At 40.0% G+C, this 288,358-nt stretch overlaps 7 protein-coding genes across 12 annotated transcripts; 3 read left to right on the forward strand and 4 right to left on the reverse strand.

Moving 5' to 3' along the window:
- Positions 1-9,678: 9,678 nt before the first annotated feature.
- On the reverse strand, positions 9,679-154,915 carry LOC139479864 (nuclear receptor coactivator 2-like). 4 transcript variants are annotated; one of them, XM_071262776.1, is made up of 26 exons: positions 154,869-154,915; positions 131,446-131,490; positions 114,929-115,034; positions 49,704-49,876; positions 49,141-49,238; positions 44,417-44,506; positions 40,443-40,530; positions 38,381-38,461; positions 38,130-38,255; positions 36,809-36,938; positions 35,651-35,754; positions 34,574-34,721; positions 33,159-33,868; positions 31,912-32,558; positions 28,928-29,113; positions 25,135-26,710; positions 23,832-24,073; positions 23,138-23,227; positions 22,643-22,834; positions 21,088-21,331; positions 16,598-16,713; positions 15,562-15,776; positions 14,119-14,354; positions 13,646-13,795; positions 12,243-12,388; positions 9,679-11,093 (listed from the first exon to the last, which is right to left on the reverse strand). In XM_071262776.1, the coding sequence occupies exons 3-26, from the start codon at positions 114,988-114,990 to the stop codon at positions 11,025-11,027; spliced, it is 5,919 nt and encodes a 1,972-aa protein (XP_071118877.1). In that variant the 5' UTR covers positions 114,991-115,034; positions 131,446-131,490; positions 154,869-154,915; the 3' UTR covers positions 9,679-11,024. The 4 variants fall into 4 exon arrangements, with proteins under 4 accessions (XP_071118877.1, XP_071118868.1, XP_071118886.1 ...); XM_071262767.1 differs by having other exon boundaries at positions 31,900-32,558; XM_071262785.1 differs by lacking the exon at positions 23,138-23,227 and having other exon boundaries at positions 31,900-32,558.
- On the forward strand, positions 142,197-152,436 carry LOC139456412 (uncharacterized 29.1 kDa protein in cryB1 5'region-like). Its single transcript, XM_071238116.1, has 2 exons — positions 142,197-142,262; positions 151,627-152,436. Exons 1-2 carry the CDS (start codon positions 142,197-142,199, stop codon positions 152,434-152,436), a joined length of 876 nt encoding a protein of 291 aa, XP_071094217.1.
- Positions 154,916-165,696: 10,781 nt separating the features above from the next.
- On the forward strand, positions 165,697-192,434 carry LOC139466047 (F-box only protein 10-like). Of its 2 annotated transcripts, none has more exons than XM_071248066.1 (16): positions 165,697-165,782; positions 168,162-169,005; positions 170,730-171,621; positions 173,690-173,959; positions 174,880-175,013; positions 175,774-175,855; positions 176,544-176,611; positions 178,732-178,868; positions 180,126-180,196; positions 180,332-180,484; positions 181,891-181,997; positions 183,336-183,480; positions 184,662-184,843; positions 185,154-185,291; positions 188,555-188,733; positions 191,919-192,434. In XM_071248066.1, exons 2-16 carry the CDS (start codon positions 168,373-168,375, stop codon positions 192,118-192,120), a joined length of 3,393 nt encoding a protein of 1,130 aa, XP_071104167.1. In that variant the 5' UTR covers positions 165,697-165,782; positions 168,162-168,372; the 3' UTR covers positions 192,121-192,434. The 2 variants fall into 2 exon arrangements, with proteins under 2 accessions (XP_071104167.1, XP_071104172.1); XM_071248071.1 differs by having other exon boundaries at positions 165,697-165,777.
- A 20,255-nt stretch (positions 192,435-212,689) lies between these two features.
- Positions 212,690-233,733, reverse strand: LOC139479895 (gamma-1-syntrophin-like). 2 transcript variants are annotated; one of them, XM_071262823.1, is made up of 13 exons: positions 233,632-233,733; positions 229,305-229,451; positions 228,573-228,731; positions 227,166-227,292; positions 222,595-222,629; positions 221,837-221,955; positions 220,964-221,093; positions 220,204-220,242; positions 219,171-219,287; positions 218,321-218,392; positions 216,621-216,773; positions 215,028-215,231; positions 212,690-213,261 (listed from the first exon to the last, which is right to left on the reverse strand). In XM_071262823.1, exons 1-13 carry the CDS (start codon positions 233,638-233,640, stop codon positions 213,160-213,162), a joined length of 1,413 nt encoding a protein of 470 aa, XP_071118924.1. In that variant the 5' UTR covers positions 233,641-233,733; the 3' UTR covers positions 212,690-213,159. The 2 variants fall into 2 exon arrangements, with proteins under 2 accessions (XP_071118924.1, XP_071118916.1); XM_071262815.1 differs by having other exon boundaries at positions 227,157-227,292.
- Positions 233,734-236,365: 2,632 nt separating this feature from the next.
- On the forward strand, positions 236,366-246,640 carry LOC139479884 (EF-hand domain-containing protein 1-like). Its single transcript, XM_071262807.1, has 11 exons — positions 236,366-236,532; positions 238,204-238,425; positions 238,935-239,085; positions 239,634-239,770; positions 240,612-240,839; positions 241,714-242,055; positions 242,788-242,928; positions 243,227-243,521; positions 244,488-244,578; positions 244,810-245,002; positions 245,804-246,640. Exons 1-11 carry the CDS (start codon positions 236,485-236,487, stop codon positions 245,879-245,881), a joined length of 1,926 nt encoding a protein of 641 aa, XP_071118908.1. The 5' UTR covers positions 236,366-236,484; the 3' UTR covers positions 245,882-246,640.
- Positions 246,641-249,227: 2,587 nt separating this feature from the next.
- On the reverse strand, positions 249,228-255,500 carry LOC139466062 (monocarboxylate transporter 6-like). The gene is made up of 5 exons (XM_071248078.1): positions 255,352-255,500; positions 254,355-254,548; positions 253,074-253,217; positions 251,277-252,041; positions 249,228-249,382 (listed from the first exon to the last, which is right to left on the reverse strand). The coding sequence occupies exons 1-5, from the start codon at positions 255,498-255,500 to the stop codon at positions 249,228-249,230; spliced, it is 1,407 nt and encodes a 468-aa protein (XP_071104179.1).
- Positions 255,501-269,790: 14,290 nt separating this feature from the next.
- Positions 269,791-277,574, reverse strand: LOC139466073 (monocarboxylate transporter 6-like). Its single transcript, XM_071248088.1, has 6 exons — positions 277,550-277,574; positions 273,959-274,070; positions 273,556-273,749; positions 272,888-273,031; positions 270,896-271,657; positions 269,791-269,948 (listed from the first exon to the last, which is right to left on the reverse strand). Exons 1-6 carry the CDS (start codon positions 277,572-277,574, stop codon positions 269,791-269,793), a joined length of 1,395 nt encoding a protein of 464 aa, XP_071104189.1.
- Between the last annotated feature and the right edge of the window lie 10,784 nt (positions 277,575-288,358).

Here is a 288,358-nt window from a genome sequence, read left to right on the forward strand (position 1 = left end):
ATGTGGGCATGGGTGGCTCCCATCTGTATCATACCCAGGGCCCGCTCGCGTTGTTCAAGTCTCAGTCGTGGCATTTCTGTGGTGTTTTTTTTATCAGTGTGAGTTTCTGACATGCCGTATCATTTACATACTCTTATTGCACGTATGGTTTCGGCTGCCCAAGCGTCACGTATTTTTCACATTTTGTACCAAAACACGTTCCGTTGACGAGTATTGCTTTCTACATGGTGCAATGTTCTGTTTGGACGATGTGTTTTGCATTGATTTAGTTAAATTTTGAACTTGTTATACCAGTAAAATGTTTAAAAGATTATAGAAAAATGCTTCAGAAACCTATTGTGAGTATTTTTTCATTGAAGTTTGTCAAGTTCTTTCAAAGTGTAATACTTAATGGTATTGTGGAAAGTTCACACAAGTAAGTTATTTTCTCTCCAATATTGGAGGAGTGTGCTTAGTCATTGTCTACTTGTTATAGGTCGGCGGAGTTCAGCGGTTCGACTGAACAGTGTTGAAAGCGATTTCTATATGGAAAGGTCAACTCCATCGTCCACTGACTCGACACAGACGTATATCACTGACCAGACTGAGGTCAAACAAGTCAGGACAAGTGCCGTAACTGGTACAAAAAAACAATTCACAATTGGAATCTGGATGCAGAAATACGCGTCACATCATGTTTGTATGTGTCAGGTGTTTATATCCTGTTAGGTGTATAGCCCATCTCCGACAGTCGATGCATCATGCGTTGGGAATGTTAGATACTATTTTACGTCATACGTTCTCCTTGGTTGGGATTGGACGTTTTCTGTCCATTAAAGAGTTCAATACCGGCTCTTTGTCGATTCTGCACCCAATTTATCATTAATATATAAATACCAGACATATATTTATGTATTTATTTAGTATTCCACCTTAAGTCATTTCTTTTCATTTTTTGGTCTACGGATTTTTTACCACAAAATTCAAGTCGTTTCGAGGAAATATTTCATTATAATTATCATATTTCCTCAAAATGTTCAGTGGGTATGCGTGTTTTTAAGAGAACTTCTTCAGTTGGTTTTTGATTGAGGTATTTTCAGTAGTATATTTATACTGATAGTGTAAACACAAATAACACAGACAAAAAATGAAGTTTGGCAGTCAATGTTTGTAATAATGTATGCAAAGTTTATGTTTAATTTTGGTTTAATGTCAATAATGTAGATATTACTTATTAACAATGGGATGAATAACTGATGCCAATACATACCACCAGTTTTTATTAAATTTAGGGCTCAGTCTCAAAAGAAGTAATTCAATTAATATTATTTCAGTTATTTGAGTTTTGAGAAAATGTTATTATGTGTCATAAAATGTCAAGATAATGTTTATAAATTTGGATTAAAAAGTAGAAAATATATAACTAGAGGTAGTGAATGATATGCAGAAGTTTCAAATACCTTGACCCGTGGTCGTATTTATAAGCAATTAGGCATCATTAACAGGTCACGTGACCTTTCCCAGCCAATCAGAACACAGGCTGGATGGCTTTCATATCATGACATATGTAGTGTCATATGTAACACAAAGTAAGTGGTTACCTTGTATTGTCCTGTTTGTCCGAATACAATTAGGACATGGTAGAAATAGTTAGGAAATCGAGACAGTTTGTTTTTATTAAGTGGACAATATATTTATGCTAACATGGTGTCAGCGGCCGCCATCTTGGTAATTACAAGTCAGTTTCTCTTATCAGTTGGTATTGTCCTCGTCCTGTACAAAGTGTCCGAATAGATCGAACGTGATAAATAAAATAAAGGACAAGCATAAGTTCAGAGCAAGCGACTGGGAGGGCAGTTTGAGAGACGTCAAAAGTACGCTAAGACAATATTGACAATTATAAAAATGCCCTCATTCCAGGTATTGATGTTGTCCTTCACGGCTTTTTTTAATTCGGACAGTAACAAGATTCACTGAAATACTTGGCAAATGCTAACAGATTGTAATATTACCCTGAATTGTCGGCAATATAGGTACAGGTACAAATACAGGAAATACAGGAACGTATATGTTGTCCTCTATTTGTCTGAATAATACATTTCCAGTTCAGACTGCAGGGATGCACTTTATCATGAATCTATGACCTTGATGTGAAGACGGACAGCCAAGTTATAAATAGTAACTATGCCAAACGTAAACATAATTGACAGGTCACCGTAACCTTGGAGACGTCAAACAGATCAAATTGGTTATTCAGTTATCAAGTGTAATTATTATCAATGTCCAAAGTGAAATATACTATAAAACACCTGAGAGCAAGAAAGATATCAGAAAATCCTCAATTACTAGTGTATTAGGTCATTGTTTATCTGTATCATATGTCAACTTTCTAAAATAGTCACCATGCCAAAGTGTACACAAGAAATAGTCCCTAACAAACAATGCTGTTATCACTAAAGAATCATCATGAATCCAAACAGTGAACAAATATAATTACATGATAACATGGGATACATCAACCAATACAATAATAGAGCATAGTGACAACAGTGTTTAGATTATTCATGGATGTAAATAGCGTAGTGACACACAGTGGTAATTCGGTCATGTCTGACAAGTGCTGCTAGCGCGAACATTCATTGATGGATAAACGTATCGATAAACAGTGAACATGCACCATAAGGGTTACTCACATATAGTCTGGAAGTTAATTCAAGGTACCGACGTTTACTACAATATCTGAAAAACTATTGGACCTACTCCAGTCAAAGTTGGTATGAGATTATTAAACAGTAATGCATAACTGGATATTACATTTAAAGACAATCGGTGCATGAATAAAAAATCTGTCTATTTAGCTATCACTATATTTCATCAACAACCAGACCTGTTCGTCACGGGTGGAACGAGCATTCATCGTAACAGCCATCTGCATAATGCTACCCCTGCGTCACAGGGCCATATGAGTTGAACAGTTGAACTCAACTCGAAAGGTTCCACGGGAATCACGCACGCACGAATACGTTGTTAGCGTTGGGCGTCTCAAGCGATTGCGGCGCTTTTGTCCGTTTGTTTGTTGTTAAACGCCGCACTCAGCAATATTCCAGCTACATGACGGCGGTCTGTAGATAATCAAGTCTGGACCAGACAATCCAGTGATTAACATCATGAGCATCGATCCACGCAATTGGGTTACGATGACATGCATCAACCAAGTCAGCGAGCCTGGCCACTCGATCGCGTTAGTCGCCTGTTAATTACGACAAGCATAGTCGCCTCTTGCGGCAAGAATGGGTTGCTGAAGATCTATTCTTACCCGGATCTTCACGGGTCTCGCTGCTAACGACTGGGCCATCCGTGACACCGAGTCACCGACCCCAATCCTCGTAGCAGCAGCCGTATTTTTGTGAGAAGTCAACAACACAACTGATTAATGAAAAAAGAGTAATTATAATTCTGTATGAAATCTCAATATGGAGGGGGATATAAGGGAAGACACACCCATGGTCATGGAAATGATCCCGCGGGGAAACACACGACTTCATAAATGTCAGACAAAAAAGTGCAGATGGGGAGGAAATGACACGAGGGAGAATCTGCCCTTTTCAGCCATAAGTTTACTTTTTTAGAAACCAATTTCTTGTGGCGGGTGTTGACCGCTGTCTGCGATGACGGCGAGGACAAGAAGCCACAGCGAGAGCGCGTTGTGTTGGCTGATTTTACGACGCTTGTATTGTTCGCTGGCACAGCCACATCTCATGTGCTGGACTATTGTTAACTTTTGTCCCTGTTTTGGTCGTTCATTCAAACACACTACACGGGGAGCCCCGGATACATGTCCCTTATAGTCCCTTGGCTAAGTTAAACTCACGAAATATATGTTGACGTTTCTCCTATACAGTACAAGAGGGGGTGCTACAAAAGCTTGTCGTAAGAGGCGACTAACGGGATCGGGTGGTCAGGCTCGCTGACTTGGTTGATGCATCCCATTGTGTCCCATTTGCGAGGATCGATGTTCATGATGTCAATCACTGGCTTGTCTGGTCCTGATTCGATTATTTACAGACCGTCATTTAGCTGGAATATTCCTGAGTGCGGCGTTAAACAACCAACAAACAAAGACAACCTAAATATTTTATAGTCACAAATATTGACAAATATCCCGTTATCTACTTGAGACGCGTTTGGCTTTTGAAAAGATGCTTGAACCTCTTAATTCACTCTTTATCTACTTTTATTCTGGTATCATTTTCGCTTGGTTAGATGTGATCTTATGTCTAATACAGTCAGACCCCGTTATCTTGAATATACAGATATCTCGAACCTATTTTCCGGTCCCGACCGCCTCAAGATTTAAAAACGTGCATATAAATGTGACCACTTATCCCGAATTCGAGATATGTGAGTGAGTGAGTGAGTTAGTTGGGTTTAACGCCGCTTTTAACAGTATTCCAGTCACATCACGGCGTGTCAGCTTAATGTGGGAGGAAAGCCCAAAGTGATGCAGGTCTCATGTATACGTTTACCACTTCGGTGAAACCCACGAGCACGGGTATGGTGCTGACAAACCTAGAAACATAATCGGGGCGAACCGGGATTCGAACCCACAATCATAGGTTTCTGGCGTGCCCAAGGGACGCAACTCTGCACATCGAATCGTGGCCCCACCCGTTCCCCCCAATTCGAGATAAAAATACATAGCACTATGTTGTCTTTACTTTTGAAACTTTGACTTTACTACGGATTTGTGTCCCTTTAACCCCCAAGCTGGCATTTGTCAGGTATCGTGAAAATAGAATGAACGTCAAATTGTGTAATTCATACATGACTTATGAACGTCAATTTCGCCCTCATATGACAGACATCTCGTCCAATGGAAAAGCCATATATCGTGTAAACCTTACATTAAAAAATTATATATAGATCTACAGATTGACAGATGGATAATTCAGGCTAAAGAAAATTCTTTCGGCGGGACGTAAATTTTATAAATTTGATGGTATTTGGGTCATTCACAAAACGCACAACAGAATATATCATAAGTGTAAATCAGTGTCTATATCACTTGCACCATACAAGAGTGTCAAATGTCAACTTCTAATTAACAAACTACCCATTGCAGTGGCGTTGTATTATGTATAAATCGTAAATATTTCTCTTAACGTCAGGATGTAAGCAATCAGGTGGATGAGACCGTCAGTAAGCCCTGTTCGAGGATTTTCAATTTACGTCATTACGTAACCCAAATTTTACGAAAATTGAACCCAGCTCTAATAAAACACAAGGTTAGTTTTAAATTCGGGATCTTAGAAAAGTAATAAAGTATACTCTACACCCATGTATAGTGTAAAGTATAGGTTTGTTCTGAACTATTATAACGCCATTGTCACCAATGTAACCGGCATGGTTTACTGAGTGTATCACACAGGTTCAGATGTCTCTTAACCCTCAACATGCTATGTCTTGCAACCTTGAAGGTCAGTTCAGTCGGTCAGTAGTTTAATCATGTATGTCACTACCTACAGGTTTGATGAAAGAAAGGAAGGCCCGTGTGTATGGCACTATGGCGTCGCACATATTTCATGTTGTTTTGGTTGTTTAACGCCGCACTCAGCAATATTCCAGCTATATGACGGCGGTCTGTAAATAATCGAGTCTGGACCAGACAATACAGTGATTGACAACATGAGCATCGATCCACGCAATTGGGATCGATGACATGCATCAACGAAGTCAGCGAGCCTGACCACCCGATCACATTATAGTTGCCTCTTACGACAAGCAAAGTCGCCCTTTACGGCAAGCATAGGTTGCTGAAGAGCTATATACTTAATGTACTAGAATCTGATGGTGACAGGCCTCTGATAAATGACAATTTTGTGCAGCGGTGAAAAGTCAACTTGTATATCAAGAGAGACGCAAACGCAAGTGTATATTTCGGCTGAAGGGTCCCACGAGGCATCATTTCACTGAATGCACATCGGTAATTAAACGGTAGTCAATTTGATGTATTCCAGAGTTCATTATTAGTTTTGGTATTTTAAATCTGTTTGATCTGCAATATAACATGTATTTTGTGACCTCATTTAATCCTTCCATGTTTGTAAACCCAGTTAATTGATCACTTTGCCAAAATAGTTTACTTAATTTGTGGCCAAATGTATCAAAGAACATATTTATATATAGGCCTACTTCAACCATATTACACGTTACAAAATTTATTCCAAACTCGAGAGTAAACATAGTTGCATCCCTTTGATAGACAACCTGCGCAGTTAAAAAACAGCAGGGTTTATCCAGACCAGTGCTTAAAGTGCTGATGGCTCTTTTAACCTTGACAAGCCGAAACACCTGTAGGTCTGCTGTTATACAAGTTCCCCAGTAGGACAGTCAGAAGTAAGTTAGTTTGGTTAAAGGCTGTTTTGATCACTAATTTATATCACTGGAGGTCAGGTTGATGTGGTATGAACACCCGAAGTTTGTTTGTTTTTTAACCCCGCACTCAGCAATACTCCGGCGGGTAGTGGTCTGTAAATAATCAAGTCTGGTCCAGACATTGATTGACATCATGAGCCATGATTCACACAACTGAGAACAGAGTCACCGAAACTGACCACATGATCCATTTTGACATCACATACGACCATTTTCCCCCCGAGGCAAGGGAGTTTATACAAGTCCAGTTTCCACCCTTGCCGAATTAGGCTCGAATTATGGAGTAATATTTTGGCTGGACTAACGAGTCTATGCATAGTCCAGTCAAAATTGACACCCTGTTCGTAAACTGCCGTGCAGATTTCGGTCGATTGCAGGTTTTGCAAAGCATGTGTACCGACAACTTAGCGTTAACAGATATATTCCAAATCTTTTTTGTTTGTGATTTGCTGCACTTCGGGAAGCAAGATCCCTTTTATTACAATATAGTCTTAGATCTTGATTATCGACCGTCTTCACTGGGCGACGCCATTTTATTTTAAGTAATTGCAAGTGACATGAGAGATGTGATCTGATTGATCAATAGGTGGGACATAGAAGGTACATAACACGTAATAGCCACTGGTGGCGCTGCGATCGAGCCTGGAATTTTCAGCCTAGTTCGGCAAGGGTGGGAACTTGACTCTTACAGTCAGTTAACTCACTTGCCTTGGGAAGACGCTTATGACAAACATAGGTAGCTGGGGGCCTATATGCTTACCCGAATCAACAAGGGTGCAAAGTGCAAAGCCTGATGTGATGCAGATTGGTGAAACCAACAGCACAGTTTAGTGCTGACAAACCCACAATCATAGGGTCCTGGAGCATGCTACTATGCAAAGCAAATTCTCCTTACTGCTCCATCCCAGTCTACACACTCGTGTCTGCTCCACCCCATAGTCTACACACTCTGGACATTTATATAGTATTTGTGTGGGAGTTGAGTTTTTGGTCCAATATTTTCTGACCCCGACAGTGGTTTTCTATGTATCAACTCCTGTAAGAAGACACAAGTAACAGATACACAGAATACCAGGGGACCTATTTTGCCAAGGGCTATGGTCACAAAAGACACAATTTGACCCTTGAAGAATGTGGTATGGGGTACAATTTGTATATGTGCTAAGGGACAGGAAGTGACTTGTATGATGGGAGAAGTAAACAGTATGGCTGCCACTGACCAAGTGTTCTGTTCTGGAGCTATGTTCCAAGGTACATAGGTTAACAAAACAACAGACAAATATTTGTATAATCATACATGTATTTTATTGCCTTCTTACCAGTCTCCGAGTTCTAACTGCCATCCAAGTCACAATATGCACTTTAACCAGCCTTCCTCCCTGCAAGAATACGCCATCAGAGGAGGACGTCACGCGTCACACATACGCCATCCAAGTAGGACGTCACGCGTCACACATACGTCAAAGTGCTGCCGAACGATCCCGCAACTAATAGAAGAAGTCAACAGAACAATAGGGGACTGGTTGTGGCAGCGTTAGCAACTGTAACGACGGTGGCCGTAACCATGGTAACGAAAACAAGACATGACATCTAGTACAGAATAGATACAGGAAACAAATTTTCACTGGGGAAAACAGAAGTTATATAGCACTTTTTTAAACTAACAAAATCGATCTACTTTTAGTAGTGGTCATGGGAACGCGCTTTGACATTTCCATGGCAACCATAAGAGAGTTGGCAATTTCCTCATGAGGTTGAACCTCTAAGAAATAAAACACTATAACTGTACAAATCGAACAACTACGTTTCTTGTGACCAGTGTGACAATCCAAAATGAGGAATGACCGCTTGATCATCTATAAAAGAAATTTGATACAATTAATCAACAGATATGTTTAACAAATCTACAACAAATAATTTCTCTACATTTGATGAAATGTTGTTTCTAATATTCTTGATGCCTCAGGTGACGACACTAAGTTTTGGTGTATTTCATTATTCAATCCATCTTCTTCAGGTTGTCTGCATCAGCAATGTGTTTAAGTCTTTAGAAACATGAACTCCACCAGTCCAGAGGGAAATAATTACTCTCGTTTCAATTATAAATCTTTCCAAACTCAACTTGATTAATTTCATTTATAATATTTTATCCATTAAATAAAGATCTCAGTGATACAATGTAAAATTTAAATCACAGGGATATTTTCCCATGAATGTCAAAAGGTTTCTTTTGAATGTAAATTGAAGTACAGTTTTTTAAAACAATTTTCAAAATACGTGAGACGATTTGTATCAAATTGTATCAGTTATCATATAATGAAATCCATTAAGTTAATTGTTTAATACTGACAATAAATATACTGAAAGTTCATTTTTTAAAGAAAATATAACAAATATCATTTGTCACAATATCTTGATATAAAACCTTGAATATTGAATCTATAATATTCTGAGAAAATCTAAAACTGTAAATCCTGAAAACACAGAACATACCCCCATATCAATCTCCAATTTATGTAAATGTATCAATTCTCTCAAAATATGGATATTTACTTGAATCAGTCTGAGAAACTGGAATTTGCTTATAGACCTACTGCAAAAACTCCATCGTGATCCGATGAGGAAATGACTTCTTGGGGTAGAAAAGCAAGTTTCAACTCTGACATTCTTGTTTCAGGGTAATAAATATCAGATCTAACAAGTTCTTTATTAAAATGCCATTTCTGTAACACACACGCAGTGTTGCAATCTGAGGCACCTACAAGAAACTATCAACAGAAATATACATTCACATCCAGTAAAGGAGTTTCTGTACGTACGAAAACAATGTTCACTTAACACGGAACTCAAGGCAAAACCACTGAATAAGGTTGCACCAAGCCTTGACTTTTACCATCAATACAACGCCTCACTTCTACCCAAACATGCTGACATCAAATCACTCAATACCATTGCCATGGATAGTGTTACTCTATGTTGAAAAGTAACATCAATATAAGAGAAGCCTGTCAATCCGAGCATCAACCAATTTAGGGACTCCGATAGTTTTTTTTTAAATATCTGTCCATTTTTGTGTCCTTTTCATAAAATAAAATAAATTCTGAAAATAGAACATAAATTAAAACATCTCTGTCTTGGAGCGTTGATGACATTTCTTATGTATCAATACCTTGAGAAACTAATCATTCTGAAACTAAAACGTTCTTCCTTTCGGCCCTCTGTATCAGATCTGCTGTTTAGAGAGGAGGAAGTGGATGTGAGGCGTTATACTGAGGATGTAGGTGGAGCTCGATGGCCTGGTTTAACATAGGAGAAGGCTTATTCTGCGAGTGGGCAGTCAACATGTTTAATCTGTATAATCATACAATACATTACTGTGCAAATGTCTTGTTTATCACTCTCCCACCCTACAAACAAAATGTAATAGTCCTCCACCCCTATCATCAACATAGTCCACATTATAAGGCAGTTGATACCATTTCGGTAACTTGGGGGTGGAAGGCATACCCTAAAATCTAAGGTCGAGTGATGGGTTGAGATGCAGAGAGTCATATTTCGTGACACAACTGACGAATGACGTTTCACGGTGTCAAGAATCTGTGATATGCACTGTCAATATCAGTTAACCGCCTGGCATGGGCGATGCACACTGCCACTAGACCTCAACACCGCGTCAATGTTGTGAACAGCACAACACATTTGGTGTGCTAGGTGCTGTACACAATGATGAACTCACATGATGATGATCATAGGGATATGGGAATCGTGAAGATACACTTGTGAGTACACGGTGAGTCTGATGAAGCTCAACAAGCAACAACTAAATACTTGACTGTCTGTTGCTACGCACTCTGCAGTCTTGTAGATTTGTGCACTGAATAAACATAAACAAGCTCCAAGTCTGCTAGTGGGGAAATCTGTAAGCATTGTTTATCACACGGCCTCCTGTAGAATCACAACAACGCCGCCAAAATCGGCTGCCCATAAAGTTGCACTATCTCACAATGCTGCGCTGTGTCATACTTGCAAAACATACATGCAAAGAATATGTGTATCATGAGCTTTCTTCTGGCTCATAGCCCTCATCTGTTAGTCTCTCCAGAGCAGTTTCAATAAATCTTGCCTCTGTAGTATAGAGGAGCTTCAATAGGTCTTGCCCTCCGTAGTCAGGAGCTTCGATAAATTCTGCCCTCCGAATTCCAGAGGAGCTTCAATATATCTTGCCCTCTGTAGTCCTTGTAAGAACATGATATACATGATGTCATGTAATCTTCAACCACCTGAGTTTCCATGGTAATGCACAATACTGCCATCTGTCTATGTGTCCGCTCGTCTGTCCGTCTGGATGGCAGAGGCGGCCGTGAGATCATGATGTCTGCTTCCCGACAATACTATGTGGAACTATGTACAAATGGCCGGCTGCTGACACTACTGAGCAATGGTTCCTTGCCTCTCCACAACACAACAGAACACGTATCTCACATACAAAAATAATATCATCTTCTTGCCCTCTTCCGTATGCTGTGGCATCTCTGGGTTGACAGTAAAGAGTGAAAGCCCTGTGTCCCCTCCAGTGTAGTCCAACATCTCCCTGCTAGCCTCTCACTTCATCATTCAGACAGCAGCTGCTGTAATAAACTATTCTTCTGGTCCGCCGGACGTATATCATCAATAGGGGTCTGCAAAACAACCACAAAACATTAGTGGAAACGTCAATGATGGGTATCAGTATGTAAGGCTAACCAGCTTCTTGACTTACAGTGAAGTGAAATAGGTTCAACGTCACATTCAGAAAGTGCAGAAAGTAAAACTGTACATGTTTGACAAAGAGTACTTATATAAAGCATAAAACTCCAAACCACAGAAGGGCCTGCTCACAACTTTATTCCTACAGTCAACAGATCAGATTCAAATTGCATTCACAGCTCCCTGGGTAGTGTACAACCAAATAAGGAGCCAGAAAATTGTGCATTCACACTATCATCTCATGATACAAGCTAGTTTTAGCCTTGCCTTGGGCAGCGTTAAAAAATTGGCACTAGTCCTGTTGTCCTTACCAAACTGCTCAATAGTAAAGGTATTCTAAGGACTAGTAGAAATTGGCCTATTTCAAGGGTTTTGCTATATGTTATCATTATAAGGACTAGTGGACAAAAGCTGTTAGTTTCTAACCCTTTCATGTACAAATGTGTCTCCTACATGCTCTGACAGGCAAGCAGCATCTGGTGACCAGCATGAGAAGTATGGCTGAATAACGCTTATCCCTATCACACTGACCAAATGACCTTTTAAAAGGTGAGGTGAAATTGGGTTTAACATCACGTCTAAGACTCTGTGTGTGTGTGTGTGTGTGTGTGTGTGTGTGTGTGTGTGTGTGTGCGTGTGCGTGTGCGCTAGTTTATAATGCTAGCTCATTGAGATTAACATGAATATCCCAGAATGTCTCAGACACAGTATACCGACTCCGAGACGATCAGTCCTTGTTTCAGCCCCTTAATGCCGAGCGCCAGACAGGTTAACAACAAGTACCATCTTTTAACGTCTTTTGGTATGACACGGCCGGACCTTCCGCTCTCCGGGCAGACACTCTACCACTAGACCACGGAGGCGGTCCCTTTTTAAAGGACATCACAGGGCAAACTGTGTGAGCAATTCCAGGCACTGGCAGACCCAGAGGCAGAACATGTGCCAGTCCCTCTGTCAGTTTTTATTCCCTTCCATTCTAGAGTCAAGTGCACTCCCTTTTTCAAAACCCTGGATCTGCCAGGGCGCATCTGTTTGTGGAGATGTCTATATAGACACTTGCATGAATAATACAAGGAGCGTACCCGTGGCTCTCTCTGTACAATGTTGACCTGTGTCACAAGCTCGTTCTTCTGGCCGCCCTGTTTCTGTGACTGATCTCCTGACTGGGGTGCACTCAACAACTGATTGCGGAACAAGCTGGTAGCCTTGCCCTCCGGATCATCTGGGACTGCAATACAAATACCACGTTACTAACATACTTAGGAATCTGAAGGAGCTGTTCAAATACAGAATGCTGAATTGAGATTGATCAGGGCCCTGTTCCACAAAGCAATCGTAACTCTAAGGTGATCGTAACTCCCATACTTTAACATGGGCTTACAATAGTTGTTGCGCTACGATCCTTTTGTGGAACAGGGACCAGGAACCAATTATAATCCCCATAATAGCATATGTCAGTGATATAACCCCTTTGACAGTGATTACTAGTGTCTTACAATGTCTGAAATAACTGCCTGCCTGTGGCTGGCAACTTTTCTGTAGGGCTGCATGAAATTTTCCTCCACCTGCAGAACTGTCTTGCAGAAAATTTTAAGACTTCTTACATATTCAGTTTTGTTACAATTCTTTGTGGATAATTGTTTGTATTATTTCAAATGAATCAAGATGTGATTTGCCTCTTATTTTTCTTTAGGATTTTGTATATTGGTTATGTCTCAAAGATAACTTTGCAGATGGGCAGGCAACACTTGTGGATCACCTGCCCAACTTGTTGGGTTTTAAAATTATTTAAATCACTGGTATCATAACCACTTGGACAGCAAATGTAAATGTCATAACTCCTTCCACAGCACATATTAGTTTCTTAAACCTCTTGAGTATCACATACCAGTGATATAACTTCTGTGCAGCCCATACCAATGTTATAACCCCTGTGCAGCACATACCAGTGATATAACCTCTGTGCAGCCCATACCAGTGTTATAACCTCTGTGCAGCACATACCAGTGTTATAACCTCTGTGCAGCCCATACCAGTGTTATAACCGGTGCAGCACATACCAGTGTTATAACCTCTGTGCAGCACATACCAGTGTTATAACCCCTGTGCAGTACATACCAGTGTTATAACCTCTTTGCAGCACATACCAGTGTTATAACCTCTGTATCAGTGACATAACCATCAAGAAGTTTGAACACTTCACAATACATAAAAACAAATAAATAGATGACATATACCAGTAACTGATTCACACACTCGAAGAAAGGCCTACTGTTTGTTGTTTAACGCCGCACTCAGCTATATTCCAGCTATAAGATGACGGTCTGTAAATATACAAGTCTGGACTTGACAATCCAGTGATTGACTTCATGAGCTTCGATTTATGAAACTGGTGTGCAGTGGCATGCCATTAGTTGCCTCTAATGACAAGCATGGGTTGCTGAAGACCAATTCTAACCCGGATCTTAGATATCTATCTACTTACTATACTGAGTCTGTCCTGTAGACAAGGCACGGAACTGCTCGTATCTCTTCTTGGCCTCTTGTCTGGAAGAGCTGAGGATGTCTTCATTCTCCGCCAAGTCGTCGAGAGGACCCAGGCCAACTGCAGCATGCTCCTTCGTCATGTCGTTAACTGTAACAACAAAGTGAGTGAGTGAATTTGGATTAACACCCAGGTTCATTCATATCACTGCCTGTCAGCTTAATGTGGGAGGAAACCCAGAATTGATACAGGTCTTACACGTTTACAATATTAAACATGCACGGACTGACAGAATAAACAAAACATGGCATTGGTCACGTTAAGGAGTCTCATACTTAAAGGGAATACTAACCAATATTTGTACAGTATTTTTGAGATAATTCAAACGATAATGAAAAGAACATGAAATAGAATGAAAATAGAACAGAGAGTTGATGCATCAAAACTTGGCTGAAATGTCATGCCCTTCTTACTTGTCTCTAAAATTTCTAAAGGGAGTTCTCCTCCAGTGTCAAATGACATCGGCTCGTGCTGCTGCTGTTGCTGCTGAAGTTGCTGCTGCTGTTGTTGTTGTTGCTGCTGCTGCTGTTGTGACTGAAGCTGTTTCTCTGAGCGTGCACTACAGATGATGCGAAGCTCCTGTTTGACATACTGTGACGTTGAGTTGGACACTGCTTGGTTTAGGTCCCCTGACATGACAGGCTTTTTTCTGGAAGTAACCAACCTACATCAACACCTTTGATGGGCTTATACACTTTGCAGCAATATAGTATAAAGATCAACAGCAAGGTCATAAGAGCATCCATGGAACAAACAGTAGGCTTTTGGTTGGTTGGTTTGTTGTTTAACGCCGCACTCAGCAATATTCCAGCTATATGACGGCAGTCTGCAAATAATCGAGTCTGGACCAGACAATCCAGTGATTAATGTCATAAGCATCGATCCACGCAATAGGGTTCGATGACATGCATCAACCAAGTCAGCGTGCCTGACCACCCGATCCCGTTAGTCGCCTTTTACGACCAGCATAGTCGCCTTTTACGGCAAGCATGGGTTGCCGAAGATCTATTCTACCCCGGGTCTTCACAGGTACAGTAGGTTTTTGAGAGAGTGAGTATGGTTTTACGCCACTTTCAGCAATATTCCTGCAATATCACATTAGGAGACACCAGAAAATGGGCTTCACACACTGTAACCATGTGGGGAATCGAACCTGGGTCTTTATCATGACGAGCCAATGCCTTAACCAAAAGGGTACCCCACTGCCCTGTAGTTTTTTTGAGGGAATGACAATTGTTTTCAGGGCAACAAAAACGGGTATCTTTGTTCAGAAGGGTTGGCATTTAGATGGCTGCAAAACTGAAACACTCAAGACTGTTCTGATCTGTCAGGAAAATATGTGGGCACTTCAAGTGTCCACAAACGACACATATAATCCCGGAAATCCATGAAAATGTCAAGTTAAGGATTCAAAGGATATGTGCCTTGGTTCATTGATGCCACATAAAAACAGTATTTCTGTTTCAGCATGGTGTTTCAGCATGGTGTTTCAGCATGGTGTTTCAGCATCACCTTTCCAAATCAACAAATAAACTTTCTGTTTGGGACAATCATATCTTAATTTTTTAGTTGCAAATTCGTAACAAATTCCGAAACATTCAGGACGGTTGGCAGCTATGTTATTGTATCAGGAAAACCTAGAGTGATGCAGGTAATCGATGCTTACCACTTTGGAAATAGTCAGAAGCACTGGTATGGTGCTGACTGGGTAAACACAGTATAATCGTTTCTGGCATGACTGAGGGATACAACTGCACAGCAAATTTAAATAATCGCAGTTTTTAGTTTTTCGGGCTTCCAATCCCATTTAACTCTATTTTTCACACACATATTCTGATGGTCTGCAGTGATCTTACCCGTCTGGCCCTGTTTCCAGGAACTGCATGTCAAAAGGCTGTTGAAAAGACTGCTGGGAAGGAATGCCCTGAGAAGAAGAAGGCAGCGATTGGTTGAAACTGGATGTGGCAGTGGACATAGGCGACGGGCCTGAAAAACTGGGCGGGGCGGACAGAGGCTGGGACGCAAAAGCAGCCGACAGCTGGGACTGGTTGAAGCCAGTTCCTGGGCTCACCTGCAGAGAGAAGTAGCAGCTTGTTGTAACAGAAGGTAAATAGAAAATTATAACATTCTTAAAATAACCAAAGTCTTCAACATATCCAAGTTTTCATTCATAAAATTTAGGAACCAAGTCTTAATACAGGACAAAAGTGTAGTTTCCCACCTTGCACATGCACAAGAGCATTGGGCAGCAGGACACTATTGTCTGCACAACTGATTATGGATAGTTGACAGTGAAGAAGACTTCCGTTGCAAATTTGCATATTTATCAGATCGTAATACCCAGTTCATTGGATGGTTTATGAATTTGATTAAGCTATGCATTATATGATAAAACATATTAAACCTAGTGTCCATTAATAGTTGATGAGGAACCATTTACTATAAATCCTGATATTAGTTATTTCTACAAAGCCGCATTCAACAATATTCCCCCATATTCAACAATATGACGACGGTCTGTAAATAATCATGTATGGGATCTGGAATAGAGAGATAATAAGCATCCATCTATGCAAATGAGATAGGATATAGGATGCGAGTCTGACCACCCAATCCCGCTTGTTGGTTCTTACTGAATTTAGTCGGGTTGCTGAATTTTAACCAATTCTAAACATAAGGAAGAGAATATATGGATGTCAACTTCTTTTTATGACGAACACAATGTTTCGGAGTATATACTCCTTCATCAGGAACTCCGAAACGTTGTGTTCCTCATAAAAAGAAGTTGACATCCATATATTCTCTTCCTTATGTGTATCACTTCTAAATAAATGCCTTTCAAAGACCCAATTCTAACGAGATCTCCACAGAGGAGTGAGGGATACAACGTACCTGTGTTCCCGGCTGCTGAGACTGGCGAGAGTTGGGGGAGATGGAGTGGGGGGACATCAACATGGGGTCAGGGCTGCTGCCATACGGGCTGTGAGGTGTGCGGGGAGATCCACGCCCTGCAACGAAGACGCCTCATGTAGCTTATATCATCAAACTACACATGAACAATTCAATGGAACACAACATAATGCTGCAATAACACATATTTTAATGATTATTCTGTGCACAAGGTTAGAGGGACAAAGCAACTAGGGGTGAATATTTCACACATATTTTACACTGGAGTGTGAATGTTGCCTGGCAGAATCTTTGGAACTATGTATGCAAGCTGGAACAAGCAGATCAATAAGTGTGAGACCTAATAGGTGTTACCAGTGTCTAACTGTTGTCATGGAAACAGACTTGCTAAATGTTCACACTTATGCTTGGTGAAATCTACTGAGTACGACTGGTATCTACTGGCTTATTTGATGCAATATGAAACAGGGAACAATCACAAAGTAACCACAAAAAAAAATGTTACAAATGTCTCAAATGTAAATAAGTCTGTTAGTCACCAAGGAAAAGGTTGAACGTATAGTTTATAGTTTATAGTTTATAAATATTGTAAGAAATTTGATTACAAGGGTAGACATGGTAAAATGTCATGAATTACAGGGGTTCTAAAAAAATGGAAAACACACCAGCTGTTCACTTGTCTGGGCCCAAATACACAAGCCGTCCTGGTATTACGACTACCTAAGTCTATGCTAATGTATGGGAGTTATGACCATCTTAGCACTGCAGCTATTAAAAGTCTATGTTAAAGTATGGAAGCAAAGACCATCTTTAGCTTTAAGTCTATGTTGAAGTATGGAAGGTAAGACCATCTTTAGCTCTAAGTCTATGTTAAAGTATGGAAGGTAAGACCATCTTTAGCTCTAAGTCTATGTTAAAGTATGGAAGGTAAGACCATCTTTAGCTCTAAGTCTATGTTAAAGTATGGAAGGTAAGACCATCTTTAGCTCTAAGTCTATGTTAAAGTATGGAAGGTAAGACCATCTTTAGCTCTAAGTCTATGTTAAAGTATGGAAGGTAAGACCATCTTTAGCTCTAAGTCTATGTTAAAGTATGGAAGGTAAGACCATCTTTAGCTCTAAGTCTATGTTGAAGTATGGTAATGACACTATTTCACAGGAAAGATGCACTATACCCAAACCATGGAATGTGTCAGTATCTATCAAGATTCCTCAAAACAACAACAAAAACACATTAAACTATTTGAAAACTATACAAATACAAAGGGATGATTTGAAAAAGAACAGTTATAATAAATATATAATATCATGTTGATATTCAAATTAAGATAGTCAAACAATTTCAAATCTTTGACAACTGTCACTAACAGAAAAGAGAAGGGTAAATTCAACATCCGCCAAAATAAACATGAAATTGTTAACATATTTACCATAATGTCCAATACCAATGTAACGATACCAAACTGAAAACAAGTTTCACCAGACAATCAGGGGAGGAATGAAACTACATTCAGATTTTGAATAGGTCGTGGGAATCTGCAAAGTAGTCAGCAATAACTCATCTATGCAACCTGTCATGTGTGGACATGACGTACCAGTAGTTGGAGCAAAGGGTGCTGTCACAGATCAGTCTACATGATCTAGCTATATAACAGTGGCCAGACAAGCCAGTGGTTCTAGAAGAGGGTGCTGTCACACATCGGTCTACAAAATCTAGCTACATAACAGTGGCCAGACAAGCCAGTGGTTCTAGCAGAGGGTGCTGTCACACATCGGTCTACAAGATCTAGCTATATAAGAGTGCCAGTGGTTCTAGCAGAGGGTGCTGTCACACATCGGTCTACAAGATCTAGCTATATAAGAGTGGCCAGACAAGCCAGTGGTTCTAGCAGAGGGTGCTGTCACACATCGGTCTACATGATCTAGCTATATAAGAGTGGCCATACAAGCAAGTAGTTCTAGCAAAGGATGCTGTCACACATCGGTCTACATGATCTAGCTATAAGACAGTGGCCAGACAAGCCAGTAGTTCTAGCAAAGGGTGCTGTCACACATCGGTCTACATGATCTAGCTATATAACAGTGGCCAGACAAGCCAGTGGTTCTAGCAAAGGGTGCAGTCACACATCGGTCTACATGATCTAGCTATATAACAGTGGCCAGACAAGCCAGTGGTTCTAGCAAAGGGTGCTGTCACACATCGGTCTACATGATCTAGCTATATAACAGTGGCCAGACAAGCCAGTGGTTCTAGCAAAGGGTGCTGTGAAACATTGGTCTACATGATCTAGCTATATAACAGTGGTCAGACAAGCCAGTGGTTGGAGAAAAGGGTGCTGTAACACATCGGTCTACATGATCTAGCTGTATAACAGTGGCCAAAAAAGGCAGTGGTTGGAGAAAAGGGTGCTGTAACACATCAATCTATCTATATTGCAGTGGCCTGTACATAACTGAGTCTTGGCCAGAAGTGGTTGGAACAATGGGTGGTGTGACACATCACCGCTGGCTTTTGAAACTGCCAGTCCCAGTAAACTGGCAACTCGGAAAATTACCAGTGCCCTCCATATTTTTGTCAGTCCCAACTTCGAAGAAATATAAACATTTGTGAAAATGACCTGCTTGTACTTTTCTCAACATCATGTTCAACATTTCACTTTGATTCAACAGTAAGTTTCTAAATACATTTCCTTGCACAAAAACAGACAACAGGAAACTCTGATGATAACAGACAAGCTGACTTCATTCCAACAATATTATTTATTGATTATTGCCGACCTTTTGTTCAAGAAAACAAAGATTGGCAGTCACATGAAGCACCGGACCAAGCCTAATTTTACCTGTAAAACGCTGGTTATTACCGATAAACGGGTACACTGCACTGCTGAGTGTGGGCCAGACAAACCAGTGTTGAGCAACATCCGAAGCCGGGGAATATTGACACACTCATCAGAGCATGACCCAATCAAACTTTGTCGACTCTTAAGATGAGTGAGTGAGTGAGTGAGTATGGTTTTACGCCGCTTTTAGCAATTTTCCAGCAATATCACGGCGGGGGACACCAAAAATGGGCTTCACACATTGTACCCATGACGGGAATCGAACCCGGGTCTTCGGCGTGACGAGCAAACGCTTTAACCACTAGGCTACCTGACCGCCCCTCTTAAGATGAGGAACAGAGTGCAGAGGACCTTTCATAATTCAGCTCCACAAACCACCAGGCATTACATTCTAAATGACATCCTCCACAGTTTAACATGGACTACTTACTATCTAATATAACAAAATTGATGGCTATCAGTTTCTTTCAAGACATATCATATCAGACAACCATGAGCTCAGATACCTAGATGGAATGAACACACTGATGTCACACTAAATATTAATCATCTTTCAATTGAGAAACAAAGATGACATTTGTGTTGATCTTGAATTGTTACAGATTACATTACATCACTTTGGGAACTGGAATTAAAATCAAACATCTTTCAAAATTATGAAATGACATTACCTCGGACACAAGGCATTGTGAAGCATGTATCTACAATGTTGCAGCACCCAGCTCCAGGGAGAGTGTCGAACAACAGCAAGTTATGTTATGGTGACGACCGGGAATGAGGTTAAAAGTTCAGCCATGACCTGATGAGGCAGGGCCATAGTGTTACCTAACAAGCTGAGATAATATCCCCCACAATATCCACCAGCTGATCAATAACAGCACATGCAGGCTCACTGCAACCAGTGGCTGGTCTGTTTGTGGAGGGAAGGGGAGAAATCATCAATGCATGAACATTGTCTAATGACACTTCAGTGATGCTGTAACCAGTTTTCAGCTGTTAAAATGAGTCAAACAAGTGACAGTCAGCTTCAAAGTTCCCCCAGTCCTTGTCTTTACAGCAGGTTTTCAGGACTAACAGGATCTCACTGTCCAAAAGTCTTTGTGGATGAAATAAATGACACGTCTTAAACACCTTGCATAAGCATGTTGGGTCTTATCCTCCCCAACAGTTTGCCTGCCATTTCACAGCAGAGGACTTCAACTTACAACTATTCACCATGCTGGGAACTGAACCTGGGCCTCACGTTAAGCAAGTGAACACCAGAACCACAAGACCACCAAACTTTCTTATTGCCTGCACAGTGGCAATAATTTGCTTCACAATATTGTCAACATCAGTATGGATAAAGTCAAGCCAATGACCTTGAGGCTCAAGTTAGATTAACACTTGATAACGTGCAGCACAATTGTACACTGAGGTGAACAATGCACATACTGGAGTGTTCATCTAACTGGAAGCTCAAGGTCAAGAGAAGCAACTTCTAACCCTAACCCTTCATCTGTTGGAATATCTATGCATGTGCACACCTGGTGATTCAGATACAAACACCTGTGACCAACAATACTGACCAACAATAGACTGAGTGTGTAGAGTTGTTATTTACAGCAGCCTGATGAACTAAACAATATCTCACCTGGTGGCAAACTCATCTGTCTCTGCATGAGTCTATTCTGAGCAAACATTTGTTGAGGTCCTCCCTGCTGCTGTTGTGCTGCCCCCTGCTGGCCACCTCCTGGGAACATACCGAGTTGTCCCCCCTGCTGGCCAGCTGGGAATTGATTCTCCGGGAACTGGAACCGAGGTGAACTCTGACCTCCTGGACTCGGCATGTTTCCAGAGAGAGATCTGTGACGTTGGAGGGCTGGGAACTGGGATCCCTGGCATCAACAAACACATGGTTAGTTCACTGTTCCCCATATGTATGTTTGGTGTTTAACTAACACCGCTGTCAGCAATATCCCAGCTACATGACGGCGATCTGTACATAATCCAAGTCTGGACCAGACAATCCAGTGAATGACATCATGAGCATTGATCCACGCAATCTGGATACGATGACATTTATCAACCATGTCACCGGGTCTGACCACCCAATCCCATTTGTCGCCTCTTAAGACAAGTATGGGTTGCTGAAGATCAATTCTAACCTGGATCTTCAAGGGGATTTTCCAATGAATGATATTGTAAGAATTTGAACAGAGATCTATGGCCATGCAGGGTTTCCCATTTGTCCTTGGTTTAGATTAATATTAGGTAAACACTAACTCAACCCTTAAATGATTATCATCGGCTAGGGCATCTGATCAAGTGGACACTGAACTTTGACAAATTGTCGTAGTCTGGGGCATGTTTTCCTGATTGAAAAGTGGGTGACCGTGGATGAAATATTTCAATGTTTTTGTTGTCTTAGAGCAGTCATGAAATGCAACATAGTGGAAGTATTACTCATGCAGGCTGTGTGTGAGCATCTATTCATCCTATAAGTCATTGTTCTCGCAATAATTCTATAGCTCAGACAGATATTTAAATGTTTTGGTTTGGGTACACAGAAAAGATAGACTTGCATGAGTTCAATACCTGTTTTCATGGATCCCCCTAAAAGCGACATCGACCTCGGACAGTCGACATTGCTAAAGTCTATACTTATTTATTATACAAGGAGAACCATGCATATTCAAAATATCAAACTATGTTAGCTACAATAATGTTAGGAGGTTCCAACAAACGGAGACATCTGATTGGCTCAGATATGGGGAATACAACAAGTTAATACTGCAAATAAACAGACCTGACTTGGAGACAATATGTGTTTCTGTCAAATGACATGCGAGGCGACACTTTTTTATACTTGTGTTAGGGATTTGCTGACTATAAATTTAGTTGAAAAGGGAAAAACCTGATAGCCAATAACCTGATAGCATATTGCACAAAAATAAATCCTAAACAAGGACCCACTATTAATGATTTTGTATCAATGTGTGATAAAGAAACGAACAAGATTTTCGTGTAGAAATGTAAAGAAAATAATTGTGGTGGGTAAAACTAAAAACAATATCTGAATTACATTTTGTTTCTTTCTTTTCTTTTCATCTAGCAAAAGGTAATTTCCAGTAAATATGTCCAAAAGGCAAGCATGGCATGACTGCTTATATACACTGACTATCAACTAGACCATAAGGAAAGCCAACCTGTCCCAGTCCTCCCTGCAATGCACTGGACTGCTGTGGGTGAAGGCTCCACTGCTGCTGTTGTCCGAAGTGGGGGGACAGTTGGGAGGGTGGCGTTGAAGGAGGCATCATGGGACTTACTGGTTGGTTCCCCGCCGGCATGCTGCCAGGGTTGTACCGGGGTGACATGGGTCCTGGCATGGCCTGGCCCCGCTGCAAGACAATAACCCATGCATGAATACTCCACACCAGCTAGACACAACACATCTTCCGGAACTTCATCACAAGTTTCAACACAAACTTAAAATAAACACCAACTTGAAAGAAAACATTAACAACAACCTGAATAGTGACAGATCTTCGATGTTCAAGTCGTAGTCATTTTTGGTTCACAATATATATGAATATGTACAGATATTTCAAGTTCACCTGGGCTGGCAATACTGCACATGTTAACTGACGTGACTGGACTAACCGTAGCTGACCTACTAAAGGCGAGCGTCTAGGATCACATACCTGCACAGGTAAGGTAACATTTGGGGCGTGGCCTGAGTTCATTAGCTCACCAAGGTTTTCAGGGAAGTGGCCATCTACTCCCATATTTCCCTACGGAAACAAAACGGTCGGAGAGTCACATAGTGTTTGAGAATTACAAATGTCTGTGGAGTAACAGTCGGAAGAACTACCCCATGCAAAGCTCACACAAAGTGAAACTGTCAGAAATCAAAGCCTACTTGGTTTGAACATAAAGCATGATTTTGTTTCATTTTGAACGAAATGAATTCCAGAGTATCTACAAAGCTTGAGGTGGCCGGGCTTGTCATATGTTCCTTCAGATCATGATGTACACTACACCAGGTGAATTTGAAACTAAAGGTAAACATACACATCCACAAACTATCACCAACACCACAAACAAAGCCATTCCTGGGCCACATATGAGGAAAACGGGCAAGCACACAATAAAAGATGGGCAGCATACAATAGCCATGAAGTCAAGGACAAAATGGTTTACATGTCTACATTTTCTTTAATACTACTTTGGAAATTAATAACTGAAACTGAATATAAAAACACATCTATGTTCAACTTTACGCTGTGATCTTACAAAACATCAATGGGACAGGATCTATTTTTAATGAGAGTTTTTAGAATCTTCAGATTACAAGATTAGACTCTGTCTGAGCAGTCGCACCATAGCTGAACCTACCTGCGGGAACTGCCCAAACTTCTGCTGCTGCTGATGTTGCAACGCGATTAGTCGCTGTTGCTGTAACAGCCGCTGTCGTTCCTGTGCCTGCCGAAGTCGCTGTTTCTCCATCTGCTTCAGCTTCTGCTGTTGCAACAGCGTTTGGCGGACCTGTATGGCTGTTGACGTCTGGTTTATGCCCCGGAACATAGGGCGCTGTGGGGACTGGCCTTGCAAGGCACTGGCAAGTGGACTTATTGGAGCTGCACAGCGGAGAATGGTGTCAGTGAAATATTCTACAATCTGATTAGATCTCCTACAAATATTACAACATACTGCTTAAATGCTGCAATTATTTCTAAAACACCTTTGTTTTATGAACTCATGCATTAGTTGTTTTTTTATTTCTATTTTGTAAATGTCAAGTAAAATAATGCAATGTTTATTTGTAGATTTTCTTGAAATTCAAGCCCATTTGATATGCATAAACTGTCTGATTCAGGGACTGTGAAGGCCTTGGTGAAAATATTATTATTTCAAAGCTAAGAATAACAGTGTCCCCAAAACACACGTTTGTATTTTTATAATGAGTGCAACCCCCAGCCTACTCATCTGAACATAAGATCATGTATTATTCATAATAATGTCCAGGTAGTAGTTCCTATAAGTCAAACACTTCACAGGGGTTTGATATCTGAGTTTATCAGCCTTCGAAATTCATGCTAGTCCACGACTACTAAATTGTGCTGAGGACACGCAAAAATCCAATGATGGTAGTCCTCATTGACTAGTAGCATTTGAGGGGTATAATTCTGAACCAGTTCTCAATGCTTCAATTTTTCTTCAAATTGGAACTGATTAAAACTGAAAAATGTAAACATAGTGAACATTTTTTCTCTCATTCAAGCAGGACTAGCTACAAACTCTGAGGACTAGTGCACTAAGGTTTACACTAGTCCTATGGGCTCATCTGGTGTAATACTGGTGTAATATTTCAGTCATAGCAAATGAGAGGACAGTTGCTAAGATGACTGTAATTCCCATACTTTAATATAGGCTTAAGATGGTCGTAGCACTATGGTCCCTTCGTGGAACAGGGCCTTGATCAGGAAAATCCTGCTTTGAAGCCACAACTCAAAGATCCTAGCACTAAGGGACATAACCATGCACAGCTTAACAGCTACATCATCACTGAACATGGATGTTAAGGTGTCTGACTTTTGCCATGAGGAGCAAATACACTTTCCTATGTTATCTCAATTTGACATGCTAAGAAGTGACTTCAAGGACGTACGAAGGGAGGAAGAAGAGAGAGAGCTCTCACCTTGCGGCTGAGGGAAACGTGGCCCCATCTGCCCTGACATGGATTGGGCCATTGCTCCTTGAGGCTGAAGTGGCTGCATTTGCTGTTGTTGTTGCTGTTGTTGTTGTTGTTGTTGTTGTTGTTGTTGTTGTTGAAGTAGTTGCTGTGTGAATGCTGCATCCAACCCTGTGACCTGACCCAGTCCCCCAGCCTGCTGTTGTTGTAGGCTGCGAGCCATTTGTAACTGGGCGAGAGTTGGGCGAGAGGGCACCTGTCCTGCTTTAGTGCTTGAAGCTTGGCTAGCGGCCCCGAGAAATATACTGGGGTTGGCGTTACGTATATGATTGCCAGTAGAAACAGAATTGGGAGTCTGCACTGGTTCCTCACTCATGAGTTGTCGCTGAATGGCATCAATTGCCATTTGCTCAGTGACCGATGTTGGACCAATCTGCTGGTTGTTGGACTGCGAGTTAATACCTAGAATGTTATCTATTTCTTCCCAGGGATCCATCAGTTGTTCCACTTCCGGCATCATATTCACTTCCTCTGCATTAGACGTTGATTGTTGCTGATGAGTAATTGATGCAGTTACCTGGGTAGATGTTGATAGTGTTGACATGTGGACAACAGCATTGGAGGATACAGGTGTTTGGGTCTGGGAGAGGGATGCTGCTGTCGTCACAGCCTGGTTCAGGTTGCCGGAGGTCAGTTCGTGCTGAAGATCTGCTGCTTGCTGGAGTATCTGCTGAAGCAGTGGATCAGAACTATCCCCACCGTTGGCTTCAATCTCCATACTCACAGACTCGTTGGCCTGGGATAAGGCCCACAGATGCTGGAAATTGTCAAAGCTGTTGGCACTGTCAGAATCCATGTTGTGAGGAGGTGGGACGCCGGGGTTCATTTGTCCCGAGTTTTCAACCCCTCCAATGGCACCATCAGGCTTTGTGTTGCCTGGGAAGGGTGCATTTGGGTTTGTGCGAGGATTGTCCCGTGGATTGGGAGTCAGACTGCTCTCTTTGTCCACTCCTGTGTCGGTTGGATGTTGACGCAGCTCCTGGCTGTTGGAGCGGATTTGGATGAATTTGTCTGTGATGTTTTTGGGGATTCTCTGCTGAGGCAGTGCTGTGGGGTTCACAGTTAGCTGGGTGTTCACGACAGTCTCTTTGGCTGCCTTCTTTGACAACAGCTGGGCCAACAGGGCATTCCTCTGTGAGAGGCGGCTCTGGTGCCCAGGCGACACACTAGAATCACTTTCTAACACTTCCGTACTGTCCACATCAGAACTAGAGGATTTACGTTTCTTTTGTCGTATCCTCACATCACCAGCCTTCTCAGAACTTTTGTCACCTTTCTCCCACAACTTTGTTAGAAAATTATCCAGATTCTTGTTCTGCATGAGACCACTCTGTTCAACATTCTTCTTTGCAGGTTCAGAAAATACATCTTTGAGCATGTCAAACTGTGAGGCATCAGAGAAGCTGGCAGCACTCTGTGGTGTGACTGGCTGACTAAAGCCTGATGACTGCGGCTCCTGTTGACCTGACTGATGCCGCGACCTTGACCCACTTCCTACCTCCTGGTCCTGTATAGTACTTTCCTAAGAACACAAAAAACAGGTATAGATGCTCATGTTATAGTGGTACTTAGAGCAAAGGATAATGTTAACAATGTTTAAAAGTGTTTAGAGAGTTAACAACTTCAACAGACATCTATTTATGGTACTAACAGGTGAGGTGGCGAGGTGAAATTGGGTTTAACGTCTGGTTCAAGATTATTGCACTAACATAGCAACGTGCATGCAAGCTTGTGCGTGTGTGTGCTACTGTGCTTGTAATAGTCCGGACTAATGCCGATTTAAAAGTGCTAGCCCACTGAGATAGCATGCTGCAGTTTTAACATGGATAACCCACTCAGACACAGTATACTGACTCCGAGCCAACAAGAGTCCTTGTTTTCGGCCCTTAATGCTGAGCACCAGGCAAGGCAGCAACAAGTACCATCTTTTAACGTCTTTTGGTATGACAAGGCCGGGGATCCAACCCCAGACCTTCCGCTCTCCGGGCAGACGCTCTACCACTAGACCACAGAGGCAGTCAGGTATTAACCATGTTAACAGAGATACCAACCCTAACTGAAGCTTTGCAGTAAACAGTGAGGCAAAATACAACTTCATGTGAAAAAGAGTAACGTTAACAGTACAATGTTGCAAGTTTTAGCTTCCACATTTTCTATAGCCCTAGACAATGTGAAATGTAATTAACTGTTTTTCAGACAGACAATGTGGTGTTTCACGTTCTGAAGTAATTCTGAAGTAATTCTGAAGAGTACATGAAGTGTACATGCTCATTGGTGAGCAGTTTCACTGTAGAACACATCATGTCACAGGTGCATTGGTTATATTTTTTAATAATTCATAAAAAATAACCCCCCTAATATAATTTTTTGGAGGAGAAGAATAATAAAGTAATTTTAGGCTAAATATTCTAACTATTATGCCAAAATCTTTATGGATGGCATCTTTGTATAAACACAAAATCACTTTTCTTTTAAGTCGCATCATGTGACCATTCACAGAACTCGGGCCTGAAATCAGCTATATCTCAATTGAAACTTTACATGGCAAATGATAGAAGAAAAATCATAAATTTATTGTACAAAATCCTTTGTTTTCAGTCAAGGTGTTTACTTTGTGCTTCCGTACAGGACACTGATACGCCTAGCCGTTTCTCTCTACATCACACATGACCTGTAATAATCCTGTCAAGATCCTCATCCCCGGAGTATGATGACACCAAATTACCGAGTGTCATCATTTCAGCGACACTCAGTAATGGGAACCACTCTCCAACTAGATTACAGCTATGAGAGCTGATTTTGCCATAACAATCTCCAAGTTAATAGGGCCCATGAAGATTCCGGGATAGAATAGGTCTTCAGCAACCCATACTTGCCGTAAAAGGCGACTATGCTTGTCGTAAAAGGCGACTATGCTTGTCGTAAAAGGCGACTAACGGGATCGGGTGGTAAGGCTCCCTGACTTGGTTGATGCATGTCATCGATCCAAATTGCGTGGATCAATGCTCATCATATTAATCACTGGATTGTCTGGTCCAGACTCGATTATTTACTGACCGCCGTCATATAGCTGGAATATTGCTGAGTGCGGCATTAAACAACAAACAAACAACCAGGTTACTAGCAAGACAAGGCAAGTACAAACAAGAAAACAGCATTATCACTATCACATTAGAAATGAGTTTGTTCATATAGTGGTGAATAAAAACTATAAAAAAGAGTCCTATAAAGTCCTTTGAGAGATAGGCACTTGGGCCGGTTTATGTTGTCAGAAAAAATGAATAAAAGTGAAATTAAAATACACAAAAGCCACCTTATCTGGAAAAAATAACTCTTCATAAGTATCTCCTAGATAAGCTAACTTCAGTAGTTTCTGAGATAATCTGTCCTAATGCAGACACTTTGCACCAAGTTAAAATAACATGGATCAAGGGCCATAACTCTGTAAAGAATAATTGACAGGGACCAGTTTTTGAACTCAGTCTTGACAAATATCTCTCCGATAAGCATGCAAACTTTCATTCATATAACTTCAGCAGTTTCTGAAAAAACCCGTCCCCATTTCACACAGAATGAGATCGTGATCATTAACATCAGTGTACAAAATTTCAGTTCTGTAACATGAATAGTTTTTGAGAAAATTTGTCTACATTGAGAAGCAAACGGACGGACAAACTTTTCTCTAAAACACCCTGTATGTCTAAAGGCCATGTCAAAACTTTCCCTTGAGAACACTCACAGCTGGAGCAGATGTGCAACTCTCATCTTCATCCTCCTGGAGCAGCTTCTGCAGCAGCTCCGAGGTCGGCCGCTTACCGTCCCCATCAAGCCCAACTTCATCCACTGGGGAGTTCAGCTCGCGCTGTAACACCGATTGGAGGCTCTTGTTGGATGAATCACTGTTCTTGTCATCACTCAATAGTTGCTGTCAACACAGATTAGTTAAAAGTTTAGGAGGTGTTAAGATGGAGACAGAACCCACAAGGCAAGCCCAAGAGGTCCAGGTTCCAAATGATAGTGAGGCTATGACTGGCGCAGCTCAGTCAGTGAATGTTGTTTACTGCCACAGCCAGGAAGATTCCAGCTACCGCACCGCAGCCTGTGAATATTCGAGTCTGGACGATGCAAACCAGTGACTGAAAGTATGAAGCATCGATCCACGCTTTTGGGGTGCGATGATACACATTCAAGCAGGAGAGCTTGACTAGTCAATCCACATATCAGTTGGATCCTTTGACAAGCATCACATACTGGTCCAGAATCAATGAGAGCCTGCCATGACTCTTATGTGTAGGTTTACAGTGACTGTAGGCCTTAGAATGGTCAGTGGCAGCAGAGCACCAGATCATCACAGAGTTTAGCAAATCAGGAAACAGGGACACAAATCTATCATCTTTTCCCATGTATGGCAAAGAGGTTAAAGTGTCCATTGGAATTTAATTGTGCCAAGAGGGAAACACTTAATTACTCTTCACACTCAGTGGCTGACATTTCACTATGAGTAGTTTTAATTTTGAAAGTTTACCTGCATTCCTTGTCAATGAGACTGAAAACAACCTAGTCAATAAAAAATACCTAGGTTTACTCCAGGACCCATATTGAGAATTGAGTGTGTTCACATGTTCACTGTACATTTTGTCCGAATATTTTGGCAAAAGACAATTCAACATTGGTTTTGTGCATAATATACACCACATCAAAATGTATTTTTCTCAGAAAGTATTATTTCTAAGTATGCATGTCCATCGGGCTACATTAACTGATCTTAACTGTGCTTCAACAATCTTCAATACGCCACTGGCAGCCTACTTTAGTACTTAATACAAGGACCTTCCAACCCTGTACTATATCCTGGGCCACATGGAACCGAGTGATTTCCAATATGTCACTTAGCACCATCATGAAAAAACAACACTGTCCGTCCATAGCTGCCAACCTGGACAAATTAAAATTAGTATTTTGTTAAGATTTTCTGATCCGGACACCAAAACCTGTCAGTAGGAATTGTCTTCAGTACATAACAGTCATGTGACTCCAAAATTCAGTTTGATAATTTATTGCTTAGTTTCTATTTCCACTACAGCAGAAAATATGAATGTAGTGTTTTGAATGGACAGATGCAACAATATAAATAGACTTCATTCCAGTCAATAAACATAGCAGATGGTGTAAAGCAGGGTTTTACCTTGACCTACAAAACTAGGGGTCCCCTGGACCCCCAATTACTAATTTCAAGAGTCAAGCGCCAGGCAAGGCAGCAACAAGTACCATATTTTAATGTCTTTTGGTATGATACGGCCGGGGATCGAACCCCAGACCTTCCGCTCTCCGGGCAAAATACAATTTCATGTGAAAAAAGAGTAACAAAACAATGTTGCAAAACTAGGGGTCCCCTGAACACCCAATTACTAATTTCAAGGGTCCTTGCAGAAAATATGAGGGTCCTGTAAAGTAATAAAATGGTGTGGGGTACCGTATTGTAAGATTTGATAATTACCCTAATTAAAGGATCTTTATATTTCTTGTCCAGAATAATTAATAAATATTATTGTGCGTCCCTCAGGACACAAAATATATTATTTTCTGCGTCAATTTTATATACATATGTGAGTTCTGGGCACGCATTCTGCGTCCCGTAAAACCCTAGTGTCAGTCTAAACAATGACCCTGTTCACTGGTGTCATGCATAGCTTTCTCATATTCAGCTGAATTTGTTTTCTCTCTGTGATGAGAAAGCAGTAACGACTAGAAGCAGATACAACAGTACAATTCTGGCTGAAAATATTAACTCCTGGTTCTTGGGCATTGGCTCGAAAACATTGCTGTAGACGGCATCAAGAAGTATTCTTTGCTGGTATTGTGTTTCTGTGTTGTTTAACACCGCACACAGCAGTTTTCCAGCCATGTGACAGCAGCCTGTATACAACCATGTTTGGACCAGACAATCGATATTGTGACAAAGTCAACCCTTAGGACAAGCATTGGTTGGTGGGGAGCAATTATAACCAGGAATTTTGATGGTATTGTGAAAAAGCTAGCTTTCCCGAACAAGGCCGAAGAACCAGGACACATTTAGGGAGCAAGTCAAAAATCTTAATTCCTTAAGTTTGTGGATGGGGTTAAAAGGTCTGCAAATTTTACATCCGACAAAATGAACTGCATAACATGAATGATTATGCCAGTTTAAGAATCTTCTCTTGAGTGTTTGCATTGCCTCACAAATTAGGTTATGATATGTTCTCATCAAATGAATACAGAGGTAGTATGATTTTTTAATAAGTAAGGGAGGATAGGGGGTGGGGGTGTGAAAGGATTTAACTTTTCAACTGCTCCCTTTATTAAGGTCACCATGTACCAACACATGCGTCATCAAATCATAAGCAAGGCTTCAAAATTCAAAAGTAAGGTTCATCTCAACTAATCTGCCATAGGATAGCATTTGTTTGTGACAAATGCTCTCATGGTGTTGATAAACAGCAGCAGAAACTAACCCATTTTGATCAATTAGATATATTTTAAAACATTCCAAATCCTGTCTGTGGTTATGTTAACCATTATGAATTTGGATTGGGATGACAGGACTAGTTCTGGATTCTAAATATAGAATAAAAACCTGAATGGTCCTAGAACTAGGAGATCTGCCTTACTTTTGAAACCCTGATAGCATTCTAATAAAAAAGCAAAGAAAGAGATAGTGAATAGTTTGTTTACCCTGAGTCCTACCTTGAGTAGAATATTGGATGGTTTCTTCGCTTCCGCCTCATTCTTGTCCATTTCAATGCCGAACTTGTCCCCCTGGGCCCCCCCTGTGTGTGGGGAGCTGCTGATCTCTGTATCCATGGTAGGGAGGTCTTCCTCCTGGCTCAGGAGCTTCTTGAGTATTGCGTTATCCTTCTTCTCGATGCCGTCTGCCCTATGTGAACCAGACGGCTCCACATCATCATTCGACGTACTCTGAGGCTTCTCCGGCGGACTCTGTCCTGGCCCAGGCTGAGGAGACTGTCTGGTTATATCCATAGATGACTTAGATTTCATTAAAGACCGCTCATGGAAAGTTCGGCCAGAAGATTCATTTGTCAGGGATGTCAACTGATCAAACGATGCTTTACTGGTTAACAAACGACACAGTTTTCCTCCCCGTGCGTTCCCCCTGGAATCATTGTTCATATCACCTCCGCTGAATATATGCTCGGATGAGCCGAGTCTGAGGGCTGGGTCTGGAAGGTCTGACACAGAGGATTGGGAGTCCATAGACTGGAGTGCCTGTAGAGGGCTCTGCTGGTTGGCTACTGAGCTGGACACTGGCTGGAGCTCTCCACTGATGGAGGGGGAGGAGAACCGGGACCATAATGTCTGGTTGGAAGGGACACCTGCATAAAAAGACACTGTCAGCCAGGGCATGTAGGTTTGGTTTTCATTCATTTAAACTACTCAACAGAAGTTAAAGTGAGGGAATATGGTTTTACGCCGCTTTTAGCAATATTCCAGCAATATCACGGCGGGAGACACCAGAAATGGGCTTCACACATTGTACCCATGTCGGGAATCGAACAGAAGTTAAAGAACATCTGATGCCATTACAGATTAACTTTAGTGAAATAAAGAATCAGGTATTTTCTAACTTCTTTCGAGTGGTATACTTCATATATCCAAATATCATACTGAATGGTTGAGTGTTTGCTCCACTTTGATGTTTAACGCCGCACTCAATATTCCAGCTGCATGAAAGCAGCCTGTAAATAATCAAGTGAATGATATTATGTGCAAGGTGCAAGGTGCAAGGTACAAGACATCCTTTGGCAATGTTCCAGTAAAGTGCATGCTAGTGTTGATCAAACCCACTGATATTAAAGCTTCTGTTTGTCATAAAGACAAATTTCAATATACAATACCAAAAGACTTAAAGTGAATAAAATTGTGCAAAATGATTCATTGACACCCAAGAAGCCTGCCGATCTGCTAATTCTCACCTGGCTGGGGGGACATCATTGGGGAAACAGTCTTTCGCTGCTGGGGGTAGGGTGCCGTGAACTGTCCCCCGGGGGACCTACTAGGTGGCACGGCAGCTCCAACACTCGCTGCTACAGGGCTCCTCTGGTTCACATACCCCATCATGCTGGGCACACTTCTTTGAGACTGTAGCGGGTAGGGAGTTCCCCTACTTCCAGGGCTTGGCGAGAAGCGAGGATTCTTGCGCTCATCGAAGGACACAGACTGACTTCGCTGCTGCTGAAAAGTTGCTTGTCGCTTTGCCATAGCACTCAGTCCTTGTACCTGGGGTATCCCAGCAGCTTGAGACTGGTGAGGCAGGGTTGGCTGCCCCACTTTCAGCTGGGTCATATTGTCCCATGACGAGTCCCCCGAGTTCATGTTTGCACTGCCACTAAGAGCAGCATTAATGTTAAATTCACCTTGGATGGGGTTATCTGTCCCCAGCAGGTCCCAGTTGGTGTTGGAGTTGAGCAGGTCCAGCCCCTCCAAGCTTAACTGTGGGGAGTTCATAATTGAGTTCATGTCTCCCAACATGTTCATGCCAATTGTGGCAGTGATGTTGGCAAGGTTTTTAGTGCCACTCCCAGTTCCACCGACCCCGCGGTTGTTGATGTTGGACTGACCGATGATGGACTTCATCAGACTGGTGGAAGCTGATCCTTTCAGCTCAACCTCCGAATCACACTCTCTGGAAATAAAGAAACGCCTTGAAAAACACAATATTCCATACAGCTATCAGAAACTACTGATGTGTTTGTCAATCAAAGTGTGACATTTTTCACAATTAATCCATCATATCCACTGTTCCAGGACCTAAGTGTGAGTGAGTGAGTTTGATTTTATGCGGCTTTTAGCAATATTCCAGCAATATCACGGCGGGGGACACCAGAAATGGGCTTCACACATTGTACCCATGTACCCCAACCACCCCCACACCCCAGGACCTTAGGCCTGACAATGGCGGTGTACACTGACTGTTAAGAAGGAATCTAAAGTGAATTGCTTCAAATTAATGAAATGAACACATAAAAAAAACATAATTTTTATATCAGAAAGCATTTTCTCAAATATTTCATTTAAACAGTGAGAAAGCTGGAAATAACGATTTCAATCAGAATTCTAAAGCAGTGAATTAAAATGGCATCCAGATAACCCATCAATGAAGACATGACATATGCTGAGTGACAAGTGACCTGCCATCAGTATATCATCTCATAAACCTTGCAACATTGCAACATTGTACATTTTGATAAACGACACAAGTCGTAACACCCTGTTTCCATGAAGCTTTTATGAAGCTAGTGAAGAGGGTATAAGTTTGGTGTACCACTGCTTTGGCCAGTATTCCAGTTATACCCATGCCCCTGGCTGGCAAAGAAATCTGACTGATCACCTTATGATGGAGTGAGTAGACATGACAAAGTCGGGTTCATTGGTGACTGGCATGACGAACAGCTTGCTCTTGGTCTGCACAAACACGTAGCGATTCTCCTGCAGCTTGAAGCGGTACACTCCACTGGTGTGGTTCCGCAGCTTCTTCACTGTAACACAACATCTTGGGTATAAGTAGCCAATCTAAGACAATGAAAACATGAAGTAATACCTCACTATGACACAGTATACGGACAGTACATGGACTCATTGCCAACCCTAAAGCAGATCAACAGATATTGCAACAACAAGTACCATCTTTTAAGGCTATTTTGTATGATTCGGCTGGGATCGAACCACCTTCCTTCTACTATCCAGGCAGACACTTAATACCCTCAATATCAGTAAAATTAGGTCTTGGTGCCCGCTACTGCAACACAAAGATCTGAGGACATCCCATTACAGGTCATGTCAGAGTCACCTTTCAAATCTTTGACCAACCAATGAAATGAATAATGATGTCAACAAAAGCGAATCAGAAAGCAGCTTTCTCGAGCTTTACGACACTAATTTCAAACTGACGACTTCCATTCCAGACTGAAAAAAATGAAAATTCTTGAATGTCCAATAGATGGCAGAAATTTTATGGCAGTACTTCCCACAGGTTACGGAAAGTCAAATGTTTATCCTATTGAAGCGAGATATTGACAGTGATTTTGACAGAATCAGTCGTAGAGCCAGTAACTAGAGTTCAGAATGCCTTGTGTTAACCTTTTGGAGGTTGCTTGATTAGAAAACACCCTATGACTTTCACTTTCGCAATCTGGTAAGCAATGCTCTGATTGGTCGGTTAAAAAGTCGTCCTGATGGGAGTTGTAATGGGATGTCCTCAGATCTTTGTGTAGTGATAGCGAATACAAAGATCTGATTTTAATGAGATTGTCTATCCACCAGACCACAGACACAGCCCCATGGAAATAGTGACTGAGTTGGGATTAACACTGCTTTGAACAGTATACAATGTGTGAATGACAACACAACAAGGATCATGCAAGAAAAGGGTATGTACAGGTAGGTACTATTACTTTCATTTACTCACCTTCTTGTAAATGGCGGCGTAGTTGACTAACATCATTGGCATGACAGTATTCCAGAATACTTTGTCCCTTGAAATCAATAGGTCCGTAGTTGGCTACTAATCCTCTGGAAAACACGAAGACATCGTCATTGTTCCGGCCATAGACTGCCATGGCAAGATGGCACACACTGAACAGTTATGAAAAAAGATGAATACAATATTTTCAACTGAACTGTTTGTGTAGTTTCAGAGCTCCAGATAAGCTGCATATCTGTGTAAAATATGCATCACAAATGCAGAAATACGCAGTAAAATAAAATCCAAGCGTATCAAATACCCAACGAACATTACAGATACACTACAAAAATAAATATGCCTTATCATAAATATCATGCCTTAAGTTATATAATTTAACAATCACTATGTACAATAAAAATAAAATCATATATGCTGAAAGTTGAAGATATTTTATTGATTATTTAAAAGACAAATGTCTGAGTACTCCCTTTCCACTTTCTTCCATCAAGGTAGTATTCGGCCATTTGTTATTTTGTATATTTATTGAATTTTCGAGTCATCGTCTTTCATGGAATGCCATTACATTTACTTAAAGTCTTACGATACACATAAGTTCATTTAAAATGAGTCGTTTGGAATGCACTAATCAAAAACCCTGAAACAACGTTGCTTAGCGATAATATAAGACAACGTAGGGGCGTGGAAAGGTGGTCCTGGACGGTTTGTTTAGAGAGTTGTCCCCAGCAGACAGTTTTTCAAATTGCCCTTGAGGAAAAAGGTTTATGCTTGCCTGTTAATTTGGGTATTAGCAGTTTACCTAATTAACCATAAATAAATGTTTGCAAGAGTGTCCGGCTACTACCGCTGTCTGGGTATTGATGCCACCGCCTTGTGCCTCAGACTGCTGAAAGCAATTGAGACCAGGCGGTCCAGTGACCTTTTTTCACTACAAAATATACAATAATGAAATCTTCAGATTCAGTTTACAACTTGTGCACATAGCTCAATCTGATAGTTGGGAATTACTTAGGAGTGACAAACGGTAAGGCACCAGTAATTGTCCCAATCGAACCTAAATCAAAGCAATTTCTGCAATCTGGATTTCAAATCAAAACAAATTCCATAACATAAATTGCACAGTGCCCCTTCATTGGTTCTTACCTTGTATCATTATCTATGATTTTGTCATTCAGATCTTGTCGTGTTGTAAACTGCTCAATACCAATCATCATATTGGCTTTCTCTGTTAGAGGAAGACGGCGAGCAATGCACACTAAACACGTTTGATTTTCTGAAAAATAATACATATGACATTGAAAGATTAAAATATTCAACTCCTTACTCATCTATGAAAAGTTTTTGGAGACAACAAATGTATGATGTTAAAACTAAACATCTCTTGTTCCATACTGCATTCATAAACCCTCAGTTTCACAGCTCAGAGAATGTTTCATAAATATTTTTCAAATTGGAATCTTTGAGGAATTTTTGTTTTGTTTCTTTCTCAAATTGTGTCATGTTGGTGCAGTCCATGAACAGAAGCATGACATGAATGTGTCATGTTGGTGCAGTCCATGAACAGAAGCATGACATGAATGTGTCATGTTGGTCCAGTCCATGAACAGAAGCATGTCATGAATGTGTCATGTTGGTGCAGTCCATGAACAGAAGCATGACATGAATGTGTCATGTTGGTGCAGTCCATGAACAGAAGCATGACATGAATGTGTCATGTTGGTCCAGTCCATGAACAGAAGCATGTCATGAATGTGTCATGTTGGTGCAGTCCATGAACAGAAGCATGACATGAATGTGTCATGTTGGTGCAGTCCATGGACAGAAGCATGACATGAATGTGTCATGTTGGTGCAGTCCATGAACAGAAGCATGACATGAATGTGTCATGTTGGTGCAGTCCATGAACAGAAGCATGACATCAATGTGTCATGTTGGTGCAGTCCATGGACAGAAGCATGACATGAATGTGTCATGTTGGTGCAGTCCATGGACAGAAGCATGACATGAATGTGTCATGTTGGTGCAGTCCATGAACAGAAGCATGACATGAATGTGTCATGTTGGTGCAGTCCATGAACAGAAGCATGACATGAATGCGTCATGTTGGTCCAGTCCATGAACAGAAGCATGACATGAATGTGTCATGTTGGTGCAGTCCATGAACAGAAGCATGACATGAATGTGTCATGTTGGTGCAGTCCATGAACAGAAGCATGACATGAATGTGTCATGTTGGTCCAGTCCATGAACAGAAGCATGACATGAATGTGTCATGTCCATGAACAGAAGCATGACATGAATGTGTCACATTGGTACACTCTTCCAAATTTTGTTGTATTTGGGTCATGAAATCATACAATTATAACTTTCACTGTCAAACTTCAATAAAATAACATGCACTAAAGTGCTGAAAGAAATCCTAAGAGTTTGTGAATCAATGTAAACCAGAGTTATGTCCCTTTACCTGATTCTCCGCGTGATTCTGAGAACTTTTCCCCCAGATATGGTTGTAATATGGCTGTAATCTGCATACTTTCATACTGCGACACATAGGTTTGCAACACTTCTACATCATCTTCTTCTTCTTCACCTGCAACGAAAGTGTTGTTTCACAGATTACAATGACTAAAGACAAACTGTCATCTTTTGGTTAATTATACGAACACTTCATGACTCATAGTCAAGTACAATCCCAGTCTTCATGGCAGTACTCACTTGGAGGCTTTATCAGCATCCTACAGTTGAAATTCCGTCCTTTGCTGGTTGGGGACTCTCCAGGCCACACTATGCCATTTCCTGTTGACACAAACACAGCACTTTTACACATGTTTCTTCCAACTTACACCTAAATATTAGTGTTCTAATGACATCTCAGGGGTACAATGACGCCCTGGACATTTTGGTGGTATCGGTAGGTCATGAATGCAGTTTGATGCATCGCAATAACCTGTGCCATGATACAAGTATCGTAGACTCTTAGTCTCCTAGAATACTGTAAAATGTGAAATTAATGCGTCTCCAAAACACACCGCGACCGCTGGCCCCTAGCCAAAAATGCGACTCAATATGAATGCGACACCCCCTCCACTCAAGCATCAGTGGATTTATATCTAAACAAAATGTCCTCTGTCAGGTTTACAGGAGAATCCTCACCTTAATCCAACCTTACATTAATCCAATCACACACCAAATATCACCGCTTATTAGCTCTGAGTAGAGTACTTCAGCTAAAACAATACATGCTCGTGTCGGCCTTTGATGCAGTAGCAAAGAGCAAAGACACCGTGTTGAGTGGGTGGCGTCTGTCTGGACTTGCAGGTGTGATCAGTGATGACATGAGTGAGTAGAACGCTTGCCTTGACCCCGGCAGAGACAATTCACAGGATGTAATTAGTAGTTTCTTTTCAGCGTATGTCTAAGTTGGTATTTCTGCTATCCAAAATGTGTTATTGTTGATATAAATGCGATGTTTAATAATGCGAGCAAAGACCAATCGCATTTTCCGCATTTAATTCACGCAGGCTATAATTTCACGTTTTACAGTATATCGTTTTAATAGAAACAAGCAACTACATTTAAATAGAAAAAGAGTCCCAGTAAGATGCGAACACATTACCGTAAGGGCTGGGTGGAAGGTAAAATATCATGGAACACTGACAGACCACAAGTATCATATCAGTAGTCATATATCGATACCAGGGATGCAACTTGCTAAGATGTTTCACTTCATCCCACGAATGTTTGAAGGGCGACAGATCTGTTGCCAGTCACTTGGTGCTGACCCCAGAGGGACTGTATGGAGTTCCGATAACACCAAAACCCCTAGCAACAACTTTTTGTGCAATTCAGTTTCAAGCATTCCAATTGCACGCAATGCTCATTTTCAGTTAAGTGTGATGTTGCTTTTCACAGTTCTACTGTGAATGTGTGATACACATTACTTACTCATGGGATTTTATGCATGCAATTACAGGGATGCAAGTGCAATAAAAGGGTCACCATGGGCAATCATAAAAATCCATGGCAATTTAACTGTGTGTAGTGGCTGTATGGTATGTGTGAGTGTGGCATGTATGGTGTGTGTGGTATGTGTGGTGTGTGTGGATTGTGAGTGGTGTCTGTGTGGTATGTGTGGTGTGTGTGGATTGTGAGTGGTGTCTGTGTGGTATGTGTGGTGTGTGTGGATTGTGAGTGGTGTCTGTGTGGTATGTGTGGTGTGTGGATTGTGAGTGGTGTCTGTGTGGTATGTGTGGTGTGTGGTGTATGTGTGGATTGTGAGTGGTGTCTGCGTGGTATGTGTGGTGTGTGTGTGGATTGTGAGTGGTGTCTGTGTGGTATGTGTGGTGTGTGTGGATTGTGAGTGGTGTGTGTGGATTGTGAGTGGTGTCTGCGTGGTGTGAGTGGTGTGTGTGTCGTGCGGGTAGATTGTGAGTGGTGTCTGCGTGGTGTGTGTGGTGTGTGTGGTACGTGTGGATTGTGAGTGGTGTCTGTGTGTTGACTATGTGGATTGTGAGTGGTGTCTGTGTGGTGTGTGTGGTATGTGTGGATTGTGAGTGGTGTGTGTGTCGTGCGGGTAGATTGTGAGTGGTGTCTGCGTGGTGTGTGTGGTGTGTGTGGTACATGTGGATTGTGAGTGGTGTGTGTGTTGACTATGTGGATTGTGAGTGGTGTCTGTGTGGTATGTGTGGATTGTGAGTGGTGTGTGTGTGGTGTGTGTGGATTGTGAGTGGTGTGTGTGTGGTATGTGTGCGAGGGTGTTGCTCCTCCAAGTACTCACCCAGTGACATGGGCAGGAGACTGCTGCTGAACTGGGCATGGTCCCCAACATGGATGATGTTGTACACACTCTTTCCCACCAGATCATCCTGAAACCAAACCGCCATGCTGTTATCTCACAAATCAAGCCTAAGTATGTTTCATCACTGCATACTGGGGTGTCTAAGGAAGGAGTCTAATCAGGCCATACACAACATACAGGAACAGACTCTTCCAAAACATGCTAATCACAAAACACTTGTCTTAAACAAGCTGTTGACCATTTGGACTCATGGTTTCTTCCTCTAATTTTAATGGAAATGACTTCAATATGTTAATGCGTTTCTGCAGGTATAAAAGTAAAAAACAGTGCCTGCACTTTGCATAAATCAGCAATGCCACATGGATTTACAGTGTGCACCCCTTCTTTGAAAAATAAAGGTTAACACATATTGAAGTCAATTCTGAGAATTAAGTCAACCACAGTAACATTAGAGTCTGCTCATGTACACATTAACAAAAAATACTGTAGATAACTATATACGAAAACAGTGACAACCCAAGCTCCGCCCACCCAATTATCAGCCAATTGGGAAACAGTTGGCCGCCAATGGGCATGGCTGTTTATAAATAGGAACATCAAGTGCAATGGAATCACTTGAAATCTATTTATTTTTGTATGTTAGATTAATCAGGGATGAGAGTCAGCCGGGGGTTTGATTTATGCATATATTGTAATGGCATGAAAGTGACCCTTTACATAATGAATTCTGCAGAATTCTGCAGTTCCGTGGAAAATTCTTTCCCCTGCTTAATGTTGAAACCAAAGTGATGCTGCTTATAAATACTTGTGGCATGGTTACTGTGCTGACCAACCAACTAATGAACAGCAGACTCATCATTGTGGACAAACTCTGCAAGCAATATCTAGTACCCTGGAATGAATCTGGCTTAAAGCCACTTCAAACATTTCACCATATTGCAACTAGATGTTGAAGAAAGTGAAGCAGGCATTAGATATTTACAACTTAGGTGAAACCAATAATTTCAGATATGGTGCAGACAAACCAAGAATCATAAGATAGGCAAAACTCATGATTATCGAATTCAGCATCCTACGGGACATAACTCTTGACAATTAACTTGTGGTGACAAAGGTGAGTGAGTGAGTTGGGTTTAACGCCGCTTTTAACATTATTCCAGTTATATCACGGCGTGTCAGCTTAATGTGGGAGGAAAGCCCAAAGTTATGCAGGTCTCAGACGTTTACCACTTCGGTGAAACCCACGAGCACGGTTGTGGTGCTGACAAACCTGAAACATAATCGGGGCAAACCGGGATTTGAACCCACAATCATAGATTTCTGGCGTGCCCAAGGGACGCAACTCTGCACAGAGAATCGCAGCATCTTAGACGACTGGGCCACCCGTGCCCCCGGTGACAAAGGTGACTGGGCTACCCATGCCATGTCAATGAAACACCATGCATGTATTGCACAGGCACATTGTATTGTATTATTTATGTTGTAGCCAAACAATGCTCTAGAACTGCTGTATAATGAACAGGAGGTCACCTCTGAGATTAGCAGCAACAACTGCATATTTTTGAAACTGCAACAGTTTAACATTCTTTGAATTTGTTAGTTTCTTAAAATGAAATACCGTTTAAAAAAACACAAGCAGAAGAATATATGAGAGGTGGAATATAGTACTGTGACATTTGAAATGTATTTCTTATTTCCCTGATTGGATGTATTGTTTGAAATATTAAATATTGTCACCATTTAATATATTCTAAATTCTTTCAACATCATATAATAATAGTCTTCAGTATGCATTTATCTGTAAAAGAAAATCATATTTTATAATCGTATAAACTATCAATATAATGGTGCAGAACTTTATTTGGTTTAAAAAAAAGGTTTTAAATGGGAGTCAATCCATTGAAATATTTATTAAACATTACCTCAATAAAAACAAAAAAAACACATATATTTTAATTTAATGTCCATCTTTTTTTTTATCTACTCCTTTAGCTGACTCTCCCAACATAGTGATCCCATTGCCCCACAAGCCCAGTGATACAAAGCATCTTCTACAGGAAGTGAGGAAATACTATCCCTGCACAGCCCTCCTTCCCAAGCCAAAGAATTCTGCACTAATTTGAATCTTGACAATCGGACAGCCTACCAGCTAAGCCTATTGTTTACATTTGACAACAAATCCACCATCACACAGGTGATCCAGAGCTGAACACCGAAAATGAGATCGTGTCACGCCTGAGCGAACTTGAAAAAAGAATAGCGCATCTGTCGATGTGAGAGCGTTTTGTTATTGAAGACTTACACCAGTAGAGAATAAGGATATTCAATACACTGCTCGAACTGGGACCAATCAATTTTTCTCCGTGTTAACAGAATTTTCTTGAATTGTAATCTTGTTGAGCAAATACGCCAATAGAAATGTCTTTGTATGGATATATAGAGTGTGAATGGTTTTTGTTACAAGGATTTAGAGTGAAATAAAGAAAACTGTTCACCGCCTACAACAGTGAAACTCACAACCATTATTCTTAAACTGAAAAACATTCTAGCTTTGCAACAGCAATTTATGCTCTCCTTAGAATTCAATTCAATTCAACGAAAAAGCGCCATATATGTAACAGAACAGCTATACAAAAGCTCCCTGAACTAAGCAAGCAACATAGTAGAGATCAGTGCTTGAAGGGACCCATGGTCTCGCTGTTTTCTCCCTCCCTCCAGCAGGGAGATGTTCAAGGGCTTGCTGTCTCAGCATTCTGTGTACATACATTCACAAGCAGTCTGACTCATGAACGCTTCTTGGATGGAGGACAATCAACAGCCATGTCTCAATATTTACTGTACAACTTTTGACAGGGGTATTTCTGTCTCTCAAGAAAGAACAGGAAAGTCCCAATCAGCAGTTGAATAGATTATAAAGAACTGGTTGTTCTAACTTTTAAAAAATCAAGCTGTCTGATACAACTCGTATAAGTCGGATGGCCGGCCTGCATGGGTTTCATGACATGGGGTTTGATGTGACGTCATTTGCATGTCACGTCATAATGGATCCTGTTCATATTTTCATTGTTCAAAGTTTGATGGCGGTCAGATAAAGACGTAATTGTCACATTGAAAATAAATCTTGTAAACTCATTGTGACAAATTTTGTTACAGGTGACCCTTGAGGGCTGGACGGGATTTTACTTCGTGTCTACCCATTAACCTTCAGTCCTGCCTCGTGATGTACGAGCCCATTCAGATCGTAATATCCCACGTATCCTGCTTGTGACACATGCAACTCACAATACAACCCACAGGGGTAGACACTGTGTGCTAACTTTAACAAGCCACAGATAATGTAAGACTAGTGGTTTGTGTAACAACTAAACTTGGAGACAAAACAAGTGTCCGAACAATCACAAGTCTCAAGGCTAACAGACTTTACAAAAACTCCAGTCATTAAACCCCAGTCCTCATACTGGAGTTCTTGACATGAAAGGCACAAGGTGGAACCTGATCGTGTAAAGATCAATAGTTATATTTTCCTATTAGCTAAAGCAGGACATGGTTGGTGAAACATGCTCCTCTTCCCCAGATGTTGGAAGCATAAAACTCATCTTAGGAACTTACAAATGTCTTATTCAGTGCAGATATATACCACTTTGTCATTAACTAGCACATACAGGCACTGTTACAGTTGTACTAGCATATGTACACTGTTATACTTCACAGAGGAGTGTCTTAACACATACTCCGTGATGTCAGAGTGGAATATACTAGAATATGTACACTGTTGTACTTCACAGAGGTGTCTTAACATATACTCCATGATGTCAGAGTGATATATACTATAGCATATGTACACTGTTATACTTCACAGAGGAGTGTCTTAACACATACTCCATGCTGTATGCAAGATACAACTTCCACTAGCACATAGACACAGTTAAACTTCACAGGGGAATGTATCTTACCTGGTTGTACTTCAAATACTGTGTGATGTTCTCAGACACAAATTCTACTTTGCCTTGACTGTTCACCACAAATAAGAATCCATCAAGAGCCTGAAATGAAAAGGACAATAAGTTTCAGACAATAAGCATAATCACATATATCCTTAGAGTAACCAAAATGGGTTTTTTAGGGAAAGACAACTTGAAAATATAAACCTTTCACATTTGTACTGTTTGAGTTGGAGATAAAAAATGTTTATTTAATATGTTGAAGGATTGTGCCACTAACATGTTTCATCAAAATTGGATATCTACTACAAATAACAGTTAGCTCGAAACAGAAAAGTATCTTTCTGCAATGAGAGAATTAAAGCTTCGAAAAATATTAGGAAAGTTAGACATGGTAGAGGGGGATTATTACGGTTGAGAAATATTGAAGTAGGTGGCAAAAGAAAACCTATATATGCATGAAAAAGTTTCCATTATCAGCAAGGTAGAGAAGATGAATATCATTTTTTACATGTATGTGCTACTTTTAAGCTATTGGAAGAAAATATCCATCAAAGACATATATAACCTTATGTAAATCTGCACACATTTAAAAAGATATTTGCCACAAATGATACAAAACAAATAAAGTCACTATGGCTGTTTTTATATCATGGGTATGAAAGAAGAAAGTATGTGTTGAATAATGCTTAAAATCAAGTACACTGAACTACTTTTAAATTGTTATTTGTATATGGGCCTATATATATCCTTAGAGCACCAACATGTTTTTTCAACAGTCCAATTAAAAAAATATATACATTTCACATTTGTCGGTTTCATAACGACCTCATAATTTTCCAGGAAGTCAGCCATACAAGGATTAAACAGACCCTATTTGTACCTATCATATTGTATTATCATATGGAGACAATACACTAAGAAGTCTAATATTTCTTTTAAAAATAATTTTGAATATGATAGTATTGATATTAACTGGCAATATACGATAGCTACGATATAAAAGAACCAAAAAACCACAAAGCGTTGTTTATTTCGCGCGAAAACATTGTTCTATCATGACGTCATTTCTTGAGATTCGAACATGCACTTGCAACTTGATGACCTCGAAAATTGGACAAAGTTACTTTTGAGTGTCTAGTGAGTTGTTCCCCATATATGTAGCTGAGCTGGGAGAGATATGACAATTGGTATTGGGAGAAAACGTACAGCTAATCGACATGAGAACTGTGAGAATATGCGGGAAATACCCACCTGTGCAAAAAATAGACTTTTCCAACATTGCCGATGTCAGATTCAATTGAGGGAGTCATCATTATTTAAAAACAGGTCAATATTTTTGAAGCTTGTACATTTTTATCATCATTCTTAAAGAGGCTGTACATAATTTTGGTTTCTTAAATAAGAAATAAACACTGAGTGGGAGTTGTATATCATATCGTTTTATTTACAATAAACAACTTCCACTTCCTTCAATATAGTTTAGTTTGGAAGGCTGACAAAATGATATGCTGAAAACCCATACAGGGGTTCAAGGGCTGCAAATACTACATATCATCTCTGTTTGGCATTGCAAAGGATATATGAAGTCAAATATATCATGAGTATTGAAAGTATTGCTATGTAGGATTAAACACCTTCCCAAAAGGACGTTTGTGAAGATAAGTACAGACTGTTTTGCTTAGTAATTTCCAATAACCTGAAAATTGTTGCTAAAATAAACTGCTGTGTTGAACAGGCAAGTCTCTGCTGTTAAGTTCATCATATGAACATCAGATCAACATCATGTTTAGCTTAATTAGTAAGTAAATTAAGTGCCAGCCAGGGACAGTCCCATTGGGAAACAATATTGTAAAATTATTTCCACAAATAGTGATTTAATGCAATCATGCAAAGTATTTTTCTTGTAACAATTTATTCTTTTTATCAGTGAAATATACATCACATCTGCAAAATTTAATATCATAGCAGTTTTTAATTTAAATTTGATTGTTTTTATAAATTGGTGATATATTTCACACATCTGATGCAAGATTGGGAATAATGTCTAGTATATGAGCCAATGCTCCTCCAGCCACGACAGGTACACCACAATGTGAAGGAGTAAGGACACCATCTTGCAGTAAGTCACACCTCAGCCTCATGCTCATCTCAGTCTCATCAACATTAACCTTATAAAAATGTTAAACTTTCTTTAACAAAAAGATGGAACTTTGATAAGGTTTTGCATAACTCCTTTTCAGATGTCAAAAATAGATCAGTTGTTATTAACACACTGTAAACAATCAGTAAAATTACCGTATTCGACGTAAATTCAAAATTAGAAATAGGGGCCCTTATTAGAATATAATTTTCATGAGAAAAAAAACAGAGTTGAAAGATCGTAAATTTCGTGCTTTATGCTAATAGCCTGAAATGAAAAAAAAGAAAAGTCTGTGCGTATTATACACGACAGATATTTTTTCCAGAAATTAACTGCCCATAATTAAGTGTGCATATAACACACGAGTGCGTATTATACACGAATAAATAAGTCTTGTGTACATTGATCAATCAGAAGGGGTGCTAATTGGGATTGTTCACTAGCTATTCAATATATTCGCAAATATGGGTGCTTATTAGAGCGGGCCGCTTATTACGTCGAATACGGTACATCATTATCATAAACACTGATTCTTTTCTGGTTAAGAATAAGGAGCTGGTAGAAATATTAATTATTTAGTTTTGAATAATACAAAAATCTTTATAAAAAAGGGAGTGCCTCTTTGTTGATGTATGCACCTAATACAGATGATCCAAGGCTCCAAGTAACAAGGCACTGCCCCTGAACAGACATGCAGGATTCACAGAGTTTTTTGTAGAAGCTCTGGTGGATAGGCCTGATCATAATTACCCGGCATGTTTCAAAAGAAAGTACATGGGGATGCCTTTCAGTTTGTTATAGATTTTCTTCTAGCAACACCAAAACTGCAAGTGGTATCACTTGCATGCATTAATGATGATGATGATGGGGCATCATCAATGATAATTATCATGATGAATGAGAGAGTAATGCAGGGTTTCACAACATATCAATGTTTCAGATATGTCATGGCAGCCTGCAAAGTGTCAATGAACCCAGCAGGCAAATCAATGGCTGATTGTGTGAGCCGTGATTTAGTCTGCTGGTGTACAATAAGCCTAAGAAACTTGCACGAGTCGAATCGCAAAAAACAGATTGCTCAACTCGCAAAAACCACATTGCTCAAAGGTTAACGTATCCATAGCAGTGTTTAAAATTCAGCATAGACGTCAAGGGGTCCTTCACATAACCCCTACGTTAAACTTTGAAAGGGTCGCGAGATTGATGAAAAGTGCTGTAATAAAGTAAGTGAGGGCGAGTCCTTATGGGAGAAACTTGTGTGGTCTCATAGTGTGGGGCCCTAGTGTTGTCCCCTTCTGTGGTCCCCTTCTGTGGTCCCCTGGTGTGGAACCCTAGTGTGGAGGCCTAATGATGTCCCCTAGTGTTGTCCCAGTGAGGTACCCTAGTGTAGAGCACTAATGCTGTCCCCTGGTGCGGTACCCTGGTGTGGTAGCCTAGAGTGGTTCCCTAGTGTTGTCCCCTGGTGTTGTCCCCTAGAGTGGTACCCTGGTGTTGTCCCTTAGTGTGGTACCCTGGTGTTGTCCCCTAGTGTGGTACCCTAGAGTTGTCCCCTGGTGTTGTCCCCTAGTGCGGTACCCTGGTGTGGTAGCCTAGAGTGGTTCCCTAGTGTTGTCCCCTAGTGTTGTCCCTTGGTGTGGTACCCTAGTGTGGTAGCCTAGAGTGGTTCCCTAGTGTTGTCCCCTGGTGTTGTCCCCTAGTGCGGTACCCTGGTGTTGTCCCCTAGTGCGGTACCCTGGTGTGGTAGCCTAGTGTTGTCCCCTAGTGTGGTACCCTAGTGTTGTCCCCTAGTGTTGTCCCTTGGTGTGGTAGCCTAGAGTGGTTCCCTAGTGTTGTCCCCTGGTGTTGTCCCCTAGTGCGGTACCCTAGTGTTGTCCCTTGGTGTGGTACCCTAGTGTGGTAGCCTAGAGTGGTTCCCTAGTGTTGTCCCCTGGTGTTGTCCCCTAGTGCGGTACCCTAGTGTTGTCCCCTAGTGTTGTCCCCTGGTGTTGTACCCTAGTGTTGTACCCTAGTGTTGTACCCTAGTGTTGTCCCTTAGTGTTGTCCCCTAGTGTGGTACCCTAGTGTGGTACCCTAGTGTTGTCCCTTAGTGTGGTACCCTAGTGTTGGCCCCTAGTGTGGTACCCTAGTGTTGTCCCTTGGTGTGGTACCCTAGTGTTGTCCCCTAGTGTGGTACCCTAGTGTTGTCCCTTAGTGTTGTCCCCTAGAGTGGTACCCTAGTGTTGTCCCTTAGTGTGGTACCCTAGTGTTGTCCCCTAGTGTGGTACCCTAATGTTGTCCCCTAGTGTGGTAACCTAGTGTTGGCCCCTAGTGTGGTACCCTAGTGTTGTCCCCTAGTGTGGTACCCTAGTGTTGTCCCTTAGTGTGGTACCCTAGTGTTGTCCCTTAGTGTGGTACCCTAGTGTTGGCCCCTAGTGTGGTACCCTAGTGTTGTCCCCTAGTGTGGTACCCTAGTGTTGTCCCTTAGTGTGGTACCCTAGTGTTGTCCCTTAGTGTGGTACCCTAGTGTTGGCCCCTAGTGTGGTACCCTAGTGTTGGCCCCTAGTGTTGTACCCTGGTGTGGTAGCCTAGTGTTGTACCCTGGTGTGGTGCCTACCTCGAGCAGCAGCGGTCCTAGCAGGTCATTGGCGAGGATGGAAGGCTTGCTGGACGACACCTGACTTTGTTGAACTGCGTCTCCCGACCCACTCTCAGCTGAAACAAAACTATCATTTATTTCTGTATCCCAAAGGGATGGTACTGATTGCAAGAACACCGTCTTTTAATAATTATCTCCTGAAATGAGCTGTAAGAATACAGATGACACTTCCTCTGATGCGGAGAAATGCTGCGTGCACAGAATTGGAGGCAAACATTATCAACAGTTAACTTGTCCACTATATGGCAACTTGGAGTAGGTTCTTATGCCATAACAAGCACTTTTGCCAATGCACGACAACCAAGGAACTGGGTTTCATGACATTTTAGGCTACATAGTGAAGACACTGGTTGCATTTTTGCAGCAAGCCGACCACTGTTGAAAAAGAAGAATGTACCAATCAGTGCTATGAGGTACATAAAAAGGGAGCATTTCTAGTTGCTCCAGGGACTATTGAGTGTACAGTTGGGTGGCCTCCTGGTTTCTGATCGTCAGCCAGTGAGTACTGAACTATGGTTTACCTTGCTTGTTAATTTGCTGGATTTGGTTGACGGTCTCCTGCAGTATTGCACACTTGTCGGGCTTGACGGAGAATACACTCATGTCCGTGAAACTTTCCGAGATCAGCTCCGCAAGCTCCTCAATGTAGATGTTCTCCTGCTCCCGCCGTTGCTGCTCATTAAGCTGTTTGATCCTGAAACAACAGTGTCAGTTAGTCAGTCAGTCCATGTTTGTTTGCAGTATGATCCTGAAATGGTAGGGCTCAACAGTCATCTCTAGTAACACAAAACAATGTCTGTTGTAACAATGGTGGACCATACCTTGTAATAATCTGTGCCGCAACCTATGAGTCTACAAACCCAAAATTGGATATCCACATCATTTTCTGTAGATTTTGATATTAGTAGCCTATCACTAGCAGAGTTTACTGGACCGAACATAATTTTGCTGGATTGGTTGGTTGGTTGGTTTGATGTTTAACGCCGCACTCAGCAACATTCCAGCTATATGATGGCGGTCTGTAAATAATCGAGTCTGGACCAGACAATCCAGTGATTGATATCATGAGCCTGACCACCCTATCCCGTTAGTCGTCTTTTACGCCAAGCACAGTCACCATTTACGGCAAGCATGGTAATTTTGTTGGACTCTGACTTGTGGTTGAAGATGCAGACTGCAACAATGTAAACAGTTGTGTCACAAGTATTGTAACAAACACCTTGAAAAATAGTGTTGAAGATGTGTAGCCTTGTTTAACAAGAGTCATCAGTGGTCAGATGCATCTTGGAAATGGAGTTTGGCTCCTTAGTTATAGCACACGTTTGGTTCATTGCCATTTGATAGCATCAGTTCAGTGAAGAAAAGAAATCCCAAATCATCAGTCCACCACTAGACTGATCTATATAGCAAGTTTAAACAAGAAATATTTCACGGAAAACAACTTGTTTTCATCATGAAAAAACAAACACATTTAAAGAAAAACAATCCCAAAACATCAAAAGGTACCAGTTCACCACCAGATGAAAGTTTTAACAAGAAGTATTAACTGTTTGGTAGATCTGCTCCTGCTCCGGAAACAGAAAACGGACGGCTGACCATGCTGACGGACAGACGACAGGCATCGCTATATCGCTATATACACCCTGTTTTTTAACCAGGGGGCAACATAATGTAATAATGACTTCCCTACATACATCAAACAGCTACTCATTTAAAATATTATGATATCTGGTGACATTATGTTATAAATTAAAAATTGTCACCAGGTGGGAGTTGTGCTTGTTTTAAAGGCTGCAATCACAATAAGTGCAACAATGTCAACTCGGCCAGTAACAGGTGTTGACACATATTTGACACTGCAGTAGGATGACAAAGCCTTTCCAATTACCAACAGTTGGAGATCTATAGGATCTCAAAACAATGATGCTATAGTACTGTAGTTTCTATACTAAGCACACCCTGACAAACTTTACCGAATTATAAAAAAAATTATATGCGCTCCCTACTATGAAGAATATTTACACAGCAGTCTGTATTTGCTAGAGATTTGTTAGATGTTTTTAAAAGCAGCTGCGTGGAAAGGGCATATAAATGCCTAATAACTATCATCGAAGAAATGTTAGCTTCACCGACATTCGGACTAACTTTGTTTACTGTTACTCGATCACTGACAACAAATTTAACTTGTGTATCATTTTAATAAGCGCCCTCTTTGTCAATTTTTGTATGCACGTATGATTTAGTCATACTTGTTTTGTTACTCCGCCTTCATGTTGAAAATGAATACAGAACAAGCACTGAAGCAGCTGCTAAATAATTCAATTGTATATCATGTGCATGCCATGTATTAAGTTCAGAAGATGATTCTCAATTGGAAAGTCTCAAAATTCAATTGTCAGCTAACTTGAACCTCCTGCAGATCTTGCATACCATATTTCAGTTGAAGCTAGCTATCAGGGGAGATAATGCAGGAGAGATAATCTAATGTTCAAACACAGCAAGGGTATGGAAGCAGCTGGTGCGTACAAGCCGATTGTAAAACCAGTATCCATTATTACACATGTGGATGAGAATGAAGTGGCCCTTATTACACACCATGTCATCAGGAGAGATCTGATTCGTTCTGCAATCAGCCAATAGATGGCTGTTATCTGATTGGTTAGGTCATGTTATATGGAGTTGATACCTGTCTCCAAACAAGTTGTTACCTAGGGGCTGGAAGTTGAAAATAGAGGCACAGCAACAGGTCGGCTTGTGTCTGAGACAATAAAGTATGGAATGACACCTGTTTCCTCCCAAATCCAAATTATGCAACACACAGCACTATTCCAAAATGAGCTGTTGGCTAGTTGGATCAAACTCCTGGCAACATCTACCCCAAACTGCATAGGCCAAAGTTTGAAAAAAAAGTTTTTTTCAGTCTTAACACCAGGGTGATGATAGACACCCTGACCTGTTCTAACATTAAGGTTATGACACACACCTGGACTTTTTCAGACACTCTGGGGTGTTTGTCTTAACACAGACATCTGACCTCAGGCAATAGAATATTTCCTCTTCTCTGACACAGCTACCTCTCTATATAACCTGGCTGGTGCACATTGCTTCTCCAGCGTTAGAAACTTATAGTTTTAGTCCAATAGTCCTTATAATGATAACATATAGCAAAACACATAAAAATGGCAAATTTTTACTAGTCCTCATGATACCTTAACTATTGGGCAGTTTGGCAAGAACTACAGGAATAGAGCCAATTTCTAACGCTGTTCTCTATACATGTGAGCCATTTTACAGCTAACAATGTACTCTCCAATGAGTAGATCAACTTGATTATTTGTATCAAATGACAGGACAGGGATTTGAAAAGTAAAAATTGTTGTGCCTTTTTATCAAGTTGATTTCATACACCAGCCATAACTTACCACTGATGCTTTCATATAGTCCTCTCTAAATCTGAAGTCATATCAAAATATTTCCAATTATTTAATCAACATTTTTCTGAACTTATCAGAAAGAGACTAGCAAACAATCTACCACTGCTACCCAAATATTACAGACATATTTGTAAATAGCACATACCATTATACTCAGAAATCCATCAACGCCACCAAGAAAGTCGATTCATCCCATGAGCTACAGAGTCCAGGTATACGAAGGTTATATTGTTCAATTTGAAGTGTCTTAGAAATGAGGGAACATATGACTGGTGCATGTCGGCTCGGGGCATGTCAGAGGTGATCTTCTCAGTCCTCCGCACAACAAGCCCTTTCATCTTATTTACACGTTGGCTCAAAACTACAGCCATCTTCAGTGTGTCTCAGATAGAGACTAACAAACAATCTACCACCGCTACCCACATATTACAGACATATTTGTAAATAGCACATACCATAACACTCAGAAATCAATCATCTGCCAAAAAAGATTACAGTGGGACAATGGGTGGTGGGGGCGAGTGTGCGTGTGCATGTGTGTGTGCATGTGCATGTGTGAATGTGCGTGCATGTGTGAATGTGCGTGCATGTGTGAATGTGCGTGCATGTGTGAATGTGCGTGCGCGTTTGTATGTTCAACTTACTAATGGGCTTACAAATTGTGTGGTCAAGTAAGAATATACTTTCATTAGCATAAAAACTCCTGCACATAGCTGTACTGTTAGTTTGTTCTATCTTTATAACAGTGTATATCCTTGTCATTACCCTAATGTTAACAAAACATTTTGACTCCTAGTAGAATGCTCCATCAGCAAATTTACAGGACTCAGGATCCCTTTTGTTTCTCACACCCTTTCTGTTTTCGAGTTCACGCCTTTACTGTTATGTTCACCCTTTCTGCTATCGAGTTCACCCTTTTACTGTTATCACGTTCCCACTTTTACTGTCATCGTGTTCACCCTTATACTGTTATCGTGTTCACCCTTATACTGTTATCGTGTTCACTCTTATACTGTTATCGTGTTCACCCTTTGGCAAGGACTATAGGACTAGTGCCAATTTCTATCACTGCTTTTACTGTTAATATAGTCACCTTTTACTGTCATTGTGTTCATTCTTTTACTGTTACCATGTTAACCATTTTACTGTAAACATGTTCAACCCATATACTGTTACTGTGTTAACCCTTTTACTGTTACTGTGTTAACCCTTTTACTGTTACTGTGTTAACCCTTTCACTGTTATTGTGTTATTTTCAGACAAACGTTATATACCTGTAATATTGCTGAGCATGGCATTAATTAAAAAAAAACAGACAACAAACAGACTCTTATGGCTAGCACAATATTATGCTTAAATTAATATTAAATAGTAAAAAAAATGCATACTGTGTCACAAGAAATGTTGAAAAAAAAACGAACTGAAAAGCAAGGTTGAAAAACATTATAGTGTTTTACAGTAATTTCATTACTTCTGAGTTCTATCAAGTCTAATCCAAAAATTCCATTTTCTATATAACCAAAAGTTAAAGTAAAAATATTTTATTTGGACCACAATATTGCAATCCTGAAGTGAACCATTTGAGCTACTGTTTCTCGTGTCCTAAGAACGATAACACAGGAAAAGACGATTGAAGCTTGTGCTGAAATGATTTGAATCAACAAGGCCCAACTTGTATTTAAGTATTATATACAAGATAGTGTTAACATATGGGTTATTAGCAGAGCTTACCAGACATAAAAAACTTAACGAGACTTTTAGGACCAGACACAGATTGTCATGGTAATGAAAACAATGTTATTTCTTTATAGACCTTATTATTATCAACCCCGCAAAAATTTTATGTTTTCTCATCAATTATTTCCTTAATTAGTTTTATATCCCCTCATATACCTGTGGCTCCCGGTTCAAGACATGAGGACTCGTGAATACATACATCTACTTCCTAGGCATACAAATATGATTGTAAGATATAAGTGTCTATGAAGGGGAAATATTACTTGTATTTAGAATGACAACAGATAATCCATTTCATTATCACACCAAACGAACCACTCACGTTCATGTGACACAGGGGAAAATTGTAAAGATTCATTGCAATGATAATGAAACCTGATCTGCCACATGACCATGATGACATTACAACCATGCAAACGAAACAAAGCTGCCAATAACAGTTTCAGAAATGTGACATCTTAAAATAGCAGTAGCCCACATCACTATCTGAACTAAAATACCACTGACACCTGCTTAAAGACCTGCTTCAAGTCCAGTCCATGCCAGCAATGGGGGTGTCTACCTACATGACCTGCCTGTCTGTGAATGTCAGCTAGACTGCAGCACACAGTGTTAGCTCCCTGCAGACTCCCTCACACTGCTCAGTCTAGTCACAAAGAAAAAACGCCGCACTCGAAACATTAATTTGTCTAATTCCTCTACAAACCAACTCACAAGAATTCCTCTGTCACATCCTACTGTGTCACAGACTTGGTGACCGAGGCTTAAAAGCTCATTTCCAGCTCGCTGAATTAGAAGGTGTGAGAGCATGGCCACACACGACACTCTGTCTACTAAGACAGGCTGCTTCAACTGCCGAGAGCTGTGACCAGAGAAAGGCACACCATACAAGTCGCTCTGTTAAGCACCTCACCTGGCCACCAAGTACATCACTGGGGGTGACAGTCCAGATACTTCATTTCAATTCAGTTAACATGCAAAGTATCATTTCTTTCAAATGTCAATTTTTTGTGATCGAAAGCCTGCTTGAAAAACATCAACAGTCCAAGCAGGGTGGCACAAAACATGATGGAAAAGAAACGTCAGTTTCCAGACAGCGATTCATCCATCCTGAGCTGACATACACCTAATGTCATAAACATGAAAGAAACAATTCTTCGGAGGCTACCAATGAAAGGGAATTCTGATAATCACAAGAATAAAACAGCAATCAAGCAAGACATAACATATGCATTAAGCAGTGGTTTAGCAGGGTCCTCCATTCTTGTCATCTATGTGTATAGATAAACAAACCTCACCCCCTTGGGGGGAATATCTTTCAAACCTACACATCATGTAACTCACACAGCATTTCAGACCAATAAAACATAAAAATGCCACCACTGTTCAAAACCAGTTTTGAAACATCCAAATCTGAAACTTGATAGTCATGTCATCCTTGAGAGGATGTCATAGAGTATATGATTTACCGGTACTGACCAGCTCCTCAATCAGGTACTGCACCTATTTGTAACAATCCATATCTTCCTCCACACCACCCACAAATCTCCACCAATGTAAATCCAAAGAAGGTCCATATAGGAAGTACACATATACCTCAATGCATGTTCAACAGGTTCCATGTCCATCAACATCATCAACAGGTGGGGCAGATAGCTGATGAGACATGGGAGGTCACGGGTTATCTTGCCCTGTGACAACTCCCGGTAGCAACCCAGATGAACAGAACTCCATCTTCCCTGTGCCTCCTACATAGTCTGTTGGTCGTGTGAGCGCAAGTCACATGTGCTGATGACGAGAGGCTGATCAACCAGCCTCAAAAACTGACACAAGAGCAAAGCTACAGTAGCACTAGCAGAGAAATAATCGCCTTGCTAATGTTGCCATGGCTACCAAGAGAAATGTAAAAGGCAGTCTCAGTTGTTTTGCTGCCGAGTATGGACAATAACAGAGCTCAGGTAGACAGTGGGTCTGCATTGCCTCCTCCCTCCCTCCTCTTCCTCCTGCCCTAGGCTAGCCACTAACTCCCTGCCCACACAACCAGAAACACGAGCTCTCTCCCAATGCAGTCTCGCCTGGTCCGTGGTGTTGTGTTCACTGACAGTCATCTTACATGTCCACCCCCTTTTTCCCCCCAGCTGCTGTGGACATTGTTCCCTGCAAGTCTCCCCTACACCAGGTGTTGTGCCCAGCAAGGTCAGTAAAGCTGAGAAACCTACACAGTTGGTGGCATGTTGCAAAATAAACCCAGACATAACCAACAGCAATGGCTGCAACAATATTCCAATTAATCACTACTCATGAATATATGCCACATGGAAATCAAAAGATATTAAAGGTATCAATCCCCTGCATGAGTGTTCTAATCCAGATACATCTGGCATCAGAAATGGCTCTTGTCACCTACACAAAGAATGGTGATATTATGAAGATATCAGTGTACAGTCTTGCTGTCAATACAGTTAATCATATTGGTGGTAATATCCTTCTCAAGTATATCTCAAATGGTTAAACACATCACCTTTTCATGACATTCAATCTATGACCATATAGATAAAATGCTGTTGTGGCATAACGTGTGAAAATGTCAGACGAAATACTCACACTAAGCAATATATTTGAAACATTTTCAGTAGCTCTTTAACCTCATCCAACTTTCCCATATACAAGTAAAGATAACTCAAACACCAAACTATAGATTCTGAAGCAAACAAGACATTACCTCTGCCATTTCTAGCTCCTAATTTAATGTGTGACAGCATAACTGTATCATATGGAACCCCAGCAGCAGCAGCCAGACAAGGAGCCTACTGCACTCTGATTCCACCTCAGACTGGCTCCTGCTAGTGATTCAACAGGTGTCTACTCTACCCACAGATGGAAGTCCTACAATGGATGCGTACATCAGACTGCAACTGTCATTGCAATGCATCTACTATAGCTTCCCCATCTCTCAACAGTGTAAGACGGAGCCGAAGGTCACTGCTGGAGCTCTGCAGTTGAGCTGTGTAGGAGACAGCCGGGTTGAGTGAGTGCGTGAGTGAAGAGAGTCATACTACCGCAAAATGAGTGAGTGAGTGAGTTGAGCCGAAGCTCAGCAGTAGTGGTTTGTGTAGGACAGCCGGGTTGAGTGAGTGCGTGAGTGAAGAGAGTCATACTACCGCAAAATGAGTGAGTGAGTGAGTTGAGCCGAAGCTCAGCAGTAGTGGTTTGTGTAGGAGACAGCCAGGGTAAGTGAGTGAAGAGAGTCACGCTACCGCCAAATGAGTGAGTGAGTGAGTTGAGCCGAAGCTCACTTCTGGAACTCAGCAGTTGAGGTGTGTGTAGGAGACAGCCAGGGTGAGTGAGTGAGTCTCACTACCACCAACAAATGTATTAATGTGTGGGTGAGTGAAGAGAACACCAATGTCTAGCGGAGTCTCCAGTCTACATGTGTGGCATTACAATGGATGCTCTGGCAACACAGTGGAGAAACTTGATCACAACAGACACCCAATGTCTAGTGGTGTCTCCAGTCTACATGTGTGGCATTACAATGGATGCTCTGGCAACACAGTGGAGAAACTTGATCACAACAGACAACAATGTCTAGCGGTGTCTCCAGTCTACATGTGTGGCATTACAATGGATGCTCTGGCAACACAGTGAAGAAACTTGATCACAACAGACACCAATGTCTAGCAGTGTCTCCAGTCTACATGTGTGGCATTACAATGGATGCTCAAGCAACACAGTGGAGACACCAATATCTAGCAGTGTCCCCAGTCCACTCCCAAGTCCAGTACACCCTGGGAAATAAACATCTTGGTTTACAGATCCACTGAAACTGGAAACTATCTTTGCCTAAATGCATATTACCATGTTTAACCCAAAAGAATGCATGTACACAGTTCAACTGCAAGAAAAGCTTGATAAACAGCACACATGGTAACATATTCAGATACATTTTTTAACTCATTTTCCCCCACCAACTACCAACCAGAAAGCCAGGAAACAAAAGAATCTAGCCCTATGTGGTGCAGCTGAACAACAGTTGTGGAGGGATTTGGATACCACATACCAGATGAAAAATGGAACAAAACATTTTTAAACAACATAAACATCACACTTGAGTTACATGATTCTACAGCTTACATATTTGACCATGGAATTCAAAAGTCAAATACGGAAATGCTATTTTCACAATTTCAGGTTACCATAATTTATCGAATTTTCAACCATGGATATAAAAGTAAACTGATCTATAATATTTTGCTGTACTTGCTTAAGGGGCACATCTGTACAGAAGTCTCAAGGTCAATCAATGGTCCTTTGTCCCTAAAAGTAAATCAGAAAAAAGTCTTATTGTCTGGTTAAAACTTCGTGAGAACATTGTGGGGAGGTTGCAAGACCAACCAAGGCCACAGTGTGAGGACAGGGCTGAACACCACCCTACTAAGTCCTCCTCTAGCCCTCCTGGCTGTGTCTTGGACAATATAGCACACACAATGCAGGGGGCTAACCAGCTGGGCCTACAGCCTTCAGCCATACATCACACAGACTTTCAGCACCTCTACTAACGAGCAGAATCAATGATCCATGAAAACAGCTTTGGAGTCGCTTGACTGGTGTTCCTGGCTGTCACAATGTAGGGCAGGAGTGCTGCTTGCAGTTCTAATAGCCTTCCTTCTGGTCACTTGGTCAGGTGTGCCAAACATTGCACATTTGCAATAGGAATATGGTTTAACGGGTTAGGCATGCATATTGCTCAGCTGTGAAATGACCAGGCATTTGGTCCGTGTGCATGCATCCTATAGCTAATAGCTACTGCCGTCTTGGAATATGGTTTAATGAGTTAGGTATGAATTCTGTACAGTTGGGACATGACCAGACATTTGGTCTGTGTGTAGCCCATAGCTTCTGGCTCCTGCCATGAAGGAATGGTTCAACGAGTTAGGCATGAATTCTGTACAGTTGGGACATGACCAGACATTTGGTCTGTGTGTAGCCCATAGCTTCTGGCTCCTGCCATGAAGGAATGGTTCAACGAGTTAGGCATGAATTCTGTACAGTTGGTACATGACCAGACATTTGGTCTGTGTGTAGCCCATAGCTTCTGGCTCCTGCCATGAAGGAATGGTTCAACGAGTTAGGCATGAATTCTGTACAGTTGGTACATGACCAGACATTTGGTCTGTGTGTAGCCCATAGCTTCTGGCTCCTGCCATGAAGGAATGGTTCAACGAGTTAGGCATGAATATTGTACAGAGGAACATGACCAGGCATTTGGTTGTGTACAGCCAAAAAGCTATTAGCAACTGCCTTCATTGAATATGGTTCAATGAGTTAGGCACGCATATTGTACAGTTGTGACACAACTGCACAATCAGTCCTGCACTGCCCAAAAGCTGCTTACAACATAGAAAAGCTGCAACAAGGTTTAACAGACAAGGAAGACACATTTACATCTAAGACAAACTTGTGAGGCTTCGAACACCCAGTACTTTCTGACATCAAACATAACTGAGTGAGACTAGAAACCTATTAGTAGCATCCTTGTGGTGTCTCGTGTGTGATTCCTCACAATCAGTAGGGCAACAGCTTCAAATGCAGCTATACAGCTACACTATTTTAGACAAACAAAACCAAGTTCTCATGCAGGCAACATTGTTGCTAGAGTGCTTAAAGCATTAGGCCGTTCAAGTTAATCTAAACCAAAAATACTCTTTATGAGCTGAGACAAAAACATTTTCAAATTTCATCTTTCATTAAAACATTCAACCTGTAAGTACATGTACCTGCAAGTTTTAAAAAGAAGAGTCATGCCACTTTGAAGTGCTCCAGAGGGAGGTATTCATTCAGATGAAGGAGTCACTGTCCTTCCTCTAAAAGTGAGTTGGAAAACTGAATTATTTTCCTTAAACCGTCTTGCTGAAATCAATCCCTCCAACATGTCTAAAGAGTGTGGTAATTACCATGAACAGGCAGCCTGTTCCTTCTTGTCTCTAGAACAATATCACCTAAGTTCAGGAAATCACAAAAGCATGTTATTCTCAGGAACCAATCATGTGAACATGAAGCAACCACTCAGACATTAACCATCAGAACTTCACAAAATAGAACAAGGAAGTGCTCTATTGATAACTAAAATGTGTGAATTTATTAAACAATCGAGCCAAAGGTATTTAATTAATTGTGTACTTTAAATGGAGTGATGATTAATATGTCCCCATGCCTTACAATACATCTGTTTAAATCCCCTGTTCCATAAACATGGCACACAATCAGCTGTATAGAAAGTGTTATCAGTGTGTCAAACATTGCGCAAAGACAGGTGGCAAAACATGCCTTGAGCAGAATCAAAGGAAGCACTTTTGAGAGGTCCTCACCACAAGCCTACTGACATACACATATAGATGTCAGAAATTGAAACAAATATTGTTCTATTTCACAATCAGGGTTTGGAATAAACATGTGTTCACTTGGCCTCATGCATATAAACTGTCTAAATGGACTTTTCCAGAGTCGAAGCATAAAACCTGTGTTCAACATGTCTGCATTTATGGAGTTTTATGTGTAAAAACGATGTGCATACTGTGTAAAACCTACTGGTGCTTAAGTTGTTTGTTGTTTAACACCGCACTCAGCCATATTCCAGCCATATGACGGCAGTCTGTAAATAATGTGAGTCTGGACCAGACAATCCAGTATTTGATAGCATGAGCAACAAGCGTAGTCGCCTTTAACGGCAAACATGGGTTGCTGAAGACCTATTCTACCAAATCCCGTCCATCCTAGTATCAGCCAATCAGGAAACAGTTGTCCACTCATGGGTGTTGCCTATTTATTTTGGGAGGGTCTATCACACTGTTTATGGCGACATTAACATACAAAAAATTACCTTCTTAGCCAATCAAATGCCACAGACTCACTCTCAATTTATTTATAACATATCAGCACAATTTTAATATCTATAGTCATCCCATCCACATGAAAAGCATGTTTTAAAAGTTAAAACTGCACAAAGATGTAGGACTGGATTATCATGTGTTGTGTCTAAATACAAGTGAGTAGATATTTCACAAAAGATTTCCTAGGAATTTCTAACATGTGTCTAACTGGTCTACAAATGCAACTGTTTAGCATTGTGCATGGCACTTCCCCACACCACACCCTTTACTACGTCTCTACCATAGTAATCTGTAATGAATAATGGACAAACTATCTGCATCACTGACAAAAACAACAAGATGACCATGGAAAATTTTTAGTAGGTTGTTTTTCCGTGAAGATGAAACCTGTCTCCATATATACCTTCATGGTGTACATACCTCGCTCAACAAACAAGATTCAAGAGCTGTTCTGTTCAAACAACCTGATTTGTGTGATCATCTGGTGAAAGATTATGTTGATAACATCCCAGTGTATGCTTGTTAGTTGTAATGCACCGTCTACTCAGAACAAAATGACTATAAAAAGCTCAGTTTCACAAAGAATGCAGCAAAATGTGATATGGGTGGTAATAGGACTTGTAGGACACAAGATCAGAACAGACAAGGGAGGCCACTCTTACAACACACCAGGATAATGACTGCAGATAGAAAGGAAGGTCATTGAGTCGAGAGAGGTGAAATAGCCAAACACGGCAGTAGACATTACAGAATTTCACAAATAAATAATAAATGTAACAAATATTACTAAAGTTAAAGGTTAAAATACTCATAGCCTTTACTAGTTCAAAATAATGGTTCAAAACACATAGCTTTTTGTCAGATAACCCTGAAAAATATATGTTTTAATTTCATCGCAACCTGTTAGATATTTGCATTGTTTGGACTCAACCAAGTCATTTCTTGGAAGTCGATTCAACACATGTCATTTCTTTGAAATCAACATCACATCTCCCACTGTAGGGGAGACAGGTTTTTGAAATGGTCCAAAAAAATGCTTAATGAATTTATTTCTCCAACCAACTTTATTAAATGACTGGATTTTAGTTATTTTGAAATTGTACCAAAGTAACAGTTAGTTTGAAATATCTCCCCAACCGTAATACATATCACAAATCTCTCCACCCTGAACTTTGACCAGGCTAAACCTTTAGCTGCAGACGACGACACGAGAGATAGCTCATTGTTGTGAATCTTTAACAGTGGTTCGTATGGTTTGCTTTGTTGTGCATGTTCTGAAAAAGGTATCGTGTATGATCAGCTGTTGTTCTGACATTCAATGTATACAATATTCTAATTGATCAGCAGCAGCAATTGTCCTATGCATCGATGTTTAGGCTGTCGATAGATCAATGTTTTCATAAGCACAGTTTTTGTGTGAAAAGGCGTAATTTTAAAGAGGCATCAGTGGATTTAAAAGGGGTGTCAGTAGAATAAAAGAAACATCTTTTTAACCAATCACTATCCAGCATGCCTCAATGTCATTGTATAATGCAAATTTAAATCTATAATGCTAATTTATAACTAAGACACTGCAGCTGCAGCACATAAAAAAATTAAATGTCACAATAACATCAATAATGTTATTATGCATGTTATTGTGACATCATAAAAATTGTGATTGCATAAATACTTCTGAAACCAATAAATGATGTATGATACTGTTGACCATGTTGACAGGGTTTGTTATCTGCTAATATAAGATAGCTATGCAATAAATCACAAATGACAATGGAGAACGAAGCGTGGTTTATTTCATGATAAAAACATTGTTCTGTCATGACGTAATGTTTGGAGATTCCAACATCGCTTGCAACTTGATGATGTCATAAATTAGACAAAGTTATTTTTGAGAGGGAAGTGTCAAGTGAGTTTTTCTCCATAGATGTAGCTGGTCAATGTAGATAAACGCAATAGCAGAATGATTGCTTCCAAAAATGACAGGGATATGACAATCGGTAGTGGGAGAAAAGGTACAGATAATCGACGTGAAAATGTGAGAATATGCAGGAAAGACCAAACCCTATTCATAAAATGGATTTGTCCAACATTGCCGAGGTTGCATTCTATTCAGGGAGTCATCATTATTAAAATCTGGATAAATATTTTTTAAGCTTGTAAAGCTGCGCCCCTCATGGTTTATTCTTCCTGCAGTGTTTTATTGTACGATAAACAACTCCCACTCACCATTTATTTCTTAACTTAAATGCATTTGATATTCATTTTCCGTCCATCTTGTGCTTACAGAATATTCACAACAACTGTATCTGTCCTGCTGCTGCTGCTGTAGTGAAATCAGAAACTGAGAAACATTAGAAGTTTGATTTCAACAGGCTCAAACAGGATACAGCTATGAAAGGTCCCATCATTGTGTCAACTTGAAGAGGGATTAATTGCAGGACAGACTGCAGGTGATATCCCAGCCAGTCAGGTGGGTTACATTTGGTTGGAGTGGGCTGGGTGCTAAGGCAGGTGGGGGTGCTCAGGGGTGAGTGGGTGGGGGTGCTCAGCTGGGTGTGGGTGTGGGTGTGGGTGTGGGTGTATGACTTGTCTGAGGGAAATAAAAATGATTTTAAGATATAAAGTTCAAATTCAATGGTTTGCTTTTAATTATTATTTTCGTTCTAATTTATCACAGGTATTGGCATCCTGTAAATGTCTAAGGTCACATTTCTGTAAACCTACACTAACTCCTCGATCACTTCCTGTGGTTCTCGAGAACTCAAAGACCTGCCCCTGATATTCCTTAGCCAAATTCGTTTGCTGCGCCACTCAGTCTATTGGACCAATCAGGATGTGAGTTACAAACCAGAGGTTGGCGATAACAACATGGCCCTAGTCCCATTGATTACGTTGATAGTGTGACTCAGAGAGAAATACAACATTGAAAAACCGACAGACACGCAAAACAAAGACCACAAATATCATTTTGATGGAAAGGATGTCTTCCAATCTCATTAAAACCAGATCTTAGTTATCGCTACCGCTAAACAAAGATCTGAGGACATCACTTTAGGGGTCAAGTCAGAACGACCTTTCATCCGACCAATCAGAGCGTCGCCTTTGCACCGGATATTCCGAACAATAGATACAGGTTAAACGACAGAATCCATACAATCAAGACCATATATTTTCCATTCCTGAAAGTTCTTTTCTTCAGGTTTCAAATTTTTGATCGAGAATTTGTTAAAATATGTTTCGAAGCGTAGTTTCCAATTTGAGATTAGAGCCGTAAATCACGAGAAAGCTGCCTTCTGATTGGCTAATGTCGACTTCTTGTCAGTCCTTCCATTGGTCGGTCAAAATTCGTGCAAGGTTGGTCTGACGTGACCCGTAATGGGATGTCCTCAAATCTCTGATTTTAATCAGATTTGGATGTCTTCATGTCCTCCCTTACCCATTTCCTGTTTCCTTGTTGATTGTCAGTAAAATGTTAATGAAAATCAAGGGCGGATAAGTTGAGATCACGAGAACCACGGGAATGGATCCAAGGGTAAGTTTAGGTTTACCAAAATGCCAGACCTCGAGATATAAAGGATGTCATTTAAACCTCTAAATTTCTTGTTCAAAGAATCAAGAATCAAGAATTTTTATTGTACAGAACACCCTCGTAGGGCAGGGTACAAATGTTTGTTTTGTCATAAAACATTTCTTACTTGTTCTAACTGTCATACAATCTGTTCCATTCTTTGGAAATAGCAAGATATGCATCAAGAGACCTGTCAGACAATCTTTACCAATTACAACCTCTGGTAATTCAATCTTCATAGATGTTTGCTGAGGTAGTATCCCATGCAATATTTCCTGATTATCAGTGGTTTATAGAGCGAGACACACATATTGTGTTGCGGTATGCTGAAGAATGTACACTGAGGAGACAGACAGCTGACCACCAGGGACACTATTCTACTTGGTGTCTGTGGTGCTTCTGGTATTTGTCTGTGGTATTCAGAACATGGCTTTTAAACAGTCTTTGGCATTACCTCCATGGAATATTGCCCTAGTTGCTGTATTACACATCTTCCCTTGTGTGTGACACATGTGTAGGCACATGACAATGTTGTACACTGACACATGACAATGTTGTACACTGACACATGGCAATGTTTCAGACAGACACATGGCAATGTTTCAGACAGACACATGACAATGTTGAACACTGACACATGACAATGTTGCACACTGACACATGGCAATGTTTCACACATACACGACAATGTTGTACACTGACACATGACAATGTTGCACACTGACACATGACAATGTTGCACACTGACACATGACAATGTTGCACACTGACACATGACAATGTTGTACACTTTGCAATGGTAACCCTAAAACCCTGCACAGAGTTACCACAATATCAACACATGACCATAGTACAAACCAGATGCTTGGTGTCCAACAAGCTCAAGGTAGAGCCACATGACCATAGTACAAACCAGATACCTGGTGTCCAACAAGCTCAAGGTACAGCCACATGACCATAGTACAAACCAGATACCTGGTGTCCAACAAGCTCAAGGTACAGCCACATGACCATAGTACAAACCAGATACCTGGTGTCCAACAAGCTCAAGGTACAGCCACATGACCATAGTACAAACCAGATACCTGGTGTCCAACATACTCAAGGTAGAGCCACATGACCATACTACAAACCAGACACCTGGTGTCCAACAAGCTCAAGGTAGAGCCACATGACCATACTACAAACCAGACACCTGGTGTCCAACAAGCTCAAGGTAGAGCCACATGACCATACTACAAACCAGATACCTGGTGTCCAACAAGCTCAGGGTAGAGCCACATGATCATACTACAAACCAGATACCTGGTGTCCAACAAGCTCAGGGTAGAGCCACATGACCATAGTACAAACCAGACACCTGGTGTCCAACAAGCTCAGGGTAGAGCCACATGACCATACTACAAACCAGACACCTGGTGTCCAACAAGCTCAAGGTAGAGCCACATGACCATACTACAAACAAGATACCTGTAGAGCCACAAGACCATTTATTTGATCAATATCATTTCTCAGAAGAATGAGTGTGAATATTGAGGCCCACTACAGGAAACTGTTCCATGCAATATGCCCTAGATATTAATCGCAAGCCTTAGCAGAGTCATGACAGGCATATGCACAGTAAATGTCACCAGAGTGTCCCTTGCAAGCCTTAGAGATTCAAGCTTTTATTTAAGATAATATATATTAATAACTGAATTTTTGTTGTGTTCATTGTAATTCCTCAATTCTGATTTTTTCAGTTCATCCAGGTACAAATCGAAAAACCAATGCTCAAACTTTTGTAAGATTCCCTGCACAGATTCATACAGTTTGCATGTCAGATTATGTATTCACACCACAAATAACCAAAAGAATAAAGTTGAACATTAATTAAAATATTTATTGACAATATTTTTAAAAATGAAACTTTATAGATGAGAACTGAAATATTTGATATCAAAGACACAAGCTTAAGATTCAGTTTATCATCCAGAATCACTCTTCCCAACTTTTCTGTTTGTAATCAGTAATAATCAGTATCTTGTGTGCAAAAAGTACCGCTACCTAGCTTCAGTGGAAGAGAGATTAGTGATATCAACTGATTGTGATGGCATGGTAACCAATGACATCACAATTATCTGCAAAGCATTGTGATGCAATTTCAGATCCTGTGGAAGCCAGTTTTTGATGATAAATTAACCACAAGTAACTTTAGTCCCCTTCTACTTCAAGGCATTTTCTCTGAAAGGAGACAAACAAGTCTTTTCTTCTATTCCATAACATACTTGTTTCAGATGTCCAGTCTATCCTATGATAAATGTGGTATTTAGGGATATTTGTTGTTGGTGTTTCTTATGGTTCCCAAAATAGTTTTAACAGCGATATAATAAAATGGCTTCCCTCAGAAGCATTAAATGTTGAGATTGAGATTTTCTACTGCAGTTTATTAAACGAGAGCCCCTAAATCTTTCATTGTTAACATTCGAGTTGTGACTAGGACCACATGACTTTCATCCTTGAATTCCCACACTGCATAAGGATAAAGTTACAGTCAGGTGTTCCAGCTACTTACTATCTTAGACTGCAGCTTGTTCTAAGGTAAGGACAGCAGGTTGGAAACATCAAGACACACACGTCCTTCATAAGGACACAGGTGAGCGACACACACGCATCATCTAGACACAGGTGAGACACACACATCCTTCAGAGACTTGCCATTTGTGTGCTGGAAATGATCACTTTTCCTTAGACCCTTGCTCCAAACAACCCCACAACCCTGAGATTCTAGCTGGCAACACATATTAATCTAAATGGGATATTTGATGAGAAATAGTCTTACAAACATCCTGATTAAACAAATGCTAAAAATAAGTCCTAATCCTCAGCTGACCCTGGTTTGCGGACAACAGTACACATTGACGGTGACAACTCACTGCCACTATCAAGTCCCCATTTCTCTACTTCCTCACTTCCAGCTGCATGTTAATCTGCGGTACTGGTAATCTACAAATCTTGTGGATCCTCCTGCTGCTGCTGCTGCCTGTCCATGCATTCCAGCCATAGTCTCCATCAGGTGGTCAGCATCACTGAGCTTCCTTCCTTATCATCCCTCCTCGACAAGCACATACCTAGCCCCTCAACATCTACCGCTCTTCCTTCAACTGAATCATGAGGATGTATTTCATCTGCTGACCACACATATGGCCATCAGGAACCCCTTATTCTCCCCTCTATAAGCACCTGGATGTGAGTTGCCTCAACACCTCACATGGGAGTTGAGACCACCTCAATATAGTTCTACCCTCCACAGTGGAGCCACAATAATAGGACTCTACCCTCCACAGTGGAGCCACAATAATACGACACTACCCCCCACAGTGGAGCCACAATCATAGGACTCTACCCTCCACAGTGGAGCCACATCAATATATCTCTACCCTCTACAGTGGAGCCACATCAATATATCTCTACCCTCCACAGTGGAGCCACAATAATACGACTCTACCCTCCACAGTGGAGCCACAATAATACGACTCTACCCTCCACAGTGGAGCCACAATAATACGACTCTACCCCCCACAGTGGAGCCACAATAATACGACTCTACCCCCCACAGTGGAGCCACAATAATACGACTCTACCCTCCACAGTGGAGCCACAATAATACGACTCTACCTTCCATAGTGGAGCCACAATAATAGGACTCTACCCTCCACAGTGGAGCCACAATAATACGACTCTACCCCCCACAGTGGAGCCACAATCATAGGACTCTACCCTCCACAGTGGAGCCACATCAATATATCTCTACCCTCTACAGTGTCCCAACAAAAACAAGTCTCCCCTTCATAATCAACATGATTTCCACCCTAGTCAACAACAAAATTGCAAAGACCACTTTTCCATACCTCTAGCAGTGAGTCATTTAGTTCTTTTTCACCAGTCAGCAATTATCCAGCTATTGAGTCTGGACCAGACACACCAGTATTTGATATAATAAGCAACAAACCAAAATATAGGTGTATGCCAAGTCAACCAAGTCACTGAGCATGAACAACTGATGAAGGGGGTCCCCCTCAATCCATCCCAGAATCCCCCTGGGGTCAAAATACTTAAATGTACCTCTACCTCACCAAGTGGTTCCCCCTCAACATACCAATCATATCCCTTCCTCCGCCCCACCCATACTCCCTCAGCTGACACCACCTACCCTTACTCCCTCAGCTTACACCACCTACCCTTACTCCCTCAGCTTACACCACCCACCCATACTCCCTCAGCTGACCCCACCTACCCTTACTCCCTCAGCTGACCCCACCCACCCTTACTCCCTCAGCTTCCACCACCCACCCATACTCCCTCAGCTGACCCCACCTACCCTTACTCCCTCAGCTTACACCACCTACCCTTACTCCCTCAGCTTCCACCACCCACCCATACTCCCTCAGCTTACACCACCTACCCTTACTCCCTCAGCTTACACCACCCACCCATACTCCCTCAGCTTACACCACCCACCCATACTCCCTCAGCTTACACCACCCACCCTTACTCCCTCAGCTTATACCACCCACCCATACTCCCTCAGCTTATACCACCCACCCTTACTCCCTCAGCTTATACCACCCACCCTTACTCCCTCAGCTTACACCACCCACCCATACTCCCTCAGCTTATACCACCCACCCTTACTCCCTCAGCTTACACCACCCACCCATACTCCCTCAGCTTATACCACCCACCCTTACTCCCTCAGCTTACACCACCCACCCTTACTCCCTCAGCTTATACCACCCACCCATACTCCCTCAGCTTACACCACCTACCCTTACTCCCTCAGCTTACACCACCCACCCTTACTCCCTCAGCTTATACCACCACCCATACTCCCTCAGCTTACACCACCTACCCATACTCCCTCAGCTGACCCCACCCACCCTTACTCCCTCAGCTTACACCACCCACCCTTACTCCCTCAGCTTACACCACCCACCCATACTCCTTCAGCTTAAACCACCCAGCCTTGAAACACCACAAACCTCTCCGCCATCTGATTCTCCTACCTGAATGCACTCAACCAGTTCACAAACACAATGTCTCACACAACCCAGTGCTACACTTTTCACCTCACTAGTTATTTCATCATCACTGTAATTTCTACTGAATATTTCATGACAGAACCTGCGATTTTGAGTGTGTTGCTCAGGCTCCTATCGACTAACTGAATGAAAGAAAGAACCGGGAATCTGCCATGTGACTCTACAATGACAAATATGTGATTTAAACCAGCCCCAGTGAACATGCTGGAGCTTCATATACAAATATTTGCTGAGCACAATAAACATGTAGACTTGAGCCATGACTGCATTTGGTATGCTATGAAAATCTCATAATTCAGAACAGCAACATTAAGCGTTCCCATGTATCAAGCATGACAGCTTTATGATGAGCTATGTTTATTTTACAGTTTAATACTGTAGCAGATTTTTATTGCCATGTCAGAAGTAGCCATGTCCATAAGCCACTAAGACCCCTTCTTAGTTTGCCCTGCTGACCTTTTGGCCCAGCAGTCCCATCCCACCTATAGCCTTGAAACTGGTATGCCTACCTGGAGATCAGCTTGCCCACAGCACTGGGAAGGAAGGTAAATAAATATCCAGTCACAACCCTCTTCCACAAGGCTGTCCCACCCCGGGCAGGGTGTGGGGGCAGGGTGCGTCCTGATCTCACTGTGGGTAGACCAGGTCGAAGGTCACTGCTGTCCACCAGATGTCCATCTGCCACCAAATGTGTCAAGCTTTCAGCCCTGCTGACCTGATTGAGTCAAGATGGTAGGACCTGTTGCCAGCAACACGTAACAGTTACACTGTATCCCAAAGTTAGCCTGGTGTGTGCAGGCCAGTTTGGGCCAGATTCCTCTTCCACATCATTACAAAGTACTCCACATCATTACAAAGTACTCCACTGTGTTGGTATTAAAGTCCAGCTTTCAGAAATCCAGATAAATATAGCACTCCCTGTTCACCTCCATTGCTGGTCAGTCCACAGCTAGCTGTGGGATCTCACAGGTCATGTGACCGGTTACATAACGCATGTCCAGTAGTGTGGTCAGTCCAGCAACAATCTTAGGCCAATCAGCTCTCCGCTCCACTGCCCACTGAGCCTGCCTACATTCCTCAACAACTGGACTCTTGAATCAATACAGCCCAACCTCACTATAAGGCGGACTCACCTTCTCAACCTGTTTCATTATAACACACTGGAACAGGGAAGTGGTCAATGAATTACATACATATTTCAAGAAGTCATAATCTGTAAATAGAATCGACTGGAGCAAAGGAGCGACACCTTGAGTGGACCCTCACTACAGCGTGGATACAGGGATAAGATGGGCAGTCTTGGTGAGCCATACCATGTGTGATTACATTACCATGGAAAGGATGTGGTCATCTAGTGGCTAGGCAACACTTTATACTGCCTGGCCACCACAGAATAATTAACTCTCATATGGTAGAAATCAGTCTCTAAGAAAACACATGTTACTCTACCTTCAAATGATTACTTCCAGCCTAAAATCAAAATAACCATGTTTCCTGTTTACACAAAAACTATCATATTGTGACGTCCTGTTCTAATATTTTCATTACACTTTTCAACCTTGCAATGTGCGTGACAAACAAATGAGTAACGTATAGGGGGAGCAGTGACAGTTCACGAAAGGCAGTTTGTTTGTTTGTTGTTTAACGCCGCACTCAGCAATATTCCAGCAATATGACGGTGGTCTGTAAATAATCGAGTCTGGACCAGACAATCCAGTGATTGACATCATGAGCATCGATGCACGCAATTGAAATCGATGACATGCATCAACCAAGTCATCAAGCGTTATCAACAAAGTCAGCGAGTCTGACTACCCGATCCCGTTAGTCGCTCATGGAAGGCAATAGATTATATATATATTGCCTATATCTTATCAGTGTGTAGCAGGGTAGAAGGTCATGGAGTCTGGTCATCCACACAGGTTCTACAACAACAACAATCACCGCACACAATACAAGGATACATCATGGCTATCCAGAAGCTCAATTGATCAATTACACTTCTTAATCCCTTGTACAGTTATGGCATATTATGACAGATTTCACAACCCAGGGTCAGATGGGAAACGAACAGAATAAACAGTTTTCTTCCAAATTACACAAAAATACTAGTCCACAAAACTTGTTACTTAACATAACCTACGAATCCCAAGTGTTACCCTGAATAGCCACTGATAATCATATACAGGTACCTCATCGGGACACACCATATTTCCTAGAGTAAAGGGCACACCAACGCAAAGACATTACCGTGAGCCTATAATACCGGAGTTACCATGTCAACAAATCTGTACTCATGTACACAACAAAATCATGTAGTTACACTGTCGGATTATATAAAGTGTATACTGTATACTGGCCTATTATTTGTAAATGTTTATTCAAAATTCCTTTCAAAATTGTTTATCCTAATTTCAGGGAAATCGTGTGTGAAGTTATCAACAGATTGGATCACTGTCCATTTACCGCTGTTGACATCTTGAAATGAACTTTAGTTGACGGAGAATAGATAAATATTTTATAAATGTCATACTTTGACTAATAAAAAGTCATATTTGTTGAAGTTTGACTATTATATGTCAAAAATTTTTCGCGATTTCGACCATGGGAGCCTTGACAGTGACTTGTCTAATTATTCCACATGTGAAAAATATTTTGCGATTCTCAAGGTAATATTATTGGGTATGTTTTAACCGAATCACTGTTAGGCTGGAAGAAAACATGTGTAAGGCTGAATGCTATTTCCAGCTTCGTTAACAAGATACTCTTAATCTCTGCATATAAATTAATGCATAGCAGAACCGGTAATATAATTTAAATTGTAAATCATAATCTCCAGTGACGTTTTATCTCAAATGTCAAATTTGTATTGACAAGTTTGGTTTCATGTGTTAGTTTACCTGAATTTGCTGGAGGGGATACGATGCACTTTTTTCTGTCCATAAAACTCAAATTCTAAAAATAAAAATACTGAATCCTCTCGAAGGGTGTGTGAACTATACTCCAGAGAAAATATGATAACTTGTTCCCCTTAACCTTGCATACATTTATCCACATGTAAAACATGCCGACATAGTCCTAAATCCTGAAGGTAACCAAGCCCATACCAATTTACTGACTGTCACAATATGTTCAGGAGGGTAACAACAAGTAATGTGTTTGAATGACAACTTCTTTATTTGCACTGTTATGCATGTGTCCATGCTTGATAAAGTGCTTTGACAGTGCACCTATACACACAGCCTGTTATTGGTCATGCATCGTTATTCCATGGCTCAGGGATGCAAATGTGACATCAAAACCTTGGTTCTCAAGACAGTGATAGGGTATAAACCTCGGTCATCCAGCTCAATGTGTACATGTAACATTTATCCTATGTCCATGATGTACAGTTATAGCACATAAACCCTGGTCATCCAGCTCAATGTGTACATGTAACATATATCCTATGTCCAAAATGTACAGTTATACATGTAGCACATAAACCCTGGTCATCCAGCTCAATGTATACATGTAACATTTATCCTATGTCCAAGATGTACAGTTATAGCACATAAACCCTGGTCATCCAGCTCAATGTGTACATGTAACATTTATCCTATGTCCAAGATGTACAGTTATAGCACATAAACCCTGGTCATCCAGCTACATGTATACATGTAACATTTATCCTATGTCCAAGATGTACAGTTATAGCACATAAACCCTGGTCATCCAGCTAAATGTATACATGTAACATATATCCTATGTACAAGATGTACAGTTATAGCACATAAACCCTGGTCATCCAGCTTAATGTATACATGTAACATATATCCTATGTCCATGATGTACAGTTATAGCATGTGTGATGGTAACAGTATAATTACCTAGACCCTGAAGAGTGGCTACCTAACAAGCAATACCCACTGAGTAAACAAGAGCTGTGCTGGCCCAACACGTTATAACGAGGCACAATCTATCCTTATAGTGAAGAGGGTTAGGCAGCTCCTCACTGAACAAGCAAGGCATGAAGACTGCAGTCTTCTCCCTCCAACTGCCACACAATATTCCAAGCAGAATCAATAGGTTCACTGACCAGTGTAATGGCCATTTCTCAAATGCAACTGAATTTGTTTAGTTGTGCCTCTCTGTTAATCGCCTGGTGGTACAATGCCTCATTATAACCGAGTGGACAATGGTAAGGGGAGACTGGTCTTTAGGCCAGTGGTCAGCTTTGACCAGCCTATGATAACTCAGTGCTCAATGTAACCAGTGGGTAACATTGTTGGTGTGGCGTGACAGTGACACAGCATGGGGTGTCACCAGCTGTGGTTTGTTCTGACAACCATCATTTACTTGGTGGGCTCCTAGTATTGATTCATGCATTTTCTAGATGTGATTGGACATAATTTTCAACCTGACGCTTGTCTGATTCACATAAAATCCATATGACTTAAGGTGTATGTTAAGAAAACATGATTTTGATCTTTTATCAACGATTTTTTATTACCGTCATGACCATTGATAACACTGTTAAACCTTTTCAACTGTTTTTTCCAATTGGCAATACAACTTCTAAGAATTGAGTACTTACTGTCTAAAATAAAAACGATAATTCACCTTCACTTCTACAATGATATTAAATATTTCCTTCCTAAGTCAGAGCTCAGTGGATTTCAGAACAGGAACACAATGATGAGTTCACAGACTTTGACGGAAACAGAAAACAATAATGCTCTGGCAGTCAATTGCTTCTAAAAACTTATTCCTTCTTGGATTCATGAAGTATAAACAGGATAATTTAACCCCACTGCATGAAATATCAACCTCAAAGTTCCGCCCAGTATAAAGTAAGTACCCATGTTCTTCCATGCCAAGAAAACACAGCAGAGATACTCCTTCAGCACATCCATACAGCCTAATGCTGGAGTATGATCATTCACTTCAACAACAGCTTTCTTTCATCAACTTTGAGGTGCGTGAAGATCCGGGGTAGATTAGATCTTCAGCAAACCCATGCTTGCCGTCAAAATCAACTATGCTTGTCGTAGGCGACTAGCGGGATCAGGTGGTCAGGCTCGCTGACTTGGTTGATGCATGTCATCGATTACAATTGTGTGGATCGATGCTCGTGTTGTCAATCACTGTATTGTCTGGTCCAGACTCCATTATTTACAGACCGCCGTTATATATCTGGAATATTGCTGAGAGCGGTGTTTAACAACAAACAAACAATCAATCAATCAATCATGAACTTTGTGCTCTGGTTCTTGACATTTTACTGTCTAAGCAATCTTGCTTTTGTCTGTGATCCAATCTGTGACACTTCCTTCTTCATGAAGACACTCTGACCAATAAGGCAGCAAAAGCTCTGATTACTCTCACAGACCAGGATGACAGGTCTGGTGTTGCAAAATGCTATAACTGCTCAAGCTTCATGTAAGAACCATTACTACCCTTACAAGATGTGACACTGAGATTGGGGTTTGTCTCCAAAAGTACTAACGCTAAAACATTCCACAATGATACATTAAGGGTGATATTTTCACAAATCATAATGAAGTGTCATCAAGAAAATCCTTACCAGGGCTGCACTGTTCTCATGTTGGAATCTGTAGTATTTGTGTCTAGAGAACCCTTCTACATGGAACTATTAACATCTGTGTTATGAAAAGAATACCTTTAATTTAATGCTTACTTTTGAACACTGTTTAACACAGCTATGAAATCAAAAGATATGATTACATGATAATATTTACATAAATATAATGATAATAAAACAATGTCATCAATAAATACCCACCCTCACACACACCCAAGACAAAAAGAATTAATTAAAAAAAAAAATATCACATACATAAAATATAATTCAGAATTTTTTTGTCACTACTATTAGCAGAGTATGTGCAAGTAGTATAAGTTGAAAGCATTTTACAATCATGCACATTTTTCTTGCTACAATGAAATAAATAAAAGAAAATTTGGAAGCAATAGGCTGATACTTTTTGCTTGAAACGGACAATTCATTTGATACAAGAGATATATTTTCAATTGTATTTATAAGGGATTTGGTTTATAATTTTTCCCAATATTTGCCAATTATGATTTCAATTTCCAAATCAATTACAATGCTGTCTATAAAAAAATACCAATAGCTTACAGCTAATGAAAACTGTCCCTTTCATAATGCTACTTAGTCATGTGTAAATAACACAACTCCCAATAACGTGTTTATTTTGTACTGACTATTACTGGTCTTAATTCAACATAGAAGATAAACCAAGTGTGAATATACATCAGAGAAAAAGTAACAAAAGAATGTGCATAACAATGGTGTTATAAATAACGACTAACTGCTATTCCTCTGTGAAATGTTAATATCAATCAATATCTTTGTGACGACAGATCACCTGCCTATCATAAATACATGACAATCTCCTTTCAGTATAGGTGGTGTGTATACCCCAGTATCTTACCCTCTGCTGTGCCGGCGATGTGTGAACAGTAGGGGACTTGATAACTAGTCTCAGGGGAGCTATACCCAATGGGGAATAATGCCGCAACGCATAGACAGGATTCAGTGAGTAGCACTGGGGCATAAGTAACCATAACACCCTACCAGTCAACCATCACATCACAAAGCTCTCTCAGCCTTTAGTGTCATCAAGAGATTAGGGCCTTCATTTGTAGGGAAGCATTCTGTGGACAATCACACATGAAGTGGCCATATGGATGAGAACATGCTGTTATGCAAACCTCTTATTTCTATTAATACATAACAACATATTTCTGGAGACACTAAAGGGAGCATTATTCGAACTTAATTTGCAAGCAAACATGTATGTGTTCAATAGTACTTTTAAAGAGATTATACATCAATCAGTTTCCTTATCCACAGGCCTAATCAAGTTAACAGACCCTCACAAACTCCCGCACTACAGGGATTCGTGATCAGTTACTGTGTATCCTTGTTCAAGATTTGAGTGAGTGAGTGAGTGAGTGAGTGAGTGAGTGAATGTTGTTTTACTCCACAGTCAGCAGTATTCCAGCTGTATATGATAGCTGCCAGTATGTAATCAATTCCTGGCCAGGCAAACCAGAGGTTGACAACATGAGCAACGACACATGCTGTCAGGACAAGATAACACTCAATCAGGTCACACATTGAACCACACAATTCACATAAAGCTATTACAAGTAAGGATACTGGGTGTCTATTTAGCCTCAGGAAATCCATGGCCAGAAAAGCATGAGGTTATAGTTTCCTCTTTATGCCAGTGGCCGGAATAGCGTGAGGTACTGAGCCCCACTTTAGTCCAATGACAGGAATGGAATGAGTGAGTGAGTGAGTTGGGTTCAATGCCGCCTTTAACAGTATTCCAGTTATATTACGGCGTGTCAGCTTAATGTGGGAGGAAAGTAATGCAGGTCTCAGACGTTAACTACTTCGATGAAACCCACGAGCACGGGTATGGTGCTGACAAACCTAGAAACATAATCGGGGCGAACCGGGATTCGAACCCACAATCATAGGTTTCTGGCGTGTCCAAGGGACGCAGCTCTGCACAGCGAATCGTGGCGCCTTAGACGGCTGGGCCACCCGTGCCCCCTAAGAATGGTATGGGGGTAAAGGTACCTCTGTAGCCCTCATGGCCAGAAAAGCATGAAGTACGGGTACTTGCATGAAGGCTTGGAACTGAGAAACACTTCTTAATTATGTTGCTCCAAAATGGCATGCCTTCAAGATGGTCTGTTGATGGAGGAAGGAAAGACACCAGTAAAATGTTATTACATATAGATAAACCCAGCTGGTATTGAATAGAGCTAACTGCTTGATAATGAGAACTGCTGGCCCAATTCAAACTGCTTCAACCAACTAAATTTAAAAACCTCTCCAACCTCTTCCTACTGACAAGATTAAAACAGCATCTAAACTGTTCTTCAATATCCTATGTTCTATTTTGTTGATCAGAGAAATATCCAACTTCTAAGTATGCTGAGAGTCTGACTAGTGGTCAGTCATTAGTTAGGTTCAGGTAGAGGTGTTCACTTAGGAAACCGGGCCGTCTGATAACAGCTGGTGAGTGTTTAAAACACAACTGTCAACTTCCCACAACAACAGTCTTGTGAGTAGTAAATGGGATTTCACCGGAGTCAGCAATAACCCCATGACCTAGTACGTGGGATCAGCATTGAGCACACTGATCCTGAGTGAGTGAGTGAGTGAGTGAGTGAGTGAGTGAGTTAACAATATTCCAAGAATATGACAGGGTAGAAGCGGGGGTAGTGGGGTTGGACGTGGATAAGACGCCAGAAATGGACTCCACATAATGTACCAATGTGGGGGAAAAAAAACAGAGCCTCAGCTTGATGCGTAAATGTTTTACCCACTAGACTACCCCTCCATCTGATCCTAAAGGCTGAGCCAGGTTACAGAGAAACTCTGATGGTGACTTAACCATGAGCACTGTCCAAACTTAAACCCATTGTGGCAACAAGTTCTATATGTGGATAGTTTGTTACTAAATCACTTCCAAACATTAAAATGCTGTATTTTTTCATGTTCTTTGACAAAAACAACAACTAAACAAATGCTGACCAAAACTGCAATTTAACCTCAAACTGAATTCTTCAAAACTACCTCAGTGTAATCTATAACTTTTGCACATATCTAAATTCAAACAAACCCAAAACATGAAGCAGAAACCGTCTTTAATCCAAAGGAAATAAACTTTGCTCACATTTCAAGTATCAGCGTTTCCTCGGGCACTTCAAATTATCTTGGAGAAGTCAAGTACCCTTTCTTGACTCATGATTCACAATACACAACGTGATAGTGGACAAACACATTAATCAGCACCCTTTGTTTAAGTGAGTGACTACTATGTTACTATCAAGTCTAGCATAGCAGTGGGTACATCCGTTATCACATAATTACAAGCTTCACAGTGGTCATTGTGAACTTCTTGTTAACACATACATCTAGAAACCTGAACCCTGCCCTCCATGCCATGCGGACCATATCTCACTTATCTGCAGCCACAGTGCACGCTGCATGCTACCTACCATCCAAACACCAGGCTCACATCTCATCAGCCCTTAGGGTTTAGAGTGGCCAGAGCCCTGTTTCACCAGGCCTAATATAAGTCTAAGGGCTCAAAATGTGTGATCAGTTTTCACAATCGTGTCATCCATTTACACATGTATCAGTGTTTGGGATCACAGGGTCCTTGAGGTTTGTCACAAATGTATTTGAACTCAAGGATCCTGAAACTTTAATATTTAACATCAGAGTTATGACAAGAACACACTGACTTTCATGTCTTGATAAAGTATTTGAACAACATCACATATTTTTGGTCAGTATGTTCAATATGAGCAAGTTATAATGACCATGATCTAAAAATTATTCTTATATTTAAACAATATCATAAATGTTAAGTACAGTAACTATTAAGTGCTAGTTTTTTTTGTAAAAAAAATGATTAAGAAATTCTTCCCATATTTGAAGAATATCACATTAATTATAAGTCAATATGTTTAGTAATCATTTAGTGCAAGTTGTTATGATCATCATTTAGAACTTATTCTCATATTTTAACAATATAACAATAGTTTAAAGTAGATATACTTAATATTTATTTACTACACAATTTCCTTGACCAATTAGGACTTTCTTCCAGCATATTTTGCTACTGGTATCCTGTTACATAGGCCACTCCCGTAAGTTGTGACAGTTGTCACATATACCAATGAGAGAAATAACCTGTTCTAAATAATTCATCCAAAGGTGTCCAAAGGCAGCCATGGACAGGTGCACCAGCGCCTTGCTTCAATGAAGCTCGGTCCCCCCCAACAACTGCATGAATTAGGACGGAATACATATTCGATGATACTTCCAGCTCTAGTATAAAGCTGATTACAACCAACTAGAGTACTGCCGACTACTGAGGCGGTGTGGAGACATTGATTTTGTACACCTTCCCCCACTACAGCTGATAATGACACTCAATCTAATCATTGTCTATCAGAAACGGCTCCATCAGCTTCTTCTTACAAAGGTTAAACTTTCTGGATGTAGAATTAGCCATGTATGTAAATTAAACATCTAATTTCAAATATACTATCCAAAAGAAGTTCAGAACTGCCCAATTCTTTCATATTATCACAGCTTCACTATAGTAATATGAAATAATCCGCAGGTTCTTAACTTCTTTTGAGTAGTATATACTTAATGTTGCTATACTTAGCTATCGGTTAAAAACTCTGATTGTTACCTTAGCATAAATGAGACAGAAGCCTATGTACAAAACATGTCTGTTACCTAATGTTAATAATACTTATGCTAATCATGATAATGTAAAAACCTTGATTGTAAACTCCTTTATGTAAGTTCTGTATTGTAATGCTAATGTTAATCATACTATTGTTTATACAGACTCTTTCATCCATATCTTTCTCTTAATGATACCCATGTTTTACAAATTGCATCATCTGAACATCTCGACAAACAATAAATAATCATGTAGCTATTACAAGTCCAAAAGGTCTATTTGACAAAGATATTATCCCTCATTACAATTACTCCCATCGTGGCCTGACACACATGTAATTTTAATTATAAATCCAAATCATTTGACAGGAATGAAGTTGATCTTAGAGCTGAGAGAGGTTTCACGTACAGGGCTTCAGACAGATGCCCATCCAGTGATACAGCAGGGAAGAGAGGAAAAGCTAGGCCTTAACACCTCGTCCTTGATGTATGTATCACTCGTCCCACAAATATCTGCTGTCCGAGCCATACATAGTAAACACAAGAGAAATTCAGCATGTCCAGTGTCTGTGTGGACACAAACTCAACAACCTGCACTCCATCCCCATTCCCAAAACATGGCTGTCTCTTGTCAGAAAACAGGTTGGATGAAGGGCCATGCAGCCTCGGCAAATCTTTGTGTGGAAGACTAGTTCAGAGGACTAGTGTATACCTTATTTCACTAGCCTTCAGAGTTCATAGCTAGTCCTGCTTGAACCCATGTTTACATTTCCATCATTTTTATTCAGTTCCAATTTGTTGAGAACTGGTTACAACAGCCCTCAACTGCTACTACTCAATGTTGACCACTATCAATAGACTTTACTTGGGGGCCATTCAGACTTCGGTTTGCAGAGTTGGGTATTAACATAAACCTGCGTGTCCGAGTGTAGTAAATTTCAAGGACAAGTCAGTTTCTGGTTGACTAATTTTTTTACCATTGTGTGGTAACTTTGCAACAGATATTTTCTGCAGACATGTAAAATATAAATTAATTTATAAAGTTGGTATGAACAATAACCCTCTGCAGAAAACTGCTGCACCAGCTGACCAACTTCTGTAACCCTTTGGAGGAATTATCTTATCAAGTTGATGTTTTTAGATCTAGTGCCCATCCCGTATTTACTTTCATCATCTGTGTAAAAACCATTGTGTATGATGCTTGGATTGTTCAATACACATTTGTGGCAGGCCAGCATGGGAAGAGTTCACATAATCAGCCAGTTATTAGTTCACCAATTGTTTTATTTTTTATGGAAACAAAACACTGGTCCACGGACATAAAAATAGTACTAGAGAGTCGAGTCCAGTTAATTACTTTCAACTGAAACATCCTACATTTAAATCTGGTTGATTTGTGGGGACTAACTCGTGAGCTGATAACAGACATTGTGCCAGACCGACAGTCACTTCGTCTTCAACAATATCATGTCTGTCTGGAGTCAACAAACCTGTACAGGACTTCACATTTAAACGGCTGATGTATCAGATAGTAGGAGGCTTAACTTCGGTTCAATTTCTGACACAGAAAGACCACCTCTGCGGTCTGTGGTCTGTGGTCTGTGGTCTAGTGGAAAGCGCATCTGCATGAAGAGGTGAAGTTTGGTGGTTTGATCCCTGGCTACATTATACTGGAAGACTTCAAATGATGGGGTATCAAGGTTAAATTGCGGCATGGTATCTCCGTGGGCTGGTACTATAAAACAGCATTAGTCCAGACAAGGGTCAATAACAAGACCCACGCGTCCCCACCCCCACCCCCCCATGTTCGTTGTTATGTTTAGTAATAATGTTGAAAATGCCGCTAAACCATATTTTACACCTCACCTCTAACACCCAAAATGTTTGAAATCACTGAAAGAATGAAAACCTGTCTTGGAAGACTTCAGTGAAACAATGCCTCCTCTAAGCTGCCAAGTTATCTTATTGTTAGGCATTTGAAAGTATATATATATATCACTTTCTTGTCAGCATATATAGCTGAAAGAGAGCTAATGCAATGTAAAGTGTCAACTCACTCACTCTAAATGACTGCCTTATCCTAGAAACAAGGTCAAACCTTCTATGTAACCCTTTTCATTATAAACATTCACAACAAAATCTAAAATTTGAAGTTTTTGAAAAACTAACGTTTATTAAATCATCTTTGCTTTCTGAAAATACATATACTCCACCTCTCCCTGTGTGCACTACTCTTTATACTGAGAGACAAGACTTTGACTTCAATTGAAATGAGGGTATTTTTAATCTTCCTGATTGTTGATAAAACCAGATCATTACTTCAAATAAAAATACCTAATGTCTATCTCAGCACCAGTAATGATGCTTCTCTGACCAGTAATAGAAAATTGCTTCCTCACTCTCAAAGATAAAAGCATTTTGAATTTTGAAAACAGCATCCAGCCTCCTTAGTTTTCTCAAAGCTCAGTGAAGACAAATATCTCTGTGAATATGGGTTGGAAAATATCCAGCCGTGTAATCATGTTAATAAGATCTTCGCTCAGTGGCCATTGCTGCCACACCATGTGAAGGACATGTTTCTTCACTTACAGGCAGACAGGCAGAGATGACCTTGGGGGTGGTAGTCAGTGAGGGGTGAAACAGAGTGGGTGAGGGGGTGGAACTGGAAGAGAGAGTGAGGGGGTGAGGTGGTAAAAGGGTGAGGGGTGAAACAGTGGGTGAGGGGTTGAAAGAGGGAGTGAGGGGTGAAAGAGGGAGTGAGGGGGTGAAACAGTGGGTGAGTGGGTAAAAGAAGGAGTGAGGGGGTGAAATAGGGAGTGAGGGGGTGAAATAGGGAGTGAGGGGGTGAAACAGGGGGTGAAACAGTGGGAGAGGGGGTTAAAGAGGGAGTGAGGGGGTGAGGGGGTTAAAGAGGGAGTGAGGGGGTGAAACAGGGAGTGAGGGGGTGAAACAGCGAGTGAGGGGGTGAAACAGTGGGTGAGGGGGTTAAAGAGAGAGTGAGGGGGTTAAAGAGGGAGTGAGGGGGTGAGGGGGTTAAAGAGGGAGTGAGGGGGTGAAACAGTGGGTGAGGGGGTGAAAGAAGGAGTGAAGGGGTGAGGGGGTTAAAGAGGGGTGAAACAGTGGGTGCGGGGGTAAAAGAAGGAGTGAGGGGGTGAAACAGGGAGTGAGGGGGTGAAACAGCGAGTGAGGGGGTGAAACAGTGGGTGAGGGGGTTAAAGAGAGAGTGAGGGGGTTAAAGAGGGAGTGAGGGGGTTAAAGAGGGAGTGAGGGGGTGAAACAGTGGGTGAGGGGGTGAAACAGGGAGTGAGGGGGTTAAAGAGAGAGTGAGGGGGTTAAAGAGGGAGTGAGGGGGTGAAACAGGGAGTGAGGGGGTGAAACAGTGGGTGAGGGGGTTAAAGAGAGAGTGAGGGGGTTAAAGAGGGAGTGAGGGGGTGAAACAGGGAGTGAGGGGGTGAAACAGGGAGTGAGGGGGTGAAACAGTGGGTGAGGGGGTTAAAGAGAGAGTGAGGGGGTTAAAGAGGGAGTGAGGGGGTGAAAGAGGGAGTGAGGGGGTGAAACAGGGAGTGAGGGGGTGAAAGAGAGAGTGAGGGGGTTAAAGAGGGAGTGAGGGGGTGAAAGAGGGAGTGAGGGGGTGAAACAGGGAGTGAGGGGGTGAAACAGTGGGTGAGGGGGTGAAAGAGGGAGTGAGGGGTGAGGGAGTGAGGGGTGAAAGAGGGGGTGAAACAGTGGATGAGGGGGTGAAAGAGAGAGTGAGGGGTGAGGGAGTGAGGGGTGAAAGGGGGTGAAACAGTGGATGAGGGGGTGAAAGAGGGAGTGAGGGGTTAATGAGGGGGTGAAAGAGGGAGTGAGGGGGTTAAAGAGGGAGTGAGGGGTTAATGAGGGGGTGAAAGAGGGAGTGAGGGGTGAGGGAGTGAGGGGTGAAAGAGGGGGTGAAACAGTGGATGAGGGGGTGAAAGAGAGAGTGAGGGGTGAAAGGAGAGGGTTTGAGAGAAGTGTCCAAGTACTTCACCAATATTGCTGGGAACTCACGGGTATCACATTCATCCCTTTCAGAAAATCAAACACATTTGCCATCAATCTACCCTTCCATCCCAAATAAGTCACTGATATCATAAGAATGTCTTTCAAGCAACTGACACGCTGTAGTCCTGACAGTACTGTCACTTCTGCCATCTCAAACTCAGAAAGTCATCTTTATAAACTCCTCATTGACTGCGATTCAATCACAAGGACAAACATATTCTATCCGACTGCACTACGATATTCACAGTATCACGATCAAATGTACATGTACATGCATGGTTTTCAATGCAATGAATAACATATCATAAACTCCAGTCAGCTGTGAATATTTCACACAGCCAAGACTGCTTGTTGACAAAAATAGGAGATGCTCATAACTGTACAGCAGTTATGTTAAAGAGTCCCTGCCACTCAACATTGTGTAGGACAGAAAGGACTCCATGATGCGTGATACCCATCAGTGTCATCAGCAACAACACTTCCTCAGCTATTCAATTAGCAGTGTAATATGCAGGGACGCATATGGCTGGGGCCACCAAGCCTGTCCGAGGTATTGTCACTGCATGCGGAGGTAAGGTTAACATAGTCAGCACCATGTTATTTATATACACACTGTAATACACCACTCACTTGTCACACCCTGGCTTCAGACTACAGCCAGTAAGTTTATGCTGACAAAATGAAGAACGAGCAGTTTCAGAATTGTGATATATGAAGTGCTGATAGATACATAGAGAATTTCATACAAGCGTTTGTGTCATACTGACTTTACAAAATGAGTCTCAGAATTCTTCGAGCGAGAGCGAGGGTAATACCTGAATTATTACACAAGTTTCGTAAACAAATCTGTTTGTGACACATGCGAGTGTTAACATATCTTTACGACCCATTATTTCTTAAGCCTTTTGAGCTTCCCTTTAGAAAAAAATGCACTCAACACGATTGACGTTTAAGAAAAACCACAATTGTCGAATGACATCAACAATCTTCAGCTATGATGTCATTTCTAGTGTGACGTCATTCCAACCTTACGTCATGGTAAGATTCAAATGATGTCAACAAAGCTGTCTGGATGATGTAAACAATACACTGGTGTGTGTGAAGTGAAATTTGCACCAGTGCACAAACGATTTTTACACAGGTGTGTGTGAAGTGAAATTTGCACCAGTGCCCAAACGATTTTTATGAACACAGTTATTTCTAACCCTACGGGTAATAAAAAATGCTAGTTAACAGTAAAATGGGTCAGTAGCATTATTTCTCTTTTTGATATTATGGCTTAACAAAAACAGGGCGCTTAAGACTTAGTCCTTATTTCACTAGGCCTCAGAGTTTGCAGCTAGTCAAGCTTGAACAGGAGAAAACTGTTCACTGTGCTTACATTTTCAGTCCAGTTGTATTCAGTTCCAATTAGTTGTAAACTTGAAACATTGCAAACTGGTTCAGGATTACGGCCCTCAGATGCTAGTACTGGTCAAAGAGGATCACCATCATAGGATTTTTGCTTGATCTCAACCCAATTTAGTTGTTTCAGACTAGTGAATTTTGAAGGCTGTATTGTAATGAATTACCAAAAGCAATACTAAACACAACATTTAAGCTTAGGCTATATCTTGTTTTTGAAGTGCTAAAAATTGTTCAAAATTGAATGGTCTACTGGGGTTATCTGCTTCAGTATTTAATTCAAGAGACTCCGTACAATTTTAACATTAAGATACCTTTATGTTCACGCTAAATTTCAAACAACAGTTCATGTTTCCCCTTATCACAATGAAGTCAGCAGTGCAGATGTGTAAGGCAATACAATACTGTTTTGTGTTATCGTTGGTTCACAACCTTGTTCACACCTATTCTGTATCAAATATAAATTTTGACAATTTCACCCCTAATTCTGACATAGTATCCTCGCAGACCTCACACACAAGTCTGAAAAAACATTACAGTTTCACAAAAACAACTATCACACATAATTCACCTGTAAGAAGACAGCCTCGGTACAAACTCTGCTTCCGAACCATCAAACTCCATCATCACCCGAGAACCCTTCCAGCAGAGACGCTGTCAAGTGCTATTTTGTGCATCAACTAAATTAAAAGATGCACGCAATGATTGAGCTGACACCGACAGTGACAGTCTGCATAAACTGCAAAAGCTTGTGCAATCCTGAAAACAGATCTTCTGCCTGATATGATTCCACCAGAATCCCCACAATTTAGTCTGCTTGCATGCCCTGTGTACTTAATGGCAGTTTCTATCTCTGGTGAGCCTCCATGCATTGACAATGAGCTTTCACACCCATATTCCTCTGCACTGAATAGACTGACGACAATGTGTTGGGAGATACTGCTGCTAGTCATTGGGAGAAGGAGCTTGCTTCGTCTTGTGTCATCCACTTCCTGGAGTTCAGGGTGTTATTACACATGGGTCGCGTGGACAATGTACACTCAGTGGAATACTCACGATCATATTGGGCGGACGAAACAAAAACACATCTGAGGTTCATTTACATTTTGATCGCTATTTTTTTGTTGTGCTGGTTCACATAATCCGACTGAATGCTCAGAGCTGGGAAAGAAGTGTTGGTTTTAAGACTCCCAAATAATGACACTGAATGCAGAAAATACCATTAAAACCAGTAATGACCAATGCAACAATACCGTGATCCTATCTCCACTGAAATCTCCAATATTTCTCTCTCATAATTTCACGCTTTCACTTCACTTGGCGTTTGACTCATCCACTGGTGTTTGGCTAGTCTGCGCAACAACTCACCATCAAAACAAGGAAAGATGGCAATTCAGCGAGCCTTCAGCTGGGAACAACTGGAATCGCTCCACACATTTCACCCATACCACAATCAAATCTAGGTCTGTCATTATGGTTCTGATAAAATACTCCTGAATTCAGATCTCACTGAAAGAGGTATCATATATTTATTGAAAAATATTTCTGTTATAGTGATGATATATTCAGTCATAGTTTTCTAGGAGAGAAGTAGAATGTCCCATCAAAACTCCACATAAATCTTCACATGACATGTCTCTTGTGATAATGTTGACAAAACAATCAATCAAAGTCAGCTGCACATCAATCGAAGCACAGCAGCATTAATCTTGTTAACCTAACTAAAACATTAATTTCACCTTCAACTTAACGCTAAAAAAGCAGTTCATATCATCACCTCAAGCCAAATTATTCTCTGGAGGACAATTAAGTTAGATGATTCAGCTTCGAGTTAAGAAACATATTTTTTTTAACTTCAGGCCTACCTTGAATGAGCAATAGATTTCTTAAACTGTCTGTGACCTCACAATAGCAGGATCCTTCCAATCACAATACCCTAACAGCATCAGCCACAGGAATGAGCTATGCAATGTCTTCGGAAGCAATCGCTTGTCATGTACACACCTCCTGCTAGCGATCGCAAGTCGGGAATCGCTGAGCGCGCTCAACGAGCACAGCATCTAAACCGACTCTGATCACAACAATAAATATTTGCAGAGAAGAGAGGGCCCAACAAAAGTCTTTTCAGTGTAGAGAGAGGTTGAGATTTCCCCCCAGTATTGGTGAAGCAGGGTTTGGCATTCCTGGCTCAGCAGGCTGGACCAAGCTTGGCAACATTTCACGCCAGCTCCTTGGCTGAGTCCAAACCAAATAAAACATTCACTTTCTCAGGCCTCCACAACCCTCCTTACACTAAGACCTCCAACATTTAAATTTAGGTGAAGTCACATTCTCAATGTTTTAAAAACCTAAACTAAGCGAATATTTCCATAATTCTTAATGTCTTTGACCATTTGAACGAACAATGACTTTCAAATCTTAACTGATATTAATATGTACATGTGACTATTTTAATCAAGTATTTTTTTAATGACAGCAACTTATATTTTATTACAATATTTAATCAATGAAACTAGAACATAAATATATGGTTTGATGGTTTCATTTATAAGTTTTCAGAGAAACATTTCCAATAAACCCATATAAGAGTAGAATCCCTGATTTTCTACCTGAAGTCTGAAGTCATGAAACAATCTTTCTACCACACATCATCAGCTGATCATGTACATGGACACATGATACTCTGATGTAGAAGATTATCCAAAACAAAAAGAAGCAGATACTATATCCCTAAAACTAGTGTTGAGAAAACCAATGATGTGGATGTGATAATACTCCGACTGTTTCAGTAATGGGAGATGAGCACATTGCTAAACTCTTGTGACAATCACCAAAAAGCTGTGATAGTTGATACCAGAAAATCTGATGAGTCTGCACTGGCTCATGTTATAGCTTCAACATTTTTAGTATACAATCTGCAATGAGAAGGAAAGCTCTACTCTTAACGTCTTGGTATATAATTACAGTATATCCCTGAAAAACATCCCGGCAAATTTGTCTTTTACATTTATGAAAAACAAAAACAACTGCATTCTTGCACAATTCAACAGATATATTTTATTGGAATGAATCCAAGGTTTTGTCTGTTTGTTTATTGTGGGAGGGGGTACACCAGAAATGGGTTTCACACATTGTACCCATGTTGGGAATCAAACCCTGGTCTTCACGTAACCACTTTGCTTACATCCAACAATATAGGAACACTACGTATTTTGAGACTACAAAAAGTGTCTACGAACAGAAAAAAGCCTTGAATCAACTGATTCCTGAATGAAACACATGTCAATTTTAGAGAGGACAGTGGGTAGTGACAATGGATAGTTACATGTCTTTCGATTTAAAATATTCTAAAACTGTTGAATACATTCATATAAAACAAAATGATATTCAACAGAAACTTCAATGTTGTAAATATAATGACAACTGACTTTCACTTTAATTTCATGAAAATAAACATGAAATCATCGAATATTAATATTTTGTTATCCATATGGTGCCAACTGTCAGAGTACATTTTGATTACGTCAAATTGTGAACAAAAGTGTAAAATATTCACACCATTCCTTTCCATAGAAATGTCACTTTTCACAAATACTCAACTTCAACAACTCAAGCGCCTTCATAAACTATGACACGTTTTGTGTATTTACTTTCAAATCAATCACTCAAACCAAACACATCACATTTACCAATCATGTGTGTAATATCAGTGGAGGCCAACACAATCATAGCTGAAGGGATTTGTATTCCCGGTTTATGGAATACAGTGAGGTCTGCAACCACACTAGGATAAACAGTTGATACTCTATGTTAATTTATGTCACTCATGGGGATTATTATATTTATTGACAACCTCAACAATTGATCTCGAACTAGTCATAAACATATGAAAACATCAAGAACATGTTTTAACTGAATTACACTGATACATTACCTAATGTTGTTTTCTGGTCATCTTGCCTGAAACAACCATGGCGACTTTACCACTGAAACAACCATGGAGACTTTACCACTGAAACAACCATGGAGACTTTACCACTGAAACAATCATGGAGACTTTACCACTGAAACAACCATGGCGACTTTACCACTGAAACAACCATGGCGACTTTACCACTGAAACAATCATGGAGACTTTACCACTGAAACAATCATGGAGACTTTACCACTGAAACAACCATGGCGACTTTACCACTGAAACAACCATGGAGAAGTTACCACTGAAACAATCATGGAGACTTTACCACTGAAACAAGGATGGCGACTTTACCACTGAAACAATCATGGAGAAGTTACCACTGAAACAATCATGGAGACTTTACCACTGAAACAATCATGGAGACTTTACCACTGAAACAATCATGGAGACTTTACCACTGAAACAACCATGGCGACTTTACCACTGAAACAATCATGGAGACTTTACCACTGAAACAACCATGGAGACTTTACCACTGAAACAATCATGGAGACTTTACCACTGAAACAACCATGGCGACTTTACCACTGAAACAATCATGGAGACTTTACCACTGAAACAACCATGGCGACTTTACCACTGAAACAATCATGGAGACTTTACCACTGAAACAAGGATGGCGACTTTACCACTGAAACAATCATGGAGAAGTTACCACTGAAACAATCATGGAGACTTTACCACTGAAACAACCATGGAGACTTTACCACTGAAACAATCATGGAGACTTTACCACTGAAACAACCATGGCGACTTTACCACTGAAACAATCATGGCGACTTTACCACTGAAACAATCATGGAGACTTTACCACTGAAACAACCATGGCGACTTTACCACTGAAACAACCATGGCAACTTTACCTCTGAAACAACCATGGCGACTTTACCACTGAAACAATCATGGGCACTTTACCACTGAAACAATCATGCAGACTTTACCACTGAAACAATCATGGGGAATTTACCACTGAAACAACCATGGGGAATTTACTCCTAAACAATCATGCGGACTTTACCCCTGAAACAATCATGCAGACTTTACGCCTGAAACAATAATGGGGAATCTACCACTGAAACAGTCATGGGGACTTTACTCCTAAACAACCATGGGGACTTTGAGAAGTAAAATAAAGTTTAACAAATAGCTGGGGGAAAAATCAAATACACAGGTAACTGTATATATCCTGTATTTTACAGAAAAGATAACCATCAAATGCACAGAGGTCTATCTGTTTCTACCTAATCTGTCCATCCATCAAAGCGTGTCCAATTTGTCCAGCCATGCTGACGACCAGCCCCTCAGGTGTTGTACCTGTATTTATGACCACCTCGTTATCTCACCTGTGTTACCTAAGGTAGGACATGGGGATAGATACTTTCATCTCCAGGAGCCTATCACTGTTGGTGGTAAGGAGGCTCAGTGATCTACACATACTTTTATTCTATTGGGTAATGATTCACAGGACGGGGAACAGGCCACAGCACATACAAACTAGTCCAACACAACCCACTTGATTATAGGCACAACTTTAACATGTACTTACAGTCCTTTTGCTTTGTTCTTAGAACAGGATCCACATCTGTATAATACTTAATTAGCTTCTGTTCTCATCTGGTGGGTTAAAAACCCAACAATCTATTTATATCAATGGCAATTTGACCATAGTTTGTTGCATCAGCAACTGAAGTGATCCATGACAACATAATAAAGTTTGTAGTGTTTAGAAATTCATGTTTTCTGTTTTGTGACAAACATTGAGTACAAGTGAAAAAGAGTTAATTAAGATGAGCCCCTTAAATCAGGGTCAGCCGGGGTATCGGAACCACACCTGATCATTTTTTAGACCTGAGGAATATTGTCTACACTGATGACCCAAAACGTGACACAGGCAGCTTTGTCAGACACTTGATGCATCGGAGTGCCATGTTAACAAGTGAGGCCTGAGTGCATGCTGGTCAAGCTTGTGACACCTTCATCCAGCTAAGACTGTCTGTCTGTCTGTGAGTGGTTGAGTGAGTGAGTGAGTGAGTGAGTCACAAAAAAACTCATTAATCATAACTCCTTAACTAGATTTTGTTTGACAAGACGAAGTGAACATGTCATGTATTTTTTAACACTGATGAACAAGCATAATCAACAAAAGAGAAATAATTCAAAATGTATGTAGCCATTCAAATGTAAAAACAAAGGGATTCTGGGTAAGATTTGGTCCCCAGCATCTTATGCTGATCGTTAAATGCAACTTAATACAGTGGGTGGTCAGGCTCAATCATCAATGACCTGACTGCATTTCAACGGCATGGATCGCTGTCCATAATTCTTATCACTGGTTTGTCTGGTCCATACTTGATTCCTTACTGGCCGCTATCATACAGTTGGATATACTGAGTGCTGCATCAAACAAGCAATCCAAAAACTGGCACGCAAAATCAAAATGATTGAATGACAGTTTCATATCGTCAGCTGGTAAGTATCTTTTTAAAAATAGACTTTTCTCAATTTTGTGAAGAAAGCTCTCCATTTCCTGTAAGAACACTGCTAGATGCATACATGCACGAACCTCAGGGGCTTCTGGGTAAGAACATAGGTCCCCAGCAACCCATGCTCGTCCCCAGCAGACCATGCTCGTCCCCAGCAACTCATGCTTGTCATAAGAGGCAACCAAATGGATCGGGACGTCAGGGTTGCTGACTTGGTTGATGCATGTCATAGTATCCCAATTGCTTGGATCGATGCTCATGATGTTAATCATTTGATTGTTTGGTCCAGATACAGTTATTTATCGACTGCCGACAGAAAGCAGGAAAGTTGCTGAGTTCAGCATTAAACAACAAACACAAACAGAAGCATACATGTATGATAGCTAAAAGGATGAAAAGGTTCTCCAAACACCAAATCATCCTTCCATAACAGCCACGGGCAATCAACTCAGGACCTTTTCTGATGCTATTCACAAACTGGGAAACAAGACTTTTTTCATGACCTTTCACCACATTTCACACCTGAGCAAGCACTAAAGGCATGATAAACTGCAATACAGCACATGGGTCAAAGAGAGGGAAGCTTCTCCTGGCTTTAACATATTTATGTCCTCTATATCATCTGCCACTGCTCCATGACAGTCAAGATCTGAAGTGAGATGTGGTGATGATCCCAATAACAACCTGGTTGCCAAGGACCTGCCATTTGACAAAGGTCGGTCTTGCCCTGAAAACAATGCCTTAGGCCACTTTTGTTTCCCTATTTATCTAACCAGCTCATTATACCCAGGGTTGTCTGCCCTTACATTTAACTTCTGCTCCAAGGGTAGTGGTTGATGCGGCCCTCCCAGACAATCAGCGCATGGCATAGTAAACTGTATTCATATAATTGACTTCTTCATGTCCAGAGGTTGTTGCCTTGAAACTAATTCTTCACTTCCCCATGGTGATCACATGTTAGATTTTCATGCCAGGTTGATTGAGCTATGTGACGTGTAAGCACTAAATACTGGATTTTCTTATCCAGTTGGTCATCAGGTGACAAAGGGCATTTCAAGAAAATGGCTTGTCAAACTCATCGATGAGTATATCAAGGTGACATCTCAATAAGCATATGACGTTTACATCCACCGATTACCAGCTGGGTACTGACAGAGAATGGGAGTCCAGCAGTGTGCAGACGGCTGTGATGTCTCTAGACAGGTCTTACTGCGTCTGCCCCTGAATGGAAGCCATTTTGTAAGGATAGCATGTCCTGTGTCATGTGATTGTTAGAATCACTGAAGATCTGACGGACCAGCACAAGCACTACTTGGGAGATAATGTCTAATTCAAATGATAACTCTAGAGTTAAGAAACCTATATTTTAGCTGCCATTAGTGTCAATCATTCTTAACACTCTTAATCCACTTGGAAGGGCTGCCGTCATATTGTTAGAATGAGTGAGTATGGTTTTAGGCCGATTTTAGCAATATTCCAGCAATATCACTGCAGGGGACACCAGAAATGGGCTTCACACATTGCACCCATGTCAGTAATCGAACTCAAGTTTTTGGCGTGACAAGCGAATGCTTTAACCACTAGGCTACCCAACCGCTACCCCATCACATAGTTGGAACATTGCAGTGCACTATTAAACATGAGAGAAAACATGAGACACTACAAAACAGCTCCAGAATTTTGATGTGTTTTTAGTATATTTCATAACACTTTTATGGCATCTGAGATACCTTAGGACATGTTACTGTACTAATAATGAGACAAATGCATGTATGCTTACTCCGTCTGTTCTCACAAGCGCCATGCACCTCTTAGTTGTATGCTCTTATTACCTGTGTGTCCATAGGGTCATTGATATGATTTTTTAACTAAATGTACAATGGCATAAATTTCTGACATCCAAAGAGCAAATGAGAGCTAAAGTGTATAGATCCCACAGTCGCAGTCATGTTATGCAGGCTGATCCCAAGAACGGACATTAGGTAAATAGCACCATCATAATTGCATTGACTGCCCAGAACCTTAAAACACTGGTTACGTTGCAACTGTTTTATGAAGGACTTGCTTAATTTCAAACAAAATTCAAGCCATCAAATCTTTTACGAACGCTCTTGTAATGCTGGAAACTCAATTACTTGCTCCCATCTTGTGTTGCAAGCCATGCAAGGAAACTCATTCTAATGTGGAGGTGGTCCCAGGCACACTGGTAGAGTTAGAGGGGGCCTTGTCACAATCAACAGTCCACCATAGCCAACAAAGACCTGAGCAACTGTAAATGATTAATCTGCCAACTGCTATCATATCCATGGCGATGGCCCTGAAGGGAAGTTCTTCCCCTGGGTGCCTTCTCCATTCCGAGTGATCATCACCACTGCACCAGTTACCATGGGAAAATCAATGCAAGTTTGATGAAAAATTGATATCCAATCCATGACCACCTGACAGCAAGCTCTTTCCATGCAGCAGCCGACACCAGCCTCTACCAAGATTGAGTAAAATGTCAAAGATTAACATTAATCCACACTAAATGTTGACTACTTTTGTTAATCACCAATGCTTGAAAGGAAATCTGATCAAACATGAAATGTCATTTTTATCATTCGTGATAGAGGGATGGGCATGTCACATAGTTGGGTGGACATTTAAAAAAAAATCTGGACAACATGGACAAGGCACAAGCAAAAACAACAACTGACTTTGAAGACATGCCGAAGTGTTGAGGTCGCTGAATGACATTTATTTCTGAAAAAAGTTAATGACAAACAAGCTGGTAGAGCTGATTGTGAAATGACATCCCCTAGACATGCTATTCCTGAAACGCCAACGCTGAGCCAATGGCTGTCTATTTGCAGCACCTTCCTGTTATATATTACAAAAAAATGAGCTCTTTCATGACAAATATCTTTGGTGGCATGTTCTATCAATACAAACTTGCTGACAGGGTGGAACAGAAGGCATGGCCGCTGGTCCTAGGTCAGTCTTTATCCAACATACAAGTCAAATGTCCACGACACATGCTATAAGTGGTTCTCAGTATAAGGTTCTTGAAACATTGGTGTAGTTTGGTGATCCATTGAGTGGGTGCATGGGAGATTTAATTACTCATTTAAAAGGCCACATATAAAACAACGCTTTTCTCATCAAAGACCAACCCTAAATTTGCACTCCAGATTTTGTCCTGCATTAATAGAGATCTTTTCAATTCTGATGTAGTACATTTTGATGTAACTAATTCTGATGTCCATATAACTGCATTCATTTATAACAATTTGAACTTACACTGGAATGGGAAAATCTAAATATAAAATACAATGGAAATTTATCCTACCTACTTTATGGGACCAAAAGCAATACAAGTATTTCCAGGGTGGCCTACCTATCCCATGACAAGTGAGGACCTATCTGAAGTGTGAATTCGTGGAATATTCAGCCTTTTTCCAAATACAGACCTCCACCTTTGTTTTGATTGAACAAAAGCTTCTAAAAATAAAGGAATGCATACATCTCAGCTACTGTCATGTTCATATGACTCATTTCTCATCGAACGAAGCAACATCATTGGGAAGACATTTTGAATTCAAATGTATGAATGCTCCAAAACCAATCCACCATGTATAATTAAGCTGTCCTGTCGAGTGAGTAAGTGAGTGAGTGAGTGAGTGAGTGAGTGAGTGAGTGAGTGGGTGTTTTTTTCTTGGTTCGGGTTAAGGCCATGTCAAGTCAATACATCAAAAAAGAAAGAAAGACACTAGACAAAGACGACACTTTTCATTTTTGTCTGTTTACTGAGTCGACCAACCAGGGCCAAAAGTCACCGAAAGTAAAGATTTTTTCCCCCCATTCCATCTGCCTTACAGACAGGGAAAATATAATGATGCAAATATCTAATAAAAAAATGAATATCTTTTAAATGAAATAATGTATCAAATGCAAACCCATTGATAAGATAAATAGTCTCCTCTGATAGAAATCCACACATGAAGGTTACTGCAAACACATTAAACATCCTGTACTGTAACACAAGCATTTATCTTCCCATTAGATCGACCACCCACAACAAATAACATACAAACTATTTACCTACACCAACTTGTTATTCTTTTTCAACCAACCAGGCTAATCAGTTAACAAAGATATACCTTAAACTATACATATGGATGGCCTGAATGACATATTGTTCCTACAATTATTTTTGTGAGTGAGTGAGTGAGTGAGTGAGTGAGTGAGTGAGTGAGTGAGTGAGTGTACACAGCTTTTTGCATAATCCAGTCGTATAACAGCAGGGAGAGGCAACAAATGAACTTCCCATTCTGTATTTGTGGGGAAATCAAACCCAGTCTTTGTCATGATGAGCAAACACTTTAACCACTGGGCTAACCTGTCATTCCACATATTAATATGACTGGGTCTATTCCTTCTACTGACCTATTGAGGTACCAGGTCATAGCTAGTGGCATAAAATACACATTCCCACATCTTCACTAGTGGCATGAAATATTCTTGTTGGTAATTCATTCTAATTGTCACATTATTGACATGAAAAGGTTATAGAGTTATTGTATATTTTTCTAGACATAAAGTAACAGTGCTTAGTGACCAAACATAAAATTGATATTTCCAGGTACAACATTTCACAATTTACAAAGGCTACAAATTTACAAAACATATATAAAATTCTGAAACTTTGCTGAGGTGTCATTAATGTTATGTAAAAGCCAATAGCAACTTTCATTAATCTATCACTCTATAACTTGTATAACGCATCTTTGAAAATAAAAAAACCCCATTAATTTGAAATATCATACCTTCAAAAGCTTCAAGCTATTTATCAACATTAACATATAATTCTCATTAGAGGGCTGTCCAACATTTTCTAAAAAAAAATACTGTGTGAACATTGTGAAAGAAAGCAATTAGGGTTGTGGTGGAGAGGATGTCATGATCCTTGAATTGGGATCATTGTGTTTGGATGACCCCTGCAGCTGTTGGGAAGAGAGCTGGCCTAGTGCTGGTCTAGTGCTGGTCCAAGATGGTGTGCAGTGCTCCTTGAACAGATGGGGTTGCTGCATCCACTGGCCACTACATCCAATTACCTCAGCCACACTGGCCAGTCAGCCAGTCTCACACACACCACTCCAGTTGGCTGCCATTCACTCAGCCAGGGACGAGTCCATGCATTCACAAGCAGCCATTCAAGGGTAACAAGCCATCAGGCTGGCTATTGCTCGTAGGCATGAGAAAATGGCTCATTAAGCAGACATTGGGAAGATATCTTTAAATGTAGACTCAGTGTCATGTAGATGTGATAAATGCATGAGAAACTGAGGGAGAAAAGCAGGGAAGTACATTTCCAGCAATGGCTGGTCCCTAATATGCAATGACACACAGACGTAAGTAGGTCAAGGCTGAGATCCATGTTGATGCCACACCACCTTCAGCTGATCGTAGACAAGCATGGTCAGCATGTCCATACACAAGGAGCTCCCTCTCCCCCTCCCCTCTCCATCCCTATACTCCTTCCTTCCTCCTAGACCAACCCATAGCAAGCATGAGGTGAAAAGCTACCACTCACCAATAAACATGTTATTTAATCAGGTCATTACTCTGACCTGGGTCACACAGGGATCCTGACCAGTCGACTGGTTCCATGCTTAGTTGTACAGCTATTACAAGTGTGCGTGGTCCCTATCGTTTCCCCCCTCCATGCACAAGTCTCTGAGGACACTGGCACCAACTCTAGTGACTCAATATTTTATCAGGCTCCAAGCAAATTACAGTGTTGTTTATCTGAAATGTGCTTACGAGGCAGAGAAGGCAGAAAGGCTTCATGAGTTGGTGTACAGATCCTACTGCAAGCTATGCACAGACGATACAACAACCTCTTGACACTTGTCAGGACCTCCCACAAAGATGAGAAGGGGAAGTTGGAGAAGGGATTACACCTACCTGTACGAATGACAACGGGGACGGAGGGACGACGGCGAGACTGGCGAGAAACTTGGAGACAATCAATATTCCAGCTACAGCTCACTGAGCTGAGGGTGACCAGGGAAAGGGTATCACATCCTGATGGATTGACTCAAAGCCTCTGCTGATCAACTTCACCAAGGATCATCCACGCTACAAAACATGGGCTACATAGTCCTTGCTTCCAAAGCCATAAGCAAAACACCCGTACTCCCTGACAGGAACATACTATACAAACAAACTAGCTCCCTCTGGTGGCCAGCTTGGGCATCCTCACTGCTTGGTCAGCGAGCACAGTAAGGGGACATAACTCTAGTATTCATACAATTTTTCACCATGTGCATTCCATGTGAGTTCTTGTGTTTTCCCTTGTCAACCACCAGGCTATTCAGGAATATTGATTGTCGCAGAAGATCTAAACATTCATAAAACACTACTTTCATGAATGTCCAAATCAGCATGAATATTTCTTGATATTCACAATCACGAGAAAATAATCAATAAATGTATATATATATATATATTAAAAAAATGAAAACAATAGTTACACACAGAAAATGAAAAAAATAATTGTAAACATTTCACAAGAACTTCAAACTTAAAACTCGCCTGCCATCAGCTCGAGAAATTTAATTCCAGTGAGAGAAAATTAACACAGAAGTTGGTTGAGTGTTAGTGTGCTTATAACAAAAAAACAACATTAACATGTATAAAGAGCATATGTTTTTTACCACATTGCTGTTGAAGTAAATTCAATACGTAGTGGAAGGACAAACATTGCAAGTGGGACAAGTTTTCAACTTTGATTCCTAACACATTAAGTAACATAATTCCTTATTCTTGCGTGCAAAACTGCTGTACATAGTTATGTCCCTTTGACCATAAACAGCATGTCTAGACATCCATATTCATACAAATAGATTTATATGGTGATCAAAACGTGATATAGTCAAGCCTCTGAAAACATCCCTTCGCTGTGAACTGTCTAACACATGCATATACCTATATTTACCATACAATGTAAGCAGGTCTACCCTGATTCCCAACATATGCGATATACAATGAAACATGAGAAATTCCTGTTTTTGCAGTGAAGCTAGTTCACAAGCTAAGGGACTGATTCAAAAGTAGAACTGCTGTTTCCCCGGAATGTGTCACTGAACACTCCACTCTAAGCCACCACGGAAACACCTCCAATGATTATTTTAACAGTTGTAATCTGAAGTAGGTCTTAGTTTGGCCACATTACTACCAGATTGTCCAGCGGAATTAGAAATAATTGCTGACAATTTGTCTAACATTGCCTCCTCCTCCTTCTCTTTCTGTGGGCCCTGCTGTCTTGCTGGTGTAATGGAAGGCTTCAAATGTCACTTACAGAATGTACACCCCACACAACCAAGAGTTTCACAATGTCTGTCAAGCCATCGCAGCGTAGTTGTGCCCACAACAGTACTCCCCTTGATCAGCTGCTTTTATCATAATAGCATATTGTCATTACATGCTAGTTAGGAGATATTTTTAGGTCCTCTCTTTAAATCTTATAACCATCTGTCTCCAACATCAGGCAGTTTTCTAAAGATTCTAGAGATTCTTCGTGTTATCCAAAGGTCATATCCGACTTGTTATTTAATTCCCTGCATGCCAGTGCTGCGGTCTGTTACATGGTATCTACTGCACATATATACATTCATTAAAGACAAAAAACTCTGGAAACATTTCATTTTTGGCCTTTTCACTTTATATACCTTTTTGCAATTTTTTCCTTTTTTTCACGTTTTGTCACACTGACATTGAGGACCAACCACCCATTAAAATAACCCGCCGCCCATTACTGGACTCATCACAGTGCCCTTTTTAACGGCCTTTAACGACCTTCCAATAAATTCAATGTTATATCTAAACAAGCATTTTTCAAACATGTTGCCCAGAACGATCTTCACAAATCAATTGCGCCACGGAGGATCAAGCAAATGCAGGAACCTCACCTCCTCCAAAAATACATTAGAAATAACAATTAGATTGAAATAGGGCTAATCTGCAATTATCCTCTGCTATAGAGTTACCATCTATCTGACAGTAAAAGTAACAATCCGTCAGGACATGTTATTACGCTTGAAGTTTACTAGTCTCAGACTCTCAAACATAATCATGATAATGAACCCTGATAATACATATTGGGTAAACATTGGGTGACCCCTAGATCAAAATATTAAAAAATCATAACCCCTGGCTAGAAGTATAAAAAAACACAGTTATGTAGGGTAAGGGTTGCCTTTACCCAGAGGTAAGCAGGGGTTATGGTTGCAAATCTTTCCACATATTGTTCATAAATGTTGGTAAATATTCAGTGACGACAAATCCAAACACCTACGATGAAGGCAACAAGAAGTGTTTACAGTCCATTTCAATCCTTCCTCTCCAATCTTGACATCTCTTTGAACTCACACCAGGAAGGAAGCCGGACTCCTGCCTCACCATGCAATATCAACATGTATTGACCAGCAGGTAGTAACTGGTCAGCGAGGTCAGTGAACTGACCAGTAGCCATATCAGGTGCTTTAGGCCATGACATATCCCACTAATGAAGAATAAACCAGGCTACTTATATAACAGCTTTTGTAGAACACATTGGTTCTGATATAATTATACCTGCTGACGGAACAACTCGTACACACAGTTATATTCCATGATGTCACCACTGACCTTATTCCTACCTTCACATGAACCTATTTCTGTTCATGCCACAAGTAACCACTCTTTAGGTGTACACTGTACAATGTGGGCAGTTTCATACAATCCAAAATTAGATGTAATTTTCACAAGTGCTTGGTTCGGTTGCCATGGCGACTGATTTCAGTTAATTTCCACCTTATTTTCACTTCAGCTGCAACAGTAAAAAGGATGAGACAAGATGGATTCCCACGTCTTGTCAGCCCACTGTATAACTATGCTGTCTATAGCTTTTCACAGCATGCAATCTTTGGTAAAGAAACTGTGCTAATCTGGAGTGACATTAAGACATCACGACATATTTTCATTAAAATGACAAATCTCTCACATTTTCATTACAGAAATAAACCCATCCGCTTGAACTTTGCATGATCAATGCATCCGTTTTTTTTCTGATTTATTACAGCAAAACTTTTACACAATGCATATTTTCAAAACTGTTTGCATTAGTGATTATAAAAAAGTTATAAATACAGATTCAAGTCATCATCAACATGGTAGTTTTTACTGGAGGCAAGACAAAAGCGAAGGTTTAAGGCATTTATCACTTTGGTGAAACCCAAATGGGACTAAATAATGGTTTAGACTGAACCAACATGAATGTGTATGGCACTAAATAATGGTTTAGACGGAATCCACATGCATGTGTATGGGACTAAATAATGGTTAAGACTGAACCAACATGAATGTGTATAGCACTAAATAGTGGTTTAGGCTGAAACCCACCTACATGTGTATGGGACTAAATAATGGTTACGACTGAACCAACCTGAATGTGTATAGCACTTAATAGTGGTTTAGGCTGAAACCCACATGCATGTGTATGGGACTAAATAGTGGTTTAGGTTGAAACCCACATACATGTGTATGGGACTAAATAATGGTGTAGACTATACCAACATGAATGTGTATGGAACTAAACAATGGTTTAGACTGAAACCCACATGCATGTGTATGGCACTAAATAGTGGTTTAGGCTGAAACCCCCATGCATGGGTATGGGACTAAATAGTGGTTTAGACTGAAACCAACATGCATGAGGGTGGGACTAAAATAAGTGAATTAGAGAGAAAAACATAAGCCCTATTATCTTTGAAAACTAAAAACTAATACCGTATTTGAAGTAATAAGCACCCAGGGCGCTCTCAAAATTAGAAATAGAGGGCTCTTATTAGCATATTATTTTGGTGTAAGATAAATACTGAGTTGAAAGATCAATTTTGTGGTTTATGCTGACAGCCTGAAATGGTTATATACAGGAGATACATTTTTCCAGAATTTAATTGCCCATAATTAAGGGTGCATATAACACACGAGTGCGTATTATAGGCGAATAAATAAGGCATGTGTACATTGATCATTGCTAATTGGGATTGTTCACTAGCCAATATATAAGCAAATATCGCCATGGGCGCTTAATAGAGCGGGGTGCTTATTACGTCGAATACGGTAAGTAAACGACAACAAAGACTGTAGGCATGGAATTCCGGGTGACAGCAGATAGAATAGCACCGGTTTCTTTTTTCACAAACTTCTGCTCTCCCCCTTGACATGAGATCCTATAGAAACTTCCAGGAAACCAGGAGCTGAACATTTCCAAATAAGGCATATTATAATGAGACAAGTCGGGTCAATGAAGATTGTACAAGGTTCCAAGTAGGGCTGGGATGAGTCCAAATTTACTACCTGGGTACCCGACCCCCTATTACCCGATAGGTACCCACTGCAAGTCTCAAGAGTAGGGAACAAAATATCTGATTGGTAATTGTTTTACCGCAGCCCTGGCTAAAACTATACTGAACCGCAAAAGAAACATCACCCTAAGTTACATTGCATGAAAAGTTGTCATTTAAATATCTGGGTAATTTTTGTTAAAGTTTCTAAAATTTAACATTACCTTGTCCGGAAAAATGAAATCTGATGATAAAACAAACAAAGCAGATGACAATAAAACCGATCGCCCAAACACATCACGGCAACGGCCATGGTAACCTGATGGCACCTGAGTTCCGTGCAAATTGAAATGCACATGCGTTCCCCCATTTCATGCCCTAGAAAAGTCCAACCAGATCAGATAACATTCATTCGTTATAGAATTGCTACCACATGCCAAGATTGACAAGAAATCAGCGACACCAAGCCCTTGGATGATTGCAAGCTGGACAAACTGTGCGGCAAGTAGCCTATGCATTTCTAGTTAACATACGGACCATATACAGGCTCCAGCAACGGTACCAGACCACCAACACTACAGATGACCGACCACGTAGTGCACACGTAGTGGAAGACCAAGGGTCACCATCCGACGTCAGGATCGTCAGATTGTGAGACAGCACTTACTTACTTACTTACTTACTTATATTGGAGATTTTACGTGCGCTTTCCGACTGCAGCATATTTCGCACACGGGCCCGGCCAAGCCATTTAATGTGTTTCCGAAAAGGGGAAAAAGTTGTTTGGCAATCCAGTAGGGGTGTTTTAGTGGTTGCTTATATAGAATTTTGGAAATTTGGAAATTTGGAAATTTGGAAAAAATGCCAAGAGGGCTTGGGGGACGAACTAAGGGACCAGAGTATGGAAGTTTGTTAGTTTGATTATGTGAGACAGCATCTTCAAGATCGTTTTATTACCGCTGCGGAAACTGCTCGACAGAGCATGGGGACACACTAGCAACATATTTGTGCCGACACTGTGTGTTGACGATTGACGAGCAGACACCCTCCACTGACAGGCCACACCGAGGACCCATCCTGACACCACGTCATCACCGGGACTGCCTTCAGTGGGCAACACAGCACCAGCATTGGCGCCACCAGCAGTGGGGAAGAGTCTTCTTCTCAGACGAGAGCCGTCACTGTATCTCAACAGCAGATGGCAGAGAGAGAGAGAGACTGGCGACGCCGTGGGAAACTTTATTCGGATGCTTGTGTTGTTGAGAGAGACTCGTTGGGTAGCGTTATCTTTACTCAAACATATACAAGTCAAAAGGAATGTGTGTATCGTCAGAAAGAAATGCGAACATTAGCGACTTGTAGTGTAACCACTGAGCTACAGTGAGTTTTTGTCATTAAACAATACATCATGTGACTAACCACGGGTCCGGGTAGTCCTGTGGGTACTACTACTCCTACTCAGGACCCACCCGACCCACCCGAGTTAGATCACTGATCTAGATCAATTCTTTGACCGGAATGAACAGGGGTATGTTTTCACTATGACTGCTTCACCTGGTGGGTGAGCAGTGGCTTGCTTGTAATTATGAGATTATTTCACACATCTACCAGGAAAATAGATGCAGTCTTACACGATTGGTGACTGTTGTAACTGTTGAGGAGCTTGTGGAAACAAACTGACCACATTTGATAAAGAACATGGTGAGAAACACTAAATCTAGCACTCAATTACATTGTCTATTGGGAGTCAGTGCATGTAGTGTCAGGCATGTGAAGTGAAAACGGGTTTAATGTCGCGTTCGAGATTATCACATTTTTATAGCGACGTGCATGCACATGTGTCTGGGTGTGGCTGCTAGTCTGGACTAAAGCTGGATACCCCACTCAGGCACAATATACTGACCCCGAACTGACCAGTCCTGGAGATGAGGTGAAATGGGGTTTTACATCGCGTCTAAGATTATTGCACTTATATTGCGACATGCATGCACTTGTGTGTGTGTGAGTGGCTGCTTGTACTAGTCCGGACTGATGCCAATTTATTGTGCTACCTAGCCCACTGAGATACCATGCCACAGTTTACCATGAGTGAGTGAGTGAGTGAGTATGGTTTTACGCTGCTTTTAGCAATATTCCAGCAATATCACGGCGGGGGACACCAGAAATGAGCTTCACACATTGTACCCATGTCGGGAATCGAACCCGGGTCTTCGGCGTGACGAGCTAATGCTTTAACCACCAGGCTACCCGACCGCCCCTTAACATGAATACCCCACTCAGACACAGTATACTGACTCCGAACTAACCAGTCCTTGTTTTAGCCCCTTAATGCTGTGTGCCAGGCAGCGTAACAAGTTACTAACAACCTATACTAACTTTTAATATCTGTGGTGTGACATGCCCAGAGATCACACCACCAAACTCCTGCTCTCAGAGCTGACGTCCATCCACTGAACCATGGAGGTGGCCATGTTATATGAAGATATGTCTACGCATCACTGAAGATAATGTTAACATTATGCCAGTCACTTTTCTAACAGACACGAATCTCAATCAATTCTTGTAACGGTAAGCATATTAATCGTGGAGGAAGAAAGCGGGTCAGTAAAAAGTAGGTAATACAATTAGACGATTAGACTGCTGCTATGGATGCCCACAAAAGAATATGGCCTCACTGGTTACATTTGGACAAATAATTCTATCACTGTCAGAGGTTCCCTTTGAGAAAAATAGGTTGTGTCACAAGATATGAATTCTTTATTTAGCATGAAAGAAAAGGTGAAGAAAATTGGAACAAGTTAATATCTTGCTAAATATGGTAGAACATTTCGTAAGAAGCCTTATGATATTTTGAACAAGATAGATCTGGTTTGTACTGAACTTGGAACATTGGTAATGTCACATGTTACCCAAGTCAACACAAAGCAGAATAGGAATTGTTGCGTTGCACCATTTACTGAAAAAATATATTGTGATACATACTGTGATATATTGGGAGCTAAAGTGTTTGCTAGCAATTGACACTGATTGTACACAAAGATCCCAGTTTCTACACACTAAGGCCCCCAAAATATATGTTTTGGTTCCAATTACAGCAACTTAAAATTAGGGCAGGCAGGTACGTAGGTGTTCTTTCTTTCTATTTTTTACAATTGATAGTTCCAATAAGCCAACAAAGATAAAAAAAACAACTGGATGTTGTGCTATATTTCACTCTAAAATCATACGATGCATCATATCCTGTATCTTCTGGGAAATTAATATGTATTTTTTAAAAATACTTCTCATTTGAAAAGTGTCAAGTAAACGTCACTTGTATTGTGTCTGTATACCATTTTTTATAATTTTAAATTTTGTTGGCCATTCCTATTTTTATTTTCACAAAGCACCGATTTTGATTTATTTTCGACTTCTGCTGGCGTGGACTGTTTCTCCATGTCTTCATTTGCTTCTTTCGGCTCAGAATCTTGTTCACCATCACTGTTATAAGTTCCAACATTACTGTCATTGTTTTTCACTCAAAACTTCTAATAAGCTTGTTGTTCTTCACTGTGCGAAGATGGAAAAGTACCTCACCATGATGATGTAAAGTAAACCGGAATGGTTTATGCAGGTCAGAAGTTCATAAACTTCAGTGTAATAATTTAACGCAATAGTATCCTCGGTTATACAAGTTTCATTAAAAACGAGAAACAGGCAATCACGAAAACAGCAGAGCAAGTGTCAAGTTAATTAGTAGTAAAAAAACATTAGGGACAGAAGCATTTTATAGGGCAGGTAGGGCATTTTTTCAAAATCAGAGTGAGGGAGTGAGTATGGTTTTACCTGCTTTTAGCAGTATCTCCAGAAATGGGGTTCCCACATTGTACTCATGTGGGGAATTGCACCCGGGTCTTCGGCGTGACGAGCGAACGTTTTAACCACGAGGCTACCCCACCTCCACGTTAAAAAATCAGAACCACAAGAACAAAAGTAAACACATTAAGACGTCAATGTCAGCATAGTCAGTCATTGTGTTGTCATGGATAGGAGAGACAACCTGAGAGAAAAATCACTTCCGCGTTTCCTCCATGTCATGTTATTCTGAAGGGAAACATTATTTGTGAACAAATTTCTGTGTAGATTTTAGGTAAAACGACAGAAATAATAACAGACTTATCCTATATTTGTGAGACACCTTACACATGATTTTGCCAACATTAACTCTTACAACACCGCAGGCTGGTACACCGGCTAGGCTGTAGCCACGTCAAATATGTACTCGGGGTGTACAATTTTATTAACCTACCTGTCATATCACTGATTTATTAAATCTATCACATTTCACAATGTCTAAAATACATATTTCGGTTCAATTTAACATTGATGTTAAGAACTACCTAATTTAGTCAGTGACAGTGACAATGTGTCGAAATACATTTATTTGAAAGTGCAGGGCGTAAAAATGGCCGACAAGATCAATGTGACGGGAGTTTCCGAAATTGTCAATGAACCTGTGGTGATTGAGCTAGTCATCATTGATCAATTGGCCAATCATTCAAAGGTGATAATAAAGAAGTGTGGAATAGATACTGAAGTAAAATAGATTGCTTTAGAATATTGTTGACTGGCACTGACACTCTAAGCAAGAATCGACTGGGTGTGCATTTCTTTGTTTTGTTCTCTAGGATGGGCTGCAGAGAGGACATTCAATCACAGGCAGGCAGTCCAACACGTTGACAATTCTCAATATATGCAAAATCAAATGAGTTCAAGCGTCTATTATTATCAGAAATAATAATCTCTTCTCTCTTGTTCTAGGTAATTCCCAGGGGTTAAAATAATTTCCCCAGGAATTTGGAAGTTGTCAGTGTTTACGCCATTTCAAGAATACAGTCTCATAAAAATATAGGAACGTTAAATGTGTAGTTCACTCATGAACGTAACTTTTACGGTCATGTGACTGGCCTCTCATCCAATGGAAAAGATGTATATCATGCTAAATTCATTATTATAATTTAAGCTACTATGATCTGGAGTGAGTTAGAAAGTTAGGTTCAATGCCGCTATGAACAGTATTCAGTGAAATCACGGTATGTCAGTTTGATGAGGGATGCTTTAGATGATTACTACTTTGATGAAACTCACAAGCACAGGTATGGTGCTGACAAACCTAGAACCATAATCAGAACAAATCAGGGATTTGAACACATGACTGAAGGGTTTGGTACACCTATCAGATGCAACTGGAATTGCAGCACCTTAGACAACTGGGCCAGCCGTGACCCCATGATGTTCTGGATGTATCTGGTTCAGAAGGCCTATAGGAATATTTTTGTTCTTGGGGAAAATTAATCTTCACATTATTCAATCCTGCATGTTCACAGGGAGAGAACAATTTCTGTCGCCATGACAACCCTCTGCGCCGTGTCATTAACATTAATATATTGTCTTGTATACAATGAACTTCAGTTGAACATGATAATATTGTAGAAATAGCATCAGTTTCCCATTCCACACTATTCCTGCAAATGAACAACAATTTGATTCAGTTAATCGGAAAAATGGCCACAACCTGCCACTCAGGATCTGAAAACATAGACTGAGTGGCCATCTCAGACTGTCATTATCAGATGAAGAATACAACATGTCACTCGCAAGCAGAAAAACATACCAGTACTGTCTTTGGTAATTTGCAAAATTCTGTCATCTCACATTTATACATCCTTGTGATACAATACAGCAGTACAGAGTTACTGGCGATATAGACTAAATACATCAAATACATCAGAACTACCAACAGTTGTCATCAGTTAGAATCAGAGTCCACAGGACAAGTGAAATATAATAATAAGGCCATTTATAGTGTGCTATCTTTCAGCCCCACACACTGGCATGTTCAAAGCTACATTATCATTACCCTGATCAATAGATCAGTTTGGAGAATATACAATGTAAATTGTCTGTAAGGTGCTAGAAGGTTAACAGTTACATCCATCTCATACTACTGGGTACCCATTTATTGCTTGGTGAACAGAGGCATATTTTGAATAAAGTCACTTGCCTTAGGAGGACACCTTATGTAACATGTTTCAGTGTGAGGCAGGACCGAAGCCCCAGAAACTCTCTGGAATCAAGCTGCCAAACACAGTCCAAAGGAATTTCCCCTATTATGAAATCACTTCAAGTCTAATGACATCACTTTCAGTTTGGGAAACACATGCTCAATGTAGCATAATTTTAAACCAGAAAGTCTTATTTCTTCAGCTTTAGACATGTTGACTCAATCAATTGAGTGAGTGAGTTGGGTTTAACGCTGCTCTTAACAGTATTCCAGTTATATCGCAGCGTGTCAGCTTAATGTGGGAGGAAAGCCCAAAGTGATGTAGGTCTCAGACATTTACCACTTTGGTGAAACCCACGAGCTCGGGTATGGTGCTGACAAACCTAGAAACATAATCAGGGCGAACTGGGATTCAAACCCACAATCGTAGGTTTCTGGAGTGCCTAAGGGACACAACTCTGCACAGCAAATTGCAACTGCAACTCAATCAAGGAATCGTCCTTCTTCGACATTTACAAAAAAAGTATGAGGTGACCTTGAAAGACAGAAAAACACTTGCCCCCCTTTAGTGTTTTTCCATCTTCTCATATATTTCAAGCTAAATTTCAAGAACATCATGATATGTACAAATTAAGGACTCAACTTCCACAGCAAGTAGAATTTGACAGTCGAACAACCAATTTGTTTGAGTACTTGTCGTTGTTGATTCCGATCTCTTGGTAGCGGCCACTGAGACCTTACGCACAGAAGGAAAACATCTGGAAGTCATCCTTAGGAAATATCAGAAATTATTACTTGAAATATGCAATAAAATATGTTCCTGATATCTTATAGTTGTAAACTGATCATAAACTTAAATGTGCAATCGCATCTGAACAATTTCATAAAAATATTTATTGTCTTTTTAGATGATGAAAGAAGAAGTTGAGCACTCATTACTGTCATGTGAAACACGTGTTGCACATGCGACAACTGACTAGGCGCCAGTTGAGTCCAGGGTCTGTGGAGGGAGACAAATATATTTGACATGTTTCTGAATTTAATCTGACATATTTCATTCTTTTTGCTCCTCGTTATGCTTGTGATTGTAAGACCCAAGGAAAGAAAGCTGATGGAGAGTAAGACCTCAGACTAAAAACTCAGTTGTATTTTATTATACCATAACTTCTCATATCTATGACATGAGAGTTCGTATCATGTTTTCTTGTGCATAAATTGCACTTGACTAGAACAGGCAACCCCATTCTGGGATCCAGACTTTCCAAATCTGCTATCTCAGGTGCAATGTGCAGTCAAATACTGGAAGTCTTGGCTGGACAGAGCAAACTTGGTAAATCATTGTTAGTTGTTGCTCCCTGGTGAAGCTTATGAGTTCCATCCTTGGGTTGAAAGGACTTTGCCTTTATTTTGTTTGTAACAATAGGAATATCTGCCATACAACACTATGATATGCCATCTCCAGGTGGCAATGTTTTTGATATTGTAGAAAGAAACAAAACACATTGTCTGCATGTATAATTCACACAGCCTCTCGCAGCTGTTATTATTGGACAGAGGTGTGCATTATTTACAAGAAAATTTACAAAAAAATATCTTGTGTATGGCTCTTGTTCAACCAAGCACCGACAACACCATCTTCCACTGTGGAACAGGATTCCCACAAAGATCATTATCAACAGTGCTTTCTATGTAAGAAAGGGCCGACACCAAACACCAAATAAGAGACAAAATATTTCTGACGCTAGGACTGGGACGAGACAAAATGTATTACCAGGGTATCCGCTGAAGGTCTACAGTTGGGTATAAAATGTCCTACTGACAATTGTTTAAACGGAGCCCTGGGAAAAACTACTTAGACAGACCCACCCGAGCCGAGTACCTGAGTTACCCGTCCCAGCCCTACCTGACCCACTTGTAATATATGTAATGTACATAACAAAAGTGATGCACTAGGACACAGATTACAAACCGGTCCAGTGAGAGAGTCCAGATCGAATGTCCAGCTAAGACAACCTGATCACTGAGGTGAGGTGTATGAATGTGAAGCTGCTTTTACTACTCCGTACTAATGCCGTTTGGTTTTAGTGCAAGCCCAATAGCTGATCATTCTTTGTTTTATCACCTTATGCTGAGCGCCAGGCAGGGTACCAACAAGGGGAATTCTTTGACGTCGCTGGGTCTCACATGGCTGGACTTTGCGGAGGTGATGTCCCGTTATAAGGTCCTAATTGTTTGTTTGTTTGTTTGGTGTTTAATGCCGCACTCAGCAATATTACAGCTATATGACGGCGGTCTGTAAATAATCAAGTCTGGACCAGACAATCCAGTGATTGACATCATGAGCATCAATCCACGCAATTGGAATACGATGACATCCATCAACCAAGTCAGTGAGCCTAACCACCCAATCCCTTAAGTTGCCTCTTACCACAAGCATAGTAGCCTTTTATGGCTAGCATGGGTTGCTGAAGACCTATTCTACCCCGGAATCTTTACGGAGATTATAGTTTTAGCATATGGGTTTCAATTTGATCATCATCATCCCTCCTTCAAACTGGCTTGGCACACAATACTATGTTCCTCAACCACCCCTGAATACACACGCCTGCCTTGTGGTGTTCTCACTCCTTATAAGGCCAAAAACAAAACAGGAAATGTTTCTTGGGCATGGGCGCTTCACTTCTTATCGTCAATAAAATACACCGACATTGTATTAAAGAGCAAAGTTCGATGCGTGACCAGTTGTGTTTGCTGGTATTCTAGGTGGGTACTGCAATATGCTTTTCAAATGATACATATTGCAACATTTCTTTCTGGAGTACCCAACAATCCATGTGATGAGGTGAGATGAGGTAAAATAGTAAGTACTTTAACGTCACGTCCAAGATTATTGCACTTATATAGCAATGTGCATGCACGTGTGTGTGTGGATGCTTGTACTATTCCGGACTGATGCCGATTTATAGTGCTAGCCCACTGAGATACCATGTCGCAGTTTAACATGAATACCCCACTCAGACACAGTATACTGACTCCAGCCGACCAGTCCTTGTTTTAGGCCCTTAATGCCGAGCGCCAGACAGGGCAACAAGTACCATCTTCTAACATCTTTTGGTATGATACGGCCAGGGATCGAACTCCGGACCTTATGCTCTCTGGGCGGACTCTCTACCACTAGACCATGGAGGTGGTCCCACGTGATTAGGGTACTATGACCCGCAATCAACCAAGGCACTGAGCCCTTTCACCCCATTCTTTAAGTCGCCTGTTATGAACGACCAGCATAGATTGCTGGGACCCGTTCCAACTCATTGATACCATGCCCTGGCAGCGTGGATCATTGCTAATGCTATCAGTCGGGTCTCACACGGTAACCACTCAATGTTCATTACACGATTCATACAACAAGCATACACGCGTACTACTGGGGACCATTACTATCCCCGACCACCCCTGTGGACAAATGGATAAAATGTCTGCCCAGGGAGCTGATGGTTGATGGTTCTATCCTGACAACATCATACCAAAAAAACGTTAAGAGATGAAATGTATTCAAACTCATGATTGACGATCAACAGTGAATGCTGGTTCAATCACTGGACCCCTCATACCAAAAGACGTTAGAATGTGATACTTACTGTTACCCTGCCTGGCACTTGGTATCATCAAAGGATATAATATCTGAGTGGGGCATCAATGTTAAACTGCGACAGGGTTTCTCAGTAGGGCTAGCACTAGACAACTGGCATTAGCACGGGTGGGCCAGTCGTCTAAGGCGCCGCGATTCGCTGTGCAGAGTTGCGTCCCTTGGTCACGCCAGAAACCTATGATTGTGGGTTCGAATCCCGGTTCGCCCTGATTATGTTTCTAGGTTTGTCAGCACCATACCCGTGCTTGTGGGTTTCACCAAAGTGGTAAATGTCTGAGACCTGCATCACATGGGGCTTTCCTCCCACACGCCACGATAATACTGGAATACTGTTAAAAGCGGTGTTAAACCCAACACACTCACTCACTCAAGAATGGCCCAGTCTTCTTGGTTTCTCAGCACCATGGTCATGTGTTTCTCCAATGTGGTAAACATTGGAGACCTGCATCCCTTAAGCTTTCCGACTACATTAAGTGAGACGCTGCAACATAACTTGATTACTGTTCAAAGCAGCGTTAAACCCAACTAACACTCTAATTCACTCACTTCAAGAATTCAGTTTTGGTCATCAGCTGACTGGTCCATCATCACACAAGGTTGAGTTTACCAACCTAACATGTACTACTCACTGTCTGATAAAGATAAATGGTATTATTCCAGGTGCTGCCATGGAACTCATGTATTTTCAGCTTCACTAAAAATTAACATAAAATATTTTTGTAACTCCTCAAATAATCGACGCCAATTTCCCTTGCCATGGCAAAGTTGTAACATCTTGAACACCATTTACTGTATTCGACATAATAAGCACCCAGGGCGCTCTCAAAATTAGAAATAGGGGGCTCTTTTTAGAATATTATTTTGGTGGAAAAAAGAGAGTGCTGACACACTGAAATGTTTATATGCGACAGATACATTTTTCCAGAGTTTAATTGCCCATAATTAAGAATGCATATAACACAAGAGTGCGTATTATACGCGAAAAAATAAGTCTTAGGTACATTGATCAGTCGGAAGGAGTGCTAATTGGGATTGTTCACTAGCCAATATATTAGCAAATATCGCCATGGGCACTTATTAGAGCTTCTAACTGATCAATGTACACAAGACTTATTTATTCGTGTATAATAGACAAACTCGTGTGTAATATGCACCCTTAATTATGGGCAATTCTAAAAAATATATCTATCGTGTATAATACACACAGATTCTTCTTTTATATCATTTCAGGCTGTCAGCATAAACCGCAAAATATCATTTCAGGCTGTCAGCATAAACCATAAAATTTACAATCTTTCAACTCTAATGTTCTAATAATAGCCCCCTATTTCTAATTTTGAGAGCACCCTGGGCGCTTATTACGTCAAATAAGGTAATATTGCAAATAATCATGTCCAGTAATCTTACATTGCAAAATGAGTATTTGCATTGACTGTAAGACAAAGTTTGTAAGCTTCTGTTCACTCCAGCCAAGACTTCACCTGAAGCAGGACGATGTAACTTTCGATAGCACTTTTTAATTTATTTGAAACCAGCAGCCCGGGTTATATACTCAAGTACGTATTGGACACATTAATTATATATTAAATAGACAATCTCACCCGCGTGTCTTTTGATATCAAATATGAAATTTTTTCCACTTTGATGAACATGTGTTGATATATTGAGGGCAAGATTTTATTTTTCATCCAACATCATTCTTCCAACTTTTTCAGTTTGTAGACAGCAATAAGCAGTGTCTTAAGTGTAAAAGTACTGCTAACAGCTTCAGTAGCAGCGCAATTAGTGATGTCATTTGATTGTGACATCATAGTAACCAATGATGTCACAATGGTCTGCAAAACATTGTGATGCAATTTTAATGCAGCAATATCTACAATGTAGATATTGCTTGATCTCACCCAAGCATATCTCCTGTGGGAGCCAGTTTTGGATGATAAATAGAGAATCTCACCTGAGTGTCTTTTGAAATCAAATATATCAACACGAGTTGATAAAAGTGGAAAAATTCTGAGGCTTGCAAAGGATCAATGAGTGTTGATATATTTGATATCAAAAGATGCGAGGGTGAGATTTTATTTATCATCCAACATAATTCTTCCAACTTTTTCAATTTGTAGACAGCAATTAGCAGTGTCTTCAGTGTAAAAAGACAGCTTCAGAAGCAGAGCCATTAGTGATGTCATTTGATTGTGACGTCATGGTAACCAGTGATGTCACAATGTTCTGCAAAGCATTGTGATGTAATTTCATTGCAGCGATATCTACAGTGTAGATATTGCTTGATCTCACCCAAGCATATCTCATGTGGGAGCCAGTTTTGGATGATAAATAACATTAATACATTGGGAGTAAAGAAATTAATAAGAACATGAAGAAAGCGATAAAACACAATAAAAGTGACATGACAAAATGAAAGCAACAACATTTCTTTTCTTACAAAACAATAAATTCGGAGTATGTGCCCTGTCTGTTTCCTGAGTGTTAGATATGAGATATTATTGTCTTCAAAGTAGATTTCTTTAGTGCTGGAATGTCTGAGAGTCCCAAGAGCAAACAATATTCTGAAGCCTAAATCCACATCAGTCAGATTTTTGCACCACTTTTAGGAATATTCCAGCCATATGACGGTGTGGAACAAGAAGAATGGGCTTCACATATTGTACCCATGATGAGAACAGAACTCAGGCCTTGGCAAGTAGAATGGGCTCTAAAACCTTGAGGCCAACCCACTCCTAGACGAAGTGCGAGACAGGTAGTTTAAGACAAGTAGTTTCTCACAAAAACCTTTGAATAAAATTCTAGACTGACAAAAAATGGGTAAACCTACTGTGCCTGTTGCTTTTCATCTTTCCTCTTCACAGAAGATAGATGTTTATTTGGGTCAGTCATCCCTCCACCTTGATGTTGTACTGGCAAACCAAGGGGGTCACACTCTGAAATAGGAATCAGGATACTGACTTACTGCAAGACAAGACATGTACTTACACTGCTCTCGGCAGACATGATATAAAGCCTTATGGACATAGTCTTCTTACATCTGAAAATACAATCAACAATTGTCTAAAGATAATACCCTGGTCTTAATGCTTGCGTCTTGTTCCCAACATTTGTCTTTCAGAGCCTAATTAACAAAGGAAAGAATGAGTGAACATGCTGAGAGCAATATTTTCTTTATTTGGCAAAATGCATATGAAGCAATTTTTTTTTTGGTATTACTTTATTGATATGCAAATAAGCTGTGGCCTCTCAGAGAGAGAGAGAGAGAGACAGACAGACAGACAGACAGACAGACAGACAGACAGGTGGGGGGCACAATCCCATAATTCTGTACAACATATTCATAATAAACACTACACCTGGAACATCATAATAATGGACAATAAAAATTGAAGTACAAAACAGAACACCTGGCAAGAATTAAAAATAAATGGGAGAATCAAAAATAAATGAGAGCTGTCGCCCTACTACAGTGTGTGGCTGAGTATGATGTTAAGCTGGTAAAAGGAATATTCCTGCCATTAATCTGCTTTAGGCTGCTTCATAACAAAACTCCACAAAGCCATCCCAATCAAAGACAGTTGCATGTTGTCATGATCAATGATGACAATCATGTCTAGATGTTGAAGGGTCAAGTTTCTTCGGAACGTGGAGTTCTGGCAAGGTCTAGTTGTCCTACAACGGCAATACGTCTTGAAATAAACAATACACGATCCAGTCAGTCTGGACTTGAAGGTCTTCCTGCTGCTGTAGACTGCAGGAGGACTCACTTCCTGCTACATGCTCAACCATTCTGATATTCTGGACTGTCCTCATCTCAGTTTCAATGCTTTCTATCAGAGCACCTGTGATGAGACACTCTGACTGACTTCAGTCTGACAGCTTAACTGGCTCGGTGATGGAAGATACATACAACTGCTGTGAATGATCTCGACTTGGACTCTTACATGCCATTTTAACACCAACTAAGGTCGTCTCTGTTACACACTTTTTTGTTTGTTCCTCATTTCACAACAGTCCCAATTTACTGCCCACTCAAAAGCTTTAAATCTGTTAAATCCATCAAATCACCCACCGGAATAAATATAATAAAAAATGTCTGGTTTCATGCAAAAATCTTAATGATATATCAGGTTGGCTTGTTTGTTGTTTAACGCCGCACTCAGCAATATTCCAGCTATATGACAGCGGTCTGTAAAATAATCAAGTCTGGACCAGACAATCCAGTGATTTATATCATGAGCATCGATCCACGCAATTGGGATCGATGACCGTGCATCAACCAAGTCAGCGAGCCTGACTACCCGATCCTGTTAGTCGATTTTTACGACAGGCATAGTCGCCTTTTACGGCAAGTATGGGTTGCTGAAGACCTATTCTACCCCCGGAATCTTAACGGGTCTAATATATCAGGGTAAAAAGAGTAGTAACTTTGCCCATAGATACAACTAGTATAATCTTGATATTTTTTATATTTGTATACTTATCCTGCATTACTGTGTGAAGTATTACTAGTATATCAGTAAATTGAGGTTCATTCTTTCCAAAATACGCATCACAACATCACTTTTTCATGTTCGATATATTGGGTTATTTCAAATTGGGATTTTTATCATGTGTTTGATGTTATATACTTGCCTAATGCCTTTGCTGCCCAGGAGAGAGCATCCTGGATTCCTAGGTGGCTGCGCATTTTTTGAATGAGTAAACATTAAGTTGTACCAGCATCTTGTCTAGTTACATTTATGAACTTCAGTTCATACCTTAATATATCAGATAGCTTCTGAATTCAAAATTGAGAATTATACATTATATCGCGATACAAATTGCAATACGTCCTTGTGCATTGCACAATATTGTGATACACTTTAAACCTCCAATACCCATCCCTACTCCTTAAGGCATTCACTGCTTTCCTTTTGACAGAAGTGAAGCTGATTGATCCTGCTGTAGCATTAAAAAGTGCTATTCCATTCAGAAGCAGGACCCCCCTGGAATCACTAGCTGCCATGACATACCGGAAGTGGTAGACGTACGTTGTCTCCATATCACTGTTGGTACTGTCTGAAGATATTGTAGGGACGCAGGTCTGTGACGGATAGGTCCTTAGACATAGTAATGCAGGATGAGTATGCATATATTAAAAATATCTAGATTTTACTCTATCTGTATCCGATCGGTATGGAGGCGGGAATACCTTCACAGCTCAATAAGAACTCTCCCGACTAAAAGTCGTGTCAGCCATACGGCACAATTCTTCTGCGCAGGTCGGGAACTGATCTGCCAATCCTGTCCACAAAAAGGTAACGAGAGTATGTGTTTGTCTGGGTAAACAAACAGTATAAACCAATTCCAATATCACTGCATAGAGTTTTGCATCAGCTGACAATGGCCGAGTGTGCAACAAGTGCTCGTTTTTACAGCATAAACACTGTGGTAGTGCACAATCAAAAAAAAACGACGATCACAAGTAAAGTTTCAAAATGCAGGCAAATTTCGATATTGGAACATCAAAACTAAATCTAACTGGATATACCTACAACTTATTCTTGGTGTCCTCACACTGATGGATTGAACTATTGCTCAATAAAACATGGAAGCATACTGAACTCCATGCCTGGAGACAAGAGTATTGGCAAATAAAACATGGAAGCATACTGAACTCCATGCCTGGAGACAAGAGTATTGGCAAATAAAACATGGAAGCATACTGAACTCCATGCCTGGAGACAAGAGTATTGGCAAATAAAACATGGAAGCATACTGAACTCCATGCCTGGAGACAAGAGTATTGGCAAATAAAACATGGAAGCATACTGAACTCCATGCCTGGAGACAAGAGTATTGGCAAATAAAACAAACCAAAAACAGTAAAAGATCACACACAGAGAACAGTACCACTAACATTTCAATTTGGGGGACACTAACTTTTGTGTGTGGGACACACACAGTCGAACATGTCCACTGGACTCTCAGAGAGGCAGATCCAGGCAAAATTATGCCCGACTTGAATCCAGCAGAGCAAGACTGCTTGAAATTCAAGTTTGAATGTTTATCAAAAGCTGTTACATCATAATTTACTTTAATACAATATATAATTGTTTCTGTTGCCATGACATAATGGCAGTTATCAGATGATGAGGTGAAGACATAATAGCATTAGCTCTTCTGGTTCTAAGTAAAACTGATCTTAGCCTAATCTGTTGCACCGTATCTATAGGTAGATCCTGTTGATAATCTTGTACAGTTTACGATGTATGTGTTGATTCCAGGGTAAGAACTAGTACTTGTCTCAGAAGCCGGGTGGTCAGATTTGCTGACTTGGTTGATTGTGTGGCATCGGACCCTAATGTCATGGGATGTTGTAAAAAATATGAATCACTGGTTCATCTGTTCCAGACTTGATTATTTAAGGGCTGCTAAAATTGAGGGTAATATAGGGTAATAACAAGGGTAATTTTAAGGTCTTATGGTATGACGTTGTCGAACCACCATTCTTCCACTTTCCAGGGAGACACTCTATCCACTAAACCACGGACACGGTCAGATACAGGTCGAACCTTTCCCTCAGCTCACGTAACCATCAGCACTATGAAATTTACACTCCATTTATTATTAACATTCAGTAATGGCTCTCTAGAATGGCTACAAATTATCATAATGTGCTGAGAATAATGCTGCACATGTGTATGGAACTGATTTATCTATTGATCAAAACAGGTTTTGGTGCAACAGAGCCAAAGGGTTAAGTTGGTCATGTCGTACAGGCATTTAATGTTTGGCTAATTGTCACGGGCCATCTTCATTGTTTGTCTGAAACTTGTACCGGGAACAACATGGATTCCCCAATTTTCTAAGAAATTTTTCTATTTGTATTTTTTAAGAAAACCATAAAAAAACAAAAACAGGAAGAGCACTTAGGCAGTTTTAAATTGGAAAGTATACTATACTAGCTCATACTTTAAGTTTAATTCAATTTACTTACATCCTGCTACATTACTCTTCTGCAACCATGGGCCACGTGAAGATCATCCTTTACAAAGTCTTACATTAACAATAACAAGGTTAGCTGTTCATCAAGCACAACTACCAGCGTTTGACATCAAGCCAGGTTGGTTCTAACAGAGTGGTTGAGCACATGCTGCTTGTCTGTACAATCATTTGGTTCGTTTAAGCAATCTTGTCTGTTTCACTCAGAGAGGTTTTGTTGAAACAATTTCAATCACATGTGCCTTGTATCTTAGAGTGAGCTTGTCCTGGACTCATCCCAAAAGCATGATCATTTTCAGATGAAATATCTTTTCAAAAGACAGATCACAATAGGTCAGCTTAATATGGCTCATAAACCAAAAGTGATGGAGGTCATAGGCGCATACCACTTCAGTTATGTCTACAAGCATATCAAAGTTCTAACAGAGTGAGTGAGGGTTTAAAGCCTCTTTGTATTACAGCTACCGTATTCGACGTAATAAGCGCCCCGCTCTAATATGCACCCACGATGATATTAGCTAATATATTGGCTAGTGAACAATCCCAATTAGCCCCCCTTCAGATTGATCAATGTACACAAGACTTATTTATTTGTGTATAATACGCATTTTTGTGTTATATGCACCCTTAATTATGGGCAATTATATTCTGGAAAAATATATCTGTCATTTATAAACATTTCAGGCTGTCAGCATATACCACGAAATTTTCAACTCTTTTTTTTTTCCACCAATATATTATTCTAATAAGAACCCCTATTCTAATTTTGAGAGTGCCTGGACGCTATTATGTCAAATACGGTATATCACAGTGTATCAGGTTGATGTGGAGGAAACCCTCAGTGATGCAAGTGTTAAGTGTTAATAACCTTTGTGAAATCCTTCAGCAAGTGTTGAGTGCAGCAAGCACAGCTTTCTGGCTTCAGTGATGTCATTGGATTGTGACGCCATGGTAACCTGTGATGTCACAATGGTCTGCAAAGTATAGTGATGCAATGGGCGATCTTTGTCAATCTATCTTCCCTTTACTAACCCGCTACTTGCGCTGACTGGCCGGTCCAACCTAAACTACGCACGATACGCGTTACTATCTCACCTACTGAGTGAACTAGTATTGCCTTCACCTCTATCAGCAGCGTTTACGCTGGAGTAGTGACAATATTGTATATCTGTTCACCTAAACAATGTTCTATATGTTGTCAAATCGTGAAATATTTGTTCCGTGATTCAATGATACACCATGGATAACCACGACTGCTTATATTGTAAAAGTAAAGCACTTGACAGCCATTCAAAAAGAGCTGATCGTTCATTCCAGGTGAGATGGTTGACGTTTTGCAATCGGTACATAGTGTTGCCCTTGATATTTGAATATCACACTTTTAAAAATGAAGTATATTTTCATTGTATACATACCCATATCTATGTTGCATTATCGCCAATGAGGCTATATGCATGCATTTCAGTACAGCAGCTAGGCGAAGCAGTACGTAAAGGTCGTCAGTATGTGTTGTGAATTTTGACAGCAACACAAATATTACTATTTATCAGATAAAACTGAGAGAGGTGAACAAAATATTTGAAGAAATTGTAAAAGAAACAGGCACGTGCAAATTACGTCCTCAGCTACATATCATAATACAATGTCGAAAATACAAGAAATGGATTTCATGTCACTGAAATCCATTTTGATATTTGTAAGTGTTAATTAGTGCATGGTGTATATAGACAAATGGTTGTTGTTTGTTGCCAAATACTACTATGATTATATCATTTCAATGATAAATAAACAATAGCTATTATTATGGCATTTTTAAAATTTTAACATTAGAAATTATTTTTCTTTTTTTCCAGACACATAAGAGCCTTATGTATATATTAGTTTAAATACATATTCAAGGGTACATATACCAACTACAATTTTTCTAACAAATGTTATATTTGGGATAACACTTTCTTAGTAAAGTACAGATTCTCGTACGTTTTGGGGGTTGAGTCCCGTCCATTACATTTGACCACTTTTTAAATGGCATTGTGTATTCATACAATTTTTCATGTAATAAAATAAAAATAATATATACATACCAATCTTCAATCTTTGTATGAACATTGCAGTGTCTACATCCAGTTTGCCTTGACAAGGATCAGATGATTGTAATTGATAAAACTGATTCTTAATTTCATTAGACCTTGCTTTGTATGTTTCCTTATTCTAAACTGATGATGCAAACTCCCATACAAACAAATTAAAAATGCTATTCTTTTATCTCTTTACATTAATAGATATCAGCATTGCATAATGTCACGAATTTATTTGATATCTTTGTATACTTGTGCATGTGTATTATTATCAGATTACATGCATGACATTTTAGCAGTCATTATATATAAGTGTAATCTGTTTTATGTAAAAACATAAATAAATGCATTTAGACATGGAATGATTGCACGTTTAAACTTGTGTTTATGACATGATAACATATTTGATTATAAACTTTTTAAATCATATTTGCTATATCATGATAATATCTAATATACAGACTTAATACAACAGGTGTCTTGAAATCAGAAAGTTGAAATCAGATGATATAGCTATAGCAGGATAGCGCATGGGTTGCAAGGGAAATAACTTGTGAACATAATCATGCTTCCAACACAAGAAGATACAACTATCAATTACATCTATTGATGTATCCTAAACATCTTGTTGGGTAATCAGTATGCTATGTTGTTTTGGGGGACAAATCTCTGTAATTTACTACTATTTTAAAAGCACAAGTATCAGAATTTTGTAAGAAATGGATCAATAAATTAACACCTGATGACTCAAAGCACACAACGATGGTACACAGAACAATATGGGTAAATCTCTTTTTATTTCAAAGAATGATGACTGGTATGTATATTTCAACTGAGCAACTGATTGGTTGACAGACGCATGGTAGATTTTCATTTGGTATATTTCTAAAAGATATTGTCAGAATAAAACAAAAAAAAATCAGATGTAAGAGGAAATGTTGATATGAAAGTAAAATTTGAAAATCATTTGTTTTACTCTGAACATTATTTAGTCTTCGATTAGTGGTAAAGGCACGGATGTATAAGAATTATAGATCTGTAGTAAAGGCCTGTCAAACATGTCCATTTGCTGCAAATGGAGGCGTTTCGCCAATTTTATTCCATCCCATGTCCATGGCAGTATGAAAACAAATTGGTAAGATCTGAATGCCACAATAGTTAAGGACTTGTCGTGGGAAATAACAGAACGCTGGAGAAATAAGATGAGTTTGCATTATTTCCTCAATGCGACATGTTACCCAAAGACTGACAGAATGCCTTGCTGTTTTCTGATGCAGAAAGTCATAAATCCTGTGGTAATATACCGTCTTTCCTAGTGTTTTCCACAATATCTTCCATTATGTCAGTTCGTGTTTCTTCCTTGAAGATTGAACAAATCATTACAAAATAAGTGTTAGTTATAAATATTCAGAAGTAAACATGGTAAAAGGACGTTTCTGAATGAAGATGCAACAAGGTGACAGGCTGCACCATCGCTTTTATCATTTCAAAAGGAACACAAAGATTGCCCATTTCACTGCACAGATATCTCCTAGGATATCTCAAATCTCCAGTTTTTGATGACACATAGAGAACACTACATTCATTTTAACAAAACTCTTGGACTTTCTATGCTATCTGACCATAGAAAGTTCATGAATATTGTAAAAATGATATCCAACGAGAATAAGTGTATTATTTTGTATGTAAGATTTAAAAAACCCAAAACATTTGTTTGTTAAACAGACCAAACCAAAACCTATTGTAAATCTGATTGCTCATGAATATTGATATATGCAGAAACATCAAACAATAGTAATCATTCTGTATAACTCTAAGAATACTACCTCTATTACATCGTAGACAATATTCTTGCAATTTGGTTAACATAACACTAAAACATTTCTTACATTTTCAACAGATGTCTTCTTCACTGTCACCCATTCTAATCAGTTGTTAGGAATACCACATATCTTGCCAAATGCCTCAGCGCATGCACAAAACAGAAATCATGTCACTTCTTTCTTGTGTGTGCTTACCTTAATTCTTTTTCAGTTATTTGACCACACATATTTGTGTTAAAGTTCAGTACTTAAGTATCTTAGGACATCAATTAAATACAACTATATACATGTTGTACTGCTCTGCCATAAAAATTTCATATTTTTTAAATATATTTTCAGACCATGGACATGATGGACTCGCCCTCTCCATCCTCCATCTAACTGGGATGTGGCCATGCCATGGTCAACGGAGACCCTCATCTTCAGTGCATCCCCTGTCGAGTAGAGCTCAGCACACTATCATTGAGAGATGCTCAGTTAGCAAAGCTGTCTCCAACTCAAGTTTCAGCATCCTACAGGCAGTCTTGGAGTATGAACAATCAGCTACGTCTTCCTCAAATCTTAGGAAGACGTGGTTGTCGGGGGATGTCATCAACTAAGTCCTCCTCTAAGAAGTGGTCATCTGAGGACTTGGTGATGCACGGTGACAGGGTTCTCAACAACCCACAACTCCCGTCCAGACAATAGGACAGAGGCGATCACTTACGTTTGCCACACAGCTGTGGATGGGTGGCAGACAGTACCTAGGCAACCACTTACGTTTGTCACACAGCTATGGATGGGCTGCAGAGAGTAGCCAAGGCAACCATTTACGTTTGTCACACAGCTGTAGATGGGCTGCAGAGAGTAGCCAAGGCAACCATTTACGTTTGTCACACAACTGTGGATGGGCTGCAGAGAGTAGCCAAGGCAACCATTTACGTTTGTCACACAGCTGTAGATGGGCTGCAGAGAGTACCTAGGCAACCACTTACGTTTGCCACACAACTGTGGATGGGCTGCAGAGAGTAGCCAAGGCAACCACTTACGTTTGCCACACAACTGTGGATAGGCTGCAGAGAGTACCTAGGCAACCCCTTACGTTTGCCACACAACTGTGGATGGGCTGCAGAGAGTAGACAAGGCAACCACTTACGTTTGCCATACAACTGTGGATGGGCTGCAGAGAGTAGCCAAGGCAACCACTTACGTTTGCCACACAGCTGTGGATGGGCTGCAGAGAGTACAGAGGGGACCACATACGTTTGCCACACAACTGTGGATGGGCTGCAGAGAGTAGACAAGGCAACCACTTACGTTTGACACACAACTGTGGATAGGCTGCAGAGAGTACAGAGGCAACCACTTACGTTTGCCACACAACTGTGGATAGGCTGCAGAGAGTACCAAGGCAACCACTTACGTTTGCCACACAGCTGTGGATGGGCCGCAGAGAGTACAGAGGGGACCACATACGTTTGCCACACAACTGTGGATGGTCTGCAGAGAGTACAGAGGGGACCACATACGTTTGCCTCACAGCTGTGGATTGGCTGCAGAGAGTAGCCAAGGCAACCACTTACGTTTGCCACACAACTGTGGATGGTCTGCAGAGAGTACAGAGGGGACCACTTACGTTTGCCACACAACTGTGGATGGTCTGCAGAGAGTACAGAGGGGACCACATACGTTTGCCACACAACTGTGGATGGTCTGCAGAGAGTACAGAGGGGACCACTTACGTTTGCCACACAACTGTGGATGGTCTGCAGAGAGTAGACAAGGCAACCACTTACGTTTGACACACAACTGTGGATAGGCTGCAGAGAGTAGACAAGGCAACCACTTACGTTTGCCACACAGCTGTGGATAGGCTGCAGAGAGTAGACAAGGCAACCACTTACGTTTGCCACACAGCTGTTGATAGGCTGCAGAGAGTAGCCAAGGCAACCACTTACGTTTGCCACACAACTGTGGATAGGCTGCAGAGAGTACCTAGGCAACCCCTTACGTTTGCCACACAACTGTGGATGGGCTGCAGAGAGTAGACAAGGCAACCACTTACGTTTGCCATACAACTGTGGATGGGCTGCAGAGAGTAGCCAAGGCAACCACTTACGTTTGCCACACAGCTGTGGATGGGCTGCAGAGAGTACAGAGGGGACCACATACGTTTGCCACACAACTGTGGATGGGCTGCAGAGAGTAGACAAGGCAACCACTTACGTTTGACACACAACTGTGGATAGGCTGCAGAGAGTACAGAGGCAACCACTTACGTTTGCCACACAACTGTGGATAGGCTGCAGAGAGTACCAAGGCAACCACTTACGTTTGCCACACAGCTGTGGATGGGCCGCAGAGAGTACAGAGGGGACCACATACGTTTGCCACACAACTGTGGATGGTCTGCAGAGAGTACAGAGGGGACCACATACGTTTGCCTCACAGCTGTGGATTGGCTGCAGAGAGTAGCCAAGGCAACCACTTACGTTTGCCACACAACTGTGGATGGTCTGCAGAGAGTACAGAGGGGACCACTTACGTTTGCCACACAACTGTGGATGGTCTGCAGAGAGTACAGAGGGGACCACATACGTTTGCCACACAACTGTGGATGGTCTGCAGAGAGTACAGAGGGGACCACTTACGTTTGCCACACAACTGTGGATGGTCTGCAGAGAGTAGACAAGGCAACCACTTACGTTTGACACACAACTGTGGATAGGCTGCAGAGAGTAGACAAGGCAACCACTTACGTTTGCCACACAGCTGTGGATAGGCTGCAGAGAGTAGACAAGGCAACCACTTACGTTTGCCACACAGCTGTTGATAGGCTGCAGAGAGTAGCCAAGGCAACCACTTACGTTTGCCACACAGCTGTGGATAGGCTGCAGAGAGTAGACAAGGCAACCACTTACGTTTGCCACACAACTGTGGATGGGCTGCAGAGAGTACAGAGGGGACCACATACGTTTGCCACACAACTGTGGATGGGCTGCAGAGAGTAGCCAAGGCATTACAATGACTAAGCTGTATTGATGTCCTCAGGTCCTGATTACACGGAGCTACATCAATGATCTCTTCATGCTTACTCCCCATGAAATATGGTATTAAGGCTTTCTAGATACTGAAGCTTTCCACACTCTTGTAGGTATCTACCATGTTTCCATGGCCCTGCATGTTTCAATCAGTCTTCCTTGGTGGTCCCTTATCTAGGAGCTGGCCATTCTGAAAACTATGATATTAATTCAATCAAGTAAGGAACTTTCCTGTGCAACTAGATTCCTTCAGAAAACATACTCTCGTACTTGTTATCAATTTTCTGATTTTTTTCTCATGATGTTCACATTAACAACATTTTTTAGACTTTTTTAACAACCAAGGGATAAATTTCATTGGAACTCAGGATCCCATCTCACACCCCAGCCCCCAACATCAATGGCACAAGCGTATCAGAGTGCAAGGAGATTGTGTTGAAAAATATATAACTTTAATGTCTTTAGGCCAAGTATTTCTATATGAGGCTCAGAATGCATCAATCAACCCTCGTAATGGACATAGAATCAATGGCAAATAACAACACTCAATCCATTGGACGACATCAGACAGTATATGGTAATACCATCTTACAAGCTTTAATACTTACAATAATACCATCCATGAGTTATGCTATCTGGCCTTCCATTGATAACTACAGGTGGACACACGTTTTGAAGATGCCCTGAGATGTAGGGATAATTCTAGGGTGAGGCCTGCTTTTAGCCCCTAAATTTGAAAAAAGGCCTACATTTTCAAAGACAATGGCGCATTCTAGCATTGTCTTGTATGGGCAAATGTGGGTGTACCTCAGGAATATTTACAATTTTGAGATAAAGGGCCCATGTCAGGAAATTCCTGGAGTGAACCCTGGAGATTTTAATAAAAAAAATAAAAGAGACAAAACTATTTCCCTCATTGTTTCTGCTGAAAGCAGAGTCCATTGTAAGATCCCAGCTATATCATAAGCATGTGCTTTTGAATCACTATAAAACAGCAAAGATAACTGGTTTTTGTGAAAAAGTGAGCATATCCTGCCCCATTATTGGCACCCATCACAAACACATGCAAAGGTAGGTCAATAATTCAATTGAGAAAACACTAGAACATGTGGTAAGTAAATATACGTCAAAATCAGCGATACCACCGAAGACCCTTTTGTCTCTGATGCATCAAATTTGGGAAATAACCTCTACACGTCAACCGTAGCATGTTTCGAAAGCTTTGCTTAAAGGTTAAGAGGTTTAAAGAAGAAATATAGCTGATTAAAGACCACTACTTACGAGATTTATGATAATTTGACAAATGTCAAACCTTCTACCGAAATTGGCATCAGTCACATGATATCATCCATCCAAGTTATTCACACTTTTCATTTCTTATCAACCTATATTAGAAACACAATTATTATGTGCCAGTACCATAATCATGATCAATAATGAGCCTTGATCACAATGGAATATATATGAAGCTATATGTGGAATAAACTGGATCACAGAGCCTGTCATTTGACCAACAAACAAAGCCCTCTACAAATACATATAATGCTATTTGATGAATAAACTGGACCACAGGGCCTGTCATTTGACCAATAAACATATCCGTGCGTATCACAGTGAAATAAATATGAAGCTATTTGAGGATTAAACTGTTTAGATAATGGAGTGAGAACGTAGATATGCGATATTCTCCTTATGATTATTGAGTTGACAAACTGTTGGGTAGTTAGTATAGTTAGTGGTTGGAAGTGAAAGGAACTGCAGGCAGACTGAGAGACTGTATGCGGTGCAATGGGAGCAGTGACACCAACTGTAAACATTGCACAACTGGGCCACAGGCAGGGCCATATTTCACAGAATGATCATATTAAAGGTCATATACAACTTCTGTAAGCCTACGTTGAAGTATGGGTCTTATGACAGTCGTTGCACAATGATCGCTTTGTGAAATGTGGCTCTGTCTGACTCAGAGATTTCACTGTGAGAACATTACTGGTCAGCTGCTTCTTAATGTAAAGTTCACACTGATATCAAGGCTGTTTCTTTTCCATGTTACTATGTTTTCACATGTTTCAATTCAAAACTAGTTAAAAATCTTAGATGATTAATGGATTTTGAATTGAAGTATTAAAATGAAGCACTTGCATTTCAAGATGTTATAACATACATATTAACACAACGCAGAAGAAATATCTGCATTTTCATGAAGGAGAAAGAATGAAATCAGTTAAGTTTTGATAAAAAATAAATTGCATGTACGGTACATCAATAACTGAATTTCACAAATGAGGTAGTGAGTGAGTTTTATGTCGCTTTTAGCAATATTCCAGCAATATCACGGCAGTGGACACCGGAAAATGGGCTTCCCACATTGTATCCATGTGGGGAATTGAACCCGAATCTTCTGCATGATGAGCCAACACTAGGCTGCCCCATTGCTCCCATAACCAATGACAAATGAAGTAATACATCAAGATGTTCTTACATATATGTATAATAACATTTAGGTCATTTTCAACATTAATCATGATTATTTCCTTTTTCTATTGTGGCAACCTTGACCTTCACAATATTCAGAGATGAAATATCATCTGAGGTAATAAAGAATATCTGGGATGACTGGAACCCAAAGTGAGCAAGTTTCCCCAAACATTAGTAACCACTAGCAGCATGATTGGCTGGATGGTGGCTACTGCCTCTAATTTTATCACACAAGCATTTCAAACTCTGTAAACCTTCCCATCACAAGCTGAAACAAGTGGCATCAGGAGATGACAAATCCCCCTGGTCTGGTGCAACTTGGAAATGGAGTTTGTCTACTAATACCCCACTTTTGGTTCATTGCCATTGAATACCTTCAATTCAGTGAAGAAAAACATAATGCTGTCTAGTACTTTTCAACATGCAAAATCATCAAAAGACAACAGTCCACCACTAAACTGATCTTTTCAGTTTCATCCAGAAATATTCAACAGTTTTGGAGCTCTTCTCCGGAAAGAATCTCTACCCTCAGTTTCAGTAAAGCCCAACTTGTTTGTCAGGAAATTGAAACAAACAACTAAAAAACTAAAATCCCTAATGATCAAAAAGCACCAGTTTACCACCAGACTGATCTGTATACCAAGTTTCATCAAGAAATAATTAACTCCGGAAATGAGCAGTACCCTTGTTTTCAGAGTACAGTAAACAATGGTAAACTACGGTTATAATGACAACGTTTATAACGAACTGACGGATATAACAAACTTACTTTTTGGTCCCAACTATTTGCTGTAGTTATGCTGTATATATGCTTATAACGAACTTCGGTTATAACGAACTAAAATTAGTAGTCCCTTTGAGTTCGTTATAACTATACTTTACTGTATGTCCGTCTACCTTGTTGTCATGAAAAAAGTCTCAAAAATCCCCAATCATCATAAGGTACCAGTTCACCACCAGACTGGTCTGTATAGAATGTTTCAACAAGAAATATTCAACAGTTTAGGAGACAGACAGACAGACTGACGCAATAATTTTTTCCCCGTTTTAAAATGATAAAAAGTGCTCATTAACTGATTATTAAGTAGCTGGCCCAAGGTCAAAAGCTACTCTTAATTACTGATGATACATTTTACAATAAATGAAATATATTCCACTTAATTGTTCTGGCAGAATCTTATTCAAAATATTGTAATGGTTCTGTCAAAATCAAAAAAGGTGGGCAAAAGTCTCCTTACCGGTAGCCAGAGTGTAAATGCAAAATGTTCTAAGAAGATGATTCAGATATGTTCAAAAGTTTTGAAGGAGAAAAGCTTTCAGATCAGTGCTAACTGACTCAAGGACGGACCATTTACCAAGAGCCATGATACAGTGTTCCCTCGCTATTGCACTCTTCAAAAAAGCACTAACTCATTATAGCACACGGTAAAGCATGGCTCCAAAGATTTATTAACATTTTAATTAACCCAAGTTTTCCAATGACACAATGTTTTCCCCCATCTCAGAAAACATTATCAACTGATCAACACGATCACGAAACACCGGAAATACGAGTCAACAATTCTGAACTGAAGTACGCAATTTAATCCTATTATTATAATATTGGGTTATAAAAAATTTGTTCATTGTTTATCTGGACTAAAGTTTGCAATATATCTTATTAATTGTATTCAAAATTTCATTCAATAATTATAATAATGTTTACAATAATTTCGGCGAAATCGTATGCAAAGTGATCGGTAGATCACACAACTCACAGTTATTTACAGCAACCACGGTTAGATTACCACTATTGATGCCTTGAAATGAACTTTAGTTCCAAGAGTGGATACACATATCATAAATGCCGTACCATGACTCGCTAAAAGTCATATTTGAGGCAGTTTGACTATTAACTGTCAACATAACGTTTTCACAATTGAAATACATGTAGCGCAGGAAGTCCCTACGGTGACTGGTCAAAATTGTTCCATGAGTGAAAAAATATCCTGCATACCACCTGTACCAAAGTGCTACGCTTATGGTTCTTATTATTTAAAGTATATATTGGAAGCTGCAACTAAAATAACATGACATTGGAATATATTATTCCGGATAAAATACCAATTTCTTCCGACCATTACATCAAAATTCTTTGAAGTTGTATAATTGGGTACTTTTAATCTGAATCACCGGTAGATTGGGAGGAAACGTGTGCACAGCTGATTGCTATTTCCGGCTTAGTTTACGAGAAAATACTCACGGTAATCTTAATCTCTAAAAAACAATGCCTTGGAGAGCAGGAAGTACACTTTAAATGGTAAATCATCATGTTTAGTGATGTTTTATATCAAATTTAATAATTTTATTGACCAAGTTTGTTATACCTGTTTATTCACCTGAATTCGCTGAAGGGACAATATGTGTTTTTTTCTGAAACTGCATATTAATACTCAATAAATCTTTTTTTACACAATGAATCATAAACAACTTCTATTCTAATCTCTTTTCAAACTCTGAAACGTGCAACATAGACCGTGTTAGGTAGGCAGAGCATGTATACTGTTTTGTTGGTCATCTACCAGCTATGACTCAACCTTTGTTAAACCGCTAATCATCTATATATAACGCTCATCAATTATTTGGACCCCGAAGGTAGCGTTGTAGCGAGGGATCACTCTACAAGCTCACAATGTGTGTGTGTTTTGTTAGTATAACGCCATACTCAGCAATGTTCCAGCTATTTGACAGATTTTAAATAATCAAGTAAGGATCAGACATCCCAGTGACTGATATTGTGAGCAACATTCCACGCCGCTCGGATATGATGATAAACGCTATCAACAAAGTCGCCGAGCCTCATCATCAGATCCTTTGAGTCTCCTCTAACGACCAGATTAGGTTGCTGGGGACCTATTCTAACCTGGAATCCCCCAGAGGTTAAAGACGTGAAACATAAGAGGACACATAGCAACTCACCTGAAGATATCAAGTAAGATGGTCCATGGCTATCATGGCAGACTCCTGAAAACAAGCAAAAGAGAGTAAAAATAGCAGCAAAATCTTATAATAGTCCAGAAAGAGTGGATGGTGACAATCTCAAGTACAACTGCATCTACTCCTTCCAAACAAGCATCTTTACAACTTGTCCCGAAACCCATTACCATCTAATGTTATGTTGAACCCAAGACCACATAATAAGGTCGTCCTTTTACCAGGAAGGACCAGCACGTCTGCTTATAGAGATTCAGAGTATTTTGGGCCCTACATGTGTACTTGCGCAAGTAGTCCATGCAGAGGGAGATCAATCATGCCACAGATAATGGCAATATTAACACTGGCAGCAGCTGCTCCCACATGTGACAGCATCATGCACAAGCTGACCATTATCAAAAGTGTGTACAGCTTTCTGCTTGGACATGTTGGATGCAATGAACCACTAAATATCAAAAGTGCTTTCAGTCCAAAGGAAGTCTGTCCAAATCTTGAATACATAGAGATTTGAAAAATATTCTGCTTACACTTGAAAGCAGTTCATCAACGTATTTACAATGTATGTCTGTGGGCAATATTAAGATGATGATAGTACAAGGTGTGTCTGTTATATATCCAGGGTCATGATTGTGCCGGTCATATTGCCAAATCAAGAAAGACATGTACAGTCTTACAAGTTTTCTGGCAAATGCAGTAATGTCCTTTCACTTGCAATTAAATACAAAATTACAAACAGTATTTGTCTGGATTTTTTTAACACCTTCAGACACCTGGTGTCAACACTGATTTTCAGTAATCCATTCATATAACTGTCACCACTATTTTGCCACTTACACCCAATGTCATCTGTTTCAGCATTCTCTGTGGATGACATTACGTATTGACTAACAGTAAATAGCTTTTACAGTATAAAACATGGTTCATGGTAGTTTATGGACACTTCAAGGATGCCTGGCTGCAGTTTGGGGGCTTACAGCGTACCATTGTCCCCATCTGGTCAGTTCTATGTACCTGTAGTGTTTCTAGGTACCATGTGTACAGTGGACCAATGACAAATATTTAGTCACAGTTAGAAATTAATTTCTACTTTCACCAATCCACAAAAATGATCCGTTACAGAGGTGTCATCTACCTGATGGTAAACGTGATAGTCCACAATGACTTTTCACTTGTCCTTTCGGAACTTTACTAGTCTAGGACTTGCAGATTTACATTAATTTCACAGCCTGTTAGAACAAAAATCCATCAGTCAATTCCTTCAAAAATGTTTGTCCAACACAACACCGCAGAAAAATCATCTGTCTTAAAATACTTAATACCATCCCTAAATGAGTGGGTATACAATGAACTATATATAACAACTAATCACGGGGCATGACTAGAAATAAACAGGTTCAAACTACAAAGTCTTGTGTTGTGCCTCCCCTTCCAACTGCTAACCTTCAGCATCACGGAAATAGCTCCAACGTGTAACAAGACGGCTCACATTTATGACGTCAAGAAGAGCACAAACCCCATGTGAGTTATTAACTTTAGATCACACATGATCTTCTAATTCCATTCTACTATCTTCACTGAAACACTGACATATTAATGTTTACAAGACGGCCCAGTAGGTGATGCTTTGAATGGATTGCAGGACACTGACTTGTTTAGTTTCAACAAAGAATGGACGAAAATGACAAAAACAAATTCATAATTAGAAAATCAGGAAGCGGCGTACTAAGGATAAACAATCTTCAGAAAACAGAGAGGACCTTGTTCTTCAAAGCCATCTTATCACAATGACAATGTTAAAGCATGGTAGCTAAGGCAGTCAGAATGAAAGATCATCTAGTGAAAAGGGGCATAACTGTTGTTTCAAGTGTGACCAAGGTCATCTTACAGCTGGGACAAGTTTGGGAGACGTGACATGGGGGATTGGGGGGAGGGGAGAAGGAAGAGGCCATGAACTTCTATTTGTCACATTTGAAGATGTTACATGTTACATGTTACATTTTTGCTTTTAAGATAACAAACTTATATTGATGGTATTTTAACCTTTCGTTTGATCAAACAGCTGACCATGTTTTTAGCAATTTTGTTACTTTGGCATTTGATTCTGGATGATTAGGTTTCCAGAAAATGACTGCAGTATGTGATAAAGCCCTAGACTAACATCTAGTCTCTGAAATGAACACATCTTACATAAAAAAACAGTTGTTCAGTTATCTTAATAAAAATATAATAAAAAGGAGCCCAGTGACTCTCTTCATTTTCAGATACTGCAGTGATCTAGACTTGCCAAACATTATAGACTTGCATGGGCTGTATTTGATATATATTTGTATCAGGGTCTGTAAGACAGACTAATGAAGCCCGTGTTTAGCAATATTCTAGTCTGGTTGGTTGCTCATCTGATGATAGTGCGTATCTAAAATCTACTGCAAGTGATGCTTAGTAAAGTGAAATACTTTTAGCACGGCCAGTGATTCTAGCTGTATAATTTCATTTTTAGCTTTGTCTCATTTTTAGCCTTTAGCATTGTGGTATCATTCAAGCACAGAGCCCAGCCTCCTGACCAGCGACCACACTGCCATGGCAGGTCTGGTGTCTGTACGTCACACTGTCACAATAGTATGTATCTCATGTCAACAGGCCTCAGATCATGTACATCTTGAAATGTGACAACTGATCTGCAAGCCAAGCTATTCTTTTTGCTTCCACAAACTCAAAACAACAATAGGCCTCGCCAACTAACCATGCAAATGGACTACTATGTCCTGATTGGCATGGGTGGGACTTGTGTTGCATTATTGCTGTGAACAGTGTCACTGGTTTTGAATGGTTGTCTGAACTTTCTTTCGTTTAATGACTAAATTAGCTGAAGTTATTGTTGACATATTTACTTATTAGAATTGACCGCAATGTTTTTGTGTTTATGGAGTTATAACATAAAAACGGGTGTGCACACTTTGCACTACAGAGGGCACTGTTTTTTACATCAACGCAAAAATACTGAAGTCAGTTCGTGAATGTATTCTGACCCATGATCCGCCAGTTCTGGCAGCCTTTCATACTAAGGGAGACAACTCAGCAGAGCAAGTTGTAGCAAATTTGTTCCCAACTGTTCACATATTCGGTTATGCATTCCACTGACCCCATTAAAAGAAAAGCACTGGGGGGGTTATTTCACCAAATGGCTAACTGACATATTCATCACCCAAAAATGATGCACATTAGGTTCAAATGCAGGATAATCGGTTACAATACATGGGCGGATATAGCTTTTTTGAAAAGGGGTTGTGCACAATTAAGATCTATTTAGTGACTTTGGTGGTAATTTATACAGAAATAAAGATTTTTTTCGAAATAAAAAAGGGGGGGTGCACGCCCCCGCACCCCCCTCTTTATCCACCCATGCAATAGGTTAAACAAAACAACTAACACTGTACACATGGCAACATTCTAAAATTAACAAAATTAATCTGAAACTTCTTTTTTCCCCACCAATGATTTGATGGAAACCAAGAAATAACAAAATGTCTAGCTCTGTTTAATAGGGACTGTATCATGTGTAGTGTCATTCAGTTCGGGATGTCAACATATCACAATATTGCAAAATCAATAAACTGAAGATGTTGATACAGTATTGATACCAGTATTGATAGTGATACTATATTAATAATTCACTGCCACAAAAACCAATACATTTGTTAACATTACTATGGTTAAGATGGACAATAAGAAGGAAGAAAATTCAATCTTAAACATTTAATTGATCAGCCTTGTTCATATTTATCATTAATTTGATTAATAAGAATATTTTACCTTTACACATATAGAGAATAAATAATTTGGTTATCAATCAATATATAGGATACTTTCAGCATGTTCAGTCAATATACAATCACTGATAAAAGAAATGTGAATACCACATTTGTTGGTTAATATATGAAGAATTACTCACATTCATAAGATATCAGATTGGCTTGATTCACAAACGAACATATTGGTATGTTGTGTGAACCTACGCTTATGAACACATCACATGTGACGTCACAGATCCATGACACGAGATGCGCCATTTGTCTTGTGCAGAATTAATGTGTAAAGTTTGAAAATCATGAGCAGCATATCGTGATAAGAATAGAGACACTATGTGGTAACACTTGACTGATTGTTAGTTTTGTCATAAATTAGTACACATTGGAAACATCCCTTCGTAACATACACGCTTCTCTATATGTTTCTATGGTTCGCATGAGAAAATATTGATACTTAACTTTCCAACCACTGACATCCCTTCCATTCGCATTATTTAAATTATAAACCTACGTTTTCATGTTCTATATTACAATTAGTCTTGAAGTCAAACTTCCCGATTCCTTTACAAAGTTGTCATTTTAGTGAGTTGCTGACATTCAGCAAAGGAAACTTCAGACTGACAATCGGACAGCAACTGCTTATCTGAACACAAACATCAGTGTTACCAATCTAATGTCCTTGTATCCTGGCCATCATGGATGAGATTGGTAAATGACAGATCTGTGATCATGTTGGATAAGCAGCTTATTCTGACTTCCAGAGAAGGTATTAACAAGCACCTGCTCCTTCCAATGTGGTTACAAGCGCACACAGAATCAGGAACTGGTGGTAGAGTGATTCCTGCCTTCCGAATCTCACATCGTTTTCATCAGGCGTCAACATGGTCAAACTGTTTTGTTTTGAAAGTTAAATCAAAACCAGTGTTGGTGAAATCAAAACAGGCATCCACAATTATCTGCTGCAGATGCTGCTTCATATGTCCATTCTATTACGATACACAGAGATTCTCAACCAAGAAAGTGGCAATAAAAGTTTAATACTCTGACAAGTGTTGTTATATTTGATATCAGAAGACACACGTGAGATATTCCAGTTTTCATCAAAAATCTTCCTACTGACTTAGTTTATAAACAGAATGACCAGTGTCTTGTGTGTAACAATAACAACTAACAGTGGCAGAGGGATTAGTGACGTCATTTTATTGTGACGTCATCAGTTATCATGACATCATGGCCTATGATGTCTCCTGCGGAAGCCAGTTTTGGATTATATTACATACCCTGGACCCAATTGCCTCCATAGCTTGAATGATACAATGCTAAAAATAGCCATCCAACCACATTACGCAGTTATTCCACTATTGAAACTAGCAACAATATCATCGGTACTTGGCTTGCTGTCGGCTCAAGTTATCTTGCAACATCTTATAAGGACTTTTTTCTTTCCTTTACATACTATTCAGCATGTTCAGGAAAACATCTTTTCCAGATAAAAGTTCAATAAGAACTTCTGATTTCTTTAAGTATATTGATGGCTCGTTCTCACAAGGCTGAAATTTGAACGTAGATCAATGCAGAACTAGCTTTTAGAAGATCATGAGAGAGAAATTCGGTGCTACGTTTGTGATAAGATAGAGATGGGGATGGCGACAAGACTTTTGAAATGAAGCCATAATAGCCATTAGGTCCAACATATTCATCCTAACAGAATGGCGATATACTACCCTGGATAAAGGAGAAAGCACAACAGGAGGCTGCCAAATAAATGGTCATCATGTCCAAACACTAAATGAAACAAGTCATCCATGACAGCTATTTCTCCAGCCAAGCTAGACCACACAATATTCTCTTGCCCTGAGCTAAAAGGACAGTGTGAGTGGCCAACCCTGAAGAGATAACAAGCGGTACATTTCATCTATTACTCACAGTTCATCACTATGAGAATTACAAAATCTATTATCATACCTCCATGTCAGAATGATGAGATCTGATTGGTTCATGCCATCTTGATCAAATATTATGTATCCCACCTTGGAGGGAAATAAATATCTCAGCAGGAGAATAAATCCTTAACGAACAAGACAGGCTGCACGTGAATTTCTGAGATGGAGAATAAATCCCTTATACCCCGCTTCGAAGGCCACACACACACGCTGAGGCAATGAAAGTCACATGACATAGGACAAGTTAACCACAGCTCAATCTAACAGCTGTTTTCTATTAAATTCAAATTTGTTATATTTTTTTACAATGTCATATTAAAACATGTTGGGAAGATAATTTTGTTGTAGCAGTATCACTAGGGGTACATGCGGTTTTATGCGTCCCTCATTAGGTTTTAAAAGCCAGCCCCCAGCTCATGGTATAAAACCACATGTACCCTATGTGATACAACTGCAACATTCCCGTCTCTCTTAAAACATAAATATCCAAAATTCTCCAGCATGACGACAATACTTTGGCAACTAGATGTCTTCAGTTTAAGAAAAGAATCTCTGGAATCCTTTCTATCATATATTAAAAGATAAATTAACAAAATATATCTTAAAATATTTTCACTTCAGATCTTATCATGCTTATGTCAATGCTAGTCAATAACATTTTCTGTGCATGAACAAATTCAGAACCTCAAATAACTTGAATGGCTTACTTGACTGTAAAGAATGCATGTACCACATCAGTACAACCATATTGAAATGTCTGCTGTATCCCTACCTCAAGATATGTCCATGAATATCAACTGTCCTCTCTACAGCACTGATCACACAGACTACATTATGCTTTGTGATCTACTGGCCCTGACAACACAGACTGTTGGTAGGACTTATTTTCACAGTTCATACAGTTTCATAGTACAGGAATAACAGCACACTGGCTATCCTGATGGTACGCAACTAAGGTCATGAAACATTCAGTTTCTCTGACAAAAAACAATTCTACCAATTGGGACTTTAAAGGTTAACATTTGCATAGTTAATAGCCTATGTGTTTTGGTTACATTAACAAGAACACAAAATACAAAAATGATTTTGTCAAAATGGGTATTTTGTTTCCGAACACAATGTAGGCTGTGTTGGTATGAAAGTAAAGAAACCATATTTGATTGTTACTTTAATCTTAATCAATTTTAATTCAAGACCTTTTTAAGCTAAAAACACACAAAACAACAGTTATAATTGACTCGCATTTTTAAACCGATATTCTAAATTCTTTGTCCTTAATTTCTATTGCTATGGTAACAAAGAAAACAGAACTTTGAGGATAACAAATTCTGGTTCATTTCATTTAGCGATGTTTCGCTTTTGACTTACATGGTTATCGAGCTGGAGTGATAACTGTGCAAGAATCTCCATCGAAATGTTGCTAAATTCAATAAACAAGGACTTGTTATCCATAAAGTTGCATATGTTTTCTTATTTACGCACTAACTTCAAGAATGCCAATCACAGTTCTATAACTGTTGGTAAAATGAAAGCAACCAATCATCGATCACTGTTCACCTCTTAATAATTCATTGTAGTCAGGTGGATAGAGCATCTGCCCAGAGAACAGAAGGTCCGTAGGGTGCATCACAATAAAAGACCTTAAAAAATGGTACTTGTTCTTACCCTGCCTGGTGCTAGGTTTTATGGAGGTGAGGTGAGGTGAAATGGGGTTTAACGTCACGTCCAAGATTATTGCACTTATATAGCGACGTGCATGTACGTGTGTGTATGTGGCTGCTTGTACTAGTCTGGACTGATGCCGATTTATAGTGTTAGCCCACTGAGATACCATACTGCAGTTGAACATGAATACCCCACTCAGACACAGTATACTGACTCCGAGCGCCAGACAGGGTAACAACAAGTACCATCTTTTAACGTCTTTTGGTATGACCTGTTACCTGTTGCAGGTGCCCTGCTTGAGACGAACAACACCCTGTCCATACCTGTTACAGGTCCATTGCTTGAGACAAAACAACACCCTTTCCATACCTGTTACAAGTGCCCAGCATGAGACAAAACAACACCTTTTCCATACCTGTTACAGGTCCCTTGCTTGAGACAAAACAACACCCTTTCCATACCTGTTACAGGTGCCTTGCTTGAGACAAACAACACCCTGTCCATACCTGTTACAGGTCCCTTGCTTGAGACAAACAACACCCTGTCCATACCAGTTACAGGTGCCCAGCATGAGACAAAACAACACCCTTTCCATACCTGTTACAGGTGCCTTGCTTGAGACAAAACAACACCCTTTCCATACCTGTTACATGTGCCTTGCTTTAGACAAAGAACACTCTGTAATGGAACAGTGGAACTCTTCCACACTACACAGCATTCGGAAGATCCACGTGATCACTGCTCCTTCACCCAACTAATCTTTTTTCCCATCACTTACATACAGCGATCAATAGTCCGCTCTTCAGATTAATGTGCCTACTTTTGGGTCAAGTGACACATTACCTGTGAAAATGATGGGCCAGGTATCAACATGTAGGTCCAGGGGAACACTACTGCTCTGCTGGAGGGTTGTTTGCTTTTTGCAGGAGGCAAGGGTCCCCTTGCAGCCGGACACACTGAATAGGTTAATGATTTCTTGACACAATCATGGCTGTTGAGTTCTTACATTGTTGTAATGAATTCTTCTATCTGTGGCTATACTCTGAGTATTTCGGTGTTTCGAATTTCTCTTTCTCCTTTTGCCGGTTTGAAAAGAGTGCTTGGATGAGCGAGTATGGTTTTACACTGCTTTCAACAATATTCCAGCAATATCAAGGCAGGGGACGCCAGAAATAGGCTTCACACATATAATAAATTGTACCCATATGAGTAAGTGAGTGAGTATGGTTTTATGCCGCTTTTAGCAATATTCCAGCAATATCACGGAGGGGGACACCAGAAATGGGCTTCACACATTGTACCCATGTCGGGAATCGAACCCGGGTCTTCGGCGTGACGAGCGAGCGCTTTAACCATTGGGCTAACCCACTGCCCCAGTGCTTGGATGAGTCCATGGAACAAACATTCTTGTTTGGGATATGTTCAACCGATGTCTCTTGACCTCTATCATGACAATGTTACATGATCAGAATCCACATTCACACATAACACAGCCATGACGCTTCAACCTTCTTTACTTCATAAGCCAGTTTCTGACCCATAAAACATCTGGGTTAGAATTGGTCTTCAGAAATCCATACTAAATGTCAAAGGGGTGCCTAACAGGATCAGGTGGTCAAAGCTGGACAGCTATAAACAACAAATAAACAACAAAAAAACAAAACTTACAGAAAGATGGCTACTGAGGGTCTTGAAACTATTCAGGTGGTTCTGCCAAAAGGAAAATGCTTCCTTCTGACCACATAAAGACTGCAAACTGTAAACCAAGATTATTGAAGACCAAATCATGGTTGTCTTTGCTAAATATCTTTGTACCGTAAGGTATTAAATGTGTGAGTGTGTTCGCGGCTTAACACCACTTTGAATGGTATTCCGTTTTTTTACCATGGTCACCACTTCGGAGAAACTTTGGAGTTTGATAGTCTCAAACCAAAGTCAATATCATACTTGACACACAATTTTGGCTTGCCGGGTGTGTTTTGCTGTATCTAGTACCATGAGTACCGATACCATAGAATATACAGCAAGTCCCTAGCAACCTATGTTTTTCGTAACAGACAACTAAATTGATAAGGTGGTCATGCCCGGTGATTTGGTCATGTAGCTCATGATGTCAATCACAGGATTTTCTGGTCCATACTTGATTGTTTACAAACCACCATCATATAGCTGGACTATTCCGAAATGCAGAAATAAACAACCAAACAAAAAATCATAGCCGAGTACCCTCGGGCACAGAACAGTACCTAGCAACCCATGCTTGTCGCAAGAGGCGAATTACTGGATTCAGAGGTCAGGCTCGTGACTGGGTTCGTGCATGTCATCATATACTAATTGTGTAGATTGATGCTCACGATGGCAATCACTGGATTGTCTGGTCCAGGTTTGATAACTTACAGATTGCCATCATATAGCTTGAATTTTGCTGGGTGCAGCGTTAAACAAACAAACAAACAAACAAACAAACAAACAAAATGCAAGCCTTTTCCATCTGCATAAAGATACTTGAAAAAAAAACTTTTTTAGAAATCGTCAGTGAGGGACTTCAAGGCCAACTTTGAACAAACTGCTGAGGCCCATGCTAGAACCCATCATGCAAGGCTTCATTTTCTTAAACCAGTAGTTCCATAGATATTAACATTTGATCACCAGATTTACCGGAGCAAGCAAATTAGCAGTGTCAACAATCAAATACCCCAAATGTCTAATATACATTTAAACCACTGAAATACCCACTACATACATGACATACCTAACTGCACATGGAGACTTGCACGTAAGTGGCCGATTAATAGTTAAAAAAAGAGTTTTCAATACATACTGATTTCTTATTAAGTAGTTCTTAAACAAGAAGACACAAAGTAATTCTTAATCACTACTTCACTTATTCATGCCAACCAGTAATCATAACAATATTAAAATAGGATATAGCAGAAGTTACCTGTAATGTGGTTATGAGGATTCATCATTACTCCAAGTCCATGAATATATAATGATAATGCTTCCCCCGCCATGATATTGCTAAAAGCGGCGTAAAACCTCACTCATTATGTTTTCCTCAATTACATGGCATTATATACCTCTAAACCCAACAATGGGCATTATTAAGAAAAACCAGGATGCCAAAACTCGGCCAAGGCCTTCAAGGCTGTCCAGTGTCCACACAATGACAGCATGTATTGACCACCAGGACACGGTGGTATCCTTATGAAACCCTGCCACCAGTCTCTATTGATCCCTGCTGGAGGATTCCTCTACTCACTGGGCTGTCTGGCCTTCTCCTCTGTGACCTACAAACACACAAGTGAGGCTGGCTCCCTGCATGCTACATCACCTCCACCTCACAGTCGGCTGTTCCAAGGCCATCAGGAAGCTGGAGATGTGGCAGGTCAGTGGGATGGATTCCTCTGCAGCAGGTGGTATATGGCACCAGGCACCAACCATTAATATTCACAGGGCCTGGGATTATTGTAAGCCTGACAGGATCATTTTTTCAGTCACTGGTTCAAGACATACAATTAATTTTTTTCACAACTCAGAACATTGAGAGTTTATGTAAACCTTCGCATCATATGCGAAAGCTAGTGATTATTAAATGATTATTAATTGGTTGCATATGTGGTAAAGCCTGCAGCAAGGTCAGTATCACGTTTAATCCTGGTAAGGTGTTTTAGACAGATTTGTTAATATCATAATCATTTCACCCAAATAGTAATGGTTTGTACCTCTGCAAACAAAATGAGTCAGAGTGTGCTACAAATGTAGCATCACTAACTATACTAATACTTCAATTCCATATTAATCCCTCATTTGTTTTTGATATTGTTGTCTTTGAATAGTGAGTTTTTTATTCATTTAAATATTTCGGATTACAACCAACCCACCCATGCCTAAAGGCACTTCATGTACCTAACATCCAAAATTATCTCTAGTTTTTCACCAGTTACAACCAGTATTATTCAGCGATGATTGATGAATTTCTTTTAAAAAATATTCTTCTTTGACATAATGCAGTGAGTGATGCATACCAGTGACAGGTGTGAGATGTCAGAACCATACACTAAACAACACCAACTCTGGAATCAATACACAAATATCAAATACTGGTGGTATGACATTGTAAAGATCTGATATTTAACGCCGCACTCAGCAATATTACAGCTATATGACGGCGGTCTGTAAATAATCAAGTCTGGACCAGACAATCCAGTGATTGATGTCATGACCATCGATCCACGCAATTGGGATACGATGACATGCATCAACCAAGTCAGCGAGCCTGACCACCGATCCCGTTAGTTGCCTCTTACGACAAGCATAGTCACCTTTTACGGCAAACATGGGTTGCTGAAGACCTCTTCTACCCTGGAATCTTCACAGGTCACATTGTAAAGAAGTACCGGTAAGTCAATAAGCATTATAATCACAACATGCTTTACTCCAAAAGGAAGTGCCCTATTACAGTCAGGGAGTATGGTTTTACAACGCTTTTCGCAATATTCCAGCAATATCACAGTGGGGCACAATCTATATGGTCTTCACTCATTGTTCCATGTGGGGAATCCAACCTGGGTCTTTGGCGTGACAAGCGAACACTTTAACCACTAGGTTACCCCAAGACTGTCTTACAGACCCTGATACAAATATATCAAATACAGCCCATGCAAGTCTATAATATTTGGCAAGTCTAGATTACTGCAGTCTGAAAATGAAGAGAATCTCTGGGCTCTATATTATATTTTTATTAAGATAATTTAACAACTGTTGTTGTTTTTCTGTACGATATGTTCATTTCAGAGACAAATGTTAATCTAAGTTACCTTGTCAAAAAGCCATATCCATTTCATTACTTGTTTTACAGATGTGCATTTCACTCTTAGCCATTCAAATATATTTCTAAAAATATGAAAAGAGAAATACTCATGTCAACATTTAACTTTAAAATCTACACTTACAATCAAAATAAGACTTCGTCACATGCTGTCTCACTCCAGCATACACTCCCCCCCAAAATGTGTACAGTACACAGCAAAATCCTGCCATTATGGTAATAGGTACAATGTCGTCATTGATTTGTTTTATCTCAAGAAAGTGATTTCTATTGTCGATACCTGCATGCAGGTATTTTTTCTATATAACACATCTGTATAACAGGCAGTTAAGTTGGTCTGGTGCAAGTAAAAATGAAATATTATTCAATAAATCCATCTGCTATCCTGACCTAATTAGTCAGGCACAGATAGAACATGGTCTGCACGATACATCTTGGAGCTGCCTGTTTGTAGGTTTTGTTTGTTGTTTACCATGTTTACTGCATAAGAGAGAAAACAAAGAAAAACATATGGAATGTCAACCCTACAGAGAAACTGCACTGAAGAAAGATTATTGTTCAGATGACGTAATATAATCAGTGTGTGACGTCATGAACAATGGAAAAAACATTCATATCACATTTTTCTCTACAATGAAGCACTGTGATGTCATATTGCTTGAACTGACCAATCAGCATTGACAATCGCTAAAATGCATATATGCAAATATCAGAAAGTTATTATACACAATCATTCCACCTTTATAGGCAATATTCAATATCAATTCATATCTTCAATGTTCAAAATATAGTCTGTCCACTCATCTGAGAAACATACTCTGAAATATACCTCTTTGCCCCATTAAACTGATTAATAATTTGTAACTGTTCATCATAAGCTTAACTGCACTTCCAGGATTCTAATCTTGTTTTCGCCACAGAAACAAACTGTACCGCTGATAATAAGAAACATGTAGCTGATTAATCTGCAAATATGCTGTCATTTATTGCCATTTTCATTGAAAGACCTGCTTCAAACTACTTGATCATGATTCATCATGAATGCTTCATCAGAATTTAAATAATTTGATGCCTCTGACAAAACCTTGAATGTGTATGATGTGTGATGCTTTCACACTGCGTTTTTTTCCAAAGGTAATCATGGTAATAAAATATTATTCCCATTTGATTTTATCAGAAATCAACTTTATGTGCATAATGAACAGTGAAACATAGCCATAGGACTATCTCCACTGAAGCATATGAGCATTTCAAGTAACTATGGTAACAGAAATGTATTGATATCTTTATTGAATCCATATAATTATATATTAAAGAGAGGGTTTATTGCAGCCACCTCACATATCGGGTACCTATTCCTGCTGGGTGAACAGAGGCACATTTGAACAAAATCACTTTCACAGGGTGACTCTACACGTTTTGACACGTGTTTTAGGGTGTATGTACATATTCTGGTTTCCACCATCTGGTCATCTACCATCAGACAAGTGGGTTCTTTTGAGTGCACATGGTGAATGTACTGTACACTAGGGGTAGTGACAACACTGAATAACAACCCGGGCACTAGCGGGATACGACCTCGGCACCTAGCTCTTGCTAGCCTGACCACCCGCCTCTTACAGGATCAGGTGGTCATGCTCGCTGACTTGGTTGATGCATGTCATCTTTGCATGGATCAATGCTCATGATATCAGCCACTGGATTTTCTGGTCCAGACTTGATTATTTACAGACCACCCTCATATAGCCGAATTGCTGAGTGCGGCGCTAAACAATTACACTGCTGTTTAAAGTTACAGTCACAGAGCCTAGGTCTGCCTTGTGGTAGAGCATCTGCCAGGAGAGTGGAAGATGAGGGGTTTGATCATGCCAAAAGACGTTAAAGGTGGTACTTGTTGTTACCCTGTCTGGCGCTCAGCATTAAGAGGCTAAAACAAGGACTGGTCGGCTCAGAGTCAGTATACTCTGTTTGAGTGGGGTATTCATATTAAACTGCAGCATGGTATGTCAGTGGGCTAGCACTATAAAATATGCATTAATCCGGACGCATGCATGCATGATGCTATAAAAGTGCAATAATCTTGAACGCGATGTAAAACCCGATTTCACCTCACATTACAGAGTCCAGATAAGTTTCATATATTTGATACAGAAAGTAAAACCATTACCCAATTAATTTGATTAAAAAGACAAATATGCCTGAAAAATTCAAAACCCCATTAGTATAACAACACTGTGCACAATTACCCAATGCATCCTTTACAAATTGCTTACCGGAACATAAATGTCTTTACTGATCACTATTTACTGATCAACTGCAGGCTTCACACCTCACTGAACTAAACTGCTGTGTATACAAAAAAAGGCTCTACATCTCGTCTGCAGTTAATTAGACATGTATATCGCTGTTGTGAGTTTATGTGACATGTCACACACTTGAGGAAGCACATGAATCAGATACAAATTAGAAGTCACCTGAAACAGCAATTCATGCAGAAATATTTCAAGAAAATCTACTCATTGGTTTAAAAATATCCAACAGACTGCACCTGAGGGAATAAAAATATACTGAAAACCCAAAGAAAGCTATCAATATGAAAGATAACATGAGTAAACTTAATGGTCCATCTGGATGTGAGCAGCCATCCATCTGATTGTTGTATGATGGGAGCAAGAGGGAAGTTAAAGAGCCTAGCCACCTGATGATTAAGAAATAATCCCTCAAATAAAGTTATGAATATGGTTTAATGAAATGATTAAAAAAGGAGTGAGTGTGTAGGGATTAACGCTGCTTCTAACAGTATTCCAGTTTTATCGCGGCGTGTCAGCTAAATGTGGGAGGAAAGCCCGAAGTGATGCAGGTCTCAGACGTTTACCACTTTGGTGAGACCCACAAGCATGGGTATGGTGCTGACAAACTTAGAAACATTATCGGGGTGAACTGGGAGTCAAACCCACAATCAGGAATGCAACTCTGTACAGCATTTGGTTGCTGAAGACCTTTCGAACCCGAATCAGGTGAGCTTTGAGAAGGGGGTGAGAAGGGGTTGGGGGTAAGTGTTTAATGAAATGCAAGGTCTATATCGTCTGTCAGTGAGACTAGGCCACCCAATACTATTCCAAACAGGGTTCCCATTGGGTTCAAACATATGTAATAATTCAATAGATACTACATTTTTTTTCATGGAAATTTGGATGTAACATTAAACACTAAGAGCTCCATTTGTTTTCCAATCAACGTAAAGGGCAGATGGTTTTTTTATGGCCCAAGGGTAGGCTCAGTTTCCAGTCTATCCAATTTGAAAGCATATGACATCTATATCATGAAAACATTGCTCCTGTCAATGGGAGATCAATTCCATCTGTTACTGCACATTAGGAATATGAAATTTCTGCGTCAAGCTGGACCCATGGTTTTGATGGTTATTACAAGCCAATAATCCTTTCAAATAGAAATGAGTCATTTGGGATCTTCATTTATCAGTGGAATTACCAGTAGAGCCATCTTCATCTATCAATTATAGGAATGTGTATGGAGATGGCTGCGATTCAGGAAAAACACATGCTGTGGCCAGTCTTTGATGATATTTCCTGTTATGCTGATTTAAATATCCAAGATGGATCAAATAGTTATCTTTTATTACGCGCATCTAATGTTATTTCCTTGTCTTGTTGAGTGCTAACTTGATTGCCGACTTCTTTACTAAAAATTTATGACTTTGGATTCAGGGATGAATTAATTGTTATTTTTACTTTTCAGCAAAAAATATCTGCTACAGAGGGGCCATCTACCAAAGTGAAATAGTGGTAGTCACTAGAAATGTCACTAGTCCTTGTCTTTACTAGAATCAGACTACCACTATACACGTTATAGTTAAAGGAATTCTTCTTCACAGAAAACATTTGATCTGTTACCATGGTTACCAATGACAAGTGTTACCATGGTTTTACCCTGTAACTTCTTGCAAGAAACTAGTGGCATATCTATCAATCATAAGATTGGTTTACCGATCTTTGTACGCCAAAATTCAATCATCAATCACATAATCATTAAATTGATAGTACAATACCATGCCACATACTTTTAAAGAAAACATTAATCAATTCCTGACAACAGCGATCTGGGTAGCAAGTAGCTGACTCTGTCCAGATCATGTCACATTTACTATGCCTGACAGCGCTTCAGTTAAAGAGCATGGGTCACATGCAACACATCAACATGTTTAAAGAGCTTGTCAGTCAGGGAGATACAATTTAACAACTTCACTGCAAAAGTATCTAGAGCAGTTGATACATATATTGTTGTGATACATATGTCTTCTTGAGTACCATACTGACAGCAGTGAGGGGCACACAAACACTAATAGTACTTGTCAAGCATGTTAAGATTGAAATCACATGTTTAGAGACACACGTAAACAGATTAATATATCTTCTGTTTTTAACTAACTTCCAGACAGATATACATCAATCACCGTGACAAAAAAATCCATTATTTAATTTATTTACAAAAGGCTTCATACAACATGATACAATGGTGCTATAGAGTGCATATAAAAAATGTCCAGCTCAACTGGAAAGATATTTTCACTGACACAGGTCAGCAATGTTATGATATCTAAATCTGGATGTGCACGCCATTTACTAACCACAATATCAGCCCGAGAACACTTTCATTTGCCTGATGCTTCAAACGCTACACCAGGAGTTTAATTTTGTTTGACAGGCATTACTGATAAGTTGATGGATGACAAGATAGACACAATTTTATGGATAACAACTTCTTTAATACTGTGAAAAGCGACGTTTCGGTATAGATCCTTATACCGTTGTCATGCAAGACTGAATGAGGGACATAGTGCAAAATATATATAGTAGGTGGAGGATTAACAGTAGCAACAATTGCATACATGAGTGGGATAACATTGGTAGGTGTGACAACAAAGGGATGGTGCTGTCACAACACGATGGACAGAAAACACATAGCTGGAAGCCAATGAACAGGATAAGTGATTATTGTTTGATGAGTTCATAGTAGGCATAGTTTAAGGCAAGTTTAATGCTGGTATAAACGGCATTTTAGCACTATTATATTAAATTATGTAAGCCCAAAGTGACCACTTTCAGTTATGGTGCCGACAGGCCAGATCTCTATCATGGGAACTCTGAGATACAAGCCCTTGATCATGGGCTAATTGGATATGTAAGGGACACAACTCTGCACTGCAACTTCTGCTGCCATAGACTACTTATCTTCCCGAGGCATAAGCATGCACTAGCCTTTTTGTCAAAGTCTCGTTTCCACCCTTGCCACATCCAGTCCACTTTCCTGTGCTAAATATGATTGGACTATCGCACACATCGATTCACAAAATCAACATCCGCAACTGGTACACCTTCGTGTGAAACTGATTTTGATTAACCGCTGCCTGTCTTTGTTGACACAAATATGTCTTTTCCATCTTTTAACCACCCCCCCTCCACTCAAAGATTGCCCATGTTTTTGTGTCAGGGATGAAATAATGAATGTTTTCATGATACTAGGCCGTCACCTATGTCAGTCGCCATTTTGTGAAGCTACACGAGACAAGAACAGCGATCTGATTGGATATCAAGTTTTCATTACATCATGATGCGAAAATACGGATTTGTTCATTCTGAAAGAAAAGAACCATTTCAGCTGCATGATCTGAACATAATACAAACGAGAAATCTCACCAAGCCTAATGCACTTTCTGTAATAATGTGGGCAACTGAACATTAACGACTACATTGAAGAAATACCAAGATGTTAGCAGTGTTCGAAATATATCTTCATATTTGCTCTCTGATTTTTCATGAACATTGAGTATCACTAAAAAATAATCAGGGTCTACACTTTAAACTAAAAGAATAACCTATACTGCTTTTAAAAGAAATATGTAACCATTGTCTGGTTAATGGTCAGTTGAAGTGATATGAGAATGCATTGTTAGTGCATACTATGTAATATCATCCCTTGTTTATGACATCATAACTTTACAATGTTATGTCATGAGAACAAGAGACTGACTTCAGTGAAGTTTTAATTAAGTTTGGATATTGCTTGTATTTTTCTCCATTTTGTTGGTTCAGAACAACAGATCAAGTGAAGTATCCTTGCCATCTTGACATTTCATGCGTTCATTTCTTTGGTTATATTTTTGCTCGTTATTCTTGATAAATGTCATGTAGATATCTTCTGGTGTTTACAAGTCTAGCACTACATATCGTCAACAATGGGATCCTCTCACATTGACATCATTTTAAGTCAAGATGATGAAGCTTAACTGTGTATATTTGGTCATAGAGGGATTATAAAAGGTGAAATTATTCACATATAGATGAAGTCATTGAAAAAAGATTATTTATTATATACATATGAATGAAATACTGGAATTTATCAGTGACGATAGATCAAGTTATCAGTCACTAGTGACTGATATAAACAAGTTAGTCATGAATGTTAATGTTAGAAGCACAAGTTTATGTTTATGAAAGGAAATGCCACTTTCTTTGAAATATGAACATGATGAATGGAAAAAATGAAATTATTTTAGTTTTTTTGTGCTAAACATTAAACATTGCTAATTATAAACATCAAAATTCAACAATATTTATGGCAAAACACTGATATGTTGTGATATTTTTTAATCGTGATATTGGGAAACATAACTAAAATCAAACTATAGGCATGAATGTACTACATAGCCATTTTCGTGACTCTCACGAAAAGGGAGTTACCGAATCGAAAGTGAGGCTGTGACCTTTTTTCAACCATAGCCTACCTCCGTGTAGGGTATAGTATGGCGGTAACCACAAATCTTGTTGGAAATCGCCCTCGGTTTGTGACACTGTAAACAACTCAATGATCAAGTAAGACAATCTAAACTTGAACATTTGAAAAGACTTAACTTTCTTTAATTGAAATCTACATGTGTATTACATAATTGGTCAATTAAACGACAGGAACGTGATCTGCTTCACAGGGCACTGTCCCACTTTCAACTTGTTGTGATAGGGACCGCAGTCCAATGTTTTCTTTAAATACAATATTTTTTAGCTATTTCCTTTTAGGTCAAGTTACCATTGAGAAGAAAAGAAAATCATAACATCATAAATGTGAATGGGCTTAGTAGCCAAGAGTGTCTCCAAACCAACAACACCGAGGCGAGTGATTTTCAGATTTTCAGGAACAACAGCTTCTAAAACATTAAAGTTTCCAAGCAGGAGACTGTTTCATTCTCTGCTCCATTATCTTTAAGGAATGAAGAGTTACTCAGACATTCCCCTCCACATAACATTTCAGATCTGTGCTTAGGGAAATGTGGACATTGAGAATCATCACAATGGTGGTCCTCTGCTAACAGTAAATGTTCTATTAAGACTTTCTTTTCAGACCCTTGCTGTTTGGAAGCTGATCTATGTTAGTCATAACATGTACTCACGGATAAACATATAAAACTGTTTTTGTTAGGGCAATCATTGATGAAGACTATGCGATTCATATATATATATTTTGTATACATACAAATACGAGTTTACAGTATATATATCTATATAGAATGGAATATTCAAGGTCGCAGTGACCATAAGAACAAACTCCTCATGATGAGTGTTTGCTGCATCAGCTGTAAACTCCAAGTTGGTTGGTTGGTTGGTTTGTTGTTTAACGCCGCACTCAGCAATATTCCAGCTATACCACGGCGGTCTGTAAACAATCGAGTCTGGACCAGACAATCCAGTGATTGACATCATGAGCATCGATCAACGCAGTTGGGATCGATGACATGCATCAACCATGTCAACGAGCCTGACCACCCGATCCCATTAGTCGCCTTTTATGACAAGCATAGTCACCTTTTACGGCAAGAATGGGTTGCTGAAGACCTTTTCTATCCCAGAATCTTCACGGGTCGTACACACCAAGTACTGATAACAAGGAGCAGGTACTGTACCCTATCAAGGTCACTAGTATTGATAACAAGGAGCAGGTACTGTACCCTATCCAGGTCACAAGTACTGACAACAAGGAGCAGGTACTGAACCCTATCCAGGTCACAAGTACTGACAACAAGGAGCAGGTACTGTACCCTATCCTGGTCACAAGTACTGACAACAAGGAGCAGGTACTGTACCCTATCCAGGTCACAAGTACTGACAACAAGGAGCAGGTACTGTACCCTATCCAGGTCACAAGTACTGACAACAAGGAGCAGGTACTGTACCCTATCCAGGTCACAAGTACTGACAACAAGGAGCAGGTACTGTACCCTATCCAGGTCACAAGTACTGACAACAAGGAGCAGGTACTGTACCCTATCCAGGTCACAAGTACTGACAACAAGGAGCAGGTACTGTACCCTATCCAGGTCACAAGTACTGACAACAAGGAGCAGGTACTGTACCCTATCCAGGTCACAAGTACTGACAACAAGGAACAGGTACTGTACCCTATCAAGGTCACAAGTACTGACAACAAGGAGCAGGTACTGTACCCTATCCAGGTCACAAGTACTGACAACAAGGAGCAGGTACTGTACCCTATCAAGGTCACTAGTATTGATAACAAGGAGCAGGTACTGTACCCTATCCAGGTCACAAGTACTGACAACAAGGAGCAGGTACTGTACCCTATCCAGGTCACAAGTACTGATAACAAGGAGCAGGTACTGTACCCTATCCAGGTCACAAGTACTGGAAGAGGACTGTGAATTTACCCACTTTTATTTCAATGACTAGGCAAAATGCACATTATACAATTGAGACCTCATATACATCAAATTCAATTTAAGTGAAGTCTCTACTTTTGATGGTGGTGTTGCTGTATAGCTGAGGTCCACTTGATGAAGGGCCTTGATCAAACCTGCAAAATATAATTAAAATACATCAAAATTAGTAAAAAATATATTTTACCACTCTCTGAATATCCTCGCTGATGCAACTCAAAAGCTACATTAATATGACTTTTCTTATATCTGCAGTAATTGTTGGTAGTTCCCCGGAAACAAATGGCATAAAAATGTTATGGGCCATGTTACTGTATTGAAATAAATAGCCATTCTTGTTCTTGTCAATCAAAAATGAAGGGACTACAAACTTAATTGATATGATGAAAGTCTTGTAATTATGTAGAAATATCTTTTGAATGTTTTACATTTTATTCATTGCTACCAAACAACACAAGCATATAATGAAATTATCTCTCATAAGCAAACTCAAGATGGATAACCCAGTTGTCATCTTGTCGTCAGCTGTTTTCATAACATCAAGGGCACATAACTCTTAAGTCGCTGACAGTGACTCACCTGTTTTCGGTCTGATTTCTATAAGCCATTAAAGTTTGACTATACAAAATTGTGTTTTTCGAAGTAAACGAATGATTATATTGAGTGCGTTTCCCATACTTCAATGAAAGCAATTACTGGTATATTTTTATGCATACGTTTGAAAATGATCAAATTTCAACTTACTGCCGACTTGAAGGTCAAGTTGACATAGCACGCTTGATCTGGGGCTACGCTTGTTCACAGGTCTTGTCGGGTCTTGGTTCTAAAATGTAGCCCATTGCCTTGACACATACTCCATTGGTAGGTAGTTCGAACTATCCTGATTTTTACTTGTGTACCCCTTGACGAAATGCCTACTGCACACTTCATAATTCTGTGTCGGAAGCAAGTTGCTACCATCAGTTGATAGACTATTAAAAACCTCTTCGTCGCCATTCAGGTTTCTTTGGATGGAATAAAACATACATCCTGTGACTGTTTCTTGCGTGGAACAAAACGGAACATACTCCCATGGTGACCCACTTTTATATTTTGACGGTGCCGTTCACCTGTGCAGAAATTGGGTCAGAGCCTCGCCTTCAAAAGGGCTTTCCTCTGTGTATAAATAACTCAGGAATATAGTCTATTGCAGCATCATGCATGCTGTTATGCATCAATCATCAATGAATCGTCACACCACTATTATCTCACGGCATAAGGGTGACATTGTCAAGTCTTACAATATCTTTGCAGAACACATTTCTGTTTGTCCAGATGCTTTTCAAAAAGTATCAATCACAAAACATGTACAAAATCATTGTTGTCAATGACAAAGACTTAAAAAGTACTCTATAGTATACTATCCACAAAAATAACACATTTCTTGAAATACAGGCCACAAACTGCATTTCAACATGTTCAATAGATCATTGAGCACAGCATGATCTGGGCCTACTTGCACAAAACAATCTTAGCGCTAAGACTATTGTTCGTCTGTGTTAAAGTATGGGAGTTAAGATCATCTTAGCACTAAGATCGCTTTGAGCAAGCGGGCCAAGTATATACTTCACTTTCGTTTCTGGAATTTTTAAAACTTACAAAATGCCAAACTTAATAACTTTATATGTAGACATCAGGGACTGGGCATGGACTTCAACACAACAGGGTTATACATGGCACTAGTTCATTAATCCACGCGAACAAGTAGTGCTGTTCTCCAATAAGGTTACATTTCATGATCCAATAGTCCGAAATGAACTGTGGACTTGTTGGGTATGCCAAATGTTGATATTTTTTTGTCCGTGTCCATATTAAATTATGATATTCAACAATGGATTACGGTAATGGCCTAGCATCTGACAGGCTGTCAAAGATGATTCATTTCATTTGAACACATCTTTACATTTACAAGTTTGCGCTGTCATTTGATATGTAGGCCTACAATCCACAAGGCTAAAGATAAGCTGTGCTCTTAGTTTGTCATTTAAAGACTTGGCCTTAAATGTTATTCTACTAAAAAATAAACTTCACTTGCTAAATGGTTAATGTACATTTGCAGTGTGCAAACGTTAGGCTGGCAGCGTCGTTGGCTGCTGTAGTGTTTGAAGACTGCATACTGACAGTGCAACTCCAGAGGTTTGTTTATTTTAGATGTTCGACTTCACGCCTTGATCAGATGACAAAAATCGACCCTGTCTGTCTCGAGTAATAATAAAAAGTCTGAGCCTTACAGCGTTGACAGCAGATTCTACAATTCCTCAACTTTATGCAAGTAACAGTATTTGCATTACCGTTTGGTGACAAATCAGTGAGTGCTGCTGGTTTGTTTACATTACTATTGTTCAAACTCCGGAGTGTCATGCATTGCACGAACTTACCTTAGCCTGCGCCGCCATGTTATTGCTGATCAGCAAATTAAATCGGGATAACAATTTTGTCTGCACTCATACGGCGACTGGAAACAATTATTCCCCAGATGGCCTTCGATCATCCATCTCATAGTCAAGTAGACATTCTTATGCAATGCAGTTTTTTTGGTAACAAGCTAACGGTATCATATGGCTTGTCAAAACATCAACATATATTTCATAACACGCAATCAGGGCGCTACAAAAGTGACGTCACACTGGGAAAGTGGCCAACTTCGGTAGACTATATTCCATACAACTGATAGTATAAAAACATGTATCGTCTGCTTGAATTTTTGTTTACAGTAATGCTGATAAGTAGATAAATGTAAAAATGGACAGACGTGTATGTAAATATATACCAGGGCTATATTACAGACGTTTCACCTGTAAATACACGGACTGAAAAAATAACCTAATTCTATCACATTATAAATAGGGGAACGGACATCCAGTACATATTTTCAGTAATATTTTCGCTGAGCATTATATTGTATTTTTACTTCATGTTGATTGGTTAGTTCTTTCAAATTGTGCCATTGCTTGCGAAAAGAAAAAAGCAACGTGACGTCATATGAACGCATTGTGGCATTGAAATTGAAGATGACGTCATCCATGGTCATCATTAATACATATCTGGCAATCATAGTTTTTAATATATATATATATATCATATCTACATAGAGAGAGTATCTCACCAAAGTGTCTTTTGATATCAAATATTTCAACGAGTGGTGATATATTTGATATCAAAAGACACGAGGGCGAGATTTTATTTATCATCTTTCCCACTTTTTCAGTTTGTAGACAGTAATAAGCAGTGTAAAAAGTACTGCTCACAGCTTCAGTGGCAGAGTCATTAGTGACGTCATTTGATTGTGATGTAATGTAACCAATGATGTCACAATGGTCTGCAAAACATTGTGATGCAATTTCATTGCAGCGATATCTACAATGTAGATATCGCTTGATCTCACCCGAGCGATATCTCCTGTTATATAGAGATTACTACACGAGTCTCTGTCAGATACCATTGATCTTACAACGAGTTGTAAGATCAATGGTATCTGCCAGGCACGAGTGCAGTAATCTGTTTCTTACACACCCTAAAATCGCACCTTTGTAGCATCGAATCAATGCATTTTGTCTATTCTGATGATCGCAGTAGCGCATTAATACATAACACCACTGGCATAAGTGACGTCATCCTATGTATTGCTTACTACTTATAAATAATGTGACCCTACACAATGACATCACTACCGGTGACCGACTTTTACGAAAAGACGTGTTCAATGTCAACTGTACGCGGGATTTCCAGAGGAGGATTTTCGTTACTTGAGGGATCGTATATACATAAAAGTGCCACGTAAGTAATCAGAAACATTCTGACAATCTGCGTACTGTTATTTTTTACCATTTTTTTCCAATGTAACAAAGGGAATTAGAAATGCAGACAACTACCGTCATCGTTGAGCGTGATTTAGCGTCAGTCATGGCGTCACACAGGACGGAAACTGTTACGGTTTCTGTTGAATTCACCACATCATTGTAATGTATATATTTGAAATTCCATAATTAGTGCAATGATACTCTTGCTATGTATATTTTTAAACGCGCGATCGAGCCAGTGTATGCAACAATTAGACGAAAGTACCTCTAAAATGTTACACAGTGTAAAATCTGAATTTTGCTTTGTTTACTTTTCAGCAAATACAGTTTTCCGAGCACAATGTTCGTTTCCCCACCCAATTTATTTAGCATGATTTCATCTAGATTATTTGCATTGGTGACAAAGACCATTTGTCATTTGTTTCAGAAATGTATGAGGAATTCGGGGATGCATGTGTAGCAGCTGAGTTTGAAATATACCTGATCGAATAGGCGTCTCATAACCGGCATTTTGTAAACATAATCCAATATGGCGGAACATACACTTCGGCGTTCGTGTATGCGTATTTTCCAAAACACCCCAAAAGGATTCAAGGCTTATCAGCGACGTTTCAGAATTATCATTGGTGATTTGATACCCGTGATCACTAATATGCATTTTTTTTTTCAAGTAAATATCCGATATGTAGATTTCAAAACACACAGTAAATAACGCCGTGAATTGTGATTTGGCGAGATTTACGACGTACCTAATTTTCAGAAGTCATTTTCATTAATCTTGCTTTGCCTAAAATGACGGTAAATGATAGACAGAAGGGGGAATTTAAAACTGTGATGTGTATTAGTTTGAGTGATCTGTGTTGAATTTTATTCGATTTCTAAGTGTTGGTTGAAGAGGAGGGACATGTGTCGTTGTGGTATCCAGGGGGTTCATACTATAAAAAAAACCCGTTAAAGTTGACATAACAACATATAGCGTAACTGGATGATAATAATAACGAACAAACTCGCAGAAGAGGACGAGTTTGTTTATTATTATCAATGATAATTACATGGTCCTGTGGTTCAACACAGACGTAGGTGAACATTCGACTGAAGCACGAGCAACTTATCTATGACTTGCAATCAGAAAAGTAGTCCGTCATCATCTGACCTCAGGTCATCACCATAGAGTAGCCAATCACCGGCCCGGAATTCGATCTCAAACATGTTTGATACCAGTTATCTCAAATGGGTTTCTCACCCACAGTTGTGTAAGAAACAATTGTTCACAGCGTTATATCTCTCACTCACCCATTACCACTCACCCACCTAGCATAAATTGCACAGTGGACATGTTGTCTCTAACGACCGTCTTTGTACTTGAACAATTCGTGATTTCCAAAAAATCAGTTTAACATAACAAGTTTTAATACGAACCCCCAGGCAGGTAAAAAGACGATATTTTGAGTATGCATGTTACAAATACAATAGAAACATGAGTTGAACACTCAGACATGACATCGAGGCTATCACGGTCACAAATATTCCAGCAATGTCAAGGCTGTCTGCGTGTAAGTCGTGTCTGTGAGATTAGGTGAAATTTCCGTCGCATCCAAGATTATTGCATTTATATATAGCGACGCGCGTGCGTGCGTGCGTGCGTGCATGCGTGTGTGTGTGTGTGTGTGTGTGTGTGCTGGACCGGACTAATGTCGAGTTATAGTGCTAGCCCACTGAGATACCATGCCACAGATTAACATGAATACCCAAGTCAGACACAGTATACTGACTCCGAGCCGACCAGTCCTTGTTTTAGCTCCGTATAGCCCCTTAATGCTGAGCGCCAGACAGGGTAACAACAAGTACCATCTTTTAACGTCTTTTAGTATGACGCGGCCGGGGATCGAACCCCTGATCTTCCGCTCTCCGGGCGGACGCTCTACCACTAGACCACGGAGGCGGTCGAGTCTGTGTGTACCAGACAAACCAATAGGTTTATGTGCGCAACGTCCAACATGATCGGAAGACCCTAACCACCATCTTATTATAACGAAACAGTGTGAGTGAAGGGGATTCCATATCTCAGCATATGCTGTAAATCATTGATTAACACCCATGCAGATATGTGTGTTTGTTTGTTGTGTTAAAGCCTCACTCAGCACTATTCAAGTTAGCTATATATGACGGCGGCCTGGACCAGAAAATCCAGTGATTGACATCTTGAGCATCTTGAGCAAGTTGTATACGACGACGTGCATCAACCAAGTCACTCGATCCTGTTAGTCGACTTTGGACGTGTCGCTGGATCCATTTTCCCCCATGCAGGAATGTGTTTCAACAGCGAACCCTCAAACACGTATTAAAGAAGTCATCCAACAATACCCGAAGATTGAAAGACCTAAATTAATCATACATCACGGTGGAATTCCCTTTCTATACACGTGACTTCAGTGTTATAACTACAAGTTCAAACAACCGAAATTGAAGAAACCCCGTGCGCCTTAACATAACTTTGATGTAAGCCTTGTTTTGGGATTAAACAGCGCTGATGATACCGTTTAGTCACACATCACACCAGTGACCTTGTCACGTACAACACGCGGGGCGGCGGGGTAGCACAGTGGTTAAAGAGTTCGCTCGTCACGCTGCAAGCCTGGGTTCGATTCTTCACATGGGTACAATGTGTGAAGCCCATGTCTGGTGTCCCCTGCCGTGATATTGCTGGAATATTGCTAAAGCGGGGTAAAACTATACTCATTCACTAATACAACACGTGGTGACTTATTCCAGAGCAGAAGCGGTTCCCATTCTCTATATCTACAGGGATATCTTGAAATTTCAAGATACATACTAAGTTGAAATTTCAAGATACACATCTTGAAATTTCAAGATCATAAGTTGAAATTTCAAGTTATCATCTGGAAATTTCAAGATGCCAAGTTGAAATTTCAAGATACATAAGTTGAAATTTCAAGATACTAAGTAGAAATTTCAAGATACTAACTTAATATTTCAAGATTCACACTAAGTTGAAATGTCAAGATAATCATCTTGAAATTTCAAGATATTATCTTGAAACTTCAACATAGTATCGAAAAAGCAAAAACAAATGACCCTTAAAGGCTTCCGTACTTTTACGCAGCTTTTAGCAATAAAACGTAATATCACGACGGGGGACACCGGGAAATGGAGGGGATTCGAATTAATCCAAATCTTCAGTGTGACGAGTTAACGCTTTAACCACTTAGGCTAACCCACCGCGCGCGAACGCACGCACGCACGCACGCACGCACGCACGCACGCACACACACACACACATTTGGATATAGAAGATGAAGAAGTTCTCAGCATCAGACGAGTGTCGTAAGAGACGACTTATGAAGTGCAAGTTGTCACTATGTGTGCCTGGATGCGTGCCATCATTCTCGGCGACGTGGAACTTTGCTCTTGCTGTTGACAACTGGTTCGTCTAGACCATACTCGTCATGATAAACTGTGACATTGCTACAAATCACTCTTATTCGCCATTTACCGTATTTACTCTCATAGTCACGGAGACCTAGGTTTACTCCCATTAGAACTTCAGCCCAAAATAGGTACAGGGGTTATGTATCTTTGTTTGTTTCTTGTTTAACGCCGCACTCAGCAATATTCCAGCTATATGACGGCGGTCTGTAAATAATCGAGTCTGGACCAGACTATTCAGTGTTTGACACCATGAGCATCGATCCACGCATTTGGGATCGATGACATGCATCAACCAATTCAGCGAGCCTGACTACCCGATCCCGTAAGTCGCCTCTTACGACAAGCATATAGTCGCCTCTTACGACAAGCATGGGTTGCTGAAGACCTATTCTACCCCAGATCTTCACGGGTCAGATCACAACTGGCCTGACCTCATCATTGGCACCCGGGACAAAACCAAACTTGGAAGTCAAGATGCCAATAGGGGCGTTCGGATAGCCTACAGTGGTTAAAGTGTTCGCTCGTTGCGCCGAAGACCCGGGTTCGATTCCCGACATGGGTACAATGTGTGAAGCCCATTTCTGGTGTCCCCTGCCGTGATATTGCTGGAATATTGCTAATAGCGGCATAAAACCATACTCACTCACTGACCCATAGTATATCTAAAATTTATAGATGCATCTTGATATCTCCTTTGATACAAAGACTTTGTCAAATTAAGCACTTTTCGTGAATTTGAAGATATACATATGTTTGCTGCATCCGTTATAGAATTATAAGTTGTGGGTTAAAATTAGTTCCATATTCTTGCAGGTACAAAATACATTCTACTACATAACATGGGGCATAAAATAAAACATGACTTTCATCTTCTATTACCTAAAAGACTTGAGGATCATATAATTCACATTTACCTTTTCGAAAGATAATTCATATATGATTAAATTTTAACAAAGATACAGAGCTAATATCTCTTAAATACAGTTCACATTAAAAACTAAACGTACATAAATAGTAGAATTCAAGAGATTTACAGGAACACATCGAGGCATGCCAATCTTCTTCAAGCAAGTCTACAACATGTTGCCGTAATGACTCAACAAACGTACTACAATTTCCTACCTCTTTCTATAACCAAAGCCATATTTGTAAAGAAGATTTCTTCTAACATAAGTGGCCCGATTCGGATGGCATCTAATCCCATGTATTTTGTAACATTATAACTCTCGTAAATATATCTATCATTGCACATCGAAATTATTCGGACCCCGAATTTGATAAAACTCACATAGTATTTAACAAAAAATGGACGTCTGCCAGAATATCCATATATATATATTTATATGTAACAGGATTTGGTGTACCTTTACTAGTATGTAAAATATGAACTTTTTCTACACTTTCTCTCACATTAAATTCCCATATTTCACTACTATATATAAGTATTGGTAAAATTTTCCTGTCAAACATTTGAAATGAGTCCTTTATAGAAACATGATATATCCTAATTAGAGATATTATGTGCATTAAGGTTTTTATTCTCTTGCTCGAAAGCTATATTTACACACTGTGTCCACACTTTTATTGGGGTGACCATTAACCCAAGGTACTGATAAGAACTATTTAATTTTTTTTCAAACAGCGAAATATGTCCACAATTATCTTTGAACTGGAAATATTGATCTCCATTACCCATTTATAAGAATACTCTGATAGAAGATTTAAACGCTTTTGTAATTTGATAGCAGTATCTATACCAATATAACGTCATCGGCAAATAACATTGCAATTATATTCAACATATATTCAGATACAAAAATACCATCATCCAATGTATTATTAGCTAGTTCAACAAATTCATGAATAATGAGAACAATAGAGGGTTGAGTGTACATCCTTGACGAACTCCAGCTGTACATGAAACATAATCTAACAATTTACTACCCCCACCAGAGATAACTGCATATTTAACATGTACATACATACTTTTAGCAGTTTTATAGAAATAGCTGTGTATACCCGGTCTTTATATGCACAAATAATAACATTTCTATTAACCATAAGAAATGATTCTTTTTTATAATCAATGAATAAAGTTTCCCTTTCTTACGTGTAGCCGGATACTTCTGTACAAGAGCTTGCAAAATAAATATATCATTAAAAGTGGTTCTCCAATAAGTTTTCTTGATTCTGCAAATTTATCTAGTCTTTTATTAAATATACATTCAAAGATCTTACCAAGCGTATTTAGTAGAGATGTGTGAAAGGCGACTATGCTTGTCGCGTCAGAGGCGACTAATGGGATTGGGTGGCCAGGCTCGCTGACTTGGTTGATACATATCATCGTATCCCAATTGCGTGGATCGATGTTCATGATGTAAATCATCGGATTGTCTGGTCCAGTCTCGATTATTTACAGACCGCAGTCATATAGCTGGAAAATTACTGAGTGCGGCGTTAAGCAACATGAAACTGAAACTGAAACAGGTAGAGATATGCCTCTGTTGTTATGACGACCATCCTTTTTACCTTTCTCATTTATAGTTGTTAAAATAATCACGCTTTCGGAAAGTAACATTGATAAAGTATCTTATTGTGCAATAAATATAAATGGGGTAACACTACAGACTTAATACATTTGACAAATTCAGCTGGTGTCCTATCATCTCCTGGGGATTAACTTAAGACCGTAAATTGCTGTTAATATTTCTTACTCAGTTATAACATCTGAAAGGGAACTGTCGTCTGTTTCACAAAATTCATATTTCTTGAAAATTTTGTTTTACTGTCAAGTAATATTCCTTATCGACGGAAAGGCTTGTTTTGACTTTATAAGTACTAGCATACGTGCATCTATCTTCGTCAATTAATCATCGCGATATTTGGCGATTCTATTTCAAGTGGCGAGGACTACAGACCTACCCAGAAGTCCATATTCAACCTTAATTCTGCTGTGAATGTAAGTTAAAATTTACATTTCATGATAAAAACGTGTAACATTGGTATGAAATGTCTCAATACCTCTGAATTTAGGAAAATTAAAGATAAATAGAGAGAGAGAGAGAGAGATTCTTTATTTCCTCCAGATGTCATTCCGAAGATTACAATGAAAATATATTCAATTACACGCAGTTAACACAATAAAAAGGCATAACATATTTACAATTACACACAGTTTATCAAATTCTGATACCTAAATGATGACAGATTTTCACTAGAAGATATATATCAAAAGATGCCTTAGTTTGTACAGATACGAGGCGAATTGTAGTATAATAGTTTCCCAGGTGTGTTGATCCAGATTGTGAGTAAATTTTGTTTCAGCCCCAAATAAGACTCATCACATATCTGTTTCGTCTTGCATTTCAAAATCAACATTTTTTTGAACGTCAAGTACGTCAATGAGAGAAGAGAAAAACGCATTTCTTTCTGATATCAGCGCTTCACAATGTAAAATAATGTGGCTGTCATAGTCAAAAGCATGCCTATTACAGAGCATGCACTCTTTCGAAAGTTTACTGCGTGATGAGACTTTCACACAAAGTTGTAAAGCAGGTCGATATTCCGGGTACAGAAAAGCTAATTGCCAAAGTACATGGTATGTTAATTTCGTATGAATTCTCTTATAACGGGACATGCTTGCGTTATTTGATACATTTGTGAGCCATGATTGTTCTTCGTATTTGCATATAGTTTCATTAACACGATTTCTCCATTTCAATTTTGGAGGGAAAGTACCTTACTGAGTATATGTACGAAGGTAGGGATCCAGATTGTATTTATCAAGTGTTGATTTAAGTTCTCCACAGATTGTCTTAATGTCTATGTATATCGTTATGTGACAAATTTATCTAGCACAACGGGTCCAAGATAAAGCCAGAACCTGTAGCCCAAACAAAGAAACCTGTGATGGCCAAATTATCTGAACTGAGGAATTGGAGTTCGTTCAGTCAATTAACTTTCATTGAAAAATAGATACAACACACATTATTGGAAGTATTATTTACAGATTAAAATAAAAAATGCAGCAAAGAGGGTTTGGGTGATCCTGGCACAGTCCGGCTGGTTAGGCTCATCATCAGCTCAGGACCCTTGTCCCCTCTACACGCCGCCCAGACAGCCTAGTCAAACACGCTCAGAACTTTTCGGAGAATGACATTGTGAAGACTCACCAACACTGCAACCTTCTGCAGTACCCAGATTGTCAGAAGGTCTGCAATTCCTGGTAGCAAACCCGGGTACTCTGTCAGTCAACAGATTGGTAGGTACCAAACCTAAGGCACCGAGAACAATGGGGATTCTGACAACTTGGTACTTGGGATGCAAGCGTGACATTTCGAATACGAGGTCCGCATATTTGCCATGTTTTTCCTCAATCTTGTCAATCACATTAGTGTCAAAAGGGAAAGAAATATCTATAATATAAATGATTTCATTCGATTTATCAAAGAGGACAAGATCAGGTTTGTTGGTCTGGATACGTCTGAGGCTGTAGAGGGGCCCATTCCAAAGAATTTTGTATTTATCATTTTCCATGACGCCCTCTACATATTCTGGGTCGTACCATGGATGGACCTTTGTGTAAAAACCACAAGCATGGCGAAGACGGAAATAAAATTATCGAGCTACACCATCATGTCACTCAAGATACTGTGTTTGTGCCAAAGCTGGGCATCCACTGACAATGTGTTGGACAGTCTCATTAAATTGATTGCAAAATCTACATTTCATGTTTACATTTTGATACAAAATCACACATTGACGGTTTCGGTTTGGAAGTGACCGGTCCTGAGCAGCAAACTGAAAGCCTTCCGTTTCACTTTTCAGGCCAGTCGACTTCATCCAAGCGAAGGACTCTGCAGGGTTGCTGATCTTCTCCACACACTGCACGTAAACTCGATGCAGCGGTCGCCCAGATAGCCTCTCCTTTAAAAACTGGGCCGATTTGATATGGCACTTCGCTTGGTTGACACTCACTTCTGCACCGTCCTGCAGTACAGAACCATCAACAAAATCAACACTGACTTTGAGATTATGTCCCATAGACCGCCGTCATATGGCTTGAATATTGCTGAGTGCGGCGTTAAACATCAAACAAACAAACGCCGATTCGCATTTCTCTCAAATCTCATACTTTGTTCAGCATTCCTTTGCACTGCCACCCGGTCCCGTTACAAAAATAGCAATCTTTGGTGCGAAAACGATCGTGACCCCATGTCACATAGACTTACACTATTCTTGCGAAAACATCCATTTGTAGAGCAAGACCCTTTTTTATCTTCGTAGATAACAATTACTTCTATGTTCGTCAAGGTCCTTGTAAGGGTGTCGATAGTTGTGTGAACAGCTGTAGTGGACACTCTTTAGTCATACAGGGCAATTCAGTGCCACTCCTTTAAACCGTTATTTTCCTTTTAAATTAAAAGGCTCAATGTTTTTCTTTTATAATCAACTGATCTGAAAAATGTATTACTTGTGGTAAGGACATACGGATATTTTTGTGTGGATTCTTTTAAATCCAATGGTTACGTACATAGTAGACTATATATCCCTCTCTTTATTTGCATATATTGTTTATAATTATGACATTATCATCTCTGTAGAGGAACGTTTATCATAAACACTATTCAGCTGATAGGAGCAAAATTTGCCCCGAAAAACCTGTGACAACAGACGCCTTTACAAAATACAAAAGAATATATAAATTGTTGATAGGAAAATAGCAGTATCAGTGCCTCCACAACCTTTTGGAACCTGAAAATTCCACTCATGGAAGTAGAAGGTGACTCATAAAAAGAAGTATTATCATAATTTTGTTTCACAAGCTATGAGGCACGCGTAACAAATATCTATTGCCGCCCGTGCATTTTTATCATATAACTGCGAGGAAGCACTTGCTGTCACGTGACCCGGAAGTAGTTACTGAAGCTTTCCGAGGTTGTTTATGTTTACGAGGTGACGGTCGGATGCATCAAACTGCGCTATCGACAAATCAAGCTCACGGATATGTTCTGATATGTCACTAACCACATATAATGTAATGTATGTCGTAACGAATTTGTTGACTAGATCAAGTCGATTTTGAGCTATCTGATTTAGATCACTGCTTCGGGAGTTGATTTCTGTAGGCGGCCGTGACTGTTTAACGCTGACATCGGCCTGGGATACCTTAAATGCGCTGATACCGATCTTTCTGTTTTACCCCAATGGGTATATATCTCATTCCCTGATGACAAGAAAACAACATGCAATTAGTGCTTGATTTTGGAAACGTAAATGAGGCTGCAGATATTTTAAAACTAACACTTTAAAGCACTGGCTTTTATAAGGTCATGCACAAACACGGATCGGTGTATTATAACCTGACCAGAGACCATATACCAGAGACAATATACCGATTTGGCCTCTGACCTGACAGTACATGATCAGTCTGAAATAAAATATAAGTTGTTGGCAACACTTCTGTTTAACAGCCATAGCTTATAGTCTTGATTGCTCTAGCTCGCCTCTTCAACCCTAATAGGTTTAGCTGGTTGTTGCATGGGCTGGGATGGGGTACACTGGTCGGGTTGGTCCTGAGTAGGACCCGGGTACCCACAGGACTACCCGGACCCGTAGTTAGTCACATGATATATTATTTAAGGACAAAATATTTCTGGAACTCCATAGTTACACTACAAGTCACTGGTCGCATTTCTCTCTGACTATGCACACATTCCGTCCGACTTTTATTTCTTTGAATAAGATTAGACTTCAGTCAACCTCAAGGTATGCTTGACCAGATCGTTTTATACGTGTATCTAAATACATTTTGTCCAGGGCTATGGTCAAACTATTCCCAATCGGACAGTTTGTACCCATCTCTTGAGACCTACAGCGGTTACCCAGTAGGGTTGGGTAATAGAGGGGTCGGTACCAGGGTAGTAAATTTGGACTTGTCCCAACCCTAGGTGGTTGTGTTGCTGTTAGGGTGAGGGTAGGTTACCCCAAATTCTATCTTGAGCCCTTAGACCTGCTTTCCAATCAAACACTCCTTAGGGCTAAGTACCCCTTGCCAATACCCAATTACAAGCTTTATGGTTAGTTGTGAGTTTCAGTTAGCTATCTCACTTCAGTGAACACAAATAATATACCATATTCGACGTAATATGTGCCCAGGGCGCTCTCAAAATTAGAAATAGGAGGCTCTTATTAAAATATTATTTTGGTGAAAAAAAAACAGAGTTGAGAGATTAATTTCGTGGTTTATGCTGACAGCCTGAAATGTTTATGTACGGCAGATATATTTTTCACGAATTTAATTGCCCATAATTAATGGTGCATATAATACAGGAGTGCGTATTTTACGCGAATGAATAAGTCTTGTTTACATTGATCAATCGGAAGGGGTGCTCATTGGGATTGTTCATGTGCCAAAATATTAGCAAATATCGCCGTGGGCGCTTATTACGTTGAATACGGTATGTAATTTGAGCTAAATCCATACAATCTTTATCATGCTTCACTATTACCATGATTACGAGGAAGAAAATGGGTACCACGTTTGTACTTCAAGGTAAACAATCGGGTGCTCATCACTAAGTAAACAAGCACTAATTATTTGCCATGGTCCCCTTGTAAGGTGTGAGGTAATTCGATTGTTTCATTTATAGCTTAGCTTCAGTTTGGCAATGGCAGCACTAACTGAAATAAATACAAAATAGTGAAAAGAGCTGTATTCCCGAATTGTGATATTTTCAGTTGCAGTAAACTGTCTCTGTAATACAAGGTTATGGTGTACTCACATTCAAAGCAATATTTTGAGGTAAACATTTTATCGAGAAACTTGTTGGTTTAAAGTGAAGATTTTGTTGATGAAGGGTCAAAGGATCATGTAACATCTGCAGTAGTAGCTAAAACTCTGATATACTTCTCAAGTGAAACATCACACACTAGTTATTATACGCTGATTGTTAAATAAGATATTAGCTGCCAGTTATTGGTTATTCAATTGTGATAGTATCGCTGTTTTGTGACCCAAAGAGACCTCTGTGTCATGATGGTGAAGTGTGCTAAGAAACCCCAGAAATCTTGCGATGTGTTTCATTTTTGTTGTAGCAAATCAGGGAATATGAGTTTTAATTCTTACATGAATTCTGGTTTATCCAAAGTGATTAGTAACAGTGAGATATTCTGGTGTTTGTCGGGGCAGTCGGGTAGCTTTGTGGTTAAAGCATTTGCTCGTCATGCCGAAGATCTGGGTTTGATTCCCGGCATGGGTACAATGTGTCAAGCCCATTTCTGGTGTCCCCCTGCCGTGATATTGCTGGAATATTGCTAAAAGCAGCATAAAATGAAACTCACTCACTCACACATGAGGTTGTTGAGTTTGATCTTAAGGTGTACATGTCTATTGTCATGTCTTCCCTTACTGTATTTCAGATCCTGAAATAGAATGGGCAAAGAAATTAAGGTCATTACCATGGCATCAAGGGAAACAGATTCGAGAGAAAGTGACCAAAATTATTCATGCATAGAATATGAACTGACCCAACATGTCAATAGCATGCACAGCAGAAGAAAATATCCAACTCAAGTCCTGCTTTTGAAAGGGTGTCATTGTGTCATTTCAAGGGCCTAGCAAGAATTAAAAATGTCTACAACTACAGTGAAAACTGACACAATGAGCAAGGTGCTGCCAGGGGACAAGAGTGGTCTCCCATGGGAAATATGGCAGATGATACTTTCATATCTTAACGCTGCTGAACTGTGTCGAGGGTGCTGTGTGAGTAAGACCTGGAATGATCTTATCCTTAGTTTAGATGGATCAAGATGGAAGGAATTGTACCTCAAGTGTGAAGACTGGAAGCATCCGTTCTGGCCACTGAACATTCATTCCGAGCCGCCATCTTGGAAACAAGCTTATCATGACCAGTACTTGTCAACAAGGCAATGGTCACAGTGCTCACGAGATCTCAGTCACAGCAGCTGTCTATATGTTCTTAAACGGAAAAAAGATAGAAAAATTATTCGAGTTGGACGTGGGAAAGAGCATTCTTCTTTAAAAAGTGCTCTTTCTGTGGCCAATGACTTTGATCGAATAGAGGTGTATCCTGGTATCTATGATGAACAGTTTGAGATGACATCCAAAATTCCTTTTGAGTTGGTAGGCGTGGGAGAACTTGGCAGTGTTATCCTTGTGGTGTGTATAGAACAAGTGGCCATGACAGGACGTCTGAGCAATCTTGTGTTGAGAGCACCGTGGTTCACAACATTTATTCTCAAGGTAAGAACGTAACTGATGTCGCCTGACCTCGTTGATCTCTGGATTGATCAAAAGTCATGAAAAGTTCATGCTGATGGTAATTAATCAACCTTAACGCCTGGTAGACATGGTACAATAATGATTTCTATGACATGCATAATTGGTATCAATCTCATTAAAATCAGATCTTAGTTGCGCTATCACTAAACAAAGATCTAAGGACATACCATTAAGGGTCATGTCAGAACGACCTTTCATATGACCAATCAAATCGTCGCTTGCCAGATCATGAAAGGGACAATCGGAATGTGTTTTCAAATCATGCAACCTCGAAAACGTTAACGTAGGGTATTAGAATGACAGTTACGGCCCGTAGGACTGATTCTGTCAAAATTATTGTCTATCTCTCGCTTCCGTGGGATAAACATTTGAACGGAGGAGGCATTGCACAGTACGTGGAAAGCACTGCCATACAATCTCAATCATATATTACACATTCTGGAATGTTGGTTTGTTCAGTTTTCAAAATTTTGATCAAGAACTGTGTCAACATATTTTTCAAGCGTAGTCTGAAATGGAAGTCGCCAGGTTGAAACGAGTGCCGTAAAGCTTGAGAAAGCTGCTTTCTTATTGGCTGATGTCGACTTTGGTTTCAAATTTGTAATTTAGAATTTGTCCAAATATGTTTTGAAGCGTAGTTGCCAATTTGAAATTAGTGCCGTAAAGCACGAGAAAGCTGCCTTCTGATTGGTCATTCTATTGGTCGGTCAAAGTTCACACAAGGTCGTTCTGACGTGACCCGTAATGGGATGTCCTCAGATCTTTGTTTAGCGGTAGCAAGAACTAAGATCTGATTTTAATGAGATTGATTTGGTATTATTTGCAATTTGTAAGTAAAACACTAAACATTTTAAGTACTTTGTTGTGTCGGCTGTACTGTAGAAATCTGGTGAATCACATGAGTGCAAATATTTTTCCATACTGGTTCTATTTTACATCTTGACAAAAATACATGGCATGAACAGATATGATGAATACATTGAAATTGTAAGACAGACCATGTTGTACTAAAAAAGGGAGAAAACTCTCAAAAGTACAGATAACTCTAGTGAAGAGCCACACAAAGGCAAACCACTCATCAAAAACGGAATTGACCTGTGAAGATCAGGGTTAGAATAGGTCTTCAGCAACCCATGTTTGCCGTAAGAGGCAACTTACGGGATCAGTGGTCAGGCTCACTGACTTGGTTGATGATACATGTCATCGTATCCCAATTGCCTGGATCGATGCTCATGATGTCAATCACTGGATTGTCTGGTCCAGACTCAATTTTTTACAGACTGCCGCCATATAGCTGAATATTGCTGAGTGCGGCATTTAACAACAAACAAACAAACAAAAAGGGAATCAACAATGTACATTACCCACATTAATGGGTCCCTCAAATAAATGTGCACCAGAGTCATTCCTTCTACTTAAACCATTAAAAACTGAGGAATTAGTGGCCTTAAAATCTCCAGTCACAGATATTTGTGGGGATGCAGCGTCCATCATTATTCCATCTTGTTAATTTATACAGCTTTGAGTATGCTCTAAGTTTTGATTTAGATGGTACAAATTAAGAAAAGAAACATTCACAAATATTATTATGGTTACTTTGGATCATCAACATTTGAATAGATGGTGAAAAATTTGACTCGTGTCAACCGTTAGCTGTGTCATCATGTTGACTGCTTTGCTTGTAGATTCGTGCTGGTTACCTGCAGTTGGACAACTGCATATTGGAGGACGGTATGGTGTACGCACAGAACCCAGGGACATGTCACATCCGATTCTGCACATTCCGCCATGCCACCATTATTCTACAACATATGAATGTTAGTGTTATTGAAAACTGTGAGTTTTCACAGAGTGACACAGCAGACATCATTGTTGAGGGATATTCAAAGGATGAGAAAAACTGGACTTACTCGTATCTGCGATCACGCATGAATTCAATATTTTCACAGAATCGGCGTCAAAGGAGACAATCACTCATTACCATGAAAACTAGCGAGTCACATGCATCAACCATGCATTCCATGACAGCATCCTCAGCACATCTGGCCAATCACAGTTCAGACTCAGCATCCCATGATCATAATGACCAATCAGGAACATCATGCAGTGATTCGCTGGAACCATCCCACCACATTCCTCGCCCAAGGCTTGTCAGTGATGGGGCTGCTGATGTACCCCACATTATTGACAATCAGAACTCATCCAATACTCAAGGGTTTGCCTTTCATCAACATGAATCCATTTCAAACTCTCATCATTCCAATGCCAACTTACAGGCAACAGCAGAAGTTGTGATGCAAGATCCCATCCCAAATCAGAATGAGGCTGCAAGTGTTCATGTAGAGGCTGCAGTCAATGGAAATGAGGCTAGGGGACATGAAAATGAGGCTCGAGAAGGGGCAGGTAATGCACAGGCGGCAGATGTACAAGTACCACATTTAGATTTGAATGAAGGCAACAATGAAAATGAGCCACGTCCAGACAGCGGGCGGAGTCTTCACTCAAGATTGTCATTTGACAGTGAGGACAGCTTGTCTTTCCTTGATGACCTTGACTCTGCAAGATCAAGTTCACCAGGTGAGGTCACCTGATGCTGATTGAAACTTTCGTAGTAAACTGTGGTAAACATCTTGAACTTCGAAAAACTGTATATGTGTATTTGGTGACGGTCATGATTTTGCTAATTTGGTTAAGATTATTAATGTAAATACAAACTAACGAAAATGAATTATCACACTTTTCATCCTGAGAAATTTATGTTTCTGGCATAAGTATGTCCTGTCAATGATACAGATATGGGGTGGTGTCCCTTTCATGTAACCATTTTCCCAATTTGCCTGGCAAGGGCAGTTCGTTCAGTGACTCCTAAATAAATCCCTGCATGTACTGTTTCCAATAAATGACAAATAATGTAGTGCAGCTATTTTCTCTTAACTTTGACGTCACGGCATTGCAACCTCGTTGAATAGCATCATTACACTGTATTGCTTCATCAATGAATGTCTCTGCATGTTTGAAACTGAGTAAATTCGTAATTAAACATGTTTTTATTGATTTGGGAAATAGCAGTGAGTAGGTTATGTAGTTATGGTACAAAAGGTCAATTTTCTAACTTTGCATGGACAAGGATAGATGTTATATACACACATGGATAGTGACAGATGTTATATAGACACATGGACAATAATAGATGTTATATAAACACATGGACAGTGACAGATGTTATACACATACATGGACAATAATAGATGTTATATACACATGGACAAGGAAAGATGTTATATACACACATGGATAGTGACAGATGTTATATAGACACATGGACAATAATAGATGTTATATAAACACATGGACAGTGACAGATGTTATACACATACATGGACAATAATAGATGTTATATACACATGGACAAGGAAAGATGTTATATACACACATGGATAGTGACATGTTATATAGACACATGGACAATAATAGATGTTATATAAACACATGGATATTGACAGATGTTATACACATACATGGACAATAATAGATGTTATATACACATGGACAAGGAAAGATGTTATATACACACATGGATAGTGACATGTTATATAGACACATGGACAATAATAGATGTTATATAAACACATGGATATTGACAGATGTTATACACATACATGGACAATAATAGATGTTATATACACATGGACAAGGAAAGATGTTATATACACACATGGATAGTGACATGTTATATAGACACATGGACAATAATAGATGTTATATAAACACATGGATATTGACAGATGTTATATACACACATGTGTAATTATAGATGTATTGCAGGGGGTCATAGATGTATTGCAGGGAGTCATAGATGTATTTCACTGGCATCTAGTGGTCCAAGTCCAGCTTTTATTGTTATTAATGTTAACATAGCAGTATATTTCAAAAGAGAGCAGTGGGGTAGCTTAGTCGTTGAAGCTTGTCATGAGAAAGGCCTGGGTTTGATTCCCTCATTTCTGTTGTCCTCGCTGTGAGTTTGCTGGAATATTGTAAAAAGTGACATAAAACATCACTCCCTCACTCACTCCCTCTATCACCTGTTCAGTGATTTCGAAAGATAGTATCTCTTGTAATATCAAATACTTACTACTATTAAGTATAAGACGCACCACAGCCCTGACACAATCAGAGGGTTTGTTGTGTATTTTCAATACATTGTCAAACATGCAGAACCCTGACCTCCCTGCAAGATGAATGAATCACATTGAATATTCCTCGTAACAGGGTTTTAACACATGACCTGCAGTAAACTGCCTTTAATTATAAATCAGAATCAGTAACTTTCTGAGTGGTTAGTGGTTCGCCTAGCTATAAATGGGAAATATAAAATGTAGCTTTTGTTTTTGTCAGTCTTGTATGTTCCTTTAATTTTTAACACAAACAGAGTAAGGGAAGAATTTGGCAGAATATTGATACTTATCATGCTTATAGGTGTGAAAACGTCACAATACTAACATGCATGTGAAGTTTTGTATTTGACACATTTCTGCGGCACATGTGTTTTTTTAAACATTTCACCAGACTTTTTAACTACCAGAGAAATTATGTATATGGAACTTTGTGGTGAGAAACAGTTTGACAGCACTTTCATCTCTGGTAGATGTTGGTCGTCCTGGCAGCACCAGCAGCAGCAGCGATGATGACGAGGACATTGAGAGAATCGTGCACACAGACTCAGACGATGACCTGTCATCAGGGGAGGAGTCCGTCATTATGCTGCCTCACCTGCGACAGAAACACATCCAAGCATCAATATCTGCTCAAGGTGTCAATGCCGACATCGTGTCCATCAGTAGCCAGACCTCACAACCTATTCCCACTGATGTCATTCAGGACAGCCTCATGCGGTCTGTCGTGGATCAGGTTCAGGGTAAGTGCTGTGTAGGGGGTGGCTTGATATACCATAACATCATATAATTTGTAATGTAATTTCTTTCTTCACAGCATGACGTCTCACCATGCACTATTTCAGGTAACATTTAATATGTCTTGATGTGACAAAGGATAACGGAAGCTTATATTTTCCCCAAATCACTTTTTTTAAGTTTTATTTTATGATTGGAGCTGAATGAGACAAAAAGCTTGGATAAATTGCATTGAAAATATTACTTGATCTGCCCACGAAACTGGAACATTTCCGCTACATTTCAAGATAAAATGAACACAAGTCGCTGTCTTCTGGGTTTTGTAAAAGTAGGAAATGTCTCACGTCCCCCAATCTCATTAAAATCAGATCTTAGTTCTCGCTATGGCTAAACAAAGATCTGAGGACATTCCATTAAGGGACACGTGAGAACGACCTTTCATCCAACCAATCAGAGCATCGCTTACCAGATCATGAAAGTGACAGTCGGAATGTGTTTTTTAATTATGCAACCACGAAATATGTAACACGGGGTATTCCGAACGACAGGTTTTATGAATATATCCATACAATCTAGGCCATCTATAAGCCATATGTTTCGAAGCTTAGTCGCCAGTTTGAAACTAGTGTCGTAAAGCTCGAGAAAGCTGCCTTCTGATTGGCTAATGTCGATTTCTTGTCAGTCATTTCATTGGTCGGTCAAAATTTGCGTAAGGTTCTGACGTGACCCGTAATGGGATGTCCTCAGATCTTTGTTTAGCGGGAGCGAGAACTAAGATCTGATTTAAATGAGATTGCTCATGCCCCCTACAAATAGTTGAGTTGTATACTTCATTTATCTTCTGTGTTCAGAAGTAATTAACCCCTGTCCAGTGTTTATTTCTTGCCAGATTGTAGATTTAGTTGCCCCTGTTTATCTGTTCCAGGTTGTCTCATTCACCAGTGCCGCATGATCCACTCGAAGGGTGGAGTCATGGTCAGTCTCCAGGCACACGCCATCGTGTCCGAGTGTGATATCTGCAACGTTGGCTACGGCATCCGATGTATACAGAACTCAAGGGTATGTTGTAGGGCTAGGACGGGTAACTTGGGTACTCGGGTCGGTAGGGTCCTGAGTAGGACCCGGGTACCCACAGCTATACCTGGACAAGTGGTCAGTCACGTGACATATTGTTTAATGACAAAAATTCAGTGGTTACACTACAGGCCGCTATTGTCGGCAATTCTTTCTGACGATGCACACATTCCTTTTGACTTATATATGTTTTAGTAATGATAAAGCTTCAGTCAACTTCAATGTTCGCATGATCTGATCGTTTGATTCATGTATCTTAATATTTTTGCAAAGGCTGTGATCAGACAATTCAAAATCAGACATTTTGTTCCAAGTCTTGGGACCTACTGTGGGTACCCGGTTAGGGTCGGGTAATAGGGGGTCTGGTACCCGGCCAGTCAACTAGGACTCGTCCAAGCCCTTGTATGTTGACAGTATTAATGCTTTTTGTCGTCAGTTGAGGTACTGTTGTGTCTTTTAATGGTTCCTTTCTTCTTTGATTACAGTAGACTTTCTGATGTATTAGGTGAGATGAGGTGAAATGGGGTTTTAACATGCATACCCCACTCAGACACATTTTTCCGACTTTGAATCCTTGTTTTGTCCCCTTAGTGTTGAGCTCCAGGCAGGGTAGGAAAAGTAACATCTTTTCACGTCTTTTGATGTGATGGTGCCAGGGTCACATGTATCAGGTTTCTATTCAGACGTCTATGAGTTTGATGATTTGAACTAGCCAGTAATGATGATTGATCCATGTTTTTGCCAGGTGGTGGTTCTGAAGAACAAGATCCACCATTGTCGGACATCAGGGGTCTTCATGAGACTCGCTGCTTCAGGTCTGATAGCAGGTGAGAGGGATGGCGGGAATGTGGAGTGAATGAGTTCAGCAAACCAGTGGTTTATAGGGCTTAAAAAAATAAAAGAATTGGTCCTCAGGCAATTACTTTTGAAAATATAGTGCTGAGGGAGTGTTGTTTTTTGTTTTTGCTTGTTCAAATTAGTATGTAACCAAATTACGTACAGTTACGTACCATCAACCTGGGAAAGGGCCTCCCTACATATACAAGCATACAAACTCCTATTGCCGCCATGACCATAACATGAGATGCGCAGCAAAGCAGTGCGCATGTAAAGGGAAGTTACTGGATGCTATATTGGATCGCATTGTTTTTAAAAAAAATTAAAAATGGAAATAAAAACAAAACGTGCAGCAGATTTTCTGATGATGCGGGCAGTGCCTGAGAACCAAGACTACTATTTGTTTAACAATCCACATGGTGTCACACAGTCAAGTAGCACATTGTAACTACCAGATCCTTCCCATCAGTCTGCTCTTATGACAAGCGTTGGGTGCATCCTCTATTAAGTGATGTCCCTCAGTGATTGCAAGTTTGAGATTGTGACTTCACATGTGTGATGTAAGATTTCTTAAGTCTTATTAAAGTGCACCTCTCAAAAAAATGACAGAATAGAATGAGCAATCTCGAATTTATGGCCTATCACAACACTATTCGTGAACCTCCTTGTGCGTTGTAGGCAACGACATACATTCCAACATGGAGGCTGGGATAGACATTCGGAAGAATGCTGACCCTATTGTACAGGTAAGTAGTATCTATGCTCCTCAGACCTCCAGATAAGCTGCGTTTATCATATAATGGGTAGGTTTCTCGGCAGGATAAAGCCAACGGATAAAAACGATGTCCGTTGGGGTCATATACGGATAGAGAAGCAAATATCAAAAGTCAAGTAGGGCTACTTTCACTGTTTATAAACAAACATGGCGTCACCCTCGTCATTTGGCGATCGAGTCAGAATTAACCATCGGGTATCTGGATAACAAGTCTCGCAAAATACAATGTTTATTCCTCATGCAGGATATTTACCATCCCCAAACACACTTGCGTGATAACCTCTATATCTGCGTAAAATACGCATCAGAAATGCAGAAATATGCAGTAAAATAAAATCCAAGCTGATCAAATACGCAAAGAACATTACAGATACGCTACAAAAATAGAACTTATGCGTATCATCAAAATATTGTGAATTAACCCTGCGTATTCGATTAGCAAATCAGCAACTTATTTTGAAATTATAAACGGGCATTCCGTCAACCTTGCCAAACTCAGTTACATCATGATCATTTGCCATCACACTTTCTTGTGGAAGTATCATGGTATTTTTGAGTCCTATAAAGCTCTCAAACCCACACAACACCAGTTTGCTGAGACTAGATGAATAGTGTTTTTAAATATTTAACTTTTAACCCACATGTGTAAAAACTAGTGGGTAACAGAAATTTCAATACCCAGATAGAATTACAGATACCCAATGATTTTAAAATGCATGGGTAAAATACCCACAACACCAAAAGCTCATCTGGAGCTCTGCTCCTGTATTACCCGTAGGGTGGATGATGATGATGATGATGATGATGATGATGATGATGAGTTGTCATGGAACGTGGATTATTATCTGCGGCTGCTTGGAAACTCCCTGTTCCAAGATCCACAGATGTTACAGATTTACCAGTCTCCCATGGACTCTTTTTGTGAGGGCGGTCGGGTGGTTAAAGCGTTAGCTCGTCACCCCGAAGACCTGGGTTTGATTCCCGACAAGGGTACAATGTGTGAATCCCATTTCTGGTGTCCCCTGCCATGATATTGCTGGATTATTGTTCAAAGCGGCGGAAAACCATACTCACTCACTCACTCTTTTTGTGAACTAGATAACACAGTATAAACGATTACCCCTATTCCTGATTATGCCAGGGGCTGTGACTTACATATTTGTCTGGACTAGGGCTGGGACGGATAACGTGGGTACTCAGGTCGGGTGGGTACTGAGAAGGACCCGGGTACCCACAGAACTACCCTGACCTGTGGTTAGTCATGTGATATATTGTTAAATGACAAAAATGATCTAAAACTCTATGGTTACGCTGCAAGTCACTAATGTTCGCAGTTCTCTCTGACTATGCAAGCATTCTGTCTGATTTACATCTATTTGAATAAAGATGAAACTTCGGTCAACTTTAGTGTATGCGTGACCAGATCGTTTTATATGTGTATCTAAATACATTTTGTCCAGGGCTACAGTCAAACTATTCCCAATCGGACATTTTGTACCTATCTCTTGAGACTTACAGCAGGTATCCGGGTAGGGTTGGGTAATACTAATAGGGAGGTGGGTACCCGGGTAGTAAATTTGGTGTCGTCCCAGCCGTTGTCTGGATATCTCTTCCAACTGTTGCACTGACGGTGTAAAGTTCAACAAAGGAGTGTAGTCCTACTAGTTATCTTAGTGCTTTGATGGGACATAGACACAGCCCCAACTCAAATCTACGGGGAAATAATCTGATAAATAAGCTTGCCAGTGAATTAGAACGACAAAAGGAACATAAACATTAGATGATTTGGAAGCTTTTAAACATAGTTTTCCACCTTTTTTAACATCTTGATCAACTTGTGGGAAAAAAGAAAAGAAAGGAGACATTTCAAATAAATAAACCATATCAAACATAGGTCCAGATGTGCAATATACATTTTCTATAAACAGATAGTGTAATAGGACTAAATAATACTTTTCAGTTTTTTTTTTTTTTCAATTTGATTTTTTCCAGGTCCATTGATTACATAATGCAGATAAAAAGTAATCTTAGCCTACCGGTATTCGTGTATAGTGGTTGGGTGAACTTCTAGCTCTGTTTGTCATTCTTCAGAACAACCGCATTCATCATGGGAAGAGGTCAGGTGTCGTCGTGCTGGGAAGTGGGCGTGGCCAGGTGAAGAAGAATGACATCTATGAGAACCGAGAAGCAGGAGTTTACATCTTGTATGGGGGAAACCCCACCGTCTGGTGAGTGAAGGTCAAATCCATTTTTGTTCCCCCGGTTTGAAAGATGGAGCGTTAAAAAGATCAGCATGTCTGTCTGAAATTTGCTATACAGATCAGTCTAGTTGTAAACTAGTTTCTTTTGATGATTTGGGATCTTTATTTTTTTCATTTCTTATATTTATTACTTATCCTGCATTTCACCTTAATGCATTTACTGAGTAGTCACCGGCGTCTCAGGAGGAGGAAGGTAGGTGTCTATCCAGTCATTGGCGTCAGAAGAGACATACGGGAGGCCGCGCTAGTAGGCATAGAGGAAGATGGCAGCTTCCAGCCCAAAGAGGACAGCATAGCTACGACACTAGGTGTTGCAGGGTCTGTAGGCCTGATAGAAACTAACAGTTTTAGCCCACTAGTCCTTACAACGATAACATATAGCACGACCGTTAGAAAGGGCAAATGTCTACAAGTACTTAGGATATCTGAACTATTAGGCAGTTTGGCAAGGACTACAGGACTAGTACCAATTGCACTTCCTCGATACCTTCAGCAATCTCATTAAAATCAGACCTTAGTTCTCGCTACCGCTAAACAAAGATCTGAAGACATCCCATTAGGGGTCACGTTAGAACGACCTTTCATCCGACCAATGAGAGCATCGCTTACCAGATCATGAAAGTGACAATCGGAATGTGATTTCTAATCATACAACCTCGAAAAGTTTAACACAGGGTATTCCGAACAATAGTTACAGGATTAACGACTGAATCCATACAATCTAGACCATCTATTAGCCATTCCAGAATGTTCTTTTGTTTCAAATTTGTAATTGCGAATTTGTCCAAATATGTTTCGAAGCGTAGTTGCCAATTTGAAATTAGTGTCGTAAAGCACGAGAAAGCTGCCTTCTGTTTGGTCATTCTATTGGTCTGTTAAAGTTCGCGCAAGGTTGGTCTGACGTGACCCGTAATGGGATGTCCTGAGATCTTTGTTTAGCGGAAGCGAGAACTAAGGTCTGATTTTAATGAGATTGCTGAAGGTTCAAGCTAGTATGTAACCAAATCATGTTCTCCTTAAGAATTGTAGCATTTAACTGGCCGGGATATTTAAAGATTTAAAAATAAAAATAAAAAATGGAAATAAAAACATAACATGCTGCAGACTTTATGATGATGCAGGCGGTGCCTGAGAACAAAGACTATTATTCTTCTTTTTTAGAAATCCTGATTCTTTTCCTCCAGTTGCAATACAATGATGTAATGATAATTATTTGTTTTCCAGTCAAAACCACATATACGACGGCAAGGCAGCAGGTGTGGCTGTCAATGAGAGTGGGTGTGGCTTCATATTCGGTAAGAATGTGCGAAATGTGCAATACTTTGATCCCTTAAGAGCTTGGGAAATAATCTTTATGAAAAGACAGATAAGTAAAATATTAAAACAATCATGCTTTTCCCGGTATTTAGATCCTGTTATTTGTTGTACAGATAATGTCATTCGTGGTAACCAGTGGGGTGGTGTTGACATTCGACATGGCGGTGATCCTGTTGTCAGTGGCAACACAATCTCTCATGGTATCGGCGATGGAATCGTCATTGGAGAGCGGGGTCGAGGATCCCTGGAAAACAATGTCATATCTGGTAAGTTCAGCGAGTACAATAGCCAATTGAAACAGATGTTTTCAATGAATATGTATCTTTTCGTTACCACTTCAATGATTCAAGTACGCATGATCCCACAATATATCAGTCAGTTGCTCATGTTATCAGTCAGTGGTTTACCTGGTCCAGACTTGATCATTCACGGGTTGTCAAGACAGAACTGCTACATTTTTACTGCTAAGGCTTGGTAAAATAAAAGAATTGGTTTTCAGGCCATGGTTTTTGAAAATATAGTGCAGGCAGGCAATGTTTTTTTTGTATTTTTTGTTCAAACTAGTATGTAACCAATAAACAGTTGTGTAACCAAATAAAAAGTGTACAATCAACCTGGGAAAGGGCCTCCGTACATAAATGTATTCCCTGATGAGTAAAATTACTGGAATACAGTATTTGACTACTGTTGGACATGGAATATTTAAGGATTTTTAGTTTTTTATAAAAATGGAAATATAAACGAAAGTTGCTGCAGACTTTGTGATGATGTGGGCACTGCCTGTGAACCAAGATTATTGTTTTTTTTAAATCTAATTACTATTAATACAGTGACATTTGACTCATTCATTTTGTAAAGGATGTTAATATTGTAAATATCAGCTTGTCCTCATTCAATATTATCATAACACAGGGCGGTTGGGTAGCCTAGTGGTTAAAGTGGTCACTCGTCACGCCAAAGACCCGGGTTCGATTCCCGACATGGGTACAATGTGTGAAGCCCATTTCTGGAGTCCCCCGTCGTGATATTGCTTTAATATTGCTAAAAGCAGCGTAAAACCTCACTCACTCACTCACTCCAGACACCAGAAATGTGCTTCACACATTGTACCCTGTGTGGAATTGAACCCAGGTCTTCTGTATGACAAGCGAACTCCTTAACCACTAGGCTACCCCACCACTCCCATAAGTCCAGAGTGGTCAGGCTCCCTGACTTGGTTGAAGCATGTCATCAATCCCAATTGCGTGGATCGATGCTCATGATATCAATCACAGGATTGTCTGGTCCAGACTCCATTATTTACAGACTGCGGTCTTATAGCTGGAATATATCAAACCAAACCAACCAACCAACCAACCAACCAACCAACCAACCATTAGTCTGGAATTGTTGTGTAAAACTATATATAATATTAATACAATTTACTACAAAACCAACATTAGTTTTATCCAGATATTTGTTTATATTGACCAGTCAGTCACTATCAGTATTAACTCATGCCGGTGTCTCACCATATATAGAGCATCATGATATGTATTGTATTGATGTCCCTACACTGGGATGTGTGTTGTATTGATGGATGCTCTCATTTCATCTGTCGTACATTTTTCAGGTTCTGGAATAGTGCAGTACATTACAGAATCATATATTGAGATTATTTCTTGTTGTCAAGGTAATGCTGGATGTGGAATTTGGATTATGAGTGCCTCACAACCATTTCTGCATGGCAACCAGATAAACAACAACGGTGATTCAGGGATTATGTTTGTCAACAAGACTGTAAGTGGAAATCTATTTGCATGCCCAGGTAGAAGATTACACTTCTTTCCCCAATATCATTTCCATCCATATAAAGCTCTCGAACACACACGACACCAGTGTAAAAACTAGTTGGTAACAGAAATTTGTATACCCAGATATAATTACTGATACCCAATGATTTTAAAATGCATGGGTAAAATACCCACAACACCGAAAGCTTATCTGGAGCTCTGCTCTAGCACTTTGATCCTGTCCTTCATTGAAGCTTAGGTAGCACATGTGGTGTTCCCTAACGCAAGTTACTTTGTTCAAAATATGCCCCTGTTCTCCCTGCTGTAAAAATGGGTACCCTGTGGGATGAGATCGTAATGGGAAAGTTAACCTTCAAGCCTGACAAGGTCGCTTGAATTGTATTCTCCCCAGGGAGCTGAGAATGAAAATCTAGTGTGCATTGATCCATTATCCGGGGTAATTATGTCAGCGCTTTAAGCATGCACCAAATCTTCGGAGGCTAGCGCAGTTTAAGTACACACATATAAATGCTTTTCTTCACTGTTTTTTTTCTCAAACTAAACAAATTTTTAAACTTATCCAATCTCACACTCTTGGTTTCTCTTTACTCTTCAATCCTGGTTTAAACATCCTAGAACCAATTTTCCAGCTTGAAAAACAACTCACCCCAACATATCCCATACATACAGCTGGAGTGTGGTGTTAAACAACAAGCAAACAAAACAAACAAACAAACAAACGAACGAACATCCCATACATCCCTCCCATCACCACTCTGATCCTAGATCACGCACCGCTGCAATCCCGTGCTATGCAACCCCTTCCGATCACGTGACATTCCCTGCAATCTCATTCTCTTTTCGCCTGGTGGAGAACACGTACATGTACAGAGAATACATTTTGTTTGTTTCCTTGGAGCTATGTTTTCTTTCCCTGCCCTTTACAATCACTGAAGTTATACCACGAAACGAGTCAATCTAGCTGTCACACCTTCTCTGCAAGGCTGGTAATATTGTCCATATGACCCCCATTCCGTGTGTTGTGATCGTTGCGGAATGTGTTCAACGTAATTGTAACAATATGAAGGGTGGTCGGGTAGCCTAGTGGTTAAAGCGTTCGCTCGTCACACCGAAGACCCGGGTTCGATTCCTGACATGGGTACAATGTGTGAAGCCCATTTCTGGCGTCCCCAGCCGTGATATTGCTGGAATACTGCTAAAGGCGGCGTAAAACCATACTCACTCACTGTAACAGTATGAAATGATATAGAACAACAAATCTGTAAGGTATATTTTGACAGATGATAAGTAGTTGTGAGGTTTATTGTATTTCCTTGGGTTATAGGATGTGCAGCATGTGCCAAATATCCCGGATGGAATGAACATGGCGTCGTCCAGGAGTCTGGGGTACGGAGACGGAGAGGAGGGTCCGTCACATCCACGGTGTGATGTCGCCACTGTACAGTACAACAATGTCTATCATAACTCAGGTTGGTTGCACCTCAATGGGGGAAATATTGTCTACTCTCTTTTAAAGCAGGTCATTTTAAGAAAATAATATTCGGGGACATTTGCCCTTCACATGGAGCTGACAGAATGCTAAGTATTTGTTAGGGGTGTCATGATACAGGTACCTCACGATGTAATACGTATCTCGATTTCAAGGTCAAGATACGATACGTATCTCGATACAGCAATACTGACCTTTTATGCCTAAATTAAGAAGCAAACTTTTTAATTACATATCACATTTACAATTATGTGTTCTAATTACTATCAGTAGATTATTTTGTAAAATAATGATACTTAGGAATGGTTGATTCTGTTTATTCGAACAAGTATCAGACAGTAACAAGTTTTCGTATGTATCAAATTCAGAAAATATGATGACATTTCAATTCAAATAGAAAAATCAATTGATATGCAAACAAATGGATACCGATTTCAATAAAATTTCGTATCTATATAAATTTCCATGTATCTCGTAACATATCGTGAGAATTATCTACCGATACATCGGTACAATCTGTGAATCGTGACATCCCTAGTATTTGTCACGTATTGTTATGACTCTTTAGGACAGATTTTAAACCTCCAAGTCCCATTATATACTGTATATATATATTTAGCTAGTCACAACTTTTTTTATGAGTTCTGACCAGTTAATATTGTGAAGTAGTACTTGCATACGACATGTGTGAACCTTTACCTCAAAGCATGGTTACTGGCATGGAGAGGAGTATTTAGGTATATTTAGGTATATATAATTTGCTTCTCAATCTTAATAGCCTAAACCATGGGTTTGTGTTCTGTTTTGATAAAACAAGCCCATGGGGGTCCCGGGCTAGGATTGGTCCCCAGCAGCTTAGGCTGGTCGCAAAAGACGACCTATCGGATTGGTTGGTCCGGCAAGATGTCTTGGTTGATAACATGTAAACTATCCAGACGCATGTATCGTTGTTCACAATATCAATCACTAGATTGTCTGGTTCAGACTCAATTATTTATATTTACAGGCTACCATCATATATACTGAGTGCAGGGTTAAACAACAAAAAATATGAGAAACTTGTCTGCGTATGATAGTCAGGTTAAGCTGGTTTGTTAGATGTGTGTGCTGGGGGTGTCCTACCTGTAAATACCTGTAATAAAACACCTGATGACTGTCCAGGTAAGGGGATAGTGATACAGATGGGGGATGCCGTCCACGTCCACTTCAACGCTGTGTACGCCAACCTCTCCGATGGCATCACAGTTAACCAAGACTCTGCTGTCGTCCTGAAGAGCAACAGCATCACCAACAATTCTGGGACGGGCATCGTCAGTGTTTCTCCTAGCAGTGAGAACCAATCGGTAAGAGTAGCAAAGTATTTGTCCTTATTTCACCTGACTTCTGCCCAGAGAGGGAAAGGTTCGGGGTTCAATCCCCGGCCACGTCATACCAAAAGTGGTTAAAAGATGGTACTTGTTGTTACCCTGTCTGGCACTCGGCATTTAGGGGATAAAACTGGTTGACTCACAGTCAGTTTACTGTGTCTGAGTGGGGTATTCATGTTAGACTGCGGCATGGTATCTCAGTGTGCTAGCACTATAAATCGGCATCAGTCCGGAATAGTACAAGCAGCCACACAGTCCGGTTTAAAATGAATGTCTTTGTTTATAGATTCATATCCATGGCAATGGTGTCTATGGCAACCGTGACCATGGGATCGTGTGTCGTTGTTGTAGTCACATCTCTCAGAATGATGTAGTTGGGAACCTCAATGGCGCCATCAGCCTTGATGGCAATGCATTGGTCACAGTGAGTAAATGTCTTTGATTCTTTGATTGTTAGTTGTTGAAGGTAGCACTAAGCAGTATTCCAGCTATATGACCATGATGACAGAGGTCTGTAAATAATCGGGTCTGGACCAAACAATCCAGTGATTGACATCATGAGCATCAATCCAAGCACTTGGGATATAAAGGCACACTAGTAACCACTTCATTGAGCCTGAGCACCACTTATGACAAGCATAGAGTGCTGGGGACGTATTTTAACCAGGAATCATGTTAACTGTTATCTTTACCAGGGTGTGAGCCATGGTGATTCCAGGATAGAATTTGTGCTCATGAACATCTGCTTGTCGTGATTGACCAGGTGGTCAGGCCCAGTTTGGTTGAGTATGGGTATTTTGTACTCTGATGGCATGGGAAGTGCTCATGATATCAACCACTGGTTTGTCTGGCATGGACAGTTACTATTACCAGGCCGTAATGACAGCTGGATTATTGCTGACTGCACCTTAAGAAAACATGGCACCATGAGCCTCGATGCATTGGTCTTTGGAAAATGTTTGGATCTTTTCACACAATTTTGCCATGAATATACACCTTTGTTAATGGTTGCACTGCTATGTTAACACCTTCAGAATTTAAGTGTGCCAACTAGGAGGTTTCAAAGAAAAAGGAAAAAATGAATAATCTCTTCATTGAGTTTGTTAATATATTCCTAATTTTCAATGCGTTTGTCCAGTTTACTTGTGCGGAGTCCATTTCTCACTGGCGTTGAACATCGCTCATGTTGTCCAGCACAACACATGAAGATGGGCTAGCATTAGGTTTAAGCGTTGGCTCATCTCCCAGAAACCCAGGTTTGATTCCTGATGTGTTTGCAACATGTGGAGCCCATTATTGACCCCAATTACCTGACCGTATTCAGGTACCCACACCTCCATTACCTGACCCTACCCCGGTACCCACACCCCCATTACCTGACCCTACCCGGGTACCCACACCCCCATTACCTGACCCTACCCGGGTACCCACACCCCCATTACCTGACCCTACCCGGGTACCCACACCCCCATTACCTGACCCTACCCGGGTACCCACACCCCCATTACCTGACCCTACCCGGGGACCTACACCCCCATTACCTGACCCTACCCGGGGACCTACACCCCCCTTACCTGACCCTACCCGGGGACCTACACCCCCATTACCTGACCCTACCCGGGTACCCACACCCCCATTACCTGACCCTACCCGGGTACCCACACCCCCATTACCTGACCCTACCCAGGTTCCCACACCCCAATTACCTGACCCTACCCCGGTACCCACACCCCCATTACCTGACCCTACCCGGGGACCTACACCCCCATTACCTGACCCTACCCAGGTTCCCACACCCCCATTACCTGACCCTACCCGGGTACCCACACCCCAATTACCTGACCCTACCCCGGTACCCACACCCCCATTACCTGACCCTACCCGGGGACCTACACCCCCATTACCTGACCCTACCCAGGTTCCCACACCCCCATTACCTGACCCTACCCGGGTACCCACACCTCCATTACCTGACCCTACCCGGGGACCTACACCCCCATTACCTGACCCTACCCAGGTTCCCACACCCCCATTACCTGACCCTACCCGGGTACCCACATCCCCATTACCTGACCCTACCCTGGTACCCACACCCCCATTACCTGACCCTACCCGGGGACCTACACCCCCATTACCTGACCCTACCCAGGTTCCCACACCCCCATTACCTGACCCTACCCGGGTACCCACATCCCCATTACCTGACCCTACCCTGGTACCCACACCCCCATTACCTGACCCTACCCGGGTACCCACACCCTCATTACCTGACCCTACCCGGGTACCCACATCCCCATTACCTGACCCTACCCGGGTACCCACACCCCCATTACCTGACCCTACCCGGGTACCCACACCCCCATTACCTGACCCTACCCGGGTACCCACACCCCCATTACCTGACCCTACCCCGGTACCAACACACCCATTACCTGACCCTACCCTGGTACCCACACCCCCATTACCTGACCCTACCCGGGTACCCACACCCCCATTACCTGACCCTACCCAGGTACCCACACCCCCATTACCTGATCCTACCCTGGTACCCACACCCCCATTACCTGACCCTACCCGGGTACCCACACCGCCATTACCTGACCCTAACCAGGTACCCACACCCCCATTACCTGATCCTACCCTGGTACCCACACCCCCATTACCTGACCCTACCCGGGTACCCACACCCCCATTACCTGACCCTACCCAGGTACCCACACCCCCATTACCTGATCCTACCCTGGTACCCACACCCCCATTACCTGACCCTACCCGGGTACCCACACCGCCATTACCTGACCCTAACCAGGTACCCACACCCCCATTGTCTGACCCTACCCGGGTAATCACACCCCCACTACCCGGGTACCCGTTGTTGGTCTCAAGAAATAGGTACAAAATGTCCAATTGGAAATAGTTTGACTGTACCCCTGGAAAAATGTATTTAGATGTACATGTCTTATTTAAACGATCTAGTCATGCAATTACTGAAGTTGACAGAAGTTTTGTCTCTATTCAAACATATAAAAGTCAGAAGGAATGTGTGCATAGTCAGAAAGAAATGCAAACATTAGTGACTTGTATGTAACCATGGAGTTCTGGATCATTTTTGTTGAGACTAACCACGGGTCCGGGTAGTCCTGTGGGTACCCGTGTCCTACTCAGTACCCACCTGACCCAAGTACCTGAGTTACCCGTCCCAGCCCTACACTGCAACTATATATGTCCCTGCAGGTTGTTTCCAGGCCACCATTAATATACATAGAGAATCTCACCCGATTGTCTTTTGATATCAAATATATCAACACGAGTTGATAAAAGTGGAAAAATTCTGAGGCTTGCCGAGGATTTTTGCCACTTCTATCAATGAGTGTTGATATATTTGATATCAAAAGACACAAGGATTTTATTTATCATTCAACATCATTCTTCCAAATTTTTCAATTTGTAGACAGTAATTAGCAGTGTCTTCAGTGTAAAAAGTACTGCTAACAGCTTCAGTAGCAGAGCCATTAGTGATGTCATTTGACATCTACAGTGTAGATATCGCTTGAACTTATCCAAGCGATATCTCCTGTGGGAGCCAGTTTGGGATGATAAATGTAGTTTGAAAATTGCTGACTGGCTATAAATAACATTCATTGCCTCGTATCAAAGCCCTCTCCTTGAAGAAGTTGTGTCATGCAGGTTGTTGAGAACCGGCTACAGTGCCCCAACGGTCCGTGTATGAAGGTGGTGGGTGTGGCCCAGGGTGTGGTGGAGAACAACACCGTGTACGAGGATGACAAGGAAACGTGGATCCGACACGACGCCTTCAGTGAGAGACTGGTCCTGGAGAACCATGTACAGAGACCAGGGACAGAGAGGTCAGTATTTGTACACACTCTTTGTATAGTACAGTGTTGATGTCACAATGGGCTGCAAAGAACTGTGATGCCATTCACTGTAGCAATCTATCATTGCTTTGTTTGTTTGGTTGGTTGGTTGGTTTGTTGTTAAACGCCACACTCAGCAATATTCCAGCGATATGACGACGGTCTGTAAATAATCGTGTCTGGACCAGACAATCCAGTGATTAATATCATGAGCATCAATCCACCCAATTGGGATACGATGACATGCATCAACCAAGTCAGCGAGCCTGATGACCCGATCCCGTTAGTCACCTCTTATGACAAGCATAGTCGATTTTTACGGCAGTCTGTCGAGGAGATATTGCTTCTTCTCACCCCAGCGGTATTTCCTGTGGAAGCCAGTTTTTGGTGATAGAGAATCTTACTCTTATGTCTTTTGATATCAGTTATCCACACTTGTCGACACAATTGTAAACCTTGGAGGCTTTCCTGTCTTTTATCGACCAGTGTTGATATATTTAATATGTTTAATATCAAAAGACACGAGGGTCAAATTCTGTTTTTTATCCCAAATCATTCTTCCAACTTTCTACTTGTCAGAAAGATCGCACCAAGCAGTCTGCCCCAGATTGGATTATTAACATGCCTCCATGATTATACCTTGAATATTGCTGTGGCGTAAAATAACATTCACTCTCTGATTCTTCCGATTTCGTGCATGTAGACAAAGCATTTCCAGTAATTGTCTGAACAATACTGAAGTTATTTAATCTCTCCGGTGTTTTGAGATCTTATCCCTTTTATTTCAGCATCAAATCTATAATGCCTACAAAACACAGAAATGCAACAGACTATTTATTGTGATGATCGGGTAACAGCTACATATGTACATACAGCACATATATGAACACAATATCAATTTGGCGTTAAGGGGATTTTCATTTATTGTCACAACACAGCATCAGTCCCCCCCAAGCATTGGGGTGATATGACGGTATGTGAGGGAGCACCAGCATACAGCTGTAGACTCAGTGTGGTGATTGAGCATCAGTCCCCCCCAAGCATTGGGGTGATATGACAGTATGTGAGGGAGCACCTGCATACAGCTGTAAGACTCAGTGTGGTGATTGAGCGTCAGTCCCCCCCAAGCATTGGGGTGATATGACGGTATGTGAAGGAGCACCTGCATACAGCTGTAAGACTCAGTGTGGTGATTGAGCATCAGTCCCCCCCAAGCATTGGGGTGATATGACGGTATGTGAAGGAGCACCTGCATACAGCTGTAGACTCAGTATGGTGATTGAGCATCAGTCCCCCCCAAGCATTGGGGTGATATGACGGTATGTGAAGGAGCACCTGCATACAGCTGTAGACTCAGTATGGTGATTGAGCATCAGTCCCCCCCAAGCATTGGGGTGATATGACGGTATGTGAGGGAGCACCTGCATACAGCTGTAGATTCAGTATGGTGATTGAGCATCAGTCCCCCCAAGCATTGGGGTGATATGATGGTATGTGAGGGAGCACCTGCATACAGCTGTAAGACTCAGTGTGGTGATTGAGCATCAGTCCCCCCCAAGCATTGGGGTGATATGACGGTATGTGAGGGAGCACCTGCATACAGCTGTAGACTCAGTATGGTGATTGAGCATCAGTCCCCCCAAGCATTGGGGTGATATGATGGTATGTGAGGGAGCACCTGCATACAGCTGTAAGACTCAGTGTGGTGATTGCGCATCAGTCCCCCCCAAGCATTGGGGTGATATGACGGTATGTGAGGGAGCACCTGCATACAGCTGTAGACTCAGTATGGTGATTGAGCATCAGTCCCCCCAAGCATTGGGGTGATATGATGGTATGTGAAGGAGCACCTGCATACAGCTGTAAGACTCAGTGTGGTGATTGAGCATCAGTCCCCCCCCAAGCATTGGGGTGATATGACGGTATGTGAGGGAGCACCTGCATACAGCTGTAAGACTCAGTGTGGTGATTGAGCATCAGTCCCCCCCAAGCATTGGGGTGATATGACGGTATGTGAGGGAGCACCTGCATACAGCTGTAAGACTCAGTGTGGTGATTGAGCATCAGTACCCCCCCAAGCATTGGGGTGATATGACGGTATGTGAGGGAGCACCTGCATACAGCTGTAAGACTCAGTGTGGTGATTGAGCATCAGTCCCCCCCCAAGCATTGGGGTGATATGACGGTATGTGAAGGAGCACCTGCATACAGCTGTAAGACTCAGTGTGGTGATTGAGCATCAGTCCCCCCCCAAGCATTGGGGTGATATGATGGTATGTGAGGGAGCACCTGCATACAGCTGTAAGACTCAGTGTGGTGATTGAGCATCAGTCCCCCCCAAGCATTGGGGTGATGTGATGGTATGTGAAGGAGCACCTGCATACAGCTGTAGACTCAGTATGGTGATTGAGCATCAGTACCCCCAAGCATTGGGGTGATATGACGGTATGTGAGGGAGCACCTGCATACAGCTGTAGACTCAGTGTGGTGATTGAGCATCAGCCCCCCCCAAGCATTGGGGTGATATGACGGTATGTGAGGGAGCACCTGCATACAGCTGTAGACTCAGTATGGTGATTGAGCATCAGCCCCCCCCAAGCATTGGGGTGATATGACGGTATGTGAGGGAGCACCTGCATACAGCTGTAGACTCGGTATGGTGATTGAGCATCAATACTCCCACACCAAGCATTGGGGTGATATGACGGTATGTGAGGGAGCACCTGCATACAGCTGTAGACTCAGTGTGGTGATTGAGCATCAATACTCCCACACCAAGCATTGGAACACACTGGCATTGAAGGGCACTGCAGTTATACTATAACTGTTCTCGTATTTAGCCTGAAACATTATTACTAGATAGTGTGGTAAAATCCAATATTACCCACTGTTATGACTGATGGAGGAATTATCCTTACCGCTTGGATAATGAATGCCCATAATGAACAGTTATGACAGTAACTGAGAATCAAGCAGTCTGACCCAGACTGGATTATAAACATGCCTCCATGATATAGCTTGAATATTGCTGTGGCGTAAAATAACATTCACTCTCTGATTCCTCTGTCGTGCATTTCCAGTAATTGTCTGAACAACACTGGTGTTATTAAATATCGCAAGTGTTTGGAGATCTCATCTATTACTTTAAAAGCAAGATTTCATTTCTTTTATTTCAGCAGCAACAAAACATTCAACAAAACATTCAACAAAACATTCAACAAAACTGAGTTCCTGAGATCACCTGCTCCCCGACCTGTGATTGACCCCCCTCCTCCTCCGTCCGTCATCCCAGCTCACAATGTTAGCTCCATCAGTAAAGTCACAGTGCCCTCTGGTGAAGGATGTGAGCAAGGGAGCAAACTCTGCTCGATATTGTAGCCAAGATGATATTGTATAGTTGATAAGTGTTTCATGATGACAAGTATTTACTGATCATATATTCAGGGTAATATGTTTGTGAAGGCAACGCTAACCACTGCACTATAGGTGCGTAACTGTGATAGGTTGGGATAGAATAGCTCACCTAGTCCATCAAGTGAAATCGTTCCACTTGGTCCTGTCCGTTATTTGTCTATGCACAGAATCTAAGGATGTTAATATAAAGCAAGTGACATTAACAAAAGTCTTACATAAAGACGGTATCATATCATTTCAAACATGAAACAGATTTATTGTTCATGGTTAATATTTTGTTGAGTAATTCTTTATTGTTAATGTGTTACCAAAGTACAAATTGTAATTTGGGTGTATTAACAAATTGTATTTTTCATTTGTATCTATCTCACTTCTGCCATCTTGGATGGAAAACAAGGCGTGTACTGCCTAGCTCCATGCATGGAAATTTCAGTTGTAAAATTATTTCCTAGATGTTAAATACCGAAGATATTTCTCATATAATGCTAAAGGACGACGAGAATCTGCCTGCAGTACACCACTATTTGCATTTTATTGTCTAGAACCTGGCAGCCATCTTGGTCTGTTGACATACTTGTTACACTTTGGTTCACAGTGACATAAAAATATAGTTAACTTGCCTTCTGACATAATTCTGCATGTTCTTTCTTCAACATTGATCAGAATATCAAACTCATAATACTCATAACCCTTTAAAGATATAAAAATGATTAATTCATAAAGTAACTATTCTTGGTTGATGGATGTCATCGTGACAAAACGACTAGGCTCTCTTGATAAATTATGTCAATGAGAGAAATGACGACAGCATAATATTTGGCATTGATAATGTAAGCTGTGGCATACTTATGATGAAAGTTGCCATGATGGCAACGGGATGGTTAATTTGTCCCCATTTGTCCCGCTTCTGTACCTTGTTGAGAACGCGATGTTTCCCATGTACTATGCAGATTTCAACTTATGAACTCCGAGCCTCGCATTCAAACCTGAAATGGCGAATTGTGAAAAAGGTCAGTCGTGATACGATGAGTTAACTGTTTTGTCTTTGTATTTTAAAGACTCAGCCACAACATAAGAACACAAAGTGCATTAGGATTACGCTAGAAAGAACATTGCGCTATAAGGCCACAATAAATTAATCATCAGAATGCATCCAATATTTCCTAAAATGTGGGGCGGATGCATTTGTTTTTTACACATATTGTTTCTGTTAAAGTTCAGGCATCTGTGCATGTTGACTGTGGACAGCACACATGAAGCATGAATGGTGGGTAGATACTTGGAGGACCTAACAGGGGGACGGGTGGGTGGGGAGGACGTTCTGAGGATATATTTATTATGGCCTAAAATACTTTCACATTCCTAACCAGGAATTTCTCTTAGTTTGTAATATTGTTAAAAAGGGAATGAATTTGATACTGGCTGATTGTATGGCATGTCAAAGTACGTATACAAACTTGTGAAGCCCATTTCTGGTGTCCCACGCCGTGATATTGTTGGAATATTGCTAAAAGCGGCGTAAAACCATACTTACTCACTCACTCACTCATTCACTCACTCACTCACTCACTCACATGTACAAACTCCACAGAATTAATACCATCTCTGAAATGTAATGTTATTACTTTAAAAATTTGGTGCAGTTGGGCTCTATATTATTTTAAAAGTTTTTAATATTACCATATTCGACGTAATAAGCGCCTAGGGAGCTCTCAAAATTAGAATAAGGGGCTCTTTTTGAATATAATTTTGGTGAGAAAACAAACAGAGTTGAAAGATTGTAAATTTCATGGTTTATGTTGACAGCCTTAAATGATACAAAAGAAAAGTCTGTGCGTATTTTACACGACTGATATATTTTTCCAGAATTTAATTACCCATAATTAAGGGTGCATATAACACACAAGTGCGTATTATACACAAATTAATAAGTCTTGTGTACATTGATCTATCGGAAGGGGTGCTAATTGGGATTGTTCACTAGCCAATATATTAGCAAATATCGCCTCGGGCGCTTATTAGAGCGGGGCGCTTATTACGTCGAAAACGGTACTTTGCAACCAAAGATGATTCCCGACATGGGTACAATGTGTGAAGCCCATTTCTGGTGTCCCCCGCCGTAATATTGCTGGAATATTGCTAAAAGCGGCGTAAAGCCATACTCACTCACTCACTCATATAATATCCTCCATGTATAACTGATTCGGTTTCCTTGTTTAAGAATGCTTGGACATGCTAGCAATGGTGGCTCATGAGTCTGGTATGAATATGTGTACAAGTCACTGATATCAGTGAAGGCCAAATTAAGTAGTGATATCATGGTTTGAAAACGTGAAACCTCGTTCCTCCGAAAATGTTATTTTTATCTGATTAACAGTTTTTATGAATCAAAATATTTTAAACATTTACAGTCCAAGGTACAACTGTACTAACAGAGACATCTTTTGTCATGAACCTGTTTTAAATCTTGTTGATGCATATGAAAGACGTGTGCAGATGTAAACAATTCTTGTTACTGTATTCAGATTCTGGGAAAAGTCTGCCTTTTTTGGATGTCTTACGACGATATACAACATTTGTTGTCTTACATCCATGTCAGAATGGAGATCAGACCTAATTGGTCCATGTGGTCTTGATCAAGTACTACTGTACCGCCTCGTAGGGGAAATGTATTTCTCATCGGGAGAGTAAATCCCTTTTATGCCACCATTGTTTATTCTCCCAGCAGTGTTTTTTGTATGACAAACAATGCCCACTCATTGTTTATTTCTTAAATAGGCCTGTGCGTCTCCATTTTGTTTGAATCAAATGCAAGTGATATGATAGGACAAAGACCTATACGTCTTTGGATAGGTGGAATCTGATTGGTCAATAGAAGGGAGATAACTCGTAATAGCCACTGGTGGCGCTATGATCGAATCCAGAAATTCCGTCCTTGTTCGGCAAGGGTAGAAACTGGACTTTTACAGTCGGCAAGATAAATTTGTTGTAGCAGTATCACTTGGGGTATGTGTGGTTTCATGTGTCTCGCGTCAGAGGAAAGTGCTATATAACCTAGTGAGAGACACCGATAATACTATCGAGGAGGAATGCATTAAACCACATATACCCCAAGCTATACTGCTAGAACTCATATATAATGTCCGTTGAATACCTGTTTGCACATTTTTTAACTGGTTAGGAATTCTAGTCAAGCCGTAACCAGTTATGTGAGCAATCGTGACAGGCCTACAACTCGGCAGTATCGGTTTTTACAAGGGAAAGCATACATTCCACATGTAACATGTACATAGAGAATCTCACCCGAGTGTCTTTTGATATCAAATATATCAACAAGAGTTGATATAAGTGGAAAATTCCGAGGCTTGCTGAGGATTTTTGCCACTTTTATGAACGAGTGTTGATATATTTGATATCAAAAGACACGATGGTGAAATTTTATTTATCATCCAACATCATTCTTCCAACTTTTTCAATTTGTAGATAGTAATTATCAGTGTCTTTAGTGTAAAAACTACTGCTAACAGCTTCAGTAGCAGTGCCTTTAGTGATGTCATTTGATTGTGACGTCATGGTAACCGGTGACGTCACAATGGTCTGCAAAGCATTGTGATGTAATTTCATTGCAGCGATATCTACAGTGTAGATATCGCTTGATCTAATTTAAGCGATATCTCCTGTGGGAGCCAGTTTTGGATGATAAAGTTGTTTAATACACTGTCACGTTACTGTCAGGAATGAGACGGACTGATATAGACCATGAGTTTACGTTGTTTGACAATTACTGAATTATAATTTTGCTTTAATGTTTTTAGGGAGTGGTCATTTATAATCTGGGGGAATGGAGATTGTTTATCCCTGAGTTTATTGGAACAGACAAATACCAAAATCTGTCGTGTTCTTCATCCGTCCATCATGAACTTTTACCTTCTCAACTACTCAAGGCCTATGAAGCTAAGGAAGCCATATTGAAAATGTCAAGTTTGCCCATTTTTGTTAACCTTGACATGGTGAATTTGTTCTTATAGCTTAGGTCTTTGTCCATCATCCGTCCTGTAGTACTGAAATCTACATATCAATATTGTTTTCATATTTTATGTTCTGCATGTCCTGGCTGAAACAAAGTTGATTTTTCATTTTGAAATATTGAAAATGGCATCTGTTGCAGCTCCTTCTTTACAGTGTATTAAAGTTTTAACATGAAATGAAGCTGATGGAAATAGTGTCTTTGTGGTTATCTGAATATCCCCGTTTGATTACCTCATGTTCACAGCAGCTGTAGGATTGATAGTAGGATTGATAGTAGGATTCATAGTTTAACATGTTTCAGAATCCAATTACCGTATTCGACGTAATAAGCGCCCAGGACGCTCTCCAAATTAGAAATAGGGGGCTCTTATTAGAATATTATTGGTGGAAAAAAACAGAGATGAAAGATAAATTTTGTGGTTTATGCTGACAGCCTGAAATGTTTATGTACGACAGATATATTTTACCAGAATTTAATTGCCCTTAATTAAGGGTTCATATAACACACGAATGCGTATTATAGGCGAATAAATAAGTCTTGTGTACATTGATCAATCGGAAGGGGTGCTAATTGGGATTGTTCACTAGCCAATATGTTAGCAATTATCTTCGTGGGCGCTTATTAGAGCGGGGCGCTTATTACGTCGAATACGGTATATGCTTAGCTGATTATTGCTGTAGGGCTGGGACGAGTCCAAATTTACTACATGTACCTGGGTACCCAACCCCCTATTACCTGACCCTACCCGGGTACCAGCTGTATAGGTCTCAAGAGTTGGATACAAAATGTCAGATTGGGAAGAGTTTGACCGTAGCCCTGGCCTGTGCAATGTATTTAGATACATGTATGAAACGATCTGGTCATGAATACACTGGCGTTGACCGAAGTTTTATCCTTATTCAAATCTATTAAGGTCAGAAGTAAACGGTGCATAGTCAGGAAGAAATGCGAACATTAGTGACTTGTAGTGTAACCATAGAGTTCTAGATAATTTTTGTCATTAAACAATATATCATGTGACAAACCACGGGTCCAGGTTGTCCAGTTGGTCCTTCTCAGTACCCACCTGACCCGAGTACCTGAGTTACCCGCCCCCCCTACATTGTTGTGTATGATTTGTTGAGTTTGAAGGTAAAGGTCACCTTGTGTATTTAAAGGAAACATTCAAACTTCCTATGATCCTATTAACTTGAGGTCTTAAGATATTCCGCTACCTTGACAAGGTCTCCAGTTGAACAGGTTTTTGTTTCCCTTGTGAAATGTCAAGGTCAAGGTCACCAGAACTCAGTCAATCAATCATCAGAGAAAATAACCACACGAACGTCTGTGTGCATTGCATTGTTTATGACAGCAAATTATTAATTTTTGTTTGTATGAGTTTCAATTAAATGCACATATTTGTATTTTTAAAAATGATTGATATCAATTAAATATTTAAAACTATTTCGCTGATGGTAGGTTTGTACCTGTACAATGACCAAACCTCTTTTTTTCCCTCTTGGACATGCTATTAGGCATCATCTTGACTGGTAATATTGTCACAGAAACACCCATCCACGTCATACCAAAAAGATGTAAAAAGATGGTACATGTTCCTCCCCTGCCTGGTGCTCGGCAGTAAGGGGCTAAAACAAGGACTGTTGTTGTTTAACGCCACACTCAGCAATATTCCAGCTGTATGATGGCAGTCTGTAAATAATTGGGTCTGGACCAGACAATCCTGTGATTGACATCATGAGCATTGATCCACGCAATTGGGACACAATGACATGCATTAACCAAGTCAGCGAGCTTGACCACCCGATCCCATTAGTCGCCTCTTACAACAAGTGTAGTTGCCTTTTACGGCAAGCATGTGTTGCTGGAGACGTATTCTACGCTGGATCTTCATAGGTCTAAAACAAGGACTGGTCGTGTCAGAGTCAGTATACTGTGTCTGAGTGGAGTACTTGTCTTATGCAATGCAACGTTAAACCCAATTTCACCTCACCTCACAGCCACTTCTCTCGGCCTCTCTTTAAATAGCTAAGACTCCTGCCTGTGATTGATTTATGATATATTATCAACCCGTTGTTTTGAGACCCGTGAAGATTCCGGGGTAGAATAGGTCTTCAGCAACCCATATTTGCTGTAAAAGGCGACTATGCTTGTCGTAAAAGGCCACTAACGGGATCTGACTTGGTTGATACATGTCATCGATCCTAAATGCGTGGATCGATGCTCATGATTTTAATCACTGAATTGTCTGATCCAGACTCGATTATTTACAGACCGCCGTCATATAGCTGTAATATTGCTGAGTGCGGGGTTAAACAACCAACCAACCAACCAACCGTTGTTTTGAAACCATGGCAAAGAGCAATTCATCAAATCATCATGTACAGAAGTGGCACATGTTTCTTGCATCTATCTATTGGGTACTGCAGGCTGTTTAGGTTTGCAGATTCTTGTTCACCTTTCTGTTGGGACCTTTCGAGCTAACTTAATATACCAGAAAATATAGGTGAGCTACAGAGCCTTGTGGACTTATAATTTAATGACCCTTCATTTATGCCAATATTACTGAAATTTTTATTTTATTTTGTTTGGGCATGAAAATTGATTTTCCCAGAAGGCATTTTAGCAGCCTTCTGTTAGGATTTTAGGTGACTCTCCCCAGAGTTTAATAGTGAGTGAGTGAGTGAGTGAGTGAGTTGGGTTTAATGCCGCTTTTAACAGTATTCCAGTTATATTATGGCGTGTCAGCTTAATGTGGGAGGAAAGCCCGAAGTGATGCAGGTCTCAGACGTTTATCACTTTGGGGAAACCCACGAACACGGGTATGGTGCTGACAAAATAAAAACAAAATCGGGGCGAACCGGCATTCGAACTCACCATGATAGGTTTCTGGCGTGCCCAAGGGACTCAACTCTGCACAGAGAATCACGTCGCCTTAGACGACTTGGCCACCTGTGCCCCCCCCCGGAGTTTAATAAGCTACCATGTGCTGTTCATCATTATGTTGAGATGCTGTAGTTTGTGATGTTGTATACAAATGACATTCCCTCCAAGATTTTTGTTGTAGATATTTAAGGTTTTTGTTTTATATATTGTATGTCCATATATGAAAAGGTATCTGTGATATTGGAGAATTTTTGTAGGAGTGTATCATCAAATTTAGAAGAAGTGATGATTTTCTATGAAGATTTTTTGTTGCAGCCTCAATGTGATTCTGATACATCTGTTTCAAAAATAAAATATCTGTGATGGGATGTTTGTCATTATGATCTATTTCTGTCATAAAAAGCATACTTGTAAATCATGTGTCAAGTTTGATTTAACTGTGGCAATGTCTAATTTATTTAGCAGCCCTATACTGCATTATACCAGGTTTCCCAGCATGTGCCAGACCTGTATCTTGTGGTATGAATAACCAAGTCAGCAACCCACGGTTACAACTCACAGGCATGTTCATGTTGAATATGTCTTTGTCTCTCTCTCTCTGTCCCTCAATGTTCTCTTAAGTGAGTGAGTGAGTTGTGTTTAACGCCGCTTTTAACAGTATTCCAGTTATATCACGGCGTGTCAGCTGAATGTGGGAGGAAAGCCCGAAGTGATGCAGGTCTGAGACGTTTACCGCTTCGGTGAAACCCACGAGCACGGGTATGGTGCTGACAAACCTAGAAACATAATTGGGGCGAACCGGGATTCGAACCCACCATGATAGGTTTGCCCAAGGGACGCAACCCTGCACAGCAAATCGCGGCGCCTTAGACGACTGGGCCACCCGTGCCCCCTGTTCTCTTAAGACCAGAGCCATTTCAGTTCTTGTTTACAGGTTATCTAGACCAACATGCATAACAAGAATGAATGTAAGTCAAACAAAATAATGAGTGAGAGTTTTGTTTTTGTTTGTTTGTTGTTGAACTTCACACTCAGCAATATTCCAGCTATATGACGGCGGTTGGTAAATAATCTAGTCTGGACCAGACAATCCAGTGATTGACATCATGAGCTTCGATCTAAGCAATTGGGATACAATGACAAGCATCAACCAAGCCAGTGAGCTTGACCACCTGATCCCGTTAGTCCCCTCTTATGACAAGTGTAGTCGCCTAAATGAGAGAGTGATAATTGACTAATCTTGCAGCTACACAGGGTGAACACCAAATAACTTTGGAAGCAGACAATACAGACTACTCAAAAAAAGTTAAGGAACACCCAAATTTGTCAGTTATGGGTGTTCTTTAACGTGTTTTGAGCAGTATATAACAGGTTACTATTTGTTCATTATAAGCCTACTTATTTATTCCCCCTTAAAGTGAGTGAGTGAGTGAGTGAGGTATTACGCCGCTTTTAGCAATATTCCAGCACTATCAAGGTGGGGAAGCCAGAAATGGGCTTCACACATTGTACCCATGTCGGGAATCGAACACTGGGTTTCGGCATGACGAGAGAATGCTTTAACAGTCTTAAGGTAAACAACACTACTGCCAGGTACAAATTTATTATAACCTCTTTATTACATATTTGCAAAAAAAAAAAAAAGAAGACCTGTCTCATAAAACTTTGCAATTTGTGTTTAAGGACGTTTTGAACAGTATTCCAGTTACATCAGCTTTATGTTGGAGGATAGCCAGAAGTGATGCAGGTCACAGACATTTACCACTTTTGTGAATCCCATGAGCACGGGTATGGTGCTGACAGACCTAGTAACATAATCGGGGACGAACTAGGATTCTAACCAAAAATCATAGGTTTCTGGTGTGCCCAAGGGATGCAACTCTACACAGTGAATTGCGGTGCCTTAGACGACTTGGCCACTCGAGCCTCCCTTGAGGTTCTTGAAGCAGTTGTATCCATCCAGTTTGTTTCTTATTTGTCCTTGTGATGATGATTTTTGTAATAAAACACTAGGAACACTCTTAACAAAAGATGAAACATTTGGTATCTTTATTGCATAAATTTGTAAAAATATTACATACACAAAGAACCAAACCTGACAATGATGCAATGTTGCTGTAGCCAAAGACATCTAAAGGTTCTAGAAGTATCTTTCTATTATTTTTATTTTTCGTGTAAATCTGTCTCAGACAACACATACTACATCAGATTGATAAGACAGGTGTTGCCAATCTTACTTCACTTTTTTCAGTGTGACCAAATCCCTGTACAAAGAAGTATGTTGTAAATCCTGACCAATGAACAAACAAATGATGCATGACACATACTTTAAATACAAATGTTTGAACAATACATAGACATCAGCTTTAAGACATTTCAAGTTGTTTCTTCAGAGGCAGTGTAGGTTTTGTGGTCAAGAAATATGTGAGAAATTATCAATGAAAATGTTTGAGACCTTTAAAGTATAAGCAAGGTAGACTCATCTGTCAGATGAACAAGCAAATCAAGGTTGTGCATGGTTATTGGTATGAAACGTACAACAAACAAGAACTATAACCATCCTGTTATATTATTCCTACAGGAGACACCACACTTGTCTGATCTTCTGCGTACAATGAAACTGATGATGACCAAGAATTGTTTAGAAGTGCGAACAATACAATGAAAGTTCTCAGTCGGATCTGAAACAAGTAGGATTCAAATTCTAATCCATTCTACATGTCCTGACAGTAATATTGCAACACTCCTACCACATGTATATTTCACTCATCAATCAAAGTGAAAAAGGAGTTGAAATATAAAATACCTTTCGTAAAATTGAGCTATCATCAAATTAGCATCATGACATTATCCAGCATATGTCCCCACTTTATTGTGATAAGTATCCTGGATACATTCACCTCCGTAGCTTCGTCTTGGAAGTGATGTCCCTGTCCCCATCTCCATCTCACAACTAACAATTACACTGAGAGGCATTAAGAACACATACTGCTTTTTTGTCACGAAGTAAGTTTTACAGCTTTTGGTTTTGCCCAAACTATTGCTCTGATGTTTAGGTTCGAATCTCGCGTTTTCAAAACATAGGGACGTGATATCTCAAACGCAATGAGGAACATCTGTGATGACAATGTAGTTGGATGAACACAAAAATCATGACCCATGTGCAAAATGTACATTTAGCCCTACAAAAGGACAGGTTAAAAACGGCTATCTCCACATTCACAATGACCATACGCCCATAGGAACCAAGTGACAGGAGTGCTGCAGCAACGTCATAGGGCAACAGGAAGTGTCCAAGACATCCACATCCGGAAGCACATCGTGTGACGTCACAAAGATAAGATCAGTAGATCATCGTCAGCCATCTTAGGAATTGCTTCAGGACTGCATGAGAGACTGCCAATGAAATGAAAGGAACGATAGCACATCCCATCAGTGACCGGACCATCTGACGTTGCCTTGCTGCACGTCACATCCAATGTCATCAACCCTATCGTGGACAGCTCCTTGCCCATGCACATCGCCTGCATCATCAACGTCAGGCAGCTGCTGGAGGTCATCTCGGTGTCAGACAGTGAAGAGTGGGTGAGTATCGTATTTCGCCGCTTTTAGCAATATTCCAGCAATATCACGGCGGGGGACACCAGAAATGGGCTTCACACATTGTACCCATGTCGGGAATCGAACCAAGGTCCTCGGCGTGACGAGCGAACGCTTTAACCACTAGGCTACCCGACCGCCCAGACAGTGAAGAGACGTCATTATATATATAAGGTCAATTCCTGTACCTTTATATGTAATGTTTTGACAAATGAAAATTATTTCTGACCATTTTACCCCTCTATGCGTTTTCTATGCCTCTCAGTATAATTTTAGCTAGGAAAGAAAGTTTCATTAGCCCTAAGAAAGGGGAGGGAAGTCATGATGCATGACGTATTTGAGATGGAACATGTACTGGTGATATCGCTGTGTACTTTGATAGGATAGCTATTTTTGTAACAGAATGGAGACAAGGCCATTATTTCTGTATTTGTTGGATCACAGATCACACAGATACAAGCAAAAGTATTCTGAAAATACTCATTGTTGTAAAAAAAATCATCTACTGGTATCAAACTTATGAAGCCCAGTTTGACAATAACAGAACGCCAAATCGTTCAGTCCACAAGTTGCAGCAAAAATCCTCGCATACCACATGTAGAGTTATGTCTCTGTGGTTGATACACAAACTTTGCCACTCCCATTGTCTTCCGAGAAAAAAGACAAAAAACAAAGGTACCAGCAGATGGATGAGATAAAGATGGGAAATTCACATATCTATTCTTGTAATATCTATATGATCCAGTTTTTAAATACTGATGCAACTTCTTTTTGAAATTTTAATAAAAAAATATTTTATTTCCAAACAAATAGAAAAATAATGGCCTATGATACACTGGATAATCAAGAATGCAAATTTGCTTATTATGAAAAAGTTGTAATATATATGACCATTATGACTAGAAACTGGTTATGTAATAAAACAATTACACCAGTTTTAAATCAAGTATTACGAATAACACTGCAATCTCAAGTCATACAGAAAACAAAAAATATAAAATCCATGAGCAGTTAAATCTCAAATAAAAATCCATCTTATTATGACCCGATGATGAAAATAGTGAGTATAACCACGTATCACTTGGTAAGTTCCATGTCATAACAACACAAAACACTTGGCAACAATATCACAAAACAAAACAGTGAAATAAACACCAATAGCACATGATTGCAAAATAGGAGAGCACCATCACATGTACTGCTCTGACTATAGTCTAGCAAGTAACCACATAGGGCAAATCAGGAGGCCATTAAATCTCTCGCTCATTAATCTGGATAATAAATCTGATCTGTATTTGACATACCACAGGGAATCCCCCAGGCTTCACTGGTTATTACAGGATTGTCAAATAATATCTCCTGGCTAAAGACCGAAAACAAATTCATGTTGTTATTTCATCTGATCTTTGATATCAGTAACTTTTAGGAGCACTGACCTGGCCCTGTCTGCGTTCACTTGGTTCTATACATTCTGAATAATACACTGATTCTTCTGCATATCTTGGAAATTTTATGTTCATCAGTTAAAACAATCTGAATAAATCATGTTCATTTGCAGTGGAAACTGTCAGAATCGAGATTCATGTTTGGATTGACTTGAAAACTTGCAGGCTAAGTTGACTTGGCTGGAAAACTGCCAACAGAAAATATTCACTCACTCACTCAGCCATTTTAATATGTCACACTAGATATGGAGTGAATGAGAGAGAATACTTTTTACCAATACTCCAGCAAAGTCACAGCATAGAACACCTGAGTGAGTGAGTTTGATTTTACGCTGCTTTTGGCAATATTCCAGCAATATCACGGCAGGGGACACCAGACACCAGCTTCATACATTGTAACCATGTCGGGAATCGAACCCAGGTCTTCAGAGTGAACGCTTTAACCACTAGGCTACCCTACCGTCCTATAGAGCACCTGAATGGGCTTCTCACATCTTACCAATATGGGTATCAAACCCAGGATTTCGGCGTGATTAACACTTGGGATGAGGAGAGTGTTTAAATGAGGAAACACTGAACTGCCCTGGAACACATCACCCACAAAGGGATGAAACTATAGATTCCCCTACAAATATAGGAGTGTCGGAATCCACTGTTCATTATCACAAAGAAGGAACCCACGTTGCATCCATCATCTTGAAGACTTTGTTTATGTTCCCGACATTTCCTTTCTATCAGATGAATGTGTTCTTTCTTTGTACACTGTTCACCCATTTCACACTTCTTCCTTTCAGTTTCCATTGTAAATAACACAAATATCTACAGTATAATTAGACTCTGCTGCGCGCACACACACACACACACACACACACACACACACACACACACAATGCTAGCACTCATTACAGTTCCCACAGACCAAACACATGGCAACAGTTAAAGCAATCAGTCATGCTCTTCATCAGCTTGCTGTTATTAAAGACAATCCGCCCTAATCAACATGCATGTATGTACAAAATGGAGTCTAGTTGTGCGTCAAGTCTGGTCATCATGGGCAACGCTATTTGGAGATGGTTGCTTGCTAAAACACACCCAAGGAAAATATGAAACTGGTGGATTGACAAGAAACTTCTAACATGGCCTAGAAAAATATTTTGAATAAAGAGGATCTGTAGATGAGATGCCATTGGTCAAGACGAGGATGAGAATTCACTGAGATTCCTTAAACATACACGAGGAAAGGTATCCCCAAACTACCAGGTTGAACAATGTTAAGTAATTTTAAATTCAAAAATAAATTCTTTTCAAAGCATAACAGTGTTAAGGTATTGCAAAGTACCTATGATATTCAATGCTATGAAAGATGGCGACTGCTATGAATCTGTTAACAACATTGTGACCAGAATGCTATGAAAGATGGTGACAGTGCTATGTTAGCTCTCAAAATCGCGACGACAAGGTTATGAAAGATGGTGACAGTGCTATGTTAACTCTCAACATCGCGACGACAAGGCTATGAAAGATGATGACAGTGCTATGTTAACTCTCATCATCGCGACAAGGCTATGAAAGATGGTGACAGTGCTATGTTAACTCTCATCATCGCGACAAGGCTATGAAAGATGGTGACAGTGCTATGTTAACTCTCAACATCGCGCAACAATGCTATGAAAGATGGTGACAGTGCTATGTTAGCTCTCAACATCACGACAAGGTTATGAAAGTTGGTGACAGTGCTATGTTCACTCTCAACATTGCGACGACAAGGCTATGAAAGATGGTGACGGCTATGAAAACTCTCAACATGACAACCACTATGCTATGAACGATGTCGACAGCACAGTGTAATGTGTTAACAACATGGTGACATGGTAGCAACCAGGGCGATGCTGACAGACACTGACTGTACAGACTGGCGGTGCCAACACAGATCAGCTTGACACTACCTCCTCCCTGCTGCATAACACCAGCACTGCACTGGGTGTCTGCAATATTGCACAAGGACAGAACACACAACTTTGCTCCGATACTCAACCCCTGCACACGGAGCATGTCCTGTCACAGAACTGAATCAACACATTACAGACATCGTCTCAATGCTTAAAAGTTAGTAAATAGAAACAATCCACTCTCAAACAAAAACATGTCAGTGTGATACCAGTTGTTTAAAAACACAGTCATACCTTGTTATCTTAAATAGGGATATAGACAAATAAAACACAGTCATACCTTGTTATCTCAAATAGGGATATTTATAAATAAAACACACCCACGTGTTGGAGATAAATGGACATCGTCATTAACTAACAACGTGCAAGGATGGGGAAAGTTTCCCCTTTCTTGATTAACAAGACAAACTAAGATCATGATTATAGGGCATAATTATTAACATCTAGTGCATGTGAAGTAGAAACATTTTTATAGGTCATTTATTGTTTTATTAAATGTTTGTTTCTTTGTTGTATAACGTTGCATCCAGCAATATTTCAGCGATATGACAGGGGTCTGTAAATAATCAAGTCTTGACCAGACAATCCAGTGATTGACATCATGAGCATCAATCCAGGCAACTGGAATACGATAACATGCATCAACCAAGTCAGCGAGCCTGACCACCCAAACCTGTTATTCGCCTCTTACAAGCATAGTCGCCTTTTATGGCAAGAATTGGTTGCTGAAGACCTTTTCTACCCCTGATCTTCACAGGTCGTTTTCTTGAATGATTTGAGTGGATTGGAAGATGTAACGTAACCTACATAAATCTCAATGTAATTCCCTTTTAGCACATGATATCGGTGTTATGACTGCTAGTACATCTTCTTGTTTGGGTGTATCTCACACAAAAAAGATTTATTCAAGTAAATAAAGCATCCGGTGTTTTTGTACTGAAGCCTACACCCAACTGCAAGCCGATCCTGACATCACACTGATACGAGTGATTCACTGCAGCATCAACAACATGCACACCATGGTAATGTGGAGGCCAATGTGTATTCTACTGCTCACTGCTAATACTACCCCCGAGTTTGTAACAAATGCATGTAGTTTACCTCCCAGTCTTGTCAATTATGTTCACTGATGTAGACCTGTGACCATAACATTTTTGTTTGATTGTTTCCTGTCTAGCGCTGCACTCAGAAAAGTTCCACTTGTGCGACAGCAGCCGGTAAATAATCAAGTCTGGACCGGACAGTCCTGTGACTGATAGTGTGTGAAATGACACGCCATCAATCACCGAGTCGTGCCACCTGATCCGTTTGGTTGCCTCACTAGCATAGGCTGCTGGGGATCCTTTCTAACCCGGGATCATAACAGACTGTACACACAGCACTTGCACCTTGAAATCAAGGATACAGCAGGTATTTGTTTTATGGGTGCTTCATGTAAGGTGCATACATTTGAAATATTTTACAGGCTCTTCATACAGTTATTGAATGTGACGTTCCATGATTAGACGTTCCAAGTGAGTGAGTTGGGTTTAGCGCTGCTTTTAACAGTATTACAGTTATATCGTGGCGTGTCAGCTTAATGTGGGAGGAAAGCCCAAAGTGATGTAGGTCTCAGACGTTTACCACTTCAATAAAACCCACGAGCACGGGTATGGTGCTGACAAACCTAGAAACATAATCAGGGCGAACCGGGATTTGAACCAACAATCAGAGGTTTCAGGCGCGCCAAAAGGACGCAACTCTGCACAGCGAATCGCGACGCCTGGGCCACCCATGCCCCCTGATGACATCAAGAACAGCCTTTACACACTGGACTATGAACCTGTATGTATTTAGAAGCCTGGGTATTTGGCTGTACGAGCGAAGACTTTGCCAACTAAGTACCTCAATCAAAGTCTCAGTTGTCACATATGTAGTAGGGCTGGGACGAGTCCAAATTAACTACCCGGGTACCCACACCCCTATTACCTGACTCTACCCGGGTACCCACTGTAGGTCACTGAAAGATACAAAATGTCTGATTGGGAATAGTTTGACAGTAGTCAAAGTAACTTTCAGAAGGAATGCGTTCATAGTCATGAAGAAAAGCAAACATTAGTGACTTCTGTTACCATGAAATTATAGTGATTTTTTGTCATGAAACAATATATCATGTGACTAACCACGGGTCTGGGTAGTCCTGTGGGTACTCGGGTCCTACTCGATACCTACCTGACCCGAGTACCCGAATTACCCGTCCCAGCCATAACATGTAGAAACACCTTGGGAATCAAGGAAAAGATTCAAGTCATTGGGGCATTTGAGTGGACATGATTTGAGATAACAAGGTTCAAATGAAGATTGTAGATGATTGAAAACGCAAAACAGGAACAGTATAACACCAAATCCTTGGGTACATACTTCATAAAATTATGTATATACATGTGTCTGAAGGAGAAACATTACCAGTATCACCTTCCTTCAAAGTGTATTCCTTTGTGTGCAAGTTTAGGAAATACTTGTAAAAAAGGGGTTAGAACTGACATGAAATAACTGTAGCTAGAAAACATTCCATCAAATAAAATACTGGAACAAAAATAGTCAACTCAGAGTTATATTTCAATATATGAAGACATCTAAACACTGCTCCCTGCTGCAGACATGCACGCTGGCTGTATAAATACTGCGCCTCACCAACTCCAAGTGCCAAAAAACACTTCCAGTCAAATTATTCATTTCTTCAGATTAATGTGAACGGATATGGTTCAAGTAACTTGAGAAAAGGTTGCACCAGTTTCAGGAATAACGAGCTGTTTATAATGCTCGGCACTAAAGGAGGGTCATTGTCAGGGACAAATGAACAAGGCCTACAATCTGAAGAGTTCAACACTCTGGTCCAGCACATGAACCAACACAGGGCTGAAGAGATGACTGGAGGAGTGAGCTGGGACAGTGGAAATGTGTGCTTCTACAATTGTGTAACCACTGACAATCTTACTTTACAGACTTCAAATTAAGACTGAAAGTAATGGAGTCATTATAAAGAAAGATTAAGGGCTCTATTGGTTCAAAAACCATCACGGCAAACCAAGGACCTCAGAGGCCCTCTTAATTTTGATCACTGCATTCTAACTTCAGACGAACAGCTTGAGTTTGAATTCAGGTGAAGCTACATCTGAAAGTGATTTTCAGATTGGTCAATATGACTTACCGTATTCGACGTAATAAGCGCCCCGCTCTAATAAGCTTCCACGGCGACAATTGCTAAGATATTGGCTAGTGAACAATCCCAAGTAGCACCCCTTGAGATTGATCAATGTACAGAAGACTTATTTATTCACGTATAATACTCATATTATATGCACCCTTAATTATGGGCAATTAAATTCTGGAAAAATATATCTGTCGTACATATACATTTCAGGCTTTCACCAAAATAATATCCAAATAAGAGCCCCCTATTTCTAATTTTGTGAGCGCCCTGGGTGCGTATTACTTTGAATACGGTACTTGGATTTCTGTAGCAATATGCAACCTGTTACTACAGCTACATTTTACATGGGGGGCTTGTTTATAAGTACACAAGTGACTACAAGCATATTACCAGTTCTTTGGTATAATATCAAATCAGTGATTGCACCATTGTTCTCATCACAGCTCACTGTGATTGGGTCACCACTATGTTCAGCTAATGTATCAATGCTTCCAAGGGGTACAAATCAACACAAAATATGAAAACAACAACAACAAAACAAAATATAGCAATTTTTTGCAGAATTGCTGGTTTCACTAACAGGCAGGTAGGAAAATATATCACTCCACAACCCACTAATTCCTCTTCACAAACTGTCACAAACTCAAAAATTCATCATGCACGAACAACAAACCTTCCTATAACATGCATTTTGTCAATACAACCTTTTCCCATCTATGACGGTAATTTCCAAACCATGCCTTATTCCACATCTTGTTCACATAGCACATCACAATGTCTAACAATATTAGCTTAGTTAATCATTGTCACATACTCTGGTTCACTTAACACAATGACTGACAATTTCAGTTCAAATAACCACGAATGACTAGTACCATTATAAAATAAGCAAAAACACAAATGTAACAAAAATGGTGTCCATGGCACCGCTGCTCACCAGCTACAGTTAAAGTGTGCAGAATATCACCATATTTCTGGACAGTTCAAATTAAGGCCTGTATCAGAGAACAGCTCTTATTAGAAGCCTGTCTCTTATTCTTTCATACATGTATCTTTAATGAGAAGTGATGGTACGTTTAGTGAACATTCGGCCTTACAATGTTTTTAGCTAGTTTATGTAACTGACCGACAAAAATTACCTGAAAAAACACACTGAAAAAATAAAATAAAATGACCTAAGGCAAAATATTTTATAATCAGTTTTTATGATAAAAACATGTTCGTCAAACTGGTGAATAAAGATAACATTTTTCATTCCAACTGAACACAAATGGGATAATTTTCATACTTCTGTGATGGTGTGACCTACGAGTTTATTTTTCATTTATTAGCAACCTGGAAGTTGCAAATTTCACCTGTGTTGGAGAAATTGAAAGTTAACAGCTAGGCAACAACTGGACAGAAAACGGGCAATGCACCATGTCATAAGCTCACTGGGTAGGATCTTGGGTCCTGGGAGCTATAAATATGTCCTCACTCAACCCTCTCAACATCACCATCCATAGAAGAAATTTTAGTCTCTACCATGACATTTTATTGCTCAAATTCTATTCTTCTTTGTTAACACCGACTGTCATTCTGAGGCAAGCTATCTTGCAGGTTCAACACCCATAGTGGTGGGCAAATCAAGAAGTGGAGGTTTTGAAGAAAGGTTTTTGTTTGGGGGTCATAGTATTTGCTGTTTCGATGCATGTGGTTCACACGGAAATAATGTTGTAAAAGTTGTGTTGAGATGTGTACATTCAAATAATAGTGTACACACTTCAGATGTAACTCATGAAGTATACCTTATATATAAGAAAGCAAGCAGAAACTCATACCAAGGGAATTAGGCTAACACAATTAATAGTCTTGGTTCTCAGGCACCATCTGCATCATCCTAAAGTCTGCCGCACGTTTTGTTTTTATTTCCATTTTCAAAAAAATATAAAAATCCTAATACTTAAACACAATGCACCAAAAAAATTTAAAATGGAAACAAAAACAAAACTTGCAGTGAACTATATGATGATGTGGGCAGTGCCTGAGAACCAAGACTATTATTTTGTTTAGCCTTAATAAACCATTTTTACCACCTTTCTCAACCAATTGTTAACTAGAAACTAAAACTTCAAACAGCATCATATGAAGATTGTCATGATTGCAAAAAATGCTAAAAATAAGTATGCACAAATAAAAAAATATTCTTGTCATTTAAACCTGCTACTGTTGTGTTAAACAACTAAACACTATATAGAATTGCCCAGAAATTAAAGCAAAGGCGAAAGAATTCTTGGGAAATTGCAAAAGCTTCATATATTATCTCTGGATATTTACAAAGTTGCATGGATTCTGAAAGAAAACTGGCAGTTGGTACTATACTAACTGTAAATCTAGAACTACCTCGATACTAATGAGCACAACCAATGGGGGTATATCACATTGTCCTTCAACAATACATACAAACTTTAGCATTATCCTCTATGGTCATCAGAAGATAATTTTCAAATGACCAGGTAACCAAGCTATTTTCCTTCTTCCAGTAGGCAAAGAAACAATTTGCTCAAAAATGTTTACATAGTTTAGGCCCAGCTCCATCACAGCATATGTCACCTTTGATACCCCCACAGTATCACCTGAGCATAGAGAGCAGGGATTGAGGTATCACTGTGAGGAGCTTGAGTTCTAGGCAAGGAAAGATCTGTTAAAATCAAGAAATCATCATTAACATAATGAATTTGTTGCCCTGAAAAATATTTATTGATGTCACAATGTTGTAAATGTGACAAGGATACAGTAAATCTTTTTAATTTTTCATGGACTTAGTTCTCTGTGTTTTGCTTGAGAAACTGGATAATTTGTCATGAACAATGACTTAATTCTGCACTTCAGCGTTATAATCATTCTAATGTGTTTGAGGCCTATCATTCTAAACTGAAGTCTTACAAGTGAGCTATACAGATCAGGCTAAGCCTTCTTCTCCACATCACTAAACTGGCTTACAGACAATGTCAGACATCTTGAAAACATTAACATATATATTTTTAAGTTATCATGGACGAAAAACTCCAACTGTAGTATTTCTCGGTTTGCATACTGTGGTAATCTTAACTGCAACAGTGTACATATTTATGCAAATGTAGGTGTTAGAAACTGACATGAATAATAATAAGAGTACATTGTTCATTCAGTCTTTCAGAGAGACCAGAGACCATATCTATTTCTGGTCTCTGGAGAGACTCATCACAAGGTAAACTGGGACTTGATGGGCAGGGGGCCCATGTTGCATATAAACCAGAGGCTTGTTTGGTTTTAGGGTTAATAACTCCAGGAAAACCTAATCTCAAGCATGTGAAGAGTTTGTCTCCTGTAAATCAAGTTACTGTATGATTGTGACAATCCATCTCAAAACATCAGTCAAAAAGACGGAAAAACAACACTGTTTCAAGTGTTGAATGACCATGACTTGTCGGAGTAGCAGGTACTTAAAACAGTGAAATTTAACTGTTTATTTGATGCTTAATGACCCAGACAGCAATATTCCAGCTATATCACTGGTCTGTAAATAATTGAATATGGTCAAACAACCAGTGGTTGATATAATGAGCATTGTCCCATGGTGTCACGGCACATTGCCATGCAATCAACAGTCACTGAGCCTGACCACCTGATCCAATCTTGTCACCTCTTAGGACAAATAACAGAGTGCTGAAGACCTAGTCTAGTCTGGGCTTCTTGACTATACATATGTTTCTGAATATAGTAATAAAATATATTTCATGAGATTCTTCATCCATTCAAATACTGTAACTGAATTCAATAACACTGAAGCATAACAGCTGTGCTGAAACATCACCAAGCTGCAACATTACACGTGTTGTCCCTATGACAACGTATCTGATGATGAATGGTTGCTGGGCGGGTCTAGTAGTTGCTAAGGAAGTTGGGATCAACAGACGACAGCTTGGCAGACAGGAATGCATGGACACAGAACATCAGTGTATGCAGACTTGTGCACTCGATCTCCTGTAGGTACAAAATGATACCAAATGGTCATTAATGTAGTAGACTGCTGAGATGCTAGAAACAAAAGATACAGGTGGACCTCTTTGTTTGGATGGTTGAAAAACTACAAAATTTACAATCTAGGTATCTACAACAAACTGAAGTTTTGACATACTGAGTTAGGTACCATATCTAATTTAATTCCACAAAATGTTCATGTAGTTTGTAAGATGTAAAAATTAGGAAACAAGTCTTTAGTTGTTGTCATCATAATGGTGACATCACTGAGCTTCAGGCACCTTCATCCCAAGCATAAGTTTTTTTTGGTGTTTATTTGTTGTTTAACGTCGCACTCAGCAATATTCCAGCTATATGATGGCGGTCTGTAAAAAATTAAATCTGGACCAGACAATCGGTGATTGACATCATGAGTATCGATCCACGCAATTGGGATACAATGACATGCATCAAGCAAGTCAGTGAGTCTGGCCACCTGATCCTGTTAGTCACCTCTAAAGACATAGCCGCATAGTCGCCTTTTACCGCAAGCATGGGTTGCTGAAGACCTATTCTAACCAGGATCTTCACGGTGATGCAGGTCTAAGAACCTTATCACCAATGGGTGCAGGCATGGTGTCTTAACCATTGGCTACCCAATCGCCACAATATTTATTGATAGATTTATTTGTGCATTGTTCAACTATTACGACTACTGCTATAAAACTTCATTGTACCTGAAGTTCAAAGCCATGAGCCTGATTCAACAGCTGTGAGTAGCACAAGGACGAAGGAGTGAATGCTGTGTAAAGCTGGCCTGTTCCAGCTGTGTCCCTCCAGTAGGTAACTAGTTGGGACCTGACAAACCAGTGCTTGACAGCATGTCCAACTACAAACACCATCAGGTAATACCGACAGGCAATCAACCAGGTCACTCAGTCTGATGACCTGATCCAATTTAATGGCCAATTAAGAGGACAAAGCAATAGAAAGCTGGAGACCTTTTCCAGTCTGGGTCACTTGACTGGAGGGATATTTCAGAATAACAAACCAGTGATCGTCAGCATGAGCAAAGATCTGTGACATCTAGGCATGATTACCCAGAATGTGACAAGAAAAGGAATATAACCACCAAACCTCCATTTGTCGACTGTTAAGACGTGAGTGAGTGAGTGTGGTTTAATGCCGCTTTTAACAATATGTGGGAGGAAAGTCCACATCTCAAATGTTTACCACTTAAATGAAACCAATGAGCATGGGTATGGGGCAAACAAACCAAGAAACAATCGGGATGAACCAGGATTCTAACTCACAATTACAGTTTTCTGGTTTGGCCAAGGGATGCAACTCTGCCCCTGTTGTGAGGTGAGGTGGAATGGGGTTTAACGTCGCGTCCAAGATTATTGCACTTATATAGCGACGTGCATGTACTTGTGTGTGTTTGTGTGTCTGCTTGTACTAGTCCGGACTGATGCCGATTTATAGTGCTAGCTCACTGAGATACCATGCCGCAGTTTAACATGAATACCCCACTCAGACACAGTATACTGACTTTGAGCCGACCAGTCCTTGTTTTAGCCCCTCAATGCCGAGCGCCAGACAGGGTAACAACAAGTACCATCTTTTAACGTCTTTTGGTATGACGTGGTCGGGGATCGAACCCCAGACCTTCCGCTCTCCGGGCGGACGCTCTACCTCTAGACCACGGAGGCGGTCTCTGCCCCTGTTGGCTGTAATGTCAAGAACTTTGCATTTTGCCCTAGAATATCAGACCTGGAAGGAGTACTTACCCTAGATTCTACACTCCTGCTCAGGTCATTCTGGAAGAGCAGTTTGAGTTTGGTCTTGCCGTCATCTGATGATCCCTTCAGCTGGGAGAAGCGGTAGGTCCACACATACGTCTTGGTCTCATGGTCCACCAATGAGAAGCCGTGTTCCAGATCCAGAGTGAGGCCAGACAAACGACCTCGCCATGAGCAGCCAAATGTTATATTCTGGAAACATTTTTGGTAGTTTGTCATATAATCTTACAGCTACTTAAATATTTACACAATGACACAAATGACTAAATTAAATTACTTAAACTAACAAATGTTAAGTGTCCATACTGCAATAAACACGGCCTTTACTGTAGCGTTCAGCAGAAGTTTGCGTTATGTTAATTAGTTGTTAGGTGTATAGTGTCGTTAACTGAAAGTCTTGTTGCATGTATTGTACCTCGTTTTAACTTGTTAATTAAATGTCCAGCTGGGAGTGTGTTGTCTGGTGCCTTTGTTCGTCTAGTCTTTCATCCAGTATTGCGTCTTATCCAAATAGGGAATACATAGAACCTAAACACTACAGTTACCAAAGGTAGTGTTGCATCACTGTTACAAACATTATCATCATGCGTAATAAAGTCCATTTATTTGATTGGACAGTTGCAATTTTTTAAAACTCCCCACAAATTGGTTGTCAACTATAACACATCATGATGTCATAGTGTTTTATGTGATGTCATCTGCTTGTTACAATTAATATGGTCACATAAACATATTTCACCTAAATAGATCTCTGTTACTTGTGAACACAAAGATAAATTTATCACTGTAAACAGAGAGGTGTACAGGATTTTACGACCTGAATATCCTTGTACATCTTATAAACTCTTCGACCTCTGGAGCTGTGGTGTACAAGACCAATCAGGCCAATGAGGTAAAGTTCTGTACTCCCACTATTGACACAAGTCATTCATACAGTGATCAGAATAACTAGCACCTCAGAAGATCAAGCCATTTAAAGGAAGTCATTGAGCGATACCCAAAGGCTGGAAGACCTAAATAACATGTGACCTAAATACAAGCACAACAAGGCATTTAAAGGGAGTCATTGAGCCAGACCCAAAGGCTGGAGGACCTAAAATAACATGTGACCTAATAACAAGCACAACGAGGCATTCAAAGAGACCCAAAGGTTTGAAGACTTAAAATAACATGTGACCTAAATACAAACAAAACAAGGCATTCAAAGGAAGTCATTGAGTGGGACCCAAAGGCTGGACAACATGGCTGGAAGACAAGGCAAGACAGGCAAAATCCTCCTCCTTAGAGGCAGCAATCCCTACTTTACAAGCAGTGTGCCATGTCTAAAATCTTCAAAATATGATAGGTGAGAGGTGGAAACATGTACACCTGACATCTTGGCTGTTTCACCATAAATACTTCACACAGGTCCTAATGGCTTGAAAATTCCAGTGAGGCTAAAAATTAATGATAATGTATACCTACTTTTGGAATTAAGCAGCATTTAGAATGAATGCTTGATGGCTACCTCGGATGGTAAACTGTCAAGGATTAGCATCTTCTAATTATTTTGCTAAGTATGTCGATTAGGTTCCAACTGACCTTGATCCTATGGACGGCGAGACTGTTGGTCTTGTACCATGCTCTCTCAATATGTAACAAGTCTGATCGAGCCTCCACACTCAGCACGATAGACTCTCCACTTCCTGTCTGGACAGAGCAGCAATGCTGGCGGTCGTCTGGAAGCTCATCATCCTAGACAGAAATGAGTGCCACATGTCCCTAATATTTTGTTGCCTTGTACACCATTGACACATTTCGGATGAGACTACAATGTTATAGTACCGTATATCACTGTGTATAAGGCAAGTTTTTCATACCTAAAATGAGGAGGTTAAGAAGGGGGGTCGTCTTATACACAGAGTCGAAGATCTCACATTTTTTTCCACTGGCGATGTCAACCGGCGTCCGATAGCCACCCCAGCATTTGACAATAAAACTTCGCATTTTGTCCTAAATAACTGTTCCAATAACTATTTCCATACATAAACATGATTTGTATCTCTTTTCCTTGAATAAAGTTTAATAATTTCTGCAAATAAAGTTGAAATGACCCTTGCCTCGGTGCAGATTGTCAAACCAGCTGACACGGTAAAACAATCAACATCCATGAGTATAGAGCCGGAAGTACTGGGAAGCATTTGCATATTGCACATGTGACCTGACATGTGATAACCCGTGAAGCTGAAATCAATTCCCGCTGTTTCTACAGTTGTATTAACAACTGTTGGAGACGGTGTGTATAAGTGATTGTGGAATAAACACAATGAATGTGAAGCAAACATAAGCCTAGTTAGTTACAACATAGTTAATTGGCACTTAAATTACTCACCATTGTCTCTTCTATGTTATTACTTCATAAATGAATTACATTTTACGGGCACCAATTTGGTGTCGTACCGTGTAAACACAAAATGGCAACATGTGCTGGAGTTACACACGTGACCAATCATCGTAGAAAAAAAAAATGCAAGATAAACATATTTATATTGCAAATATAAGGTTTGTGTGCGCACTTGTGATGTGCTTCATTCCAGGTCGCCTTATACATGGAGTATAGGATTTTGATTTGATTTTGAAGGCATGTACAGGGGGGTCGTCTTATACGTGGGGTCGCCTTATACACAGCAATATATTCGGTAACAGGTATTTGCATTTAGGAGACACTTCCACATAATGACACACAACTTCATCAAACTGTAGGAAACATTGATGTTATGGAGCCAAGAAACAGTGGTTCCTGAAGTGCTTTCTGAGTATGAGCACTATATCAATGTTGACAGTGTTATGAGGCAGTCTTAAGAATTCAAACCACTGTATACATAATTCCTAAAAATATTTTACTTGCATTGTGTCAACAGATGGTCTTTTGAAAATCACACAATGATAATCAGTTGTTAGTCAAGTATTATAGGATCATTTATAAGGAAAATAGTGTCAGAAAGTTCTGAAAGTTACTTTTTCCGGTAGGCCAGTGATCATGAAAACATGTAATAACCTTTTAGAACTTGAGCTTAAAAACTGGGATTGTGACTAACAAAGAGGATTTTTCATCTAACAATGAATGTTTATGTCCGTTGGCCCACACTTGGATCAAGCCTTTTCAGATCAAGATTTTTCAAACTGGTCAGTACTTCATTATCACATTATTGTCAGCATCAAATATATACATGTCATATCCTAGATATACTGACATTGTAATTGACACTGATTTATAGTTTAAACACACTTTTTGGGCTCACCTTCAGCATCTTGAACATACATTCATACACCTTGTACTTCATATCACAGCGGGTCCAGTCCCGAGCATGCATCTGAAACAATATCAACCTACATTAGCCTCCAGCTTCTAAACGCTGACTTACACTCATGCCCTATGTGGTTTATACAGTCGGCAATAGTCTGGGCCATCCAAGACCACTGGTTAAAAAGGTGTGCAACAAACTATACTGTCCAAGTACAATAAATCACAGATGGTACCGCATTGCAACCACCTGATCCTTATAAGAGGTGCATTCTGCCTGGGTGACATTCAACAAACCACAAAGCAATCTTATTGCTACTACTACATGCATCATTAGTATCGGTGTATCCGAGGAGTTGTGACAGTCATAGCACCCACACTGCTTTTGGGGATGTATTCTGTAGCCACTGGGTTGCTTTGTGGAACATGGAACATCACATAGCCCTCCCAGGTGGAAAACTGACTGTAAGACACTCACAGGTGGAACATTGACTGTGTTATATGTGGAAAGTTGCATGTGATGCATGGAGTTTGTATTGCGTGTAAGGAGCTAGTGTAGTACATCTAGTCACATGACCTAACATGGCGACGTCCATGGAGTCTGCGAGCTGTCATTCATTACAGTGTAAGACTTCTAAACTTGGTAGGTTCTAGGTACTAGTAAATATGGTGAGGTATTTGATGACTTAAGTGGGTGATACTGTCGAGGCGGCAGTTGTAATATGGCGATGTCGTAGGTCGTAAAGACCGTTTTGATAGATACAAAGTGATTGTTGAAGCATGAGTTGATCTGAGATGTCAACAGGTGATCGCAATGCCAGGCGGAGATACAATAGTAAGACACTCACAGGTGGTACATCAAAGAGAAAGACCTCGGGTCCCTTGAGAGCCATGAACTTGGCCTTCCATGGCTGGTTGTGGACTGCAGCTGACATCCGCTGCTGGCTCCAGCACATGTGTGCTATCTGTAACAGCGAGTGAATGAGTTTTGGCATTACGCCGCTTTTAGCAATAACCCAGCAATATCATGGCGGGGGACACCAGAAATGGGCTACACACATTGTACCCATGTCAGGAATCGAACCCGGGTCTTTGACGAGCGAACGCTTTAACCACTTGGTTACCCGACCGCCCCCGATCTGTAACAGCAGGCATAGCATCACCAGCACCATTAAAGAGGGATGATAGTGCATGAGCTTCTCAGTGGTAAAGATGTTGACAAAGATAGTGTGCTGAGTGCATATCCATTTTGAACAGTACTTCTGTCATAGTATATCCGCAAGAAGCGATGCTACTAAAAAACGAAGTACCAGTAGCTGATTTGTTGAAGCTGAACTATCTATTGACCAGGGCCTCGTTTCAAGAAGCATTAGAAGGAGTATGAGTGATTGAGTTAGGTTTAACACCGGTTTTAACAGTATTCCAGTTATATCACGGCGTGTCAGCTTAATGTGGGAGGAAAGCTCGAAGTGGTGCAGGTCTCAGACGTTTACCACTTTGGTGAAACCTACGAGCACGGGTATGGTGCTGACATACCTAGAAACATAATCAGGGGGAACCGGGATTCGAACCCACAATCATAGGTTTCTGGTGTGTCCAAGGGATGCAACTCTGCACAGCAAATTGCAGCACCTTAGATGACTGGGCCACCTGTGCCCCCTAGAAGCCCTAGGACACATTAGAGACATGGGTGCCGTTGTACAAAGCGATCTTAGCACTAAGGTGATCGTTGTGGTGCAAAGGATGTTGTGTACAACGGCAGCCTGTTACGTGCGTGTCAGTGCAACAACTGGACTGAGACACCTGTGTATCAGTAGAAGTCATGAGGGAAGTGTTATTAGTGGTGCCTTTTGAGTTTCAGTGCCTGGCTTCAGTACTTACATGGTCCTCAGACAGCAGCATCTTGTTGGTCATCTGAACCTGTCAACAAAAACAGGAGCAGCTCAGTCGGCTGCAACAGTCCCCCTTGTCACACAACAACACACAAACGCAAGACGCAAACAGAGGATTTTTGTCTTTCCTTGTCAAACTACCTCTTTGCGAGAGAACTGACAAAACTGGAAATTGTTTGAATGATAATGAGAACTTGTTCAGGAAGTGAAATGAGATCAACATGTTACTAGACAAGAAAAGGCAAATGTTCTATTTGATTTACTATCAGCCAGGTCTTAGTCTGAAAACCACAGTGTCACCAAGGCTGACTGGAAGTAGCTCGTAAAATGCTTTCTAACAAAGCAGATTTTCTAGCTTTATTCTGCATGTTGATCCTCCGCCATCTTGTTTCAGTAGATGGCTCAGACTGTGTTGGAGATTTAAGAGAGGTAGCTCCTATAATGGGCGTAGAAGTAGATACACTCATAAACAAATTTTGACAAGTACAGAATTCATTACATGCATAGATTCATATGATAATATACAATAGTCAGGAGAAATAGCTAGAAATAGACAATCCAGCAATTGCTATTAGGAGCAATGATCCCCATCATTGGGGTACAATGACATGCAATGACACGTGTTGTCACCATTGTTTTTCATTGCATAATATCTATCTTAACTATCGATAGTCTAGGATGGTATCAATGCCAACTATAGATATTTCATTTTTAGATGAATTGTTCCCAGTGCCGAGTCTGCTACCCACCATCTGTGTGAGCAGACTGTCGATGATGGTTGTGATGGACTGGATCCACTCGGCCAACATGCGGTTGTCCTCACAGTGCAACACTCCCGAGCTGGAGCCGTCACAGCCAAACACCTCAAAACTGTTCATTCTGCCAAACAAAACATCTTTCAGTGAAGAAACAGTGACAGATCAAATCCTCATATAACAGAGCAATTTCAAAGAGGTACATATCTTGAAAATACAGTGAATCAAATATCTATAAAGTTTCTAGTTTATGACAGAGGAAAAGATAAATTAATGAGTTCTACGAACACATACTTGTGACATAATGTTTATCAACATTTTACCATGTTCACATGTACATAGGGTTATCAGTCATTTTCCATTGTAAGAATAGTCATACGCCATAAACAGTCCCAAGGATTTTCAGGCTTCCAATCCCTTGTAGACATATCTCTCTACCAGTACAGTACACACTGTTATATATAACAGCATGATGATGGATTTTTTTTATGTTGTCATAACCATGACCATCTGTCTGGCAGGAGTATTGTGAGTGTGACCTGACCTTGTCTGCACCTGGCAGGAGTATTGTGAGTCTGACCTGAGTTTGTCTACACCTGGCAGGAGTATTGTGAGTGTGACCTGAGCTTGTCTACACCTGGCAGGAGTATTGTGAGTGTGACCTGAGCTTGTCTGCACCTGGCAGGAGTATTGTGAGTGTGACCTGAGCTTGTCTGCACCTGGAAGGTGCATTGTGAGTCTGACCTGACCTTGTCTGCACCTGGAAGGAGTATTGTGAGTCGGACCTGACCTTGTCTGCACCTGGCAGGAGTATTGTGAGTGTGACCTGAGCTTGTCTGCACCTGGCAGGAGTATTGTGAGTCTGACCTGAGTTTGTCTGTGCCTGGCAGGAACCTGGTCAGCCTGCCATAGAGTAGCGGTATCGAGGTGACCGTCGTCCACTGTCGCTCCAGCCTCGGCAGACCAGGGATCAGGGGACCAGACAGCTGATGTACAAAATGTGTATATACACGTCACATAAGCATAAGGTTACATATAGCAGTCGCTTACTTGGAATTACTAAACTGAAGCCTGTATCTCGTAAAAAAGGCTAAAGAAAATGTACACCCATTTTTGTTGGTGGCCAAAAATGAAACAAACAAGAAATGGTTATTCACCGGTGGTGTATTTGATACGGGTATCAGAGTTGTGTTTGGACCTTAAGTTTGCTGTGTTTCAACAAATGTTCTCATCCTAGTAACGTTTTGTTTTCATTAGTAATGTTTTGGTCCAATCCAAATTTCAAGCATGTACTTTGTTTTGCTCGGCAGTTTAGTAAGCTCAGCTAGTAATAGTCTAATAATTACATCAAAATCTACAGAAAGTGATACCCGGGCTATACAAACCTCTTGGCATAGACTGTTATAGTCACAAAATACATCAAAGTTACACAAAACACGAATCACACAAAAGTACACATTCAAATCTGATATGAACCCAGACTAATAAAGATTTGTGATATGTGACTTACTTTCTTTGATTCACTTTAAATGATTTTGTTCTCCAATTTTCAGACAAATACATAATACTTTCAAGACTGTAAACATTTCAAATGCATTTGAGGAAGTTTCACAGTTTCCACTTACTGGAGGATCATCTGTTTTGGAGCGCACTTGGTTACCTAGGAGATAAAGAAAACAATCTGTTCAGAGTTTTAAACTCTCACACTTATATCAACACTGAAGAAGTGAAAAACTACCATATATGAGTCATTTTCAAAAGATGTCACTATTTCTGTCCGAACCCATTAAAAAATTTAAAAAATATATATTGACATTGCAATTTGTATAGATTATCACCTGCCAAGTAATGCATCTAGTAAAATGGTTATTTTCAATCATTGTGTCATATTATGTGTTTTTGATGCGTTTTAAATGGGTAAAAAGTGCATTTTTGGCTGTCCCAGTGCATTTAGCTTCAAATTTGAGAAACTGTCATTTTATGAATATTGGCATATATATAATATTACTGTGGTTATCTTATAAAAACGAGATTCATTTAGGAATTTCAGTGTATGATTTCAATCTAACTGATATAATTCCTGAATAATAATCATATATAACACCGTCCTTAGATTTTGTGTCTTTCCTGTAACACTTAATAAAACTTTGGAATAATCAATGATCCCCAATGCAAGGATATCAGTACTTTCTGTCATGCCTAGTACCATTTCCTATACAATAGGAGTGTGATGTGCCATGTGCACCAGGAGACAAATAAGCACTAAAAGTTAACCAAAAAGGTAAGGAAATGATGAGTATTTTCATTTCATGTCTTTCCCATAACGCTATAATTCAATGGAACAGATGCAAAATAGTTATTTCAAGATCCAAGTTTATGTGCCGATTCATGAACAGAAAATTGTGTGAACATTCAGCTTCATGAAGGGACCATTAATTAGTCAATATAATTTTTTATCTAATGATTTGTCTTTCCTGTAACAGTCTTTCCTGTAACACTAAATTCTGTTACAGCGAAGACAGATTTTGTTATGGTAATGACTTTCTTCACTTAATAAGCTATAAAGTAAGAAAACTATTACTTTCTGTTCTTTTACAACATTCCAACTGAATATTTTTATTCAGCAGTTTGAAAGACAAAGCTGTATTTTATCATTTTGAGCAACATTGTCAGAACATATGGTTTTTATAAGAAATGTGTTACAGTAAAGACATATTTTGTTATTGTAATGACATTTTGCAATTGAAAAGTTATAAAGAAGCAAAGTAAATTACTCTGTTCTTTTTCAATATTCTAATTAATTATTTCAATCAAGCAGTTTGTAGGATAAACTTGCACTTCATCATTTTATGCAAAATTATTGAAACACCCAATTGTTATAAGAAATGTGTTACGGCAAAGACAGTTTTGCTTCAGTAATGACATTCTACATTTCCATAAGACAATCAGAATCAAAGTAACTACTCTCTGTTATGTTTGATGATATATTGTACTAAAGGGATCAATGAGATTTTAGTTACTTGTTCCTAAGCTTGCTAAAATAAGTGTTTTTGATTTCGGAGTTAATATGGTACCATGGTTATAGAAAAGACAAACTTTACATTTAATATAGAATCATGGCAGTGATCATGAAGTACCTAATAGCTTATGGGTATTTTCTATTTTTAAAGGTCAAAAAAGTTTTAGAATACGAGTTTTGGAGAAAAACATTTCTTCACTGCACTAAAATTCAACTCTCTACGCTCCTTTATTTTCTGAAAAGGTCTTTGTTGGCAAAGACAAACACTCAAGTATGACAATGTATAGATTTCATTACATCATCAAAATAATTTGAAATTCACTAATGCTGATTTCATGAAGGTTTACTGAATAGCAATGTTTGCTTGACTGGAATACAAAGCAACTCCAAAGTGGAACTGTACAACTAAATTAACCATGGCAATGACAAATGGCGAGCTGTATCCTTGTACTATGTTATCAAATGGTAACTGCTCACCGTCATGTGGCAGTGTACTTGCTTTTGGGACAATTGACAGAGCAGCAGAAATGACAGTGAAAGTAGTCTCTGAACTTGTTGCCAATGAAGTCAAAGATCTTGATGGAAATTTCCAGTCTCAAGGCATAAAGGAAGGATGTCAGTGTAAAGGGACATAACTTGCCACGTCATTATGCTCAGTATTCTGACATATATGTTCCAGGAACTTGTCTCACAGACAACATAGTCCAAAGCATATTTCGACTCAAAACCCTCAAAGTGAAGAGGGACAAGTCTTTTATGGGAATCTGGCAAATTCACACTTTAGCCAATGTTTTGAACAGACCACTACACACAATCTACCCCAAACGCGGTTAGTGAAGGAGAGAAGGTGAAGGCTGAAGATGCTGTTAGAGATAGAGAGAAAGTGAAGATGAAGAGGCTAGTGATGGAGAAAAGGTGAAGGCTGAAGATGAGGCTAGTGATGGAGAGAAGGTGAAGGCTGAATATGAGGAAACTATAGTGATGGAAAGAAGGTGAAGGCTGAAGATGAGGAGGCTAGTGATGGAGAGAAAGTGTAGGTTGAAGATGAGGCTAGTGAAAGAGAGAAGGTGAAGGCTGAAGATGAGGAGGCTAGAGATGGAAAGAAGGTGAAGGCCGAAGATGAGGAGGCTAGTGATGGAGAGAAAGTGTAGGTTGAAGATGAGGCTAGTGATAAAGAGAAGGTGAAGGCTGAAGATGAGAGGCTAGTGAAGGAGAGAAGGTGAAGGCTGAAGATGAGGGGGCTAGTGAAGGAGAGAAGGTGAAGGCTGAAGATGAGGGGGCTAGTGATGGAGAGAAGGTGAAGGCTGAAGATGAGGAGGCTAGTGATGGAGACAATCATCCCAAAGTTACAGAAGACTCCAGAATCATCTCATTGTGAGGTTGACAATAACATTTGGTCTACAGTTAAAAGCCACTATGAAGGGGTATAATGTCTTGGGAAGACAGCTATAATCTTTCAACTTTCTTCTTAGATGGCTTGATGTTTCAAGTGTTGCATTCCAGGTTGTAGTTTAGATTCTTACTTGCAGTTGAAAGTTGTGTTCTAATTGTAGGTCATGTGTTTTCTGACATTTTCTGAATTGTTCATTCTACAAGTTGACCAAGTCTTTATTGTCTCAAGTATACCACAGTTCTTTTACCAAATACCTTCAGTGTTTCACAATATTAGTAAAATTAATACTCAACCTCAAAAACTTTGGATTTGATTGTTGATCATAGAAACCATAAAAAGACATGAAAACTATTCTCTAAATGTCTTTCATGTAACAAAATGTTGTCTTCGCCATAACTGTCTTCTATCACATCAGTCTGGAGATTTCACAATGAGATGGAAATATAACAATAACTATATCTAGTGGCACCCCTGTTTGGTAAACCTTTGTTTACTTATGATAGTGAACTAACTAGGCTGACCAAAACTTTGTTTTACATTGTCAGTACTGTAACGTCTTAGGTCTTTCCTGTAACAGTTATAATGTAGGTCATAGGTAACATTCTTCATATTAATCATTTAAAAATATAAATATAACAAACATGTGCATTGTTATTCAAAGTAACACATTTGCTATTACAGTAAAAATGCGGAAACTGCTTGGTGATCTAAAATGTCATTGTATGGTAATTTGTTCTGTCATGTAACAAACCTTTGTCCTTTCTGTAACATATTTTAGAATTTATCCTTTAAAAAGTTGGAATAAATTTATCAATATAACTGAAAAAGATAATGACTGGTATTACTTTTGCAAGCATTATTATGTACATGAGAAACATTTAAGATAATCTTTACTACTCTTTTCATATTGATGATATGAATTTGAAATGTCTTTTCTGTAACAAATATAGTCAATCCTGTAACATGCATGTCTTTCCTATAACGCACTCATTTAAAAAATATATATATCTTAACATGTCTTTAGTTTCCGCAATGAGACATAAGTTAATCACAGTTTATCTTTGTTTATCAAATAAAAAACCTCTAAGAAATCTTGAAAATTTAGAAATCATAATATTTATGTTGAAGGGGTAACAGTATTTCATAGAATTGACACTGAGTACATATTGGTCATTAAGGGACTAAATAAATGCCCTTCATCCTCACTTCAAGTTTAATATACAAAAATATGAAGAAATAAATATGTTTCGTATGTGCTTTTTGCATTTTCATGAATTTCAAACCAAAATAATTCACACAAACATTGTTAAGGGAAAGACAAGCCAAGTTTCAGTTGCCATGGTAACTGGTTATTCTTCTTTCAAAAAAGCATCATTAAGACTTCCATTTGATGTTACTGACAGCTTCCGATATTTGTTACTCCATTTAAACCAAAAAAAGATATTATATCAACCATTGGATTTTGTAATTTTGGAAACTCAAATAGTGACATCTTTTGAAAATGACTCATATACCATATACCAGCAGAGAAGATGTATGGAGAATGTAAACGACATGCATGCGTGTGTGTTTGTGGTTGGTTGTACTAGTCCCGACTAATGGTGATATTATGGCAAGGTAACAACAAGTACCATCTTTTTATGTCTTAATGTCTTTTGGTATGGCACGGACTGGGATCGAACCCAAGACCTTCCCCTTTCTGGGAGAGACACTGCGGTCTCAGAACAGAAAATGATTTGTGAGAAGGAAAGGTAGAATGATACAATGCAACTTACAAGAATTACCTTTGTTGAGGAAGTGTGACGCAGGGCGGAAGTGTTTCACTGCCAGCTTCACAATGCTTCCTTCAGTGTCCTTCATCGCCTTGACGACCTGGTCATGGGTGTAGTCCTCCACATTATTGCCGTTCACCTGGAACACCGATCACGCTATGATGCTGATGTCGAGTTAAAATTATATGGTGAGTGAGTTGAGCTTTATGCCACATTGAACGGTATTTCATTGTGTTAAAAGACGACACACAAATGGAAGAAACAGCCCATGATCAGACGATCCTGATATGGCTAAGGGACACAACTCTGATCAGATAAGTTGGTTGGTTGGTTGTTTAAGGCCGCACTCGGCATATTCCAGCTATATGACGGAGGTCTGTAAATAATCGAGTCTGGACCATACTATCCAGTGATTGATATCATGAGCATCGATCCACACAATTGGGATCGATGACATGCATCAACCAAGTCAGCGAGCCTGACCACCAGATCCCATTAGTCACCTCTTATGACAAGCATAGTCGCCTTTTACGGCAAGCATGGGTTGCTGAAGACCTATTCTATCCCAGATCTTCACGGGTCTGATCAGATAAGAGCTTGGCCTTGTTACTGCTGGGCCAATAAACAGCTGAACATCAATATCAATCAGTTTGCTTTAAAATATGTTACACATAAGAAATGAAAGCCAAATAAACTAGCTGGAAATAGTGTGACTGTTGAATACTCTGTGGTATTGATGAAACAAATAGAGATCACTTATCTTGGTGATATTACAAGCAAGAAATTCAGAAAATCAATTTTTTGTAGTTGAAGCAGAAAACGTATTCAATCTAATTTGCAACCTTGGCATCAGAGTTTAGGAATAAACATGACAAAAAGATAATTCTTCCATTGAAGCTAGGCAAGGCATGATTACTCTTCCATTGAAGCCAAGCAAGGAAAGATTACTCTTCAATTGAAGCCAAGCAAGGAAAGGTTACTCTTCCATGGAAGCTAGGCAAGGAAAGATTACTCTCCCATTGAAGCCAAGCAAGGAAAGGTTACTCTTCCATGGAAGCTAGGCAAGGAAAGGTTACTCTTCCATGGAAACTAGGCAAGGAAAGGTTACTATTCCACTTAAAATGTATTCTCCAGTACTCAATACACATCCCCACACAGTGGCGACGAGAAAGAAAAACTGATGTGGCAGGGGTAGTCAGGTGATCAAAAGTTGTGTAAGGTCACAACGCGCAGAATTACAGTGTGTGACCCATTTGTTTGGGTAATGTCCATAGTGATGCTAGGATGTGTTCGGGCAAAACGTTATTAGAAGCTGGAATTTTTGTTTTAGCATGTTTCCACAGAAGGATCTAAAGAAGAAGGAAGAAATGCATAGTGTGAGATAGGAGAAGTATAAAAATGTAATAGTGATAGGATTACCTGCAGGATGGCATCCCCCACGATGAGCTCCCCGGACCTGTCTGCTGCCTGGCCGTTGATGATGCGAGAGATGAGGACTGGGAGATTGTGTTCGGCCCCTCCTTTCACGCACAGCCCTAAGCCACTGGCTCCCTCACGGTTGATCGACACCTCACGGATCTAAACACGAATATGCAAAACTAAGAACAGGAGTTTTTACAAAAGACAGCATGGACAGCCTTTGAATTTGTAGCTGGTCCTGCTTTAACAAGACAAAAATGTTGACAATGTCTTCATATTCTTTCAGTTTGTGGCACAATTGAGGCTTTGATTCAGAATTATAGCCCTAAAAATGTAACGAACCATCATTGTTTTTTGCTTGTCCTGAGCACAATATAGCAGTTTTGGGGAAGCGGACCAGTGTGAATTTCGGACTGATAAATGTCATGCTGATACATACAGAAAAGGCAGATTAATTGCCAACTGGCATTTTCTATATGACTGTGATGTCACAGACCAGAAAGGTGTGCAAGTTTAGAGGCACCATCACAGTGATGGTCATTGCAAAGTTTAATCATGTTCATAGGCCTTGTATTTTCAAAGAAGATGAAGAAAATGTTAAAGGTTAAGACAGGTGGACAGACTAAGCACCGAAAGCCAGAATTGAAAGTTCAGGTGAGCTAACAAGAACCCACTCGGTGAATGAAAAGTTCTGTGCCATGTGGTTACTTATTATCAGCTGGCTACTCTTACCATATTCAGGAACACCTCATCTTCCTCCTCCAGTGGTGCCGTCACCCATTCCTCTTTCTGTATGACCAGAGTTTCTGTCATCAGCTGCAGTCTGATTGGTTGAGCCTTGCCACGCCCATCATGTAATGTCACGATTCCACACTTAACCTTCAAAGAAAGCAGTTGGAAGTTGTAGTGCAGATGTTCATCATCCATTTCCAGTCGCCGCGATTCGCTGTGCAGAGTTGTGTCCCTTGGACACGCCAGAAACCTGTGATTGTGGGTTCGAATCCTGGGTTCGCCCAGATTATGTTTCTAGGTTGTCAGCACCATACCCGTGCTCGTGGGTTTCACCGAAGTGGTAAACGTCTGATACATGCATCACTCCGGGCTTTCCTCCCACATTAAGCTGACACGCAGCGATACAACTGGAATACTGTTAAAAGCGGCGTGAAACCCAACTCACTCACTCACTCACTCAAACAAACAAAACTGTAAAACTAGAGATTTATCGGCTCAATTTGTACACACAAGTATACTAACAAAATATTGAAAACCACCCACCAGTATCTCAACATTATCTACAAATTGATTTATAGACTAATCTTTGGCTATATATCATCACACATTATGACAGAAAATATAATTCTAATATATGTATGTAACATACGGGTTGACCATGTTTGATGAATTGAGGCCTTTTCAAGACATTTTATTGGCCTTTTCATGCAGATTCACATTTAATGCTTTTTCAAACCACATTTTCATGTCACTTTGAACAGGATTTTACTTATGTCACAGTGCGTCAACTTTAAGTGATACAGGTCTTAGTAGTGTACCAATTTGGTGAACACACAAACACGGGATTGATGCAACAAACCGAGATACATAACCAGGGGTCATCAGGGATTCAAATACATGATGATGGCAACAGTCAGGGATGATCAACATGATCCTGTGAGTGGTATATTTTTTGTATGTATATCCTGGTATATTCTGATATATTTACTGATTGTAAAACAAGGTATAATCTACCATAGCACTGCCAGATTAACTGTAAAGATAGATTCAAGGAAGAAGCTAATGTTTTATTGGTCTTCTGATAATAAAGTTGGATCTGAATGGTAAAGAAGGTCAACACAGGTTTCAGACTTTTACCACTTTGGTGAAACCCATGAGCACAGATATTGTGCTGATAAAGCTAGAAACATAATCAGGGCAAACCAGGATTTGAATCCACAAACATAGGTTTCTTGCGTGCCCAACTTTGCACAGCAATTTGCACCACCTTAGACGACTGGGCCACCGTTGTTCAGTGAAGGAAATTCAGAAGACTTTGAATGTTTTCACAGTGAATTTCTTCTACTCAAACATCAATTATAAATTTTATGAATGATAGCATGCAAACAATATCCTCTACTTTGACATGAAAATGTGCTGTACCCTTCCTCGTTGTGAATCCAGGTACCGTTTGTTTGTTGTTTAACGCCACACTGAGCAATATTCTAGCTATATGACTACTGGCTGTAAATAATCGAGGATGAACATAATAAAGCATCGATCTTCGCAATTTGGATACCATGACATGCATCAACGATATCAGCAAGCCTGACCACCTGATCCCGATATACGCCTCTTACGACAAGCATGGGACCAATTCTAAGACGGATCTTCATGGGTGATACAGGTATCGGCATAAGAATGTACCCTTAGTGCCAAACTGTGTTTTCTAATAATAATTCCACAAATAATCAGAAATTGGATGAGACAATTCATAATGTGAGAACGGAGCACCTTTAGAAATCAGTTCCGTAAGTTCCTGTGATGACGAATTCTGCCTAAGGTCACATATCACTGAGACAAGTAACCAAATTTTGTGAGCATTTTCTCGGACTTGAACTCAGTTTGTCAGTCCTATAAGCTAACCGAATTAAGTCCACACTGTTAAACTAAGGACAAACTGACCTTGTCATGCCGAAATGGATACGGAAATGAATGGAAAGGAATGTGGACAAAGTGGTGACAGACACTTATAAAATTTATGGGTATGCATTAGGGCTGGGACGAGTCCAAATTTACTACCCGGGTACCCAGCCCCCTATAATAATAATAATAGGTCATTCGTAGTTCGTCTGGTGATATGTTTGTCCATGCTGTTGCTTGATTGACTGGAATGTCATATTGGCATTGATTAATAAGTGTATGTAACAAATTGGCAGTGTCATACTATACACATCCCTTTACTATACACATCCAGTGAAGAAGAGTATACTGACCCTCAGGATTTTAACAGACATCTTAGGGTACAGACAGTACAGAGAGACAACTGACCCTTAGGATTTTAAAGGATGCCCATGGGCTAAGACAGTACTGAGATTTTAAAGCACATCCAAGGTAGGCCCAGACAAACCCAAATTTACTACCCGGGTACTAGACCCCCAATTACCCAACCCTACCCGGGTACTCACTGTAGGTCTCAGGAGATGTCTCAAAATGTCTGATTGGGAACATTTTGAGCATAGCCCTGACAAATGTATTAAGATACATGTATTAAACAATCTGGTCATTCGTAGGCATGGTGTCACGCAACTTCAGTCTAGAAATAGCTATGAATGGTCAAAATGCCATGTGGCACACGAATCTCATTCTGTAATCTACATGACCCCAAGTGGTAAGGAATGATTTGAAATGACGTGAATTGAAAACGGCTCCAGGCATCAGACGTTAAGTTCACGAGCATGCATGAATGACATCAATGGTATTTAATAATTTGTGACAGAAAAGTGTGGTAAGGAAGACTGTAAGAGTAACATAGATCTTAGTATGGAATGAGGGAGGCGTGGCTACTAACGCTCTGAGCATGAGTATCATATCTGTGTAATTGCAGCGAGTGACAGTAGCTTGGATGACGTTCCATGACAGTCTCCCCCATCTAATATATTCAACACCGAACCACTTCATCCTGCTCTCACAACATATATATGCGAAGAACAAACACAACTGTCACAAATTATTCATGCAAAACAATAAAATGAATTATATGTTTTTTTGTATGCTTTGCGGCCAATGCTACATTATGTATGAGAAGAGGGCGTAACCACCTTCCACCCCACACAGCCCTTATCCATCTTTGTCATCACAGACCTAATTGATTCATTACAAAAGATAGATAGTGTTCGGGCTGTGGACGTTTTGCTGTGTGCAAAATCACCAAGTAAATAAGTAAATATCTTTATTTCTGTGAACAATAATGAAAATTACTCAATTGAAACAACAAATAATGTATATTAGTTCCTATTTAGGATCTTGTTAGCATGTTAGCCAAATAAATTAAGTTGAAACAGAGGCGACTGTGCTTGTCGTAAGAGGCGATTAACTGGATTGGGTGGTCAGGCTTGCTGACATGGTTGATGTATGTCATCGATCCCAATTGCTTGGATCGATGCCCATGATATTAATCACTGTATTGTCTGGTCCAGACTTAATTATTTACATACCGCTGTCATATAGCTGAAATATTGCTGAGTGTGGCCATACCTGTGCCAGTGGGTTTCACCAAAGTGGGAAACGTCTAAGACCTGCATCACTTTGGGCTTTCCTTCCACATAAAGTTGACATGCCATGATGTAACTGGTATACTGTTCAAAGTGGCGTTAAACCCAACACACTCACTCAACATCACTGGGCTTCTTCAATGACATTACAGAGATGCTTGAGGTGGCACACCCGATGACACAGCAACCCTGTTGCAAGGCTGATGTCACAGGGAATTGTTTTGCCAGTGTATCTGACGACACAATTCTACAAATTACATCATAGGGGATTGTGACATGTTCGTAACTGAATTCTCAAGGTAGATCGACCACTAAGTTTGTAAATATTCTGCAACATTGACATGTTAAATATAAATAAAATAAAATATAATATTAACGCTACACTGGTGTAGCATGGAGGTCAAAAGACAGTATGCTAAATGATGAATAATCATGTCCCATGACTGTAGCAAGATATATCAAGAGATGGTTCCGGCAAATTAATGTCAATCTAGTAACCTTGTTGGTTTCTTAATGTGTCATTCCTATCAAGACTGTGAATAGCTTGCTAAATTCACAGACAACAAAAGTTATCTCGCTGATTCCATCATACATTACATTCTAATACATTTTGCAGTAGGCTTATGACAGCAGTAGCAACACGACAATCCCTGCAAGTTATCGAGCGTCGGAGGAAATGTACTATTTATGAACTGTCAAACTAGTGGAGTGGCCGATAGATCTGTCATGCAAGCGTTAATGTGCAGAAATATACGTCTATTTTTCAGTGCTTAGACTTAATAGAACTGCAATACCTCTGTCATGTTTTTCTGTATTCAGTCTACCATTATTATGCGGCACCAAGGACTCAAATTACACTCTACAAGTGGCATTTTCTAGCACGGCATTCCATCACATTACTTTCGAAGAGACAAATTTGTCCAAGACTACTTTCCTAACCAATAACATTATGGAGTGCAGAGCACAAACGAACCTCTGACGACAGAATAACATCCCCGTTATCTGTTATTTGCACTGAATTTGTTAAATGAGTTTAGAATATGACATTTTAACTTTTTCATAAAACATAGGTAGGAGCTCGTCCCGACATTATCCGATGTTGGTGTTTTGTGAGAATGGAAGAGTAACTGTTAATTAGTTAAATATTGTTATTAATAATATTACAGGTGGACACTACTGTGTAATATGCCATACTGTAATTAAAGAAATTACACATGCTACCTAATAATTTGACAGACATGAATGTGGAAGAAACGGAACACCCATTGTATCGAGACAGAGTTACGAACATCAGACTGAACACTGATGTTATTTTATTTAAATATCCTTTCATTGGGGCTCTTCGTTAATCTTATATCAGTTTTTAGAAATGAATGGCTCTTGCCGGTACGATATAATTGGTGTTTTCAAATACAATAAACAATAACATTAGCAATCGACACGCATGCAAGCCATTTCCGAGTAGACACATTGCGAACACTGGGTAATAACTGGAGTTACCCAGATCGATCGGTAGGGACAATTTGACCTTAGCCGTTATGTGGAAGAAACGGAACACCCATTGTATCGAGACAGAGTTACGAACATCAGACTGAACACGCAGGGTCGAGCGTACGTCACTTGGGATCGAGTGAGTGAGTGTCTTGTTTGATAGGCATCACTTAGAAGTTGACGGATGACAAAGTAGACACACTTTATGGATAACAACTTCTTTAATTACTGTAAAGGCGACGTTTCGGTATTGATCCATATACCGTTGTCAAGCAGTCTTGTCATGCTTGACAACGGCATAAGGATCTATACCGAAACGTAGGCCGAGAGTGACACCTTTCTTGGAACAAGGCTTATATAGCCAAAATCACATGACTAGGAAACCTAAATAAATATACGAGTAATTAGGAATGGCATAATTGCAAAGCTCCTTTTAAATGGCTCTCAATAAATGCATGGTAACACAGTAGAGACTAGGCTTAACAATGAACACGTTAATCTGGGGATTAGCACCTTGTAATTAATGTATATTGAGTGATTCTAGACATATGTGGATAAAAGAGGTATAGTTTAGCCCTTTGATTAAAATGTTACTTCAAGCAATGGTTGTCATGGATTCTGAGCCGCTACGACAACTAAATTTTTTTGAAAAATTTACTTCAAACATGAACTATATTTGAAACGTCACCGCTGATTTTGTCTTCCATCGTCCGAGATAAAACCCGTGGTCTTGGACACTATGTTGAAATTCCATGCTTAGATGCATTAATACTATAATCTTTTAATTTCTTTATAAATTTTCGTACCACAAATATCGGAATTTTTTTTCTGGCCGTAATTTTAAAACCACAATTCTAGTACTTTTATTTAAATATCCTTTCATTGGGGCTCTTCGTTAATCTTATATCAGTTTTTAGAAATGAATGGCTCTTGCCGGTACGATATAATTGGTGTTTTCAAATACAATAAACAATAACATTAGCAATCGACACGCATGCAAGCCATTTCCGAGTAGACACATTGCGAACACTGGGTAATAACTGGAGTTACCCAGATCGATCGGTAGGGACAATTTGACCTTAGCCGTTATTCATTATACCTGATAGTTTGGTTTCCGAAAGAACGAATTTTTACCAATATGATACCATTCTTAACTTTACAAAAAAACATTTACTGGTTACGTACCCTTCACCATGAAACCAAGAGGAGTTTGTTTAACTTTCAAAATATATTTACAATATCTTAAATGAACACGTTCCACGTTGACAAATTTCATAACCCAGTTCATTAATGACATTTTACCTTTATGGCACACCGGTACATTCCTTATAGTATTAAGTACCTTTGGGCTTTGCTTCGTCTGTTTATTACTTTCACTATGTGTCTTTTCATAAATGTTTTTAAAAAAAAAAATATTTCACGAAATATTGTTTCACTTACAATAATACGCATAGTTTGGAATAATGGTTGCTTGTGAACCAAGAGATAATTGACTTCATGATATTATTAGTAAGTGTGTGTAATTCAGTAAACAAAAAACACATGTCTACGAACGGTGCAGTCTTCCTTTGATTACAGTTCATTTCGTCTACAGTCAGTTTGACTACAGTAATTGAGGTAAGGTGGGGTGATTCGACAACACTCAGTTAACCCCTTCTCTCACTTGGTAATGGACAGGTCCGAACTCCATAATACTAGCGACACATACCTTAAGACAATCAAAACTTGAAATAAAGCCGAACAATTGAAACTATCCTGCTCAGGAATAGCTCAGTAGTAAATAAAGGTACCCTTTCTCCTGAGTAGTCTCATAAAGTGATAAAACCCCATTAAAACCACTGATCATGCCGAACACGCGGATTACTAATAAGAGAGAATTGGTTATAATAGCCGTTGATTAATTTATACTTTAAATGTTCGCATGAGGCCGATGTGAGTTCGTAACATGAAGAATGGGTTGTAATCAAGTAGTATTTGTGCTCTCCAACGAGAAAGACAGGAAAATCCTAATGCCAAATCACGCGAGATTGTAAGCGAGACTCGGTACCTTAGCAACACCGGGCAACAAGGACGCAGGCTTAGAATATCAACAACCAAACACCTTCAGAACATAGTGTGTGTCTGCCATCTGCCAGTTCGAAGGCAGTGATTTGAAGATGGAAGGTTTACCGTTTCTTCCCGGAAACAGCTTTAATGACCCAACTGTAAGTTACACTTTGTTATACATTTGCACCTAAGATTGTCTACTATTTCACTCCAGCGGCCTCTAGAGCCTAGTCTAGGTCTAGTTGCTATATTGATAAGAAATGATAAACTTAGACAGAATAACACTGACGCATTTTGGTCAACATTTAGCTGGTGGAATGTACTATTTCATTGTTAATAGCGACATATGTGTCTTAATTTTATCTTCTGTTGGTTAGTTCCGTTTTACCAGGTTTGGTGCTATCGATCTCTAGAACATGACCAGGCTTCAGCGTTTCCACCACTTTTTATCTATTATTCATGTACAGTCTGTATCTGTCCTACACCATGGGACACTGAAGGCCAAGCCAATACATTATTTCTGTGGAATATGTTTAATTACACCCAATATTACTTATAAATGTTATTAAGGTGATATTGAACTGATGTGTTATCATATTATCTCGATTTATTTATCTTTTCATGTCAAAATTGGCTGATAATAGCAAGTAGGCCAGGGTGGGGAAAATACAGCCTTAATCCCCAGAAGATGTCTCTTCAACATCCCTGTCATAAAAGAAATAACTGATCAATTGTGAAATGACGTTTCACAAATATACAAATATAGGAATCTGTAGAGCAGATAGTAGAGTAAAACTTGAACTATATTTGTCATTGGTAAAGAACATTACACCATCCAACACAGTCTTTTCTTTCCATCATTTTCACTTAATGGCAACAAGCAAACCAAGCTCTGCATTATGAAATATACAAAGAGAAGCTTGACGTTGTTGCTCAGAGTCCAGCCAATCAAATTTAGTTTCTAATGATCTGCCCCTAAAATTGGCCCCACCATTTAGGGCTGGGACGATTCCAAATTTACTACCTGGGTACCCACCCTCCTATTATCCGACCCTACCCGGGTACCCGCTGTAGGTCTCAAGGGATATGTACAAACGTTTGACCGTATTCCTGTCAAAATGTATTTAGATACAGGTATAAAATGATCTGGTCATGCATACACTGAACTTGACTGAAGTTTTATCTCTATTCAAACATATAAAGTCAGAAGGAATGTGTGCATAGTCGGAAAGAAATGCGAACATTGTCACTTATAGTGTAACCATAGATTTCTAGATAATGTTTGCCATAAAACAATATAATCACGTGACTAACCACGAGTCCGGGTAGTACCGAGTACCCCAGTTACCCATCCCAGCCCTACCACCATGCATATTTAATTTTTTTAAACACTGTTAAAACTACTTTTAAGTCAACTTTTTCTTATACCAGATTCTATTTTGGCAAATCATGCCATTCACACAAGGGGCATGCATGCATTGGAATCAAGTTTTCATTGAGATTTGTAACCTGTTTAAACAAATAAAATCCTCCCTATCAAGTCATTTTTGAAAAAAAGTCATGAAAACAATAAAATCTTTTAAAAACTGGCCTGAAATAGTTAACCCCATATCATTGTGGCATCACAATTATTTAAAAAATATGTCCAAATCACCAACTTCACCAAGTTCGCACTCTGATACTGCATGGGTATAGAAGGGAATCTATGTGGATGTTCACCTAAATGTCCAACAGAACATACTTGTTGCAATGTCAATTTAACTATCTCTTTATTTTCTGTAATAACAACTGAGCATGTGTTATTAGGTGATAACTATTTTCTTTTACAGAGGGGCAAGTATCACAGACCGCACTCACTAGGATACAAGAATGGCTATGCCATCCAGAAGCGTCCAGAGGTTGGGATTGGTGGGGAGACGATTTTGCACAATCAGCTGAATGAGGCGGAGTTGGATGAGCTTGCCAATTTCAATCCCACGCTGACCTATGGTCAGGCAAAGCAAGCCCCTCCAGAAGATTTTGTGCCTGGACATGTGGCTTGGGATAAAAAGGTGTGTGGAAGCGGACTTCCTATTTTAGATATGGTTGAAATGATGACCTGTTAACAAGTTTGTGAAGTAACTGACTGCAGACCTGATGCCAGCTAAGCTGAGAGCTTGATGGAATCTTCAAAAATAATTTATATTCATCCCCAAAAATTATTCTCCCCAAACCAGCCATGGGGAACTTGAAATATACAGAATATACAACAAAACACAACATCATTGGTCCTTTCAGACTAGTGGTTTATGTGAAATAGCTATTTTGTTTTGAACATAACTTGTCCCCTAAGGTTTTCACTAGACTTTGACAAACTTGTGACCGTGTCTCTATCCTTGTCTCATCACAATATGATCTAATCATGAAAATGTTATTATACCATTTGTGTCTCAAAAAATCACTGTTTGTTTATTTATTTTGAAATATTATGGTAAAATACAATGTTTGTTGATGATTTTGTATTCTTCATAAATATATATATATACTTGAATATATTGCTAAACATGCTGTTACGTTATAGGTGTTGCGGTTCAATGGCTACTTCAAGCAGACAGTGAATGAATCGCCTGATGAGTTTTACCGCGTTCGTCCCGTGGACATCTACTACTACCTGGAGGATGACAGCATCGCGGTGGTGGAGCCTCACGTGGAGAACAGTGGGATGCCTCAAGGTAACTATGGCCTTCTGTTTTTCATAAGTTGATGTGCAGATTTTTCTCTCTCAAGCCTTTAGGTTGGCCCCGGCCGCGTCATACCAAAAGACGTTAAAAGATGGTACTTGTTGTAACCCTGTCTGGCGCTCGGCATTAAGGGGCTAAAACAAGGACTGGTCGGCTCGGAGTCAGTATACTGTGTCTGAGTGGGGTATTCATGTTAAACTGCGGCATGGTATCTCAGTGGTCTAGCACTATAAATCGGCATCAGTCCGGACAAGTACAAGCAGCCACACACACACGTGCATGCACGTCGCTATATAAGTGCAATAATCTTGGACGCGACGTGAATCCCAATTTCACCTACACTTTTGGGTGGTGATAGAAATAAAAACAAGCATAAAGTAACTTTTTTTAGGAAAAATATGGTTATTGGGATGCCAAATGTAAATTTTCAAAGTTCCTATTTTGATTTGTGAAATTCTGTAAATTATGAGTCGTATGAGTCAGGATAAGTATAAATGATATTTTTACTCTAAAAAATACATATTATGTTTGGTTTACAGGGAAGTTGATCAAGCGTCAGCGTCTTCCGAAGAATGATCAGGGGGATCACTGGCACTGGAAGGACATCAACATGGGCCAGAACATCACCTTCTACGGCAAGGTGTTCCATGTTGTCACCTGCGATGGCTTCACAAAGGTACATTACAATGCAGGAAGTGTGGTGACCTTTGTAATTTTCCTTTGAGACACCAATGTCTTGAAATAAAAATTTGTATCATTAATCAATGTCACCTTTTATTACACATCAACTAGACTACACTTGTCATTACAATAATGATGAACACAAAACCATGGTGACTATTGCTTACAGTTTTCATAACTGCCCATGACAGAATTATAAAATAGCTTTTCCAATTTTTTATTTATTTGCTCAAAATGTTTAAGTAGGTAAAAAGAAAGTAGGGGCAGGATGACAAGGGAAAGACACAAGTTTTAGAGTTACCTCCCTTCCATTATATATGCTGATCTGTAATGATTCACATAATTCATTGTGTTTTTTAGATAGATTTTCAACAGGTTTAAGTATATTGTTTTAGGTATTTATATTTTAGTTTTAGTTTTTTTGAATATTTCATTAATCTTGAGAGCAACAGTAAATGAGTTATTTTTATCATTTTCATTATTTCTGGTTGGCGGAATAAAAACTGGAGCTGCTTTTCATTTGTTTTGGCGGATTCGTAAACCAAGTTTTTAAAAAAAGTCGAGCCTTATAGCTTCAGTGGAATACTCAGTTAATGATAAGACAGTGGAAACCTGTTTATATGGATGGTAGTGTTCCTCTTAACTGACTGACTAACAAATGTCTGGATTAACGAAACATTGGTATGGAGTAATGTCCCTTTGAACAGATTTCAGCATACCCAGCAGCTATCGCCTGGGAGGTGGCTTCCAGATTAATAGGTGTTGGATTAATGAGGTTTAAATGTTCACTGTAACAGAGGAAAGAGAATTATCCTCCCCTTTGTGTTATTCCTTAGGACTTTCTGGAAAGCGAAGGTATTGTTGTAAATGACCCCACGGGGATGCCAACCGATCCCTACATTGAACGAAGAAAGCAAGCAGCGGCACTGCGCACATACCAGGCCCCGAGCTCATTCGACAAGACTCGACAGTTCCTGGAGCTGGACAGAAAAGTCCTGAGATTCTACTGCGCTTGGGATGACAGGGACAGTATGTTTGGAGAGATGAGGCCATTCATCCTACATGTGAGTTCCTTGGATCAGTGTTATGATGGCAACGGGTCACATTGTGTGTTGTATTTTCTTATGTATAATGCACGCTTTATAAGAACAATACAGCTGTGTAGAGGCGGTGCACATGAGTTTTGATGGGTTTTTTTCCCCAAATGCAAAGACATTACTGTGAGCACGTAACACCAGAAATATGTCAGCAAATTGGTACTGAAGTATGCAAGTAAATTCTGTTATTACACTATGGGAGATTTTCAGATCAAACACGACCTACATGTGTAAATGTGTTTTAGGGACAGAATCATTTGATACTGGGATGCTCTTAAAGAAAATTGAAATTGGGCTGGCAATTTATTTTTATTTGCCAGGCCTCAGGGTTAACAAAAAAAGTACTTTCTAGGTTGTGGTGGCTCCAAAAAACTTTGTTTCCGCACTCTTTCCAGAGGGAAAATAACTGTCTTGAAACAGTACTTAAAAAAATATTCTGTCTCTCACCAAACTTCCTGGCCCACCCCAGAATATGAAATGGTCAGGAGCTTGAAAGGAATGGTTGAAAGCCAGGGTACATAGGGTCCTGAAGTTATCATGGTTGAACATAAGAATAATGTTCAGTTATGTAAGGATCTGTTCCTAGAGGAGTCCTCAGTACATATGAGTGCAGTTGCTTCCATAGTTGTGTCAGGATATGCATGGATTTGCAGGGGATAGAAATGAACCGAAAAAGTAGACTAGCCAGAATAGTAATAACATATAGCAATATATTATGACCCTTGGATTGTCAGAATTGTTTTGACCAATGGTAGATATCTGTGATATAATCTTTCCTCTCACTTCAGGCTGATCCGCTGCAGCTTAGACTCAACTCTGATACCTTCTCTCCTTATTTCAGTACTACCTGGTTGATGATACTCTGGAATTAAGAGAGATGCACTCACCCAATGATGGCCGCGATCCATTCCCTGTTCTGATTGGTCGTCACAAGGTCCCCAAGGACCGTTACTCTGCTCCTTCTTCCTTCCCAGCAGTTGTCATGGAGCTGTCAGACCACGAAGTCAGGGAATATTTCACACCAAAGGACTTTGCAATGGGCAAAACCGTATCAATCTATGGACGTCGCTTCATTTTATATGACTGTGACAACTTCACAAAAGCTTTCTATTATCACAACTTTGGATTAACAGATTTCAACTCAGTTGATATCAAGGGCATGACAAAGAATCTGCCTAAAATGGTGAGTAATTTCCTCAATATACTAATCAAAAGAAGTTAAAGAACACATGATTCTTTCGTATGATTATATTCTTTATATGGCCACGACAGATAGACTGTTACCATTATGGTAAGTTTTATGAAAAGATTGGATGTTCTTTAACTTCTTTTGAGTAGTATACATGTGACACGATACATATACCTGGAGCCCAAATCGCTTCAACTTACTAGACAGTCCGGCTAGTAGGGGTCTAGACAAAATGGCCTTGACTACCAGGGTCACAAAGCATGACCCAGATTCGAATACTCTATTTCAGCAGTGATATGCCACACTACTGACATTTTTCTTTGGATCATCAAGTAACATATTCCAGACACTATTGTTTCTCTTCCATGTCACAACACATGTATTAGAGAAGAGAAGATGTGAGTTATCTCCTTGTGGAGCACTGGAGTCCGTGACTAAAGCTGACACATACTCTCAAGCACTCTCAGGCTAGTAGACAGAAAACATACCAAGTTCTCTACAATTTTGAAACATTTTCCAAATCAGTCCTGGTTTCAAAGGCAATTTTTTGACAGGAGTTAATAGGGAGTAGATTCACTTTCTGATATAATGGGATCATCATCTATTGGGCTGTGATCATGTGATGATTCCTTCACACATGAGACAGTTGATGTCAGGATTAGTATTGTCAATGCCTGAGAACCAGAAAGGATTTTGTTGAGCCTAAAATATATTTTTTCATTACAGGAGATTCCACCATACAACAATTTTGGGTCAATGGAAGACTCCCTCCAGTCCTGTCTGTCACTGGTGCCTCAGCCACCCAAGAAAGACTTCATCAAGATGCTGGAGAACGACCACAAAGTCCTCAGATTTGAAGCCATCATGGTAAGCAGGCTGTGAATAACAATGTCCCATTGTAAGAATAAAATATGTCTTCTGTAAGGAAATATTCAGGAAGAAACAGCTAGTATACAGGCAAATTAGCTGTTGAAGAGGAAACTCAGAGGAAACTCAAAGGACATAAAGTACAATATGTTTCAATGAAGTATTTGAATCATCAATAATGATTTATTGTTTAAAGTAAGGACAGAAATGAATTTCAAGAGCTGGACTGTCGTACTGTATACCTTGGTTATTCCTCAGCTGCATATAACTATATGTTCTTCTTTTTGCATGAATCCAGGATTCCGTCAGGCCAGAGGACAAAGGTCGTCGGTTCATCTTGGCTTACCGTCTTGCTGATGACATGATGACCATCTATGAATCTCCTGTCAGAAACTCTGGAATCATTGGTGGCAAGTTCTTGGAACGGACACGAGTGGCCAAGCCAGGAACTACTCCAGACAAACCTGAATTCTATGGACCTCAGGACTTCCACATTGGAGCAGTTATTGAAGTCTTCAAACACAGGTTCATCATCGTCAGTGCCGATGCCTATGTTCTTCACTACATGCAGGAACACAGCAGCCAGTTCCCAGGTATGTCTCTGTGGTGTCAGTTCTTAAATGGATTGGTTGATTCCTGTGAGTATTTCAGAGCTGACAAAGAATGGTTTTTGATTGGGCACAGTGGTGCATTTATTGTACAGATTTGCTTATTTACTCTGGCATTGGACCTTTGCAAGAGCAGATATAGCTTTTAAAGAAAGAGGGATGCACATCTGAATGAGTCATAGTGTTGTGCTTTTACTTTATGAATGAATACCAGATCACCTATAAAAAGTCCAAATTAATGAATGTTACGAATACATATGCATCCCAGTATTGGGTCCGTGTGTGCTGTGGAAGAAATGAAAGCTGCTCACTCTAATGTGATTCCCAAGCTGCTGTGATTATCATACTCTCATCCTCAAATGACAGGGGTATATAGTTATACCAAGGAATTCCATCTGTCAGTCGGTACTTTTGAGGAATTTTTGTATGCGACCTTTGGGCTTGAAACTATAGCATAGATTCTTTTCAAATTTGGTGCAAATTTGTATACTAATAGGAGAGGTGCACTGTGAAATTTGCTTCCAATATTTGGATTTTCAGAAAAAAACCAGCTATTTTTCATTTTTTTGCATAAACATTTGTGCGACCTATAACTCAAAAACTACTAAGTGGATTCTTTTCAAATTTAAGGAACACTTTCTATACTAATAGGAGAGGTGCAGTGCAAAGTTTGATTTTGATGAGTGGATTTTCGGAGATAATATTGCTTTTCTCATGTTTTGAACTGAGAACTATGTTGGAGTTGAAGTATTAATGAGCCCTGCTCACATTTTGCCTTGTTCATTAATGGTTTTCACATATTTCATCATCACAATATGAATTTATCACATCTTCAAAAAGGATGTTTGGATGAACTGTTCTTGGGGTTGTGCTCGTTACTGATTACAATAGTCTCATCTTTTTCCATGAAAATGACATTCTAGGGTTTGATGTGAGCGTTCACTATTTCAGAGAAAACCATTCAGTCTCTGCGTGATGCACTGGGCAGATCACAGGCGCAGAAAGAGGTCATCAAGGGAGGACTCATGAAAGTGAAGAGATCGTAAGTATTTGAAAAAATAATAATCTGAAATCCCTTTGTCCATCTCTTAATGTCCGACCTCTTTTGTCTTTGATGACTAATACATTTTGAACTGCTTATCTATAAATGGTTAATTGTTCAATACTAGAATGTTCATATGTATGAATTAATAGCATGGGTGACGTTCTATTTCTACCAAGATGCTCTCGCGACTGAAAGAAAATATGTAATAACGGTTTCATCTCGTCACAGGGAAGGCGACCTTGAGAATCTTGTCCGACAGGTTCGTGCGCAGTTGAAGAAGATTGCAATCACTGACAAAAGCCGTGTTGATGAGATGTTCCTGAGATACGACACCGACCGCACTGGCTACATCGACTGTAACAACATGCGAGATCTCTGTCGCAGGCTACAACTCCCAGTTGATGATGATGTCATTGAAGCAGTAAGTAGAAGACAGTGTGTTGACAGTCCGCAGTAGGCCTGGGACGGGTAACTCGGGTACTTGGGTCAGGTGGATCCTGAGTTGGACCTTGGTACCCACAGGACCTGGACCGGTGGTTAGTCATGTCATATATTGTTTAATGACAAAAACTCGCTATAGCTCAGTCGCTAATGTTCGCATTTCTTTCGGACGATGCACACATTCCTTTTGACTTGCATATGTTTGAGTGAAGATAATGCTTCAGTAAACTTCTTTGTACGCATGATCTGATCGTTTGAAACATGTATCTAAATAGTTTTGGCCAGGGCTGTGGTAAAAAATTCCCAATCAGACATTTTGTTCCAAACTCTTGAGGCCTGCTGTGGGTACCCAGGGGGTCAGATACGCGGGTAGTAAATTTGGACTTGTCCCAGCCCTAGTCCACAGATTCGCATCTCGATATAACATCTGCTTGTAATCATCTGCTATAGTGGATTTGTTTTCATTGAACATTCATGTGTCTCATTTTCTGCATATGTAATGATGACTAAAAAGCACTTGAGACGTTTTCAGAAATTTCATGAAACACCACAAAGCGATCTTAGTGCTGAGACTGAAACTTTCATACTTTTACAGAAAAAGGATGGGGATAGCACTAGACTGGCTTTGGATTGTGGGGAAAGTAAAATTAACAAGACATTGAAATATATTATCTGATCCGAAAATGTTGTCTGGATATTTTGCATTATTACATGTTCAAGTCATATCTGTTGCAGTCCATAGTGTCAACATGTTATGAGAGATGTGCTTTGTTTGTTTCAGCTTGTCAGCCAGTGTACTGTTGATGGCCAGGGCAGAATCAGCCTGGAGGATTTCCGCCGATTTGTCGAGAGCTCATAAATCACCATAGTCCTAGTGAATATTGTTTGAAACTGTAAATACCAGGGAAAGACTTCTACTGTACAGATGTTATTCTGACTATATCGATATTGAAATGTGAAACTTGTCAGTATCTAATGTGTTTTGCAAAACATTTTCAACCTCACATTTAACATAGCTTGTACGTCATGGTGATGAACATAAGACTGGCATCTTGTTTTGAACATGACATTAAACACAAGACTGATGTCGTGTTTTAAGAATGACATTCAACACAAGACTGGTGTCATGTTTTAAGAATGACATTCAACACATGACTTGTGTCATGTTTTAAGCATGACATTCAACACAAGACTGGTGTCACGTGTTATATGAGACATATGTGTCATATATATACATAGCAAATGAAGTATCCAGCCTCTTTCACAATTTTCTCGTTTTCCTCGGATGTTTGTGTTTTGTCATTTTTTTTTACTGATTTTAAGACATATTTCTCATTTTACATAAACTAGGAAACATTCATCACAGTTTGATACTCAAACTCTAACAAGTGAATTTCACAAGTATTTTATACAACAGGTTGAAACTGCTGATACAAATGCCAGTTATTTTAGATGTTTCCATTGTCGTCTCTGGAGAAAGTCAAAGAAACTGTTGTTGTATTGTTATTTTATCCTGACTTTTACTTGTACACCTATGCATGTCAACATATGTCTGCTTATTGCAACACAAGTACATTCTGTGATAAACATGTAGCAATGTTGCTGGAATAAAACATTTATATACACTCAAACTCTGTTTTGTGAAACAATTCTATAATAGCCACCTCATCACTCTCTTTCTCAAACTGAGGTGCACATGTGGCACAGTTGTCTAAGAACCTGCATTTTGGTGAACAGAGTTGTGTCCCTTTGGGATGCCAGGCTCCGCTGATTATAGATGCCAGATTTGACCACTATTATCTTTGGTCATTTGGCACATGTGGTTTTGATGGTTTCACCAACCGGGGGCAAACATCTGCTTCACAGAACTGCCACCGACATTAGGACACAATAAGTTATCAGATTTTCATCCACAATTCTAAAATATATTTCAAAGAGTTTGAGGCACCTGTATACGTTACCTGTTGATGGCTGTAGTTCACATGAGGCATGAATTACATTGAAGGAGTATCTACATAGTTTATGATATCAAGTAAAGACGAGAGTCATCATGAGTTTCGCTACTAACACACCATTTTGGGCTCATTGCTACCGAAAGACACCATACAAATTATGACACTGCAATGAAACGGTTATCAAAAGGATTAAAGAATAGTAATTTGATTACAATTTTCTATTCTCTGCCATAATTATAGTACCTATCATGCAAATATTAAAGGGATATCAATACTTACCGTTTTGTCTCACAGATATCCAGATTATCTTGTGATCAGAACAGTATTGTTCCCAAGAGGCATACCGTGAAGATCCAGGGTAGGATAGGTCTTCAGTAACCAGTGCTTATCGTAAGAGGCGACTAACGGGATCGGGTGGTCAGGCTCGCTGACTTGGTTGATGAATGTCATCGTAATTAGTGGAGCCATTTCATAACAGATATGGGGTCAATTGTGTACTTTGTGATAAAAGCATGAAACTTGGCACAGTTGTAGGTAATGACATTCCAAATATTTTCAAATTTGTAGCCACCCGAAAAAATCCAATATGATCACTAAATCCAATACGAGGCGCCATGGAGGAATACAATTCTAGTATGTCTCATGTGATAATGACCCATAACCTAAAAATATGAAAATTGAAATGGAATGTATTGACCTAACACTGATCTGTAAAGTAATTAAGTTTATAAAGTCGACCACTTTCTCCAAGAACAGCATCATTACAAGCACTCAGAGGCAGATACAGAATTCTTTTTACATACTTAGTCTGAACTCTCTCAATTTGATCCACGACTTCGTATCCCCAAAGTTCGGAGCCGTATGTTAGGATGGGCAGAACCATGCTATCGAAAATCTTTAGTGCAGTCGTAATTGGTAAGCCATCACACATGGAGTGGAATCTGTATATAAGTAAGCCTTCTTGCTCCGCCTGCTTTGCCAACACTTGTCTCGATCGCGTCCAAACTAGTTTAGGTGTAAAAATAAAGACCAAGATATTTAGAAAAGGGGACACTTTCGATACGACCGCCCCTGTAATACCATTTTTCATACTGCCGTATATATCCACCATTTCGGAAAACAACAATCTTCGATTTTTGTTTAATTAGGTTCATACCCCAGTTTTCAAAGTTGCCGGTTGCTAAACAATTTATTTGTTCTTGGAGTTTGCCTGCGGAATCTGCAGAGTTAGCGACATCATCAGCATAGAGAAGTGAACATATATTAGGATAATCTTCAGATATGAAAATGACTCTACAGTTTCAAGAAGTCATCTCAGTAACCAATTCGTTGATGTATTATGAAAATAACAGTGGGCTGACTATACATCCTTGGTGAATACCAACCCAGCACTGAATATTGTTTGTGAGACCTTGATCTGTTCGTACACAAGTCTGTAGTTTTGAATACATATTTCTTAAAGCAGTTAAAATATTTCCATGTATTCCATAGCTAATAAGTCGATGCCAATGTAAAGTGAGATCTACGCAGTCAAAGGCTTTTGAGAAGTCTATGAAGAAAACATAAAATCTCCCCCGTTGATTCAGAGAGGTATTTTCTAATCATTCCATAAAGTGAAAACATGTTATCCACCGTCGAATAACCATTCCTGAACCCAGCTTGATTTTCATAAATAACATAATTTTCATGAGGCCAATTTTGGAGTGTCTGGTTTAATATTTTTGGTGAAAACCTTTCCAATCGCTGGTAACAGATCTAATTCCGTTTAACATAGTGATAAATCAGTGGTGAAGGTGTTGCGATGTTATGCCAGATTACACGTGAGTTCTCGTCACACAATTGCCTTGGCGAGAACAGACACTTAGTAGTATAATTATTGGACACTAGAATTGGTGATATTGGCGATTGGCATTTGAAACACCATATGATTATAACCCTTACGAAAATACCTACAATATTTATTATGCAAAGCACTATCATACATGAATTTATTCATCCAACACACATTCAGCAACGTGACGTCACAACCACAAATCCCAGGCGATGGATATATTCGTCCTTTAGGCGACTGGGCGGCGGGAGTAGCCAAGTGGTCCAAACGTTCGCTTGTCACGCCGAAGTTCCGGTTTCGAGTGCATAACATGTAAAGCCTATATCTGGTGTTCCCCACCGTGATATTGAATATTGTTGAAGAGGCGTAAAACCATATTCATGTTTAAGGCGACTAGACATTAACTATATATTCAACGTTCAAAGGTTGGTGTCAATAGTTTCTAAAGAAATAGTTTCCTTCCGTCGCCGCATCCACAGTTCCAGACACAGGAAGACAACCCCCATCACCAGTGCTACTCCACCAGCCAGGTAAAACATCAAGAGATAGTCCCCTGTCATGTCTCTGATGGCGCCTGTTGAGAGATGTATACACCATTAAGCACATAAAGGAATCAACATTCATCTTGAGGAACGTATTGACCGTGATTCCCTCATCACAAGGGATACACAATGGAGGATCCTAACCTTTCAATAAATATTCATGTGTATATCTGCTGGATATAACAATGAACCACGGTCAAGCATCTTTACATTCAGACGAAACTTCATCTGACGAAGTTGACTTTATATATCCACGTTTGCTCCCTTTGCTAGATCAGAAGAATTCAGCACCTCTGCTCCCCACCCACCACCGAGTATCAACAAGGACGATGTCGCAGTGTAAGCCAGGCTGCAACACCGGGGATACAAAGGTGTTATACTCCGGCAAATATAGACTTGAAAACCTGAGATCCACAAGAATAGGTGTCAGACTTGTTCGGCCCATAACACTATTCTCAAGAAACACAGAATTCAGAGGTCTTAATCACCAGAGTGGCCCATGAGCCACCGCCTTCTGGTCTAAGACTCTAGGTAATTTAGTGTATCAATAATTAGTGTATTCCAAATCCAACAAATTACATTTATTAAAAATCAAATATGTGCAGAAATAATTCTACGCACAGGACTTGGCATGACCAGTCGATTGTTAAAACCGGGCCCATTCTACCACCCGTCTATGTGGTAGGGTCGAAGTGGTGTGTTGGACAAAAGGAACACCAGTTCCTGTCTCCTGTCCCCTGAACCACCTGTTCTCCTCCAAAGAACAGGGGCGCAATCCACGGCAAACAAGTTGCCCAATTTGGTCGCCTTTTACGACCAACAATGGGGTGCTGGGGACACATTTTGCCCGGGTCTCCACGGGACTTCTGTATTCAGAGCAACCGTAACTTTAAATATAACTTAAGGTAATGTGGTATGAAGGTTCCGATTCAATAATTCTCGGCACGCCGCTTGTTTTGAACAACGGACAATTCGATACAATTTCGGCGCTTCCAAGGATTTCAGTGATCTGGATATTATGGAAATCAATATTCAGTCCCAGGGCAAGGATTTCAGAAATGAATCTACGAGGCTAATAAATGATATCTTGGTGGCATTACAGAACTTGTCTAGGTCATGACCTGGTCATGAACTTGTCTAGGTCATGACCTGGTTTGAGACAGTTTGAACTATGCTCCTCGATTTTACACCTAATGTCCAGACGTTATAATTATTGACAAAACTATACAAAGATATATAGAGACTCCCTGTCAATAGTGATAATGTGAAACATTGCAAAAATGTGAAAGTCCTCTAATCTGATTGTGTTGTCAACATGTATAAATGCATAACGACTACTTAAAAATCATCAACATAGAGGACCAGATGAATATTTTCCAAACTTCTAAATTCGAAATTTGGAGGAAATATTTGGCGAAGATATGATGAATTAAGGCATTGACGGTAAATACAATTTCCCTTCAAACATTAATTAGTTCATACCATTTGCGAAAATCTTACTGACGTCTTGAATTGATTGTAGATATGAAGGTCACTGGACGAACATTTACCATACATGTATATATAATCAGTAAAGGGGTGTGTACAAATAAAAGAACATCCGCATATCCATTCAGCATAACATCACGCATATCTATCAGCATAACATCACGCATATCTATCAGGATAACATCACGCATATGTTGCAAAACGAAATATTTATCTCCTTATAGTCTGTGTTTAATTATGGCAATCATTACCTGTCAGGTTCATACAATTTGGAGACTGACACTGATGGTTTGAATGACGCATCAGTCATATCCGATGAAATTTTTATTTTTTTATTTTTTATCCGATTATTGTGGTGGTTGTCGAGGACACCTAGCTGGGTGTGGATACATTTTGGACTCAGAGGTTCTTCATGTGTTCTGATGATGAATCACTTACCACTGATGGGTCCACTAGCAATATCCGAGAAGCCGGCGAGTCCGAACATATAGGACAAGGCGGATGAATAGGATGCTGGATCACTCATTTTAAACAGGACAATTGGTATGGACACATCCACAGTAGCCAGGAGTACGCCATGACCGATTGCAAGGGTTATCATCACACCATATGAACTGAAGAAGACGAAGCAGATGCTCAGGAGCCCACATAAAACCAGAGACACGGAACAGGAGATGAGTGCCGGGATGTGGAACACTGTGTCCAGTATCCCTCCCAGTAAACTCCCAGCTACATGCGCTATAGTGATTGCAGAGAGGAGGAAGGATGCAGCCTCCAGGTCGTAGCCCCTGGTTCTGGCAACGTCCACGATGAAAACGACTACCCCGGTATAGAAGCACCAGATCACAGGCTGACAAAGTAGAAATATCATGTACGGTACATTCTTGAATAAATGGAGATTGAGAGATTTGATCAGAGACTGGGGCTCGGCATCTTTCGCAGATGTTTTCATGTTGTAGATGGGCTTCGTCAAACAACGGATCAGGAATCCAAGGACGCACATGTTAAAGTTCACACCAGCCAGAAGCAGAAATGTCCCCTTCCACCCATACGCGTCCATCACAAGCCTGTTAAACTGGGGAGATATAAAGGCTCCAAGTCCTGCCCCTGCCGTGATGAGGGAAACTCCCATACCCTTTTTCTTCACAAGAACGCTCCCTGACGCTAAATAGGAGGATAGATGTGCAAAACACATCCCCAAACCTGCAAAGATTGAACATCGAATCAGTTTTTATAGATCCAAAAGCAAATGATGCCATGCCCTTACCGATAATACGTAGAATTTGTGGAACATAACTTAAAAACCCTCTTTCATTTTACGATTTAAATCGTAAGGCTTAAATGTAGCTGTAAAAGAATGAACACAACAGGCTCTTTAAAGCTTTAAAAAAAATAATTAAAGTTCGAATTCTGTCAACCATTTCTAGTGTTCTAGTTACGGCGAACTTTCTTGTTTTCATTCTTCATGGGAAAGGTATAGACTTACAAAGCGAAACGCATATCAGTTTGAAAGATAGATGTGACCGTTGACATGAGTACGCATTAAATAGAACCAAGCTATCCTAGTCAACATTGACGAGTAGTACTTGTTCTTATATCATAATTATTATTCATGTTTAGGTAGCGTATAAAAAAGGCATAAATGAAGAGAAGGAGAATTCGTATGTCTATCGACTGAACAATGTCTTTAATTGAGATATTCCAGCTCAAGCTCTGTGGTAAGTATAGCTTCAACCATCTTCCCGAGGCAAGTGAGTTAACTGACTTTAAAAGTCCAGTTTCCACCCTTGCCGAACTAGGCTTGTATTATGGAGTTACATTTTGGCTGGACTAACGAGTCAATACATAGTCCCGTTCGTAAAGTGTCATGCAGATTTCAGTCGATTGCGGGATTTTTTCAAAACTTTCTCATGGTTTTAATCAAGGCGGTCGCGTGATTTGATGCACTTCGCGATGTAAGACCTCACAATATAGATATTTATTATCGATCAAATCGTCTTGACTGGGCGCCGCCATTTTGTTTTAAACAAATGCAAGTGATAGAATCTAATTGGTCCATATGAGAAGCTTAGACGGGACATAACTCATAATAACCAATTCCAGCCTAGTTCGGCAAGGGTGGAAACTGGACTTTTATAGTCAGTTAACTCTCTTGCCTCGGGAAGATGCGCTTCAACCGAACGAATAGAAGTAAATACAATGGTAACAGAGGTGTATGCATTTATTTGATATTACCTGTTATAAATCCAACAGTGACGATGAGCACCTCCACGTTAGGGGCAAAGCTAGCCCCCACACATCCTACCAGGGACAACAGGCCTCCTAATATCACAGAGTTTCCTGGTCCTAGCTTCTGGACTATCGGTCCGCATATCAATGCTGTGAAAAGCGAGGAACTAATTAACTTGTGGTTATTAGTTAAATATCATACACGTGTGACAGAATTAAAACACAGATTAGAAACAGCAAAACTTCAAATAGAAACATTTGGGAGAAATGGGATTCCATTCCATTCAGTCATTTTGTAAGTTGTCTTAGAATAATGTATTGGTATGTGACAAACAACAGGCCTCCATAAAGCTTCCAAAACGTCTTATGATAGAAATGTGGTCGACTTTTCCAAATTTAACGCATCAGTAATAAAAATGATGTCCGAATAATTTCCTTTTTCGACTTGTGCCATCAGTTTTCGTGGGTTTTTTCAGGTGAACAATTGGATCATTACCAGTTGATAGTGATTCATAAACACATGTACATGATATTGTCGGAATCGTACAATCGACTCTGCTAAACTTTTAGCATAGATTCTTTATGAATACGGAAAGGATTTTGTCACATTTACCAACATAATACCTCGGGAAACGGTGGAGAGGTGATAAGGTAAGAATTTACTGTAACACGTGTAACCCTAGATCCCGGCTCACATAGTTAGAATACAATATGGCTTTTGTGGTGAGGTGAAATGGGGTTTAACATCGCGTTCAAGATTATTACACTTACAGTGTGTGTGTGTTTGGCTGCTTGTACTAGTCCGGACTGATGCCGATTTATAGTGCTAGCCCACAGAGATACCATGCCGCAGTTTAACATGAATACCCAACTCAGACACAGTATACTGACTCCAAACTGGCCAGTCCTTGTTTGGGCCCCTGAATGCCGAGAGTCAGGCAGGGTAACAACAAGTACCATGTTCTTTGGGTATGATGTAGCCTGGGATCAAACCTCGAACCTTCCATTCTCCGGGCGGACGCTCTACCACTAGACCACGGAGGCGGCCCGGTTGTTTTGGAAGACGTGCCTTTGTATACTTAACAGAGGGTGGCTATATAGTTTTATTTAAAGACAAAGGCAAACGGAAACAGTTGGAACACTGCCAGCAGGGCTGGTGCTGTGTGACGTCATAGTCACAAGCACGAAACTGGTTCCAGTATGGGGTCCAATATGGGTTATTGTGGTCCCACTGGACTGAGATGAGGTGAAGGTTTGTTAATTGTTAAATGAGGTTTAAGAACATACACCCTGAGAATATAACTCCAATACACAACGACTGCATCAATGACGTCAGTGCTCGGGTGGTGTTGAAAACGTCGAGGATTTGGACAAACACGACTCCAAGACCGACAGCAAAACCGATACACAAGAAGTTGACGCACGTACAGGAAGCAAGTATTATCACCTTGGCAGATGACGTCAGTTCCGGTTTTGGAGGACTGCGATTAGAAAAGGGAATCAGGACATCAATTATCACCATAGTTAATGTCATCAATGTAATGTTAAAGTAATTCGTGAACTTATTATTTTATTTTTATGTCAGGAAATGGAAGGATTCAAACACACGTTCATCACCATGAAGGGTTGACGATGAACGTAGAGCGGCATTACATATACATCACAACGATATGCAACACAATCAGGAAGTTATTTATATGGATACTAGTATTTCATTGTTTGAAAGCAATCAGACATGGGTGAGTGAGTGAGTATGGTTTTACGCCGCTTTTAGCAATAATCCAGCAATATCACGGCGGGCGACACCACAAATGGGCTTCACACATTGTACCCATGTCGGGAATCGAAGCCGGGTCTTCGGCGAGACGAGCGAACGCTTTAACCACTAGGCTACCCGACCGCCCTAATCAGACATGGACGGTCTAAACTTCAAACACATTTCGCGTCCTGAGAAGCTCGTAAAATGCATATTATTTGCACCCACTGGAAATGTTTAGATGTATAAGGCTCAAATCTGGTTTCCGCCAAAACTCCGGTGCCGTCAGCTCGTTTGATCCAGCCAAGCATTAAGATGACACGTGTCGTTGCTAAACTATAGTTCCAGATCTATTAATATCACGAGTGTCAGGAATGCATTATCCTATATATCCTACACGCTGTGTAACTGTTCTGACATTCGGGATTCCAAGCATCAAGAGGCGTGTGGAAACGTCGTGGTAAAACTGAAAGAAAGCTGCTTTAAACCCAACTGCCTCATGTCATGCAAATATATCAAGTAACATACCTCATCTCGCCAGAAGATAGACCATTGTTTACGTGGCAGGGGGGTTGTTCTCCTACTGCTTTATCGCCACATGCAATTAGATTATGTCCCATGTCTTTTCCCGAGTGCCTTCTGCTCAATCCGTTGGAAGGGATGCTGTTTCCAGACATTTTCTTAACAGTCCTTAACAAGTCCTTAACAAGTCTTAAGTCTTAACAATAAACTCTGCTCGGCTCGTGGACGGCAACTGCAGATTCTGTTGTGTTTTAAAAAAATATTTATGATGTATGACAAGCATTACGGAAATACAAGGAAATATATACTGAACCGCAAAAGAAACGTCACCTAGGAAAGATATATGAGAAACCTTATTTGTCCAAACACTGTAAACATACATTAAAAAGATGAAACTTGGCAAAACTGATCATCAAGGTTGAAATTAAAGTGTCAAATGTTCTTAAAGTGAAACACAACACTAGTCTCTGAGAAAATGGCATCACAAGTCAGTATCTCGTGTGTCCGCCATGTGCATTGATGACTGCCGTGCAACGTCGACACATGGAATGGATGAGGTGGTTGATGAAGGCCATGGGCACTTGAGCCCACACTCTGAGGAACGCCTGAGGCAGTTCAGCTGCATTAGTCGGCCTTGGTCGGACGTCATTCAGCCGTCTTTGAATCTCGTCCCACAGGTGCTCAATGGGATTTAAATCGGGACTGAGGGCAGGACACTGCATGGTTCTGATGCCATTCTGATGTAGGAAGTCTCTTGTTGCTCTAGCAGTGTGGGCACGGGCGTTATCATGCTGAAACTTGTGGTTGCGGCGACGTGCCAAATGAGGTATGGCGTGTGGTCTCAAGACTTGATCAATGTACCGAGTTGCTGTGACACCATTCCCTCTCCCTGGACCAATATTCTGGAAGATCAAGTCCACCCCACACCATGATGCTCAGACCACACCAAGAGTCTCTCTCAACAACACAAGCATCCGAATAACGTTCTGTTGAGATACAGTAACGGCTTTCGTCTGAGAAGAGGACTCTTCTCCACTGCTGCTGGCGCCAATGCTGGTGCTTTGTTGCCCATTGAAGACGGTCCTGGCGATGACGTGGTGCCAGAATGGGTCCTCGGTGTGGCCTGTGACATTGGAGGTGTCTGCTGCTCGTCAATCGGTGTCCGCACTAATGTGTCGCTAGTGTGTCCCCACGGTCTGTCGAGCAGTTTCCGCAGCAGTAACAAAGCGATCTTGACGATGCTGTCGCACAATCTGACGATCCTGACGTCGTGTGGTGATCTTTGAGATTGTGGTTTTCTTCGCTCGTAAATTATTACTATCTAATCAAACGCTTTATAACAGTTTCATAGTAAACTACTAAAAAAGTTAAAGAACAACCGATTCTGCCATATTTTAAAGAACTATTATAGTAGTTAATCTTTCATGACATAACAGATTAACTATAGTAATATAAAAAAGGATGTTCTTTAACTTATTTTGAGTAGTATATATCCACTCTGTCAACTAGAACGTTGGACATATGCTGTTTCATCGAATGTTTCATCGTGTGTGACGCTTGTCACACAATGGTGTGTTATTGTGTGCTTCAGCACAGATGCGCTATTATGAAGCAATTAGGATAGGCTTTTCAACCAATACCGCAATATGCTTTCACTCAAAGAAAACGCTATGGTGGTAGATCTATGTATGTATTCTACGGCAGGATAGACCCCACTGGGCCCCGTTCCACAAAGCGATCTTAGCGCTAAGGTGATCGTAACTCCCATACTTTAACATAGGCTTATGATAGTCGTAGCGCTAAGATCGCTTTGTGGAACAGAAGCCTGGAGGTCTCGTTCCATCAAGCAATCTTAGCACTGAGGCGACCATTACTCCTGTATATTTTTGTTTTTGTAAAATCGCTTTGTGAAATCGGAGCAAAGACTCATTTTCTGTCGGCAAAGCCGACTGCTCACAATGTCAACTGTATGATTTTGTGTTATGTGCCCCGTCGGTATAGTTGCCTGGCAAAGGTTACAGTATTTGCAAACCTCCCTGGTATAGCTGGAATTATTTTGACTGCGGTGTAAAACAACATTCCTCAGTCAGTGATTTCCGATATGCTGCTATTATGGGCTAATCTATTACATGCAATATTTTCTATATGTTCTAATTAAAGGGGGGGGGGGGGGGCGATTCGCTGTGCAGAGTTGCGCCCCTTGGGCATGCCAGATACCTATGATTGTGGGTTCGAATCCCGGTTCGCCCCGATTATGTTTCTAGGTTTGTCAGCACCATACCCGTGCTCGTGAGTTTCATTGAAGTGGTAAACGTCTGATACCTGCATCACTTCGGGCTTTCCTCCCACATTAAGCTGACACACCGTGATATAACTGGAATACTGTTAAAAGCGGCGTTAAACCCAACTCATTCACTCACTCTAATTCGAAATATTATTTTCTTCAAATATACATGTATATAACAATCTTGCGTATGTCTAAAACGTTGTCTCTTTTATGTGAATTGTTTGATGGGCATTACTTAGAAGTTGACGGATGAGACAAGGTTGACACAATTTTATGGATAACAACTTAATACAGTATTAAAGAAGTTGTTATCTATACACTTGTGGCTACCTTCTCTTGTAGGTGGTCTATGCAAGGTACATAAATATACTGTGGCCAGACCAGTGATGAATGATTTCTAACGGGAGTTTTTGCCAAGATAGCTTAATAATCCCAACATGTGTGTTATTGTTTTACATACACAGTGTTAGAACACACATTTAGGCATTTACACATTTCAGAACAATCTGTATATGGTTGATTATTATCGGAATTTAATTCAGGCAGTTAATTTACAATGGATGATATTCTAACTTACCCTGACAGCGGATTGTGCTTTGTCGTCAGAATTTCACAAGCATTAAATAAATCCTGCAATTGTGTCGTAACACTTTTAACAGGGCGGATACACGCTTCTTTTACACACAGTGGTGATCTAGTGACCACAGTGAGTGTCATGAATAAGGATACCATGCACGTGACCAATCATACTCTCGTGACCAGACTAATAATGTCAGTTCCTCTTCAGTACCCTGTGGACAAAGGAAATTGTATGAATATAGTTATACTGAGTTATAATTGTTTACGACGATTGCAACTATTTGTAATCAATATCAAATTGTTTAAAAATGTATCTATTTTAATATGGTCTCATTATTTCGATCCGGCGGGTACTTCTGGATATACGTTCCCAGGAGAGGCCAAGAGCTAGGTATTTACCTCCGTATTTGAAGTGTTCGTTAGTGATACCATCCTCAACAGCAGCTTTGTTATGTTTTTTTTAAGTCTGACAAATAGTAGATGTTCATTGTGGTGTTGTCAGGAGATCTTGGACTGTAGCGTTTTCTCTGTCGATCTAAGTTCTGAGTTTCTCCACTTGTTGGTCGATACTTCTTCTGAAGTCTTCACCATAGCGCTCGTCCGTTGCATTACATGTTTGAGATCATAGCCATGGCGTTTAATATTTCTGTCGGATCTCTGATTTGCTTATTATTTATAAAGAGGCTGGATATTTGTTGTTTCTTCTTCCCACGGAAGAGTCGAGTCCAAAATACTCTCTTGTCTACATCAAATGAACTGTCCAACTTGTCATATTGCTCCGACTCGTAGTCTAAAGCAGGTTGTTTCAGAGCATGTCTAAATTTGTCCGTTGCAGATTTGTTTGATCTGAATGATTCGTGTTCCATGCCTCTGGGTCGCCCGTTTTCTAACCATCGATTACGGTACTACATCACGTGGTTATTGAATTCCTTAACTACATTGTTCCAGAATGGCTTCAGATGTTTAGAAAACTTAGTTTTAGGGATGAACTGATCAGATGATGTCTCCAGACTGTCGACAATTCCTGAATAAGAAGATTCAGTATCCTCTGTATGACAGTTTTGGCTTGGAATGTTCACCATAAAGTGTTTGATACACTGTATGAGTAGTCACTAAGCACATCTGGGTATTTCGCCTTATCCCCGGATGGCTTTGTAAACGTCGTCTCTTCTCTTACAGCCAGTAAGTCTAGTTCAGTTCAACAATCGGATGATGGTCAGATACATTCAGAGGATTGTCATCTTTAACTACAGCGCTAACCACAAGTTCTGTTAACCGACACTGGATCTACAACGCAGGGATATCAGTCATTAACCATTTCGTCAAGAAGTCAGGAATGTATAGAGCCAGAGACATTTGTTTGGGACGATTCAAAAAGAGATTTATATATTAGCAACCTTGCAGGTATTGATGCCCAGAAACCATTACACGATACAACAGATATGCTTAGTGTTGATGTTAGCAGAATTGCATTTATGTTTAACACCGTTTTATATAAAGCCAGTGCATGTTTAGTTAAGAATTTAAAATATAACATCGTACAGGTTAGGAATGCCTTGCATAATAAAGAAGGTTTGCTGTTGAAGAGGGAGAGTAGGAAAATGCTTAGACATCATAGGCAATGTAAAGCATGGCGTAGTTTTAGCAAATATAAAGTTAGTTGGAATAAATATATGTCTACTATTAAAAAGAAGAAGGAGCGTTTTAGGCAAACGGGAACTAGACCATTTATATTTACTAGCACAGGACTCGTAAACGCTAAACGGTTTTGGTCTCATTCAAGACGCATGCGTCGTCGGAGTATGTCTGCACCAGTTTCACGTGCAGTTTCCATCACTTCAGATGTCTGTTTGGTAATGGAGTTACTGGGTCAAGTGAAAGTAGCATAGCCTAAAAATATATATTCGTGTTTTGAAAAAAGAATCACGATGTAGATTAGCGTTCGTGAAAAGATAACTAAAGCATAGGCTTGGTTTAGGGCTGGATATGCAACGACCGATAATTTATTCACACTGTGTGCAGTTATTAAAAATATAATTTTAAGAATAAGGGTAAATTATATGTTGCTTTGTTGACTTAAAAAAGCGTTCGACTCGATGGACAGGAGCAAACTTTTATATCTTCTTCAAAATGTCATTTGTGAAGAAGTTACAGAGTATTAAAAGTATATATTCAGTACTTAAGTCTTGTGTTAAGAGTATAGAGAGGCTCCATTATGTTGCTTGTAAACGTTTTCTGAATATAAGTAAGACTACTCCAAATGCTATGGTTTTGTGTGAATATGAAGATACTCTATATATTATAATTCTCCATTGAGGTATATTAAGTTTTGGATAAGGATTATACACATGCCCAACATATATACTCGTAAGGCAGATGAAATGCTTTATGTCTTGGACTGTACAAATCGTGGGCTACTTCTGTCAAAAGTGTGTTATTTAGTGTTGTTTGATAAGGATGCCCAACATATATACTCGTAAGGCAGATGAAATGCTTTATGTCTTGGATTGTACGAATCGTGGGCTACTTCTGTCAAAAATGTGTTGTTTAGTTTCGGTTTTGTTTTGCTTGGATCTTCCAGGAAGTGGGCAGTGTTCAAATATTTCTGATGAATTTTAAACAAAGAGTTAGAGATATGTTAACTCAAGTGTGGTTCAGTAGTCAACAATATAGTTGTAGATATGATTTATACTAAGCAGTTACGTTTAATTGGAACCCAAGTTGTATATAATAGACCCTTCGTTTGCTGTATTTCGTCGCGAATGGACAAACTTCCGTTGAGTTATGGCCAAGTTAGCCGTGGATCGAGGAAGATATGCCGGTGTAATTATGTAGCCCTAAATGTAAGACAACAACACCTCTCTAATCAGGATATTTGAATTTTGAATTTTAATAATGTCATAAAATACAACGTGCTGTCCTCCGTGAAATCAATCCGTATATAAGGATTATTAATATCCTCCACATGCAGCAACCTGACATCTCATTACATGATATATTAATGGATTTAATACTAAATGTACCAACCTGACCTCATTGCTGGTATATTACAGAATATTATTCTTGTATATCGGCTACTAGCCTTAAGCACAAAAATAAAGAATCTATTGAATTGATACTACAACTGCGACAGTGAGGTGCATGACGAATGCTTTTCGCCTTAAAGTGACGTATGTATTGCGAACTGTCCGAACGCGTAGGGCTTCGAGGACAGGACGTGGAGAATAAATACGTAAAACTGAAAAAGTTTCGTTCACGCTTTGGGATATGTTGTCAATGACACATTCAATGACGTAAATGCAGGGAGAATAAACCACTCGGGGATTCACCCATCATGGTTTATTCTCCCCGCACGTGTTATTGTACGATAAACTACTCCCACTCGTCGTTAATGTCTTAATCAATTGGCCAAAATTGGTATTTTTTGAGGATTGATTGACATGAAATATTATACAGATTGATTATGTTTTGAAGTTTGCAACCTCTACTATTTAAAAAAAGATATTGTCCTGACAGTTCACCCGAATAAATGTAATAAAAGTTGGACAGGTTGAATATTGTCGGACAAAATGGCGGATTCTCATTTACATCGGCCTTTCCGATTGGTCAATAAAGTTGTCTGATTCATGTCTTAAAATTTGGCGAACGAATAAATCCTCAAGAACAGTGCTGGCCATTTCTAAACTCAGAGAAATCATCGTCTTCAGTTGATACAGGGTGAGGTGGGTTTAAGGCTGCTGTCAATAGTTTTTCAGTTATATCACGACGTGTCAGCTCGATGTGGGAAGAAATCCCGAAATGATGCAAGTGTTAGACCACTTTGGAGAAACCCAAGCGCACGCGTATGGTTCTCACAAACCAAGAAACAAGATCAGGGCGAATCGGGATTCGAACCCACGATCATACGTTTCTGGTACTCAGCACAGCAAATTGCGGCGCTTATAACGACTGGACCTCTCGTGCCCATCCGTTGATACATACTCTGGTAAACATCCCGCTAGCTATTAATTTCAAAATAGTATTTAACGATAGTGCTAATATGTCAAGTGACCACACCCCTGTCCTTACATGTCAAACGAAGACCGCCTCCGTGGTCTAGTGGTAGAGCGTCCGCCCGGAGAGCAGAAGGTCCGAGGTTCGATCCCCGGCCGCGTCATACCAAAAGACGTTTAAAGATGGTACTTGTTGTTACCCTGTGGCGCTCGGCATTAAGGGGCTAAAACAAGGACTGGTCGGCTCGTCGCTATATAAGTGCAATAATCTTGGACGCGACGTTCAACCCAATTTCACCTCACCTGTCAAACAACATTCCATCTGTTTATACCCAAGCATTCATGCTTTCAGCACGATTTGTTTCTTTTGATCACGTACAATTCAATGTGTGTGTTATTCACGGAATATAAATCCCGTATATGTTGTATATATGTTCAGTAAATGAAATAGGATATGCAGAATATTAATGCCACAAACCACGGTGCAGTAAGTACATTGTGATCTACATATCCTGCTCGTTTGTTCAGATGCAACATGTGACAAACAGACCAGAACTTAATTTGCGGACATTTTCATTATAAGAAAGATGTATGGCGATTTTGAAAGTGTTATTGATTAGTTGCTGTGTATACATGTATGTACAGACACGCCGTTGTGTGTGTGTTTGATTTAAATATACTAAATATTGTTATTACTTGCCCGCGAAGAGATCACCTGTTTTACAGCTGAATTACACATTGTGTAATACCAAAGCGCGTGCTTATGTACTGCGGGAACACGTTACACTAACAAACATTGAAAGCTCTCAATATCTCTTGGCTTATTCAACGACATTGCGTGAGTAGATGATAGATCACTGAGAGGAGCTTATGCACACCCAATGACCATTGGAACCCCGTTCCTAGGATGACGTCACACTGCATTGTTTCGCCGGTGGATCTTGCAACCAAATTCCACAAATCACGTCATTTAAGGATTGAAGTTGTATTTGTTGACGTTCATCAGCTGATGAAGACAGTGCCTCACATGAGCAAATTCCATGATGCGCGAAGATTATTGTAGTGCAACGACAGTCGTAAGTTTCTGTTTAAGTATGTGAGTTACGATAACCTCAGCGCTACGGTAACTTTGTGGAACGGACGCCCGAATTCTAAAGATGGGCCGTTGTATGGTATTAAATTAACATGTGTCAACGTTTGACGTGTTTGAAGTTTTATTCTGATAATCTCATTTGGATTACGTTGTGGACCGTGTAGGTGTCTGTCTATTCATTCACGACAATGAAATTCTAAAAAACAAGTTATAAAAGGCAAGAGATGACAAGATGTCCAAAATAACGCTCAACATATGTATATGAGTGAGTGAGGCTTTAATTTGAGCATCTTGCCTGTTAGTCATGCAATCCAGTCATGATTCAGAAATACACATTGTTTAGAAGGGAAAACAAATGTTATTGACAATTCATCAATAAATCAGTTGTATTTTTGTATACATGTATGTTTAAATAGGCTGTCAGTATCAAATATAACTTACGTGTCTACAATGTTTCAAGAATTTGAATACAATATATATACAGTGTACATGTGACACTCAACATATATATTATATCACAATTTCAGCTTTCGGGTCTTTATGTATACAATAGTAATTGGAGTATGGCCTTTGGAGGACGCATTGGTAGAGACAAGACCCTTACCAAGATTATTGAGAGGTGAATACCACTTTTTGTTTCGAGATGATAATGAACCACTTTAATTTAACATTTAAACCTCGCAAGATAAGGCAGGAAAAATGTGGATCTTTTTAAATTCAATTTTAAAACACTTACTGAGCAAATACTTTGAACAAGGTCAACTCCGTATGGGAATTTCCCGGATATGCTTTGCCAATAAGTGCGTTCGTTTACAGTTAAACAGAAACACCGTTGCCATGAGACATAGTTCAATGTTATTATCAGATCATAGATATACTATTGGAAAACCGAGTATCCATATGAACATCACTAGCCATCTAAATGGAAATGTACGTTGGCCTGTCAACTCCAATTTACAATTTGTCACGCATGAGGAACGCACATTAGTTTCCAAAAAGATTGCGAGATATTGCATGTAATTAAAGTCACGTGTTGATAGTCGACAAACAAGTCGTCGCGGAACACAGATAAAAAACCAAAGTCCTATAACAGTAACGAGAAAAGAAACAGGTAACAAGTACTTATATTGTACATGAACAATACAGTGTACTGATAAAGAACCTATGTATTAGAGTAAATCGTCTAAAATGCATAGAGCTACCTAGAAATTAGAAAGTTAAAGAAAAAGCAGTTTGGTTAGGAGTTAAAAGTAAAACGAACTTTGAAACATGTTAACATTTAATAGCATGTAAAATCCATTCTGTATGTTAACAAGTTAAGGGAAGAAACATACTTTTAGCAATTATATATGAAATAATACTGCATCTGTTCACGTCCAAGAAGCATCCATTAATAGTATTTGCTTTAATACTGGATATTTAACATTAACGTGTAATGCATCTTATATACATACAGATAATTGTGATATAAAACAGAATATGTGTTAAATACCGATATTCATGCTCAAATTAATAACAAACCACAATATTGCATTTATACGTTTGTCTCTATTCATTATTTTTATATATATTGCAAATCACTGGAAGGCGCTATATACATTTTATTTCTTTTGTTGTGGCCAATATTGATATTGAATACGAATTTCAAATCAAAATAAAGTCTGATATAATCAATATCCTAACGCAATATACAATTCGTACACACTGTCGTATATGCCTTCGGATAATATGATATGGTATTGATATGGACATTGGAATATGTTTTACCATCTAACAAATACACATTATTACAGTGTGTATGATCTTCTCATTCATACAAATATATTGTATTGCATAATTCGACAAAGAATTCCAATTCCAAGATTTTCTTAGCTTTTACATCTTGGTTAGCATGCATCTTCCATGACAATCTTACATAGAACATACTTATAGAATATTACGACATCTAATGGATAACTTTATAGTTTCCGTGTGAAGTTGGATGCCATCAGAACAGTTGTGCTGAATTTGTTGAGCTAATTCATTGAGAAAGAAGGAGGACAAAAATGGACTTATCATGCAGACTTGTTTATCGCCAATGCTGCTTTCAAAGGGATCATACAATACCGTTTCTGTCGCACACAATCCTTTACATTCTGATATATGCGGCACATTAACTTCCAAATTTAAATGTTGTGTTGTACTATGTGTTTCGAAACGTGACCATAATTGATTTATGCTAACGAAGGCTTTCGAAAAATCTACAAAATTTGCGTATACTTTCCACCCTTATTTGCCTAGTTCTTTTGTATGAATGTTTGCAACATAAATATATTTATTAATTGTCGAGTACCCCTGCCTGAAACCAGATTGTGCCTCACTAATCCTTTTAAAAGCATCTGGGGAGTCTACAGCCTAGGAAGACGGCCGTGGCCCAGATTCAAAGACCGATACATATCTACCTGTAAGGGACACGACACCATCTACACTGCTCAATCTTAAAGTGTGTGTGTGGACAATGCCTGCATGACATTTTGTAGACAATTTGTTATTTTCGGCTATGTCGAAACTACACAAAGTGACACGAGTAAGCTTGTAAACTTATTTCCTGATTATTTATGTCACGTCAAGGAGAATACGGCAGTCTGGTCGGTTTTCCTGTGGTGTTGCTGTTTATATACGCACGACATGGAGTACCAAGCAACCAAATCAACGGCCAAGTAGGGAATTCGTCAACAAGGTCTCTGCAGAACTCCACACCCTTCTTGAGGTAGAACCACGCATTAACCAGTGCCTACCTCCCTCAGGCAAATGGCATTATTGAGATAAAACAACCGCACCATACGGACGTCACAACTGAAAGTGTTAGAATGATATCATCACGATTGAAAGAGATCACGTCCTGGTTCCTGCTTGTGTTCAACACAAGACGTCAAACATCAACAGGATACAGCGCCTTCGCAATGCAGTTCTACCAGTGGATATTGCAGAGCACAAACGACATGGTTGAACCTGAAGTCGATTACGACAACACATCACTAACAAGAATTCCCTCAGCCAACTTCAGAAATTCATCCGTCCCAAAGCATATAACAACATCGACATTACACAAGACCGCTAAAGACGTGATTATCAACAAAATAGACACAATTTTTTTTATGGATAACAACTTCTTTAATACTGTAAAAAAGCGAAGTTTCGGTATAGATCCTTATACCGTTGTCAAGCAAGACTGAATGCGGGACATAGTGCAGAATATATATAGCAAGTGGAGGATTAACAGTAGAGTGAGTGAGTGAGTATGGTTTTACGCCGCTTTTAGCAATATTCCAGCAATATCAGAAATGGGCTTCACACATTGTACCCATGTCGGGAATCGAACCCGGGTCTTCGGCGTGACGAGCGAACGCTTTAACCACTGGGCTACCCGACCGCCCCGATTAACAGTAGAGGATTAACAGTAACAACAAGGGCATACATGAGTGGGATAACATAGGTAGGTGTGGTCCGAGATGGCTGATTACGTAGGTGAAACATCCCGGCCAATCAACACCAGAATCAAAGAGCATAAAACCTCCACCATCAAATCCGACAGCAAATCAGCCATCTCGGACCATATCATCAACTGTCCCAATCACATCATCAACTGGGACAACGTCCAAATCCTCGCCAACAACCTCCATGATTTCACCAAAGGAAAACTAACAGAAGCAGTCCACATTCGCCGCCACAAGCCATCAATCAACAGAGATCAAGGCTATTTCATCCCATCCGCCTACTATGAACTCATCAAACAATAATCACCTGTTTATTGGCTTCATGCCCCATTGGCTTCTAGCTATGTGTTTTCTGTCCATCGTATTGTGATAGCATCATCCCTTTGTTGTCACACCTACCTATGTTATCCCACTCCTGTATGCCCTTGTTGTTACTGTTAATCCTCTACTGTTAATCCTCCACTTGCTATATATATTCTGCACTATGTCCCTCATTCAGTCTTGCTTGACAACAGTATAAGGATCTATACCGAAACGTCGCTTTTTTACAGTATTAAAGAAGTTGTTATCCATAAAAATTGTGTCTATCTTGTCATCCGCCAACTTCTAAGTATGCCTATCAAACAAGTGATTATCAACGACGACACACCTCGAAAACTTCTTTTGCTGAGGGTGTCTTAGTTTGGAACTCCAGACGCGCTGATAGAAAAGGATGGAAGAACACCGACCCATGGACCGAACCTTGTATGATCAGGAGATGCGTTAGCATTGGATTGTACGATATAGTGATCAGTGACTGGTCATTATATTGAAATTGGACAAGGAAAGATTTTGTATATAAATATTTATGTAAAAACACATATCACATGTAAATTGTACAGTTGGCAACATCTGCTAAGAGAGAAGTTATATATATTGTCATTATATTGACATTGGACAAGGAACGATTTTGTATATAAATATTTATGTAAAAACACATATCACGTGTAAATTGTGCAGTTGGCAACATATGTTAAGAGAGAACTTATAATTTGGACTCAAACACAGTTTTTATATTATTGGATGTTCGGCTTTGATTGAATAAACAATGTGATATTCACATTCTTTTTCTTTTGTTCCATGCACATAAGTGAAAGTTTCAGCGAACCGAACGCAAAATGGCATTGAATGTTACATTCATTTACATAGTAATGAAAAATAATACCTGCGTATGTATATCCATTGATGCGTGTGTACAAGAACAATGTTCCTTATTTTGAGCAATTTTCCAAAGCTTACTTCTGCTTCACTTGTATCTGAAGAACAGGAGTACACCCACATCACCTAATTTTACTGCTCAACTAAAGCCAAGATCACCTAATCATCGAGGAGCCAAGATCACTTAATATCTGTGACCACTGGACCACGGCTCCTCACTCTAATTAAACAGGTGGTGCTTTCGGAGTACACTGCAGCTTTCATAGTGAGACATCTGACTGACGATTAATTAAAACAACACCGCTACTTCCAAAGTAAAGACACAGTACAATACATACATATCTATTTTGTGTGTGTGTGTGTGTGTGAGAGAGAGAGAGCTCATTTCCGTTACTATCCTAATACCATAGCAACGGAAAGGAGGACACACACACACACACACACACACACACCGAAAAGCGGCATCCGCCCAATAAGTTATAGGTTCATGTGTATGGGCATTATGGTATACGAAATCGGACAATATCTACATTTCAATCAACCGTCGTCCTCCTTTCCGTTGCTATGGTATTAGGATAGTAACGGAAATGAGGTAACCTTGTAGAGTATCGTAAGATAACCTTTGTACCACAGTAAGTTTGATAGAAATCGGTTAAAGGGCAGGGGTAATACATTCTTTAATGAATTCTGTATACAGCAACCAGGTGGTCGTTGAAGAGAGGGAGTCTAAAAATGATTTTTTATTTGCACATCTAGACAAAGTAACGATCTATGAAATCTGCGAAGTTTAATGAATGTCCGATAAGTATTATTAAAAAACCCAATTATCAGTCACTTCGACCCTTCACGAAAAAATAAATACATTAATAATATGTTCTAACAAGGGTTAACACGCAACCCTTAATGTAAAAATAAAAACAAAAAAAACTTAAGAGTAATATTTACATTAAGGGTTGTAACAAGAGTTAACCCGCAACCCTTAATGTAATTAGTTTTACATTAAGAGCATTTTTTACATTTAGGGTTGTAACAAACCCCTTATCTCCACAGCTGCGTGCAATCTACCAGGCTGGATAGTAAATTCAATATTTGCCTCGGGTTTTACCGCCCAATAATAAATAGTGTTTGCTGGACAGGCCGGGTGACCTGAAGAAAGAAATGGTTGGCTCCTCCTTTCATAGAAAATAGTAGAAAGTTCTGAAGCGGTGACCGAGAAAAGATTATAACAACAAAACTCGGCGATTATTCATTCACAAGTTTGTCCATGTCCGTCGCCACGGATTAGGCGTCCATGGCACCGCCATGTCCAGATGCACTTCCGGTAACTTCATCATTCTGTAAACACACACGGTTCAGTCCTCTTTTCTGCCACGAGGAAACAAAGGGTGAAGTATATCAGACTGAACTGGGCCTGTAAACCAACATCACTTGCTCGTCACGTCCAAGACGGTACGATTCAGCCAGTAGGATCCAGGAGGCGGGCAGGAACACCAAACACCGCTTGGCCAGCATGACCGTCTGGTTATCTGGAGTCCTATATATCACCTTAGAACTATCTGCCATGAAATGCTGAATCGTTAGTATATAATGCCCATTCTCGTGTATGCATTGATAATTATTTCAGCAAACACAATTGCCTTGCTTATGCTTCATTTAAGTCGAAACACGTGAAACCTTTGAGTGATGTGTTTACTCGACTTTGCCGAATTTGCCCCTTGAAGGCTTCAAAATACAACCAGCTCAATGCCCAGTTGGTGGCACCAGAGAACCCCTGTGCCAAGGGCCTGTATGCATTTGAGTTGCATAATTCAGTATAGTCAATCAACAGTTTTCGAGGGGAATACTTATTTTGACTGGCACCGCCTTCTTTTTCCGCATCCATAGTTCCAGACAAATACAGACAAGCGCCATCAGCACCGCGCTTCCACCAGCCAGGTAAAACATCAGAAGGTAGTTCCCTGTCACGTCCCTGATGGCGCCTGTGGGAGGATAAAACATATTTAGCAACGTTGCTTGTACTTATGATTGTTTTTAAACGGTAAGGTGAGGTGAAATAGGGCTTAACGTCGAGTTCAAGAATATATGACGACGTTTGAGCGTGTACGTTCGTCCGTGTGTGTGGCTACTCGTACTTACCAGGACTATTGCCGGTTTTATATGCTATCCCACTGAGGTCAGATTAACATGGATACCCCACTCAGACACGGTATACCCCGAGCCCCTAGTCCCTGTTTTATCCCCTTTACACTGAATGCCAGACAGAGTAACAAGTACAATCTTTTAACGTATTTTGGTATGACGCAGCAGAGAATCGAAACACCGACCTTCTACTCTACGACAAGATGCACTGCGGAGGCGCTCTATTACGGATTCAACACCAACGTAACACTTAATACTTACCCAAATTACAATATCACAGATTCACTGACGGCACTAATTCAACCTCGAGATTATGTATCGATGAGCCAACTACGAAAAAGTCTTGAGCCGAGACATTGAACCTGCCCCTTGTGTTCCTCGTATTACCCGGGCTTGTACTCTGCAGAAGTGATTCAAAGTTCACATGTCGTTATCGTGTCACTGGATTGTCATACTCACCATCACGAGATTGATAGGTCCAGACTCGATTGTATTCAGGCCGCCGCCATATGGCAACAACGCTCTCTCGGTTAATGACAATATTCAAACTGTCCTTTCTATTTCAGAGGCGTCGTGTCACCTGTTATTACAACTGTCACTGGACGAGTGTGTATGATCTTATTAACTACAGGACTGACATAGGCATTAGACCCAACCTCCAGTCGACCAGCCGAATTGAATGTTTTTTTCACAAGACTGCAAATGGACTATCTGATAGCTAGAATATTTAACGAGTAATGATGATGTGTCTTAAATGTCTTCCAAAGCTGTTTCATCATCAACTTACCACTTATAGGTCCACTGGAAATATCAGCAAAACCAGTAATTCCGAAGAAGTAGGATAAAGCGAAGGAATATGATGTCGGGTCAGTTATCTGTACTACAATTATGGGTACAGACACTTCCACAACCGCCAGTAGTAATCCATGGCCGATTACAAGTGCCATCATCACGCCATATGAAGTGAAGTAGACAAAGCCAATGCTAAACAGGCCACATATTAGGAGAGACACAGAGCAGGAGATGAGTCCGGGTATGTGCGCCACTGTATGTAGCATCCCACCCAGTAGGTTTCCGGGTACATAGGCCACAGTGAGGGCAGAGAGGAGGAAGGACGCAGCCTCAAGATCGTAGCCCCTGGTTTTGGCAACGTCGACGATGAAGACGATTTCCCCAGTGTAAAAACACCAGATAGGCATTTGAAGAAGTAGGAGGATCACGAACGGTCCATTCTTCAATAGATGAAGATGCAGAGCCCGGGCCAAGGATTTGGGCTCGGGGTCTGTTTCAGATTTGGTTTTGTATATAGGTTTCGTCAAGCACCGAATTATAAATCCAGAAACACACAAGTTGAAGTTGACGCCTGCTAAGAGGAGAAACGTGCCCCTCCATCCATATGCGTTGAGCGCCAGTCTGTTAATCTGCGGATACACGAACGCTCCAAGATTAGAACTGGCGGTGATGAGGGACACTCCCATGCCCTTTCTCTCTGCCAAGACGGCCCCCGAGGCCACGTAGGACGATAAATAGGAAAAACAGTGCCCAATACCTGTAATATAGAAGTAAAGGATGATAATTAGTGCATTCAGGACAGGTAATGCTATCAAGTGATCCACCAGACTAGGTCCGAGGATTGAACTATTGTTTTGTAGTAACTACCGTATCTATGTGACGACTCCAATAACCCTCCTTATATTTGTCGTTTACAACTTCCCCTTCTATGAGAATGTGCTCTACATAATACCGGTATGTTAATAAAGAGAATAAGTATATTAAGGACATGTCATTTTCTCAAATAATTCGTCTATGTCCGCATTATGGCTCGACGATTGAATAGTATTAGTGACCATCGTACAATCCTGCCTTTGTGTGCCAATTGTAGGGGGCACGGGTGGCCCAGTCGTCTAAGGCGCCGCGATTCGCGGTGCAGAGTTGCGTCCCTTGGGCACGCCAGAAACCTATGATTGTGGGTTCGAATCCCGGTTCGCCCCAATTATGTTTCTAGGTTTGTCAGCACCATACCCGTCCTCTTTAGTTTCACTAAAGTGGTAAACGTCTGATACCTGCATCACTTCGGGCTTTCCTCCCACATTAAGCTGACACATTAATACTGTTAAGCGGCGTTAACCCCAACTCACTTTTGTCCGTGAAATATGTTTGTGTGACTATCAGATCTGCTGTACGACCTCGTGTGGTTACTGTATGGTAACTTAAAATATAAACGTGACAAGCAGATAACGTCATATGAAACACTATGACGTCATGAAGCCGACCGATGTGTATTGTTTTTCACAAGACGGCGATTAGCCAGTCAGATAGCTGGATTTTTGTATTGTATCTATATACTTCTCGATATACTGTAATTGTTTTACATGTATTTGCAATATTTATGAGATCACTTCCTCACATGAATCAAGTGAATGCTACGGGTGAATAACAAGCCATTATCGCTCATTGCGTTAACATATTGATAAGACTTCAAAAAAAAATTCTACCCCTGAAGATCCGGGGTAGAATAGGTCTTCAGCAACCCATGCTTGTCGTAAAAGACGATCATGCTTGTCGTAAGAGGCGACTTACGGGATCGGGTGGTCAGGCTCGCTGACTTGGTTAATGCATGTCATCGTATCTCAATTGCGTGGATCGATGCTCATGATGTCGATCAGTGGATTACCTCGTCAAGACTCGATTATTTACACACAGCCGTTATATAGCTGAAATATTGCTGAGTGTGGCGTTAAACAAACGAACAATCTAAAACATTTCTGTAGAATATAACCTGTAATAAGTCCAATGGTGACGATGAGTACATTCACACTCGGGGCAAACGTGGCTCCAACACATCCGGCCAGGGATAATAAACCGCCCAGTATCACCGAGTTTCCTGGGCCAATCATAGCGACTATTGGTCCGCATACTAGAGCTGTAAGAAATAAAATAAATACTGTATTTTGCGACTGGAATACTGGATTCTCAATCTAGTGCATTTCAATTTCAGAATTGGTTTAATAAAACTTTAAACAAAAAAACTATATAAACAGTAGCATATTGCGAGTCTGTTGCCATATCGACTAAATGTGTATTTGTCAAAAGCTGGACATGTATAATTCATTGTGTATCCCCTTCGGGAATTAAGACAAAGACAAAAACAAATTGTATTAAACAAACGTTTCAAAGTTACACAGATATATTTCAAAAGAGTATGGGTGGAATCGTAAAGTTGGATTAGTGCAAGACATTGAGTGGGTAAATACTGTTTTAATAAAAAAAAAAGTAAAATTGAAATATAGATTATGATATTCACTCTTGTCTGGAATGTTAACAAGAGTGCCAAGTAGACACTGCTGAATGTCAGCAAGGGTGCGGCATTTGTAATCTGGTTCTAACTCATGTACATTTCCTGGGAAAACGAAATGGAAAGAAAACAAGGGCCAAAAAAACGCATACCCCCTGTAAATATAACTCCAAAGCACAACGACTGCATCAGTGACGTCTGTGTTCGACTGGCGTCGAAAACGTCGAGGATTTCGACAAATACCACCCCCAGTCCGACGGCAAAACCCACGCTGAGGAAGGTGTTGCACATACAGGACGCCAGTACTATTACCTTGGCCAATGACGTCAGTTCCGGTGACTTCGCACTGAGATAAGAAACGGATGAAGAATAAAATGATAATTATATTCTCAACAAAGAGTTAGAAATGCTGTTTTCCATGTTGAACTGGGCTATTTGTAGATTTAACCACTCTACTTAGAATTTGGAACCGAATGCCGATCATAATCGAGTGTTTTAAAAATGGTAGAATATGTATTAATGTCAATATATGGACAGATTTGAAACATTTCTTACCTTGATGATCCTTCATGGTCGGATGTTTGTGGGGTCTCCTCGTGATGGGGAGCTACTTCAATGGGATGATAAACTTTAGATTTTTGTGCTATCTCTGGTACCACATCCATTTCTGTAACGCAGTTGGCCTAGGTTAAGATGACAGTTCGGATAACATTCGTAGAAAATATAGACTGAATGACACGAAAGAGTGAGAGCGGTTTAACGCCGCTTTGAACAGCATTCCGGTTATGTGTGGAGGACAGCCTAAAGTGATGCAGGTCTCAGACGTTTACCTTTTTGGTGAAACCCATGAGAAAGTGTACGGTGCTGACCAACCTAGAAAGTTTAACACAATCGGGGTGAACCCATGCACACCCACTGATATCTGGCAATCCATCGGGACTGGTTGTTGCCTTTGTTATTATTCTTCCTCGGGGACACCTGGATGATATCCTAGAAATCTCTACAAGTTCGCGACCTGTGCTGCGCCAAGCGCATTTATTGTTAGTATAAAGGCGTATCGTCGAATTGATCAACAAAATGAAATACAGTTTTGTCTTTGAAATAATAAAGAAATGTGGGTATCTTTGGGGATAGAATCGGTAATGGTGACGAAGTTTTGATAAGCCATTGCTTGGTCCTGTGTATATGTTATAGTCAATGTGTAAAAGTTTCGCTTCGGTAGTATTTCACACGCATAAATATGTAGTTATTTCACAAATCTGTCAAAATGACTAAATGTATCTAGGATAATTTAAGGAATGGCACGGTCGCCTGAAGAAGGTGGTTGGCAATGCTCATCTCAATATCTCTGAGTTCATATCATTCCTCCTGGCAGAGCAGAAAAAGACCCAATTTGAAGCAAATACAGTATTTCGGCGAAGAAGACAGATATGAAGATATTCAGAGAAACCTAATGCTTTGAAGAGGAGATTGGAAGGCCATGAAATCGATATCATGTATTATGTCGACAGTGCGACTTACTGTCTTAAAATTTAATGTTAAACACGTTTGAAGACTTTGTCTGTTTTTGTGTATGTATTTTGCAATAAGTAATAATGAAGTAATGAATGTACATCAGTGTATACGCTCATGAATGGTAAGTTATATAACATCCATTTGAACCTTCAAATATGTACTCTTTCCTATGGCGACGACCCCAGTCTTAATCCGGATAAAACAAGGCACCTGCGTGACAAAAGTTCCAGTAGAGAATTGGTGAAAAGCTCTGTTCGTCACCGTCATGTACGAAAGCATTTCGGGGCCATTTGATTTTTAGAAAAAAATTCAAGATATTAAGATGTAAAGCTTGAAATTTAGAGATAGTTTCTTGAAAATCAAAGAAACTAAGTTGAAATTTCAAAATACCAGCTTGAAATTTCAAGATACATACTATGTTGAAATTTCAAGATAATAAGTTGAAATAAGTTAATATGTTGAAATTTCAAATTAGCATCTTGATGATAAGTTGAAAGTTCAAGGTATTATCTTGAAATGTCAATATCATTATGTTGAAATTTCCACTTAGCATCTTCAAATGTCAGCTTAGCATATTGCAATTTCAACTTAGTATCTTGAAATGTCAAGACAAAAAACCGACAAAAAAACAAAACAAATGGGCCTAAATGTTTTCCGGGGTCCTCCGACTGAATCGTACGTATATTTGTATAAGCAGGGGGTCATTGTACAAAGTAATTATTTAAAAATCAAGACAATTAACAAATGACAAAGCGTTTCACTTTTACTTTGAAATCAGATGATCTAGACTCCAGCTTTAGGTACGTCATATGAACTAATTGTAATGAGGGAGATTAATGCCAACATTAAAAGGATAAAATATGAGTTTGCGCGTACATTACATGAATCAAAATGAAAGGCCTTTTATAATCAAATCTCCGTATATTATTATTAACTATCGAAATTGTGAACATCTTTTACATCTTTTGAAAAAATAATATATATTGTGTAAATCCAACTTAAACAAAATACTGACATGACGTACAGGACGAGTAAGTGCGTTAGATATCATCGTGGTATTTGTAGCTAGACAGTGCCGAAGACCCCAAACAACATACATATTTGCATTATTGAAACACGGGTTCCGCTACTATCCAATGAAATTACAAAGCTGAAAATATACTCACTAGTTGCCATTACACATGTGGCCTTTGTGGGAGAGTGGTTGAGACTGCAACCACGACAGGTGTTCTTCATGTCAAGGGATAAGATTGTTACGTAATAACCGCGAACTAATTCCGATGAACTCTCCACACATCTGGTAGGCTGCCGACTGCCCTTTATTACTGGATATTGCTATTATCGCTTTGCACGGACTTGTGTAATAATACTCATAATATATATAAACAAAGAATGGCTTACGATATTTATTGAAAGGTTTGAAAGGATACCTCTTTCAATTATGTTTTAATTATTCGTGTTGACGTCTTTATTCCGTACAGTTATGTAGGCCATAAACCCATAAGAACAATAATGGTCACCACAGATATATGGTTCATGTGCCATAGACGACTGTACTTATTTTGTACGTTCCATGATGAACAAACATTGCAATATTTTGTATTACAATCTCATATACATGTACATATGACAACATAACTCACAATCTGGAATATTGCTGAGTGCGGCGTTAAAGTGAGTGAGTGAGTATGGTTAACGCCGCTTTTAGCAATATTCCAGCAATATCACGGCGGGGGGTCACCAGAAATGGGCTTCACACATTGTACCCATGTCGGGAATCGAACCCGGGTCTTCGGCGTGCGGCGTTAAACAACAAACCAACTCAATCTATGTCTAGTTGGAGATTTGTAATATTGTAGTATTCATTTTCATCGTAGTGTAATAGCGACCGAATTGGGACAAGGGCTAATTACCCTGCAGCCATGATATGTACATGTCTAGAATGTAGAAATGGATTAGTAAACAAGCGAAGCGCTTCTGTTAATACCACTCCATTACAAATAAGACACGATGCAATAAATACATCAGTGAACGTTAGATTAACAAAGGAATTGCACATGCCAAGCTAGATGTGTGTATATGATAAATATATTTGCAGTTTATGTTAAACAATTCATTTAATTGAACATCTGCTAGTTTTTAATACGAAGTTTTGAATAGAATCTAATGTTTGGATTTGCTCTTCTTTACTCAAATGCGAATTTTCTGCATAGCACTGTGTGTAAAGAATAACCTTGTTGGTAAAAATACATTTCATTTCGAAGAACTTAGTAGTTTGTACACACAAAAGTGTAAAGCATGTTCGGTATGATATCCACAGAAACAGGTTTTAGTATGCAATATGTCTATCATACTGATCTGCGTTAAGATCGCTGCAGCCAAGCCTGATGCGAATCTGAATAATTTGACATGCTAATTGCCATTGTTAATCCATAAGTATTGTACATTGACTGTCTGCCATCCTGAACGAGCTGTGCAACTTTGACATTGTTTATTTCCATAAATAACCACTCACAGTGGTACATGGAAATAAATAAAAGAAATAGATAACGGAGGCATTCACCAAATTGCATCCATCGAATATGTTAGCGATCATACATCTACATCAGTATGTTCTATTATTACACTTACCTGAGAGTTGTGTGTCCGGGTGCATGGCAGTACAGAACGGCAGTCCAGGGGGTCTGTCCGACATAAAATGACAGGTTTTAGGGTTTATGATTTACTTAGTGTGGGTGATTTTTAAGAGTGTTTGTTGAATGGGTGATAATTACTGCTGACGCTATAGATGCAAACATTCATATAGTGATGGCAGCAAAGGACAGCCGAAGAGACAATGGCGTTGCCACCACGAGACATGTGTATGCCTTTTACGAGACGGCTAAGGGTATAATTCACTATGTCTATAAATGTTATGTAATCAATCCTGTAGCGAGTCCCTTTCTGAGCATCAGACCGTATCAGTTCATGATTTACTGTGGGCACAATGGAATGGGACTGTAGGCACGTGTAGCTCTTAATCCCATATGACAACACCCTGGTCGGGGGCACGGTGACCTAGGCTAAGGGTAAGACCTTATGTTCAAGGTCACCCGACAAGGATTAAATCATAAATATAAACAAGCGAACTTTATCATGTACACAGACAATGGTTGCTGTCCACTATAGAAAGTAGGCTTAAAGACCAGTTTGTTCAGGGGTGTAACAACGGTCAAACTATGTCACCAAGAGGAAAAGTTTACTCTTGTATCAAACCAGAATTCGACCTTGAACCCCATATTCATAAAAATAATATAAACTTGTTACCATTGACTACGTTTAGAACCAGCAATCACCCTCTACCTGTTGAGAAGGGACGATGGATAGATTTACCCTTTGTTGATAGGATCTGTCCACGTTGTAATACATGAATGTGGTACACTGCTCCTGGTGGTTCTAGCTTGAGGCTGAATGGTGGTTTCCCTGTGGCTTTTATTGTGTTCTGAATGGTATGACCTCTCTTGAAAACTACATCAATGTTGGCCTGTTTCTTTAAGAGTCTCTGGATTTTGTGGCTATCTGTTCCAAAGTAGGGAGGCTGATCACAAAGGATAGACTAGACCACCCGCAAGTACGAGACTCTTTACTTTACTAAAAAAGTGTTATCCCAAATATAACATACTTTACAACATTATGGTATCTGTGGAAATTTTTTCAGACAGATGGATAGTAACTTATGTCTAATGGAATTGTACTAACATAAGCGCTTCGCTTGTTTACCAATCCTTTTTTTACATTTTTTGTGAAAATAAATATATTATGTTTAAACCAGAAGGGATAGATATTGTCTTCGGGGTGGCCTTGTGGTCTATTTTCGTGGTTCATTGAGTGTTAAACATATAATAGGTTTAGAATTAGACAATTATGAAATAATGTGGTTCATTGAGTGTTAAACATATAATAGGTTTAGAATTAGACAATTATGAAATAATGTGGTACCAAATATATCTGCCTCAAAAGAGCGTGTTATTGTGTGTTAGATATCGCCCTCCCAAGACCCCTACATCATATCGAGATTATCTTGACCACTCAATACAAACAGCCCTGGACATTTCGTGCAGTACTGATTGGAGACCTTAACGAAGGTTTGTTGAATAACAATGACACCACCTTCACGATATAATGGTGAGTAAAGATCTACGTAATCTCATTAAACCGTCCACACGTATTACACAAACCTCGGCTGCTCAGATGGTCATCGTTTTTCGTATTGCTATAAGCCAGGACAGCGAAACTGTAGTAGCCGGCGTTTTAGACTTTATCGTCGATTTCAGTGACCACAAGGTTTTTATGTCACTCTGTCCAATTGTACCAACTTAACAAAGTCTTATGTAAGATATGTTTTACTTTACGAGCAAGGTGATTATCAACGTCTAAACCAGCTTACTGTTTCCACAGATCGATGTTTAACAAGATAGACACAATTTTTTATGGATAACAACTTCTTTAATACTGTAAAAGGCGACGTTTCGGTATAGATCCTTATACCGTTGTCAAGCAAGACTGAATGAGGGCTGACTGACTGACTGATATAGAAGATTTAACGTGCGCTTTCCGACTACAGCGTATTTCGCACACGGGCCTGGCCGGACCATTTAGTGTATTCTGAAAAGGGTGAAAGTGGTGTGTGCAACCTAAGAGGGGGCTTTAAGGGGTTGCTTATATTGATTTTTTGAAATTTTTAAATTTGGAATAAATGCCGAGGTGGGTGGAGGAGGGAACTAAGGGAGCCGGGTAAGGTGGGTGTTTGTATGTTTATTGGATTTTGGATTGGTAGATTAATTAATTTTTAGATGCGCTTAATTAGGTCTGTTTTGATTAGGAATACGCCTAGGGCCTTGAAGTTTTCTAGTTTATTTTGAGGGTTTAGTATTTCATCTAGAGTAGGAACCTTATTTAGATTGAGGGTGGTTTGTAGTGTGGTTCTGTGTGTTTGATAGTGGGTGCAGTGAATGAGTGCGTGTTCTGTGGTTTCGGGTTGTTTGCAGTGGGGGCATAGTGGGGACATAGTGCAGAATATATATAGCAAGTGGATGATAACAATAGAGGATTAACAGTAACAACAAGGGCATACATGAGTCAGTCAGACAGGAGGAAAGTAGACATGGAACAGGAAAGAACAAGCTCCGACTTTATCGACATTTTAAGACAAGTTTTGAAGTTGAACGGTATTTACAGTTTCCCCTACCCCGGTCTCACCGCCGTGCTATAGCTCTATTCCGCTGTGGTGTTGCCCCGCTCCGTGTTGAGACAGGTCGCTACAATAATATACCATTGAATGAACGGGTGTGTTTTAACTGTCATGAATGCGTGGAGGATGAAAGCCATGTTTTATTTCATTGTCCTTTATATAAAAACATTACTGATAGCCTTTTAACTACATGTGCGAATCTCTGTGCTACTTTTCAAGTTTTATCTGATGTTGATAAATTCTCTTTTATTATGTCCAATGATGATTTGTTGTTTCTAACGGCCAAAACCTGCAAACTTTTACTCGAAAAACGCAAGAATTTATTATATAATGATTTACCTTCGTGATATATTTTACCACTTATAAATTATACCTTGTATTTATTTTTATGTGACCTCGTCTCTCATAACTCATACTGAGTGGTTCTGTACTTTTATCTATGTTCTATGTATATATGTATGTAGTATGTTGTACAGAAGTGAGACGTAAATAAACAATTGTCTGTCTGTCTGTCTGGGATAACATAGGTAGGTGTGACAACAAAGGGATTATGCTATCACAACACGATGGACAGAAAACACATAGCTAGAAGCCAATAGGGGCATGAAGCCAATAAACAGGTGATTATTGGTTGATGAGTTCATAGTAGGCGGATGGGATGAAATAGCCTTGATCTCTGTTGATTGATGGCTTGTGGCGGCGAATATGGACTGCTTCTGTTAGTTTTCCTTTGGTGAAGTCATGGAGGTTGTTGGCGAGGATTTGGACGTTGTCCCAGTTGATGATGTGATTGGGACAGTTGATGATATGGTCCGAGATGGCTGATTTGCTGTCGGATTTGGTGGTGGAGGTTTTATGCTCTTTGATTCATCCACTTGCTATATATATTCTGCACTATGTCCCTCATTCAGTCTTGCTTGACAACGGTATAAGGATCTATACCGAAAAGTCGCCTTTTACAGTATTAAAGAAGTTGTTATCCATACAAAATTGTGTCTATCTTGTCATCCGTCAACTTCTAAGTAATGCCTATCAAACAATTTAGATCGATGTTTGACTCCTGCAATTCGGTAAGCGAAGCTTGTGACGCCCTAACATTAACACTGAGTCATTATGTAAAAGAGTGCGTGCCTTCCAAACGAATAATAATTAGGCCACCTAGAATGATAATAGTATGAACACATGAAACATAGAATAATAGTCGAAGCAACGGTTATAATACTTGAGGGGGGAAGCTGGAAAGGTAGGGGATATAGCTATAGGTAGAGCTAAGCACACTTTCATGTCTAGAGACAGCATTACATCATGACACCAACATTATGACCTGTGGCTGCATTTGTAGGTCATATCACTATAAATACGCTTGGCTTATTACATCTGAAGTGAGACGCGCTATTAACTAAATGTAGATATACATATACGCGATAAACGATAATAACAATAACCTCAAACCAACTATAATAAAATATGTACCTGTGGGATATGAACGGTATTGATAATCATATAATTATCATTTGCATGGAGTTTACCTATCACGATGTTAGATTTGACTTCTAAGTTCATTAGTGCTTTGTCATCGTGTGTACCAAAATAGAATACAGTACCAGTGAGTGAGTGAGTTCGGTTTTACGCCGCTTTTAGCAATATTCCAGCAATATCATGGCGGGGGACACCAGAAATGGGCTTCACACATTGTACCTATGTCGGGAATCGAACCCGGGCCTTCGGCGTGACGAGCTAACGCTTTAACCACTAGGCTACCCGACCGCCCCTAATACAGTAACAGTTTCTGTAACGGCCGAACATTAGATATACAGACTAACTGTCTATGTCTTTATCGTTCAACATACCGCCCGATTAACGTTACTTTCATAATATTTATTTGATATATATTGTATTTTGATACCGTGTATATTCGGATATTGATAATGGATAATCATATTCAAACAATAGGGAATTACAGCTATTGAACGGACACATGTGGTGCAAAACACATTTCATAAAACATACGAAGTATAGTAAACATCTATTCATAATACCTATAAGTTCTGGTAAACAAATATCTAAAACACACAAGTTACTATGTATGATCTTTCATACGTACATAATGAACGCTTCATTATTTAAACACACAAGGGACCCGCGCCGTGCAGACGCACAGCGCAAATATGTCTCTACCATCTTACATTAGATTCTTAAAGTTAACCACCCATGAAAACATAGACTATCTAGAATATATCATACACACACATATATATATAATATAGGACCAAATTATCAAACAATAAAATTTATTTATTACCTTAATAAGAAGAAAATAAACGATTACAGTCAAGCAGTTTACTGTCAGTGGTGTTGTGTATTGACCAGTGGAGATGCTTGACTTATATAAGTAATCGCCTCGTATATTTTGAATTTGAGTGATTCCCTAGTCAGTGAATTGTGCATTGTCTTCATCTAAATCTTGACCGACGATACGTCACGAGTTAATGATTCTGTATTATTACATAATAATAGCTTCTACGCCGATGCGATTGCGGCCTCTGGACAATAGAATTTGATGTATATGTCTTACTTCACTGTAGCCTGCTATGAAGCTGTCAGTGTTCAGTCTGACACGTGAACGTCTACAAGATTTAATTCCTTGTAGATATACTGTAGGTAATGAAACCTTTATGAATATTTTAATTCCATTTATATTTAGTTAATAATTATGTCAGAAAACGCTAATATTTACTGAAAATATTAGAACAATATTGAGCGTATTTTACATTGGTATAAGACTCAGAAATAAGGCAAACTTATCCTGTAAACGAATACTTTCTACGGTACAAAAAACAATGACATACGGTTAATAATCTCCGAAAACAAGCAAAAGAGGACTTCCATTATAACGTAGATGTTTGTATCACCTGTATCAGATCTATTCTGAAGGATTCTAATACTACAACAACTATACCCGCTTTGGTCTCTGATGTTTCAAGTAAGCCATCCGTTTTTTTTCAGATTCCGAAAAGTCTGAAGCATTAAATATATATTTCAGTTCAGTCACAAATATCGATAATTGTAACCATGTGTTACGCGATACTTATAACAACGTGATGCCAAACTTAAAGACTTTCATGTTGTACATAACGAAATAAACGATTTGATAGTGAGTGAGTTAAAATGTTAAGTCACATCGGCAATATATTAGCCATATAGCGACTAACAAGGGTTTAACATAATAAATACATCGGGACTTACATAAAAACCTGCCAACGAAGGCCAGTAAAATAACTATACTTATCACAGAAATAAATTAAAACTAGTATTTAATCATAAAATGGATAGTACTATACTTAACATTACATTATATAACGGGCTATAGATCGGGTAGAAGGTCGATCACCGATTTGATAAAGTCACTTCCAGTAAACAAGGCTAGTGGCCCAGATAACATTAATCATCGCTTATTGAAATATATTGATCATTTAATAGCCACGCCATTGTATTTATTGTTCAATTTGTCCTTGCTTGAGCACGAATTTACACACCAGTGGAACGTGGCACATGTCATTTCTCTATACAAGAAAGGGGGTAAATCTCTACCTACCAATTATAGACCTGTATCAACGAATTTTTGAGCGAATCGTTTTCAAAAGGTTGTCTGGCCATCTTATAGATCATAACTTGCTGTGTAAATACCAATCAGGATTTGTACCAGGACACTCAACTACTTTTCAACTACTAGAAATACACTCTTAAAAAAATGAAACGCACAGGTAGTATGTAGTTCATTGAACCTGACAACACAAAAAAACGGTATATAAATTGGATATATGTTATTGGAAAATATTGGTGGCCTGATATTCGACAAACGGTGCGTCAAAACGCAGCCATTGTCGATTTGCAGTGTCTTTAACGTCAATGTTTTCACACTTGTTCAAAAATATCATGGAGGAAAAACAGTAAAGCAAAATGCACATTCGTAACTCTTGGTAGTGGCTATAAAAAGGAAAAAGGCAAAGATAAGCCAATAATTTGTCATTCAAATGTCAACATTTTTCAAATTCGAAAATGCCGAGACTCAGCGCTGCCGATCGGAACATCGCCATAGGAACCTTCATGATGCCAACATCAACGGCTTGCCCTGGCCGTCGAGATCTCCAGATCTCAACCCAATCGAACACCTCTAGGATGAACTCGATCGACATGTACGTCAACGACGCAGACGCTCCCACCACAGATCAACGCGTTACAAGCAGAATGGCGCCGAATTCCACAGGACAGAATTCGTACACGTATCCAGTCAGTACCGAGGAGATGCAGAACCATGATTGCTGCCCGGGTCGGTCACACGAGACGCAACCTTGTGGCCTTATGTGACATGATAATGAACAGTTTTTTAATGCCTTTGTACAACGACATGTGACTATCGAGCTCCAAAATTTCATATTTATACCTATCATATTAAATTAAATATATCGACTATATAAGGTACAATAAATTTGCTAAATATATACATGTGCGTTTCCTTTTTTGAAGTGTGTATTCTTCGCGCATAAAACCCCAGATGAAATACCATCAATAGTTTTCAATAACACATGTATAGAAAAGGATAGACTGTCACACGCACCTTGGTGTTACATTTTGGAAACAGTAATATGGTAGCTACTGAATCTGTCTGTCGCTTCTGTATATTTGTGTACAGACAAGAATATATTTGTATTCAGGAAAACATTTAGATTTGGGTCACAAAACAGAAGACTATGTAGAGTGTTTTGTCCTCCAAGACTATCGATAGCTGTCAGTAATGTCTCCTTAAAACCATCATATAAGGTGCATTCGAAAAAGAAATGGGGTGAATTTTCACAAGGAGCTCCGCATTTACAGGAAATAGTATCAGATAAGTTAACACAAAACAGGTCTGAATTTAGTGTGCTACAAATGTGTCTGAATCTCGTGTGTAGTATGTTTGTAGATCTCTTTCCGCACTTAAAGTGCATAGGTGGTGATGTAGGCTGCTCAGATGCGACAGCTTTAAAAATATAATTATATTGACGAACTATCTCTTACTTCTGATGGTAGATTATTCCATTGGCCCAATGTATCTATAACATAATACCTTTTGAACGTTGATGTCCGTCCAAATGGTACAATCATGGTTCAACCAGTTGACACTACCAGTTCTTCTAAACCCATTAAGCAACTAACAAACCCATATGGCACCAGGCATATACCTAATCAAAACAGGTCTCTTCGGCCGCACCAAACATAATCAAACAATCTACAAGTAAAACAAAAAAACTAAATCTATAAACACTGAAAACCTCACCTTTAGGTATTGCATATTTCAAAATACCAAAATTTCCACCAAAAATAATTAAGCAACTCTGAAGCCCTTCCTGGTTGCCTTCGTTTCCAGATTACCCCTTTCGACGCTTCGGATTGTATACCCCCCAAGAAGAGGAGATTGGGGAGTAAGCCTTTATCAAAGGTTTTACAATGCCAGGCACACCTGAGATAATCCGGATTTGAATGGAAAAAGTTGTTTAAGATACTATCATGTTGTTATTTGTACAAGTTGACATCTTGGACGGAGGCGGGCACAACGTTAGCACGTGCTTCATTGTATACGTCGCTGTTGACTGACAAGAAGCGCTACTGGTTTCAACATGGCAGTGTCTCATAACAACTTTTTCCAGTGATGGGAATAACAATAACAAACAACAGATATTGTTGGGTATAGGTTACCGTATTCGCGTTTAATAGGCTATTTAATAGATTATTTTGCAATTCATGGTTCTCATTTGAAGCCAAACGGACTTTAGCATCAAACGGAATTTATAAGCCTGTCAATCAAGGCATGTATACAACGGGAGATAACTACACGTACCAACTACAGTTTAAGTATGATTTACTGCCCCTGCGTTGGAATTGCTGTGATATATCGCTTTGTGCAGATGGGCCCTGGAAGCAATTTCCTGAAGTTGCATCAGAATTCCCCAACATTCCATTGTGGTGAAAGGTGTCCGTTTCGGTGGGCGTGGCTTATTTGATTACATTCATTGGGAAATAAATGCAAAGGAAATTGACCGTTTCAGCCAATCAGATAGCTGAAATTACAATATGAAGCAGGAATTGCAAATATTCACGCACTATCTGATTTGCTATCCTGAACCAGATTCAAAGGGGCTGTCTACTTTTATATAAGATATCCAGTTACCAATGTGGTTGTAATGGATTCTGACCATTGGTCTGTCTGTGGACAAGTCACACTCACACCAGTGACCCACTTACATTAGTGTTAATTTGTTTGTTTAGCGCTTTCCCCTGCGATATTCCAGCTATATGACGGCGGTCTGTGAATGATCGAGTCAGGATATACCTGGTTGTAAAGGTCGAAGACAGGGCCTACTTCGGGCTTCCCTCCAACATTATCCCAGGTTAGGACCCGACTGCTTGTCATAAGAGGGAACTAACTAATATCTGGTGGTCCGATTCAGATAACTGTGTTATCGGACTACGACTGCGGTGGACGTGGCTCTATCAATCACTGGCTTGTGTGGCCTATCGGTGATATACGGGCCTCTGGAATAATGCTGACGGAAGAGCTACTCATCACTGAATCTATCAACAGAAGCTGCCATGTAGTAATACAACTGAAATGCTGTTTAATGCGCCATAAAAGAAGTCTCGATCACTCACTGGTTGGTCATTAAGCATACCTGATGATACATTACAATCAAGTCAGCGTAATCACGTCAGAAAAGATTAGACAGTTTTAAGCTTGCACAATGTGTTGATATATAAAACTTCATTTGTGAAGAAGAAAATATGAATATTTACTCGCATGTGTGACAACCTGAAATTTGTGATTATAACCATGCTACATATTCAACAGAAGGAATGATTTCCCCGAACACTGTGATGAAATCGATGATTTTTCTGTCATGAAATAAAATAAACTGACGTCCAAAAGAAACTTTACCAACTGAAAATATAAATTTCAGACAAAGTATAAGATTTTTTTCGATGAACACATAACCTTAATACAGCAATAGTGTATGCAGAAAATGTTAATCGTCTGTTACTGTTAATCGAGATAACACTCGAAAAAGTGAAAAACACGTACACCGCGGACAACTGCAAATGCACGTGCGGGTAAGGGTATAAAACGATTGCAACGGCAAGTCAGACATCCACAGTGATAAAAGAACACAAAAGAAATGCCACGACACACAGTCGAACAACGTGAACGAGCCTTGGGTATGGTACAGATGGGAGCCACCCACGCCCATATTGCACGAACCTTCAGTGGCTCCCGTGTTGTCGTTACCAACTTGACGCAACGTTACAGACAGACAGGGCGGACCGCTGACAGGCCAAGAACAGGCAGACCCAGGGTGACCACGCCCTTTGATGACAGGTACGTGCGTACCTTGCACCTCCTAAATCGCTTCCTGACAGTGACGTCATCGGCAACAAATGCCTCAGGTCACAGGTTTAGTCGACAGACGGTGGCCAGGATACTCAGGGCTCATGGAATCAGGGCTTTTAGACCATACAGAGGACAGCTATTGACAGCGCAACATCGTCGTCTGCGATTGAGATGGGCCCGGACTGTTGGCAACGACGTGACTGGCAGAGGGTTGTCTTCACTGACGAAAGTCGATTCTGCATGTTTAGGGCTGATGGAAGACAACGTGTTTACCGCCGAAGGGGTGAACGAACGGCGGCGTGTTGCGTGCAGGAGGTCGTACCATGTGGTAGAGGGAGTGTCATGGTGTGGGGAGGGATCTGAGGGGAGGAGAGGACACCGCTGGTCATCGTTGACGGAAACTTGACAGCTCAGCGTTACATGGATAACATTCTTCGTCCAGTCGTCCTACCATTTCTCCAATAGCAGCCACGTGGTGTCATTTATCAGCTAAACAACGCTAGAGCCCATACAGCCAGAATTGTCACTAACTTCCCCGCAGCCAACAATGTCAACGTCCTGCCGTGGCCTGCACGCTCACCCGACATGTCCCCCATAGCACACCTCTGGGACTTGATGGATCGTCGTGTTCGACAACGACCACACTCTCCAGCCAACAGGCAAGAACTGATCCTGGCCCTCCAAGAAGAATGGCGTCAAATCCCACGTGACCTCATCAGACGACTGACTTTTTCTGTGCGTCGAAGAGTTTTTGCGTGTATTGGGGCATTTGGTGGTCACACACGCT

This window comes from Haliotis cracherodii, unplaced genomic scaffold (assembly GCF_022045235.1).
Source record: "Haliotis cracherodii isolate W230 unplaced genomic scaffold, xgHalCrac1.p SCAF_1, whole genome shotgun sequence".
NCBI classification, from domain to species: domain Eukaryota; kingdom Metazoa; phylum Mollusca; class Gastropoda; order Lepetellida; family Haliotidae; genus Haliotis; species Haliotis cracherodii.

Excerpts from the sequence above, each read along its gene's own strand:
- LOC139466047 (XM_071248066.1), top strand. The coding sequence starts at position 168,373 with ATGTCTACAACTACAGTGAAAACTGACACAATGAGCAAGGTGCTGCCA. Across the intron at positions 175,014-175,773 it reads GATGTATACAGAACTCAAGG|GTGGTGGTTCTGAAGAACAA; the intron begins GTATGTTGTAGG and ends TGTTTTTGCCAG. Across the intron at positions 178,869-180,125 it reads GGGGGAAACCCCACCGTCTG|TCAAAACCACATATACGACG; the intron begins GTGAGTGAAGGT and ends TTTGTTTTCCAG.
- LOC139479864 (XM_071262767.1), bottom strand. The coding sequence starts at position 114,990 with ATGACTGACCCAAATAAACATCTATCTTCTGTGAAGAGGAAAGATGAA. Across the intron at positions 23,228-23,831 it reads AGTTTGGGCAGTTCCCGCAG|GGAAATATGGGAGTAGATGG; the intron begins GTAGGTTCAGCT and ends TTGTTTCCGTAG. Across the intron at positions 22,835-23,137 it reads ATGTTACCTTACCTGTGCAG|CGGGGCCAGGCCATGCCAGG; the intron begins GTATGTGATCCT and ends ATTGTCTTGCAG.
- LOC139479884 (XM_071262807.1), top strand. The coding sequence starts at position 236,485 with ATGGAAGGTTTACCGTTTCTTCCCGGAAACAGCTTTAATGACCCAACT. Across the intron at positions 239,771-240,611 it reads CCTGCGATGGCTTCACAAAG|GACTTTCTGGAAAGCGAAGG; the intron begins GTACATTACAAT and ends GTTATTCCTTAG. Across the intron at positions 244,579-244,809 it reads CTCATGAAAGTGAAGAGATC|GGAAGGCGACCTTGAGAATC; the intron begins GTAAGTATTTGA and ends ATCTCGTCACAG.
- LOC139456412 (XM_071238116.1), top strand. The coding sequence starts at position 142,197 with ATGCTACATCACCTCCACCTCACAGTCGGCTGTTCCAAGGCCATCAGG. Across the intron at positions 142,263-151,626 it reads GGAAGCTGGAGATGTGGCAG|AATCTTCACGGGTCGTACAC; the intron begins GTCAGTGGGATG and ends TTTCTATCCCAG.
- LOC139466073 (XM_071248088.1), bottom strand. The coding sequence starts at position 277,574 with ATGCACCCGGACACACAACTCTCAG. Across the intron at positions 273,032-273,555 it reads TGGAGTTATATTTACAGGGG|CTCTAGTATGCGGACCAATA; the intron begins GTATGCGTTTTT and ends TATTTCTTACAG. Across the intron at positions 269,949-270,895 it reads TTCCAGTGGACCTATAAGTG|GCGCCATCAGGGACGTGACA; the intron begins GTAAGTTGATGA and ends ATCCTCCCACAG.
- LOC139466062 (XM_071248078.1), bottom strand. The coding sequence starts at position 255,500 with ATGTCTGGAAACAGCATCCCTTCCAACGGATTGAGCAGAAGGCACTCG. Across the intron at positions 254,549-255,351 it reads CTATCTTCTGGCGAGATGAG|TCCTCCAAAACCGGAACTGA; the intron begins GTATGTTACTTG and ends TTCTAATCGCAG. Across the intron at positions 249,383-251,276 it reads TGCTAGTGGACCCATCAGTG|GCGCCATCAGAGACATGACA; the intron begins GTAAGTGATTCA and ends ATCTCTCAACAG.
- LOC139479895 (XM_071262815.1), bottom strand. Across the intron at positions 228,732-229,304 it reads ATGAGGTGTTCCTGAATATG|ATCCGTGAGGTGTCGATCAA; the intron begins GTAAGAGTAGCC and ends ATTCGTGTTTAG. Across the intron at positions 215,232-216,620 it reads TCGCCGTCCATAGGATCAAG|AATATAACATTTGGCTGCTC; the intron begins GTCAGTTGGAAC and ends AAATGTTTCCAG.